At 51.0% G+C, this 267,486-nt stretch overlaps 16 protein-coding genes, 2 long non-coding RNA genes and 1 pseudogene across 45 annotated transcripts; 11 read left to right on the top strand and 8 right to left on the bottom strand.

The window, feature by feature from the left end:
• Positions 1-20,254: 20,254 nt before the first annotated feature.
• On the top strand, positions 20,255-20,961 carry LOC109560942 (zinc finger protein 709-like; annotated as a pseudogene).
• A 26,205-nt stretch (positions 20,962-47,166) lies between these two features.
• ACP5 (acid phosphatase 5, tartrate resistant) lies at positions 47,167-51,081 on the top strand. 2 transcript variants are annotated; one of them, XM_019964220.2, is made up of 6 exons: positions 47,167-47,380; positions 48,426-48,513; positions 48,742-49,020; positions 49,229-49,356; positions 49,475-49,820; positions 50,458-51,081. In XM_019964220.2, the coding sequence occupies exons 3-6, from the start codon at positions 48,742-48,744 to the stop codon at positions 50,734-50,736; spliced, it is 1,032 nt and encodes a 343-aa protein (XP_019819779.2). In that variant the 5' UTR covers positions 47,167-47,380; positions 48,426-48,513; the 3' UTR covers positions 50,737-51,081. The 2 variants fall into 2 exon arrangements, with proteins under 2 accessions (XP_019819779.2, XP_019819778.2); XM_019964219.2 differs by lacking the exon at positions 47,167-47,380 and adding an exon at positions 47,448-47,572.
• Positions 51,082-60,267: 9,186 nt separating this feature from the next.
• Positions 60,268-66,467, top strand: ELOF1 (elongation factor 1). 4 transcript variants are annotated; one of them, XM_070792893.1, is made up of 5 exons: positions 60,319-60,368; positions 61,163-61,248; positions 65,179-65,312; positions 65,493-65,563; positions 65,823-66,467. In XM_070792893.1, exons 3-5 carry the CDS (start codon positions 65,197-65,199, stop codon positions 65,885-65,887), a joined length of 252 nt encoding a protein of 83 aa, XP_070648994.1. In that variant the 5' UTR covers positions 60,319-60,368; positions 61,163-61,248; positions 65,179-65,196; the 3' UTR covers positions 65,888-66,467. The 4 variants fall into 4 exon arrangements, with proteins under 4 accessions (XP_070648992.1, XP_070648994.1, XP_070648993.1 ...); XM_070792892.1 differs by having other exon boundaries at positions 60,324-60,368; positions 61,104-61,248; XM_070792891.1 differs by lacking the exon at positions 61,163-61,248 and having other exon boundaries at positions 60,268-60,368.
• Positions 66,468-71,193: 4,726 nt separating this feature from the next.
• CNN1 (calponin 1) lies at positions 71,194-79,054 on the bottom strand. Its single transcript, XM_019964217.2, has 7 exons — positions 78,897-79,054; positions 76,775-76,896; positions 73,211-73,277; positions 72,933-73,070; positions 72,626-72,736; positions 72,038-72,184; positions 71,194-71,945 (listed from the first exon to the last, which is right to left on the bottom strand). The coding sequence occupies exons 1-7, from the start codon at positions 78,957-78,959 to the stop codon at positions 71,700-71,702; spliced, it is 894 nt and encodes a 297-aa protein (XP_019819776.1). The 5' UTR covers positions 78,960-79,054; the 3' UTR covers positions 71,194-71,699.
• A 12,131-nt stretch (positions 79,055-91,185) lies between these two features.
• Positions 91,186-100,279, bottom strand: LOC139184084 (uncharacterized). Of its 3 annotated transcripts, none has more exons than XR_011567536.1 (3): positions 100,163-100,279; positions 97,463-97,633; positions 91,186-96,826 (listed from the first exon to the last, which is right to left on the bottom strand). It is a non-coding gene; the product is annotated as an uncharacterized lncRNA (long non-coding RNA). The 3 variants fall into 3 exon arrangements; XR_011567534.1 differs by lacking the exon at positions 100,163-100,279 and adding an exon at positions 99,527-99,641; XR_011567535.1 differs by lacking the exon at positions 100,163-100,279 and adding an exon at positions 99,473-99,587.
• ECSIT (ECSIT signaling integrator) lies at positions 93,915-99,349 on the top strand. Its single transcript, XM_019964216.2, has 7 exons — positions 93,915-94,027; positions 96,431-96,848; positions 97,071-97,294; positions 97,806-97,863; positions 97,997-98,145; positions 98,306-98,411; positions 98,986-99,349. Exons 1-7 carry the CDS (start codon positions 93,932-93,934, stop codon positions 99,231-99,233), a joined length of 1,299 nt encoding a protein of 432 aa, XP_019819775.2. The 5' UTR covers positions 93,915-93,931; the 3' UTR covers positions 99,234-99,349.
• On the top strand, positions 99,757-115,002 carry ZNF653 (zinc finger protein 653). 3 transcript variants are annotated; one of them, XM_070792889.1, is made up of 10 exons: positions 99,757-100,055; positions 104,101-104,144; positions 105,992-106,207; positions 110,779-110,868; positions 111,160-111,771; positions 111,914-112,094; positions 112,178-112,289; positions 113,360-113,474; positions 114,199-114,298; positions 114,577-115,002. In XM_070792889.1, exons 1-10 carry the CDS (start codon positions 99,757-99,759, stop codon positions 114,752-114,754), a joined length of 1,947 nt encoding a protein of 648 aa, XP_070648990.1. In that variant the 3' UTR covers positions 114,755-115,002. The 3 variants fall into 3 exon arrangements, with proteins under 3 accessions (XP_070648990.1, XP_019819773.2, XP_070648991.1); XM_019964214.2 differs by lacking the exon at positions 110,779-110,868; XM_070792890.1 differs by lacking the exon at positions 104,101-104,144 and having other exon boundaries at positions 99,853-100,055.
• A 2,492-nt stretch (positions 115,003-117,494) lies between these two features.
• Positions 117,495-136,306, top strand: ELAVL3 (ELAV like RNA binding protein 3). Of its 3 annotated transcripts, none has more exons than XM_070792887.1 (7): positions 117,495-117,888; positions 125,052-125,268; positions 125,652-125,755; positions 129,262-129,415; positions 129,567-129,792; positions 130,617-130,655; positions 132,641-136,306. In XM_070792887.1, the coding sequence occupies exons 1-7, from the start codon at positions 117,880-117,882 to the stop codon at positions 132,990-132,992; spliced, it is 1,101 nt and encodes a 366-aa protein (XP_070648988.1). In that variant the 5' UTR covers positions 117,495-117,879; the 3' UTR covers positions 132,993-136,306. The 3 variants fall into 3 exon arrangements, with proteins under 3 accessions (XP_070648988.1, XP_070648989.1, XP_070648986.1); XM_070792888.1 differs by having other exon boundaries at positions 125,049-125,268; positions 132,662-136,306; XM_070792885.1 differs by having other exon boundaries at positions 125,049-125,268.
• Positions 136,307-136,639: 333 nt separating this feature from the next.
• Positions 136,640-149,905, bottom strand: PRKCSH (PRKCSH beta subunit of glucosidase II). Of its 2 annotated transcripts, none has more exons than XM_019964211.2 (18): positions 149,779-149,905; positions 149,230-149,379; positions 148,909-149,025; positions 148,351-148,446; positions 148,190-148,247; positions 147,160-147,277; positions 145,356-145,485; positions 141,051-141,135; positions 140,143-140,221; positions 139,364-139,450; positions 138,879-139,055; positions 138,711-138,807; positions 138,183-138,252; positions 137,822-137,911; positions 137,553-137,627; positions 137,360-137,459; positions 137,107-137,280; positions 136,640-136,973 (listed from the first exon to the last, which is right to left on the bottom strand). In XM_019964211.2, the coding sequence occupies exons 1-17, from the start codon at positions 149,885-149,887 to the stop codon at positions 137,134-137,136; spliced, it is 1,785 nt and encodes a 594-aa protein (XP_019819770.2). In that variant the 5' UTR covers positions 149,888-149,905; the 3' UTR covers positions 136,640-136,973; positions 137,107-137,133. The 2 variants fall into 2 exon arrangements, with proteins under 2 accessions (XP_019819770.2, XP_019819771.1); XM_019964212.2 differs by lacking the exon at positions 149,779-149,905 and adding an exon at positions 149,565-149,701.
• A 113-nt stretch (positions 149,906-150,018) lies between these two features.
• ODAD3 (outer dynein arm docking complex subunit 3) lies at positions 150,019-161,013 on the top strand. Its single transcript, XM_019964213.2, has 13 exons — positions 150,019-150,694; positions 152,267-152,388; positions 152,496-152,573; positions 154,594-154,764; positions 155,333-155,434; positions 155,535-155,660; positions 155,871-155,993; positions 156,749-156,901; positions 158,372-158,532; positions 158,619-158,844; positions 159,660-159,818; positions 160,441-160,525; positions 160,673-161,013. The coding sequence occupies exons 1-13, from the start codon at positions 150,454-150,456 to the stop codon at positions 160,789-160,791; spliced, it is 1,866 nt and encodes a 621-aa protein (XP_019819772.1). The 5' UTR covers positions 150,019-150,453; the 3' UTR covers positions 160,792-161,013.
• A 473-nt stretch (positions 161,014-161,486) lies between these two features.
• RGL3 (ral guanine nucleotide dissociation stimulator like 3) lies at positions 161,487-177,353 on the top strand. 5 transcript variants are annotated; one of them, XM_019964210.2, is made up of 19 exons: positions 161,487-161,586; positions 162,011-162,124; positions 162,719-162,942; positions 163,106-163,159; positions 163,280-163,494; positions 166,605-166,747; positions 166,875-167,090; positions 168,301-168,404; positions 168,513-168,597; positions 170,471-170,524; positions 170,632-170,718; positions 170,915-170,947; positions 171,043-171,164; positions 172,251-172,346; positions 172,446-172,514; positions 172,599-172,695; positions 173,564-173,716; positions 173,805-173,919; positions 175,442-177,351. In XM_019964210.2, the coding sequence occupies exons 1-19, from the start codon at positions 161,551-161,553 to the stop codon at positions 175,606-175,608; spliced, it is 2,184 nt and encodes a 727-aa protein (XP_019819769.2). In that variant the 5' UTR covers positions 161,487-161,550; the 3' UTR covers positions 175,609-177,351. The 5 variants fall into 5 exon arrangements, 4 of the variants coding, with proteins under 4 accessions (XP_019819769.2, XP_070648984.1, XP_070648983.1 ...); XR_011567533.1 differs by lacking the exon at positions 175,442-177,351 and having other exon boundaries at positions 172,251-172,342; positions 173,805-173,846; XM_070792883.1 differs by lacking the exon at positions 173,564-173,716 and having other exon boundaries at positions 175,442-177,353.
• Positions 177,354-180,711: 3,358 nt separating this feature from the next.
• On the top strand, positions 180,712-186,248 carry EPOR (erythropoietin receptor). Of its 2 annotated transcripts, none has more exons than XM_019964209.2 (8): positions 180,712-180,935; positions 181,793-181,928; positions 182,316-182,491; positions 182,569-182,684; positions 183,208-183,361; positions 183,449-183,536; positions 185,283-185,370; positions 185,464-186,248. In XM_019964209.2, the coding sequence occupies exons 1-8, from the start codon at positions 180,821-180,823 to the stop codon at positions 186,073-186,075; spliced, it is 1,485 nt and encodes a 494-aa protein (XP_019819768.1). In that variant the 5' UTR covers positions 180,712-180,820; the 3' UTR covers positions 186,076-186,248. The 2 variants fall into 2 exon arrangements, with proteins under 2 accessions (XP_019819768.1, XP_019819767.1); XM_019964208.2 differs by having other exon boundaries at positions 182,569-182,726.
• A 988-nt stretch (positions 186,249-187,236) lies between these two features.
• On the bottom strand, positions 187,237-188,895 carry SWSAP1 (SWIM-type zinc finger 7 associated protein 1). The gene is made up of 2 exons (XM_019964206.2): positions 188,621-188,895; positions 187,237-188,084 (listed from the first exon to the last, which is right to left on the bottom strand). The coding sequence occupies exons 1-2, from the start codon at positions 188,864-188,866 to the stop codon at positions 187,578-187,580; spliced, it is 753 nt and encodes a 250-aa protein (XP_019819765.1). The 5' UTR covers positions 188,867-188,895; the 3' UTR covers positions 187,237-187,577.
• Positions 188,896-193,687: 4,792 nt separating this feature from the next.
• On the bottom strand, positions 193,688-202,187 carry PLPPR2 (phospholipid phosphatase related 2). 6 transcript variants are annotated; one of them, XM_019964193.2, is made up of 10 exons: positions 201,655-202,187; positions 200,288-200,461; positions 199,356-199,435; positions 198,575-198,763; positions 198,313-198,448; positions 197,414-197,685; positions 196,331-196,507; positions 195,488-195,610; positions 195,116-195,167; positions 193,688-194,983 (listed from the first exon to the last, which is right to left on the bottom strand). In XM_019964193.2, exons 3-10 carry the CDS (start codon positions 199,419-199,421, stop codon positions 194,640-194,642), a joined length of 1,359 nt encoding a protein of 452 aa, XP_019819752.1. In that variant the 5' UTR covers positions 199,422-199,435; positions 200,288-200,461; positions 201,655-202,187; the 3' UTR covers positions 193,688-194,639. The 6 variants fall into 6 exon arrangements, with proteins under 6 accessions (XP_019819752.1, XP_019819756.1, XP_019819753.1 ...); XM_019964197.2 differs by having other exon boundaries at positions 199,356-199,476; positions 201,738-202,187; XM_019964194.2 differs by having other exon boundaries at positions 201,738-202,187.
• A 162-nt stretch (positions 202,188-202,349) lies between these two features.
• On the bottom strand, positions 202,350-209,985 carry CCDC159 (coiled-coil domain containing 159). Of its 6 annotated transcripts, none has more exons than XM_070792876.1 (14): positions 209,717-209,985; positions 207,712-207,956; positions 207,396-207,622; positions 206,628-206,774; positions 206,414-206,447; positions 205,998-206,086; positions 205,825-205,906; positions 205,436-205,631; positions 204,758-204,825; positions 204,597-204,673; positions 204,143-204,264; positions 203,835-203,917; positions 202,603-202,719; positions 202,350-202,430 (listed from the first exon to the last, which is right to left on the bottom strand). In XM_070792876.1, exons 1-14 carry the CDS (start codon positions 209,719-209,721, stop codon positions 202,426-202,428), a joined length of 1,497 nt encoding a protein of 498 aa, XP_070648977.1. In that variant the 5' UTR covers positions 209,722-209,985; the 3' UTR covers positions 202,350-202,425. The 6 variants fall into 6 exon arrangements, 5 of the variants coding, with proteins under 5 accessions (XP_070648977.1, XP_019819749.2, XP_070648979.1 ...); XM_019964190.2 differs by having other exon boundaries at positions 209,724-209,985; XM_070792878.1 differs by lacking the exon at positions 209,717-209,985 and adding an exon at positions 208,750-208,944.
• A 696-nt stretch (positions 209,986-210,681) lies between these two features.
• Positions 210,682-212,549, top strand: TMEM205 (transmembrane protein 205). The gene is made up of 3 exons (XM_019964204.2): positions 210,682-210,784; positions 210,886-211,049; positions 212,181-212,549. Exons 1-3 carry the CDS (start codon positions 210,685-210,687, stop codon positions 212,484-212,486), a joined length of 570 nt encoding a protein of 189 aa, XP_019819763.2. The 5' UTR covers positions 210,682-210,684; the 3' UTR covers positions 212,487-212,549.
• A 1,855-nt stretch (positions 212,550-214,404) lies between these two features.
• RAB3D (RAB3D, member RAS oncogene family) lies at positions 214,405-225,546 on the top strand. The gene is made up of 5 exons (XM_019964189.2): positions 214,405-214,598; positions 216,149-216,415; positions 217,137-217,255; positions 217,346-217,470; positions 222,689-225,546. The coding sequence occupies exons 2-5, from the start codon at positions 216,188-216,190 to the stop codon at positions 222,874-222,876; spliced, it is 660 nt and encodes a 219-aa protein (XP_019819748.1). The 5' UTR covers positions 214,405-214,598; positions 216,149-216,187; the 3' UTR covers positions 222,877-225,546.
• Positions 225,547-233,479: 7,933 nt separating this feature from the next.
• TSPAN16 (tetraspanin 16) lies at positions 233,480-252,587 on the bottom strand. 2 transcript variants are annotated; one of them, XM_019963592.2, is made up of 7 exons: positions 252,372-252,587; positions 249,427-249,624; positions 245,206-245,280; positions 243,383-243,490; positions 239,243-239,395; positions 238,388-238,471; positions 233,480-233,656 (listed from the first exon to the last, which is right to left on the bottom strand). In XM_019963592.2, exons 1-7 carry the CDS (start codon positions 252,438-252,440, stop codon positions 233,609-233,611), a joined length of 735 nt encoding a protein of 244 aa, XP_019819151.2. In that variant the 5' UTR covers positions 252,441-252,587; the 3' UTR covers positions 233,480-233,608. The 2 variants fall into 2 exon arrangements, with proteins under 2 accessions (XP_019819151.2, XP_070648302.1); XM_070792201.1 differs by lacking the exon at positions 249,427-249,624.
• Positions 252,588-257,766: 5,179 nt separating this feature from the next.
• Positions 257,767-266,966, bottom strand: LOC139184081 (uncharacterized). Its single transcript, XR_011567530.1, has 3 exons — positions 265,977-266,966; positions 261,378-261,424; positions 257,767-259,903 (listed from the first exon to the last, which is right to left on the bottom strand). It is a non-coding gene; the product is annotated as an uncharacterized lncRNA (long non-coding RNA).
• Between the last annotated feature and the right edge of the window lie 520 nt (positions 266,967-267,486).

The following is a 267,486-nucleotide window of genomic DNA, read 5'->3' as shown; positions in this document are numbered from 1 at the left end:
CTTCATTTATTTCCACCATTCTGTCTTCCACCTCACTTAATCTATCTTCTGCCTTAGTTATTCTACTGTTTGATCTCAGTTATTGCATTATTCATCATCGATTGACCCTTTTTAAATTCTTCTAGGTCCTTGTTTAACATTTCTTGCATCTTCTCAATCCTTGTCTCTAATCTATTTATCTGTAACTCCATTTAGTTTTCTGATTTTGGATCATCTTTACTATCATTATTCTGAATTCTTTTTCAGGTAGACTCCCTATCTCCTCCTCTTTTGTTTGGTTTGGTGGGCATTTATCATGTTCCTTTACCTGCTGAATATTTCTCTGCCTTTTCATCTTGTTTAGATTGCTCTGCTTGGGGTGGCCTTTCTGTGTGCTGGAAGTCTGTGGTTCCTCTTTATTGTGGAGGTTGCTCTCTGTGGGTGGGGTTGGACTAGTGGCTTGGCAAGGTTTCCTGGTTAGGGAAGTTTGCATCAGTGTTCCGCTGGGTGGAGCTGGATCTCTTCTCTCTGGAGTGCAATGAAGTGTCCAGTAGTGAGTTTTGAGGTGTCTGTGGGTTTGGTGTGACTTTGGGCAGCCTGTATTTTGATGCTCAGGGCTATGTTCCTGTGTTGCTGGAGAATTAGCTTGGTATGTCTTGCTCTGCAACTTGTTAGCTCTTGGGTGGGGTTTGGTTTCAGTGTAGGTGTGGAGGCTTTGGATGAGCTCTGGTTGATTAATGTTCCCTGGAGTCAGGAGTTTTCTGGTATTCTCAAGTTTTGGATTTAAGTCTCCTGCCTCTGGCTTTCAGTCTTATTCTTACAGTAGCCTCAAGGCTTCTCCATCCATACAGCACTGATGACAAAACATCTAGGTTAATGGTGAAAAGATTCTCCACAGTGAGGGCCACCCAGAGAGGTTCACAGAGTTACATGGAGAACAGAAGAGGGAGGAGGGTGATAGAGGTGACCAAGAGGAGAAAGGGGGAAATCAAACGGGGAGAGACCAGTGTGGCTAGCAATCAATTCCCTATGTGCTCTCCACAGTCTGGAACACCCAGAGAGGTTCACAGAGTTATATAGAGAAGAGAAGAGGGAGGAAGGAGATAGAGGTGACCAGGAGGAGAAGAGGGGCAGTCAAAAGGGGAGAGACCAATCTAGCCAATAAGAAGCTCCCTAAGTAACAGACTGGTTCCAAATAGGAAAAGGAGTTCGTCAAGGCTGTATGTTGTCACCCTGTTTATTTAACTTACATGCAGAGTACATCATGAGAAACTCTGGCCTGGAAGAAACACAAACTGGAATCAAGACTGCCAGGAGAAATATCAATAACCTCAGATATGCAGATGACACCACCCTTATGGCAGAAAGTGAAGAGGAACTCAAAAGCCTCTTGATGAAAGTGAAAGTGGAGAGTTAAAAAGTTGGCTTAAAGCCCAACATTCAGAAAACGAAGATCATGGCATCCGGTCCCACCACTTCATGGGAAATAGATGGGGAAACAGTGGAAACAGTGTCAGACTTTATTTTTCTGGGCTCCAAAATCACTGCAGATGGTGACTGCAGCCATGAAATTAAAAGACCCTTACTCCTTGGAAGGAAAGTTATGACCAACCTAGACAGCATGTTCAAAAGCAGAGACATTACTTTGCCAACAAAGGTTCATCTAGTCAAGGCTATAGTTTTTCCTGTGGTCATGTATGGATGTGAGAGTTGGACTGTGAAGAAGGCTGAGTGCTGAAGAATTGATGCTTTTGAACTGTGGTGTTGGAGAAGATTCTTGAGAGTCCCTTGGACTGCAAGGAGATCCAACCAGTCCATTCTGAAGGAGATCAGCCCTGGGATTTCTTTGGAAGGAATGATGCTAAAGCTGAAACTCCAGTATTTTGGCCACCTCATGCGAAGAGTTGACTCTGGAAAAGACTCTGATGCTGGGAGGGGTTGGGGGCAGGAGGAGAAGGGGACAACAGAGGATGAGATGGCTGGATGGCACCACTGACTCGATGGACGTGAGTCCGAGTGAACTCCGGGAGTTGGTGATGGACAGGGAGGCCTGGAGTGCTGCGATTCATGGGGTCGCAAAGAGTCAGACACGACTGAGCGACTGATCTGATCTGAAGTGTTCTCCACAGCCCGGCACACCCAGAGAGATTCACAAAGTTAAGTAGAGAAGAGAAGGGGGAGGGAGGAGATAGAGGTGACCTGGGGGAGAAAAGGGAGAGTCAAAAGGTGAAATAGCAATCAAGGCAGTAATCACACCCCTAAGTAAAAATGGGTACTGAAGGTTAGATTCTTAAAGGTACAAAATTGACAACAAATATCAAAAAGCAAAGATTAAAAATCTAGAGTAGAGGTTGCTAACGCTAAGTATGATCCCATTGCCATTTACTTTGTTGTTTTGGGTTCGAGTTTATACACCTTTTCTGTGTTTCCTGTCTAGAGAAGATCCTATAGCATTTGTTGAAGAGCTGGTTTGGTGGTGCTGAATTCTCTCAGCTTTTGCTTGTCTGTAAAGCTTTTGATTTCTCTTTCATATTTGAATGAGATCCTTGCTGGGGTATAATAATCTGGGTTGTAGGTTTTTCTCTTTCATCACTTTAAGTATGTCCTGCCATTCCCTTCTGGCCTGAAGAGTTTGTACTGAAAGATCAGCTGTTATCCTTATGGGGATCCCCTCGTGTGTTATTTGTTGCCTTTCCCTTGCTGCTTTTAATATTTGCTCTTTTGTGTTTGATCTTCGTTAATTTGATTAATATGTCTTCGAGTGTTTCACCTTGGGTTTATCCTGTTTTGGACTCTCTAGATTTCTTGGACTTGAGTGGCTATTTCCTTCCCCATTTTAGGGAAGTTTTCAACTATTATCTCCTCAAGTATTTTCTCATGGCCTTTCTTTTTGTCTTCTTCTTCTGGGACTCCTATGATTCAAATGTTGGGGCGTTTGACATTGTCCCAGAGGTCTCTGAGGTTGTCCTCATTTCTTTCCATTCTTTTTCTTTTTTGCTCTTTGCTTCATTTATTTCCACCATTCTGTCTTCCACCTCACTTAATCTATCTTCTGCCTTAGTTATTCTACTGTTTGATCTCAGTTATTGCATTATTCATCATCGATTGACCCTTTTTAAATTCTTCTAGGTCCTTGTTTAACATTTCTTGCATCTTCTCAATCCTTGTCTCTAATCTATTTATCTGTAACTCCATTTAGTTTTCTGATTTTGGATCATCTTTACTATCATTATTCTGAATTCTTTTTCAGGTAGACTCCCTATCTCCTCCTCTTTTGTTTGGTTTGGTGGGCATTTATCATGTTCCTTTACCTGCTGAATATTTCTCTGCCTTTTCATCTTGTTTAGATTGCTCTGCTTGGGGTGGCCTTTCTGTGTGCTGGAAGTCTGTGGTTCCTCTTTATTGTGGAGGTTGCTCTCTGTGGGTGGGGTTGGACTAGTGGCTTGGCAAGGTTTCCTGGTTAGGGAAGTTTGCATCAGTGTTCCGCTGGGTGGAGCTGGATCTCTTCTCTCTGGAGTGCAATGAAGTGTCCAGTAGTGAGTTTTGAGGTGTCTGTGGGTTTGGTGTGACTTTGGGCAGCCTGTATTTTGATGCTCAGGGCTATGTTCCTGTGTTGCTGGAGAATTAGCTTGGTATGTCTTGCTCTGCAACTTGTTAGCTCTTGGGTGGGGTTTGGTTTCAGTGTAGGTGTGGAGGCTTTGGATGAGCTCTGGTTGATTAATGTTCCCTGGAGTCAGGAGTTTTCTGGTATTCTCAAGTTTTGGATTTAAGTCTCCTGCCTCTGGCTTTCAGTCTTATTCTTACAGTAGCCTCAAGGCTTCTCCATCCATACAGCACTGATGACAAAACATCTAGGTTAATGGTGAAAAGATTCTCCACAGTGAGGGCCACCCAGAGAGGTTCACAGAGTTACATGGAGAACAGAAGAGGGAGGAGGGTGATAGAGGTGACCAAGAGGAGAAAGGGGGAAATCAAAAGGGGGGAGACCAGTGTGGCTAGCAATCAATTCCCTATGTGCTCTCCACAGTCTGGAACACCCAGAGAGGTTCACAGAGTTATATAGAGAAGAGAAGAGGGAGGAAGGAGATAGAGGTGACCAGGAGGAGAAGAGGGGCAGTCAAAAGGGGAGAGACCAATCTAGCCAATAAGAAGCTCCCTAAGTAACAGACTGGTTCCAAATAGGAAAAGGAGTTCGTCAAGGCTGTATGTTGTCACCCTGTTTATTTAACTTACATGCAGAGTACATCATGAGAAACTCTGGCCTGGAAGAAACACAAACTGGAATCAAGACTGCCAGGAGAAATATCAATAACCTCAGATATGCAGATGACACCACCCTTATGGCAGAAAGTGAAGAGGAACTCAAAAGCCTCTTGATGAAAGTGAAAGTGGAGAGTTAAAAAGTTGGCTTAAAGCCCAACATTCAGAAAACGAAGATCATGGCATCCGGTCCCACCACTTCATGGGAAATAGATGGGGAAACAGTGGAAACAGTGTCAGACTTTATTTTTCTGGGCTCCAAAATCACTGCAGATGGTGACTGCAGCCATGAAATTAAAAGACCCTTACTCCTTGGAAGGAAAGTTATGACCAACCTAGACAGCATGTTCAAAAGCAGAGACATTACTTTGCCAACAAAGGTTCATCTAGTCAAGGCTATAGTTTTTCCTGTGGTCATGTATGGATGTGAGAGTTGGACTGTGAAGAAGGCTGAGTGCTGAAGAATTGATGCTTTTGAACTGTGGTGTTGGAGAAGATTCTTGAGAGTCCCTTGGACTGCAAGGAGATCCAACCAGTCCATTCTGAAGGAGATCAGCCCTGGGATTTCTTTGGAAGGAATGATGCTAAAGCTGAAACTCCAGTATTTTGGCCACCTCATGCGTAGAGTTGACTCTGGAAAAGACTCTGATGCTGGGAGGGGTTGGGGGCAGGAGGAGAAGGGGACAACAGAGGATGAGATGGCTGGATGGCACCACTGACTCGATGGACGTGAGTCCGAGTGAACTCCGGGAGTTGGTGATGGACAGGGAGGCCTGGAGTGCTGCGATTCATGGGGTCGCAAAGAGTCAGACACGACTGAGCGACTGATCTGATCTGAAGTGTTCTCCACAGCCCGGCACACCCAGAGAGATTCACAAAGTTAAGTAGAGAAGAGAAGGGGGAGGGAGGAGATAGAGGTGACCTGGGGGAGAAAAGGGAGAGTCAAAAGGTGAAATAGCAATCAAGGCAGTAATCACACCCCTAAGTAAAAATGGGTACTGAAGGTTAGATTCTTAAAGGTACAAAATTGACAACAAATATCAAAAAGCAAAGATTAAAAATCTAGAGTAGAGGTTGCTAACGCTAAGTATGATCCCATTGCCATTTACTTTGTTGTTTTGGGTTCGAGTTTATACACCTTTTCTGTGTTTCCTGTCTAGAGAAGATCCTATAGCATTTGTTGAAGAGCTGGTTTGGTGGTGCTGAATTCTCTCAGCTTTTGCTTGTCTGTAAAGCTTTTGATTTCTCTTTCATATTTGAATGAGATCCTTGCTGGGGTATAATAATCTGGGTTGTAGGTTTTTCTCTTTCATCACTTTAAGTATGTCCTGCCATTCCCTTCTGGCCTGAAGAGTTTGTACTGAAAGATCAGCTGTTATCCTTATGGGGATCCCCTCGTGTGTTATTTGTTGCCTTTCCCTTGCTGCTTTTAATATTTGCTCTTTTGTGTTTGATCTTCGTTAATTTGATTAATATGTCTTCGAGTGTTTCACCTTGGGTTTATCCTGTTTTGGACTCTCTAGATTTCTTGGACTTGAGTGGCTATTTCCTTCCCCATTTTAGGGAAGTTTTCAACTATTATCTCCTCAAGTATTTTCTCATGGCCTTTCTTTTTGTCTTCTTCTTCTGGGACTCCTATGATTCAAATGTTGGGGCGTTTGACATTGTCCCAGAGGTCTCTGAGGTTGTCCTCATTTCTTTCCATTCTTTTTCTTTTTTGCTCTTTGCTTCATTTATTTCCACCATTCTGTCTTCCACCTCACTTAATCTATCTTCTGCCTTAGTTATTCTACTGTTTGATCTCAGTTATTGCATTATTCATCATCGATTGACCCTTTTTAAATTCTTCTAGGTCCTTGTTTAACATTTCTTGCATCTTCTCAATCCTTGTCTCTAATCTATTTATCTGTAACTCCATTTAGTTTTTTGATTTTGGATCATCTTTACTATCATTATTCTGAATTCTTTTTCAGGTAGACTCCCTATCTCCTCCTCTTTTGTTTGGTTTGGTGGGCATTTATCATGTTCCTTTACCTGCTGAATATTTCTCTGCCTTTTCATCTTGTTTAGATTGCTCTGCTTGGGGTGGCCTTTCTGTGTGCTGGAAGTCTGTGGTTCCTCTTTATTGTGGAGGTTGCTCTCTGTGGGTGGGGTTGGACTAGTGGCTTGGCAAGGTTTCCTGGTTAGGGAAGTTTGCATCAGTGTTCCGCTGGGTGGAGCTGGATCTCTTCTCTCTGGAGTGCAATGAAGTGTCCAGTAGTGAGTTTTGAGGTGTCTGTGGGTTTGGTGTGACTTTGGGCAGCCTGTATTTTGATGCTCAGGGCTATGTTCCTGTGTTGCTGGAGAATTAGCTTGGTATGTCTTGCTCTGCAACTTGTTAGCTCTTGGGTGGGGTTTGGTTTCAGTGTAGGTGTGGAGGCTTTGGATGAGCTCTGGTTGATTAATGTTCCCTGGAGTCAGGAGTTTTCTGGTATTCTCAAGTTTTGGATTTAAGTCTCCTGCCTCTGGCTTTCAGTCTTATTCTTACAGTAGCCTCAAGGCTTCTCCATCCATACAGCACTGATGACAAAACATCTAGGTTAATGGTGAAAAGATTCTCCACAGTGAGGGCCACCCAGAGAGGTTCACAGAGTTACATGGAGAACAGAAGAGGGAGGAGGGTGATAGAGGTGACCAAGAGGAGAAAGGGGGAAATCAAAAGGGGAGAGACCAGGGTGGCTAGCAATCAATTCCCTATGTGCTCTCCACAGTCTGGAACACCCAGAGAGGTTCACAGAGTTATATAGAGAAGAGAAGAGGGAGGAAGGAGATAGAGGTGACCAGGAGGAGAAGAGGGGCAGTCAAAAGGGGAGAGACCAAGCTAGCCAATAAGAAGCTCCCTAAGTAACAGACTGGTTCCAAATAGGAAAAGGAGTTCGTCAAGGCTGTATGTTGTCACCCTGTTTATTTAACTTACATGCAGAGTACATCATGAGAAACTCTGGCCTGGAAGAAACACAAACTGGAATCAAGACTGCCAGGAGAAATATCAATAACCTCAGATATGCAGATGACACCACCCTTATGGCAGAAAGTGAAGAGGAACTCAAAAGCCTCTTGATGAAAGTGAAAGTGGAGAGTTAAAAAGTTGGCTTAAAGCCCAACATTCAGAAAACGAAGATCATGGCATCCGGTCCCACCACTTCATGGGAAATAGATGGGGAAACAGTGGAAACAGTGTCAGACTTTATTTTTCTGGGCTCCAAAATCACTGCAGATGGTGACTGCAGCCATGAAATTAAAAGACCCTTACTCTTTGGAAGGAAAGTTATGACCAACCTAGATAGCATGTTCAAAAGCAGAGACATTACTTTGCCAACAAAGGTTCATCTAGTCAAGGCTATAGTTTTTCCTGTGGTCATGTATGGATGTGAGAGTTGGACTGTGAAGAAGGCTGAGTGCTGAAGAATTGATGCTTTTGAACTGTGGTGTTGGAGAAGATTCTTGAGAGTCCCTTGGACTGCAAGGAGATCCAACCAGTCCATTCTGAAGGAGATCAGCCCTGGGATTTCTTTGGAAGGAATGATGCTAAAGCTGAAACTCCAGTATTTTGGCCACCTCATGCGAAGAGTTGACTCTGGAAAAGACTCTGATGCTGGGAGGGGTTGGGGGCAGGAGGAGAAGGGGACAACAGAGGATGAGATGGCTGGATGGCACCACTGACTCGATGGACGTGAGTCCGAGTGAACTCCGGGAGTTGGTGATGGACAGGGAGGCCTGGAGTGCTGCGATTCATGGGGTCGCAAAGAGTCAGACACGACTGAGCGACTGATCTGATCTGAAGTGTTCTCCACAGCCCGGCACACCCAGAGAGATTCACAAAGTTAAGTAGAGAAGAGAAGGGGGAGGGAGGAGATAGAGGTGACCTGGGGGAGAAAAGGGAGAGTCAAAAGGTGAAATAGCAATCAAGGCAGTAATCACACCCCTAAGTAAAAATGGGTACTGAAGGTTAGATTCTTAAAGGTACAAAATTGACAACAAATATCAAAAAGCAAAGATTAAAAATCTAGAGTAGAGGTTGCTAACGCTAAGTCACTTCAGTCTTGTCTGACTCTGTGCGACCCCATAGATTGCAGCCCACCAGGTTCGGTCGTCCCTGGGATTCTCCAGGCAAGAATACTGAAGTGGGTTGCCATTTCCTTCTCCAATGCATGAAAGTGAAAAGTGAAAGTGAAGTCGCTCAGTCATGACCGACTCTTTTCGACCCCTTGGACTGTAGCCCACCAAGCTCCTCCGTCCGTGGGATTTTCCAGGCAAAAGTACTGGAGTGGGGTGCCATTGCCTTCTCCAGCCTTTCCTAGCACTAGCAATAAATCCCTGAATTTCCAGTCTTTCCTCACATTCCCAAATGCCATCTTCCCCTCTGCAGTTCATAGTATCATTTTAACGTATTTTTCTTCTTGGTACATTTCAAAATGATGTGGTATTTTAATTATTTATTATTTATCCACAGAGCCATGGATGGCTCTTTTCAAAGATTTGTTTTTATGGCTATTTACTTGAGAGGAAAAGAAAAAAAAAAAAACCACCTGGAATACGCTATGAAATATTTGAAATTGAAATCTTTGTGCCTCTCCTCTCAAAATCTGTCTTGCTCACAGACATGAGGACTTTTGGCTCAAGGATCCTTTTGAATAACTTTCCTAGATGATCTGCCTTTTCAGCACTGCCTCTGTTCCTGAGTTTCTCACTTTCAAAAGAGGTATTCACTTATTTGAGACTCAGTTTTTCAATAAATCTGAATTTTATTTACTCAATAGACCTGGGGAGACAGTGTAAAGCTTTTCCAAAGAGGCAAAAAAGGTGAATCTCAGAAAAAAGAATCTCATTATTACATTCTACATGTCAAGTTTTTGTTTAATATTTTTTAAACTCTGAGTGGATGTCGTTACAGTCTGAGGCCTTTTGGGTGATTTCAAATGGCATATCAGGACTTAGACTTGCAGTATCTAAAAGTGCTCCCCGTGATCATTTACAGTTCGGTTTCTTTTTTTGGAAATAAGTGACCTCTTCATTTTTTGATAGGAATAGATATTTTGGAGTTTGCCTGTTTAACAAATAAAATTGTGTCACAATTTTCTACCTTCCTTACCCATAAACACTGGGTTGAGTGCTTTTGCTGGATTTCTTGTGAAGTTTGGAGAAGGAAATGGCAACCCACTCCAGTATTCTTGCCTGGAGAATCCCAGGGACGGCAGAGCCTGGTGGGCTGTGGTCTATGGGGTCACACAGAGTCGGACATGACTGAAGCGACTTAGCATCATTTTGTCAATTCAATGGTAATTCAAAGTATTGTGGCTGTAGAGCAGAGCCTGAGGACAGTGACTCCAAACTAAAGCTCCCCGTTCTTTGAAGCAGAGCAGACAGTGGGGTTTTCTTTGGCATAGATGTCTTTACATGTTATGTTTGAGTTCTGCGTCTATGATGTAAGTGCACTCAGAGTGTATTTTGTGTATTGAAAAAGTCTGTGGTCAGGAGTTCTGTCTCCTGGACAAAGAGCCTATGAATTGGGGAGTTATTTTGAGTTTGATGTTAAACTGAATCTTCCTTGAGAGTCTCCTTATTTGTGAGGAGGTGAGGAGAGTTCACTCCAGTGATGGCTCAGGTGTCCCTATCCTCCTTCACCAGGGACTGATCCACCTTAGGGATTATATCTCATCCTGGGGCAGGGCTTCCCAGATGGCAGAGTGGTAAAGAATCCTCCTGCTGATGAAGGAGATACAAAGACACAGGTTCAATCCCTGGGTCAGGAAGATCCCTGGAGAAGGAAATGGCAACCCACTGTATTATTCTTGCCTGGGAAATCCCATGGACAGAGGAGCCTGGCAGGCTACAGTCCATGGAGTTGCAAAGGGTCAGACACAACTTTAGCAAGTAAGCAACAACAAGCAAATGTCCAGTGATATCTATTTTTATTTTTTATTAATTTGTATTGGAGTGTAGTTGCTTTACAATGTTCTTAGTTTTTGCTGTATAGCAAAGTGAGTCAGTTATGCATGTATGCATATATTCCCTCTTTTTCAGATTCTCTTCCCATTTAGGTCACCACAGAGCACTGAGTAGAGTTCCCTGTGCTGTACAGTAGGTTCTCATCAGTTATCTATTTTATACATCATATCAATAGTGTATATGTCAATCCCAGCCCATCCCATCCTGCCAGCCTGCTTGGTATCCATACGTTTTCTCTCTACATCTGTGTCTCTATTCTGCTTTGTAAATGACATTTGATATTTGTTTTATTTGCAATCTCCTAATGACATTTGATGTTGAGTGTCTATTCGTGTCCTTATTTAACATCTGTATATCTTTTTTGGTGATGTGTGTTCAAATCTTTGGCCCATTTTTTTAGCCATGTTTGGGACTTTATTTTTTCTCCCAAGGATTCTTGCTTTATTTTCAATTTTGCCATTTTTAACTGGATTGTTTATCATCTTACTGTTGTATTTTAAAAGTTCTTTGGACATTTTGGATACCAGTCCCTTGTCAGATATGCAGTAGGAAATGGCAACCCACTATAGTATTCTTGCATGGAAAATTCCATTCACGGAGGAGCCTGGGGGGCTACAGTCCATGGGGTTACAAAAGTCAGACATAACTGAGCAAAATAAAATATGTTCTGCAAAGATTTTTTTCGCAATCTGTGACTGTCTTTATATTCTCTTACCATTGTCTTTTATAGAACAAGGGATATTAATGAAATGAAGCTTATTTTTTTCTTTCTTGGATCTTGCTTTTGGTGTTATATCTTAAAATTCATCAATTAACACAAGATCCCCTGGATTTTTTTCCTGTAATCTTTTAGAATTTTTTTACTTTTGCATTTTACATTTAGAACTATGGTCTACTTTAAGTTTTCTGTAAGTTCTCTGTGTAGATTCACTTACTTGTTTTTGCATGTGAATATCTACTATTTATGGCACTATTTGTTGAAAAGTCTTTCTTTTCTCCATTGAATTGCCTTTTAGTCCTTTATCAAAGGTCTGCTGCTGCTGCTGCTAAGTTGCTTCAGTCATGTCTGACTCTGTGCAACCCCATAGACGACAGCCCACCAGGCTCCCCCGTCCCTGGGATTCTCCAGGCAAGAACACTGGAGTGGGTTGCCATTTCCTTCTCCAATGCGTGAAAGTGAAAAGTGAAAGTGAAGTCGCTCAGTCTTGTCCGACTTCTAGCAACCCCTTGGACTGCAGCCTACCAGGCTCCTCCATCCACGGGATTTTCCAGGCAAGAGTACTGGAGTGGGGTGCCATTGCCTTCTCCTATCAAAGGTCAGATAACTATATTTCTCTGGATCTATAAGAAAACAGTTGACTTCTGTATCCTCAGTCTTTCCATACTCTCTTATTAATTGCGGGAGTGATTTCTGGTGTTATGGATCCTTTCAGATATTTTACATAGAAAATCATGGCATACACAACAGAGTCAGTTTCATTTCTCCCTTCCTAATCTGTATGTATTTTATTTCCATGTCTTATTGCATGACCTGGGCCTTCCAGTATAGTGTGGAACAAGAGTGGTGAGAGGACACTTTACCTAGTGTCTTAGTATCTTAACAACAACAAAAAAAGCCTCTTGTTTCTCACCAGTAAGTGTGATGTTGCCTACAGGTTTCATGCAAATGTTCTATCTTAAGAGGCAGAACTCCCCTCTATTCCTAGTGCATTATCATAAGTGGATGTTAGGTTTTATCAAATGTTCTTGTCTTACATTCCTTTCATCCCTGATTTTAATAATATCTGTCTTCCCTCTCTTCTCATTTAGCCTGCCTAGACCTTTATCAATTTTACTGATTATTTCAAATCACCAGCTTTTGATTTTTTTGATAGTCTATATTCCTGCAATTTTTATGTCTTCCCTAGTTTCGGGGGGGGGGGGTCCATTTTATTTTAGTGTTATTGTGATATAACTGACATATAACATTTTTAAATATACAACATGATTTGATATTTGTATAGATTATGAAGTATTACAATAAGTCTAGTTAATTAACTAGACTAATATTATCACACATGGTTACAGTTTTTCTTATGATGAAAAATTTTAAATTTCCTCTTTTAGCAACTTTCCAATATGCAATAAAGTATTATTAACTATAGTCACACTGCTACATATTATATCCCCTGACTTATTTTATAACTGAAAGTTTATAACTTTTGATCTGCCTTCACCTATTTCACCCACCCCTTGACAACCCTCTCTTCACTTACCCCGTCCGGCAACTACCAATCTGTTCTCCATGTCTGTGAACTTGGGGTTTTCTTTTTTCTTTTGCATTCTTTGAAGGAAAGCCCTGTGAATCCTCTGTGTTATTATATAATCATGGACAGATTCACCAGCAGACCTCTGTGGACTTGAGTGAACTCCTGTGCAATATGGAGCTCTTAACATGTTCCTCAAGGTTAGCAAGGGCTTTGACTGAAAAGAGATCTTTCAGTACTTTATCATTTCATTCTGTGTGCTAAAAACTGGTGAGAAGCAGTCCTGAGGCTCATTGTATATAGAATCTGTGGAGGTCTAAGTTGTTAATGTCTTTTTAGCATGTAATATCATGGCAAGTTTTCTGAACCCTAAGTTCTAAATAACTTCTTAGCTCCACGAATGGGAGAGAGAAAGAATGGAGAAACAGTCTGCAATAAATGTTACACAAACTGCAAGTATGAGAATATTTTAATCTGGCCAGGTGCACCTGGCTAATTCAGGCCAATATGACTGAGAGAGTCATTTCCTAGGCAGGTTGATAAGAAGTCTAGGGGTCCCCAAGGAGAAGAGGGGTCTGGAATTCTCAAGGAGGAAGAAAGGACAAACTTTTTTTCCCTCTACATTCCTTAGGATTATATAACAATAATGTATCCTGCCTGGGGACAGTCTTTGGATTAAACCTTCTGGCTAATCCTGTTATCTTAAAATGTAAATTATGGGAGTAGGTCTGGTCTTTACAAGGATTATATAATAATAATGTATCCTGCCTGAGGACAGTCTCTGTATTAAACCTTCTGGCTAATCCTGTTACCTTAAAATGTAAATTATGGGAGTAGATCTGGTGAGGTCTTTACAACCTCCAGACATTCTTTTGATTCATTGGAGAGTATATAACTCCACTGCTAACACTAGCAAGCGGGGACTCTTTCTACCCTCTTCTGATTCTGTCAGAAGCTTTCTCTATCTTCTTTATACTTTAATAAAACTTTATTGCACAAAAGCTCTGAGCGATCAAGCCTTGTCTCTGGCCCTGGATTGAATTCTTCTCCTCCAGAGGCCAAGGATCCCGGCATCTTTGTGTGGTTCAATAACAACCTTTCATGGCTAAATGGTCCTCATTACAAGTTGTATTTCCACAGGCCTCCTGGACTCTCATGTTTGGTGATGGAAAGAGAAGGGAAAGCTCCCATTTCTTCACTGTGTTTTATTCATTAAAAACTACTGCAGATTTGACCTCATACATCATGGCTTTTTGCTTTGCATGTGCACTTAATCATGTCCAGCTCTTTGTGACCTCATGGATTGTAACCCATAAGTCACCTCCGTCCATGGGATTTCTCATGCAAGAATACTGGGGTGGAAAAATGGATTAAAGATCTAAATGTAAGACCAGAAAGTATAAAACTCCTAGAGAAAAACATAGGCAAAACACTCTCTGATGTAAATATAGCAGGATTGTCTATGACCCACTTCCCAGGGCAATGGAAATGAAAGCAAAAATAAACAAATGGGACCTAATTAAACTTGAAAGCTTTTGCACAGCAAAGGAAACTATAAGCAAGGTGAAAAGACAGCTGTCAGAGTGGGAGAAAATAATAGCAAGTGAAGCAACTGACAAAGAATCAATCTCAAAAATATACAAGCAACTCCTGCAGCTCAATTCCAGAAAAATAAGCGACCCAATCAAAAAATGGGCCAAAGAACTAAACAGACATTTCTCCAAAGAAGACATACAGAGGGCTAACAAACACATGAAAAGATGCTCAACATCACTCATTATCAGAGAAATGCAAATTAAAACCACAATGAGGTACCATTTCATGCTGGTCAGAATGGTTGCTATCAAAAAGTCTACAAACAATAAATGCTGGAGAGGGTGCAAAGAAAAGGGAACCCTCTTACACTGTTTGTGGGAATGTAAACCAGTATAGCCACTATGGAGAACAGTGTGAAAATTCCTTAAAAAACTGGAAATAGAACTGCCATATGACACAGCAATCCCACTGCTGGGCAAACACACTGAGGAAACCAGAATTGAAAGAGATACGTGTACCCTAATGTTCATTGTAGTATTGTTTACAATAGCCAGGACATGGAAGCAACCTAGATGTCCATCGGCAGAGGAATGGATAGGAAAGCTGTGGTACATATACACAATGGAATATTACTCAGCTATGAAAAAGAATGCATTTGAATCACTTCTAATGAGGTGGATGAAACTGGAGCCTTTTTTACAGAGTGAAGCAAGTCAGAAAGAAAAACAGCAATACAGCATATTAATGCATGTATATGGAATTTAGAAAGATGGTAATGATGACCCTATATGCAAGACAGCATAAGAGACACAGATGTAAAGAACAGACTTTTGGACTCTGTGGGAGAAGGAGAGGGTGGGATGATTTGAGAGAATAGCATTGAAACATGTATATTATCATATGTGAAATAGATCACCAGTCCAAGTTTGATGCATGAGACAAGGTGCTCAGGGCTGGTGCACTGGGATGACCCTGAGGGATGGGATGGGATGGGATGGGGAGGGAGGTGGGAGGGAAGTTCAGGGTGGGGAACACATGTACACCCATGGCTGATTCATGTGAATGTATGGCAAAAACCACCACAATATTATAAAGTAATTAGCCCCCAATTAAAATTTAAAAAATAAAAAGAATACTGGAGTGGGTTGCCATTTCCTCCTCCAAGGTATCTTCCCACCCCAAGCATTGAACCTATGTCTCTTGTGTCTCCTTCATTGGCAGTTGGATTCCTTACCACTGTGCCACCTGGGAAGCCCCCATATATCACGGAGGGCTGAGTTAAATGCTGTGTGATAACAAAGGAAATGAGTTTTTTTCCAAAAGAGATAGACATGTTTAAAATGATATTTGATCCATTTGTGTAGCATTTTTCTCATTTCTCCAAGGCACTCTAGACCTTGACATTAGAGAGCAGTAACATTTCAAGTGGTCACAGTAAAAATGCATAAATAGTTTGCATGTTCGTTATGCTGTTAAATTCATGATGAAGTAAGTATGGACAGAAAGTAAGTTCTGATGACCAAGACATAAAATAAGTGTTTGAAGGTGATAGAATCATATATAATCTTCCTATAAATTGGGCATAAATCCCAGAGTTCTGTCAGACTCACACATCTTACTGGAAACATATTTGTGATGTTTTAGGACAGTGATTTTTGAGGATGTGGCTGTGAACTTCACTCCAGAGGAGTGGGCTTTACTGAATTCTTTGCAGAAGAAACTTTACAGAGATGTGATGCAAATAATTCTGGGGAACCTGGTCTCAATAGGTAAGAATAACATTTCTTCACTTCTTCGAGAACAAGTATTCCTTGCCAATCACCATTGTTCCAAGATGTGGAATGTGGAAAAGGAATACAGTAGTCCCCCTTATCTGCATGGAATACATTCCAAGATGACCAGTGGATGCCTGAAACCACAAATAGTACTGAATCCTATACACACATCAGTACAGTTCAGTTCAGTCGCTCAGTCGTGTCCAACTCTTTGTGACCCCATGAAACACAGCACGCCAGGCCTCCCTGTCCATCACCAACCCCAGAGCCCAACCAAACCCATGTCCATCGAGTCGATGATGCCATCCAACCATCTCATCCTCTGTCGTCCCCTTCTCCTCCTGCCCTCAACCTTTCCCATACATACCCATGATACATTCAGAATTTGGTGCACGTAAGAGATTGATTAAAAGCAAAAAAGCAAAACGGCTGTCTGAGGAGGCCTTACAAATAGCTGTGAAAAGAAGAGAAGTGAAAAGCAAAGGAGAAAAGGAAAGATATAAGCATCTGAATGCAGAGTTCCAAAGAATAGCAAGAAGAGATAAGAAAGCCTTCCTCAGCGATCAATGCAAAGAAATAGAGGAAAACAACAGAATGGGAAAGACTAGAGATCTCTTCAAGAAAATTAGAGATACAAGGGAACATTTCATGCAAAGATGGGCTCGATAAAGGACAGAAATGGTATGGACCTAACAGAAGCAGAAGATATTAAGAAGAGGTGGCAGGAATACATAGAAGAACTGTACAAAAAACATCTTCACGACCCAGATAATCATGATGGTGTGATCACTCACCTAGAGCCAGACATCCTGGAATGTGAAGTCAAGTGGGCCTTAGAAAGCATCACTATGAATAGAGCTAGTGGAGGTGATGGGATTCCAGTTGAGCTATTCCAAATCCTGAAAGATGATGCTGTGAAAGTGCTGCACTCAATATGCCAGCAAATTTGGAAAACTCAGCAGTGGCCACAGGACTGGAAAAGGTCCGTTTTCATTCCAATCCCAAAGAAAGGCAATGCCAAAGAATGCTCAAACTACTGCACAATTGCACTCATCTCACCCGCTAGCAAAGTAACGCTCAAAATTCTCCAAGCCAGGCTTCAGCAATATGTGAACTGTGAACTTCCAGATGTTCAAGCTGGTTTTAGAAAAGGCAGAGGAACCAGAGATCAAATTGCCAACATCTGCTGGATCATCAAAAAAGCAAGAGAGTTCCAGAAAAACATATATTTCTGCTTTACTGACTATACCAAAGCCTTTGACTGTGTGGATCACAATAAACTGTGGAAAATTCTGAAAGAGATGGCAATACCAGACCACCTGACCTGCCTCTTGAGAAACCTATATGCAGGTCAGGAAGCAACAGTTAGAACTGGACATGGAACAACAGACTGGTTCCAAATAGGAAAAGGAGTACATCAAGGCTGTATATTGTTACCCTGCTTATTTAACTTATATACAGAGTACAGCATGAGAAACGCTGGACTGGAAGAAGCACAAGCTGGAATCAAGACTGCCGGGAGAAATATCAATAACCTCAGATATGCAGATGACACCACCCTTATGGCAGAAAGTGAAGAGGAACTCAAAAGCCTCTTGATGAAAGTGAAAGAGGAGAGTGGAAAAAGTTGGCTTAAAGCTCAACATTCAGAAAACGAAGATCATGGCATCTGGTCCCATCACTTCATGGGAAATAGATGGGGAAACAGTGGAAACAGTGTCAGACTTTATTTTTCTGGGCTCCAAAATCACTGCAGATTGTGATTGCAGCCATGAAATTAAAAAACACTTACTCCTTAGAAGAAAAGTTATGACCAACCTAGATAGCATATTGAAAAGCAGACATTACTTTGCCAACAAAAGTCTGTCTAGTCAAGGCTACGGTTTTTCCTGTGGTCATGTATGGATGTGAGAGTTGGAATGTGAAGAAAGCTGAGCACTGAAGAATTGATGCTTTTGAACTGTGGTGTTGGAGAAGAGTCTTGAGAGTCCCTTGGACTGCAAGGAGATCCAACCAGTCCATTCTGAAGGAGATCAGCCCTGGGATTTCTTTAGAAGGAATGATGCTGAAGCTGAAACTCCAGTATTTTGGCCACCTCATGTGAAGAGTTGACTCATTGGAAAAGACTCTGATGCTGAGAGGGGTTGGGGGCAGGAGGAGAAGGGGACAACAGAGGATGAGATGGCTGGATGGCATCACCGACTCGATGGATGTGAGTCTGAGTGAACTCCGGGAGTTGGTGATGGACAGGGAGGCCTGGCGTGCTGCGATTCATGGGGTCACAAAGAGTCAGACACGACTGAGCAACTGAACTGAACTGAACTGATTGAATAGATTGATATGGAGAATGAAATGGCAGTCCACCCCAGTATTATTGCCTGGAAAATCCCATGGACAGAGGAGCCTGGCAAGCTCTGTAGGGTCACAAAAGAGTTGAACATGACTTAGTAACTAACCAACAATAGCCAAGAGACTGATATCAATAACTAAGAATAGAACAAGTATAATACACATGCACTTAACACATGTAAGTGTCAAGTGTGCATAACTTTGCAGTTCAAGGTGAGAAAGCATAATAAGATCAATTTCTTTTTATTTCACAATTTAATAACAGAAGATTAATTTCTCCTATAGGTCTTAGCAACATCAGTATATAGCTTTTCTTAAGTTGGAATTTTCATCTTTTCATTTAAAAAGGACTTTACGGTTTCTGTTTGGCATACCTTAATTCTTGCATCACTATTCTTGCATTTTGGGGCCATCATTAAGAAAAGTGAAGGGACTTACCCTGGTGGTCCAGTGGCTAAGACTCCACACTCCCACTGCAGAGGGGCCAGGTTCAATCTCTGTTCCGAGAACTAGATCTCACATGCAGCAACCAAGACTCAGTGTAGCCAAATAAATAAATATTAAAAAAAAAAAAAGTAAGGCATCGTATCAGAGTCTTCTAAAGTTTGTTTAAAAAAAGAAATAAAGAAAAAGGATTACTTGAACACAAGCACAGGGATATCACCACAGTGATATGGCAACCAAGATGGCAACTAAGCGACAAATGGGCAGGTAGCAAATACAGCATGAACGCAGTGGACAAGGGGATGATTCATATCCTGGACATGACGGAGGCAGATGTTGCAAGATTTCATCATGCTACTCAGAAGGGTGCACAGTTTAAAACTACGAATTGTTTACTTCTGTGATTTTCCATTTAATATTTTCAGACTGCAGTTGACCATAGGTAACTGAAACCACAGAAAGCAAAACTGTGGATAAGGGAGGACTACCATACACTGGTACATAAACTAAGCATGTTACAGCTGATTGTGGACCTATGATCTAATATTGTTCTATAATTTATAATAATTTGCATTATTTTTCTGGGTCTGTATTTTAGAGGAAATTGGGACAATCATAACATTGAAGATTGGTACAAAACCCAAGGGAGGAAACTAAGGTGAGTTACACACACAGTAGACAATGTTCCACGTGAGAGTCCTGGTATGTCATAAACTTTTAAAAAATTTTTTATTTTTTATGTATTTGTTTCTGGCTGTCCTAGGTCTTTGTTGCTGCACAAGCTTTTTCTCTAGTTGTGAAGAGTAAGGGCTACTTTCTGGCTGCAGTGCATGGGTTTCTCACTGCAGGGGTTTCTCTTGTGGAGCACACCCCCTAGGGCATTCAAGCTTCAGTACTTGCAGTATGCAGGCTCAATAGTTGTGACACATGGGCTTCGTTGCTCTGCGGAGTATGGGATTTTCCCAGATCAGGGCTCCAACCCATGTCTCCTGCACTGGCAGGTGGGCTCTTTACCCGTGAGCCACCAGGGAAGCCCCTACCATAGCTTTTTAAAATAAGCAAATAAAACAAATTAATCACAGCTTCAAATTTATTTATCCTTAATTCTTTTTCCACTGAAAGTATTTATTTAAATGTGACATGGGTGTTCATCGTTTGTAACTTTATCCACTTTGGGAAACAATATTAAGAAACTCCATATATTAATATCACTGTTTTCATAATAGCTATATTATGAAAACACTGTTTTCATAATAGTCCGTTACAGAGCTTTCAAACAGTTTAGAAAGGGCAAAAAACGTTCACTTTTGCTATAAAATATAAAAATGTAGTTATAATACCCTACTAATATTTGTGAAATTATTAAAGAAATCAATAATTTCTCATTTTTTACAGAAGTCATGTGGTAGAAAAACTCTGAAAGCAAAGAAGGTAGTCAACATAGAGAAACTGTCAGCCAGATTCTAAATCTTAATCTGAACCAGAAAACTCCTTCTGGAGTAAAGCCATGTGAATGTCATGTGTGTGGAAAAGTCTTCTTGCATCATTCATTTCTTAATAGGCACGTCTGATCTCACACTGTACACAAACCATATGAGTATCATGAATATGAAGAGAAACCATATAAATGCAAGGAATGTGGGAAAACCTTCAGTTACCACAAATCTGTTCACAGACATGAAAGGAGTCACACTGGAGAAAAACTCTATGAATGTAAGGAATGCAGAAAAGCCTTCACATGGCTCACAATCTTTTGAAGACACTGGAGAAGGACCCTATAAATGTAAGGAATGTGGGAAAGACTTTAGTTGTTCCACTTCATTTTGAGCCCATGAAAGAACTCACACTGGAGAGAAGCTCTTCATATGTAAACAGTGTGGTAAATCCCTCAGGTGTCCTCTAGGCTTGCAAATCGATGAAAGAAACCACATTGGAGAAAAACCCTATGAGTGTAAGCAGTGTGGTAAAGCCCTCAGCTGTCCTAGTTCCTTTCAAAGACATGAAAGGATCCACACGGCAGAGAAACAATATGAATATAAACAAAAACTTTCAGTTCTCCTCTAGGTCTGCAAATCCATGAAAGAATTCACACAGGCGAGAAACCCTATGAATGTAAACAGTGTGGCAGAGCCTTCAGTTGTTACACATCCTTTCGAACACATGAAAAAACTCACACTGGAGAAAACCCTTATGAATGTACAGAATGCAGGAAAGCCTTCATTTATCACACTACCTTTAGAGGACACGTGAGAATGCACACTGGCGAGAAACCGTACAAATGTAGAGAATGTGGGAAAGCCTTCAGTCATCCCAATTCCTTTCGAAGGCATGAAAGATCTCATACATTGTAGAGGCCCAATGCCAAGCAGTGTCTGCTTACCTTTCTTGTGTAAATTCTTTTAGTTGTATACGTTGGATTGCCAGTTGATCAAACTGTTTCAGTTGGGTTTTTTTTTCTTTTTTCTTTTGCTTCCTCCCTCCCTTCCTCCTTGACTGTGTTTTCATCACTGGATATACCTCAGGGGAAGAGGTGTCCTCTCTACCCTGGTGTTTGTCATTGTTTTCCTCCAGAGAGCCTCACATCACTGCCATTAATGTTAGGGATCTCTCCCCATGATAGCTGGTTGCTTTATAGGATTTAAGGACCAACAGCTTAGTTCAGGTTTGAACTAATAATACCTTTGCTGACCACAGGGGTGCCGTGGTGTTTTCCTGTAAAACCTCAAGGGTAGGATCTTTGTTGCGGTACAGGTAGGGGCTACAGCACCAGAGGTACCCAAGAGTCTGGTGGTGGTGTTCCATCATTAAGTCATGTCCAACTCTGCAACCCCATGGACTGCAGCATGCCAGGCTCCTCTGTCCTCTGATTTCTCATGGAGTTTGCTCAAATTCATGTCCATTGAGTCACAGATGGCTACAGTCCATAGGGTCGCAAAGAGTCGAACATGACGGAAGCAACCTGGCATGCACACACTAGTGTTTCTGTGGTTAAGACTCTGAGCTTCCACTGCAAGGGGCACAGATTTGATCCCTGGTCAGGGAACTAAGAGCCCTCATGCCACATGCTGCAGCCAAAAATTTTTTCTAGTTTTTTAATAAAAAGGTTACTCCCACAGGAAATAAAATTGCAAACTGCTAAGGAAAATCAGTTACAGGGCCTTAATAATCAACAGAATCACAAATACTCAAATCAGCTGAGATAAGCAGCCCACGGTTCAGAAGGAAAAGCTACATTCTGAAGGCTTCCCGAGTGGCTCAGTGCTAAGGAATCAGCCTGCCAATGCAGGAGTTGTGGGTTCAATCACTGAGTTGGGAAGATTGACTGGAAGAGGAAATGATAACCCAATTCAGTTTTCTTACCTAGAAAGTCCCATGGACAGAGGAGCCTGGTGAAATACAGTCCATGGGGCCGCAAAGAGTCAGACATGACTGAGCAACTAAGTATGCACAAAGATGAAACACCGTCAAGCTTTGGTCTCCAGACTCCTGGTTGAAATTGAACTACTGGCCCAGATCAGTCCCTGGAGAAGCAAGGTAGGTCCATCAGAGCAGCCACAGGAGTAAACAACTCTGGGAGCTCTGCCCACCCTCCTCTCCCTGGGGAATAATGGGGAAAAGCTCACTCTCTGGGGCTTCCATTCTCACAATGAGGAAACCCTCACCCAGATTCACCTAAAAGTTCTGACCCAAAGGACTCTCAAATTCAATACCTTCTGCCAGAAGACAGAACACATGACCTTCACAGATTTTTTTTTCCCCCAACGGGCAGAAATTACTCGGAGTGCAGCTACATTGTGAATGTAAAACTGTAAACCACATCTTTTCTTTTTTATTGGCTGTGCCAGGTCTTAGTTCTGGTGTGTGGGATCTTCAGCTATGGCATGCAGAATCTAGTTCCCCAACCAGGGATTGAACCTGGGCTCTCTGCATTGGGAGTATGGAGTTTCAACCACTGGACCACCAAGGGAAATCCCTCCAACCTACATCTAGAAATAGGTACAAAGGAACCATAGTTAGAACCTTGAGAAGGGCCTTACCGGGCCACCCCAACACCGGTGCATCCCCAGATTTCCAAGGTTATAGCTTCTCTCAGTAGCAAGAGCTCTTTCTCAGGTGGGTGTGAGCAGGAACACACCTACAAGGGAGGTTATCAGGAAGAACCATCTGGCCTTTAAGTTCTCCCCTTTGCAGCCTCAAGGCAGGGGCTTAGCTTGAAGACACTGACCTCAGGCTCTGCTCCCATTCAGGTTGCTCTGGACCAGCATTGAGATTTTAAAAGTGACAAACCCATTGTTTGAAGAATCCAGTGCATGCATGCCAAGTCGCTTCACTCATGTCCGGCTCTTTTCGACCCTAGAGACTGTAGCCCACCAGACTCCACTGTCCATAAGGTTTTTCCAGGGAAGAATACTGGAGTGGGCTGCAGTACCCTCCACCAGGGAATCTTCCTGACCCAGGGATTGAACCCATGTCTCTTATGTCTCTTGCATTAGCAGGCAGTTTCTTTACCACTAGTGCCAACAGGGAAGCCCCAGTAGAATCACTCAAACCCAGTGTTTATATGTAAAAAAGGGAAGAAAATTGTAAGGCATTTTTTTTAGTTCAGCTAGAAAATTCACAACTATATAATATCTATTCCTTTCAGAAAATGAATATGGCAGTTGTTATTTGCACAGAAATAAACCACTTGAAAAACAATCACATTAGAACCCGTCTTAAGTGTTGCAAGTCTAAGCCTGATGGTCCATTTGAAACAACCCACAAGAAAATGACAGTGTAGTAGGGGTCATCCCAGAATAGCAAGCTCCCCACCCAACCCCACCCGCAACCCCGCTGCCACACATAGCCATGTCCTCCACCTGCCTCTCGTCTGTGGAAAAACCTTAGCCTCCCAGGCCTTCCCCAAGTTCTAAAGAGTAAATTTAATCAGAGGAGTGAGAAAATGCAGAAAGAAAGGTCAACAATTGAGCAAAACAAAATAATAATACTTCAGCCAGTAAAGTCAAGGACTTTCATTCCTCCTCAAGTGCGTGCTAAGTTGCTTCAATAGTGTCTGACTCTTTGCAACTTCATGGACTGCAGTCCACCAGGCTCCTCTGTCCATGGGATTCTCCAGGCAAGGATACTGGAGTGGATGGCCAGGTCTTCCAGGGGATTGTCCCAACTCAGGGATTGAAACCTTGTCTCAGGCATCTCCTGCATTGCTAGTCGGGTTCTTTACCACTAGCACCATCTGGGAAGCCCTGCTCCTCAAGGACTATAGATAATACTCTGAGCCATATCCTCTGAGCTGTTTTGCAGATACTGAAGCCCCCACCAAGTGGAAGAAGTTAACTGTATGCAGCCCACAAGCAAATAGACCTCAGACTGGTTGGAACCAGAAAGTTGATGACGTTTACTCCCAAAAACATCAGAAGAATGTCCATCAGCTGATCATGCACCCCACAAACCCCTCTCCCTCATCCTATCTTTAAAAATCTTTCCTGAAAGCCTTCAGGAGTTCAGGACTTTTAAGCACTAGCTTCCTGGACTCCTTACTTGATGCCCTGCAATAAATGCCACACTTTCCTTCACCACAGCCCAGTGTCAGTAGGTTGACTTTTCTCTGCAGGGGTGAGTGAACCCAAGTTTGGTTCCTAACAAGACCTCAGAATAGTTATGCACACTCCCAGGGAAATTTTTAGAAAGGAAGAATTCTTTGCAAATGGAATGTAATAACACTGAAGTCATTATTTCATTTTTCTGAAACATTCCTTTCTTGCTCGTTTGAAATATTTTATTCTTATTAATGATATTTTACAAATAGAAAAATGAGATTCAAGTGAATAAATTTTTCAAGGTGACAAACAGCGAGGGGCAGTGCTCACAGGTGAGTTTCCAAAGAACCTCCACCCAAATGTCTTTCCCAAGGATGTCTGTGACCAGGAAAGATCTCAGAGGGTTTTATACAACACAGTTACAGGTGGTTATTCTCTGCTTAGCTCTCATGTAAAATAGCCACAAACAAAAAAATGAATCTTTTTAAAGTGAGCCAAGCATTGACTGTGGGGAAATGACAATTAAAATATTGGGTCTGTTTGAAATGATCATGGAGAACGAATAGCTGATGACGCTGTGAATTAGAGAGGACAAGTTGGCTATGAGAAGGCGGGAGGGATCTGAAAGTTTAGGGATTTATTGCCAGCCCTAGGAAGCGTTGGAGAAGGCAATGGCACCCCACTCCAGTACTCTTACCTGAAAAATCCCATGGACGGAGGAGCCTGGTGCACTGCAGTCCATGGGGTGGCTAAGAGTCCGAAAGGACTGAGCAACTTCACTTTCACTTTTCACTTTCATACATTGGAGGAAGACATGGCAACCCACTCCAGTGTTCTTGCCTGGAGAATCCCAGGGACGGGGGAGCCTGATGGGCTGCAGTCTGTGGGGTCGCACAGAGTTGGACACGACTGAAGCGACTTAGCAGCAGCAGCAGCAGGAAGCATTAGGCAGGAGGGACAGGTCATGAACTTGAGGTTCTACTCCTAAATTTTTGAATAATTCAAAAGACGATGAATGCCACTGGGAAGGGAAAAGGGACTGGGGACCCCACAGACCACAGCTGCTCCCACTCGCCAACCCCTGAAACCGAGTCACAACTGTCCCTGGCTGATCCTTCCTGTGGTCACCGTACAATCTGGAGGAGACAAGGGACTGCTGGGTCAGGGCTGCCCAGAGAGGATCCAGAGCCAAAGTCGAGGAGCACAGTGAAGGGACAGGACCACCTTCCCCGACCCGGGTCCTTGCTTTCAGTCCCGCCCCCACTAGCGAGCCCAAGGGGACTGAGGTCCCAGAGGCACCCTCGGCCCACCTGGGTCCGCAGACTCCAGAGCTGACTGCAAAGGGCCCCGTGTCCCACCACGGCCGAAGCCCACTCAATCTCCCCTCTCCGCACACTTCCCGACTTCTGGGGTCCTCCCAGCCTCCCCACTTCCACTTCCGAATCCGGCGCAGGTCTAGGCGCAACAAAAGCTCCACCTGCGGCGGGGAAGCACAAGTGAGACGCGATCCCCAGCGCATCCACGCGGAGGAACAATGTCCACGCCAGGCAGACAGTGGCCCCACGCACCTGCCCTTGATGCGCTCCCTAGAGCACCCTTCGAAAGGACGCTCCCTCCCCACCACCATCACCCTGCCCCCGTGGGTAACAGCAGGTGGAGGTCACGTGACCAAACAGACCTGGCTTCTGCCCTGACCCTCCAAGGATCTTTGCGTTTAAGCCGAGCTAGCTCCAGACCTGAGGGGGACACAAATGTGTAAGCAGAGAACTCAAGGCTGTTTTTAGTGGAATGGACCCCTTGAGGAGCAGGCCCAGAGCACATGGATTGCCTGCCTCAGGACAGCCTGGAACAGGATGATCTCCTCCCACCAATCACAAACTATGAGAAGTCTTCATTAAATTCTTAGGTATCCGCTTTACTCTGGCAGGAGATTGACTTCACATTAGTTTCTAAGTGTGTTCTTAAAGCACTTTGAGATGTGAACAGCTATAATATTCCCACAACAAATTTCCTATTTTCTCTGATAAAAGAAAATAAAGGGTTATGTAAATGTGGGATATACCCAGAAACGACTAATATTCTTAAGAGAGTCGATTGATGTTGTTATTGTTCAGTCACTAAGTCTTGTCCCACTCTTTAGGACCCTATGGACTGCAGCACACCAGGCTCCTCTGTCCTCCACTATCTCCTGGAGTTTGCTCAAACTCAAGTCCATTGAGTCAGTGATGCCATCCTACCATCTCATCCTCTGTCTTCCCCTTTTCCTCCTGCCTTCAATCTTTCCCAGCATCAGGGTCTTTTCCAATGAGTCAGTTCTTCACATCATGTGACCAAAGTATTGGAGCTTCAACTTCAGCAGCAATCCTTCCAATGAATATTCACGGTTGACTGGCTTGATCTCCTTGCAGTCTGAGGGACTTAAAGAGTTTTCTCCAGCACCACAATTTGAAAGCATCAATTTTCAGGCACTCAGCCTTCTTTATGGCACAAAATTCTTAATGCACTTATCCATTTATTTGAAGGGCTTTGTTGAGATGCAATATACATACTACATACAACATAAGGCCACTTTTAAATGGACAATGCAGTGGTTTTCAGTATATTCACAGACATGCAGTCATCACTATGGTCCATCTTAGAACATTTATATCATTTCAAAAAGAAACCCCTGTACCCTCTAGCCATCAGTGTCTTCCCATCTTTCTCTTCCAGGCCCTAGGCAATCACTAATCTGCTTTCTGTCTCTCTAGGTTTCTATATTCACTGACTTCATATGAATGGAATTCTATAAAATGTGGACTTTGTGGTTAACTTCATTTACTTAGCATAATTTTTCAAGGGATATCCAGGTATTGATACTTCTTTCTTTTTATGGCAGAGAAATATGCCATGAAATTAAAAGATGTTTTCTCCTTGGAAGGAAAGCTATGATAAATCTAGACAGCATATTAAAAAGCAGAGACATCACTTTGCTGACAAAGGTAGGTATAGTCAAAGCTATGGTTTTTCCAGTAGCCATGTACAGATGTGAAAGTTGGACCATAAAGAAAGCTGAGCACCAAAGAACTGATGCCTTTGAACTGTGGTGCTGGAGGACTCTTGAGAGTTCCATGGATGGCAAGATCAAACCATTCAATACTAATACCTGAATATTCATTGGAAGGACTAATGCTGAACGTGAAGCTCCAATACTTTGGTCTCCTGACATGAAAAACTGACTCATTAGAAGAGACCCTGATGCTGAAAAAGATGGAAGGCAGGAGGAGAAGGGGACAACAGAGGATGAGACGGTTGGATGGCATCACTGACTCGATGAATGTGAGTTTGAGCAAACTCAGGGGGATAGTCAAGGACAGGAAAGCCTAGTGTGCTGCAGTCCATAGGTTTGCAAAGAGTTGTACACAACTTAGCGACTGAACAACAATAATAAAATATTCTGTTGTGTGGCTATAGCACATTTCTGTATCCATCTGTTAAAGGACATAGGATTATTACTACTTTTGACTATTATGGAAACTGTTGCTATAAGCATTTGTAAAAAAAAAAACCAGAAACCTCAATTGGAGTCAGGGGACCACAAGGCAGAGCTCTCATATCCTACAATGATAGCAGAGCCAAAGAGGAAGAAGGAGGCTTCTTTCCCTGCAAGGACTCAGCCAATGAAAAACCATAGATTTTTTTTACTATCACCCTCATAATGTCCTTTTCCCTCTGTAAACGCATCCTCCTTCCTTTGCTCTGGGGTGACTGGCTCACAACTCACCATGACTTCAGGTCCTGAAGTGTAATTCTCTGCCGATCCCAAGTAAACCCATGTTTGCTGGAGAAATATCTGACAGTTCATTTCAAGTCAATGCATTCATGCACAAATTTTTGTGTGGACGTGTGTTTTTATTTCACTTTGATACATGCCTGGGAGTGGAATCAATGGGTCATGTGGTAATTCTAGCTTTAATCTTTGAGGAACTGCCAGACTGTTCCAAAGTGACTGCATCATTTTCTATTTTCCACCAGCAGTGTATGAAGGTTTCAATCTCACCATATCCTCAAGTATACCTGCTATTCTCTCACTTTTGATTCTAGCCATTCTAGTGGATATGGAGTTGTTTCTCACTGTGGTTTTTTAATTGAGTTATAATTAGCATATCACATTATATTGAGTTGGCTAGTGCTACCTTAGGGAAAACTTGAATAAACTTTTTGGCCAACCCAGTATTAGTTTCAACTGTACAACATAATAATTCTATATTTGTATGTATTGCAATATGACTACCACAATAAGTCTAGTTAACCTCTCTCACCACACATATCTACCAAAAAAAATTTTTTTTTTCTTGCAATGAGCACTTTTAAGCTCTACTCTCTTGTGTTCATTTGCTCAGTTATGTTCAACTCTTTGGACCCTTAGGTCTGTAAGCCACCAGGGTCCTCTGTCCATGGAATTTTTCAGGCAAAAATACTGGAGTGGGGTGCATTTCCTCCTCCAGGGGATCTTCCTGGACCAGAGATTGAACCCAGATCTCCTGCATCTCCCACATTGGCGAGCAACTTCTTTACCACTGAGCCACCAAGGAAAGCCAGTAAATGTTGTTTAGTCACTAAGTCATGTCTGATTCTTTTGCAGCCCCATGGACTATAGCCTGCCAGGCTCCTCGGTCCACTTTCAAATATGCAATACAGTATTATTGATTATATTGCTATACTGCACATTACATTCCTGTGACTTATTTTATAAACGGGAATTTGCACTATTTGAATTCCTTCACCAATTTTGCCCACCACCCCCCCTCATTGTAGTTTTGACTTGTATTTCCTTCATGTGTAATCATGTCCAGAAATCCTAGTATATCTTCCTTGGAAAAATTTCTATTCCAGTGTTTTGCCACCTTTAAATTGGATTATTTGGCTTTTTATTATTGATTAGGAGTTCTTTATACTTTATCCAAGTCTCTGACCAGTATATAATTTTCAATTTTTTTTTGCCTTCTGTGGGCTGTTTTCACTCTTACTTTAAGAGTTTTTACTTTTGATTGTGATCACATACATATACTATAAAAATGTACATCTTAACTATTTTAAGTGTACAGATCAGCAGTGTGAAGTACATTGACTATGGAAAACCAATCTCCAGAGCTTGGTTTTCATCATGCAAAACTGAAACTCTGTACTCATTAAACAACTCCCCATTCATACCTTCCTCCAGCCCCTGAAACCACTGTTCTACTTTCTGTCTCTATAAATTCCACTGCTACGGGAACCTCACATAAGTGGGATCATGCAGTGGTTGTCCTGCTCGGATAGGCCTATTTTACTTCACATGATGTCCCCACGGTCTATCTGTGTTTTAACATGTGTCAGAACTTCCTTTCGCATTGAGTGTGCACTCACTTGCTCAGTTGTGTGGGGCCCCCAGTTATGTGGGCCCCGTGGACTGTGGCCCGCCAGGCTCCTCTGTCCATGGGATTTCCCAGGCAAGAATATTGGAGTGGGTTGCCATTTCCTCCTCCAGGGGATCTTCCCAACTCAGGGATTGAAGCTGCATCTCCTGCGTCTCCTGCATCGCAGACAGATTCTTTACCACTGACTGAGCCACCAGGGAAGCCCCCTTTCTCATTAAATCTGAATAATATTCTATTACATGTATGCTCCATCTTATTGATCCAGTCGTCCTTGATGGACTCTTGGGTTGCTTCCACATTATTGCTGTTGTGAATAATGGCCCTATGAACAAGTGTACAAGTATCTGTCCATATTTTAGATTCTTTTGAGTGTACACCCAGTAGAGGAATCGCTGAGGAACCGTCCTATTGTTTTCCATACCAGAAGAATAATTTTATATTCCCACCAATAGTGCACAGGGATTCTAATGGTGTGTTCCCTTTCTTGATGGTGCTCTTTGATGCACAACATTTATTAATTTGGTGAAATCCAAAATATCTTTTTTTCCCTCTATTTGCTTTCGGGGTCATATCTAAGAATACTTTGCCAAATCCAAGGTCATAAATTATTTCCTTCTGATTGAAAGGCGATAGGATCACTCTTTATCTGGCTTTTCTGGGTTTGACATCTAAAAGAGAGGTTCTAACGGAGTAAAGACGCTGAAACTAAGTGATGGGGCAAGTGACTGCTCAAGGGGCAGCAGAGCCAGATCCAGAGTCAGCTTCTAGCCCTCATTTAGGTTGAACTTAGGTTCAGCCAAGTGTTTAAGGTAGCGCTTTGCACAAATTTCAGATCAAATTGCTGGAATAGGCAGATCCTGTGCTCACCTCCTCTCAGGGACACACCAAAACTATAACCACATATAGAACCGCTGCCTCTGAGAATTGACCTGAAGACTAGCACGACAGATTTTCTACACCTAAGGCTGTAAAGAAAAGGTTACATTGAGAAAGGTAGGAGGCACAGAGTCCTGGTCTTGTGAGAACCAACCGCCCCCACACTCCTGTGTGGCAACCCACAAACAGGAGAGATGATGAGCAGGGGTCCAGGTCCCATATCAGGCTCCCCAGCCTGGGGAGCCTGCACTGGGAAGCTGAGCGCCCAAAACAGCTGACTCTGAAAACCAGCAGGGCTCACATCTGGGGGAGCCCAGAAGCCATAGGAAAGGGAAGAGACTCCACTCTTAAAGGACTCATGCAGAGACTCATTCACTCCAAAGTCCATCATAAAGGCAGCAGCTTGAAAAGCACCTGGGCCATACAAAAAGGAGAATCATCGGCTAATTTCAGGGTGTGCACCAGAGGGGCAGGGGTCCAGTGGAACTTTAGGGACAGAAGTGCTGGCAGTCATTTGTTTTTACTTTCTTTCCATGTAGCTGGCCTGGTGCTGGTGAGCACCATTTCTATCGGTCTCCATCAGCCTACCTAACACCACCTGCCCTGCCCCTGCTTTCTCTTAAGAACTCAAGAGGCCAGCCATACGCACCAGCACCCCCTCCCACAGCAGTTTCAGCCAGGGCCTGTAGACATTTGGACCAGGGACCAGCTCGACCTACTAAGGCCATCTGCAGCAGTCACAGACAGGTCTGCCTGGGGACCAACCTCACCCACCAGAATACCTGCAATAACTGCTGTCTACCCATCACAGGAGGGCACATGTAGGGGATACCCCCGGGACACCTGGCTTTGTTGACCAGGGGAGATGGCCCCACTGGATCCATAGGACACCTCCTACATAAGGCCACTCTTTCAAGGCTGGGTGACATAACTGAATCTTTCAAAGAATATCTTTCAAACATGAGGATCTCTCAGAGAAACAACTAAGCAAAGAGGAGATAAGAAACTTACCAGATAATGAATTAAGAGTAACACTTGTAAAGATGTTCATCAGACTCAGTAGAAAACTGGATGGATTTGATGAGAGAGTCACCAAAAGCCTAGGCAAGTTGCAAGCCTCCTTCAGCAAAGGGCTAGAAACTATAAAAAAGGAAGATTTAAAACTTTTGTATTCATTTACTAAAACCAAAAATACACTCGTGGAAACCAGCAGGAGGTCAGAGAAGGCAAGAAAACAGACTGGTGATGTGAGTGACGAGGGTAGTAAAAGTCACTCAATCAGAAGAGCAAAAAGGAAAGAGAACAAAACAGAAAAACAAGAAAAGGGCCCATGAGGGGGCCCAACTTCTCCGGCAGGGGAAGGAGCAGCCATGGCCAAGCAGACCAGCTTCCAGAGTCCTCTCCCCACTCCCAGCACGTGCCCACCCTGCTGCCAGGGTGCCCCCGAGGACGGTCAGCTCCTCATCGGGGGTGGAGAAGGAGGAGCCCAAGAGGACACCTGGGAGGCTGTCAACTAAACCTACTCCCGCCAAAGTGGAAACAAAGCCAAAGAAGGCAACAGGAAAGGATGAATTTTACATAGAAAAGTGCAAGCAAAAGGGGAAAGGGGAGCAAAGGGAAAACGGGGGAAATGGCCACCCAAGAGACTAAAGATTTACCTGCATCAAATGGAGAGGCTGAAAACAAGGCGAGCCCAGCCTCTGATGGAGCAGGAAAGAAAGAAGTTACGTGTGATTAAGATCACACACCCGAGCCTATCAGTGGTTCCTGTCTACCTTCTTGTACAATACAAAGGAATATTTGTATCAATTATTTTGTAAATGCAAAGTTTTTTAGCAGCTCTAGTAGTATTTTTAAGAAGATAGAAATCCTACCTCATCCATTTTTAAGGTGCAAACGCTTTCTTTTTAAATTTTAGCATAGCTGATTTACACTGTTGTGTTAGTTTCGGGGACACAGCAAAGTGAATTAGGTATACATATATCCACTCTTTTTTTTAGATTCTTTTCCTAAACCAGAGTATTGAGTGCAGTTCCCTGTGCTATACAATAGGTCTTTTAATCTATTTGATATATAGTATGTGCCTTTGTCAACCCTCCCTCCCCCCTTCCCCGTAAGCATAAGGTTGTCTCCCACATCTGTGACTCTATTTCTGTTTTGTAAGTTAATTTGTACCATTTTTTAAGATTCCACATATAAGTGATATCACATGATATTTGTCTTTCTTTGTCTGACATTACTCAGTTTGACAATCTCTAGGTCCATCCATGTTGCTGCTATAAATACTTTTTATTTAAGAGTTGAAATGATTTCCTGGTTGGTTGAGTTTTGGGGGGCGGTTTTGATACAAACAGAAAATACTAGTATATTGAATGTGGGAAATTTCAATTGTGTTTGGTGTCATCTTAATGCTCCATAGATGGGTTAGCTTTTATATCCTATGATACAAAGCATATTAAATGGCAGTTTTGAGTCAATAGTGCATTTAATGTCTTAAACTTTTTTTTTTTTTTTTTTTTGGCCGTGACACGCAGCATGAAGGATCTTCGTTCCCTGACCAAGGATTGAACCCATGCCCCCTGCATTGGGAGCATGGAGTCTTAGCCACTGGACTGCCAGGAAAGTCTCATTGAACACTTTAAATTTCTTCTCTCCCCCTGTTGTTTTTGGGTAGAATTGTTTCCCAAAGCAAACCACTCCTTGATCTTGGCTCTCTAGTCAGAATTTTGTGCACTCTGTAACACCTTGGGTCATGGTAGTGCAATTTTCCTAGTAACTTTGCTAATGTGCTGTGAACACATGAGAAACTTGAAAAACTTCAGTATTATTGTATGTGATACTAAGTTGTGAATTAGTGGGACTTATGATGTAACAACATATCCACATTTGACTCAATTACAAGCACTGAAATTGAAGCTGTGATCAAAAATCTCCCAAAAAACAAAAGCCCAGGACCAAATGGCTTCATAGGAGAATTCTATCAAAGAATTAGAGAAGATCTAATGGCTATCCTTCTAAAACTCTTTCAAAAAATTGCAAGGAACACTTCAAATTCATTCTATGAGGCCACCATCACCCTGATAGCAAAACCAAAGACAACACAAAAAAAGAAAACTGCAGGCCAATATCACTGATGAATATAGATGTAAAAATCCTCAACAAAATTTTAGCAAACAGAATTCAGCAACACATCAAAAAGCTCATATACCATGATCAAGTTGGGTTTATGCCAGGGACACAAGGATTCTTCAATGTACAGAAATGAATCAATGTGATATGCTATATTAACAAATTGAAAGATATAAACCATATGATAATCTCAATAGATTCAGGAAAAGCCTTTGACAAAATTTAGCACCCATTTATGATTAAAACTTTTCAAAAATGGGCATAGAAGGAACCTACCTCAACATAGTAAAGGCCATATATGATAAGCCTAGAGCAAACATTATTCTCAATATGAAAAACTGAAAGCATTCCCCCTAAGATCAGAAACAAGACAAGGGTGTCCACTTTCACCACTATTATTCAACATAGTTCTGGATGTCCTAGCTACCGCAATCAGAGAATAAAAAGAAATAAAAGGAATCCAGATTGGAAAAAAAGAAGTAAAGCTCTCAGTTTGCAGATGTCATGATACTGTACATAGGAAAACCCTAAAGATAGTATAGAAAATTACTAGAGCTAATCAGTGAATTTAGCAAAGTTGCAGGATACAAAATCAATACACACAAATCACTTCCATTTCTATATACTAACAATAAAAAATCAGAAAGAGAGATTAAGGAATCAATCCCATTCACCACTGCAACAAAAAGAATTAAATATCTAGGAATAAACTTGCCTAAGGAGATGAAAGAACTGTACACAGAAAATTATAAGACACTAACAAAATAAATCAAAGATGACATAAACAGATGGAGAGATATTCCATGTTCCTGGGTAAGAAGAATTAATATTGTGAAAATGACTATACTACCGAACACAATCTACAGATTCAATGCAATCCCTATCAAATTACCAATGGCATTTTTCACAGAACTAGAACAAAAAATTTCACAATTCATATGGAAACACAAAAGACCCCGAATAGCCAAAGCAGTCCTGAGAAATAGAATGGAGCTGAAGGAATTAACCTTCCTGAATTCAGATTATACTACAAAGCTACAGTCATCAAGACAATATGGTACTGGCACAAAAACAGAAATATAGACCAATGGGACAAGATAGAAAGCCCAGAAACAAACCCATGCACCTATGGGTACCTTATTTTTTACAAAGGAGGCAAGAATATACAATGGAGCAAAGACAAAGTTGTAAATAAATGGGGCTGGGAAAACTGGACAGCTACATGTAAAAGAATGAAATTAGGAACACTTCCTAACACCATACACAAAGATAAACTCAAAATGGATTAAAGACCTAAATGTAAGACCAGAAGCTATAAAACTCTTAGAGGCAAACATAGGCAGAACACTTGATGACATAAATCAAAGCAAGATCCTATATGACCCACCTCCTAGAGTAATGGAAATAGAAACAAAAGTAAACAAGTGGGACCTGATTAAGTTTAAAAGCTTTTGCACAGCAAAGGAAACTATAAGCAAGGTGAAAAGACAACCCTCAGAATGGGAGAAAGAAGGAAAGAAAGTAGTGCCCAACTCTTTGCAACACCATGGACAGTAGCCTGCACCAAGCTCCTCCGTCCATGGGATTTTCTAGGCAAGAGTACTGGAGTGGGTTGCCATTTTCTTCTCCAGGGAATCTTTCCAAACCAGGGATCGAACCCAGGTCTCCCTCATTGTAGACAGACGCTTTACCATCTGAGCCACCAGGGAAGTCATACAAATGAAACAACTGACAAAGGATTAAGTTCCAAAATATACAAGCAGATCATACAACTGAATGCCAGAAAAACAACCCAATCAGAGTGGGAAAAAGACCTAAACAGACACTTCCCCAAAGAAGACATACAGATGGCTAACAAACACATTAAAGGATGCTCAACATTGTTCATTACTAGAGAAATGCAAATCAAAACCACAATGAGATGTCACCTGACACTGGTCAGAATGGCCATCATCAAAAAGTCTACAAACAATAAATGCTGGAGAGGGTGTGGAGAAAAGGGAACGCTCCTGCACTGTTGGTGGGAATGTAAACTGATACAGCCACTATGGAAGACGGTATGGAGATTCCTTCAAAAACTAGGAATAAAACCACCATATGACCCAGCAATCCCACTCCTAGGCATATACCCTGAGGAAACCAAAATTGAAAAAGACATGTGTATTCCACTGTTCATTGCAGCACTATTTACAATAGCTAGAACATGGAAGCAACTTAGATGTCCATCAACAGATGAATGGATAAAGTTGTGGTACATATCCACAATGGAATATTACTCAGCCATAAAAAGGAACACATTTCAGTCACTTCTGATGAGGTGGATGAACCTAGAACCTATTATACAGAGTGAAGTGAGTCAGAAAGAGAAAGATAAATATCGTATTCTAACGCACACATATGGACTCTAGAAAGATTCTGAAGAATCTGAAGGTACTGAAGAATTTATTTACAGGGAGGCAATGGAGAAACAGACAGAGAGAACAGACTTATGGAGATGGGGAGAGGGGAGGAGAAGGTAAGATGTATGGAAAGAGTAACATGGAAACATATTACCATATGTAAAATAGATAGCCAACAGGAATTTGCTGTATGGCTCAGAGGTTCTGTATCAACCTAGAGGGGTGGGATGGGGAGGGAGATAGGAGGAAGGTTCAAAACGGAGGGGATATATGTATACCTATGGCTGATAAGAGTCAGACACGACTGAGCGACTTCTCTTTCACTTTTCACTTTCATGCACTGGAGAAGGAAATGGCAACTCACTCCAGTGTTCTTGCCTGGAGAATCCCAGGGATGGGGGAGCCTAACGGGCTGTTGTCTATGGGGTCCCACAGAGTCGGACACGACTGAAACGACTTAGCAGCAGCAGCATGGCTGATTCATGTTGAGGTTTGACAGAAAACAACAAAATTCTGTAAAGCAATTTTCCTTCAATAAAAAAATAAACTAAAAAAATTTCCCCCTGCGTTTTCTGAGTGTTATAGCTTTTTGTCTGTTTGTTTGTTCACTGCACTGGGTCTTCAATGCTGTGCCCAGGCTTTCTTTAGTTGCGCTGAGCAGGGGCTACTCTGTAGTTGCAGTTTGTTGCGGAACACAGGCTCCAGGCAGGCAGACTCAGAAGTTGAGGTTTGTGTACTCTAGAGGACAGGCTCAGGAGTGGAGTGCAAGCTTAGATGCTCCACAGCATGTGGGATCTTCCCAGACCAGGGGTCAAACCCATGACCTCTGCATGGCAGGTGGATTCTTAATGACTGGACCACCAGGGAGGTGTCTACTTGTGTACTGTTCGTGCTAATGATATGTTGGGGCAGTCAGACCTGGGTTTTCCATGGCTTCAAGCACCAGGCTGAAGGGCTTGGACTTGTTCTACAGAGCACTGGGAAGCAGGGGCAAACCAGAGAATCTTAGCAGACCTGGGTGGATGACTAGCAATTGAAGGCTGGGACAGGTTATATACTTAAAGCTATGGTTTTTCCAGTAGCCATATATGGATGTAAGAGTTGAACCATAAAGAAGGCTGAGTACCGAAGAATTGATGCCTTCAAACTGTAGTGCTGGAGGACTCTTGAGTGTCCCATGGACTGCAAGGAGATCATACCAGTCAATTCTAAAGGAAATCAATCCCGAATATTCATTGGAAGGACTGAAGCTGAAGCTTCAATGCTTTGGGCCACCTAATTCGAAGAACTGACTCACTGGAAAAGACCCTGATGTTGGGAAAGATTGAAGGCAGGAGGAGAAGGGTTCAGCAGAGGATGAGATGGTTGGATGACATCACTGACTCAATGGAAATGAGTTTGAGCAAACTCTGGGAGATGGTGAAGGACAGGGAAACCTGGTGGGCTACAGTCCATGGGGTCGCAAGGAGTCGGCTACGACTGAGCAACTCAACAACAGCAACACTCACTGCCCAAAGACCCGTCCTCTGAGAATCTCTCTGGTTTGCAATTTTCTGAGAAGCCAGCTGCTCATCAGACTGTCCTGCAAACATCTTAATCCCGGCGTAGCTCACTCATCCCTCCCTGGGGAGTTACTCGGGGGCAGACCTTGACTGGCTCCATCGCAGGACCGCTCCGCGCCTCTCACAAGGGGACCCTTTGCGCACCCAAAATGGAACGCAGTCTGCAGGACGTTGCTGCAGTTCAGGCTGTGGACACGCGGGGGCAGTAGTGTCAAGGTCAAAAGTCTGAGAAAGGCGCCTGGCGTTCTGGCGGCTGCAGGGGATCACGCGAGCTTCCGAGGTCAAGACTTCGGGCTTTTTAAAAATGGGTTTTGGGGAAACCACCACGATCCGGTTTTCTCCCACCTGCCATACCCACCAAGTAGCTGTGTCTCGCAGCCCAGCAGCTGGTGGAAGTTACGCAAAACCTATTAGTTTCACCTCTGCTCCGAATTCTCCTTGGCGCCCACCTCACTGGGGGAATCTCTCTTCCCTGCAGCCCGCAAACCCCACCACACCGCATCTTCGTTTCCTCCCACTTTTCCCCTTGTTCCATCTGCTCCAGCCACACTGGCTTTTGGGTTCCTCAAATCAAACTCACAACAGTGTTTGATTTGGGGCAGCTTTGATCCCTAGAAAAACCCATCTTTGTGGTCACTTTGTAAACATATAACTTAAATCATACCTTTAGAAACAAGAGTTTCCGTTAAGTGTTCGGTTCCAAGGATAGCTATCATGTTACTTATACACCTGTCAAAGCGGACTATCATTTTCAAAGAGGTCAGTGAATGCATCTTTGAGTCCATTCAGAAGTGCAGTGAATTGAAATCTCTTAAATATTGTAGATAACATTTATACAACGTAGTATATTTTAATTCTTTCATTTTAAATGCCTCCACCAACCAAATGCGTCTGAAATCCTTAGCAGCTGTTACAAATCTAAAATTAAACATATACAAGGGTTTAAAATGTCCTTTTAAACATTCTGATAATTCTTCTAAAGTCAGTCAGATTATCACTTTTTTAATGTTTATTTATTTATTGTTGGCTGTGCTGGGTCTTCGATGCTGCATGGGCTTTTCTCTAGGTGCTTCAAGCAGGGCTACTCTCTAGTTGTAATGTGCTGGCTTCTCATTGCGGTGGCTTCTCTTGTTTCGGAGCATGGGCTCTAGGGCATGAGGGCTTCAGTAGCTGCAGCACATGGACTCAGTGCTTGCGGCTCCCAGGCTCTAGAGCACAGGCTCAACAGTTTTGTGGCACACAGGCTTAGTTGCTCCGTGGCATGTGGGATCTTCCTGGATCGGGGATCCAACTTGTGTCTCCTGCATTGGCAAGTGGACTCTTTACTGAGCCACCAGGAAAGCCCTCATATCACTTTGTTATCACAATGCTTCTCTCCCTCTAGTCATTCACAAGTGCATACAGCCCCCACCTGCTGATTTCCTGTGGTGGTGGGTCAGGATTGGGCTTCCCTAGTGGCTCACACAGTAAAGAATCTGCCTGTAATGCAGGAGACCTGGGTTCGAAACCTGGATTGGGAAAATCAGTTGGAGAAGGACATAGCAACCCACTCCAGTATTCTTGCCCTAGAGAATTCCATGGACAGAAGAGCCCGGCAGGCAGTCCATGAGGTCACAAAGATTTAGCTCAAAACCTCCATTTCCTTGGGCTTCCTTGGTGGCTCAGACAGTAAAGAATCCTCCCACATTACAGGAGACCAGGGTTCCATCCCTGGGTTGGGAAGACCCCTGTAGAAGGGAATGGCAACCCACTTCCATATTCTTGCCTGGAGAATTCCATGGACAGACGTGGGCTACAGCCCATGGGGCCTCAAAGAACCTGAAGGGACTTAGCATCCACACAGTCCCTTTCCTTCCACCTGCCTTCCACACCAGGGTAAATTCGATGCTTAGGTTCCTCTGTTGGCCATCTTTGAAATTTTCCTGCAATATACTTACCTCTTTATTTCTTTTTCCACCAACTGTAATTGCTTTCGCTGTTCCAACTGGGTAATATCATAAGTGTTTTTCAAGGCACTTCTTACATGCCAGGCACTCCACAGTATCTCTATACAGATTCACCCATTCAGTACCCACAACAACCACAATCAAATCTCAGACAGGTACCCTTACTCTCCCCATTTTGAAGAGGAGAAACTGGGGCCCAGAAAGGTTAAGACACTCTCTCCAGGTCACAGAGCTTTGCAAGCAGCAGAACCTGAGCTGCCTCCATTTACTTTTATTTTTTGTTTTGAATCTCGTGGGAGATGAGTAAGTTATTTCCCCTGTGGTTGTAGCTGAGGTTTATCAGAACTCACCCAGTGTACACTTCAGACTTGTACATATCATTGTATGCAAATTTCACATCAAAGAGAAGAACTGTAAGCCAGTATCGAGCTTGAGTTAATGGTATAAGCACTGAAACCATGGCAGGGAAGTGTGCAGAAGTCTCCAACATATTAAAATAGGTAAAAAGTAAGATGGATGAGTGAGTGGATGGTGAGGTAGATATTAAAGTGTACTAAGTAGCTTCAGTTGTGTCTGACTCTTTGCGACCCCATGGACTATAGCCCACCAGTCTCCTCTGTCCGTGGAATTTTCCAGGCAAGAATACTAGAGTGAGTTGCCATTTCATTCTTCATGGCGGTGTTCCCGACCCAGGGATCAAAACCATGTCTCTTACATCTCCTGCATTGGCAGCCAGGTTCTTTACTGCCAGTGCCACCTGGGAAGCTCCCAGATATTACAGCAAATATATTCAAATGTTAATTGCAGTTCCTAGGAGCTGGTGTGTGGGCGTTTGCTGGACAATTCTTTCAACTTTGCTGTGTGTTTGAAATATTTCAGAATACGATGCTGGGACCTCTGTCCTGCGTTCCTCACAGGAAAACCTGTCTTCTCCCACCCAGACAAGCAAAAAGACACTCACACTCAATGTATCCACACTTGGGTTTGTCCAGTTCCCCCAGAATGGTTCCTCTCCCTAAGTTTCTTCCTTGGCATTGAGTTCCCAAAAGTTAGGGGTTGTCAGAGATTCCCCCATCTCACCACTGGGATCCAAGATCTCCCTTAGGGTGACCAACTGTACTTCTGGCTTACCCAAGACTGAGGGAGTTCCTGGGATGTAGGACTTCATGTGTTAAATCAGAAAAGCCTCAGGCAAATGGGCATGAGTTGGTCCCCTAACCTCTCATTCCTGCCTCTTAAACATGGTGAGTGAAAGTGAAAGAAAGTGAAGTCGCTCAGTCGTGTCCGACTCTTTGGGACCCCATGGGCTGTAGCCTACCAGGCTTCTCTGTCCATGGGATTTTCCAGGCAATAGTCCTGGAGTGGATTGCCATTTCCTTCTCCAGGGGATCTTCCCAACCCAGGGATTGAACCTGGGTCTCCCACATTGTAGACAGATGCTTTACCGTCTGAGCCACCAGGGAAGTCCCTTAAACATGGTAGGTTTATACAAATTGCCACTGCCCTTTGTGCTTAGTCGCTTCAGTTGTGTCCGACTTTGCAACTCTATGGACTAGAGCCCGCCAGGCTTCTCTGTCCATGGGATTCTCCAGGCAAGAATACTGGAGTGGGTTGCCATGCCCTCCACCAGGGTATTTTCCCGACCCAGGGATCAAACCTGGGTCTCATGTCTCCTGCTTTGGCAAGCAGGTTCTTTACCGCTAGGGCCACCTGGAAGCCGCTGCTGTAGTCAATAATACACACAATAGTGACGAGGATAATAACAAACAGTGGCAGCCGGCTTATCGCAAGAGCTGGCTATGGACAAGTTCCTCTTCTGCACGTTCCATGTGGCAGGACTTGCGATGCACACGACACTCAGTGTTGAACATCGCCTGTGTGAAAGATGAAAAAGCCAGGCACAGAGAGGTAAAGCCCCAGCCCACCATCACACTGCTGACTAACAACAGGGCAGCTGGAGTCTGAACTCAGGCAGACGGCTCAGCCACCTCCAAACAGCTATCCTGGAGAGCTGACTCGAACATACCATCTGCCTGAGGTTGGGGGTGAGGGTCCCCCTCACTGTAGACTCACCTTCCATCAACAATTGTCTGTGTTTTATCAGAATGGTTATTTAGGTAAATGCTGCTTTCCTGAATAAACAAAATCTTTATTAGCTTATCATTTTTAAAGATGAATTCAATAAAGAAATTAATAAGGTAGAAGTTAATAATTCCCCAAGGCACCCATCTCCAGAAGATTCCGCTCTTAAACTGGTTCCTGTGGGCACCAGAATTATTTCTTCTTGGTGAGCAGCAACCAAGCGCTTGCAGTTTTCTATCAAGATACAGTGTGACAGGGACTTCCCTGGTGGTCCAGTGGCTAAGAGTCCACACTCCCAATACAGGGGGCCTGGGTTCGAGCCCTGGTCAGGGAACTAGATCCTACATGCTGCAAGTAAGACCTGGCACAATAAAATAAATAAAGAAAAAAGTATATATAAAGGTGTGAAAGTGTTAGTCACTCAGTCATGTCCAACTCTTTGTGACCCCATGGACTGAAGCCACCAGGCTCCTCTGTACATGGAATTCTCCAGGCAAGAATACTGGAGTGGGTTGGCATTTCCTTCTCCAGGTGATCTTCCCAAGCCAGGGATGGAACACAGCTTTCCTGCACTGCAGGCAGACTATTTACCCACTGAGCCACCAGGGAAGCCCTTATTAAAGATATAGCGTGATAAATAATAGATAGGTAGGTAGATAGATGGGCTTCCCTGGTGGCTCAGTGGTGAAGAATCTGCCTGCCATGCAGGAGACATCTCTGCTCTGGTAAGATCCCCAGGAGAAGGAAATGGCAACCCAATCCAGTATTCCTGTCTGAGAATCCCACAGACAGAGGAACCTGGCAGGCTACAGTCCATGGGATCGCAAAAGAGTCAAACACAACAGAGTGACTGAGCATGCGCACATTCACAGATAAAACTCTCGACATCCCATGGACTGTAGCCCGCCAGGTTCCTCTGTCCATGGGATTTCCCAGGCAAGAATACTGGAGTGGGTTGCCATTTCCTTCTCCAGAAATAGATAGATAGCAGTAGTTAAATGGATACAGATAGATATAAACAGATACAGAGAAACAGATGATACAGATCTGTCTGTGACTTGCTTTTTCCTAGATTGATCTTATAAAAACACAGCTTGGACCCTATCCTCCAAACCTATCGCCTTCCAAATCAAGTCCACACTCCATGGCTCCACACCCTTGTCCCTGGGACCCTTTTAGCCCCTGATCTCCACCTCCTGAAACCTCCCACCTCAGGCTCTCCTCACCACACATATCAGTCTGGTGCACTCCTCCCTCCACTGACTCGTTCTTGTCAGAAGTAATGTTAACCCCATTCTCCCTTCTCCCCCAACAGGCGTAGATTTCTTGTCCACCCAGATCTGCTTTCGAGGGAATTCCTGGACTGAGGGTGGGAGGATACTTGACAGATTAGAGACTTGGGAGTAGGTGATGGGGGTGTATGTTGAGTCCAGATGTCCGGGAGGCTTGAGGAAGTGGTATGGCATTGAAGTCAGGCACTCAAGGACAAGGAGGTGGGCAGAGAGTGCGCCAGAGGAAGGCACAGCAGGTGCAAAGGCCCTGAGGTAGAAATTTGTTTTGCTGTTTGGTCACTAAGTCATGTCCAACTCTTTGCAACTCCACTGACTACAGCACGCCAGGCTTCCCTGGCCTTCACTGTCTCCCAGAATTTGCTCAGATTCATATCCATTGAGTCAGTGACACCATCCAACCATCTCATCCTCTGTCATCCCCTTCTCCTGCCTTCTATCTTTCCCAGCATCAGGGTCTTTCCAGAGAGTCAGCTCTTCACATCAGGTGGCCAAAGGATTGGAGTTTCAAGTTCAGCATCAGTCCTTCCAATGAATATTCAGGGTTGATTTCCTTTAGGATGGACTGGTTTGATCCAGGACTCTGGATCAAATCCACAGGACTCTCAAGAGTCTTCTCCAATACACTGTCTTTGGTGCGACTTGTGCCCTGTGGCCCAGACAGGAAGGAAATGCAAACAGTGACGTATTTCCAGGAGTCCTGCATTATGAAAAACAGCAACAACATTTGGGAATTCCCTCGTGGTCCAGTTGGTTAAGACTCCATGTGCTTCCAACGCTGGGAGTGTGAGTTTGATCCTTGGTCGGGGAACTAAGATCCCACATGCTGTGCACCTTGGCCAAAAAATAAATGTTTAGATGAAGCAAGCTGTAAAGGGGTGGTTGTGCTGTGCTGTGTCGCTCAGTCGTGTCCGACTCTTTGCCACCCCATGAACTGCAGCCCTCCAGGTTCCTCTGTCCATGGAGATTCTCCAGGCAAGAGTACTGGAGGGGGTTGCCACGCCCTCCTCCAGGGGATCTTCCCAATCCAGGGATCAAACCCAGGTCTTCCGCATTGCAGGGAGATTCTTTACCATCTGAGCCACCAGGGAAGCCCTGGTAGTTAGTGGGGTGGTTACTGGTAGGTGAAACCAGGAAGGTTTGGGCAGACTGCACATTCAGACTGGAGGTAAAAATATGTTGTGCAAGGGTGTCCCCTTCTTCCACTTTTCCACTGATAATTCCTGAGCAGTTGCCATGTGGGCCCCAGATTCTAGATGCCAGAGAAATAGCAGCAAACACGACCGACTGAGACAGTTCTTATCGCCCCAGACCTCATTCGTCTGGGGAGACAGACTGAAAACAAGATAAGCAGAGTGTGGTTCAACAGGCAGTGATAAGGGCTATGGATAAAACTACAGCAGGAGAAGAGGGATTCGGGATGGGGGTGGGAGGGGTGCTTTTCAGAAGAGTTAAAGGAACTTCAATACAGTAGAGAGGCAGCCACAGGGGTAGCTGGAGAAGGAAGGATCTTCTACGGAAATGGAACAGCAAGCGCCAAGGCCCTGAGGTCAGAGCGAGGGCTCCTGTTCCAGGAAGGGAGGGTGAGAAAGCCAGAAGAGTGGTCAGAGCTGCGGCAGAGCAGGCAGGGGAGGGCAGGGAGGAACTCAGCCATGGGATTGACGTTGCTGTTGGGAAGCAAGGCAGGAGTGGAGGGGGAAGGAGGCTCAGGGCCAAACCCTGATCCACCTCCACAGACAATCAGAACCAGGTCTGGGTTCCCTGGAGTGAACAGAGAGGAGTTTGCTTAGAACCCCAGAGGTGACCCGAAAGACCTAACTGAGGAGTCGCAAGTTTCATTACACACTCCACACAAAGCCTGACTTATTTTCACATGCGTGTGCTTTTGTGCTTTTTTTATTTAAAAGGTACAAAAAAATGTTTAGGTACATGTTAACTTTTAAGAAACCTTTAAGAAAAGGTTATTTTAAAACCTTTAAAAAAAAACAAAAAAATTAAAAGATACAGAAAATGTTAACATTTGACAAGGTCAAAAAATGGTATCAATAGAACTTCCCTGGTGGTCCAGGAAGGGCTCCGAGCTTCCACTGCAGGGGGCATGGGTTCGATCCCTGGTCCAGGAACTAAGATCCCCACATGTCACACAGCAAAGCCTCTCAAAAAAATGCTATCAATTGCATCCCATTCTTCAGAAGAAAAATGTAGGCAGACAAAATTAATAATAAAAAAATTACTGAATAGTGACTCTCTAGGCAGACTGGTGTAATCATCTCCCTTGTGCTTTTCAGTATTTTCCGACGTTTCTCCAAAGACCATGTAATACGATAGGATAACAAATATTATAGTTTTGTGTGATCTCAAAAAAATACAGAAAGAATAGAAGATAATCCTTCCAACAACCCAGACCTGCTACATGAAGAGGCAAATTTAACAATGGATTCTAATTGCTTCCGATCATTTTGTTTTCCTTTTTCGTGAAAGGAAACAGTAGAGATAAATGTGAAGCCCCTTTTCTGGACACCCCTCCTTATCCCTGAGCCCCAATTCCATTCCCTTCCCTGTCTCCCCAGAAAAACAACCACTTCCCTGAATCTGGAGTGAGGTCTTTGTTTTCTGTTTACACTCAGACTGCAAATATGTTAGGAGGAAGTCTGCATTTATTCTACTGGCAAAATAACTAAGCACTTTTCAAGCAAAAATCCAAACAGTACAGAAAGTATGGGTTTCCCAGGTGGCGCAGTGGTAAGGAATCCAGCTGCTAGTGCAGGAGATGCAGGAGACATGGGTTCGATCCCTGGGTTGGGAAGATCCCCTAGAATAAGAAATGGCAACCCATTCCAGTATTCTTGCCCAGGAAATCCCATGGACAGAGGAGCCTGGCAGGCTACAGTCCCCGGTGTCCCAAAGAGTTGAACATGCCTGAGTGACTGAGCACAGCACACACCACAGAAAGTATAAAATGGAAAGAGAATGTCCCACCCCATCCCCAAAGAATGGAAAGTAATTAACAGCTAGAATATAAATTTCACCAGCACTTGGGGCCCAGCAGAGCAGGTTTTTCCTGATCTGTCTTGTTCCCTGCTGTGTCTATGGGGGGGGGGGGGGTGGGTACACCTCCTGGGCATACAGCAGGTGTTCAATGCACGTTGAATCAATGTTTAAGTTTCTTGGATCATGTCTATTTTCAAAGTCAACTTTTTTATGTTGGCCTAACTTTAGATTTACAGGAAAATTGCACCAAAAAAATTTAAAAAACAGTGCAAAGAGTTGCAACATACGTCTCACTGTTGCCTCAATGACTAGCGTCCAGTACATGTCACACCTGTAACCACTCCAGGATTGTGAGTTGTGTTACTATTCACAAAACTCTGAATGTCACCAGATTTTCCATGAGTGCCCCTTTTCTGGTCCAAGATCCCCATGTTCAGTTTGTCCTCCCGTTTCTTGGGGCTCCTCCAGTCTGTGGTTCGTGTTAGTCACTCAGTAGTGCCCAACTCTTAGAGACCCCATGGACTGTAATCTGCCAGGCTCCTCCGTCCAAGGAATTCTCCAGGCAAAAGTACTGGAGTGGGTAGCCATTCTCTTCTCCAGGGGATCTTCCTGACCCAGGATCCAACCCAGGTTTTCTGCACTGCAGGCAGATTCGTTATGGTCTGAGCCAGCACCGGGGAAGCCCACAGTCCCTCAAAGCTTGCTTTTTCATGACTGGGCCGTTTTTAAACCTGCAGAGTTCTAGGCAGGTTTTCTGTACAGTGGGTTTCCCAGGTGGTGCTGTTGGTTAAGAATCCACTTGCCAATGCAGGTGAGGAAAGAGCCTTGGGTTCCATCTCTCCATCAAGAAGATCCTCTGGAGAAGGGAATGACTACCCACTCCAGTCTTCTTGCCTGAAAAATTCCCTGGACAGAGGAGCCTGCAGGCTGTAGTCCCTAAGGTTGCAAAGAGTGGGACTTAGTGACCGAACAACCACCACCAGCTTCAAAAGGAGGCGGGAAGGGTCGTGTCCTAGCTCCTGGAGAGTGTTTCAACATAAATTATTTGCACCTCTAAGGAAGGTTGAACTCTCTGCCCTCACGCACAATTTAAAGACCAGGAAACTGAGGTTGAAGACGACAGACTTCCTCCCTCAAGGGTGGCCGCAGTCCAGGACTGACGCCCCACCCAGCGCTGCGATAGGAGGGCCCTGGGCACCCCAAGTGTGTAGGTCCCAAGGGTGGAGATTCTGCCGGCGTGGGGTGGGGGGCAGGGAAGGAAACCGGGACCCCGAGTCACTCTCCCGAGCTGCAGTGCAGCTCGGCCAGGTTTGGGCTGTCCTCCGGGGTGCAGTGCGTCACCCCCAGTTACAGAAGCGCTACCTGCGCCCCGGAGGCGTGGTGACGCGGGGTGACCCAGCAGGATCCCCGGGTGCGGCCGGCAGGTCCAGGAGGTCCAGGCTCCAGCGCTTCCGGCCGCCGGGGATCACCTGGGCCGCCCCCGGCCGCCGCGTCCTTTAAGCCCGGGCAGCCCCGACGGCGAGCGCCCAGCATTCCCGCAGCTCGGCTCGCTCAGCCGCGCCTGGCCTTGACCCCGGGCCCCGCCGAATGCAGGTGAGACCGCCCAGCGGGTGTAGACCGGAGGCCTCCACCCGGGGGAGTGGTCTCCGCCTAACCTCGTGACCCACTTCCTGTTTATCTGGGCTATGGGGTCGGGAGTTGGGGGGGGCAAGCAGTCAGCCTGTGTCCTCAAGCCTGGGGATGGGAGCCCCCATCCACCGTCGCAAGGGCCTGTAGCGAGCCATCGTGAGTGCCTATGGGTCCATGGGGCCGGGGAGAAGGGAGGCAGGGAGGGGAGGGGCAGGTCAGACAGGCCTCAGGAGCAGCCGCCGAGGGCGTGAGGGTCAAAAGCCTGTGGTCACACGGCTGGTCACCAGCTCCCTCCTGCCTGGGTTCCTCCTGCAGGAAGCGGGGCATGAGGTGGAAGGGAAGATGCGGCCAGGACTTCCTGGAAACGGAGGCCCCTGCTGTTTAGGGGAGGGGGGTGACCCTCGGATTGGGGCTCACACCGGATGTGTCACACACACCTCACACACCGGACCCACAACTCAGCTGAGACACACAACACACACACACAGCTGGACTGGGGCGCAAGGCAGGGACACACCGGTCCTCGTCCCCCACACTCAGTTCCACTTGAGGACTCAGGCACGCCTCCCTGACATGCCACACAGGGCCCTGCTGGCGGCTCAGTGTCCACTGCCATGGGGACATAGGACAAGCACACAGCAGGCATGTGACCGAGGTAGGCACGCTTGGCTACACGCAGATATCAGTGCAGACACACCCAGACATGGGCAGACAAACACGTCCACTGAGGACGCAGACACAGGGTGGGTGACTGCTGGGAGGGGTGCACCGATAGAGCTCGGTGCACGCTCGAGGGCCCATGACACAGACGCGCTCCCCTGGGCAAACTCGGGGGCTGTGCGTGCAGCCCAGGCTGCCCTGGAGTGCCAGACCCCACCTCGATCCCGTGGCCAGCGCTGAGGAACTAACTCCCAGGCTCACATGACCCTAGGGGAGGGCTCCTGGAACCGAGGGGAGGTTTCCTGGAGAAACTGCCTCATCCTCTCTAATGATCCATTTCCGCCCCCAGGAAATAAAGGCTCGGTGCCCAGCCGCTCTGCCCTGGAGCTCACCTGCCTCTCTGAGCCCCTAGGCAACTGGCTTGTGCCTCCTCCAGGGTGAGTGCTGGGCCCCTGCAAACCCAGCCCTCCTCACCCTGCCAGCTGGATCCTGCTTGCCCGCCCACTGACCCTCCCAGCCAGCTCTTGCCCTGAAGCCCTGGGAACTCAGGCATCAAGCCAGCCCTGCGGGGGAGCCCGTCTCTTCCCCTCCCAGAACAGGGCCAGTGGGGGGGTCTCAGGGTGGCCTGCTGCCCAAGCCCCAGACGCCTGTCTCTCCCCTCCCAGATGGACATGTGGACGGTGCTGCTCATCCTGCAAGCCTCGCTGGTGCTCCCCCGGGCTGCTGCCGCTGCTGCCGCCACCACCCCCGCCCCCATGTTGCGCTTCGTCGCTGTGGGTGACTGGGGAGGGGTCCCCAACGCCCCATTCTACACAGCCCGGGAAATGGCCAATGCCAAAGAGATTGCCAGGACAGTGCAGATCCTGGGCGCAGACTTCGTTCTGTCCCTGGGAGACAATTTCTACTTCAGCGGTGTGCAGGATGTCAACGACAAGAGGTTTCAGGTGTGTGCCACTGGAGTGGTGGGGGTGGGGGGAGGCAATGCTTGGAGAAGCCTCTAGACCTTTTACTAGAGAGGGCAGAGCAACACTGATGGTTGTACACACTGAGCATGCACAGCTTCTCCCTTGTTCCTGGCCCCCGAGTTGGTGGGAGCAGCCAGAGGCTGCTTGAACCTGGGGTGGGTGCTGCCCTTCTCTCTGTCTGCTGCAGGAGACCTTCGAGGATGTGTTCTCTGCCTCGCCGCTGCGCTCCGTGCCCTGGTACGTGCTGGCTGGCAACCATGACCATCTGGGGAACGTCTCAGCCCAGATCGCCTACTCCAGGGTCTCCAAGCGCTGGTGAGCCTGCCCCCTCCTGCCTTTTCTTCCCACCCTGCACCAGCCGCCTCCCTCAGTGGGGCAAAGAGGCCGACTGGCCAGAGCTGAGCCCCGGGCGTCTCCACTGTACCATCCGCAGGAAGTTCCCCAGCCCTTACTACCGCCTGCGCTTCAAGATCCCCCGGTCCAACGTGTCCGTGGCCATCTTCATGCTGGACACTGTGACCCTGTGCGGCAACTCTGACGACTTTGCCAGCCAGCAGCCCGAGAGGCCCCGCAACTTGGCGATGGCCCGCACGCAGCTGGCCTGGCTCAAGAAGCAGCTGGCAGCAGCCAAGGAGGACTACGTGCTGGTGGCCGGCCACTACCCTGTGTGGTCTATCGCCGAGCATGGGCCCACCCACTGCCTGGTCAAGCAGCTGCTGCCACTGCTGACCGCGCACAAGGTCACCGCCTACCTGTGTGGCCACGACCACAACCTGCAGGTGAGGGTCCCGAGGGTGGCCTGGGATCCTGGTAGGGGAGGATGTCCCCAGCCTGGCCAGCGTGCCACATGGGGTGGCATTGGGGCTCCTCCTGTTTGTGTGTATGTGCTCAGTTGTATCCGACTCTTTGCAACTCCATGGACTATAGCCCGCGATGCTCGTCTGTCCATGGGATTCTCCGGGCAAGAATGCTGGAGTGGGTTGCCATGCCCTCCTCCAGGGGATCTTCCCAGCCCAGGGATCAAACCCCATCTCCTGTGTCTCCTGCGTTGGCAGGCAGCTTCTTTACCACTGAGCCACCTGGGAGTTCCCCTCCTGTTTGGAGGCCTCTCAATTATCACTATCCCTGAAACTCTATGCTTGCTAACCAGAAAACAGCCTGAAGTGCCCTAAAAGCCCTCCCAGGGGTCCCTGTTGCCAGTTGCTTACCCAGATCAATGTGCTCCCAGAGGTGAAGAAACTGGAGGCTTGGCGGGAGTGGCAAGGGGTAGGGGGCCAGGATTATGTTCCTTGCTCAAGGTGACTCTGCAGTGAAGGACAGACCTGACCCTGCACCCAAGACAGGTGGGCACCAAGTCCACAATCCACCTAACTGAGGGGCTGAGGGCTCCACTGACCCTGTGTCCTCTGTCCACAGTACCTTCAGGATGAGAATGGCTTGGGCTTCGTGTTGAGCGGGGCTGGGAACTTCATGGACCCCTCGAAGAAACACATGCGCAAGGTCCCCAACGGCTACCTGCGCTTCCACTACGGGGCCGAGAACTCACTGGGTGGCTTCGCCTACGTAGAGATCAGCCCCAAGGAGATGAGCGTCACTTACATTGAAGCCTCGGGCAAGTCCCTCTTCAAGACCAGGTTGCCGAGGCGAGCCAGGTCCGAGCATCAGCACCGCCGCGGGCTCCACGCTGGGGCCTGAGTGAGAAGGCGCCTCCCTGCTGGTGGGTGGGTGGGTCCCACTGGGACACACACACACCCCCTCCCTACTCCCCCTGCCCATGGGCAGGCTTTCTCAGGAGCCCGTGGTGTGATGGCAGAGCAGGAAAGAGAAGGGCAGATGAGGAACTTGTGACATAGATGCCGTGCCTGAAAGAAACATGGACACATGTACGGGCCAGAGTGCCAGGCCCCGTGACCGGGCTCGCCCAGCCTGAGTTCTGGGCATTGAGGGGCAAGGAGGGAGGGAGGCAGAGCTCTCCCCTGGATCAGGCATCCTTCTGTCACTGCTGAATAGACAATAAAAGAAAAACTTGCAAAGACTGAACATGTGTGTTGTGAGCATCTCTTTCCTTACCTCCCTGGTGAGATGCAATACTTGGGGTTGGAAAGGTTGGGGCTCCCACACCATCCTTGCTGTGCACCTTCATCTGTCAGTCTCATCTGTAACCAACTGGCCTCATCCATGAGTATGATTTTAAGGCCAAACAGGAACTTAAATTCCTGGTGGTCCAGTGGTTAAGAATCTGCCTTCCTAACTCAGATGAGGAGAAATACTATATGACATCCCTTATTGTGTAAAAAAAAAAAAAAAATACACATGAACTTACAAAACAGAAAGAGATTCACAGACTTAGAAAAAGAACTTATGGTTGCCGGGAGTGAAGGGATAGTTAGGGAGTTTGGTATGGACATGTGCCCACTACTATATTTAAAGTGGATAACCACAAAGACCTACTGTGGAACTCAGATCAATATTGTATGTCAGCCTGCAAGGGAGAGGAGTTTAAGGGAAAATGGATACATGTATATGTATGGCCGAGTTCCTTCATTGTTCATCTAAAACTATCACAACATTGTTAACCGGCTATACCCCGATTCAAAATAAAAAGTTAAAAAAAGAAGAATCTGCTTTCCAGTGCAGGGGACATGGGTTCGATCTCTGCTGGGGAAACAGACCACCCCGCCATGCTGTGGAGCAACTAAGTCTGCATGCACAACTACCCAGCAAGATCCTGAGTGCCTCAATAAGACTCTATGCAGCCAAATAAAGTAATTTTTTAAAAAAGACCAAATAGAATGGTACAATGAAGCAAGCTTCCTCCTCCAGTGTGCTTTCCTTGCATAATAAAAAAAAAAACTTCCCTTTGTCACAAAGAGCATCTCCACATACATGCAGCTCTGCATGCATTCTATCTAGCCACAAGTCAAATGTTCGTATCAGAACATTCCTTTTTGCTCATTTCAATATGGGATCAGTGCTATTCATACAGTTCTAAAATTTAAACTTTGTAGAAAGGAAAACTATCTCACCCACCTCATGTTTGTTCCTCCACCTTTCCAGAAAAGAAATAGTATTTTTATAAATGTCTTGGGCTTCCTTTGGGGATTTCTGTGTGCAAATAAAGGCAAACCTGAATGTTTTTTTCTCCCCTTTCCCATTTATCTGCACCTTGCTTTTTTAGTTTTTGTCTGTTTGATTTTTTTGGCTGTTCCTCAAGGCATGCGGGGTCTTTCTTGACAAAGAGCTATGCTTAGCTGTGTCCTCTGTCCATGGGGATTCTCCAGGCAAGAATACTGGAGTGGGTTGCTATGCCCTCCTCCAGGGGATCTTCCCAACTCAGGGATTGAACCAGTTCTCCCGCATTGCAGGTGGATTCTTTACCGTCTGAGCCATCAGGGAAGCCCATGAATGCTGGAGTGGGTAGCCTATCCCTTCTCCAGGGGAAGTTCCCGACCCAGGAATCGAACAATGCAGAGGTCATCTGCATTGCAGGTGGATTCTTTACCAGCTGATCTACCAGGGGATCAAACCCGGGCCTCTGCAGTGGGGCTATGCAGACTTCACCACTGGACCACCAGGGAAGTCCTTGAACCTTGCTCTTTTGGTTTTGACTTTGTTTTCTTTTTAAAATAAACTTCACTGAGTTCTTACGGACACATTTTAGAAGTGTGCAGTTCAGTAAGTTTAGACAAAGGCACACAGTCCTAAACCCAACGCCACAATCAAGAAACAAGCATTTCCTGCACCTGCAAAGGTTTTCTTTTGCAATTTGCTCTTTCTGTCCGTTGTACCTGGAGATCTGCCCACCGGCCCTCCAGGGAGCTTATTTCTGCTGCTACAGAGGCCCCACTGGGTGCCTGGCCCCATTGTCTGTCTACCAAGGAGTGCCCAGATGCCTTCAATAATTTTGCTGTCCTCAAATCATGCTGCCATAAATGAGCCTGCACATTTATTTCCTATGTATGCAGAAATGATTGTAGAATAAACAAGATACATTCCTAAGAGGAAGATTGCCCTGCTTTTTGACAGCCACGGATTTTCTGCCTTGTGTCACCAGCTCCTAGCTGGGGCCTACAGAAATTTTTTCCAGTCCTTCCCTCTCACCAACACAGCCACCTTGGACACCCCCGGACCCGTGCTTTTGTACATCTGTGCAAGTACGTATGGGAGAAAACTTCCAGAATTATTTCAGAGCCTGTTCCTGCTAAAGAACGCTGAGAACGAAATGCTCACCCTGAACCAAAAGCTGCAGAGCAATGCACTTAGTTCCCCTCTGGGCTTCTCAGTTGACTAAAATCGACCCACAAACAGCCTGACCCAGCCAGTCGCAGGAACTACTTTCTTGACTCACCGTCACCGCCCACTTCAGCTGCTATGGGCCAGGGACCCAATTGTTTGGGAAATGGCATCTTACATTTGCTACTTTGTAGCAGTCAGTATTGATGAATTTGTTACATGGTACCTGTGTTACTTGGAAGGACTGAAGCTGAAACTACAATACTTTGGCCACGTGATGCAAAGAGCCAACTCATTAGAAAGGACCCTGATGCTGGGAATGATTGAGGGTAAGAGGAGAAGAGAGCAACAGAGGATGAGATGGTTGGACAGCATCGCTGACTCAATGGACATGAGTTTGAGCAAACTCCAGGAGATGGTGAAGGACAGGGAAGCCTGGCGTGCTGCAGTCCATGGGGTTGCAAAGAGTCGGACACGACTTAGCGACTGAACAGCAACATGTGTTACTATGCTTACCAGGTTGTTCAGTGGTAAAGGATCCGCCTGCCAATGCAGGAGACACGGGCTGGATCCCTGGGTTGGGAAAATCCCCTAGAGAAGGAAATGGCAACCCACTCCAGTACTCTTGCCTGGAGAATCTCATGGACAGGCAGCCTGGCAGGCTACAGTCCATGGGGTCACAAAGAATTGAACCTGAACATGCACACACACACACACACACACGTTATTACTGCTGCTGCTGCTGCTAAGTCGCTTCAGTCTGTCCGACTCTGTGCGACCCCACAGACAGCAGCCCACCAGGCTCCCCCGTCCCTGGGATTCTCCAGGCAAGAACACTGGAGTGGGTTGCCATTTCCTTCTCCAATGCATGAAAGTGAAAAGTGAAAGTGAAGTCGTTCAGTTGTGTCCGACTTTTAGCTACCCCATGGACTGGAGCCTACCAGGCTCCTCTGTCCTTGGGATTTTCCAGGCAAGAGTACTGGAGTGGGGTGCCATTGCCTTTAAGCAAAGCTGGGGACTCCTTGGTGGTTCAGCAATTAAGACTTTGCCTTCCAAGGCAAGGGGTGGAATTCTGATTTCTGGTCAGGGAGCTAAGATACCTACCACAAGACTCATGGCCAGAAAAAAAAAAAGAAGCAAATTAAATACTTAAAAATTGTCCACATAAAAAAAATCCTTCAAAAAAATTAAGCAAAACTGTCTTACCAAAATGCCAACCCTGAGTTCCTTTCAGCTGGTATTACTACCAGCCAAGTTCTATGCCAAACAAACAAACAAACAAAAAACAAAAAACACCATCCCAGGACTTCCCTGGCTATTCTGTGGTTAAGACCCAGTGCAGGGGGCACAAGTTTGCTCTCTGGTTGGGGGAAATACTGCATGCCTCATGGTGCAGCTGGAACAAAAAGAACAAAAAACACACCATTGCTTCTAATCTTGACCAAGGAGGAAAGGGCCAGCAGTATCCTGGCTTCTCAGGGCACAGAAGCTTGACAGATTAAGTCAGGTGCCCAAAGTCCTGCTCAGGAAATGGCAGACCCTCCATCTTAACCAGGACAGTCAAGGCAAGCTCACAGCCACCCTACCTCTCCCCACTGACTCAGAGACTCCAGGCAGGCAGGAGTCTGAATCAGAAGTCGGCCTCGTGTCCCTGTTTGCAGGGCCCAGAGTGTGGAATTAGCCCAACATCCCAGTTCACAGGGCCCGGAGTGTGGAAAGGAGAAGTGACACATCCAAGCTGACACAGGTGGGAAGGAGAACTGGTCCCCCTCCTCCACCAGGGCCGAGCACTTCTACCGCACAGAGGCCCAAGTCCTGAGCCAACCCAAGGAGCACCCAAAGGGACAAGGCAGGGTGGACATACGCCCTCAGAGAGGGCTTCCATGCAGCTCAGGGCGGGGGACAACGTCCACCAGCACACGGCCATGGTTGGAAAGCTGCCTTGTCAATTACAGGAAATAAGATGGCAGAATTCCTTAAGATCACAGTCACAGAGTTTCATCTCTTCCCTCTCTTCCCAACCAACTGCATCTGATTCAACCATCACAGATATTGCCAACTCTGAACTCCATTCCTCACACCAGGTGCAGGGTCTGGCACCGGCGCCCTCACCGGGCCAGTTGGCTGTCAGCGGAGAGTCAGGTCATATGCACCCTCCTCAACAGTCTCTGAGGTCAAGACTCCTGAACAGTGAGGTGACACCTGCCTGACCAAACAGCAAAATGCACAGTCATCCACACAGCATGACCCTGGCTCCAGGAAAACATCCAGAGGGAATCTAGAAACAAACAGGAGAGAACGATGACGTGATGTAGGCTAAGGTGATGTCGCAACTTTGCAGGAAAGACGTTATGTTATCTGCCTTGTCAGTTTGCCCAGAGCAAAACAGCCTGACCCCTACTTCAGAGTGTGTGCAAAAATGAATTACAAGGGACTCACACGTTTTGGTGTAGAAATAAAATACAGTAACTCAACTATATTCCAAAATAAAAGTAAAATTAAATTAAAACTACAGAGTAGAGTAATTCAACTATAAAAAAAAAAAAAGAAGTAAAAAATACAGTAGAAAATGAACATCCACACAAAGATCTGAATAAAATAGCTCATAGTAGCTTTATACATAACTGTCCCAAACTGGAAACAATCCAAATGTCCATTTTCAAGTGAAAGGATAAACAAACTGTGTTCCATCCATATGATAAAATGATAAAAAGGAACAACTACTGACATACGAAACATTTGTTGATGTTGTTTTGTCACTAAGTCCTGTCTAACTCTTTTTTGACCCCATGGACTGTAGCCCCTCTAGGCTCCTCTGTCCATGGGATTCTCCAGCCAAGAATACTGGAGTGGGTTGCCATTTCCTACTCCAGGGGATCTTACCTGATCCAGGGATCAAACCTGCGGCTCCTGCATTGGCAGGCAAATTCTTTACCAGAGCCACTAGGAAAGTCAAACACAACATGGACACAGGGAATTCTTCGGCAGCCCAGCAGTTAGGACTTTCACTGCCTAGGACACAGGTTCAGTCCCAGGTCCGGGAACTAAGATCCTCCTAAGCTCCAAAGCCAAATCATCCCCCCACCAAACAAAACAAAAAAACCATAGACATGTCTCAGTCATACTAAGCTGAGTTAAAGAAGCCAAACTCAAGAGACTTCATATTGTATGATTCTGTTTATGTGACTTCCTCAAGAGCACAAAGTTATAGGAACTGAAAACAGATTAGCTGGTGTCAAGGGCGGGGGGGTGGGGTAGGAATTGACTACAAAGAGACATAAGGAAACTTCTTTGGGCGGGGGAGGGTGAAAACATTCTCTGCTGATTATGGAGATTGTTTCACAGGCCTATGTATTTGTCAAAACATGCAGTTTGTCTGTCAATTATATCTAAATAAAGATGTGAGAGGAGGGAAGGAGTAAAAGTAGAGAAAGGAAAAAAGAAAAGGAGAGAAGAAAGGAAAAGGGAAAGAAAACAAAAAAACAACCAGTGAACTTGGCAATCATGAGGGAATATAGAATTGTCCAAATATATACTATGGCAGTCATGCAATAGCTACCTGTAGATGTATTGACCACTACCAAGAGGAAATACCAAGTTGCAAGGTAACATTATGGTATAAGGTAATAGCTCAGATGGTAAAGAATCTGCTTGCAATGCAGGAGACCCAGGTTCGATCCCTGGGTCGGGAAGATCCTCTGGAGAAGGAAATGGCTACCCACTCCAGTATTCTTGCCTGGAGAATCCCACTGGACAGAGGAGCCTGGTGGGCTACAGTCCGTGGGGTCGCAGAGTCCGACATGACTAAACGATTAACACTACTACTACCACTATGAGTGTATCCAGGTTTCTACAAGCAAGATCAAACCAGTCAATTCTAAAGGAAATCAACGCTGAACATTCATGGGAAGGACTGATGCTGAAGCCGACGCTCCAATGACGCGAAGAGCCAACTCATTGGAAAAGACCCTGATGCTGGGAAAGATGGAGGGCAGAAGTGGACAACAGAGATGAGATGGTTGGATGGCATCACCAACTCAATGGACATGAGTTTGAGGAAACTCTGGGAGATGATGAAGGACAAGGAAGCCTGGCGTGCTGCAGTCCATGGGATCGCAAAGAATCAGTGGGACTGAGAGACTGAACAAGTTAAGACAAGACAAGCCTGAATAGAGTCCTCCAGAGAGGCACTTCCTGGGGTGAAGCTTGACAGTTCCCAGAGTAACAGTGCCCCCTAGAGGACTTCTGGAGATAGGTTTATTGGAAACAATCTCATTACAAGTTCTTTTCTTAAACACTCACAATGAAAACAGTTCTTATCAAGACTGCCAGGGACCAAACACTTGCCAAAGTCAACAGTCAACTGTCTTTCATCTTACTCAAACTCCCAGCCACATGTGACAACAGTTGATCACTCTTGTCTTGCAATACTTTTTTTCTGGAGACTTCTAGGAGAGGACAACCCATGTCTTTTTCCTCCAATCTCACTGGTCTGGCTGGTCTCTTACTGGCTCCTCCTACTCCTAATCTCTAAGGTTGGGGAGCCCTGGTCTCCTTTCTTTAAACTTATTATTTTATATTTATTTATTTGGCCGTGCTAGGTCTTAGTTGCAGCGTGTGGGACCTGGTTTCCCAACCAGGGATAAAACATGGGCCCCCTGCATTAAGAGCACAGTCTTAGCCACTGGACCACCCAGAAAGTCCCTGGTCTCCTTCCTTTTTTTTTTTTTTTTTTTAATAATTTTATTTATTTTTTACTGTGCTAGGTCTTGGTTGCTGCACAGGCTTTTTTCTAGTTTCGAGCAGAGAGCAGGGGCTGCTCTCTAGTTGCCGTGTGCAGGCTTTTCATTACAGTGGCTTCTGTTGTTGTAGAGCACAGGCTCTAAGACAGGTGGGCTTCAGTACTTACAGCACGTGGGCTTAGTAGTTGTGGCTTCTGGGCTCTAGAAAACAGGCTCAATAGTTGTGGTGCATGGGCTTTGTTGCTCTGTGGTATATGGGATGTTTCCAGATCAGGGATCAAATCCTGCACTGGCAGGCAGATTCTTTCCCACTGAGTCACCAGGGAAGCACCCCCTGGTCTCCTTCTAGCCTTCTTTTGCTGCACTTTGCCCTTTACCCCTGAAACCCCAAGTGACCTCCTCTGTCCCAAGGCTTTAAATCATCTCCATATGTAGATGACTCTCAGAATCACATCCAACTTCTTCTTCTGAGCCCCTAATATCCCTTCCAAAGGCTTTTCCATACCCTCTCTTGCTTCTCTCAAACCTGTCACAGCCAAACACAACCCTTGACCTCTCCTCCAAATCAGTTCTCTCAAGCCTTTCCTCTTCTGAGTAAGAGGCAGCACCCAGGGTTTCCAACCTTGATTCTCCTCTCTCCTTCACTCCCTCTTCTTTTTCTAATTATTTTGACTGTGCTGGGTTTTTGTTGTAGCTTGGGGGCTCTCTAGTTGCAGAGCACCAGCTTAGCTGCCCAGTAGTATGTGGGATCTTAGTTTCCTACTGCTGCTGCTGCTAAGTCACTTCAGTCGTGTCCAACTCTGTGCGACCCCATAGACGGCAGCCCACTAGGCTCCCCAGTCCCTGGGATTCTCCAGGCAAGAACACTGGAGTGGGTTGCCATTTCCTTCTCCAATGCATGAAAGTGAAAAGTTAAAGTGAAGTCGCTCAGTCGTGTCTGACTCTTGGCGACCCCGTGGACTGCAGCCTACCAGGCTCCTCCATCCATGGGATTTTCCAGGCAAGAGTACTGGAGTGGGGTGCCACTGCCTTCTCCGCTTGCTTAGTTCCCTAACCAGGGATTAAACCCTGGTACCCTGCAGTAGAAGGTGGATTCTTAACCACTGTGCCACCAAGGAAGTCTCCCCTCTTAGGTTCTACTTCTGTGTAACTTCTACTCAGCTTCTGGATTTCATCCTGAGCAGCAGCCTCCCGGGCAAGCCTTCTCTAACCTCCCAGACTAGTTGGGCAACCTTCTTCACCATCATATGCTCTGAAATCTACACACTCCCCTCTGCTGAGCTGAACAGTGTAGCAACTGATCCTTTATGTTTCTTTTTTATTTTTATTAGAGGATAATTGCTTCACAATGTTGTATTGGTGTCTGCTGTACAACATGAATCAGCCGTAAGTATGCATATGTCCCCTCCCTCTTGAGCCTTCCTCCCACTTCCCCTCATTCTACCCCTCTGGATGGTCAGAGTACGGGCTGTGTTACACAGCACCTTTCCACTAGCTGTCTTACACACAGCAGCACATATATGTCAATGCTACTCTTTCAATTCATTCCGCCTGATCCTTCCTCAGCTCTGTCCAGCCTCTTCACTGCTGCTGCTGCTGCTGCTAAGTAGCGGCAGCCTCTTCACTACATTGTGGGAATTGTGGAGCTTAGTTTTCCCCTCCCCTCACCCTTACTGCCTGTCCAATCTCATGTATTATAGCTTCCACACTCAAAATTGACCAAGACAGGACATCACCAGGGAGTTAGTTAGAAAGGCTGACTTCCAGGTCCCACTCCTGACCTAGTGAGCCAGAATCTAAGTTAGAATAAGATCCACAGGTTCTTGTTAAAGTTTGACAGGAGCTTCTTACAAGCTTCTCTCACACTCTGATTCAGCCATACAGTTCTGTGCATGTTCTTAGCACTGGGATATATGTATGTGGCTGACGTCTGGGAGGCCCATGTGAGTTGCCAAGGGCTGGGGCTTGAACTGGGAGAAAAGATAAGTGAAGATGCTGCAGCCAAGGGCGAAGCTGGCTTTCCAGGGCTACTATGGCCAGGTCCACCTCTCCGGAAACGCGGTAACTGCCAGTGCGGGAGCGTACCAAAGTTGTGCCCACAAGCGCCGGCTCTAACTACCAAGTATGGTCAGGCCCTTGTGCAGGCACACTGCGTTCCTGCTGCCGGGCCCGAAATGGGAGTACGCGTGCGCACAGAGAAGATGCTGGAGTAGGCGGGGCTTCCTCGCTGGGCAGTCCCAGCCTCGGGAGAACGAGAAGGCGGGGGAGGTAAGAGATTTCCGCTTCCGCCGAAAGCCGGAAGTCACTGTCTCCCGGGTGAACGAGGCGGTCGCAACAAGGGTGTGAGTGCAGGTAAAGGTTCACGCGGGCGGACGTTGGGGCCGGGTGGGGCTGGGCGCTCTGCGACCCCAGGGTGCTCACGGAGTCCTGAAGGAGGCGCCGAGGGCCCAGGGCTCGGGGAGCGGCCCATCGGGGAACTTGATTGCCTCAGGTCTCTGCAGGTCCCAGCCCGCTGCTCGGAGGCCTGGATGCTACCGGCGGCTGGCTGGAGGCGACACCGAAGCTTCGGTGAGCCTGGATGAACAGTCCTCCCACCGCCTCTTGAGTTCGGCCAGGGGCGATGGCTGAGCTCTCTTCCATCTTCTTGGCGCGCTTTGGACTTAGGTCGCCACCTAAGTACAGTCCCCGGTCCCCGGAACTTTACATGCAGTCCATACCCCTTTTCTGCAGTGTAGTTGGAGGGCACTATAGTGAAGTGAAGTCTCTCAGTCGTGTCCGACTCTGCGACCCCATGGACTGTAGCCTACCAAGCTCCTCTGTCTATGGGATTTTCCAGGCAATAGTCCTGGAGTGGATTGCCATTTCCTTCTCCAGGGGATCTTCCCAACCCAGGGATCGAACCCGGGTCTCCCGCATTGTAGACAGACGCTGTACCGGAGGGCACTATAATCACCGGGAAAAATGGGATTCTGGGGCCCATCTCTAGCTTCAGGAGACTTGTTTGTATCTACAACAGATAGTTATTTAGCACTTAATGCATACCAGGCACTAGGCGTACTGCTGATTCGTTGTTGTTTAATTGTTCAGTCCTGTCCGACCCCATGGACTGCAACACTCCAGGCTTCTTTATCCATGGGTTTTCCTAGCCAACGGTACTGGAGTCGGTTGCCATTTCCTTCTCCACCGGATCTTCTCGACCCAGGGATCAAACCCCAGTCTCCTGCATTGGCAGGTGAGCCACCAGGGCTGCTGATTCCAGCCATGGACAAATCAGGCTCCTACTCCAACCCGCAGAACTGACATTCTAGTTGGGGGACGTCTGGTGTGAAGTTCAGAAAGTTGCCTTTTTCTGAGCAGCCCGCAGGTGATTCCATGGCAGGTGGAACCCAGGGTCTGGCTCTGGGGAAATTTTTCCAACAAAACACTCTGGCCAAAGGTGGGAGCCTGGGCTGCCGAAGTGGCTACACTTTACTAAAGCCTGCAGGGTCTTGTGGTTGGCATGCTGCTTTCGTCTTCCGTTGCATCTCACATCCATCTCCCTGTTGCTCACTGGGCTTCAGCTGTATCAGTCTTCTGTTTCTCAAGAAAAGCTGGTGCTTCCTTGAAGCCTTTGCAATTGAAGCGTTTCCAGCCTCTGCCTGCACTGTCTTATGTGGATTTTCTTTCTCTCGTCGTTCAGTCCACGTTCAGTCCATTTTAAATGACCCTTCCCCAAGGGATCCTTCAGGTTCCACCCTTGAGTGAAGTAGCCCTGTCCCAGAAAAGTTCACATAGCCTTGTTTTTTGTTTTTAATTTTATTTATTTACTGGATGCCCTGGGTCTTTGTGGCTGCGCTCGGGCTTTTTCTAGTTGTGGTGAGCAGGAGCTACTCTCTAGTTGCACTGCAAAGGCTTCTCATTGCAGTGGCCTCTCTTGTGGCTCACAGGCTCAGGAGTTGTGGCATGCAGCCTTAGTGACCCCGCAGCATGTCAGATCTTCCCAGACCGGGGATGAAACCCGTATCCCCTGCATTAGCTACCGACTACCGAGGAAGTCCCACGTCGCTCTGTTTTATTAACCTCATAGCACTTGCCAGTGGCTTGCCAGGTGGTGCTAGTGGTAAAGAACCTGCCTGCTAATACAGGAAACGTAAGAGATTTGGGTTCAATCCCTGGTTGGGGAAAATCCCCTGGAGAAGAAAATGGCAACCCACTCCAGTATTCTTGCCTGGGAAATCCCATGGACAGAGAAGTCTGGCGGGCCACAGTCCATAGGGTCACAAAGAGTCAGAGACGACTGAAGTGACTTAACACACACACACACACACACACAGCACTTGTCAATATTTGAAATTTTTTCCCTTATTAGTTAGCTTAAGGGTCTGTCTTCTCCACCAGAATATCAGTTACACAAGAGCAGACACCTCACCTTCCCTGATTACAGCACTGCTGTGTCTTGCTCTAGGCCTGGCATTGGTTGGTTCATTCATTCATTCAGTAAATATTTGTTGAACACCAGCTCTGTGCCATGAACTGTTCTAGGCTCTGAGGATACAAAGAAAAGACAGAAATCCCTGCCCACAAGGAGTTCACACTCTGAGGGTGGTGGACAGGAACCAGTGAGGAAGCTATTGTGATCATCCAGGCCAGAGAAGACCTGGACTCTGGACTCAGATCACAGAACTGGCCCTGGGAGTGGTGAGAAGTGGTCAGATGCTGGGCGTCTTCCAAAGGGAGAACAGTAGGGAACTTCCCTGGTGGTCCAGTGGTTACGAACCTGAGCTTCCGCTGCCAGGGCGCGGGTTCCATCCCTGACTGGGGGAACTAAGATCCTGCATGCCTCAAGGTGTGGCCTAAAATAAACGTAGGGCAGTAGGATCAGGGTGAGATTAGGGGTGTGAGAGGGGGCAAAAGGAACTGAGGTCAAATCCAGGGTTTTTGGAAAGGTGGACTTGCTGTCTGATGAGCTGAGGAAGACAGCAGGAGAGCAGATTGAGGTGTTTGGAGCTGGGTTTTGGACAGGTCATGTTTAAACATTGGTTAGCATCAGGTGTGGCTGAGGCAGGTGGTCAGGAAGGCTACAGTTCAGAGGAGGCACTGGAAGCAGTGATGCGGGGTGGAGGTGAATGTATTTGGACAAGGGAGAGGCCCAGAGACTGAATGAGTGGATTCACTATCCTTAGCAAATTAGAGAGGTGGGGTGGGGTTGCAGCAGCAGAGACTGCCAGAACCTGCCATCAAGGAGTGAGTGGGGAGAGTCCCGGGTCCTGAGAGCCCTGTGAAAAGGGTAGGCGGAGAAACCGGTATGTCCAGTGTGCTGAGGAGTGGGGACTGCCCTGTGGGGTGGACAGCATGGCAGGGGCAGTGGAGAGAGAACCGGAGAGAAGGCAGACAGCTCTATTCGAAAAACTCTCTAAAAATGAACAGATTGTTTTTAATGATGGGCAAAGTCATCCCAAGTGTGTTTGTTAATGATCCAGTAGAGAGAGCAAGTGTGATGCTGGGGTCTAAGGCCCAAGGTAACGAACTGTGTTTGTGGGGAGCGAGGCCGTTCTTCCATAGCAAAAGAGGGAAGGTCAAGTGGGTGGTCCTGGCGACTTGTGGATTGTGGATGTTCACTGCCAGCTCCTTCTGTTTACTCAGTGAATTGGAAGCACCTTTAGTTGAGAACAAGAACATCAGATAGAGAGTGATCACACGTGTGAATGAAACACTGGTCTTTCTGCTAGTCATGGAAGGATGAGACCAGAAGCAGGGGTGGACGGGGGTGGGAGGGGCGCTTCGGGAGGTTAGCCCGGTGCCTGACATGGGAGATTGCACTCAGTGTAGCTGCTGCTGCTTTCCTGTCCACCTGCCTCTGAGGCATCTTCCCCTGGACATGCCGTTTGCCCCAGCACCTTGCTCTTCCTTTGTGTCAGACATCAGAGAACAGGGCCCCTTTTCCCCTGAGCCACCACCTCCGTCCCACACCACAACCTTGGGAGTCAGCCCGGACCCTTCCTTCTCACACTGCTCACCCGCTCCCCTGGACTGTTCCTTCTCGACATGCTCACCACTGGCTTGTCCCCTCTGTCTCACTAACCTGCTGCTGCTTTTCACCCTGAACAACCCTCTCCTGGTTCTGACTTCATCTTCACCCAGGCTTTCCACCCATCCCTTTCCTTAGTCCCTCTCTTTCTCTTCTTAAAAATATTTATTTATTTATTTGGCTGCACCGGGTCATAGATGCAGCATGCAGCATCTTCAGTCTCATTTCAGCATGCGGAATCCTTAGTTGCAGCATGCGGGATCTTTAGTTGTGGCATGCAAACTCTTAGTTGTGACATGTGGGATCTAATTCCCTGACCAGGGATCGAACCCAGGGCCCCTGCATTGGGAGTGTAGTCTTAGCCACTGGACCACCAGGAAAGTCCCTCCTTGGTCTCTTTAAAACACCAAGCAATTTCATCCCTACACTCCCCACAGCCTCCAGCATCCATCCAAATATTCAGAACACTCCCACGTGCTCCCTCCCCACCCCCTTTCTCCCCGCAGCCTGCCCCTCTACCCAACCCACATGGTCCCCAAACCCTGGCCAGGCCCTCACCCTTTTATATGGCATTTCCTTGCTCCAAATGCATGTCCCCGTTTCTCTGTCCAGCAGCCCCTCATCTGCAAAGAGCCTGCCGGAGGGGCCCCCCAGAAGGTTCTGTCACATCCTTTCAGTGTCATTCCTCCTGGGTGGCATTGGCCTGTCCCGTGACAGAAGGAGCAGCCTGAATAAAATCTCTGGCTCCTGAGCACTCCTGCCTGACCGGCCTTCACAGAGTCTCGTCCTCACCAGGAATGGTGGCCTCCTGTGTAGGTGCTGGCAGCAGACAGGCCAGGCTCTTACCATATGTCCTGTTCGCCCTCCCTGTGAGACCAGGCTCGGATGGAAACTTCATGCCACTTCATAGACAGGAGACTGAGGCACAGAGAATTTAAGGAACCCACTTGAGATCCTGCAGGAAGTGGAGGAGCTGGGGTTAGAATCCAGGCCTCCTGACCCCATAGTGCACTGAGGTGGTCTGCCTGCCCAGCCCCTGGGAGCCTCAGGCAAGACCTCCCTTCTCCAGAGGCAGCCAGCCTGCTTCCTAGGGCATCGGGCTGGGGGGCTGCATGGGGCCCACGAGTCACTGACTTCTGTCCCTTCTGCCCACAGGTTCACTCCCCTACAGACATGGGGCGCAGAAAGTCAAAACGGAAGCCACCCCCCAAGAAGAAGATGACAGGCACCCTGGAGACCCAGTTCACCTGCCCCTTCTGCAACCACGAGAAGTCCTGTGACGTGAAAATGTGAGTGGGGCCAGGGATCCTGCCTCACGGGGCCACTTCCTCCTTCCTCAGTTGGGGTGTCGCTCACCCCCACCACTACCCTATCCTCCAATCTGCCCCAAGCCCTCCTGCTTAGGGGGATCATCACCCACAGACAGAGGCCCCTTCCTTCACTAGTCCCTGCACCTCCTCCTGTTCCAGGGACCGAGCCCGAAACACCGGAGTCATCTCTTGTACCGTGTGCCTAGAGGAATTCCAGACGCCCATCACTTGTATCCTTGGGAATCCGGGCTTTTTCCAGGAGATGGGTTGGGGGTTCTGGGCGGCCCCAAGTGGGCTGCTCGAGGACACCCAGCCCTGCAGCGTGCCCTGGGGGCATGGCCACGGAGAGGAACCAGCGCCACGGGCTGACTTACGTGGTGTGAACGGGGTTCAGGGCAGTGGTCTGGCTAGCAGTGGCGTGAGCTACAGAAAAGTAAATGTGGGAAAGGGGTCCAGTGCTACCAGTTGCCCTTGACTGCAGCGGCTCAGATCTGTCAGAACCAGTGGACGTGTACAGCGATTGGATAGATGCCTGCGAGGCTGCCAATCAGTAGCGACGCAGACGGCTCACCCCCATGGCAGCCCCGCCCACTGGGTACCAATCGAGAGACATTCCAGGGTGTGGGTCCAGAGCCTTTGCAGCCCCGAATGTGAGTGTGTGCAGAGTGGGTGTGTGTGTGTGTGCACACGTGGCTGCAGGTGCGACTGCGGGGGAGTCCTCGTGGGAAGCCGGTAGAGTTGAAGGGTGGTGGGGCCCCGGGGGCCTGAAATGCTTGTTCAACAAGCCTTTGACTGGCTCCAGCCTCTAGCACCTGGGCCACCAGCTTCAGGGCCCTGTTTTCTCTAGAGGCCTGCGTCCTGACCCCCCTGTGCAAGGGCAGGCCCTCAGAGGCTGCCACCGGCCTCTCCAGCGCCTTCCTGTACCTCACCAGCACTTGGCCATTGAACAGGATTGACTGCTCCCCCTCCCCAGCTGCCTTCCCAGGCCTCTGGCCTGGGATTCAAGTCACAATCCCATGGGCCCCCTGGCAAGGCGGCCTGTTTTCATGTTCCCTCGCTTTTGTAGAGGAGGGAGGGGCTGGGCTGGGGACAGCTGTCTGTCACAAGCCCTTAAATAAAGCAGCAAACGAGGAACTCCCAGTTTTCTGATTTCCTGGGCTCTGGGTCAGACCCAGGGGCTCAACGCAGGAAAAGGGGAGACTGAGGCATTCAGAGTTTGCCCAGCAGGCCGTCTGAAGTGGGGTTCAGTCAGTCCTTCAAACCATCCCACGTTTTATCCACTCTACAAGCATTCAAGGTGAAACCCGGGCCGCTGGGCTCAGGGGACAGGGATAAACGCACAGGCATCTGGCCAGGCATTTACAGTCACGGTGGAAACCAGGGCCAACAGAGCCCGGGGTAGGGGTGGGGTGATCAGAGAGGGCTTCCTGGGGGATCCCCCTAAAGAAGGTCAGGCTCCAGGGCCCCCCTGTTCCTGAGGCTGCTCTCAGGTGTGCCTGCCTTCCCGCCGTGTTTCAACAGCCACCCTGGGAGGAAGATGCTCACAGGTGAGGAAGCAGGCCAGAGATAGGAGGTCGTGGGCCCAGGGTCCCACAGCCAGCAGGCTTCACAGCCCAGGGTCTCACTCATGAGTTCAGGGTCCAGGCAAAGGGAACAACTCCTGGCTTCCTGGGGGCTGAATGGGGCGAGGATCCCTGGAGGGAAATAAGGGACCAGACTGTTGTCCTAGGCTGGTGGGAGACTGGAGGTGGGGCCAGATGCACGTGTTCAGTGTAACAAATATTGGTCTTGGCACTTGCCTTGCAGTCCAGGGGTTGGGACTACAAGCTTCCAATGCGAAGAAATGTTGGTCTTTGTCCCTGGATCCTGGCACAAAGCTAAAACGCTTGGAATTTCCTGGGCAGCCAGAGTATCTTCATCATTCATAAAGAGCCCAATTTTGCTCACTGGTGAGATTGTGCTAATGAGGTGATTTAGAATGGGGCCCTAGACATCCTTGGGGCTTCCCAAGTGGCACGACGGTAAAGACTCCACCTGCCAGTGCAGGAGACCCAGGTTCAATCCCTGTCGGGAAGATTTTTTAAAGGAGGAAATGGCAACCTATTCCAGTATTCTTGACTGGAGAATTCCATGGACAGAGGAGCCTGGTGGGCTGCAGTCTATGGGATTGCAAAGAGCTGGACACAACTTAGTGGCTAGACAACAACGAATCAGCATTACCCATAGTGTATGAAGTAAAGTGAAAGTCTCTCAGTCATGTCTGACTCTTTGTGACCCTATGGATTATACAGTCCATAGAATTTTCTAGGCCAGAATACTGCAGTGGGTAACCTTTCCCTTCTCCAGGGGATCTTCCCAACCCAGGAATCGAACCGGGGCATCCTGCATTACAGGCAGATTCTTTACCAGCTGAGTCACAAGGGAAGCCCAAGAATACTGGAGTGGGTATCCTGTCCCTTCTCCAGCAGACCTTCCCGACCTAGGAATCGAACCGGGGTCTCCTGTATTGCAGGTGGATTCTTTAACAACTGAGCTATGAGGGGAGCCCCTCACAGTGTTTAGTATGCATTAAGTGCTCAATAACTAACACAGCTGAAGTGTCTGAGCACTCAACAGCCTCAGCATGGGACTGATTCCTGAGGAGGAATCAGCCAACCTACCAACCTTTGGGAAGGGGCCTAAAGGAGATCAACCTGAATATTCACTGGAAGGGCTGATGCTGAAGCTGAAGCTCCAATACTTTGGCCACCTGATGGGAAGCTGACTCACTGGAAAAGACCCTGATGCTGGGAAAGATTGAGGGCAGGAGGAGAAGGAGGGCAGCAGAGGATGAGATGGTTGGATAGAATCACTGACACAATGGACATGTTAGTTGCTCAGTCGTGTCCGACTGCGACCCCATGGACTGCAGCCCACCAGGCTCCTCTGTCCATGGGATTTTCTAGGCAAGAATACTGGAGTGGTTGCCATTTCCTTCTCCAGGGGATCTTCCCGACCCAGGGATCGAATCCATGTCTCCTCTGTCTCCTGCATTGCAGGCAGATTCTTTACCTGCCTGCAGGATATGAATCTGAGCAAGCTCCAGGAGATAGAGGAGGACAGGGAACCCTGGAGGGCTACAGTCCATGGGGTCGCAGAGTCAGACATGACTTATCGACTGAACAACAACAATGGGACCTACAGATGAAGTGCTTTGAGAACAAGATCTGATGAACTTCTGCCTGTGGTGAACACTTAGAGGTGCCGGAACACATGGAAAGGATTCGGGAGTTCCACACCCCTCCCCACGCCTTGCTGTCTGTGCCCCTCCCTTCTGGCTCCTCCTGAGTTTGATCCTTCCATAATAAAACCAAAGTAATAATAAAACCAGTGATCTAATAAAAAGTAAAATGTTTCTCCAGGTTTTGTGAACCAGTGTAGTAAATTAACAAAATCTGAGGAGCGGGTGGAGGGAACCCCACCCCCATCCCACCCCACCCCTGGATCTACAGCTAGTCGGTCAGAAGCACAGGGAACAACCTGGACTTGTGATTGGCTCCTGACTTGGGGGAGGGGCAGTCCTGAACGGAACCCTTATCCTGTGGGATCAGGTGCTGTCTTGAGGTAGTGTCAGAATTGAGTTAACTGATTTGTGGTGTTGGAAACAAAAACACACCTGAACAAGCAGACGGCAAGATCCCAGACAATCTGGTAGTCCTGGTGCTCTGGCAGCACGGGGCAGCTCAAAGCTCCTCCACGCAGCCCCATGAGCCTGGGCAGCAAGTGGAAGGATGATGGAAACTCTGTCCCAGGGCCACCCTGAGGACAGAGGCGCCCAGTGTGATTCCTGACACAGTGCCAGCAGATGGTGACCCACCAGGGCAGCAAGGAATATGAACAGCAGAGGAAGACGCTGAGCTGGCCAGAAGCCCTAGCCACCAGGCCCAGCCGTTGGGTCTGATGGGTGTCCCCCGAGGCCCACTCTGCCCTGACATGCCCCCAACCCGGTGCTCCCACCTTCCCTTCCAAGACTTCACTCAGGTGGGATCCCGTGGCCAAGGCAGGACCCAGTGGACATAGACAGAGTGATTGGACAGGCACCTGGGTTGGGGGCTGCTCTCTGCGGTCCAGGGAAAGGGGCCTTGCTCTTCTGTCAACTAGGGCCCGCCTACCCCAGTCTCACAGTCTAAGTGCTAATATGGTGCTGTTTTCCCGAGGAGGCAGGGCCCTGGGCCAGGCAAGGATCCTCCTCAGCATAGCTTCCCGCCGCTGGCCCTGGGGGAGCAGGACTCGGGGTAGCCAAGCCAAGAGCTCCTGGAATCTGCTTTACAAGGCTCCAAGGGTTGTGCAAGCGCAGGGGGCTCCTGATGTCCATCCCAGCAGGTCCCCCCCTTCCAGCCTTGCCCCGCCCCACCCCCCCAGCCCACCCTGGGGAGGTGGACTGCTCTGAGCCCCCAGCATGGCAGGCCACATCCTCTCCATGGAACCCTGGCAGTGGGTAACTTCTGGGCAGGAAAGCGGGAAGAGTGGGGTCCCCTCTGAGATGGGGAGAGTTGGGACCTCGTCCAGACTTCTGGGATCCCTGGCTGGCAGGCCAGGATTGGAGATGAGCCCTGAGCACAGGGCACAGTGTGAGCCAGGCACACAGGCCAGCTGCACCGTGTGGTCAGCTACTTAACTGCTCTGTGCCAGTTGGGAAAAGGCCATCGCCCTGGGCATCCGGAGTGCCCATCTTCCCCACTGCCCTGTCCTCTCCCACCTCCCACAGTTTGGTTGTTGTTTAGTCGCTCAGTCATGCCTGACTATGCAACCCCATGGACTGTACCCCTACACGCTCCTCGTCCATGGCATTTCCCAGGCAAGAATACTGATGTGGGTTGCCATTTCCTCCTCCAGGGGATCTTCCCAGACCAGGAATTGAACTCGAGCCTTCTGCATTGGCAGGTGGATTCTTTACCACTGAGCCACCACGGAAGCCCCATAGTCTACTCCAGGACTCAAGGATTCTCTCTGCCCACAGGGGCTTCCAGGACTGGGCTTGTAGTCCATTCTCATGATCAGTGCCAAATACCATCCCCTGTCTGGAGGCATCATTTCATTGAAGCTTCCTGTGACTCCCACAGGCTTCAATGTCATCATTTTCCTGATGGGAAAACAGACCTAGGGAGGGGAGGTGACTTGCCCAAGGTCACTTGGCTAGCCAGCTCCAAAACTGTGATTCACATGGTATCTCACCCATCCCAATGCTGACCTCGACACGACCCACAGGCTCCCAGGGTAGGTACACGGGTGCTGAGCGTGTGTGTGTGTGTGTGTGTATTGTGTATCTGTGTGAAGGTGTGTGTTTTTGTCTTGGGTAGGCGTGTGTACTGCACGTGTGAGTATCTGTGTGTGAAAAGGTGTGTGCACTAAGGCTGCAGGGAGTGTGTGTACACCATACACATGAAGTGTGCATTTGTGTGGATTTTGTCGGGGGGGCGGTGTGAGTCCTGGGTCCACCGAGTACTGTGATCTCAGTATGTATATCTTAGGTTGCCTACGTGTGAGTGTGTGTGCACCTGTGCAGATGTGTGTGCAGGAAATGGAGTGTACCCTGCGCGTGCGCAGCAGCCACACAGGCCCCAGGACAGAGCGTCCCTAAGTGCTCAGGTGATTGTGATGGTTGATGATGTTTAGTCGCTAAGTCGTGTCTGACTCTTTGCAACCCTATGGACTATAGCCCGCCAGGCTCCTCTGTCCATGGAATTCTCCAGGCAAGAATATTGGAGTGGGTAGCCATTCCCTTCTCCAGGGAATCTTCCCAACCCAGAGATCAAACCCGAGTCCACCTACATTGCAGGCAGATTCTTTACTGACCAAGCCACAAGGGAGGCCCCTCGGGTGATTTTACAGCCATTTATTGTGCTCCAGTGAAGTAGAAAAAGAAAGTGCTCGCGTCACAAACGCCGCTGTCACATCCCGTAAGCCAGCTGCAAACCAAACCGCGTGTGTCCGCTGGGGGTCTGGGCATGCAGTTTGCACCCGCTGCGGGAATGGGGTGGGGAGGGGTTGACCCTTGGCTCTGGGGGCTTCGCTTGGGAGGGCTTCTTGTCCTGGCAGGGGGGGAACCCAGCTATGGGGAGTGGGGGACAGCGGGGTAGCTTTGCTCAGTGCGTCCTTTGGGTGCTGTGGGGAACACCCAGCTCCATGTTGGACCCTGCAGCACACCAGGGAGGAGCCCCCTCTCCACAGCCCCCCCCCACCTTCTGCTCCCCCCAGACGCTAACCCTGTAGGCAAGTGCCAGGGGGCCAGAGGAGCCATGCAGGGGGAGGGGGTCGGCAGGCCGGGCTAGGCCCTGCCAAGAGCAGCAGCCAGCCTCCCTGGGGGAAGGCGGGAGGCCCGGGGCCCTAGGCAGAGTTGTAGTAGTTGTGCGGGTGGTGGTTGTGGGCCGGCTCGCCCAGCTCAGGGTACTCAGGCGTCAGGCAGTACTTAGGGTCGTAGACCTGGCGGGGCAGCCCGTACACTGTCATGCCCCGCTGCGAAGCTCCCTTGTTGCTGCCCATCTGCAGGCTGACGTTGAGTGTGTCACAGTGCTCCATGCCCAGCCCCGGCTCAAAGATCTGCCGCTTGGTCCCTGGTGCAGTCATGCCGGCCTGCGGAGGGCAGCACAATGGTCAGGCCATAGGGGACCACGAGAGCCCCACCAGCCCGCCACACACAGGGCCCCCCTTGCCCCGCAACACACCTGGCTGGCTCCCTTGTTGGTGCCCATCTGCAGGCTGATGGTGGCCTGGTCCAGGGGCTGATCCGTGCCCAGCTTGGGGTCATAGAGGTGGCGCCGGGTGCCGTAAGCCGTCATGCCCTGCTGGCTGGCAAACTTGTTGGTGCCCATCTAGGGAGCCAGGAGGAGAGCCACACAGGGGTTACAAGATCCCACCGAGGGCAACCAGACATAACTGATGTCAGCAGACACACGGCCCTCTAATGAGGCCCTGTTTCCACACCACTGGGGCAACAGAATGGAAACTGAGGCTCACAGAAGGTGTGTCACATGACTGCTAAATGGCCTGATTTCCAGGGTTCAGCTACTCATCACCTGAGCAAGTGCACTAACCTCCAGGCCTCAGTTTTCCCATCTGTATAAAGGGTATGACGGTAACAGTACCCACCCCCTAGGACTGTCAGAGGAGTGAGTTAGGGTACCGAAAATGCTAAGGGTTTCCTAAAGGCCACATATTCTGTACCCCCTGCCAACCCACAAAGCCTACAGGGACCAGGGTGCCCTCCTCAACCACAGCTCATCAGCAAGACCCAGGCGAGGAAAGGGCCATACCTGTAGCCCGATAATGTTCCGCCCTTCTCTTAGCTTCTCTGGCTCAAATCTCCGTTCCTGCTTCTCCGCGTATTTCACTCCCACATTCACCTTGTTCCCTTTCGTCTTGGCCTGGGTGAGGAGGGGAGGGCCAGGGACTGACAAAGGAGCCTCTGGGCCACACAGCTGCATTTAAAACCCTGAGAGGCACCCGCTTCCCCTCTCCCACTCAAGCAGGGACTGGGGTGGGAGTACCATGCAGGGGGTGGAGTACAAGAAGCTCCACCCACATCCCAACCCAGAGCGCCCACCCTTCACCCACACTCACCATGCTGGCCAGGGCCAGAAGGGTGGACTGCACTTGCGTGTGGTTGGTGTTCTCGAACAGGTCGTTGGCCTCAAAGATATCGTGGGGCTTCACCCCGTACTTGGTGATGGCCTTGATGAAGTTGCCGATGTTCTCCAGCTGGAGGGGAGCCGGCAGCGGTCAGGGGTCGGGGGCATGGGCGGGGCTGGGTGGAGGTGGGCGGGGCTACGGGTGGAAGTGGGAGGGGGCTACGGGCCAGAGAGTTAAGAGACTAAAGAGTTGAGAGAGTCTGGGCTCACCTGATGCCAGTTCTGAGTGGACTCATTTACTTTCTTCACGGAGCCTGGCTGGAGCTTATTGATGAACCTACAAGGCGTAGGGGAGGGGGCTGAGGCAGGGGACTCCCTGCTGCCCGTATCCAAGCCCGGCCCAGGGGGACCAGGGGTCAGGGTGACAATCAGGGGGCGCCAGACTTTTTGCAGTTTCTCACTGCAGTCAGACCTCAGGGACAGCCCCACCACAAACCACCCAAACACGCGGGCTGGGAGATGGGAAACCAGCCTCAGGAAGCTGGACCCGTTCGGATCAGAAAGCCTCCCTATGGGAGGTGGAGAGTAGTCGTCTGGGGTGCCCCCGCCTCACTGGTGACCATGTTTCAGTTTCTTTTTTTTTTCCTTTGGCCGCACTGCACCACTTGAAGGATCTTAGTTCCCTGACCAGGGATTGAACCTGGGCCCTCAGCAGTTCAAAGCCCTGAGTCCTAACCACTTGACCACCAGGAAATTCCCCAGGATCCTTTTCTTATTCAAACCACTACCTCTGGGAGAGCCCACAGCTCAGCACTGGGGCCTCTTCTCAGGCCACCATCACCCTGGTGATCTCATTCAGTCTCTTGACTTTTATTTATTTGGCTGCTCTGGGTCTTAGTTGTGGCATGTGGGAGGTTTTTTGTTTTGTTTTGTTTTTAGTTGCAATATGCAGACTCTTAAGTTGTGGCATGTGGGATCCAGTTCCCTGACCAAGGATGAAACCCAGGCCCCTGCATGAGGAGTGTGGAGTCTTAGCCACTGGACCACCAGGAAGTCTCCAGTCTCTTGACTTGAAATGCCATTCATATGCCAATGACTCCCCCAAATCTTCCTGCAGCCCACCTCCCACTCTCCATTCCATCTCCCCACAGAGTAATAGTATATTTGCTCAGTCATGCCTGACTCTTTGCAACCCCATAGACTGTAGCCTGCCAGGCTCCTCTGTCCATGGATTCTCCAGGCAAGAATACTGGAGTGGGTTGCCATGCCCTCCTCCAGGGGACCTTCCCAACCCAGGGATGGAACCCAGGTATCCCGAATCACAGAGGGATTCTTTACTGTCTGAGCAACCAGGGAAACCATCTCCCCACTACATGTGGGTCTCAAACAAATGCATTGCACCGAGACTCCTGATACCCACCTCCCCCTACAGAACTCCCTCCATCTTCCTCAGCTCACTAAAAGCCCTCTACTGCCCTTGACACTCCTTTCCCTTTTTCTCACCCCACATCCAATCCCTCAGCAATTCCTTTGGCTCGGCCTCCTGAAGACTTCCAGAAGCCCACCTCCACCCTACTCTGAGCCACCAGTGTCTCTCTCCTGGGCTCCTGCCATGACCTCTCTGTGTGCTCCCACTTTCCATCTCGTGCCCTCCAGATGCTCGTAACCCTACAGCTAAAATGCCCTTCTTAGAACAATTCCAGGGACTTCCCCTGTGGCGCTAGTGGTAAAGAATCTGCCTGCCAATGCAGGAAATGCAGGAGACTCAGGTTTGATCCCTGGGTCAGGAAGATCCCCCGGAGGAGGAAATGGAAATCCACTCCAGTGTTCTTGCCTGGAAAATTCCATGGACACAAGAGCCTAACAGGCTACAGTCCATGGAGTCCCAAAGAGTCGGACGCGACTGAGCACACACGCACTCTCACCCCACAGGGCCAGGGTTTGATCCCTGATTGGGGAGCTAAGATCCTGCAAGCTGTGCAGTGTGGTCCCCAAAATTTCCATTATGGTTTATTGTAGGATATTAAATAGTTTTCTGTGCTATACAGCAGGACTTTGTATAACTTTGCTGTACAGCAGATGTGAACACAACTGCAAATCAACTATGTGCTCAGAGGCTCAGCTGTGTCCGACTCTTTGCAACCCATGGACTATAGAGCACCAGGCTCCTCTGTCCATGGGATTCTCCGAGCAAGAACACTGGAGTATGGTGCCACTTCCTCCTCCAGGGGATCTTCCCAACCCAAGGATCAAAACCGCATCTCTTATGTCTCCTGCATTAGCAGGCAGATTCTTTACCACTAGTGTCAACTGAGAAGTCTATAAATCAACTATACTTCAATTACAAAAAAAAAAAAAAAAAATCCTAAAGTAATTATCTTCCAATTAAAAGAAAATATTGGAACCTTGAAAAAGAAAAAAAAAATCCAGTTACTACCCAGTTCAAAACACTCCAATGCCTTGAGAATAAAAGCCTAACTCCTTAGCATGAATGACACAGCGACCCTGCACTATCTGGCCCCCAGCTAACTCCCTCCACTTTCCCTGGTCACTCCAGCCTCTTCAGCATCCTTGAACCCATAAGGCATGTTCCCACCCCAGAGCCTTAGCACTGGCTGTCCCCTCTACCTGACCCACTCTTCCCTAAGATGCCCCAGCAACAACTTCCCTCACTTCATCCGAGATTCTGCTCCAATGCTACCTCTTCAGAATGAGCTTCCAAGCCATTCTGTACAAAACAGCAACACTTCATTCCTCCGCCCACCCCCCATCCTTCCCAGCTTGACTTTTCCCCATGGTACTTCCCACCACAGGCCTGTATGTGCTTATTTCATCAATTATTTGTTCAATCATCTACAGCAGGACTAAAGTTCTGTATGCGCCCCAAATCAAGTCTATTTTGTTCACTACCCCCAGTGCCTATACCTGGCTGGCACACAGCAGGCGCTCCATAACTGCGCCTTCTCCATAAACAGGTGGGTGGCTCTACACCCTTTAAGGCCTGGGACAGCAGACCATCCCCCCATTCCTTGGATATGGGTGAAAAGCATCCCCCAAGTCCCTCTCTTTCCAGCAGCTAGGGCTTGGTAACATGGTGACTTTGGGCAGCTTCTAGAAGATTCCCAAGTACAAGCTCTGGCCCACATGGTTACCCTGCCCTGGGTCAGACTCAGAGATGCAGACAAGACCCAGGCTGGACTCAGGGTTCCTACCCAGAAATAGGATTGTGGTGAAATCTAGAAGGTAGAATCTAGAGTCAGGGCTTGGGAATTGTGAGGGCTGGTCTTTCTCTTGGTTATTAGGTTTTGAGAGGAGGAGAAAATCCGGACCCACTGAAATTATTGTGGCACATCCCTCAGATGTGTGTGCTCAGTCCCTAAGTCGTGAACGGCTCTTTGAGACCCCATGGACTATAGCCCACAGGGCTCTTCTGTCCATGAAGTTTTCCAGGCAAGAAAGAATACTGGAGCGGGTAGCCATTTCCTTCTCCAGGGGGGATGTGGCTTGGTGTCTTTTAGCTGTGACCTCCCATTCTTGGGACTCCGGAGACAATAAATGCGGCTCCTCTGTATGCCTGGCAGTTCACACTCTAGGTTCTGAAGTCATTTCTGTTGGCACAGCGTGGGACTTTGGGTGACGTGCTTTACCTAACTGGGCCTCTGTTTACTTTACTGTTAAATGGGTACAAGGATTCTCTGCCACCTCAGAGTTCTGTTTGGAGGTGTCAGATATCAAGTGTCCAAGCTCTGACCTCATGGTCACTTTGAAGGGTTCAGGGAATTGAGATGAGGGGTTGGGGGGCGGCCCAAGTGGGCCACGGTTGCCCCCACTCACTCGCAAAGAATGATGCCGTCTTTAAGGCCGTCCATGAAGTTGTTGCCGATGCGGCGCCCCGTCACCCCCTCGATCCACTCTCGGAGCTCCTGCTCCCGCTGGTGGTCATACTTCTGGGCCAGCTGGGGGGTAGGGGGCAGAGAGAGAACAGTGAGGACACAGCGGAGAGTAGGGCTGGCTCCCTGGCCCAATCCAAGGCTCCCTAGTCCCGATCTCTTCCCTCATCCCTTCCCAACTAAGGCAATTCTGTCCCAGCGTCCAATGGAGGGGGGTGGCGGGGGGGTGAGGGGGGGGGGGCGCTGAGGACCAGAGTTGAGGTGGCACCTGCCCAGGGGGCCATTCCAGGCATTCTGAGGTTTGGCACCAGAGAACATGGTCTAAGGGGTGGGAAGAGAGATACTCAGAGCTGGGTGGGGGGCGGCGCCTGGCCTCTTGGTTCCCCCTCCGGACCAAACTTGGGGCTTAGCTTCCCCTGGCCCTGCCCCCTCCCTCTCCTGGATGCTTCAGGCAGGGGAGGAGGAGCCCAGAGGAGGTGCCCGGTATGCCGCCTTGCTGGGGGCTGGTCTGCCTTACATCCCTGTCTCAGTGTCTCTCCAGGTCCTCAGCGATGGGGCTCCCTCTCGGGCTGGGGCTAGGGTCTGTTTTTGTCTCACTCCGGGCCTCATGCATGTCTGTATTTCTCTCTCCCCATCACAGGATGTCCTCAGTCTCTCTCCCCGCTCTTTCCTTGGCTCTGTCATCCTGTCCCCATCTCTGCCTGTCTGGCTGGGGGTGGGGCTCATGGTTCGTCCATCTCTGCTTTCGTAGGTCTCTGTCTCTCCGACTCCAGGTTCCCTTCTTCCGATGGGGGGTGGCGGTGGGGGTGGAGGACTCGGCCCTTTCTCCGCCTCTTCACCCCTGACTCCGTCTTATCTCACTCAGGCTCGCCCTCCCCCATTCCGTCTCTCATGTCTCAGGCTTCCAGAATCTGTCTGCGTCTCTCCCTCCTCTCCTCTCCCACTTCGCACCCTCTCCGTATTTCCAGAACCCTCTACCCCAGCCCAGACTGGCTCCCGGCCCCTGGGGAACCCGGCTGCCCCTTTTCCTGGGGGAAGGGAAGCAGGAGGGGCGGCCCCCTCACCTGGCCCCGGCCCTGCCGCCCCCCTCCCCACCAGCCCGGCTTTATAAAGCAAACCGGCCCTTATATAGCGCGGCCCCGCGGGCCGGGCTCCCGAGGCCGCCTTATATGGCGCGGCGGCTCCGCACGGCTCTGGGGCCGGCGCTGGGGGAAGGGGGGGCGCGGCGCTGGGATCCGTCTCCCGCCCAAGCACTCGCCCCCCACCTGCCCCCTCCTCCAGCCCCGAGAATCCCCCCGACCCTAGTTTCCAATCCCAGCTCCTTCCTTCCTGCCTGTGGAACAGGCGATCCGAGCCTCAGTGTTCCCTTCTGTTAAATGGGACAGGGATTATTCCCCTAGCAGCGCTCATGGAGCGTTCCAGTGAGCTGGGGACTTCAAATTTGCAGCCCTGGAGACGCTGACCCCATTTTGATGTGGGGGTGGGAGCAAGTTCAAGGGCCCAATTCTTCACCTCCCTTATAAAGGACCTGAGAGACTTGTCTCCCCTCTCTGAACCTCAGTTTACCCATCATAGCATGAAAGCCATGTGTCTTCTCAGCTCCAAAATCAGGAGATTCCGCTGTGTCCCTAATGCCCACCCTCTGCCCTTCCCCAGCTGTCTCCCTTTCCTTCACAGTTTCCCACATTTTGGGGCCCTACCTCCCAGGAACCCCAGCTCTGGAGCACACCCTCAAAGTCAGGCCAGGAGTGTGCAAAATCAAGGAACAAAGAGGTTAACAGGGAACCCTGATCAGGCGGGGTTTTCCCAGTGGACCCACCGCCTCAGTTTACCTGTGACCGCCTGCGTGCCCACGCCACATTTATACCCCAGCAGTATAGCTGAGGGCTTTGGGATGCTCAGGCCAAGGAGGTAGGCAGCCCCCTCCCCATATTGGCCCTTTTTCTGTCTCAGGTTCCAAGTCACTTGGGACAGGCAAGAAGGGGGTCCAAGGAACCCCAAGAGCCCGGCCTCTGGCCTGGCAGGGCAAGTGGGCCAGGCTGGGGTGGGAGGCCCTCCAGCCCTACCTTGTTCTTGACCTCAGCCGACAGCCCGTAGGCGGGGCCTCGGTTGAAGTGAGCGGAGGACATGCTGGTTGATGGTGGGTGGGCAGCGGTGGCAGCGCGCTGAGGCCGGCGGCAGCAGCTGAAGCTCCGTCTGCACCCTCTTCCCTCCTCACACGTTTTTGAAGCTCTGGAGGCGGCCCGGGCCTCTTCCAAGACCGTCCCATTGGCCGTAGGGACCTGCCAAGGGGCGGGGCGCCCCCCACCTCGGCCACCCCCACTTCGTGATGTCAGGGCCTTGGTATTGGGAGCTGATTGTGTCATTGTTTCCACCTAGGGGGGCGGCCTGGGTTATTCTTTTTTTTTAGGGGGGGGTTTGCTTGGCCAGGGGCTTCCCTGGTGGCTCAGACGGCAAAGAATCTGCCTGTAATTCAGGAGACCTAGGTTCGATCCCTGGGTCTGGAAGATCCCCTGGAGGAGGAAATGGCAACCCACTCTGGTATTCTTGCCTGGAGAGTTCCATGGACAGAGGAGCCTACACCGGCTACAGTCCATGGGGTCACAAAGAGTTGCACATGACTGATCGACTTACACTTTTCCCTTTCAGTTGCTTGGCCAGAGACCAACCTTGCCCCACTCTCCCCTGTTTACTGGGCCTCCGGCTGGGTCTCTTAATTTCTATTTGTCTGTCTCTGAGGCCATCTCTCCAGGTCTCTGAGGTCATCGCTCTTCGTTTCTCACCAGTCTTGAGGCAGGACTACCACCTGTGGTGGTTTATGAGTGCCACCCTGGATTTCAGTCCAGACACCAGCGGTCTATAAACGTAGGCCAGTCGTCTCTAAGCCCCTGTTGCCACATCTGGAAAATGGACTAATGATAGTGCTCAGGAGAGTGTTGAGAGGATCAGAAGAAATAATGCCTGGGAATTCCCTGGCAGTCCAGTAAAAGACTCCACAATTCCATTGCAGGTGGCACAGGTTTGGTGCCTGGTCAGGGAGATTCTCATGCCACGGGGTTCGGCCCCCCTCCCCCCCCCAAAAAAAAAAAACCACAGGAAGAAGAAGAAGAAATAGTGCCTCTGACACGTCTAGGGCAGAGCCGGGTACAGAGAGACTCAGGAAATAACATTATTTCTGCTGAGAATCTGGCACCCCACTTCTGTCCTCTCCAGCCCCTCATGAGGATCTAGGGGAGCAGAGATCCTGGCTCCTACCCTACCCATCGACATGTGGGCTGTCTGAACCACGGAGTGGCTGTGTTAGTGGGTTCCAGGCCATGGGCACCCCCACATATCCCTGTTCCAGCCAGGCTGGCCTGGAATGAACACCTGTCAGCAGCCTTGCTGGCCAGGTCTCACCCCTGGACAACAGGGGTGGATGACATGCCCATATCATACCATGTAGGTTTAGGCCATGTTCCAACTGTGCTGCTGGAGAAGACTCTTGAGAATGCTATGGACTGCAAGGAGATCAAACCAGTCAATCCTAAAGGAAATCAATCCTGAGTATTCATTGGAACGACTGATACTGAAGCTGGAGCTCCAATACTTTGGCCACCTGATGCGAAGAGCTGAGTCATTGGAAAAGACACCAGTGCTGGGAAAGATTGAGAGCAGGAGAAGGAGGCGACAGAGGATGAGATGGTTGGATGGCATTATCGACTCAATGGACATGAATTTGAATAGGCTCTGGGAGTTGGTGATGGACAGGGCAGCCTGTCCTCACAGCAGCCGTATGATGTGATGTGGGGGTCTAAGGGATGCACAGAGAGGTGAAGCCGAGTGCCCTCAGTCACACAGCTCGAGGGTGGTGGAGCGAGGATTCGAGGATTCCTCCGCGCCGATTCGAAGACCCTGCCCAAGCTGAGCGGTCCTCGGCGGCCCACAGGTCGCTACTGCGCATGCGAAGACCTTGGCCGAGCTCGGGGCTGGCGCCCCCTGGCGGATGAGGAGGGTGGGGGCGGGGCCTGGCGGCATCCGGGCAGCTTTGACGCCACGCGCTGACTCACTCGGCCCCGCCCCCAGCCTGCGGCCGCTTGGCCATTTATAGAATCCGCGCTGGCTCTGAAGTCACTGCCCAGGCACGTCGGGGGCGGGGTGGGGGAGCACTTGGCAGCCCCCCAGACGGGGCAGCCCGGGGTCTCCCTAGGGGGCATTCCGTTTTGGGTCCATTTGTCCCTCCAGTTCTGGGTCGATGTCTTCATCTCTTGCTGTGTCATTTGGCCGTTCTGTATCCGTTTCTCTGCGTCGCTTAGCCTTTTTCTGTCACAGCCTTTGTCTCTGCGTCTCTATGAATTTGCCTGTCTCACTGTCTCTTTCTCTCTGTCTCCATGTCTCCTCTATCATCTCTCCGTCTTTGTGTCTCTGTTTCTGTTTCACGCCTCTCGGTCACCGTTTTTCCTCTGTGTCCCTGCCTCTGTCTGATGGATGGGGCTAGAGGCGGAGAGAGGGGACTGAACCCCATCCCGAGGCCCCAGTCCTAGAGGACTCCCTCATCACTGGCCGCTCGGCGTGCAGGCCCCCTACTCAGCTCCTAAGTGGCGCTTCCCAGGCCAGCAGCCCTTCTGTGCCTCAGTTTCCCAACTAAATGGGAAGGATGGATTATGTAAGTCATAGTTGCCAGAGAGTCCCAGAACAGTCATGAAAGAACAGTTCTGTCTTTCTGTAATCTTAGGAGAGCCTATAAACTTTGTCAGCTCTCTCTCTCTCTCTCTCACACACACACACACACACACACCTCTGTTCCTGTCTCCAGGAGACTCAGCCCTTTCTCCCTACACTTGCCTATCATGGCAGTCCTGGGTCTGCCAGCCCACCCCACACCTAACTTTCCCCTCCCCAAATGGCTTCTGTTTCTGGAGGGCTCACTCCATGCCAGGCACCCTTCCAGGCACAACCTCATTTGAGAGATTTAATCTCTTAAGTGAGATTTAAGATTAAAATTTCACTAAATGTCATTTCCACCCTCTTGGGGTGGAAAGTCTTAGACTCTTTTTATTTTTTTTGCCTCGCAGCATGTGGGATCTTAGTTCCCTAACCAGGAATCAAATCTGAACTCCTTGCATTGGAAACATAGAGTCTTAACCACCGGACCTCCAGGGAAGTCCCTTAGACTCTTTTTATAGATAAAGAAACCCAAGATTCAGAGAAACCAGGTCACTCTCCCAGGGTCACACTGCTCCTGCTGCTTCCAGATCCTTCCACGCATATTTCTTAGGTGCCCAAGCATGTTCTCACCTTTGTAGTCCCTTCCACCTGGACCCATTTCCACAAGATGCCTGTGTGCCCTCTCCCTCATTTCCTCTGCTCAGCTGTCCGCTCTTCAGAGAGGCCCTCCCTGACCACCTGCTCTAAAATAATAGCATCGCCCACCTCCAGACTGTGAGAAGATGGGCAAGGAGGGTGCTGTTCTATTAAGGGTTTGCACCCGGCAGTGGGTATGTTCACCTCCATAGAAGCTTCCATTTGAATAAGTGATTTTAAAAAGCCCCCACCACAGCCCCTGCCTAGCCTTCCCTGGGGGTACAGTGTAGAATGTGCCTGCCAATGCGGGGAACACGGGTTCGATCCCTGGTCAGGGAACTGAGATCCCACATGCCCAAGATGCAGCTAAGCCCAAGGGCCACAGCTACGGAAGCCCACACGCCCTAGAGCCCGTGCTCTGCAATAAGAGGCCACAGCAATAAGAAACCTGCATGCTGCAACTAGAGAGTAGCCCCTGCTCATCGCAACTAGAGAAAAGCCTGAGGAGCTACAAAGACCCAACGCAGCCAAAAAAATTTAAAAAGAAGCCCCCCCAACCCCTACTCTTTATCTCCATTTCTTACTTTCTTTTATTTGTCATCTCCTTCTTGCTTATTACCTCTCATCCTGCACAGAAACTCCACAAAGGCAGAGCTTTGCTTTTGTAGAGTTTTGTTCACTATTTTATCCCTAATACCCAGGACAGGGTTTGCACACAGCAAACAATGCTGAGTAAATGGAATTAAAATCAGTGAGCCAGGACTCGAACCCACATGAATTTGAAATGTTGGTGCTTAACCTCTCACAAAGGAAGGGCATAATTGCCTAGATCCTCTTGGACTGAGGACAGTTGAGATGGGGTCCGCTTTTCATTTTCATTCCAGCACTCCCCAAAATACCAGTTGGAGAGTGAAGAGAGGATCGGGGCACAGGCTGGGGTTGTCCCAGGCCTTTCTACAGTTGCCGACTCCGTCGTCCAGCCTTGAGCTTTGCAAAAAGATGCTTTGCAGGAAAAGCATCTGGTTGAACAAGAGAACTTTTTTTTTTTTTTTGGTATTTAGTTATTTACTTAGTTGTGGCATGCTTGATTTCCTTGAGGCACGTGTGATCTTTTAGTTGCTGCGTGCAGGATCTAGTTCCCTGATCAGAAATGGAACCTGGGCCCCCTGCATTAGGAGCATGGAGTATTAGCCACTGGACCACCAAGGAAGTCCCTATGGACTGTAGCCCACCAGGCTCCTCTGTCCATGGGATTCCCCAGGCAAGAATATTCAAGTGGGTGGCATTTCCTTCTCCAGGCAATCTTCCCCACCTAGAGACGGAAACTGACTCTTAAATCTCCTGCACCGGCAGGTGGGTTCTTTACCACTAGTGCCACCCGGGAAGCCAGGGAGTCCCTAAGAGACCTTTTTTAAAAAGTGAGCCAGATTGGCAAAAATCGTAACACTTGACAACAGACAGTGCTGGGAGACTTAGGGAACATCACTGATAGGAATGGCAGTTGGTCCATAGCCTTCAAAATGATAAGTGTCCTTACCTTTTCTGGTGACTGATTTTACATGTCAGGTCAATTGGGCCAGGGGGTGCCCAAATACTTGGTCAAATGTTATTCTGGTTGTGCCTATGAGGGTGTTTTTGGATGAGATTAATATTTGAATTTGCAGACTGAGTAAAACAGATTGCCCTCCTCAATATGGGTGGACTTCATCTGATCAGTTGGAAGCTCGAATAGAACAAACGTCTGATCTCCCAACCCCCTCCATCCAGTAAGAAGGAACTCTTCCTGCCCAACTGCCTTGAAGTGGGACATGGTTCTTTTCCTGCCTTTGGACTGAAACATCAGCTTCTCTTAGGTCTCAAGGCTGCCTGCCAGTTCTCAGATGGACCTTATACTGTTGGCTGTCCAGATCCTCAGACCTTTGTTCTTGGACTTGAACTACATCATCTATTCCCCTGGGTCTCCAGCTTGCCAACTGCAGATCTTTAGTCTATAGCCACATAATAAATCTGTCTCTCTTCCTCTCTCTCTCTCTCATATATGTACATTGGGTTGACCAAGATGTTCATTCGGATTTCTCGTATGAACTTTTTGGCCAACCCAATATATACACACACACATATATATATATATTTTTCTATTGGTTCTGCTTTTCTGGAAAGCCCTATCTAATATATTTTCTGAACCACCAAATCTCTTTTTTAGAATATTCTTAACGACGAATATGTGTAGGTGTGGAGTGATTTTTTGCAGGGAGCCTTTTAAAAACAAGTCACACTGTAGATCTGTCAACATGGAACAGGTGAGAGTCAAAGATGACGGCAGAATATGAGCACTTTGTTTCAGTAAAAGAAAGGCACTATGGTGCTGCGGTTAAGAGTGTGGGGCTCTGGATCCATATTCCATGGGTTTGGGACATGCCCTGGTGGTTACTGGCTGTGTGACCTAGGACAGGAGTCTTGACCTCTCTGTGCCTCAGTTTCCTCCTCTGGGAAATGGGTATATTAATAGTGCCTGCTTCAGTAGTCCTGTTTGTTTTTTAACTTTTTTGTTTGTTTTTTGTTTGTTTTGCCACACTGCAAGACATGTGGAACTTCTCCACCAGGGATCAAACCTGTGCCCCCTGCAGTGGAAGCGTGGAGTCCACTGGACCACCAGGGAAGCCCTGTTTTTAACTTTTTTTTTGGAGATAATTTTAGGCTTACAGAAAAGTTGCAAAAAATAGCACAGAGAGTTCCCAAATACCCTTCACCCTGCTGCCCCGGCTGTTAACATCTTACATAACCATAGTACATTTATCAAAACTAAGAAACTAACCTTGGCACAATACTATTAATAAACTACAGACTTGCTTTGGATTTCTCCAGTTTTTTTTAACTCATGTCCTTCTGTTTCAGAACCCAATCCAGGGTCCCTCATTGCATTTAGTTTTCATATCTTAGACTCCTTTGCCTGTGATAGTCCCTCAGTCTTTCCTGACCTTGACACTTTTGAAGAGTACTGGTCAGTAATTTTCTAGCCTGTCTTTCAGTTTGGTTTTTCTTGATTAGCCTGGAGATTTTGAATTACTGGAAAGGATACCAGAAAAGTGATGCTCCCTTCCATACCAAGGGCTAATGATGTCACTATGACTCATTGCTGGCGATGTTAATGTTGGTCCCTTGGTTAAAGTGATGCCTGCCAGAATGCTCCACTTCGAAGCTGCTATTTTCTTCCAGTTATTTTGAGAATTGCATGTTTAAGGGTCTACATAAGGGCTTCACACATATTATTGTGCTCTGTTTTTAAAAAATAACAAAATATATGTATAAATGCCTGTGTTTGAATCAACTACTTCTGGAAGGATAAATAAGGAGAGTTGCATCTGCCTCAGGAGGAAGAGAAACACAGAGGGCAGTTAAGGCTGTGACCACATTGGTGACCCCACCACCGCCCGCCGCCTCGAGCCTTCACCCACAGCTCAGCTGAGCAGAGCGAACTCCACCTATTCAGGGCTTGGCATGCCCAGCAGAGGGCAGTAGTACGCCCAGCGGCTGCCCACGTGGCTGTCAACGTGCTGGGGCGGGGGTGCGCCAGCCCTCCTGGACCGGCAGTTGATTGGCTGCAGCCCCTCTTAGGTTGGCCAATCACAGGAATCTGCGAGACAGATGTTCTGTGGCTGCGCAGAGTCGCTGAGGCATCCTAAGGATGGCTGCATCTTTCTGTCCCCCTGTCTGTGCCCTGCTTCATGGAGGCCAAGGCTTGCAAAAGTGGCTTTATGGGAGCGGAGAACTGTCCTCTCCGGGAGCCTCTGCTACTGCCAACCCCTCTTATTTTGTGCTAATCTATTTGAGTTGTTAACAGCCTAAAACCAGGGCTTTCTGGGAGCAGCCCAGGAGCCCCTCACACCACTCTGACCTCCTCATATTCCCCTGTTCATTCCAGCCAATCACAAAGGGCCTTTGCAGTTGCCCCTTGTACCCGGTGTGTGTGTGTGTACATGTGTGTGCATGCTCAATCATTTCTGACTCTTTGCAACCTCATAGACTGTAGCCCGCCAGACTCTTCTGTCCATGGGATTTCCCCAGCAAGAATACTGAAGTGGATTGCCATTTCCTCCTCCAGGAGATCTTCCCGACCCAGGGATAGAACCCGTATCTCATGTGTAGGCAGGCAGATTCTTTACCATTGAGCCATCTGGAAAGCCCCTTGATAAGGTGAGTCCCCTGTAATAAGAATAGCATAGGGAATCCTCTGGTGGTCCAAAGGTTAGGACTGGAGGTCCGAGCTTCCACTGCAGGGGGCATGGGTTTGATCCCTGGTAGGGGAACTAAGATCCACATGCCAGGATGGTGCAGCAAAAAAATTTTTTAAATACCCCCCAAAAAACCCTGCATACACTTATATCGCTGTTTGCATAGATAAATTCAATTAAATCTCAAACAAACAACCCTATAACGTTATTATACTTGGCCCATTTCAGGAGTGAGACAATCAAGGCACAGATGGAGTAAGCACTAGCCCAGACCCACGAAACTAGATTAACAGAGCCTGTCTCTACTTGAGCTTCCCAGGTGGCGCTAGTGGTAAAGAACCCGCCTGCCAATGCAGGTTGGACTAAGACACACGGGTTTGATACTTGGGTCGGGAAGATCCCTGGGAGAAGGAAGTGGTAACCCCCTCCGGTATTCTTGCCTGGGAAATCCCACGGACAGAAGAGCCTGGTGGGCTGCCATCCATAGGGTTCACAAAGAGTGGGACACAACTGAAGCGACTTAGCATGCACAAGCACATCTCCGTCACTAATGATAATGTTGAAAACTCAGTGTCTGGCTCAAACATTTGTTGAACAAGTGAAGGAATCCACATCACTTCCACCTTTAATATTTCATTCCCACATTTCAGGTGAGAAAACTGGGGCCGCCCAGGTGTATTCACAAATACACACCTCCGCCTCTTACCCCCCACCCCTCCTCCCACCCCCCACAAGTCCAGTCTCGCATTGCTCAGTCACGCCTTCCCCAAGCAAACTCCTAAGTCCCCCGTGCTGTTGGCCTAGTTAAAGATGGGGTCTGCCTCCTTACGAGGCGGGACCAAGGACTTTCCACCTTTCTATTGGCGTTTCTCCCTTTGGGGCGGGACCTCTCTAAACCGGCGGTCTTGATTTGCTGTCTCCCTGGCGGCTCGTGACCCGGAACATCTCTGGGCAACATGGCGGCGCCCAGCAGCAAGACAGAACGGGCAGGGATTCCGCGGCCAGCCGCGTGAATAGGTAGGTCGCGCGTGGGGAGGCAAGCGCGAACTTCTGGGAACCGGGGAGGCCCGTTCTGGGCTGTCAGTGCGGGAGGGAGGCTTCGGAGGACCCCGGTTTCCGGGCCAGGGCACCATGACCTTTCGGCGTACCGGGCCGGGATGTGCCGGCAAAAGCCGCACTCAGTTTACCTACGTCTCCACGTCCCTAATCTCCAGTTTTGCAGATGAGACAGCTGAGGCTCAGAGAGATTAGAGCTTTCTTTCACGGTCACGCTACAAGCCGGCCGCTAGGCTGGAATTCGACGCCTGGTCTGTCGCTGTCACCCAAAGGAGTCAAAATCCTGGCAGCCAGCCTCAGAGCTGTTGTAGGTACACCCTGCCTAGGGGTTCAGATTTTTAGAAGTTTGGTAGAAATTTAGCTCTTCCTGATTCAACTGATACTTGTTGGGTACCTACATTATACCAGGCACTGTCCCAGGTGCTGGAGACACAGCAATAAGGCAGACACACACACACACACACACACACACACACACACAGTCCCGGGTGCTAGAGACACAGCAATAAGGCACACACACACGTCCCGGGTGCTGGAGACACAACAATAAGGCAGACACACACAGACATACACACACACACACACACACAAGTCCCGGGTGCTGGAGACACAGCAATAAGGTAGACACACACACACACACAAGTCCCGGGTGCTGGAGACACAGCAATAAGGTAGACACACACACACACACACAAGTCCCGGGTGCTGGAGACACAGCAATAAGGTAGACACACACACACACACACAAGTCCCGGGTGCTGGAGACACAGCAATAAGGTAGACACACACACACACACACAAGTCCCGGGTGCTGGAGACACAGCAATAAGGCAGACACACACACACACTGGAGACACAGCAATAAGGCAGATACACACACACACACACACACACACACACACACACACACACAATCTACGAATCAGAAATAAGGGAAACATGTGATTTCAGATGCTAATAACTGCTTAAAATGCATTCATCAGGGTAATGGGACTTTAGATTGGGAGTGGGGTGGTGATCAAGAAAGGCTTCTTATTTGACTATAGACCTGAATGACCAGAGACTGATCTGGGGGAATAAATTCTGAACAGAGAGAAAAGCAAGTTCAAAGGCTCTGAGATGAGAATAAAGCCAACTTGTTTAAGAAACAAGTGTAGCTGGAGCTATCAGTAATAAGAGGTGAGTTTTGAGGGGCAGATTCTGATTTAATTTTGTGTGCTGTTTCAGTGATTTTAGGCAGAGAACACTAAATTTACTTTACATTTTAAGAAGCTCCCTCTGACCACTGCAGGGAGAAATGACTGGAGGCAGGTAAGGAAAGAAGTTGAGACCGGATAGGTGAAAAGAGATCATGGACTGGAGTGGTGGCCTGCAGATGCAGAGAAATGGATGCATTTAATATGGATTTGGAAGCAACAGGAGTAGCTGATGAATTGGACTGGGGGAGTGAGGGATACAGTGGACTCAGAATTCCCAGGTTTGTGATCTGAGTGACTAGCAGCGGTGATGTCATTGGCTAAGATGAGGAGAGACACATTTAAGCAGGGATATGATTTGGAGCAAAATAAGTTTGAGATGGCTGGGGAAAATACCAAAGTGGCAGTTAGGTCAGGAGACTTGGGTTCAGGACTGGTGATAAACATTTAGGAGCATCAGCACATTGATCATCATTTCTCAGACCTTAACACACAGAGGAGAAACCTGGAGTTTTGTTAAAATGCAGATTCTGATTCAGTGGGTCTGGATTAAGGCTGAGATTTAGCATTTCTAATAAGCTCCCAGATGATAATACAAATGCAGCTGGTGCCATAGATACTCTTTGAATAGCAAAGGTTTAGAATAAGGTCTTAATCTCAGGTGTGTGTTAGAGTCATTGGGGTGCTTTAAAATGCTAATACCTAGGCCCTACCTTTGTATATTTTGATTTAGTACATCTGGGGTATGGCCTGGGCATGGGAATTTTTTAAAGCTCCCAAGATAATTCTAATATGAACAAAGTTAAAAAACCATTAGAGCTGTCTACAGTAATACAGAGAGGAGAGGAACACCACTTTTGGTAGTTAAATGATGTCTTAAAATAGCAGACAGATAAATTCAGAACGTGGGATTCTTCACAGCCTTACTACACAGAATTCGGTCTCCAGACCAGCAGCAATCAGCATCACTTGGATGTTTGTTAGATGTACAGTTTCTGGCTCCACTGGACCTGCTGAATCAGGATCTGCATTTTAATAAGATCCTCAGTGATTCATCTGCACATTCAAGTTTGCAAACATTGCAGACTTTAGAGAAGGAAGCAGGGCTTGCTGACTGGCTAAAAAACAGGCCTTGGGTGCTAGGAAGAAAATCAAGAGTGTTAACATGGGAGGAGGGCTTCACACATGCGAGATACTTCTGAGAAATTGAGCAAAATGAGGCCAAAGAAATAATCACTGGCTTTGTTAAATGGAGAACACACAAGGGGTCTTTACAGGAGTGCTGTCAGTGGAGTGGCTGGGGCAGCAGCCAAGTAGGAAAGAGTGAGAAAGGAGTATAATATGCAGACACCTCTTGGGAGAAGCTGTGCTATAAATGGAACAGAGATGTGGAGCAGAGGCGGAAGGAGATGCTAGAGAAAGTTTAAATGGTGGTAAGAGTGAGCCAAATACTTCCCAGCTCATTTTATGAGGCCAGCATTACCCTGATACCAAAGCAAACAGATATGACATGAAATGAAAACTCCAGCCCAGGTTCTCTTATGAATATGGCTGCACAAGTCCTCAACAAAATACTTGCAACCCAATCTAGCAGCAAATAAAAAGAATTATACAGCATGACCAAGTGGAATTTATCAGAGAAATGCAATACGAGTTTAACAGTTGAAAATTAATGTAATACATGATATTAATAGACTAAAAGGACAAAATTCACACGAGTTCAATAGATGCAAAAAAAAATCATTTGACAGAATAAAATGAATGCCCTTTCTGATAAAAATACTCGGCATCTAGTAATAGAAAGGAATGTCCTCAACCCAATAGGTCATCTGTGGACAATCCTATGGCTGACATCATAGTTAATGACGAAAGACTGGATGCTTTCCCCCTAAGATCAGGAACAAGACAAGAATGTGCACTCTGGCCACTTCTATTCACCTTTGCACTGGAGGTTCAGCAAGGACACCTGGGCAAAAAAAAGAAATAGAATGCATCCAGTTTAAAAAAGAAGATGTAAAGCTATCTTTCTTTGCAGATAACATGATCTTGGATGTAAAAAGTCCTAGGGTATCCGATTAAAAATATATATATATTAGGACTAATGCAAGTTCAGCAAAGTTGCAAGGTACAGGATCAACGTATAAAAAATAAACTGCGTTTCTGTACACTAGCAATGAACAATGTGAAAATGAAATTTCACAATAGCTTTATAAAGAATAAGATACAAATAAACTTAACAAAAGAAGTAAAGGGCTTCTACACTGAAAACTGTATAATACTTTTGAGAGAAATTAAAGAAGATCTAAATAAATGGAGGGCTTCCCTGGTGGCTTAGTGGTAAAGAATCCGCCTGCTAATGCAAGAGATGCAGGTTCCATCCCTGGGTCAGGAAGAGCCCCTGTCAAAGGAAACCCACTCCGGTATTCTTGCCTGGGAAATCCCATGGTCAGAGGAGCCTGGCAGACTGCAGTCTATGGGGTCTCAGAAGAGTCAGTCATGACTTAGCGACCAAACCAACAACAACAAATAAATGGAAAGGTATCCCATGTTCATGGATCAGAAATCTTAATATTCAGTCAGTTCACTCGTTCAGTGTGTCCGACTCTTTATTTCCCAAATTGATCTACAGATTCAACACAATCCCTATTTTCCAGAAATTGACTGCTGATTCTTAAATTTTATATGTAATAGTGAACGATCCAGAATAGCCAAATAATATTGTAAAAGAAGAACAAAGTTGCAGGACTTAATACTTCCCAATTTCAAAACTTACAAAGCTACAATAATCACAACAATGTGTTACTGCTCAACATATAGATCAATAGGACAAGAATTGAGAGCCCAGAAGTAAACCCTTATGTTTATGGTCAGTTGATTTTCAACAAGAGTAACAGGAAGAAAAAAATAGTCTTTTCAACAAATAGTATTAGGACAAGTGGATATCCATATGAAGTGAACCCCTTCCTCATACCAGCCATTTAGAAAGATTAATTCAAAGTGGATCAAAGATTTAAATGTAAGAACTAAAACTCCTAGAAGAAAACATAGGAGTAAATCTTCATGACCTTGAACCAGGCAATGGTTTTTTTGGATACAACATCAAAAGCACAGCTATAAAAGAAAAACAGAAAACTGGACTTTGTTGGAATTAAAACTGTGTGTTGCCAGAGAAGGAAGGGGCAACCCACTTCAGTAGTCTTGCCTGGGAAATCCCATGAACCGTGGAGCCTGGTGGGCTGTAGTCTATGAAGTTGTAAAGAGTCAGACATGAATGAGCGTGCGCACACACGCACAATAGTAATAACAACTAACACTCAAAAAACATTTCCTAAGAGCCTTTCCTATTCTAAACCTCTTATTTAAACAACAACAACAAATTGTGCTGCAAGTAATAACATGAAAGTGAAAAGACAACTCAAAGAATGGGAAAAAGCAGTTGTGAACCGTAAAGGTCTAAGCGACTGAATTGAACTGATCCAGAACATAAACAACTCAATAAAACCACTCAATAGTAAAAAAACATAACCTAATATTCAAATGGAGAAAGAATCTAAATAGACATTTCTCTGAAAATGATACACAATGGACAGTAAGCCCATGAAAAGATGCTCAACTGTTACTAGTTTTTAGGGAAATGCAAATCAAAACCACAATGAGATGCCCGCTTCACACCCACTAGGATGATGTCTATAATCAAAAAGGCCGACAGCAACAAGTATTGGCAAGAAGGCAGAGAAACTGGAACCCTTATACATTGCTGGTTGGGATACACTGCTGGTGGGGATGTAAAGTGGTGCAGCTGCTTTGGAAGACATTTTGGCAGTCCCTCAAATGATTAAACATAGAGTTACCATATGTCCCAGCAACTTGATTCTAAGTATATACCCAAGAGAAGTGTAAATATGTGTTCACACGAAAACTACACAAGTGTTCATAGCAGCAACAGTCATAATAGTCAAAAAGTGGGAAGAAGCCCAAATGTTCATCGGTTGATGAATGGGTAAATAAAATGTGGTTAAATCCATATCGTGAACATTTTTTTTTTTTTGGCAGTTGAAAGGAAGTCTGTTAGATGTTACAACGTGGATAAACCTTGAAAACATGTTAAGTGAAAGAAGCCAGTCACAAAAGAGCACATATTATATATGGTTCCAATAATATGAAATTCTCCAGGCAGGAATACTGGAGTGGGTAGCCATTACCTTCTCCAAGGGGTCTTCCTGACCCAGAAATTAAACCCAGGCCTCCTGCATTGCAGGCAGATTCTTTACGTTTAGGTTATAAGGGAAGCTCCATGAAATTCCCAAAGGACACAGTAGATTAGGGGTTGCCTAGGGTTGACTGAATGACTGCAAATGGATATAGGGTTCTTTTTTTTGGGGGGTGGGTGGTGACAAGCATGTTCAAAAATTAGATTTAGTGATGGGTGCACAATTCTGTGAATATACAATCGATCCTCGAACAATGTAGTGGTTAGGGGTGCCAACCCTCTGCACAGGTGAAAATACAAATATAACTTTACAATTGGCCCTTCATAGCCATGGTTCCACATCCTTAGATTGAACCAACCACAGGTCATGCTATACTGTAGTATGTATATATTGAAAAAAAAACCAGGGACATCCCTGGTGATCCAATGGGTTAGACTCTGCTCCCAAAGCAGGGGGCCCAGATTCAGTCCCTGGTTGGGGAACTAGATCCTGCATGCCACAGCTAAGATTCAGCACAGCCTATATATATATTAAAGTCTTTATTGAATTTGTTATGGTATATTTCTGTTTTTATGTTTTTGGTTTTTTGGCCATGAGGCTCTGGAATCTTATGCATGTGGTATCTTAAGCTCCCCAACTAGGGATCAAACCTGCACCCTCTGAATTGGAAGGTGAAATCTTAACCACTGGACTGCCAGGGAAGTCCCACAAAAATAAATATGAAAAAGAAAGAAGTCAGCCTATAAGTGGACCCATGCAGTTCAACCCAGTGTTGTTCAAGGGTCAACCACTGAAACCACATTTAGTTTTATACTAAGGGTCAGCTCTGTGGCATGCAAATAAAGGTATTAAAACAGAATGATCTGGCAGGGAGGGGAACCAATGCAGAAGCAAATTCCTCCAGACAGTAAAGGATCTGGTTCAGAAGAACAGGGACCCCGATTGTAATCATCACTCCTCCTCCACTTTGTGGATGAAGAGACCAGTGGAGCCAGTGCATTAGCCATGCCGTCAGGGACATGGCCTCTGCCCAGGAGAGAGGTCTCATCGCCTTCAGCAGGTGGGCTGCCAGACTGATGCTGTCTCTTTTCTCTTGCCAGGTGGTTGTCCAACAGGCAAAGGCATGAGCTGGGCCCAAGCCATCCTGCTGGCCCGGGGCGCCTCTCGGGGCTGGGGGGGCATCTGCAGCACTGCCCTCACAGGAGCCCCCTTCTCTCAGGTAACTGCTAGTCTTGGGGGGCCAGGAGGAGGAAGAGGCAGGCAGGCCTGGGATCTGCTCCCAAGCCCTCACTATGCACCCAGTGAAGCCAGCTTTAAGAGCAGAGAGGGGAGGGGAGAAGGAGGAGGTGTTTGTGGAGGACTGGGTCTGGGCTGGTCTGTCTGCTCTGAGTGCTAGTTGAATGTCTCTTACTCATTGTACTTAGTCACTCAGCTGTACCCGACTCGTTGGGACCCCATGGACTGTAGCCCACCAGGCTCCACTGTCCATGGGACTCTCCAGGCAAGAATACTAGAGTGGGTTGCCATGGCCTCCTCCAGGGGATCTTCCCAACCCAGGGATCAAACCTGGGTCTCCCGCATTGCAAGCAGATTCTTTATCCTCTGAGCCACCAGGGAAGCCCAAGAATACTGGAGTGGGTAGCCTATGCCTTCTCCAAGGGATCTTCCTGACCCAGGGAACGAACCGGGGTCTCCTGCATTGCAGCTAAATTCTTTACCAACTGAGCTATCCAGGAACCCCTCTTACTCATTATTATTATTATTATTATTTTTGGCTGTACCACATGGCTTGCAGGATCTCAGTTCCCTGTCCAGAGACTGAACCCGGGCCCCGGTAGTGACAGTGCTGAATCCTAACCACCATCCCACCAGGGAGCTCCCATGTCTCTCACTCATTTTAAGAAGTGTTGGTGGACTTCCCTGCTGATCCAGTGGTGAAGAATCTGCCTTACAATGCAGGGGATGTGGGTTCCATCCTTGGACTGGGAAGATTCCACATGCCCCAGGGCAACTAAGCTGGCACACCACTCGAGAGTTAGTGGGCCACAATGAAAGAGCCTGCATGCTTCAACTAAGACCTGATGCAGCCAAATAAATCAATACATATTTTTTAAAAAGCGTTGGTGTCCCCATGGGTGAGGGTCTTGAATTTAAAATTAAGAAGGTCTGAGGTGGGTGGATTTGGGCGGTGACTCTGGTTAACTCCTGCATTTACTTGTAAAGATGTGAGCAGAAAATCAAATTTCCTTCCCTTACCCGAAGTGATCATGACCATAAATTACAACAAGGATGATGATGATGGTCACAGTATTAATAGCTCCCTTACTAAACACTTCTGGTGGCCCAGACCCTGAGTCACGCATTTCATTAGCATCATCTCATTTGTAGTGTCTCCCCTTCTTTGGGGCATTCTAGAATTTGATTTTCTGCTTATTTCTCCCTATGCTTATATCACCTGTAGTAGTGCCTACGCTTTCACTTTACCTGAATGCTTTTTTTTTTTAATCTCACCTAAGCAGGATATTGGGATGGTTATTGGGTGCAGTAGGACTGAGGGCTCCAGTCTCAGCTCTGCTGCTTTGCAACTTCGTAACACCAGGCATCTTATGTCATCTCCTTGGGCCTCAGTTTCCTCTTCTGTAAAATGGGTACACGAAGAGGCACTCCTTTGATAACAGTTGGAAAGATTAAATGAGCCTCAGAAATGCTCCACAATGCCTGGAATAGAAGACTATTCCGTAAGGGACTTCCCTGGAGGTCCAGTGATTAGGACTCACCTACCGCCAGGGCCCAGGTTCTATCCCTGGTTGGGCAATTAGTTCCCTCAAGCCATACAGCACAACCGAAAAAAAAGTAAAAGGACACTTGTTGACCGCAAGGGAGCTGAGACGAGAAGGCCGAGCCTCCTCTTGTTCCACATTGGCTGGGAATGTAGGTGGTGGGCAGCTCAACTACATGTGTCTGCAAATGGCCAGAAAACACCTTGAGTATTAGCTTTTGAATTACAAATTACAAATGAATTTTAGCAAGTAGGCAAATTCTCAAACATGGAATCTGCAAATAGTGAGGACCAAATATATATATCAGCCTTTTTTTTTTTTTTTAACACAAATGGGATGCTACTGTACACACCGTTTCACACTTTCCTTTTTTTCATTTAATGATATACTTTGGAGCTCACTCCTGGTCACAGGACACCTCCTCCATGTGTCTTACAGCGGTGGGTGCCCCTTGTCCAGGCTCATGGCCACTTGCTTAATTTTTTCCTTGCTGATGCACATTTGGTCCATTTCCACTGATGCAGCGGATGCGCAAATGTCATCTGAGGCAGATATGTTTAGAGCGGTCGGATTTAAATACTAGATGCAAGATTGCTGTGTCAGAGGGCGTCTTTTCTCACCGTGGTGAACACTGCCTGCACTGGGATGTTACCATAGCTGTCTGGCTATGGTAACTGATAACTTTGTGATGGCGCCTGGTTGTGGGTCTGTAACCAGGGCACCACAGTTCTTCAGAGGCCATGAGGATGCCCGCTGGCATCTTTCCCAGCAAAGAGCCAGCTGGGCAGTCCCCCAGGGGCACCAGGAGGCGCCAGGTTCCAGCGGTGGTTCTCCATCCGCAGGTACCGCCCCAGGCCCCACGGGGCCTCCGCTGCAGTGCAGCCGCCCACAACCCTGACTCATCGCTGGTCCCACACCCACCCGAGCCCCCCAGGCGGCCCGTCAAGGCCCTGGCAGTCCACGAGGAGCTGTTTAGGCCCGCGCTGGATGGGGCACGCAACAAGGCGAACTTCGTGCGGGCGGTGCAGAACTTTACCGAGTACAACGTGCACAAGCGCGGCCACGTGGACTTCATCTACCTGGCCCTGCGCAAGATGCGCGAGTACGGCGTCGAGCGGGACCTGTCTGTCTACAACCTGCTCCTTGACATCTTCCCCAAGGAGGTCTTCCGGCCTCGCAACATCTTCCACAGCATCTTCCTCCACTACCCACGGCAGCAGGAGTGCGGGATTGCAGTCCTGGAGCAGATGGAGAACCACGGTGAGGCCCGCAGGCTGGAGTGGGGCCAGGGGCTGCCTCCCTCTCCCATGTCTCAGCGCTCTACCCACTCTGTGGTTCCTCGGCTCTGACCTCTCCTCCCTGTCTCTCAGTCTGGAGTCCACCTCTGCCCACCCATCCCCCATCTCTCAGTCATCTCTCTCCCATCATCCCTTCCCTCCTCTTCTCCCTCACTGAGGCTCTGCCTGCATCTGCCTGGCACAGGGGTGATGCCCAACAAGGAGACGGAGTTCCTGCTCTTGCAGATATTCGGCCGCAAAAGCTACCCCATGCTCAAGCTGGTGCGCATGAAGCTGTGGTTCACCCGCTTCAAGAATATCAACCCTTTCCCCGTGCCCCGGGATCTGCCCCAGGACCCCGTGGACCTGGCCAGTTTGGCCCTGCGGCACATGGAGCCTGACCTCAGTGCCAGGGTCACCACCTACCAGGTAGTCACCCCTGGCCACACCCTCGGCCACCTCCTCAGGGCCAGGCCCCCTTCAGGAACTGGAGTGATTCCGGAAGACAGGCCCTGATTCCCTGGTGGAGCCTTCTCTAGATTCCAGGGCCCTTGGCCCAGCTGGACCTCTGCTCCTACCCCACCTCCCCATACTCACTGTTTTCTGGGCATGGCCTTCCTGTTCCTTGAGCAGTCTGTGGCAGCTCCCTTCTCAGTAACGCAGCCAAGGTCATGCAGACAGTGGCAGAGGCAGGATTTTCACACAGGTGGGCTGGCTCCAGGGTTCCCTCCCCATGAGCATCTCCAGGGTCAATGGCTTTGGCTTAATCTGATAGAAGCAAGAAGGTGGTGGTCTTGAGTGATGGGTGGGAGGCCCAGTATTTAGGCCTCAGAGGGGCCCTCAATTTCACTAGAATCCCCCTTCCCCACTTCTCTCTCCCCCGCCCTTCCCCCGTAGGGGCTGTGGGGGCCATAAGTGTCCACCCCTGCTTTCCTTACAGATGCCTTTGCTGAAAGACTCCCCCGACGCAATGGATCCTACAGAGACCCACATCGTAGGTAAGGTCCCACGAAGGGAGGGGATGCCACATTCTCACTGAGCCTGCTGGGAGGGCTCTCTGGGCCCTGGGGCACAGCCCCTGAGCCAGAACTACCCCCACCCCCACCCCATGTGTGTGTGTCTCCACACCAGGGATCCAGAGTCCTGAGCAGCAGAGTGCCCTGGCCCGCCATGACCCAGCCCGCCCAATCTTCGTTGAGGGCCCCTTCTCCCTGTGGCTTCGAGACAAATGTGTCTATTACCACATCCTCAGAGCTGACTTGCTGCCTCCCGAGGAGCGGGTGAGGGCCCAAAGTGGAAGTCAGGGCAGTGGGAAGAGTGAGTTGGCTCAGAGGGGTGGAAGGGGATGGGGGGACGGGAGGACAGGGACCAGGGAAGAGGCCGCAGGTGGCTTCAAGATCCGGGGCCTCTGACTTTGCCTGCACCGCCTCCCTGGGGTAGGAAGTGGAGGAGATTCCAGAGGAGTGGAACATTTACTACCCGATGCAGCTAGACCTGGCCTACGGGAGGAGCAGCTGGGATGACTACGAGTTTAACATTGATGAAGGTAAAAACCAGGACAGGTCAGATTCTAAACACTGCTTGGGATGGGGTACCGCCTCTGGAGTAGAGGGCTGAGAGCCAGGCCAAGACCTAGTCCAGTTACGACTCACCCTCACAGACCCAGCAGAGGCCCAGGTACACACACACACACACACACACACGCGCGCGCACGCGCGAAAGCACGAAACTCCCCACTCAGGGGCTCTAGACCTGTCAGCCCTCTGTCACTTCCTCCTTCAAACATCTGTGGAACATTCCTGTGCTGGCATCCCAGTAGGGCATGACCAGGACAGGTCCGGTCCATCCCCTCAGGTCAGTGGTGGAATAGACATGTTACATTCTTGGGGTCCCCAGGAGGAGGTACACAACTCAGTCTCTGGTGGGGGTCAGGAGGGTTTCCAGTGGAGCCCTGAAGAATCAGGAGGCGTCACCCAGGTGATGTGTGGAATGGGCAGGCTAGGTGGAGGGGATTGTGTGTGCAAAGGCTTGGACATACACAAAAGGCAAAGGGAGCTTAAAGAGTGTGGGCTGTGGGCGTGAGGGGGCCGAACAAACTGAGGGCCTATCTCTCCCAACAGTGGAGGAAGGGCCTGTCTTTGCCATATGTGTGGCGGGTGCCCATGACCAGGCCACGCTGGCCAAGTGGATCCAGGGCCTTCAGGAGACCAACCCAGCCCTGGCCCGGATCCCGGTGGTCTTCCGCCTGTCAGGGTCCTCCGGGGAGCTCCTGCCATCCTCCTCAGAGCTGGAGGAGCCACCCCCACCCCCACCTGAGGGCCAGGAAGAAGACGACAGTCAGCAGCGACAACAGCAGGGCCAAAGCTGACCCTGGGCGGTCATGAGAGCATAGTCCGCGGACTGGTGTGTAGGCATGACATCACCTATGCGTGTAGAGCAAATAAAAGTCTTCCTGCTTGGGGCTGCCTTGCCTCTTCTCTGGCAGTGTGGTGTCCCTGCCCCTTTAATGCTTGATGTCATGCCTTTTCAAGGGCTTTCCAGAACTGACAGCTCCCTGTCATCCCCGCAGTGAATTCAGGATAAAGGTATAGAGGAAGAATCCCCTACCCGCCGGGGGTCTATGGGTTCTCTTCGCTGTTTCCTCCCCGATCAGCCTCATACCTTCAACTACCCCTTCCGCCTCTTGTTTACTCAAAAGTTTAACAGAAGGGATTAAGAAGAGGGAGTTGGTGCAAGCGTTTGTTGCGCATGCGCAGCTTCTGCTCTCGGTCTCCTTTTGACGCCGTGGGGCAGTGAGAGTCCATCAGAAATTTCCCGCCGGCGCGGAACATGCGCGCCACTTCCGGCCGGGCTCCTAACAACGGGGGAGGCTGGTAACCAGGGAGGGGGGGATGGCGGAGCGGGCGCCGGAGCCCGAGGCGGAGGCGGAGGCTGAGGCAGGCGCAGGCGGGGAGGCGGCCGCCGAGGAGAGCGCTGCGGGCCGCAAGGCGCGGGGCCGGCCGCGGCTCACGGAGTCGGACCGGGCCCGGCGGCGGCTCGAGTCCCGGAAGAAGTACGACGTGAGGCGCGTGTACCTGGGCGAGGCGCACGGGCCCTGGGTGGACCTGCGGCGCCGCAGCGGCTGGAGCGATGCCAAGCTCGCCGCCTACCTCATCTCGCTGGAGCGCGGCCAGCGTAGCGGCCGCCACGGGTGAGGGGGCCCGGCGTGAGGGTGGGAGGGAGTGAGGGAGGAGACGCCCCCATCCCCCGCTGAGCCTGGCCCCGCCCCCACTTGCCCCCAGGCCCCGCCCATGGCACCTGTGAGCCCCGCCCGGCGCCCCGGCGGCCGGCCTGGGTCTCCGACTGCAGGTCCTGGGACGCGCCTGGCTCGCGGCCCCACCTCCCGTCGCTCCGACTGCCCAATCCTAGGATGTATCCAGCCTCTCGACCCGCCTCCTGGGCCCTTGGCCCCGCCCTCTAGGGCTATGGCTGCCCAATCCTGGTATGGGACCCACCTCCAAGCATTCTAACGGCCCAGTCTCTGGAGGGGCGGCCCCGCCTCCCCGAAGCCTCAAGGTTCTGAGGTCTCCACTGGCCCCAGGAACCTCAAAGGCCTCATCCCCTTAAACCTCCACAGTGTAGCCTGGGGCTGTGACTGAACATCCCAGGCCTCCCAGCCCTAACCGTCCTGAGATTCCAGTGACCCACCTGGCATTGCATGGGGTCCACTCCCAGAAACCAAGGCCGCACACTCCCAGAGGACCCCTTACAATCCCACAACCTCTTGGCTCTTGGGGAACACCTCTGCCTAGGGAGACTCGGGTGAAGAGGAAACCCCAAGTTAGCTCCTCAGGTGGAGGGCAGAGGTCTTTATGGAACCTTGGTCTTAAAAATGACCTGTAAGGAAGGAATTCTCTTTCTGCCTTATAGGTTGGTGTGATGATTAAATGAGTTAAATTACACCGAAATGCTTAGAACAGTGCCCGGCACATAGTGAGCTGTCTGAATATTAGCTGTTACGATGTTTGTTTCCTATCGCAAGCAATGCTGCAACAAAACCCTGGTCTGCCCTGGTTTTCACTTGCATACTTTCAACACATTTCTCTCAGAGGAGATTCTGGGGATCAGGAATCAACCAGAACCTGCTGAATTATACCCACTCCCTCCCCAGGGTAGCAGGCTGGCTTATATGCCCAACAAAGAGCAGGGCAAGAAATGCTAGGAGCTTATACAACTTCAGGCCAGTGTCACAACTATTGGAGTTTCTGATTCAGTTAGTCTGGGTAGAGTTGCAGATCCTATATTTTTTCTGAAGAGCTGAAGCTGTATAGCTGGAGCTGAGAACCACTGGCCAGAGGGAGCCCCTGGAGGTTCCTAAGCTGAAAGTGATGTTTCCAGAAGCTTGTCTGAGCTGCAGCTGTGTGGGCCTGCAGGACTGGGGCAGGGGCACTGAGACACCCCAGGCTGTGTGTGGTGTGGCAAAACCTGGCCTCAGGGCACAATACGTGAGTAATCCAGAAAATACACTCAGGGAAATTTCTTCCTTTAACCTGCATGGCAATTCTGTGTGGGAGGCACCGCAGTTATCCCCACTTCACAGATAAGAAAACTGAGGCCCAGAGGGGACAAAACCTGCTTGAGATTACATAGGCTGCTGCTGCTAAGTCGCTTCAGTCGTGTCCGACTCTGACCCCATAGACGGCAGCCCACCAGGCTCCCCCGTCCTTGGGATTTTCAAGGCAAGAATACTGGAGTGGGTTGCCATTTCCTTCTCTAATGCATGAAAGTGAAAAGTGAAAGTGAAGTCGCTCAGTCGTGTCCTACTCTTAGCGACCCCATGGACTGTAGCCCACCAGGCTCCTCCATCCATGGGATTTTACAGGCAGGAGTACTGGAGTGGGGTGCCATTGCCTTCTCTGGATTACATAGGCAGTCAGTAGCAAAGATGAGACTTGAACTACGGTCCGAGTGACACCAAGCCTGTCTACACCACGAAGTGAAGTTCCCAGCACCCCAGCCATGGTGAGGCTATGAATGGGTGGAAGTGGTTGTGGGTGTTTAGATTTGGGTTTGGGTGAGAATTGAGGCAATCAGTCTGGCCCCTTGGAGGGGAGGTGGGGCCATGGGAGGGCATAGAGGCTCCTGGGATGGGACATGGGCACGGATTCCTGGGCAGAGCCTGGACAGGAGGGATAGAGGAGCCCAGAGGAGCTGTCCTGGGACCAGACGTGGAGTATGGCAGCTGAGACTTGTCATCAGGCTGGACAAGGGTCAGAGAGGGTGGGCATTGGAGCTTAAGAGAGACCCTAGCCCAGCTTTCAGGATATTTATGGCAAGAGGGTGGTCCTAGCCACAGTAAGGAGACCAGTGTCTCAGGTCCTGGCTCTGTGACAATATTGAGAATCATAATGGTCATCATTGGGCTTCCCAGGTGGCTCAGTGGTAAAGAATCCACCTGCAATGCAGGAGACTTGGGTTCGATGCCCTGGAGGAGGAAATGGCAACCCACTCCAGTATTCTTGCCTGGGAAATCTCATGGACAGAGGAGGCTGGTGGGCTAGAGTCCATGGGGTTGCAAAAGAATTGGACACGACTGAGCGATTAAATAATGTGATCATTATCACCATTTGCTGAGTGAATAATTACCAGGCTCTTTACAATGTCTATAACGTCGTGCCAACCCCATGAAGAAGGTACTGTCATGAGCCCCACTACAGATCGATAAACTGAGGCACGGGGAGGCAGGGTTGCTCACCCACGGTCCCAGAGCCTGCTGCTATGGTTTAGATGAGGAAGAGCAGAGAAGCAGTCTGAATCAGGTGGGCAGACCCTGAAGCATGGTGGCAGGAAGGTGGAGGGAGGCCTGGGCCAGTCCAGGAAGAGATGGCTCTAAAGCATCTCGGAATCTGTGCTGGATTGCAGCTGGGAGACCCACGTGGGGTCAGGAATCTGCTTGGCAGATCTGGTGGCCATCCTGGTATAGTAGACCATGGGCCCCCCTTGCCTTTGGGCTCCCCCAGGCCATGGCCCACTGGGGCACACAGTGTGGGGACCCAGGCAGGGCGGGGGAAAGCTCTGGAGGCAGGTGGACACAATGGCATGGCCTTTGGGCAGGACCTTCGTCGAGCGGGCCGTTAGGGCCTGACCATCTTCCCAGGACTCTGGTCCAGCCTCAGGGGCAGAATGTGCAGGACCTTGGATGGGGCAGTCTGAGGTCGTCTATGATGGTGCTATTGGGTAGCAACTGACTACAGACTCAGTGGCTTTAAAAGTACACAGATTTATGATCTCACATTTCTGCAGGTCAGGTATCTGGCACATTGTAGCTGGATCCTCAGCTCAGGGTCTCAAGGCTGAAATCAAGGTATCAGCCTGATATGCCATTGTCGCCTAGAGGCTCACCCAGGGAGAGACCTGCCTCTAAACTTGCTCAGAGCTTTGGAAGAATCCATTTCCTCGGGGCTGTACGGCTGGGGTTCCTACAGTCTTGCTGGGCCATTTTCAGGTCCTGGCGCCTCACAGGCCCCCTTGCTCTCTGTCTCCAGTCTCTGGCTTCAGGCCCCCTTGCTCTCTGTCTCCAGTCTGTGGCTTCAGCAGTGCATTTATTATTGTTATTAGTTTTACTCCTTTACTTTCGGTCGTGCTGGGTCTTCGTTGCTTCGAGGGCTTCTCTCTAGTTGCGGAGAGCGGGGACTGCTCTCTAGTTGTGGTGTGCGGGCTTCTCACTGCAGTGGCCTCTCTTGTTGCAGAGCACAGACTCCAGAGTGCGCAGGCTTCAGTAGTTGCAGCACATGGGCTCAGTAGTTGCGGCTCCCGAGCTCTAGAGCACAGGCTCAGTAGTTGTGGCCACAGGCTTATTTGCTCCACGGCATGTGGGATCTTCCCAGACCAGGTTTCAAACCTGTGTCTCCTGCACTGGCAGGCAGAGTCCTCAACACTGAGCCAGCAGTACACTTTTAAAGTCTTCCCCGATTAGGTCAGACTCCCCAAATAAACTCACCCTTGATAAGTCTACTCCCCAGTCTGGGGACCCTGGGCAGGCGGCCTCACGCTGAGGGCCTCAGTTTCCCACTCTTTGAGGTGGGTGATGATGGTAGACCCCATGCCAGGGCAGCAGAGCCCAAGTGAAGCCGCCGTGGACAGCAGGCCAGGCCCAGGAAGCAGAAGCTCCCATGCTGCCCCACATGAGCAGGATTAGGGTCTCACCATCATCAGTCCCCGGGGTCACTCCCCACTGCCTCCTCTCTCTGTTACAGGAAGCCTTGGGAGCAAGTCCCCAAAAAGCCAAAGCGGAAGAAAAGTAAGTGGAGCTGTGGCCAGGGTGGGGGTGGTGATGGGAGTAAGTGGCTTTGTGGCTGGTTCCCACCCTCCCTCCCTCGCAGATGGTTTATGGAGGGCCTACGCATGCCAGGCACCATGTGAGATGGGGCAGAGTCAGCCCTGGCCTCCCAGAGCCCATAGTCTCACAGGAAAGATGGGGGGGTGGGGGGCAGACCAAGCAGGCCTGGGGTGGGGATGTAGGGGCACCAGGAGGCCCAGAGGAGAGGCCTGACCCAGCCTGGGGCTTGGGTGGGAGTGGGGCCAGGAAGGGTCGGAGGCAACCTGAACCAGTGCTGTGCCCAGCGAGAGTGCTCTCATTGCCCCCATCTGACCCAGAAAGGCTGAGTCACTGCCCCAGGCTGCACAGCCAGAAAGTGGCCAGGCCAGACTGCAAACCCAGGTCTGTGCATCTCCCAAGGGGTCCCATCCGCTCCTCTGCTCTCCTGCCCGGTGCGTGGGAGTCAGCTGGGGAGGAGCCAGGCAGAGCAGAGGGAACTGTTTGTGCCCCAGCCTACAGGGCGTGTGGTGTGCCAGGCTTGAGGGGAGCTGGGTGTGGGCTGTTGGAACAGAGGCTGGAGCTCCTCCCAACCCCCTGGCCAAGACCCCGAGCCGTGGGGCAGTGGGTCTTAGGCCACGTCCAGCAGGGTGAGGGCCTGTGGTCCAGGGACATCCGTCTGATGTCAGTGAGCCCCTCCCCTTCCCCTTCTCATGGTCAGATGCAGAAGCTGAGCTAAGACCGTGACTCTCAATCCCAGAGGAGATAAGGAGGCAAGTGCTGGGCAGGAGAGGTGGCTGCTGGTGGTACCCCATGATCATCACTGGGTTGGTGGCCCTAGCACCATCCCTAGCCCCAGGACCTTTCCTAGACCCCCTCCCTCTTCATCCCCCAGCCTGGAAAGTCAAGGGCACACCTTCCTCCCCATCAGCTGCAGGACTAGGATCATCACAGGAATCTTAGGTACCATTACCTGTCCTGGGCCCTATGGATGTCGTCACTCCCTGCCTCCGGCAGCCCTTAGGAAGTGGGGACCATTATCCTCTCCCGGCCCAGAAGGGGAAACTGAGGTTCAGAGAAGCTGAGCCACTTACAGGGAAGTGGCAGAGCTGGGATTTTAGCCCAGGCAGTCCAGCTCCAAGGGCGAGGGGCAGGGCAGGTGTCTGGAGGAGGAGGGCAGAACCCTTGAAAAGGCCCTAAGGCCAGACCGTACTTCTGTAGGTGAGGATCTGGGAGGAGGCCCTGAGCCTAGAGTGGCGTGATCAGGGAAGCAGTGGGAGGAGGTGATGGCGGGAGGTGATGGGGCAGGACATGCAGGGCTTGGGAAACCTCGGGGAGGTCTTTGGCTTTTACCCCCAGTGAGATGGGAGCCCCGGTAAATTCTGAGCAAAGAAGGGTGGTGACTTGGCCCAAGTGTTCAGAGGTGCCTTCTGTCGGCCGTGGTGGGTAGGGGCAGAGGTAAAAGCTGGGTGAGCAGGGTGCAGTGACTGAGCTGGGCAGGCAGGAGATGCCAAGCTGACGAGGACGATCCTAACTGTAACCAGCAGCTGACAGCTGCGCACCTGCCAAGTACCAGGCTTTGTCGTGTGTAGGACTCAACCCCAACAGTGGGGACAGTCCCTGGCTAGCCTTTGTTGTCTCCAGGGCAGGCCTCACATTTCTGAGCCTCAGTTTCCTCATCTGTGTACTGGGGACAGGCCCAGACAGGACTCAGGAGGGTGTCTTAACCTCTGGGGAGCCGTAAGGCTGAGGATGGTTCTGGGGGCCCCGCTGCTGGGCGGGGTTGGGGGGCAAGCACTGCCCCTCACGCTGCCCCGGGCCTGTGTGTGCAGGGCGGCGACGCAATGTGAACTGCCTGAAGAACGTGGTGATCTGGTATGAGGACCACAAGCACCGCTGCCCCTACGAGCCGCACCTGGCTGAGCTGGACCCCACCTTCGGCCTGTACACCACGGCTGTGTGGCAGTGTGAAGCCGGGCACCGCTACTTCCAAGACCTGCACTCCCCCCTGAAGCCGCTCAGTGACTCGGACCCCGAGAGTGACAAAGGTGGGTCTGCTGGGGGAGCAGGGAGGGCGCACCATGGCCTGCGGGGTCTGTGGCCCTGCCAGCATCAGGCCAGCATCACAGACCTCACAGCGAGTAACACGGCCCTGATGTTGGGTGATCTTGCCGTCCTTGAGTCCTTACAGAGCCCGAGAGCTGGTCCCCATTCTGCGAAGGGACCACCAGGGCGTGACGCAGTGTGCCCGAGGTCAGGGGTAGGCAGAGCTGGGATCCAGGAACCCAGCTCAGTGGCTGGAGGGCCTGGCAGGTGCTGGGCCTCTCCTGGCCTCTTTGTTCTCCTTTACTTCTCCGCCTCTTTCTCAGGAACCTCATCCTCTTGCCCTCCCTGCAGCCTGTTCTCCTTCTCCCTGTGCCCCATTCTCTGCTCTTGACCTTTCTCTGGTCAAGAAGACCAGAGACCCACTTCCCCCTCCTATCTTTCTGTATTTCGTCCTCACTCTTTCTGCCCCCAACATCATCTCATGCCTTTTCCTTCTACCCCCCACTGTCTCTCCTCCATCTCACTCCCCTTTTCATCCCTTTATCCCTCCCCAACCACTGGCCCTGCATGCTCATCTCTCACTGCCCCAGTCCTTCACCTGCCATTCCACGTCGCATGCATGCACGCACACACACACACACGTGAGCCAGCGGCCTGCTCAGGACTAGGAGGGCCCCGTTGGCTCTGGTGGGGGAGCAGAGGAGACGTTGTGGGTGGTGAGGGGCTGCCCACCTGCCTCAGGAGCTTGGCACCAGAAGAAACCTGGGGCCCACTGCCAGGCACCCTGCTGGAGCTGAGGGTGGGGTCAGCGACCAGGGCTGGCAGGCATCTCTGAGCAGGTGGCATCCCAGCTGGCCAAGGGGAAGCCGTGGGCGAGAGGTGTTCCGGGTGGGCACCCCGGCCAACGGCTGTCCCGTGGTGTGTCAGCCAGGCTCCCAGAGAGCAGCCAGCCCCGTGGCCATCTTGTCCTCCTGATGCCAGGCCCTGCCCTGAACCACCCTGGACCCTCCCCACTGCCCCGTCATTAGCAGTTGAGGAAACCAAGGCTCCTGGGAGTCATGTGACTGGCCCATCTGGCTCTGTGTCTGGCTAGGTTGGGGGTGGTACCCAGAAGGATCCCTTGATGGCCCAGCCCAACTGTGACACCAGTGGATTCTGGGTCTGGGCTGTCAGGAATGAATGCTGGGAGCAATTGGCCAGGTCTGTTGTGAGCGCTGGCCGGGGGGGAGGGGGAGGGAGTGGCTGTGTCCCTGTTCCAGCCCTGGCCCCTCAACAGCACCCTTACCAGCTCTCTGCCAAGGGCGGACCTCCCACCAGGACCACAGGATGCTGGTGGGTGCACGGCCAATTCTGTCATTAACATCATTATTAACTGGCAAGAAGTCTAGTGTCCACTTAACAGCTGGACATTGTCATTGGGAATCCAGGCACACGCCCTGGCCAGGCCCCAACTCTCTAGGAAGCTGCCCCCACTCCAGGGTGGAGCCACAGGGCTCAGTCCACCCTAAAGATTACAGAGTGTTAGAAGGAGGGGCAATTGGGACTTCCCTGGTGGTCCAGCACATAAGACTTCCTCGCTACCAATGCTGGAGACCTGGGTTCAATTGCTGGTGAGGGAACTCGTTCCTACATGCTGCAACTAAAGATCCTGAGTACTGCAACTAAGACCCAGTGCAGCCAAATAAATAAATATTTATTTAAAAAAAAAAGGAGGGGCAATCCCCCCCACCCTACCCCTGCTGCTGCCTAGGGATGAGTCAAGGATGCATGGGGGAATATTATTATTCTATAATAACTATGATGGGAAACACTGATGAGGTGCTTACCATAAGCCCTACTGTCCTATTTACTCATTTAAATACCCCCAAACACCCCCTGGGTGGGTGCCAAGTTAGCCCCAGGCCCAGAGAGGTTAGCAGGCACCCCCACTTTACACAGGTGGAGGAGTGGGCACTGGGATCCCCCTCCAGAGCCTGTATTCTCCACATGACCCTCTGGGACTGTAGATGTGATATGTAGTACCCAGACAGTATACCCCAGCTGTGTCTCGAATGAGTAGCTGAAGGGACAGTCATTCATTTGCCCAGTCCCCAGTTTCTTCCTGCGTGTGGACATTAGTACCAAATGCCTGGGTAAGATGCCTAGCCCCCTTGGACTTCATCACAGCCTTGGTCTTGGATTCCCTCATTCTTACAAACTTGAGCTCAACGTGGACCAATCAGCTGGTACCCTGTGCACAGGGACCCCCCATCTTTGTGGAGTTTATGGTCTAGAGAAGCAGACAGTAAACAAGATAAACAAGTAAAACCTAGAGTGAAGTGGAAGGTGGCAAGTATTGGGGGAAAAACAGGAGAGAAAAGGGCGCAATTTGAAACAAAGTGGTCCAAAGCATCCCTGAAGAAATACCACTTGAGGAAGGTTGTGATGGAGGTGAGGGAGGAGCCCACGCAGGCATCTGCAGAAAGAGGATTTGGCAGAGCGAGTGGCCAGTGCAAAGGTCCTGAGGCAGAAACCTGCCCAGCATCTCCAGGTATGGAAAGGAGGTCATTGGGGCTGGAGAGGAGATGATGGGGGCAGATTGCGGGCTTTGTGGTCATGGAAGAGTTTGGCTGGTATGCCAAGTCAGTTGGGAAGGGCATTAACTGAGGTAAGGCCAGAGGCTGACACAAATGCACCCCACCTCCTGTGACCTGACACAGCTCACTTCCACTCTTGTTCTACTGGGACTCATCTGTATTGCCACGCCTAACAGCAAAGGCTGCTGGGACATGTAGTCCACCAGGTGTCAGGAGGAAGAGACGGGGGAGGGGGGCACACGGGGCGGGGGGTTGTTCGGTGAGCAGCTGCCCTGTCTCTTCCACAGGAAGCAATGAGCAGATTCTTAGAAAGGGAGATGACCTAAGCAGGTGTTCACAGGCTCCCTCTGACCCCTGAGGACAAGACAGACTTGGTGGGGGACAAGGATGGGAGCAGGGGCACCCATTAGAAAGAAGTGCATGTTCTGGGCTGGTGGGACTCTCCCCAGGATTTGCGGGGCGGGGGTAGGAGAAGCTGCCTGCCCAGGGATGTATTTTGGAAGCAGGGCCAACAGGTTTTGCTGACAGATTGGAAGTGGGTGTGAAAGGGAGAAGTCAAGGAGAGCCCCAGGACTTTGGCCTGAGCAGTCGGACGGGCACAGCTGCCACCGGCTTAGATAGGGATGTCTTTGAGCCTTTCTCTGAGGGGAGATTCAAACCAGAGTCTGAGACGCCCATAAGACCCCCACACACACCAGAGAGAGCAGTGGAGGACGCAGTGAGGTGTGACAGTCTGTACCTCCACAGGAGGTTCGGGTGAGAACTGTCCACCGGAGGCACCAGGCCATGGGGAGAGATGGCACTATAATAAAAATAGATGCAGGCAGACCTAGGTGACGTTGCAGCTTTCATTCCAGACCACCTCGATAAAGCAAATATCGAAATAAAGGGAGACCCATGAGCTTTTTGGTTTCCCAGTGCATGTAAAAGTTATGTTTATACTAAATTGTGATCTGTTAAGTGTGCAATAGCATTGCAGGGGAAAAGGTACATTCCTTAATTTAAACATATTTTATTGCTGGGGAATTCCCTGGCAGTCTAGTGGTTAGGACTCTGATCCCACTGCAGAGGGCATGAGTTTGATCCTTGGTTGAGGAATTAAGATCCCACATGCTGCACACCTGGGGAACAGTCCAATGAAGTGACTCAGGGATGAGCCCCTAGAAGGCTTTAGGATGGGAGCCAGTCACCAGTGGCAGCTCTCAGCCCCAGCCCCAACCCCCAGAAGCAGATGGGGGCTGGAGAAAGTGAAATTCACTCAGTCGTGTCCGACTCTTTGTGACCCCATGGACTGTAGCCCACCAGGCTCCTCCATCCATGGGATTCTCCAGGCAAGAATACTGGAGTGGGTAGCCATTTCCTTATAAAAACTTTTGGGAATTCTCTGGCGGTGCAGTTCTTGCCTAGAGAATCCCAGGGACCGCGGGGCCTGGTGGGCTGCCATCTATGGGGTCGCACAGAGTCAGACATGACTGAAGCGACTTAGCAGCAGCAGCAGTAGTTGAGACTCTGTGCTTCTACTGCAGGGGGTGCAAGTTCCATCCCTGGTCAGGGAACTAAGATCCTGCACGCCCTGCAGCGCGGCCAATAAATAAATACATAAAGTTTTAAAAACTCTTAAACAGTGAGGTTCTGAGAGCGTCCAGGTTGGTGGACATGTTGAGGTGCTGGGAGACTGGTGTATCTGTAGAGAGCCTCTCAGCTCCATGACGGGCCCCACACATGCACACATAATTACCTTGCCCTGCGTTTTTCTTCCATCGGGCAAATGCTGAGATGTATCCTTTATAATAAAACTGTAATCAGAAGCAGATCACTTTCTTGAGTTCTGTGAGTTGTTCTAGCAAATTATTGAAACTGAGCAGAGGTCTGCCAGAGCCTCCACTTTATAGCTGGAAGTATGGGTGATCTGGGACTTGTGACTGGTATCTGAAGTGGGGGCAGTCTTGTGGGATTGAGTTCTTTAACGTACGGGGTCAGACACGGTCTCTGGACAGATGGTGACAGAACTGAATCCAATTGTTGGACTGGCTGGTGTCCAGGAGGAGGGCGGTGTTTAACGCGGCCAGCCCGACCAATATGCTGGGGTGAGTGGAGAGCTGAGGAGAAGCCCCAGCGAGAGCTTGCCAGGCCCATAAGAACAGAAAAGGCTGAGAAGGAGCCACCAGGGAGGAGCCAGGAAGCCTGAGTGTGGGTCTGGGGGCTGAGGCAGGGGAGTATTCCAAAGTGCAGGGCAACAGTGGAGGATATGGGACTGAGCTGACTACTCTTACAGGGGAGTCGCAGTGCCCAACCCCTGGGGCAGGTGGGCTTCCAACAAAAACCAGCTGCTGCCGTTGTACACTGTTGTAACCATCCCCTCTCCTCTGTCACCACAGTGGGCAATGGCCTGGTGGCCGGCAGCTCTGACTCGTCCAGTTCCGGCTCTGGCTCTGACTCCGAGGAGCCCCCCGAGGGCCAGCCAACCAAGGCGACAGTGGCCACGGCGGCAGTCACGCCCACCAGCCCGGCGGGCAGCAGTGGGCTCATCACACAGGAGGGCATGCACATCCCCTTCGACGTCCACCACGTGGAGAGCCTGGCTGAGCAGGGCAACCCGCTATGCCCCAACCCGGCCAGCAGCGGGCCAGAGGCCCTGGAGACAGTGGTGTGCGTGCCCGTGCCCGTACAAGTGGGCCCGGGCCCTGGCACCCTCTTTGAGAACGTGCCCCAGGAGGCACTGGGCGAGGTGGTGGCCAGCTGTCCCATGCCAGGCATGGTGCCCGGGTCGCAGGTGATCATCATCGCTGGCCCCGGCTATGATGCCCTCACGGCTGAGGGCATCCACCTCAACATGGCAGCTGGCAGCAGTGCCCCCGGAGGGGGCCTGGGCGATGAGGTGCCCTGTGCCATGATGGAGGGCGTGGCTGCCTACACACAGACAGAGCCGGAGGGTGGCCCGCCCAGTACCATGGACCCTGCTGCCATGACAGGCATTGAGACCAAGAAAGGTCTGGGGGAGCCATTCCAGTCCGGGGGCTGGAAGGGGGGGCACATTGGGACCTGGCGAGGGGAGGGCGAGGAGTGACCCCAGAATGAGCTTCTCAACAGCCTTAGTCCCCGTGGGCACTCACTCTGTGTCCATCCCCGTAGAGAAGGAGGACCTGTGCGTGCTCAAGAAGGAGGAGAAGGAGGAGCTGGTGGCCCCCGAGATGGCCGAGCTGGCTGCGACGGTGCCTGAGAGCGCCGAGCCTGACGCTGAGGCCGACGGGGAGGAGCTAGAGGGCAGCGACATGTCCGCCATCATCTACGAGATTCCCAAGGAGCCTGAGAAGTGGGTGCCAGGCGGGTGGAGGCAGGGACTAGGAGCGGCTCCTGGTGCGGGAGCACCGATGCCACAGGCCCCTTTCCCTCTAGGAGGCGGCGGAGCAAGAGGTCGCGGGTGATGGATGCCGATGGCCTGCTGGAGATGTTCCACTGCCCCTACGAGGGCTGCAGCCAGGTCTACGTGGCCCTCAGCAGCTTCCAGGTGAGCCCCCCACCCAGGTAGGCCCAGCAGGGCTGCCTGTGCAAGGCATCTGGGCACTATGGCTTGTGGGGCAAGGCCTCCAGGCACCACTGGCCTGTCTCGCACGCATACACCTGGCCCCAGCTGGTCTCAGCCTCACCACAGAGAGGCAGGCATCACCTCTGTGCCTTCCCCTCTTGTCCTCCAGCCCTGCCCATCCTGCTCCTTTGGCCAGCCACTGTCTCTGCACAGCCTGTATCCTGCCTGGCCCCAGGGGCTCCCCCCACACTCCCCTTCTTCCAGCACCTGAACTCTCCCCGCCTCTGCCCAGGCCACCCTGTCAGCTCAGGGTGCCTTCTCTCCAAGCTTAACTCTGTGTGCCCCTCTGCCAGGAAGCCCACCCTACTTCCCTCCTCACCCCTGTCACTCACTGCACTACCAGGACATGCCTGCAGTGTGCCCCCTGGGGTCTGGAGAGGGTGCCCTGAGAGCAGAGACAGGGTTCCATCACAACCCCACTCCTGGCACAGGACATGGCTCCAAGAGAACTTGGAATTTGCCAAGTCATGTTTTCATTAAGCACGTATTGAGCCCCATCTGTGTGCCAGGCCTGGTGCTGCACACTGGAGCGGTTGTGCCAGTGAGTTAAAGAAAGAACAAAGGAATGAATGACTTGGGGGCTGCCTGCTCCAGGCTCTGGGGGCAGCTCAACAGCACAGAAAGAGTCACTGTGAGGCTGACAGCCCTGGACTCCAGTCCTAGCCCTGTCACTGCCCACCTGTAAGACAAGACCAAACCACTAAGCCTCCAGAGCCTCAGTTTCCCTATCCACAAGCTGGGCTGGTGGCAGCCCCTTCCCGTGGTTCTGACATGGTTCTGATGAGGCTGACGGATGCCCCAGCCCAGAGTCTGACTGGAGCAGGTGCCCGGTTAAGCTGCTCTTTGATCCCAGTTGTGCCCCTGGGCCCCAGCTTGGGTCTGGGAGTCCCTCCTAAGGGCAGGGGCAAGCCCCCACCGGCCCCTATCTGTCCCCACCCTGTAGAGCTCCCAAGTGGGCCCATGGCACCCACTCCTGCCCCTCTCACCCCCAGAACCACGTCAACCTCGTGCATCGGAAAGGGAAGACCAAAGTGTGCCCTCATCCTGGCTGCGGCAAGAAGTTCTATTTATCCAACCACCTGCGGCGGCACATGATCATTCACTCAGGTCAGACCCAGGGCCGGGTTGGCAGCTTGAGCTACAGGCAGGGGGCCCTGGGCCTGGAAGCCAGGGCTGGGAGCAGGGTGCAACCTGGGCCTGGGGCTGCCTCTCTCAGAGCCTCCTCCATGTCCACCGCAAGGGCTGGTGTGAGATGGTGGAAGTAAAGCAGTTCACTGGGCACGTCCCCAGTGGTCAGTAAGCTGGAGCTGCATGGCCACAAGGACACCTGCTGTTATGAGTCATGTGTAGCTGGGCAGGGGCTGGCTGCCTCGTCCCTAGCTTGGCCTCTGGGCTCCCCACTTCTGCAAGCAATGCTCATGTGGGAGCTGTTTCAGGACTGAGCAGGAACACTGAACCACCCCAGGGTAGGGAAGTGGACTTGAGACAGGATTTCTGTTCCGTCTGCCACAAGCACCTCCCTGACCCAGGTCATAGCCTATAGGTTCGTGGGGAGCGCTGGTGCCTCCCCCCATGCCCAGCGAGAGGGCACGGCTTCAGACTTTTCGAGAAGCCGGAACTTTAGATTTTTATGTGAAATCGCCCCAATAGGTGAAATATTTGGGTCAAACTCAGGCCCACTCTGGCTTGGCAGTTTGCGTCCTGTGCCCCTCAGGGATCTGAGTTCAGATTCTTGCTCTGCCTAATCGCCTTCCTAGGCAGCCTCCGAGCCTCCTGCGAGGATGTAGCTGCGCTTCATTTTAGCTGCCTTAGTTATCATAGTCTTCTTCAGGTGTCCGTGAATTCACCTGCGAAACCTGCGGCAAGTCCTTTAAGAGGAAGAACCACCTGGAGGTACACCGGCGCACGCACACAGGCGAGACGCCTCTGCAGTGAGTGACGGGCTTCCGGCGAGGGGCTGGGAGGAAGGGCATCCGGGCCCGGACCCGCCCAGGGCAGTGCCTAGGCGGGTGACGCCCCCAGCGTTGCCTCTGGGGTTTCCAGAGTATCCCCCAGGTGGTACCGCCCCTTTCTGGGCCGGCCCCGCCCTAGTGGTTGGGCCCCATCCCCGAGGCGAGGTGACCCCTCCCCGGTGCTTCTCTTCGGCCCCGCCCACTCTGACCCCCGTCCCCCCCCCCCCCCCCCGTGCCTCCTGCGGGCTGTCCCCCAGGTGCGAGATCTGTGGCTACCAGTGCCGACAGCGGGCATCGCTCAACTGGCACATGAAGAAGCACACGGCCGAGGTGCAGTACAACTTCACGTGCGAGCGCTGCGGGAAGCGCTTCGAGAAGCTGGACAGCGTCAAGTTCCACACGCTCAAAAGCCACCCGGACCACAAGCCCGCCTGATCCGCCCCGACCACTGAACGCCCCTATTTATTCGTCCGATTGGACACCATGCCCGGGCCTGTCAGGGCCGGGACATCCGCGGGGGGCCGCCCGGACCGCGGGCCGGAAGGAGGCGCCCCTGCTCCGCTCTAGGGCTGGACCCCCGGGGCAGGTCCCCCACCCCCGCCCGATTTCTGGAGCTGGCCCCTAGGGTTGCACTGCTGGAACTGTGTCAAGAGAGAAGAGCGAGATTAAAGAGCAAGAAAGGAGATGTTCTTCCCTAGGCTTGATTATTGGGGGAAGGCGGGCGGACCCCTCTCTGTCTCCAGCCTGGTCCTTTCCTGAACAAGGCGGAAGCGGACAGCACACTTTCCTGTCAACCTCCGCTCTGCCTCGGCTACCTGGGCCTGGCAGGCCTGTCCACTCCCTCCTCTGACAAGGTCGGGGATGGAATGTTGGGGCCCTGGAAGCTATTGAACATCTCTCAGGACTCGGGATCTGACTTCCTCTCTTAATTCCATCAGAGAACACTTATTCCTCACTCGGAGTGCTCAGGGACCAGTTGGGGAGATGTTCAGTAAACCCCTAAGTTAAACATCAACATCTGTGACAAGCGCCGCGCAGAAAGTAGAATGATAGTTTCTGGGGCTGCTGTTTAGGTTGGTGGTCCGGGGGCATTGGGGGGCTCTCTAGGGTGGTGGCATTTAACCAGAATGATAAAGGTTCCATCCCTGAAGGAAGCCGGAGAAGGCAAATGCCTAGTGGAAGGAACAGCTAGTGCCAAAGCCCCGAGGTAGAACTGGGCTCGGCGTGTTCCTGGAACAGGAAACCGCGGGGGGTGGGGAGGGATTTGGCAGCGGCAGGGCGGCTGCCTTGGCCCCATTTCCCAGAGGAGGATGCTGAGGCGGCCGCCTCCTCAATGCGGGCCGTCAGGGAGAGGGATGGGAAGCGATTCCAGGCCACGAGGCCGCCAGGTGGCGCGCAAGCCGCGTGGGCCCTGGTGGCCGCAGCCACGTGACTCCGGGGACCGCAGCCGCGAGCCGGGGCACGTGCCCGGGGGAGCCCTGTGGCGCCACGCGCAGATTGGCCCCGCCGGTTCCTCACCAGTTCGTGGGGGCGGGGCCGCAGCTAGGCTTCATTTTATTCTTCGGACTGGGAGCTACCCCAGCCGGGGATGGATGAGTCGGCGAGGATGAGCGAGTCCGGCTGCTGGGGCCGCCCCCGCGAGCCTCCCCGCGAAGCTCAGCCCCCTTAGCTATCCCCGCACAACCGGGAGCCAGCAGTTTCCATGGGAACTGCAGCCGGGTCTGCGCGGCCAGAAGTAGCCTTCCCGGCACGAGCACAGTTTCCGATCCGACAGGAGCCAGGAGGAACATGCGGCGGGGAACAAGCCATCGGTCGGGGTGCCCGGGGTCGACAGCGAGGTCGCCCAGGCAAATCCAAATAGGGCCAGCTCGGGACCCGCATCGCCACCGCCCCGACTGCGCGGGCCATTACATTTGGTCTTCCCTTTCCATTCGCGTGGCCGCGCTCTCGGTTGCTCGCACTTCCATTGGCTCAATCTCGAAGGCATCTTCCCTCAATTCGCCCTCTTGGGGGCCATCCCTGATTGGTCAAATTAGGCTTTCCTCCTTGGGTTTGATGGCACTCTAGGACAGTCTGGAACCTAAAAGGGCGTGCAGGGACGAGGATGGAATTCAGGTTGCGACTTTCAAGTTAGGGGATCCGGGTTCCCCCGCCTGCAGCGCCCTGGACCGGGCCGTCGGACCGCTGTCTGTGGTGCTGAAGCCTCACTCGAAGGCGCCCCTAAGTGCTCTAGTGAGAACACCTCCTCGAGACTGGCTGCCGCCCCGACAAAAACGTGCACTTGCGTTCCAAAGGAGACTGCGCCACCCCGTATCGCCTGAGAGAAAGGCCAGGTCCGCCCCCTAGCAGAGAGGGAGCGGGACCCCACAAGCGATCAATCACGAGCCCCGGAAGCCAGAACATTTACACGGCAAAACCGTCTACCCGAAGTTTACGGGGTCTGAGAAGGGTCTGATGGTTTCCCGGGTCTGTAAGACACCAGCGGAGTTTGCCTAGAAGCCTGAGCCCCAAACTTCTTCACTCCCTTTGGAGCAGGGCCCCTGACTGTGGTATGCCCATTCCCCACCCACTCTGAATTCTAGAGAACCTTCCCTGCTCAAAATCCACAGGATCCCAATTCTTTCTGCAGGCAGAAAAGGTTTTCAGCTACCCCCACCTTCCTCCATGTGGTTCTCCCAAATATGGGAGGGACGCAGGAGACCCAGGCCTCTGTTCAGTGAAGTCCTGGTTCCTCGTCCCTCTACAGTCTTCTACGTGGACAGCACCTTCTGAAGGCAGTACAATCGAGCCATCATTACCTCCTCACCCTCTCTGCTTCTCCAGCTCCGGGTACTGGACAGAGAGGAACGCTTTCTGTCTTCCAGGCCGAAAGCCCGCCCAAGAAGGGGCGCCAACGCAGGAAGTAAGATCCGTGAGGGCAAAAGGGCCCGAATCTGGCAATTGGAGCCCCCAAGGTTGTGTGTGCTTTCTGTGTGTGCGAAGTCCTGGCCAGCGCGCGCTCGCTTCCACCTGCCGCGCCGTCGGGCGCCGCGAGGAGGCGGGGCTCCGTTGCTGCAGCCAATAAGCGACGCCGGCGCTAGCAGCTGCTGCTATAAAGGGCTGGGGGCGGCGGCGGCGCGGCCCAGAGCGCGGAGCGCGCAGCGCGGGCCGGAGGGAGGGAGGGAGGGCGGGCGAGGGGAGAGGACTGAACACCGGGGACCGGACCGGCCGGGCCGAGGGGCGGCGGCGAAAGGCAGAACGCCGAGATCTCTGTCGGGAAGCGCAACCTCCCCGGGCCCCGCGGGGCCGCACAGGGGGCGTTCTCAATCCCGCGCCCGCTCCCTCTTTCCATCCCCTGCTGCCCGCAGGCCACCCCGGGGCCCGGTTATCCGCGTTCGCGTACCCGGGCTCGGGCCCGTTCCCGGCCCTCGAGGGAACCGCTGCCCTCACCGAGACCTCTGCAGCGGCCGCACCAGAGGCCGCCCCGGCAGGACCCCGGCTTGAGCATCGAGCGCCCCCCAAAGAGTGCACGACCCTCGGAGCCGCCCTCAACACGGACCGCGCCCGCCGGGCACACAAGAATGGTCACTGTAGGTATTCCCCTGTCGCTGAGAGGGAATCTAGTCGGAGAGGGTTTAGGCACAGGCTCCGAGGAGATGGGGGTGGGGGGGTAGGACCAGGCCTAGCTAGGCCTGGATGGGGGGGGTAGGACCGAGCCTCGGGGCCTAAGTGTGGGCAGAGCCGCGCCCAGAGTGCTGGGGGCGCTTAGAGTTTGGCTTGAGAGGCCTTAGGGAATCGACCTGCGATTCGGGGGACAACCTACGGAGCCCTGGGGGCGGGATTGCCCCTCTTCAGCAGGCCTGATGGGGGAGGGGCCGCGGCGGCGGAGGATGCCTCCTCCATCCAGGCCCGGACTCAGCAGGCCTCCCGGGCAAACGCAGGGCCCCAATCACTGGTGCTGGGCCAGGACCAGGCGGCAAGGAGTCCCCGAGAGCCCCAGGGAAGGGGTGGCGTCGGATCGCGCGCCCTGGGCCTCGACCGCGCCCGGGAGCCGGGCATCTCGTCCTCGAGCCCGTCGACCTTGCGGCAAGCGGGGAGGGGAGAAGAGGGGGCGCGCCCGGAGGCCCCGCGGGCCCGCCGCCACCGCCGCCGCGTCCCTTTGTTTCTCGGTGCTTCTTCGCGGGCCGTAGCCTCGCGCGGGCGCTTCAGGCTGCTGGGAGGGGGAGGGGAGAGAGGGCCCGCGGGGGGGTTAGTGCTCCGCCGCTCCTGAGCCCCCGCCTCCGGAGGATGGGGAAAGGAGCTCAGGCAGACCCCCTAGGCCAGGTCAAGACGCCCCACCCTGCCAGAGCTCAGGGCCGCGGGGTGACCTTGAACGCGCCCGCCGGCCCGCCCGCCGGCGCCCGTCGCCCAGCGCCGGTGCTTTCAGCAGCCGCCGAGCTGGTCAGCTCCCGAGCGCCCAGCCACGCCCGGCCACGCCCTTTCTTACCACGCCCCTGCCCCGCCCATCTAGACCCCGCCCCCGGGGCCCCAGGGGCCCGGCCTCGCCCGAGCCCTCGGATTTCCACTCCACTCCGCAGCCCGGGCGTATCCCGGGGGCGGGGCTGGCCAATTTTAGCCCCACCCCGGCTCCACCCCCGCCCCCGCCGCGCGACTCTACTCCCCGCGCCGCCGAGCGTCCTTTGTCTGGTCCCAGCGCCCGGGCCTCCTTCTTTCGCTCTTTCTGTCTGTCAGGTCTCTGCGTGTGTGTCTCTGTACCCTGTATCTCTTTCCGGACCTCTTTTTCGAGTAGTAGAGAGCATAATGGGTGGGGGTATGTTCAGCACTCCCTCCATACCTGGGCCTCTCCCCTTCCAGACCTTGAGTCCCACCCACCTGGCTCTGAGAAAGGAGGCCTGAGAGAGGCCACCCTTTCCTGCTGTGTGATCTCAGGCCAGCTCCTTTCCCTCACTGTCTCATGCACCTCACCCAGGTCTAGGAACGTGAGTGAGGCCTCCTGAGGACCCTCAGCACCCCCAGAACAGCCCAGCATACATTGCTCTGATCTCTGCCCCCATTTGAAAAAGGGAAGCTGAAGCACAAAGGGGAGAACGTGTGGTCAGAGGTCACACAAGGGCCTTGGAGCCCTCGGAGTCCTGGAAAGTACTCTAATGGAAAGTACTCAGGCGGAGACCCACCACTGAGACAGGCTGGGAGGAAGTCAGAGGATGAGTTGAGACAGTGATGGCCCTGCATGAAGGGAGAAGGACCCAGAAGTGGGAGGCTCACTTAGCACCACGTGGTGGTCCAGCCTTACCATGCATAGCCACTCAATGCCCTATTGTCGTGGGTGCCCAAGCATCTGTCACTGTGACTAGGACCGGGGCACAGCTGGAGGCCAAGGGGTCTGACACAGCAAAATGATCTCAGGTGTGTTCACTGCAAAAATCCATATGTCAGATGTTTGTATGATAGTACAAAAGAGTTGAAGGAAGAGAGAGACGGAAGGGGAGACAGAGAAGGGTGCAGAGGGGAAAGAAGGACGGAGGGGAGAGACTCGGACAGAGAAGAGAAACAGGAAAAGTGTAGCAGAAAGAGGGAAAGACCCAGAGGAAGAGCCAGAGAGAGTGTGGGCGGGAGGGTGGGGGCAGTTTCCCACTTGCTCCGTCTTTAATCTGCCTTCCTCCCCTCTGACTTCACCTCTCCATCCTTGTCCTGGGACAGCCCTCAGCCCTCGAAGGTCTCTGTGATTCCTGTGTCATCCTGGGCCATGCATTTGCTGTGGGCTGAAGCCCGAGAGGGTGTGGCCTCCACCAATCCGATCCCCATTAGCAGCTCAGCCGGCTCAGCCTCGGAGGAAATGCGACACTGATCCCTTTAAGCTCTGGCACAGATGCGAGGGAGATGGGGTGGGGGAAGGTTGAGATTAGCAGGCTGGGCTTCAAGATCCCTAGTGGGAACCCCCCAATCTCCTCTTAACCCCATCCAAGTTGATGATAGCATTCAGGGAGGTGGAGAACCAGTAACCTTGTAGGCTCTAGGGTCATCAGATCAAGGAATCAAACCCAAAAACCATCCCTGCCACTTCCTTGTCATCCTGGGCAAGTCCCAGTTTCCTTTCACCTAAATTTCTCCATTTGAGAAATGGAGATAATCTCCAGCTTTCAGCATGATTGTGGAAAAACAGTGAAAATTATACATGTTCAGTGCATATAGTAGGGCTTCCAAAGCTAGAATCTGATGTGCCTTGCGTACTATGTCCTGCTTTTTGGGGCTTGCATAGACATCATTAACTGAACACAGAATAATAACTTGCTGAACCCAGACATAAATTCAGACTCCAGCTCTCCATACATGGGGGACCTCTGTGGCATATTTTTAGTGGTTGGACAAAGGCCCAGGGAGGCAGCATGAGTGTCAAAGGACACACAGTGAGGAGGGTGGAAGCAGCAGCTTGGTGGCAGCTAGTAAATAACTTGTTGAGTTGAATGAGTAGACTCGGCCAACAGAGTAGGTTTAAATGTAGTGATCCCCAGGGCTTGGGGTTGAGTGGGTGCTCGGCTTTGCTTTGTTATTGTTATTATTTTTATTATTGGCCATTTCACCAAGAGAGTGGGCTCTTGGGTCTAAACCCTGGATTTGAATTCTTGGTCCACTTTTTGTGTGCTACCCAACCTTGTTTCAACCCCTTCTCCTTCAATGAGACTCAGCTTTCTCATCTGTCATCTGTTAAATGATGAAAAGAGCTCCATAATATTCAATGTTGGGAGAACTGCCTGGGAATTTTCACATAGAGAATTTTGTCTGGCACATAGCAGGCCCTCAACTCATGGCTATGTTATTAGTAAAGTGTTGTTTTAAGACCAGGATGCTGATGTGTGGAGTGTACGTTATTGCTTTCTTTCAGGAGCCTGCTGCAGACATTGCTAATCAACCAAGTCTGTATTCCTGGTGAGACTGGATGTGGCTTCAGAATAATCCTCCAGGGAATTCCCCAGTGGTCCGGAGGTTAGGATTCCATGCTCTCTCTGCCGAGGGCCCAGGTTTAATCCCCCATCAGGGAACTAACATCCCATAAGCTTCATGATGCAGCCAAAAATGGAAAAAAATAAAGAATAATTCTCCAGGCAGATCTCCCAGATAGCCACTCCCAGCCAATTGGAGCTGCAGGGGAGTTGACCCTCTGAGCCATCCTTTAAATAAGAATAAATGACAAGGAAGCAGAAGCCCAAAGAAGAGCCAAGATTGTCTCTGAGGACATACAGCCATATGGTGGCAGAGCTGCCCCCAGTGTGCTGGCCAGTCATTAGAAACAGCTCTGAAGTCCAACATATCCAGGTTTGAAATCAAATTCTCCATTTATATCATGCAGTGTCTCTGAGTTCTTTCCCGGGTACCGGACACGGGAGGTGTCAGTGAAGCGGGATGATTATTAATAGCAGGACTGGTGGACAGGACAAGCCTGCTTCCACTTCCCATGACTGTGTATACGGCAGACATAGCCAACCGATCCCAGAATGCTTTCCAGCTGCACCCACAATCAGTTTTCTGGTCACTATACTGGTAATTTGTTGGAGTTTTCAAGAAAATGGAGCAGAGGCCCAGAAGTGTGAAGCAGCATACCTAAGGACACAGCTGGAAAATGTGAGAGCCAGCACTAGGCTTTGTTGGCAGTAGAAGTCAGAACTATAGACTTCTCATCATTAAAGCTCATGTGCAAATCCCTGTTTCACCATTTATGGACTGCATGATCTTGGTAATTTTTTAAACATCTTTGAACCTCACTCTCCTCATCTGTTGTCTTAGTCAGCTCAGGCTGACTAAAATACCATTAACTGGGTGGCTTAAACAACAGACATTTATTTCTCATAGTTCTGGAGGCTGAGAAGTCCAAGATCAAGGTGTGAGCTGATTTGGTTTCGTGGTGAGGGCCAGCTTCCTGGTTTGTAGATGGTTATATTATCACTGTCTTCATATGGTGGAGAGAGATCATCTGGCCCTTTTTATAAGGCTCCATCCTCATGACCTAATTACCTCCCAAATGCCCCGCCTCCAAATACCATCTCATCGGGGATAAGGGTTTCACATATGAATTTGGAGGGACACAAGCATTTAGTCCATATGCGTGCATACTAAGTCGTTTCATTCGTGTCCAGCTCTTTGCAACTCTATGGACCATAACCCGTCAGGCTCCTCTGTCTGTGGGATTTTCCAGGCAAGAATACTGAAGAGGGTCACCATGCCCTCCTTCAAGGGATCTTCCCAACCCAGGGATCAAACCGCCATCTCTTAGTCTCCTGTATTGGCAGGCAGGTTCTTTACCACTAGTGCCCTCTGGAAAGCCCATTTAGTCCAGAGTCTCTCTCTCTCTCTTTTATTTTTTTCTGTAGCATCTCTTAAACAGGCTTCCCAGGTGGCTCAGTGGTAAAGAACCTGCCTGCCGATGCAGGAGACGCAGGTTCAATCCCTGAGCCAGGAAAATCCCCTGGAAAAGGAAATAGAAACCCACTCCAGTTTTCTTTCCTGGAAAATCCCACGAATGGAGGAGCCTGGTAGGCTACAGTCCATGGGGTTCAAAAGAGTCAGATAAGACTTAGCACCTAAACAACATTTCTTAAGCTGAGGAAATAAAACCCTCTTCTTTTCAGAGTTGTGAATAAGGAAAAAAGAAAAATTGCCTGTAGAGGGCCTTGCTCTGTGCCTAGTACACAATATGCCCAAAATCTGGGGACAACTATGGTATGATATTTTGGGGCAGGGATGACTGAGATGATGTGAACCTGCTGGCTCTTTCTATCAGCGCAATAGACATTGCTAATCAATCACACAATGGTCTTTCCTCCTGAAACTGAATATGGCTTTAAATCCTTCTTAATTCATCCCTCTAGGAAGACTCTACCAATCTATTCGGGTTTCTAGGTGAGGGAAACCTATTCACTAGCTGTGCTATAGGAGAAAAACCTAAAGAAATGCTGGCTACTTTCCTTTCTCATGCCCATGACAGACAATACCAACCAACCGCAGCACTGTTTCCTTCTGAGCCCAGATGTGGCTTTCAAATTCTTCTTTCTCTACATGACTCTTAAGATAGCCAAGGCTAATTATTTGAATTTTCAGCAAAGTGAGTCAGAGGACCCCAAGAGAATAAGGAGTATATCCAAGCACACAAAACAAGGAGTTAGAGCTGGTACCTGACTGACTGACTGACTCTCATAGAGAATGGTAGAGAGTGGTCTTCAGGTGTAGACAGGTCTGCATTTGCATTCCAAATGCCACCACTGATATGCTGTGTGACTTTAATACGTTCTTTAACATCTCTGAGCCTCATATTCTTTGTCATAGCATAATTAACTTCTACTGAGCTGTTGCATGGATCAAAAAACATAGTGTCTGACTCCTTGTGACCCCATGGACTGTAGCCCGCCAGGTTCCTCTGTCCGTGGGAGTCTCCAGGAAGAATACTGGAGTGGGTAGTATTCTCCCCACAGTGCTGGGATTGGTTGGTATTGTCTGTCATGGGCATGAGAAGGGAAAGTAGCCAGCATTTCCTTAGGTCTTCTCCTATGGCACAGTTGGTGAATAGGGTGCCCTCACCTAGAAACCCAAATAGATTGGTAGAGTCTTCATTATATATGGATGGACTTTTTCCAGGTAAAAGATCCCCTTCTCTGGGGGATCGTCCCAACCCAGGAGTTGAACCAGGGTTTCCTGCATTGCAGGCAGATTCTTTACCATCTGAGCCACCAGGGAAGCCCGTTCTTGAACATAGATGTTAAAAATCCCAAACAAACAACCATCAAAAAATGTGGCAAATCAAATCAAACAATGTATATAAACAAAACTGCAACATGACCAAGTTTAGTTTAGCTTAGGAAAGTTGACTTAATATTAGAAAATCAATTAATGCAGTTCATGATAGTAATATAGTAAAGCAAAAAAAATTATTTCAATAGATGTAGAAAAAGATAGTCAATAAAATTCAATATCCATTCCTTTAAAAAATATCTTGTTAGGATATTAGGAATAAAATTAAACATTCTTAACTTGATAAAAGTCATCTACCAAAAAACCTATAGTAAAGATCATATTTAGCTGTGAAATATTTAAAGCATTTCCTTTAATGTTTCAAGAATAAAAAGCCACTAGCAAAGAATCGGACACGACTGAGCAACTGAAATGAACTGAACTGAACTGATCACAAGGTAGCCCCTGCAATAAGACAAGAAAAATAAATAATAGGTATAGATTGGCGATAAAGAAGAATATCATTATTTGCAGATGTTATTATGTTATACAGAAAAAATCCAAAATGGCTCAGTGGAAAAACAGGTGGGGAGGTGTAAACACCTAGTGGGAAAATTATGCATAAAGCAAAAGAAATATTAACATATTTGGATAGGACTTGCCTTTGGTGGGAAGAGCAAAGTACAAGGTCAGGAATGGGATTATGAGGGTTTCATAGTGAATTAAAAAGGTTGCAATTTTAATTCTGAATACAAAAGTATTCATTTCATTATTCTAAAAGTGTAGATTGGTTTTAGACAAATGGGCAAGCATATGTGCAAAAGGGCATATATGGCATTTATATACGGACTTTTTCCAGGTAAAATCACACACAAAATGCTTTGCCCAGTGCTCAAGGAGTGGGAGGGGCTGTAAGAATAATACCTTATCCCCTCTGAGTGTTCAAGCCTATGTCAGACATGACACATCTGTCACCACAAACCCTGGTGTGGGGACTGGGCCATGAGTGGGTGTGGCCTGTTGTCTCCAGCAGATACTCGGCGCCATGGAGTCTCAGGTGGCAGGGGGCCCGGCCGGCCCGGCCCTGCCCAACGGGCCACTCCTTGGTACAAACGGAGCCACTGATGACAGCAAGACAAACCTCATTGTCAACTACTTGCCCCAGAATATGACCCAGGATGAGTTCAAGAGCCTCTTCGGCAGCATTGGTGACATCGAGTCCTGCAAGTTGGTTCGGGACAAGATCACAGGTGTGGCTTCTGGCGGGTAGGGGTAGGGGATGGAGGTGGCAGCCTCAGAAGTACATGTGTGATGTGGAGCCAGAAGTGACCCCGGGTGGGAGGTGATGAGAGCAGGTGGGACCCTCGTGGGGCCTGAGGTATGATGGGGAGCCAGGTGTGAGCCCAGGTAGGAGCAGGTGGGACCTTGGTGGAATGTGAGGTGTGATGGGGAGACAGATGCAACCCTAGGTGGGATACTGGAGGGGTCTGAGGTGTCCTGGGGGTAGGGTGGTACACTGGGGGAATAAATAAGGGTGGAATCCTGGTTCTCATAACTGTGATGGGGGTGGTCAGCCTCTCAGGCCTGGGTCTGGGAGGACCCTGGCAGGTCATCGTCCTGGTCCTGCCTGCAGGGCAGAGCCTCGGCTACGGATTTGTGAACTACTCTGACCCCAACGATGCAGACAAAGCCATCAACACCCTCAACGGCCTCAAACTGCAGACGAAGACCATCAAGGTCAGCGCCCTGGTTCCTGTGACTCCCCATCTTGGCTGTGCCCATTTCCTCTTTATTACCACCCACCTGAACTGACCCTTCCACTGCCACCCAACCCCCCTGGCCATACCCTCCCCACATGTCCATTCCCCCTACGGCCACCCATCCTCCCCCATGGCTCATCCCCTAAGGGGTTCAAATCATTCCCCAAAGGCTTTCTGTCTGGGGCCCCAGAGCCAATGACTCTGGCTCTCTGAATCTCAGTTTCCTCACCTGTTGATGGGGAGATGATCAACCCCACATTCTCTGGCAACTCAAGGAGTCAGCCAGGCCCTGGAGGTACCCACCCCCTCAGCTGTAGGAGTGACCAGGGTCTGGTGTGCAGCCCCCTCCCTGCCTTTGTCATGGAAATGGGGGAGAGGGGGGCCCATCTGCCATCTGGAGCCTAACTAGGGTCTGGGAGGGTGGGATTAGGGGTGGGCCCTTCCCCCACCTTTGTGCAATGCCCCTCCCCCCCATGACCTCCCCTCTCAGCAGCTGCAGCTGGGACCCTGCGAGCCCAGGTTCCCTGGGAAGGTGGGGGGGAAATCACCATGGAAACCCCCTCTCCGGGTTTGCCTGGGGGTGTTTGGGCTCCACCCCACAAATCTGCTTCTGAATCCTGGGGGAGGGTAGGCTGGGGAGGATGCCCATCTGGCCCCCAGTTTGGCATAAAAACAGAGGTGCTGGAATCTCTTCCTCTCCCTGATGTGGAGGCTGACAAGGGTCTGATGGGTCCCTCTGTGGCCAAGTGGACCCAGAAGCCCCCAGGCTGTGAGGATGGACCCTAGTGATGAACTGTATGACCCTGAGGGCTACTGTATGCGGGTGATGTGGCATGCGTGTGTAGTGCGTGGCACCCTAGGCTGTAAGACATGGTGTCTGTGGGACCCCGTGGCTAGGTCAGTGGCTGTCATCCTGCGGGCCTGGCTCTTATAGACTCAGGTTGTGTTACTCTCTGTCTCTGAGGACATGGGGTTTTCTTGGTAGGTGCTTTGTGACACACTACAACTCCGGCTGTGACCTGGTGGGGCTGCGTGGGTGTGTCTTGCTGTGACAGGGTGTTTGTGTGTTATGGTGAAATTGTGTGGGTGTGTCTAGCTGTGCCCCATTCGGGGTGGGATGTGTGTGACACCGAGGGCTTGTGCAGTGGTGTGACAGGTAATTACCCTGGAGTTCCATGAATGTGGCAATGGCCTTGTGTCCCCCTCCTGGTGGTGTAGTCACCGGAGCTGTGCAGTGGGAATCCTAGTGTGGCCCCGTGTGTGTGTGTGCCTGGGTGGCTGTGGTGTTTGGCTGGTCCTAACTAGGTATTCCAGCAGGTTGTGCCCCAAATATTTCCAGCCATCCATTGTGTGCCAAGCCCTATCCTGGTCAAGGGGTGTAGGAGGAGCCCATACCCAGGTGAAGGATCTGGGTCAGCCCACGTCATGGAAGGATGGGAAAGGACCCTGAATGCCGACTCTGCCTTGGATGACCCCTGACCCCAAAACCCACCTAGGAGTTCAGCGTCCCTTCCCCCGTCCCCCAGCTCCAATCCATCAACAAGTCGTCATCCCTAAAAAAGGCACAGCCCCTAGGGTGGGGAAGAGTGGAAGCCATCAAATACATTGCCATGAGTTTTCATTGTTATTACTGAAATATAGCAGCTGTGATGTTTGTCTTTTAGTTTTCTGGAGGGCCCCGGGTGCGCACAATTGCATCAATTAGAATCTCCCTGCCCCCACTCCAGAAGCAATATACCCTTGGCCCAGTTTATTCATTTTGTTCATTTTTTTTTTGTTTTTGTTTTGTTTGGTTTATTTTTTTTCATTTTGTTCATTTTTTAATTAGTGACTTCTAGTGAAGTAATATGCCCTTGCAACTCACCTCCCTAAACGAAAGCTGGACCCTTGACAATGACCTCCTCTACCCAGAGGTTAATTTAGAAGAAACAGAAAGATAGACATCAGCAGAAGTAAGGGAGGAAGGAGCTTATCCTCCCACCCCCTGCCCCCGATAGCTCTAGCTCACCCTGTTAGCGTTTGGGGGTGGGCCCTCTAGACCATGTTTCCAGGACATTGATAAACACACAATGAGATGGGGTCACACAATAGTCGCTGCTCTGTAAATGGACTTTTCTTTCCCCCACTTTACAATACTCACCACTGTTTCGGGGAAATAAATATACACATCCACCATTTTTCAAACAGTTGCAGAGAGTTTCATTGTTGGGCTGGACCACAATTAATGAATCGAAGGGTCATAGGGAAATGTGTCTTATTTCATAACTGAGAGAAGGGCTTTGAGAGAGGAACGGGGCTAAGGGTGGAGGACCAAATGCGGATGGGAAAGGACCAGGAGGATATTCACAAGAGGCATGGAGGAGAAGAAAGGCGAGGAAGAGAGTTGGAAGCCCAGGGGACAGCAAGTGCAAAGGCCCTGAGGGTGGAGCAAACCTAGTGTTTGGGGAACATGGAGGGAGGCCTGTGTGCCTGGAATAGAGATGTTGAGGGGGACAGTGGGCTGAAATGAGCGCGGGGGGTGGTGATGGGTCAGGTCATGCAAGGCCCTGTGGGCCATGAGAAGCACTTGAACTCTGAGAAGGTGGGAGACACAGAGGAGTCTAAGCAGAGGGATGTGACCTGGTTCAGATGCTCACAGGTGCCCCCTGGCTGCTGTGGGAGGAACAGCCTGTGGGGGGGTGTGGAGTGGAGCAGGGAACCAGGGTGGAGCCTGCTACACTGGTCTGGATGAGCAATGGGAGGAAAATGGGGAGAAGTAGGTGGATTCTGGATAAGGAGGAAGGTGGAGCCGATAGGATGATGGTGTTTAGACGTGGGTGTGATAGACACGTCGAGGACAACCCAAGGCTGGGGACCTGAGCGCCTGGAACGACAGAACTGTCATTACTGAGTGGAGGCAAGTTGGGGTTGCTGAGTGTGACTCCTCCACCATGAAGCCTCCTCACAGGACACCTGGAGGCAGGTATCACGCAGATGTGCAGTTCAGGGGCCAGTCCCAGTGCTGGCTCAGACATTCTGGAGCTGTCAGGATTGAGCTGTGGGCTAAAGATCTGAGTGACCCTGAGGGTGCCCAGTGTAGTAGGGAAGAGACCGGCCAGCACCCCAGGTTCACTTTCCAAAGAAGTCAGACGTGTCGATGCTGCTGGAATGTCCAGCCTGAGAGCATGAGCTAGAGACGCAAAGGTCTCCAAAGTCCCCAGGGAGACACGTGCCCCCCCCCACCCCCCCGCAGAGGCGCAGGTATTTGTCATCGCTCTACGCAGGCCGAGCCACGTTCATTATCTTGGTCACAGCCACGTCCCCTCTGACCACTCCCCGGTTGACTCCTGCCCACTGCCCATGGTGACTGACCACTCACGGTATTTGTTGAGTAAATGGATGAGGGATGTCTGTCGCGCAGTGGCAGTTTGGGTGTTGCCTCACTTTCCCCATCTGTGATATGGGTCTTGCCCTCAGCCCTGTCTGCCTGACCCCCTCCCCCAGGTATCCTATGCCAGACCCAGCTCTGCCTCTATCCGAGATGCGAACCTGTACGTCAGCGGGCTCCCCAAGACCATGAGCCAGAAAGAGATGGAGCAGCTCTTCTCCCAGTACGGCCGCATCATCACTTCTCGCATCCTGGTGGACCAGGTCACAGGTGAGGCTGCCGGGGAGGGCTCACCTGGCAGGGGCACGCAGGACAGAGACACCCAGGTGGGACGAGAGTGGAGAAACAAACAGCAGGGAGGAGGGGGCGGGGTCACACAGGAGGGGGCGGGTCCCCATGAAGCCCTCGCGCCCCACTGCAGGTGTCTCTCGGGGTGTGGGGTTCATCCGCTTTGACAAGAGGATCGAAGCCGAGGAGGCCATCAAAGGACTGAACGGGCAGAAGCCGCTGGGTGCGGCCGAGCCCATCACGGTCAAGTTTGCCAACAACCCGAGTCAGAAGACGGGCCAGGCGCTGCTCACCCAGCTCTACCAGTCCTCCGCCCGGCGCTACGCAGGCCCCCTGCACCACCAGACACAGCGCTTTCGGTGAGCCCCTGCCGCTCCCTGCCCCTAGATACCCCAGACCCCCAGAACCGGGTGCCCGAGGCTTGCAGGTGCCCTCCTTGAACCCCGTTCCTGCACAGTGGAGAGACTCCGGGATGATGCCCACACTCTGGGGCTGCTGAGGGCAGAAAAGAGGAAATGTGGGGGCCTGTCCTGTGTTGAGGCCAGGCCCTTGTACACAGCAGGCACTCAATGTCCACAGGCCACTGTGAGTATTATTATTGGCGTCAAGAGTTCTAGAACTACCCGATCGGGTCAGCCCCGGCTGCCCCCTCCCTTGGGCACGTGGCTCCAGCTGCTGGTTCCACTGGTGCAAGCCACAGAGTGCTCCCTGGGGGGCAGGCACCCTTGCTTTTTCTGCTCAGTGATGCCATGAGATCAGAGCCCATCTTGTCCCTTGAGGGACAAAGGGTCCCCAGGGACCCTGACGCTCAGAGAGGCCGTGTCACTTGCCTGACCCAGGCACTTTGGAGAAGAGACTTGAAACTTCCCTTCTAGGGACCCAAGAGCTGGAGTTGGGGGCAGGTGGGGGGGTGGCATGGGAGAGCAAGACTGGGTGTCCAGTGTGGGAGGGCGAGGATGCCAGTGAAGAGTGGGTAGCAGGACCGGCATGAGGCGGTGCCCGAGTGAGTGACCGCGGTTCCGTGCCAGGCGGTGTCCAGCCGGGCGGGGAGCAGGCGGGAGGGGGCAGGGCCGGCAGCACTGCTGGCCTGCTGGCTGGGGGCGGGGAGGGCAGGCTGGCTGCAGTGTCACAGCCAGGGGGTGTGCCCAGAAGCCACCAGTGACCACCCCTTCTGCCTCCACAGGCTGGACAACTTGCTCAACATGGCCTATGGAGTCAAGAGGTAAGAGTGCCCCTGCCCTGCTGCCCCCAGCCCCTCCGTATTCCCTCCTGGGACCTTTGCCCTGATGGAGCCCTCCCCCACCTCACCCCCAGGACTGCCCATGTATGGGCATAGTGTGACCATCAAGAGATCTGGGGAATACTGAGTCTGCTAAGTGCCTAGAAAGGGCTACTGTGAAATTTGGACCCAGACGGCCTATCTGTGGCCTTCTCCATTCCACTGAAAGGCAGGCAGGGTTGCCTGGGTCACAGCTGTGCCCCCACTGGCCACTGTTGGTCATCTCTGCTGAGGGTCACAGGATGCCCCCTTTCCGCCTCTTAGCTGGCAAGGAACCTTGAGGCCCCTGCTATACTGTACACATCCTGATCCTCTGAAGGTCCCTGTGTCTATACCATCAAGAGCTACTGAGCACATGCTGAGTGCCAGGAGCATGGCTTGGGGTTGGGAACCCAGCGTGGCCCAGTCAGACTTGCCCCTGGTGGCCCTGGTGGAAATGGAATGACACTGAGCTTGATGCTTGGCACACAGTGTGGGCTCGCTCAGTAAAAGGCAGCAGCTCTTATGATTATTGTTAATATTATTACTTATCTCAGTCCTTTGGGGAAGGAGACAGATGAACAGTGATCTGGGAGGTAGGGTAGGAGACAGGTTGATGGACATCCAATGGAGACATCACTCGGGGCCAGAAGAGAATCAGGGTTCCTGGCAGCAGAGATGGCTTTGCAAAGTCCAGGAGGAGAGAGTGAGCCCAGCAATCATATAAACAGCTTAAGGCCCTTGGTGTCCTGGGTCCTGAGGTGTAGAGGAGCCTCAGGAAGGCAGGGAGCCAGCACGGAATGTGGTGAAGCCAGTTCTGCCCCTTCCTCTATTCTTTGACTCCACACACCTCTCCCGAGGGCCGACTGGTGCTGAGAGCTGTTCTGGGCCTGGGAGCCGGAACCGAACCTTGCAGGGAAGATGGAGCTGAGAATAAATATCCGATTTAAATAGGAAAAGGCCTGGGGGCTTCCCTGGTGGTCCAGTGGTTAAGACTCTGAGCTTCCACTGCAGAGGGAGCAGGTTCAATCCCTGGTCGGGGAACTAAGATCCTGCATGCCTCGAGGTGCGCCAAAAAACCCCCGAAAACATACACATGTACACGTGTGCCTGCCAAGTCACTTCAGTTGTGTCTGATTCTTAGCGACCCCATGGCCTGTAGTCAGCCAGGCTCCTCTGCCCGTGGGATTCTCCAGGCTAGAATACTGGAGTGGGTTGCCATGCCCTCCTCCAGGGGATCTTCCCGACTCAGGGATCGAACCCAGGTCTCTTATGTCCCCTGCATTGGCAGGTGGGTTCTTTACTACTAGCAGTACCTGGGAAGCCCACATATGTACATACATATGTACATAAGTAGGAAAAAGCTGAAGAGGGCCAGAGAGAGGAGGTGACCACGGAGCTGAGACCTGAATAACCAGAAGGGGACACTTAAAGGCCACACTCGCACCCTGGTTCCAGCACTGCCCTTCCGGGTGGGCCTCCTCCTGGCAGGATGGCCAGTGTGGCAAAAGAGGCGGCATTGCCAAGGGTGAGGTCAGGGTGGTGTCTGAGTGGCTGGTGAGGACAGGAATTGGGTGGGAAGAAATGCCAAGGGGAGAGTGGTTGCCAGGTGAGGGGAAGGGGTCAGGGATCAACAGGGCTGAGGATCAGGTGGGGTCCAAGGTCATGGGCTCAGGAGGTGGGTTGGGACTCAGGGAAGGATGGTGGGTGAGGACCTAACATTCAGAGAGGGTCAGAGGTCAGGACAGGGCTTCAGGTCAGGGTGGAGATGGGGGCTGGTATCTCAGAGTGGCTCAGAGTATGAGGTTTAAGGTGGATGGGGTCTCAGATGAAGGTCACAGGGCCAATGCAGGATCACACAGTCCCAAGGTCACTGCACAGTCAGAGGTCAAGAGGGGTCAGGGGGCATGCCGGGGGTCAGGGCAGAGCCCGCGTGACCCCCAAAGTAGTCCCCTGTCGCTCATCGCCAGGTTCTCACCCATCGCCATCGATGGCATGAGCGGCCTTGCGGGCGTGGGCCTTTCGGGGGGTGCAGCGGGCGCCGGCTGGTGCATCTTCGTGTACAACCTGTCTCCGGAAGCGGACGAGAGCGTTCTGTGGCAGCTGTTCGGGCCCTTCGGGGCGGTCACCAACGTCAAGGTCATCCGTGACTTCACCACCAACAAGTGCAAGGGCTTCGGCTTCGTCACCATGACCAACTACGACGAGGCGGCCATGGCCATCGCCAGCCTCAATGGCTACCGCCTGGGCGAGCGCGTGCTGCAGGTGTCCTTCAAGACCAGCAAACAGCACAAGGCCTGAGGCGCCGCCGCCCTCCCCACCCTCCCCGGGCAGCAGAGACAGAGAGAGAGAGAAAGAGAGAGAGAGAGAGAGAGACAGGGGGCCCGAGAGAGACAGCGCAGGCAGACCACGGACGGCACGAGGGCCCTGCGTCCCTGCAGAAGCCACAGGGTGAGCACTTGGTGGGAGGGTCTGCAGGGCATGGGGGGTGCCGGGGGGGGCCCCCTCCCCCATCCTAATGCCCCTACCCCCTAGGCTGGGCTGTTCACTCTCTCGTCTTGGTTTCGTTCATGGTGAAGGTTTTTGTTTCCTTTTTCGGCTAAAATGAAAGCAGAGATGTGCCCCTAGCCCACCCCTCAACCACCCTCCACGGATGGCTTGGGGTGGGGCGCATTGGGGGTGCCCTCCCAGGCCCCCTTGCCCAGGCCTCCCCAGTTACCTAGGTGAGCCTGAGACGGGGGGGATCAGGTTTAAAAATCCCCAAAAAAGTGAAACATGAGAGGGGTGTGGTCAGCCCTGGCCCAGAGCCCCTTGGTGTGGAATGTGAGGAGCAGGGGGAGGGGCTGGAAACAGAGACAAAATGAAAAAAAAAAAAGGGGGGGGTGGGAGGGGAAGAAAAACTCTATTTTTGTAAAAAGGGAAAAAAGACCTCGTGGAGAATTTTTACTGGGGATTCTTGAACTTGAAAAAAAAAAAAAACACAAAAAAAGACAAAAAAAAAATATTTTGGCAGGTTATGTTTACCAACTGGGGCAGGGACAGGGAGCAGGGCTTAGGAGCTGAGGGTCCATGGGGCCACACCGAGAAACACAGCCACGCAAAGATACACAGGGGCAGGCACATGTACACACCCCCCAGGGACACACAGCAGCACAGAGGGACCCAGAGACACGCCTCAGGAAAACTCCTTGGCCCAATAAACATGGAAGAGCAAAGTATGGGGCTACACACGCATGGCCATGGTGGACTCGGACGTGGGCAAATGTGGCCAAGGGAGGAAGTGACCGCAGGTGGGTGTGGCCAAGGGAGGAAGTGACCGCAGGTGGGTGTGGCCAAGGACAAATGTGCACACGTGAAGATGGGAACATTACCTCACGTGCACGTGGCCATGTGGAGACAGATTCATTTGGACATAAATCTAGACACCCAAGCATGGAGACACATAGTCACAACACCCAGAGACACACAGACATGCCCACAGCATCGTTCAGGCCCAGGTTAGCGGTCACAGCCCAGACCCCAGTCCAGTCCACAGCCCACTTCCTCCCTTAGCAAGGACGGCTGGCCCCACCCCACCCGCTACACTCCAGCCCCACCGGCCCCGCCCCAGGTTCTCTGCAGAGATCTCTCCTGGCTCCTCAGTGGTCCCTGCTGCCCACGGTCACAGGCGTGCACACACAGCGTCCATGCATCCAGACACAGGATACCTCGTTACCTTTTTGGCATCATGGTGGGCTGGAGGCAGCCCCCCCCCCACAACACTTGAGGCCAAAGGAACCCCCACCCCCGACCCTGGGGCTGAGCCTCCCTGGGCCAAAGGCCCTGGCCCTCAAGGCCAAGGGGGAGACTGGGCCCTGAGCCTCCCTGCTCCAGAGCCTCCCCCAGCAGCAAGCGCCCACCACTCTCCTGGACAGGCCCAGGGTGGATTGGCCCAGTGGCCCAGCCCCACCTTCTCTTCCCGTCCACTTGTCACCCCCTTTCAGTTTGTTGGGTTTTTCTGTCTTTCCAGATCAGTGAGGGCAGTGGACGCAGCCCCCATCCCGAGCCCCAGCCTCGGCTTCTGTCTGGGCTTTTCCATCCCCCTAGTTTTCATTCTTTGTTTAAAAAAAAAAAAATCCAACAGAAGCCAAAGGCCGGAGCCCTCGGGAGCCCTCGCAGGCCCTCACCCCCACAGTGGGCCCAGTCAGAACCAAGAACGGCAAACCCTAGTTTCAGCCCCTCCTCCGGTGTCCCTGCGTTTGGTGTCTGGCCTTGGCCCCATCTGACTGCCCAGCTCTCTCTCCCCGACCCCTCCCGGTGTTGTTATTAAACGTCTGTGGAGCTTCTGCTGCAAGGAACAAAAAGAAAAAAAAAAATCAAAAAAGCGACAAAAAAACACAAACAGAAGAGGAAAAAAGCGACAAAAAAAAAAAAAAAAAGGAAGAGGAAAAAAACCACACACACAGAAGAGATTTAAAAAAAAAGAAAAAAAAAAAAAAAAAGACATAAACTGGCACCAGTTAACTTTCTTGTACTTTTTTGCCGAATTGAGCTTCTTGTAGTTTTAACTTATTGCTATGTTAACTATTTATCCTTGTTGCCCTGTAAGGACATTTGTGTATATTTCTGTTCCTTCATCCAGTTTGCAAGTTTAAAGGAACCACGATGTTCTCTTTGTTTCTTTAAGTTTTGCCGAGACGTGGTTATGCCTAATTTATTTATAAAAGGGGAAGTGGAATCATTAAAGTAATAATAATTATTAATAACAGTAATGGTAGCCGAGCGGCGCCCCATGGGGGGGCCTGTGCTCTGCAGGGAGGTCCCTGCAGCCAGCGACGTCCGGGGTCTTTAATGGGATTATTTTTGCTCGTCTTGAGAATTTTTTCAGTCCTATTTAGCTGGTGAAACCCTAGCTTGTTCTTGATACACAAACCTATTTATTCTTGTGGTTTTTAAGTCCTCCCCAACCTCCCCACTCCCCTCCAGCAGGGCAGGCCCCCCAGCGGGTCCATCCCTCTCCCTCTGTTTTCTTGGGGCTTTCTCCCCTCTGCTGTCCGCCCGCAGCGACGCGTGTCCACACGTGGACAGCGTGGCGGAGGCATCTGTGAGCAATAAGGGCTGGGTTTGTTCCCCACCCTGGGGGAGGCCGGGCTCCAGAGAGGGGGCACCTCCCCACACCCCCCTCAACTGAGGCCCTGGGCCCCTGCCACCCCCAACTGGGAGGGGACTCCTTTTTCTAAAACACAGAACTCAGCCCAGCCAGCCAGGCCCCCTTCCTGGAGGCCAGCCCCTCACCCCAGGGGAGGTGGGGCCTGGGGTCTTCCGCATCCCTGCGTGGGGCAGGGGCAGGGCCCGCGGGGAAGGGGCTCAGCCCCTCCAGCCCTTCCTTCATCCTGTTATTTATTTGGATGGTTTCAAATCAAGACAGAGTCCATGTTGGAGGTGATAAAAGAACTGTTAAAAAAAAAAAAAAAAAGACAAAAAAAACACCCAAAACCCAACAAGAACACTTTGCGTTGAGTTTAGACACTATTTATTACCGGGATTACAGGCCTGGCCGCGGTAACAGACTTTTACATGGAATTGTTTAATTATTTGTACTTTTCATGCCAGAAAAATAAAAGTTCAGAATCTTATGGCCTCAGGTGTCTGTGCTTCCACACACCAGTTGGCCCTGCTGTGTGGCTGAGTGCACGCCACTGTCCCTCTCTGGGCCTAGCTCACATCTGGAGCCCCCTGGCTTCCCCACAGCACACATGTGATTGAGGGGGTGGGGTCTGAAACCAGCCCAGGAGGAAACCCAGAAGGAAGTGACCCAATAGCTGTCTGTTTACATGGTTCCAGGCTCTGCTGTCCACGGGGCATCTCAGGTGAGACCCTCAAACCGGAGCCAGATCTGCACAGCTGCTTACCATGTTCAGCCCTCTCCACCCCCGGCCCTTTCACACCCCAGCAAAGCCAGACACAGATGAGTTGGAGGGATCATGTTTATTGTTTGGGGGTCACAGGTCAAGTCACTTCCCCACCTAGAGGGAAGGCAGATACCCTGGGTGGGGGGCACAGCGGGCCAGGCCCCCAGGGTGTGGGGGCCCAAGCAGGACAGGCTCCTTTATTCCATCTGTGGAGGCAGCAGGGGCCTGGGAACATGGCTCTGCCCCACTGGCCAACCAAAAGCAGGGCATGGAGCCCTACCTGCTTCCTGCCCTGTGGGGTGGGTGAGGTGACCCATAGCGGCAGGCCTTGGTCCACAGACTCAGGGGCGGATGGGGAGCACCACTGGGGGCTGGTTCCACATCTTGATTTCTGGGACCAGAGAGAAACCAAATGAGACAGACGAAGGGAGATGGATGGGGAAGCAGTCGTGTGGCCAAGAGCCCCCCCGCCCCACCATGCCCCCGAACAGTAGGATGGGAGAGACCCCCATCTCCCCACTCACCTCTGCACTGGGCAGGGCAGGGCAGGGCTAGAGCTCATCATGGTCGCCCTCCACTGGGTATTCAGGCGGGGGCTCTGGGCAGGCAGCTGGCGTCATCAGCTCCATGAGGTACTCGCAGCGGCTGGGCTCTGTGGTGCTGGTCACCACCGTCTCCTTCCCGCACAGCAGGCGCACCTGGGGTGGGCAGGTGGGGCTCAGGTGGGCTCTGTGGGCCACATCCCCACTCCACTTCCCCCAGCCCGCGGGCACTCACGGTGGTGGAGCGATTGGGGCCCTGCCAGCAGCCTGTGCCCTGCTCATACTTCATGGCGCTGAACTTGTCGTGGTCGGGGCCAGCCCACGAGCCCCAGGTGCTATGGGAGAGTGGGCCGCTGAGAGGGGCCGGCCGGGGCAGCCAGGGGTGGGGATGAGGGGCCGAGAAGGGGGCCTAGCCCGAGCTCACTCACCCAAGGCTGGTAGGGGAGCCGCCGAGTTTGGGTTTCTGTGAGACAAGCTTGAAGGGGCAGAGTCTGTAGACGTACCTGTCGTGGGATGGGGCTGGTGGGTGGGGGAACAGGGGTCCCAGCCTCCACGACAACCCCCCACACCAGAGCCATGCAAGTACCTCAAATCCCAGTGGCTGTGCCTAAGCCCACCACCCTCCCTCCCCACCTCGTCCTTGCTCAGGCCCAGACCCACCAAGCCCACCCACCACACGTGCCCACAGGGGACGCACTCATTGGTGGTGAGCTCATAGCACTGGCTGTACAGGTAGGCGAACTCGCCGTTGGGGCCAAAATCAAATGAAATCTCCTGTTCCAGGTTCCTAAAGGTGAGGCCCGGAGGTTAAGGGGCAGTGGGGGGTGCCAGCCCGACTCAGGACAACGCAGGAAGGCCCACTCGAGTGGCGGAGGGTCTCTCGGGGCCTGGGCTCCAGTCCCCACCACCTGGGGACTCTCCCTGCAGGAGCCACCTCCAATTTGCAGAGGTTGCCTGAGTGACTTCCCCATCGCCACCATCTCTGGGGAGTTGGGCAGCAGGCGGCCATGGGGCAGTGGAGAAGTGGCCTTGCTGCGACCGCATGGGCACCCCCATACCTGATGGATTCTTCCATGTCCTTCAGGGACCGCTCAGCCTCTTCGAACTTGTTGCGGGCCTCCTGGGCAGCTGGTGGGGTTGGGAAGGAGGTCAGAGGTGTCCCCACACAGGGCAGGGGGTGGCGCAGACAGGCCTGATTCCCCCAGCCCCAGGGCTGGCTCTGGGTGAGGAGAGGGCCCAGGAAGACCCTCTGGGCCTTGCCAGCTGCCAGGCAGACCCCACCGCCCCGCCCCGGCTCTCAGCTCTTGAGGGAGCAGGGCCGGGGCTCCTGGGGCCCTGCTGGTTCCTCGCCTACCAAGGGCGACACAAACAACAGCTACCCACGAGGAGGGAGAAGGGCCCCTGGGACTGGTGTGGTGGTGCCAGCTTCCCCAGGCCCCAGAAGCCCCCTCTGGGTGGCCCAGAGCCCCCTGGGCTTGCCTGGGCCAGCCCCAGGTCCCCTCGAGGAGCAAGCGGGGCCTGTTTCTTGGGCCCCTGCACCTGCTGGCGACAGGGAGGGGCCCCTCCCTCCCAGGGTCAGCCCTCACCATTGATGAAGGCCTGCGTCTGCTCATCATACGGCGGCATCCTATCCTCCTCGGTGGGGCTGGCCGTCTGGGGGGCTGGGGCTGGGGGTGGGGCGTCCTGGGGGTGAGAGGACAGAGTCAGCGAGTGACCACTCCCACCCATCACTCCCTCCACCCCTAAACACCCACCTTGGGCTGCTCCCCCTGGGAATCCTCGTCCTCCTCATCCTCATCCTCCTCTGTCTCCTCGTCCTCCTCGTCTTCGTCCTCCTCCTCTGTGGGCGGTGAGGGCATGGGGGGCTGCTCCTCCTTGGGCTCCATCACATCGGGTGCAGGAGGCAATGGTGGGTACTCAGTGGGCAGCACCTGCCGGACGTGCGGAGAGGTCGTGCTGAGGACTCGGGGGTCCACCCCCACCCCCAGGGCCGGGGCCAGGCTCCCACCATCGCCCAAGGGCGGCCTTGTGTCTCCATCCCTTCCAAGGAGCCTAGAAAGAGGGAGGGAGGGACAGACAGCTGGGGGCGGGGTGGCTTCTGTAGAGGAGGTGGGGCCGCCCAGCTGGCCAGGGTGGCCCTGTGCCAGAGCTGGAGGCAGTGCCTTTGTGAGGCATCCAGGGGCAGGGCGGGGGCGGCAGAGGGGGCTCATATCACATCCCTTCCCCTCCCTCTACTGACCTCGGACCGGTACTTGTCCCTGATGGCGGCCCAGACACGGTCATAGAAGAAAGCAGCATCCATCTGCGCGTCTCCCCCAAGGAGGGTCTGTGTGTGTCAGGTTGGGGTGGGGTCAGGGGCAGGACCTCTACGTGCCCCCCAACTCCAACCCAGGCACTCTCGTAGTGGGTGCAGGGGCCCTCAGGCTGCGGTGCCAGGCACAGCACGCGCTGACTTGCCCAGGGCCAGACTGGAGCTGGGCTGGGTGAGGAGCGTCTGCCAGAAGGGGGCAGCACAGGGCTGTGGGAAAGAGGCGGGGGCCAGAGAGGTGCGGGGTGGGGACTGGAGAGACCAGGGAGAGGAGCTGAGAGACAGAGGCCAGGGCGAGGTGGGGAGTGAGGACCAGCAGGGCAGCGATGGGTGGGGAGCAGGGACAAGGCCATGAGGGCAGAGCTGTGAGGAGGGCGGGTGACCAGGTGTGTGCACTGGGTAGGGCCGGGGGAGCATGGGTACAGGGAACCTAACTCTCCCCACGAGACGCCCTGAGGCACCACATGACTCCACTAGGTCCCACAGGGGAGGGAGGAAGGCCCTGGGTAGCCCCTCCTAGTCACCAGGCAAGGCCTGGCCACACCAGCCAGGCTGGGCCCCCCCAGAACCCTGGCCCTGGGCCAGCAGGGGACTCTCCATGGGAGTAGCCCACAGAAGGCCTGCCTCTGGCCACCCCCGCCCTCCCAACCCTGAGGTCACCTTGGGGCAATCCCCTCCAGAAGTCCCAAGCAAAGGGGTGGGCCGAGTACCTGGGCTTCCCCTTCTGATAATGCCCCGTCCCCATCCGTGTCCAGCTCCGGGTGGGTCTGCAGCTCAGCCACTGAGACCCTGCGGGGTCAAAGGCAGAAGACGATAGAGCAGTGAGCCCATGGGCTTCTGGTCAATTGCCCCCCAACCTGGGCCAGGGCTCCTCCTGAGAACTTGCTTTAGGACCTCGGGGCAGAGAGAGAGGGCAGGCAGGAAAGTGGGAAAAAATGAGGTCTGGAGTTAGGGCCCGGTCTGGTCTCTATCCTGGGAAAGGCAGGTCCTAGCCACCCCGTCCCCTGCCTCCTACCCGCTGCTGAGGTTCCACAGCCCTGAGGAGCACAAGGGAGGGACAGGCACAGGGGTGGAGTGGTAGCCGTGTCCTCAAGGCCCAGCTGCCACTCCCTTCCACCCTTAGAGCCCAGCACAGGGAAACACTGTGGCCTGGCGTCCTCCACCACAGGAGACCCACATACCCATGGTGGCCCATCCTGCCCCTATCCCACCGCCCACCACCACTGCCCACCAGGAACGGGACCGCCCTGCCCATTCTCCCCCCAGGAACCCTCCAAAGTCCCAGGCCTCCCACCAGGGGGCCTGCCCAGCCTCCCTGTTCCCAAAAGCCCACCCTCCACTGAGCCGTGGGCCTGGGGTCGGCCAGCAAGTTCAGGGGCACTGGCCAGGATTTCGTCTTTCACTAAAGCGTCCCAGGCCACAGAATAGGCTTTCGAAAAGCACTGAGATCCTGAGTCCCCCTGTCCAGCTCGAGGGGGTGTTTTCCCTCATCTCTTCCCCAGCCCCTCCACGCCCCCAGGGGATCGGGCTCCAGGGCAAGGAGGTGGGCTCTGGTTGGTTTCCTAAAGGCGGGGAGAGGGAGGAGGGAGCCCGGGGCAGGTGGCGCTGGCACACTCACGCGCCATCCATGTCATCATCCAGCTCCTGGAAGGCGCTGGCTGCCAGCTCCCGCTCCCGCTGCTCCTTGGAGATGGCCTGCTGCTCTGTGGAAGGACCAGCTCCATCATCCTCCATCCCCAGCACCCCCTGGGCTCACTGTGTGCCCGGGCCTCTGGGTGCTGAGGCTGGGGCTCTGAGTCAGGCCACTGTGGGGGGCAGACTGGGGGCGGGAGCTAGGCAATGAGAAGGGCTGGCCTGTGTGGGGGTGGGGGGGCAGAGGAGCTGGGCAGTGCCAGATGGATGGAGGATCCAGCAGGGGCAGCTGGGGGCATCTGCAGAGAGTCTGAACAATCCGTGACAGAGTGAGGGGTAGGACCATAGGTGTGCCACATTCAGGAGGCCCCAGGAAAAGAGGTCAGGGGACAGAGGCTGGGGTGGGGGCGCAGCCAGGTGAGGCAGATGTCCTGGGGGCCCCACGGAGTGTCTCGCAAAGGGGGAGAAGCCACCAGCACGGAAGACGGGAACTGAGCTGTGGCCAGAGGACGCAGGGCGCTGCAGCCCCACACGTGCTCTGATGGTCTCTCCTCGGCCTGTCTCAGCCCAACCGGCTCAGGGTCACTCAGGAAAGCACCCCCAGTGCAGCCGCACTATGAGGCTCGGCCCTCTCCACCAGGATGAGCAGCCTGTGTCCCAGAGACCGCAACAATGTCCTCACAGATGAGAGCCCCAGGCTCAGGTGGATGAAAGGACCTGCCCATGGTCACCCAGCTGGTGAGGGGCACAGCCGGGGGCCCAAGCCAGGCCATGTGCCTCCAGAGCCCATGCTCATCCCCACCACCTTCTGGGAATCCCGGTGCAACCTCCGTGGCGTGCCAACCCTGAACCTGAGTCAGAAACTCCACACTAAGAAGCCAGGCACTAGTCTGCCCAGCCTTGTGTAAAAGGATGCTAGACATGGTGCAAAAGAAGGTGGAAACAGAAGCAAAGACCAGAGTTCGCTCACTTTCTAACACGTGGCCCAGAAAAAAAGAGTAAAGGAACCTGGCAGCAAAGGTGAAAGAGAAAACGCCTGCAACTTCAGTCACCAAGGGCCAGCCCCTCGGTACACAAGAGCCACTTACAAGCAGTGGAGACCAAAAACCTGATGGGAAAAATGGACCTGGATGAGACAACCCCACCAGGGTCACACGCTGGAATGGACAGCAGCTCTTAAAAAGGAAGCAGGGGTCCCGACACCGGGCTACAACATGGATGACCCTTGACAGTACGATGCTAGGGGAAAGCAGTCAGTCACAGAGGCCACTCACTGCCTGACTTCCTCATGTGAAACGTCCAGAGCAGGTCAGTCCATGGAAACAGGAAGCCAACGCGTGGGGCCGGGGGCTGGGGACGGGGCCAAGGGGAGATCTGGAGGGCCAGTTTAATGGGCCTGGGGGTCCGTCCTGGGGTGATAGGAATGTTCTGGAACTAGACAGCAGCGACGACGTCCTGCTGGACACTGTCGACAGTGTGGACGTACCTGACACCGTTGAGTCGGGCACTGAAAACTGGCTGAAATGGTGAATTTGTAACATGACTGGGATTTTACCGCAGTGAGAAAAAATGGAGGGCAAAGAGTAAAAGGAAACGAGGCACCCGGGGACAGAGCACAACACGCATACACCGTGCAGACCAGTGCTGCCCAGTGGAATCTTCTAGAGGGGGCGTGTGTCACCGCTGAGCACTGGGCCTGCAGCCCGCTCGACACACGTCTGCAGTGGGCATGGCTGGAGCAGAGGCCTGGGAGCAACAAAGAGCAGCAGTTTCGCAGGGCTGGTGGGGGTGTGGGCAGGCCATCAGGCCAACATGGCACATACACAGGGTACAGAGAGCGGGGGGAAGCCCTCGACCGCAGGGGGCGTTGTAACCAGCCAGTGGTGGCCCAAATGCTGTCCCACCCAAGGCATTGGGGGAGCCAGGAAGACTGCTGGCCTGATGGAGGGAGGCCATCAGCAGGCCAGAAGGGGCAGAATGGGCCCAGGGACTTCCCTGGGGTCCAGTGGTTAAGAATCAGGCTTCCAGCAAAGAATCTGTGCGGGAGAAACGGGTTCGATCTCTGGTCCGAGGGGACTCCACATGCTGTGGAGCAACTAAGCCTGCGCACTACAACTACTGAGCCTGTGTGCCACAACTATGAAGCCCGTGCGCCTAGAGCCTGTGCTCTGCAATGAGAAAGCCCCACACCCTAACAAAAAGTAGCCCCCGCTTGCCGCAACTAGAGAAAGGCTGCAAGCAGCAAGGAAGACCCGGCATGGCCAAAAGTAAATATAAACTAGTAATAAAAAGTCAGCCTTCTGATTCTAATACTTCTAATAAAAAACAATAATTTAATAGAACTTAATAAATAGAAACGTAATAATATAATCTAATCCTAATAAAGCATCAACACGGGGGACACATTTCTGGCGTAAGATAACACACGCCGTGGGGCAACTGAGTCTGCCTGCTGCAACTAGAGAAGCCCCACACCATGCAACAAAGACCCAACACACGCAAAGGAAACTGGGCCCTGAGCGAGGCAGGAGCAGGCTGGTGACTCAAGCCTGCAGATAAGGGACAGGGTCTGCAATAGGAATAATGTGGGCATCAGTCTAGCTGGGCAAGCCAGTGGCCTCTTTGGCCTCAGCTTCCTTGTTTGTGAAACAAGGTGATGACTGGGAAAGGGGAGCAGGGACAAAAACACGATGATCCTTGTGAAACAAGCACTGGGTGCCCTGGTCTACCCAGCGTCAGCGTGGGAGAGAATACTGGTGTCTGTATCAGGGGTCAGCAAACTTTACTGTAAAGAACCCAGCGCTAAATATTTTAGGTTTGACAGGTCATAAGGTCCCTGTTGGCAACCCCTGAACTCTGTGGCTTGATCACAGAAGCAGCTGATGTTATGTAAACAAAGAGGGGGAGTCTCTGCTCATTCACCAACATGGTCTCTGTGTGTGTGTGTGTGTGCACTGCTCAGTCATGTCTGACTCTTTGTGACCCATGGACTGTAGCCTGCCAGGCTTCCCTGTCCATGGGATTTCCCAGACAAGAATACTAGACCAGGTTGCCATGCTCTCCTCCAGGCGATCTTCCCAACCCAGGGATTGAACCTGCATCTCTTGTGTCTCCTGCATTGGCAGACAGATTCTTTACCGCTAGCACCACCTAGGAAGCCCATGGTCTCCTTGCTGCTCCTTAAAAACTAGACAAGATGCAGCCTTGCGACCTTTGAGCCTGTCCCTTCTACAGGTAAAGGGCTTCCTCCATCTTAGTCAATGATGTACTGTGGGCACCTGGGGTAGACCTGGCACATCACAGGCACGCAGCAGGTGCTTGTCAGATGAACGACTGAATTACCGATTATGAGAAATCAGGACGGAGAGAGGGAAGGGCGGAAGAACACAGCAGATGCTCAAAAAGATGGAGGAGATCACAGCACAGCCTCAGAAGGCTACCAGCCGCTGGTCACCATCCCTGTGACCGGCTGGGGCCACGGCTCCAGATATTTCTGGCAATGCTTGATCTTAGTCTTTCAACTAGTCTGGAGTGGGTTTCTGCCCCACCTCTCCCTCCTATCCGCCTTCCGCCATGTGTGTCCCTGCACACAGCAGACTCAGAACAAATGCCAAGGTTTCAGATTATCCACAACAGCGGCACAATCTGCCAACAGCAAGAAAATGCTGGACCAAGCATTAAAAAAAAAAAAAAATCACCTTAAAACCAACCCCAGGCAGTAGGAGTTGCCAGAGCAATGAGGAAGTGAAGAAGAGAAGAGAAGGTAGAAGCTGCTTTCATCCTAAAGGATTTTGCCAAGCCTGGCAAATGTGGATGTCCATTTTGATAACTTGTGAGGGAAGGGAAATGAAAATCAAGGTCCAAGGTGACCTGCCCCATAACTATGACCCCATGAGACTCCCCTCAGGGCTAAGCTGGGCCAGGAATCAGGCAGCCCTTGCTCGGACCTCGGCTCGCTCTGCCTGGGGGGCTGGAGGAAGCTCCAGCCTCAACTTCAGACTTGCAGTCCCTGAATCCAGTGTTCCCACAAAGAAGGCAGAAAGAAAAGCCCCTCTTCTCGAGAGAAGGACCTCTCATCAAAGCTGCAAGTTACTGCTATAAATGACTTTTAAACACAATGCCCAACACACAGTCGAAGATAATGAGGCAACTGGGGAACTAAAGGGCCGTGATTTAAAAAAAACCAGTGGAACGACAGACAAGAGACAATGGGCAAGAGACTCCTGGGCCCAGACTCTTCCCTGGCAGGAGCCAAGGGGGCATCTCAGCCACGCGGGATGCAGCGATGTACCTTCCCACAGCCTGCGGTGCTGGTCTTTGGCCGCCTCCTCTGGCTTCTCGGCTTCCTCCTTCAGGGTCCGCAGCACCTCCACCTGGTCCTCCAGTGACTTCTTTCCAGCCTGCAGCTCAATGAGCTTTTTCTGGGAAGGCAGAAGACAGGGGCCGGCTCTCAGCCTATTCTTCCCTCTTCCTCTCCTGCCTCTATTCCACATTATCTTTTCCTAATACACCCGCCTCCTGGATCTCCCCCAACCCCTGCTACTGTGGTTCTCTGCAGCCCACTGGAGAGAAATGCAAACACCTCAGTGCATGCCTGAGGCCCTGCACAACCAGGACCCTGCCCACCTCTCCAGCCTCATCCACCCCTTTGCTATCTTAACTGCCCTAACAACATTCAAAGCTCTCCACACACACTGCCCCTAGTTCTTCACATAGGCTTTCCTTCTGTCTGCAACACTCTGCCTGGCTAACTCTGAATAAACCTACAGATTTTGATTTAGATGGAGACCTCCTCCTCCAAGAGGTCTTCCTTGCTTCCTGTGCCCCAAGGCGGGTTCAGAGAGCAGAGGGACCAAGGGAGGGAACATACGTTTGATTCCTGGCCCAGGAAGACTCCACGTGCCTAGGAGAAGCTAAGCCCCTGCGCCACAACTACTGAGCCTGTGCTCTAGAGCCTGGGAACTGCAACTCCTGAAGCCGGCGTGCCTAGGGCCTGTGATCCGCAATAACAGAAGCCACTGAATGAGAAGCCTGCCTGCTGCAACCAGAGAAAGCCTGCGTGCAGCAATGAAGACCCGGCACAGCCAAAAATAAAATAAAATTCTTTTTAAAAACTGATTGCTTGTATTAAAAAAAAAAAAGAAAAAAAAAGAACGGGGATTTCCCTGGTGATTCAGTGGCCAAGACCCTGTACTCCAAATTCAAGGCGGCCAATTTGATCCTTGGTCAGGGAACTAGATTCCACATGCTGCAACTAAGACCCAGCACAACCAAATAAATAAAAAATATTCAAGGAAGGAAGGAAGCAAGGAACGTGTGTGCTGGGTGGGCTCCAGCCTAAGAATGTGGGCCCTAGGATGTAGGGTCCCTCCCAAGACTTTGCCTGACACCTCAACCTGATCTGCGGCCAGGGTCCTCCTGCTGGCCCATGAAGTCAAAGGTCACTTGGCACCAACTTCACTGTGTGGCTAAGCACGAGAAGGATCTCACTGGCCCTGAATACACTGCCCACTATGAATTCAGGAGGTACCTCACTAGCCAGGCCATGGGGGTGGGAGAGGAAGACCCGACCCTTCCCTGGTCTGAGAAACAGAGCTGGGGCCCTTGCTCAGAGGGTTAAGCGGGAGCCCTGAAGGAGAGTTGAGGACTCTGACCTACCAGTTAAGGGGGTGGCAGACAGGCAGGGAGAGACACACCCCTGGGGACTCACCCTCTTCGGCCCTCCCCCCATACATCCCCAGCACCCACCCTACTGAGCTAACCTGGCTGTGGTTGAAGGACCTTGTCTTGAGTCCTCCCCCAGAACTGGTAAGACATACAGTCACTGGCCTTAACTTACAGATGAGAGCACCCTAGAACCTGGAGGAGAGGCGTCCCTCCTCCAAGCCCACTTTGGTCTGCACCCAAGGCCTAGGTCCATGCCTGGCTGCCGCCCACCTGGTACCAGCCTAAGCAACAACTAAACGTCAAGTGGACACAAGGCACAGACAGACACCAACTGGCCCCAGGACACCACTGGTGGGGAGCAGACATAAACCCCAGCCAGCCTCACCAGCCTCCAGGTCGTCCTGGCTCAGCCCCACCAGGCCCCTCACCTGCTTCTCCTCCCGGGCCTTCTTCCAGTCCTCAATCAGGATCTTCTTCAGGCGGAAGCCCTCGCGGGTCACCTCTGCCATCTGCTGCAGTGTCTCTCTCTCCTTGCGGCCCTTCTCTCTGGGGGGAAGGGAGACACAAGCACCAATGGGAGGGCGTTTAGTGCCCACTAGGTCTGCCTCTTCCAAAGGGGTTCAAGCCCCTGCCATCACCCCATTGTGTGGGCAAAAACAGGAGCTCAAACACTCCTGCTCCCTCCTCCCCCAGGTCCTCCTGGCTTCAGAGTCCCTCACCCCCGTCCTAGGGAGGAGATGCAGTGGACAGGGCTCGCTCACCCTCAGGGCCGTGGGAGGGACTAGGGGTTGCTGGGATGTGGGGCTGGAAGGAGGTGCCCAAGAGGAGAAAGAGACGAGCGCACAAGTCACAGACTCCCTGACAGAAGGGCTGTCTGGCCTGTAGGCAAAATCTGCTCAGTCTACTCTCTACTTAAGAGACCTTCCATCAGAAGGGTTTACGGAAACGTCACGACGCTCAGCTTTTCTGAAAAACATATCCGGTCCTGCCACCTGCTCCCAACTCACAGGAGTGGAGGGAGGCTGTCCCTTTTAAACGCCACAATCCCCATCACTCCCTGACTGCCTTACACTCGGCCTGCATGCACTTGCTTCCATCACCTGCCTGTGGGCATTTCAGTTTTCAGGTCCTGCTGCAGCGGTGCAATTAAAAGCACAGAGTCCCAGGTTAGACCAAGCTGGATTCGAGTCCTGGTTCTGCTATCTCTTAGCTATGAGACCCTGAGGAAGTCATTTTCCTTTCTGAGCGTGAGCTCCCTCATCGGCTGAACAGGCGAACACATGACACTCGCTTCCAGGCCAGAAGGGAAACCGCTGATAGAGCATGCACAGAGCACCTGACACAGGCTGAGCCCTCAACACACAAAAGCAGAGAGGAGAGGGAGCCCGATTCACCCAGCAAGGCGAGGCAAGGGAAGGGGGAGAGGGGGGCAAGGGAACGGGGGTGTCAGCTACGTACTTGCAGGTGTTCTCACAGACGATCCCGCTGTTGTATTCGTCGGTCCCGTCACAGCAGTCTGAGGGCAGACGTGGGGGCGCTGTCAGGACTCCCCCCACCCCGCAATGCCGCCTTCCCTCCGCCCAGCACCCTGTCCCCCATCCTGGGGCCAGTTCATTCACCACACACTCCATCGTTGACCCATCTGGAGGAGATGTACAGGGCCTTGTAGCCTGTGTTGGTGCAGTGGAAGCTGCCGTTGGGACAGGCAGCTGTGCCTGTGAGGAAAGGAGGGAAGGAGGGTTTGTGGAGTGGGTTCAGGATCCGGCAGGTCACGCCCACCACATGCACACGGGAGCGTGAGAAATGTGAGAATAACTGATGCCAAGTAAGGGCAGGAAGGACCACTGCACTTTGGGGGCCTGAAACAAAAGGCTTCTGGGCTCCCTCCTGCCTCTCCACGCTGGGGGGTGGCGGGGGGCGGGGGGGGGGGGGCCCTCCCAACTGGGCCCTGCCAAGCCCTCCCCCTCCCCCTCTGGGCTCCCATAGCGCCTCCCCATCTCCTCACCAAACCACTGACCCACTTTATTCTGTGCCTGCTTGCCTCCACTCAACAGAGAGCCCTGTGAAGACAGGACTGGGTCTGTCTGGGACACCACACAGGACGTAGCACTCACCAGCTCAATAAACGTACAATGAATGAATGAACGGATGCATGGATGAATGGAGAAAACACTCACCTGGTTCATCTGAGCCATCTTTGCAGTCACAGTAGTCATCATTGACCTGATCAAAGGGGATACTGGCAGAGCCATCCAGGCAAGTGAAAGGCTTTGACTCGTCGTAGAAGTGATGGTCTGGGGAGGGGGACAAGGGGCCCAGTCCAGGGCAGGAAGAGAGCCCTTTCCACCCAAAGGTACCTCTTCCCACTCCCACCGGCTAAGCATTGCAACCTTCCCTGCCCAGAGTCCAGAACACTGAGACCGAAGGCTGTAAGCGCCTATCCCGGAAGCCTCCCACACCCCACCCCCAATTCTGGCCACCTCCAGTGGCTCACTCACTGGTGAGGGAGACGCCCCGGGGTCGCCTGACTTCCACGGCCCAACACATCGGCAGTAGCAGCAGCAGCAGTAACATCTCGCTGAAGCCTCGGAAGCCGGAAATGGGTTCTGCCAGAAGGAGGCTACTGGGAGATGCACTGCGACCCCACGCTGCAGCGAGAAAGAGGCAGCAGGTCAGTAGGAGAGGGCTCCTTCCAGCCGAAGGAAGGCGCCTCTCCCTCCGGTCAACTGGATTCCTTCATCGCTCCGTGCAAAGAGGTCTCACTTAACTTCCCACACTGGGGGCACGGGGGCCGGGGCGGAGGCGCGGGGTGGGGGGTTCTCCCCAGTCCTACCTAGTGGAAGGGAACCTCACTTGGCCCAAATCAATGGTGAGCGGAACTCAAAACCTCCGCTCCCTCTGGGTCGGAGGTGGTTCGCTATCCAGTTCCCGCCAATCGGCCAAAAGGGTTAACAGTACCCCCCTCTCCAAACGCACACCCTTCGGCTGCCCCTAAATAGGAAATTGCGGGGGTGGGGGGTCCTCCCGCCCACTAGTCCACCACGTACACGAGGCTGGGGCAAAGGTCAATATCCACCGCGCCCCCCTGACCCAGCAGCCAACGGTTTCTCCTGCAGAAAGGAAGCGGAAGTGTGTGAGAATCGTCATGTCCGGCATCACGCTCCGCGCTAGGGACGGCGGGTCTTGGCTGCCATGTTGGGAGTGGCATGTGGCAGGCTCGGAACCCAGTCGGCCATCTTGCATAGGACTGAAGCCTGAAAGGGAATAGTTCTGAAGGTTCGCGCTTAATGGCGGCGCAAGGTGCCTCCATCTTGGGAGTGGCGGGTTCTGCAGCCGGAACAGAAAGTTCCTGAAAAATGCCCGCGAAACCCCACACCGCCGCCCCCGGTAGAGTTGAGATGGAGAGGTGGGGAGGAAAAAGGATGAGCACGTGACTCAAAAGTACCCTCCCCCATCTTTCTGCGGACTGCTCTGCTCGGGTCCCCTGCAGGGACCGCCTCTCCGCTCAACGTCAGCCAATGAGAGTCGTAGACTGGAACGCGGGCTGTTTCCATGGGAGCGCTGGAGGGAGGCGGGAAGGGTTACCTAGCAACCGGAGATGCGGCTAGGTCCCGCCGAGCGGTCGACAAGTGCATTCCCAGAGCCCGAGGAACCTGAATTGACGGATCCTAGACAGAGGCAATTCCCCTGAGCCCCAGAGGCCCTCGACCTCAGCCCCAATCATGACGTCTCCCCTGTGCTGGGCGGCGGCCTCCAACGCCATGCCTTCTCAGGACCAAATTTCAACCCCCTCCAAAGTCAAGGCCACTCAAGTTCAGCTCAAGCCCTACCGCTCTCGAGGCAAGGGCTTGGTGCCTGTCTGGCACTCACTTCATTCCAAGGCAGGACCCTTGCATGCCAGCGAGGGGAAGTCCGCTGTGAACATGCAGGTGGCTGAGTTACAAAGGAAGATACAACTGTTAGGTAAGATGACTCCAGAGGGCCCAGAATGGTCGAGTCGACAGCCCTCTGACCTGGCAGGAGTTTTTTCACTAGCATTCGTCCAGGTGTCCAGTATCCGGAGGCAAAAATTCATGCTTGGTCATGGTTTTCCTCATCTTATACAACTTTTCCTGAGCTCAGAACCGAGTGAACTGTATTTCATACTTTTACGTGTGTGCGTGCCAAGTCACTTCGGTCGTGTCTGACTCTGTGTGACCCTATGGACTGCACCCTGCCAGGCTCCTCTGCCCATGGGATTCTCCAGGCAAGAATACTGAAATGGGTTGCCATGCCCTTCTCCAGGGGATCTTCCCAACACAGGGATCCAACCCACTTCTCTCACGTCTCCTGCATTGGCAGGGGGGTTATTTTACCACCAGTGCCACCTGGGAAGCCCCTACTTTTATGTAGTTTCAACTTTTCTATCATGCATGGGAGGATGAAGGATATAGATTCTAGAGGCAGATTTTCTGGGTTCAAATATACTGGCTCTACGTGTGCTATTAATAATTGTTTGATCTTCAGGGACCAAGAATAATGTAATTGCTCTCAGTTTGTCCAACCATTAGACGAGGATAGTAACAGTACCACCCCATAGGTAGTTGAAATGTGTAGCGTGCTTAGAACAGTGCCTGGCACAGAGTAATACTATGGAGTGTGAACCAGTGGTTCTCAATGGAATCGGGCTATTTTGCTCCCCAGAAGACACTTGGCAATGTCTGGAGACATTTTGGTTTGTCACATTGTTTGGCGGCGGGTGGGGGACGGGTTGTTACTGGCGTCTAGTGAGTAGAGGTCAGGGATGCTGCTCAACATCTGATGATGCACAGGACAGTTCAACACAGCAAATAATCATCTATCTCAAGTGTCAGTTGTCGCTTTGTGGTTAGGAGGTAGTGTTGCATAGTGGTTGAAAGTATGTGCTGGGGAGTCTGACTGCTTGTGAACTGGAACAGTCTAATACGCATGAGCCTTCTCATGTGTGAAATGGGTATAATATGGATATGGGTATGTACATACTGGCACATCCTATGTGATACCTAGAAAATGATTAGTCCATCCCTGGCTTTCCAGTGGTTAAGATGCTGTGCCTCCACTGCAGAGGGTGTGGGTTTGATTCCTGGTTGGAGAACTAAGATCTCACATGCAGTGCAGTACAGAAAAATAAAAGAAAATGATTAGTCCAGCATCTCTGCATGCGTGCTAAGTCACTCAGTCGTGTCCAACTCTTTGCAACCTCGTGGACTGTAGCCCACCAGCCTCCTCTATCCATGGGATTTTCCAGGCAAGAATACTGGAGCCGGTTTCCATTTCCTACTTTAGGGGATCTTCCTGGGCCAGGGATCGAACCTATGTCTCCTGAATCTCCTATACTGGCAGGTGGATTCTTTACCACTGAGCCATCTGGGAAGCTCCAGTCCTGCATCTAATACATAACAAATGCTCAGAGTAAAATATTGTTATACTGTTGATACCTACTACAAGGTCTTCCCTCTGGGAAGTGCCTCCTCCCGTGATGCTCTGCTTCTGCCTGCCCACCTCACATGACCCCAGAGGGTGACCGGAAGGCCTTTTATGAGAGCACCCAGTGGAACATCAAGAAGAATCAGGAGACCATTAACCAGCTCCGCGAGGAGACCAGGGTACTGCAGCTACAGTTGACAGCCCTGCTCCAGGTGAGGTGGACGAGGTTCCAGGGGTGGGGAGGCAGCGTCCCCAGGGGATGCTCTCAAGGAGAGGGTGGCCAGAATTTGTAGTGTGACCTGGGCTCTCCTCCTTGCAGGGAGATGAGAAAGTGGTCCAGGCAGTGATTCGAGAATGGAAGTCAGAGAAGCCGTACCTGAAGAACAGGACAGGCCAGGTTTGCCCCACTCCCATTCCTCTGACCACCTCCCTTCATTTCTAGCCTGGGTCCCCACCTGACTCCCTGACCCCCATCTCACCTTCTCCAATCCCTTCTCTACGCCAGCTGCCATTAATTTATTTCTCAGTCTTTCTCACACACTGACCACATGCCTGGCATGGCTTTAGGTATTGGTTGCTGTACGCTGAAAAACACAGACCATGTCCCCACTCCCCAGAGCCTCATCTTAGTGGAGAAAGCAGACACTGCCCCCCCCCCCAAGAAAGGAACAATAAACATAGAAAGAAAGTGATTTCCAATGGTGACAAGAGAAATAAATACAATAAAACAGAGTGGCTCCCTAGAGGTGGATGGGGGTTAGGGCTTTTCCTTTAGATTGTGAGCTGGGGATCTTTGCTTTCTCTAGGAAGGTGATATTTGAGCTGAGAAGGGGTCAGGCAAGTAGTGGTCTGGGGAAAAGCAGACAGATGGAACAGCAAGTGCAAAGTCCCTTGGGTAGGAACAAAGGTAGAGCGTTGGAGACACAAAGGAGGTCATTGTGGCAGAATGGGAGTGAGTGAGGGGGGCTCCATAGGAGGTCAGGTTAGGAGGGTCAGCAGGGGAAGAACCTTGCATCAGGCTTTGCTGCACGAGTGCAGATTTTATACTAAGAATCAGAGAAGTGAAGGGACTTCCCTGGTGGTCCAGTGGCTAAGACTGTACACTCCCAATGCAAGGGACCCGGGTTCAGTCCCTAGTCAGGCAACTAGATCCCACATACCACAGTTAAATATCCCATGTGCTACAACTATAGACCAGGTACAGGCAAATATATATATATATATATATATATATATATATATATATATATTTTTTTTTTTTTTTTTTTTTTAAAGAAAAGAAGTGGAAAATGGGCTCTGAGGAGGCAAGAGTTAGAAGCCATCCAGAGGAAGTTATCAAAGTGAAGGATGATGCTGGCTACACTAGGGCAAAAGAGGTAGAAATAGGAAAGAGATCTATCTGGCTCAGTCACATCCAACTCTTTGCGACCCCATGGACGGTAGCCCACCAGAATCCTTTGACCATGGAATTTTCCCAGCAAGAATACTAGAGTGGGTTTCCATTCCTCGTCCAGGGGATCTTCCTGACCCAGGGATTGAACCCATGCATGTACTGCACTGCAGACAGATTCTTTACCACTGAGCCACCAGGATCTCTCTGGAGGAAGCTTTAAGACAGAATAGAGAATTGCTAACAAACTGGGTATAAGTGGGAGAGAAAAAGAGAAGATGAGGATGACATGAAGGTTTGGGACTTGAGCACCTGGAAGGACGGAGTTGCCATGAGCTGAGATGGGGAAGATTCAAAAAGGGCAGTTTTGGGGAAAGATCAAGGATATACTCAATTTTGGACAAATGGTTTTGAGCTTCCTGTGGAGACATCTAGAAGGCAGTGTAGATATGGATATACGAGCCTCAGGGGGGAGGCTAAATTGGGATGTCTTCAGTGTAGAGGTGGGGCTTCCCAGGTGGGGCTAAGTGGTAAAGAACCCACCTGCCGATGCAGATAGACATAAGAGACGTGGGTTCAAACCCTGGGTCAGGAAGATCTCCTGGAGGAGGGCATGGCAACCCACTCCAGTATCCTTGCCTGGAGAATCCCCATGGACAGAAGACCTGGCAGGCTCCAGTCCATAGGGTCGCAAAGAGTCGGATAAGACTAAAGCGACTTAGCATGCACTCATGCAGTGTAGACGTGACTCAGAAAACCCGAGACTGGATAGGATCAAGTAGTATGTGTGGTCAGATGAAAGAAGAGCCTCTTCAAAGGCAAAGGAGATGGGTAAGGGGCAACCAGGGCGGTGGCTGCCCACCTGGAAACCAGCCCCTCCCCCCCCAAAAAAAGAAAATCTGCAGGAGAAGCGGGATCAGCCAGGTTTCAGATGCTCTACCAAGAGACGAGAGATGAGAACCAAGATGTGGGAGAAGGAAGGACTAGGTGGGGGTTCAGGCCCCTACTGTTGCTTCCCTCTCTCCAGCAAGCCCTGGAGCATCTGGACTACCGGCTGAACGAAAAGGTGAAGCAACTGAATGCTCTTCGGCACCAGCTGGGACTGCGGCAGAAGTGGCTGGAGGAGCTCCAGCTGCAGCACAGTTTGCGCGAGCTGGAGATAGCCGAGGCGCAAGACAGCAACACCGAGGTGGCCAAGGTAGGGCCTGTGGGTCTGCAGAGCCCTCGATCCTGCAGGAGGCACTGAGAGGGGAGGGATCCAGCCCAGGCTTGCTTCCCTCTTGTTGTTGTTCAGTTTGCTCAGGCGTGTCCAACTCTTTGAGACCCCGTGGACTGCAGCACACCAGGCTTCCTTGTCCTTCACCATCTCCCCGAGTTTGCTCGAACTCTTGTCCATTGAGTCAGTGATGCCATCCAAACTCATTCTCTGTCACCCCCTTCTCCTCCTGCCTTCAATCTTTCCCAGTATCAGGGTCTTTTCTGTGAGTCTGTTCTTCACATCAGATGACCAAAGTATTAGAGCTTCAGCTTCAGCACCAGTCCTTACAATGAGTATTCAGGGTTGGTTTCCTTTTCGGATTGACTGGTTTGATCTCCTTGCTGTCCAAGGGACTCCCAAGAGTTTTCTCCAGCACCACAGTTCAAAAGCATAAATTCTTCAGCAGTCAGCCTTCTTTATGGTCCAACTCTTACATCTGTACTGGAAAAACCATAGCTTTGACTATACGGACCTTTGTTGGCAAAATGATGTCTCTACTTCCCTCTAGACCATGCGGAACCTAGAGAACCGCCTGGAGAAGGCCCGGATGAAGGCAGAGGAGGCTGAACACATCACCAGTGTATACCTGCAGCTCAAGGCCTACCTACAAGTAGGGATCAGGTTGACTGGGGGTAGGTGGGGGGCAGCAAATGGGAGGGCCAGCCAAGTTAGGGACATCAGTCACAGGCTCACCCATCTTTCACGCCCAGGAGGAGAGCCTTCACTTGGGGAACCGGCTGGACTTTATGGAGGCTGAGGTGGTGAGGACGAAACACGAGCTGGAGGAGCTGCACCTAGTGAATCAGGAGGCGCTCAACGCCAGGGACATCGCCAAGGTGCCAGCCCACCGGCCCCTGGGAATCCTGCCCTTCCACTGCCATGGTCTCCTGACCTCAGCATCTGAACCCCAGCTGCCCCGAAACCCATCCCATCTCTGTCCCAGGACCCCACAACTTGCCCCAGTTGTCTTGAGTTGGGCCTGCAGCCCTGGCCCAGAGCCCCAGTAGATGCCAACAGGTCCTGTCGTTCCCCCGTCCACCCTCCAGAACCAACTGCAGTATCTGGAAGAGACCGTGTTCCGAGAGCGCAAGAAGCGCGAACGCTACCTAACCGAGTGCAAGAAGCGCGCGGAAGAGAAGAAACTGCAGAACGAACGCATGGAGCGCAAGGTGGGCGCACCAGGATTACGGGCCTGAGATCCCAGCCTGCTCCTGCTTGGACCCGGACCTGCGGGGTCCCCGCCGCTCCCCTACATTGGCCCAGGCCCTAGACCCTTCGGCAGTTCGAAGTTTCTCCTAACTCTGCCCCCAGCTCCCCATATGCCAGGGCTCTTCCCATATCCCTGACCCCGCCCTCCAGCCCTCCCCTTACTCTCCAGGGGTCCTCATCCTTCCCGGCCAAACTTGCCCATATCCGAAATTGACCCCGCCTCTAACCGGCCCCTTACCCGACAGGCCCCGCCCCTACGCTCTTGACCCGCCCGCTGACGCTGCCTCTGAGGCCTCCCTCTAACCAAGCACTCCTGACCCCTACCTGGATGCCCTGCATGCGTGCATGCTAAGTGGCTTCAGTCGTGTCCGACTCTTTGCGACCCTATGGACTGTAGCCTGCCAGTCTCCTCTGTCCATGGCATTCTCCAGTCAGGAATACTGGAGTGGGTTGCCATGCCCTCCTCCAAGGAGATCTTCCCGACCAGATCTGGACCAGATCCCGACCAGAGATGGAAACTGCCTCTCTTGTATCTCCTGCATGGGCAGGCTGGCTCTTTACCCCTAGTGCCCCCTGGGAAGCCCCGACTTGGCCCCAAGCTTGGGCCCCACCCCCTTCATGAACCCGGTCGGGAGGTATCTTCCCAATGCCCCTGGCCTCTGCCCTAAGCCCTCAGCTGCGGACTGACCAGGCCCTGACCCCCATCCATGAGCAGACCCAGCGTGAGCACGTGCTGCTGCAGTCTGACGACACGCTCCAGGACAGCATGTACTCCAAGGAGGAGGAGCTGAAGCGGCGCTGGAGCATGTACCAGATGGAGGTGCTCTTCGGCAAGGTCAAGGACGCCACAGGCGTGGCAGAAACACACGTGAGTGTGCCCTCAGCCCTCAAGCTCCCAGATGGCCTCAGCCGACCCTGGGAAGCCGACGCACCCAGCCTCCTTTTTCTGCCCAGTCAGTTCCTCAGTGTACAAAAAAAGACACCCCTCCCTCCTTCAGCTGCTGCCCCGTTTCTCTGCTACCTCTCACAGCAAAAGCGACACGAATTATCTACACTGGCCACCATCCTCTCTTCTGTTCCTTATTTAAAAAATTAATTTTGTTTATTTATATTTGGCTGTGCTGGGTCTTCAGTGTTGTGTGGGCTTTTCTCTAGATGCTGGGAGCGGGGCCTGCTGTCTAGTTACAATGCTCCATGGGCTTCTCATGGCAGTGGCTTCTCTTGTTGCAGACCAGAGGCTCAGTAGTTGCAACCCCTGGGCTCTAGAGCACAGGCTCAGTAGTTGTGGTGCACAGGCTTCGTTGCTCTGCGGCATGTGGGGTCTTCCCAGACCAGGGATGGAACCCATGTCTCCTGCACTGGCAGGCAGATTCTTTGCCACTGGACCACCAGGGAAGCCCCTCTCTCCTGTTCCTGCATACACTGGCACTGACTTCTTTGGCATGTCAGCACTAGGAGAATGGGCAATGTTGTCTTTCCTCTCCTGTATCTTCAGTCTCTATAGCAGGGTCTGGGGCCCAGTACCAGCCTCCATCCCAGAGAAGCTGGGCCCCTACCCTGGGGCCCGCACTTGGCAGCATCTTCCTCAGAATTTTCTAAGACTTTAGGTCCCCGGCTGTGAAAGTGTGAAAGTATTAGTCGCTCAGTCACATCAGACTCTTTGCGACCCCATGGACTATAGTCTGCCAGGCTCCTCTGTCTGTGCAATTCTCCAGGCAAGAATACTGGAGTGGTAACCATTCCCTTCTCCAGGGCATCTTCCCTATGCAGGGATTGAACATTGCAGGCAGATTTCTTTACCATCTAAGCCACCATGGACGTCTCTGGCTGGTCAACACTAATTCCCCTGGATCCCTGTCTGATCTCTCTGTTTGGGGAGCTCTCCAACCCACCACTCATCTCATGGGGGTGACCCCCAAGGAGTTCCAGGACTTGGATGTATTAGGTCATCTGGAGGGCTGTGGCCAGACATCTTTCCAGAAATTGGCCTTGGGGGTGGGTTGGTCCCACGACCAGTCACATTTTCTCATAGGAGGGGGCGTTGTTTGCACATTGATTTTGGAAAGCAGCTGTGCTCACTGCTGTCGCTGCCCCAACATCTGATTTTGGTTGATTGATTTTCCTTATATAGACAAAGAAGGGCCTGCAAAAATCATTCGTTCAGGGTTGCACACCCTTAAGGCAGCCCTGAGTCCAAGGCTCACAGAGTGCCAAGACAGCATTATGCAGAAGCCATCATCAGCTCAGGCTACTTGTCCCGCGCATCCCTGGGAAAAGAGGAACGGGACAAGCCCCTGGCTCTGACGGGTCTGTCTGGCCCACCCCCTCCCCCCCCCAGGCAGTGGTGCGGCGGTTCCTGGCCCAGGGTGACACCTTCACGCAGCTGGAGATGCTGAAGAGTGAGAATGAGCAGACGCTGCTGAGACTGAAGCAAGAGAAGCAGAGGCTGCAGCAGGAGCTGGAAGACCTCAAGTACTCAGGGGAGGCCCTGCTGGTGAGGTGAGGCCCCATGGTGCCCGGTGGGGGTAAGAGCGGGGCCAGTGTGGTCAACAGTGCCCCAGTGGTGGTCTCCCTGCTCCCTACAGCGAGCAGAAGCGGCAGGCTGAGTTGCAGGGGCGCCTCAAGATGGAGGAGCAGCGGCGTGCTGATGCGCAGAATCAACTGGACCGAACCATGAGGGCCTTGCAAATTACCAAGGAGGGCCTGGAACACCTGGCCGGCAAGCTGAACCACATCGTAGTGGCAGGTCCCACCTACGAGGAAGGCTCACCTGGAGCCTCCCTAGACACGAAAGGCAGTGCCACCCCACAGGTGGGGTTCCCACCCTGAAGTCCACTCCAGAGAACCCACCCCGGGCCCTGTTCAGGATATGAGAAGCCTGAACACATGGGAAACCCCAACCCACTCCCGAGTCTCCACCCCCGATCTCAGGAGGCACCCCCTTACTACTCAAGAGGCCCAGGACTTCAGAGATCCCTGTCCCATTTCAAATCCCACCCCCATGGGAAAGTCCCATCTAGCCCCCCAATACACACTCAAAATCTAAAAGATACCCTGCTCCAATCCCGAAGCAGCCATAGACAAGAGAGGCCCAACCTACCCACTGTGGAATCCTATTTCTTTTATTTTCACTTTCACCAAAAATTTTATTGAAGAAAGTATTCACCATTTTGTTCCACTACTTTCTGCCATTTTTCAGTTGTCATTGTTGTTTAGTCGCTCAGTCGCATCCAACTCTTTTGCGACCCCATGGACTTTAGCCTGCCAGACTCCTCTATCCATGGGATTTCCCAGGCAAGAATACTGGAATGGGTTGCCATTCCTTTCTCTAAGAATCTGATTTCTTAAGAAGGTCTTCCGGCAATGGCCTCTCTCCAGTTAATATCCCAGCCTGCCCTCTCACTAGAAGGCTCCCCCTCCCTTCCACCATCCCCCTGCCCATCCCTTGGCTTGGGTCTCTGGAGTTCAGAGGTGTTGCCTCACAAGCGTGGCCCTTGACGGCAGAGTCCCTACCCCACAGAGGGTAGCACCACTCCGGTGGATGGCCCCCAACTTCAAAGCCCTGCCCCCTGGGTGGGGCCTCCCAGGGGCCCCGCCCCTCCCGGCTCATCCAGCTCCGCCCCCAGCCGCAGGAGACCGGACGCTCTGTCGGAAAGATGGATCCCAAGGTGGATGACTATCTGCCCAACCTGCTGGGCCTGGTGGAGGAAAAGCTGTTGAAGCTGCATTCGCAACTTGAAAACCACAACGTGCCAGAGATGCTGCGCCACATCGTTGACCGCGAGGTGCCCATTCAGCCAGGGGCTGGGGCGGCAAAGGAGGGGTCGGGGCAACCCCCTGGAGGCCAGGGAGGAGGGTGATGGGCCGGGAATGGGACTTAGGGACAACAGGTGAGGTTTAAGGAGCCAGGGATGAGCCAGGAGAGTTACTAGAGGTAACTCTGATAACCTGGTAACTCGGCAGACCAGAGGTCAAGGCCGCAGGGTGAGGGGTGGGGGGTGGGAATCTGGGGTCTGCTCTCTAGAGGACAAAAGGTGGCACCTAGAGACCAGGGGCGGGCCTGGGGGGCAGGCTGGGTATCGGGGTGCACGCTGAGAATAAATGCTGCACCCAAGGAAAACTTTACTAGAGTGGGCAGAATTTCCCTGAGGATCCAGTGGTTAGCGCCCTCTTCGCTTCCAATGCAAGGGGCGCGGGTTCAATCTCTGGTTGGGGAATTGGATACCACGCTGCATGGCACGACCCCTCTCAAAAAAAAAAAAAAGGCAGAGGAGTGGGCAGAGGTGTTGAATAGAGTCGGGGAGTCGGGGTACATCTCAGAGGGGGATGGGGAGAAGGAGAGGGCATGGACCTCGCTACACCCGCTGCTAACTCACACACATCTGTCCCGCTCCCTCCTCCCCCTAGTTCTACGCCACCCTCGAGGGAAAACTGCCGTCGTACAACACCCGCATCGCCTTGCCAGTCGCCGGTCACAAGGACAAGTTCTTTGGTCAGTACGGGCAGGGAAAGGGGGCGAGGCTGGGAGCCCAAGCAGTGCATCGGGAGGTGGTCAGGAGCCGGACATATAGGGCCCAGGTGGGGATGGGGTGGTAAAGGCCGGGGAGAGAAATCTGATCCGGGAATGGGAATCTCTCAGACGAGGAGGAGAGTGAGGAAGATGACAGCGACGTGGTGACCCGTGCGGCGCTCAAGATGCGTTCCCAGAAATTAATCGAATCCCGCAGCAAGAGGCGCGGTCGCTCACGAAGGTCCTAGACGCGCGCTCGCGCCCGCCTGGCGTTTCCGGGCCCCTGCTTCGGGGGCCCACGGGGCCCCTTTAAGGGCTGAACGCGGCCCGGACAGGGGAGCGGAGCTGGCAGGCGATGCCCAGAGTGAAAAAGGGGGCTGGGCCGCCGGATGTTCCCACAGTAAATTTCCCCAGGCTGGTCCACGCCGGTCTCGGAATCGCGCAATAAAGGTCACCGACAAGCCCCTTGAGTATTCGCCTCTCCTTGATCCTGCACCGCCCCATGGACGGCTGTCTCTCAAATCCAGGGCCACAGCCTCAGCCGTCTCCGACCCGGGAGTGATGACTCCAAGGGTTCAGGACACAGATTGGTCTCCTCCGCCCCTCCAGAGAAACGAGATACCGCCAAACCTGGGGCAGACCAGCCCTCCCCATCTGAGCAAGGGTACTCCCCCCAGAGGACGCAGACCTGTCCCTGTGTTAGCTATGCACACTAACTCCCCCACACGTGGGAACACAAAAAAATACCCCTCCCCTGGTGGGGAGTGTCCTTTCTCCAGGGCTCAGATTCACACACGTTTATCGGGAGAACCCGGGCCGCTTCCCAGGAGCCTGGGTTGGGCGCTGGGGTCCGGCAGGGGCGTCGGAGAACTGTGGGTCCACTCCGCCCCGCCCCCGCACGGCCCATCCGCCCCGCCCCGCCCCGCCGGCCCAGTGCCCCGCCACTGCTCCCCAGCTGGCCCTTCCGCCTCACTCAGCAGTGCAGCAGAGCGGGCCGAGCGCGGACCATGGAGCGCACAGCAGCGGGCAAGGAGCTTGCCCTGGTAAGGGGACCTGGAGTCCCAGGACCCTACATCCCTGGCAACCCCAGGGTCCAGAAACTCCAGGCTCCCAACTGTCCCCTTGGACTCTCTCCACAAATTAGGCTCCTTGGAACAGCCTGGGGGGTTCCTACCTCGGGCCTCTGGGCCCCTGACCCAGTGAAATGGCTGGTTCCTTTTCGGGGGGAGTCTCTGAAAGCATCTATGGGAGAGATCATAGACAGACTCCGTGCGACTGGACACCAAAGTGCCACCCCATCCTTCCAAAGACCAGAGAGGAGGGTACCGGCGGCGCCGAGGGACTTCCCTGAGCCTGGGCAGGGAAGGGAGGATGAAACGAGGGCCCAGGCTTGAGTCCACTGGAGAGGTGGGCAGTGGTCCCGGGACCCTTCCCTTCGCCGCGTCCTGAGCCCGCCTCCGTGTCCAGGCGCCGCTGCAGGACTGGGGAGAGGAGACCGAGGACGGCGCGGTGTACAGTGTCTCCCTGCGGCGGCAGCGCAGTCAGCGTTCGAGTCCGGGGGCAGGGCCCCGGGTCACCCAGGTGAGGAAGGGGTAGGAGGCTGGGGCGGAGCGGAAGGCGACCAGGTGAGGGCGGGGCTGAATGGAGGGGCGGGGCTTAGAGCCGACCTGGTAAGGATGGAGGGGGGTTTAGGGGCGGCCAGGTGAGTGGGGTAGATGAGGAGGCGGGGCCAGGTGAGACCGCGGTGCCCAGCAGGACCTGGGGACTAAACTGGATGGCTGGGCTTAGGTGAGCCAGGTTTAGTGGGGCGGAGCTGGAGAGGGAGGAGGGGTCTTTAGAAGCGGCAGGGCCAGGGCAAGGTGGGGCGGAGAGCACGGGAACGCGCCAGTGAAGCGAGGCAGGAGAGCTGAGAGCAGCCTGGGGGTAGGGATGGGGGTGGGGCTTTGGGGATTGGGGGTGCCAGGTGAATAGAGCAGAGGGCGGGCGTAGCCTGGGCGATGAGGCTGTTCCGGGCGGGTTTCGGGTGCCGTTTGTGCACGGTACATAATAATGAACTAAGGGAGTACACAGGAATAGACAGGGTCAGGTGCAAAAGTGGTGGTCCCCAAAGACGCATTGGAGATGGGTGCCGGGGCCCAGTCCTCTGTGTCTCATTGCGGTCCCCCTGGCCCGCAGGCCCTCAGCCCCGCGCCCGACACCTTCCTTCATTACCGCACCAGCAAGGTGCGGGCGCTGAGGGCGGCGCGGCTGGAGCGGCTAGTGAGGGAGTTGGTGTCCGGAGATCCCGAGCAGGACCCAGGCTTCGTGCCCGCCTTTCTGGCCACCCACCGGGCCTTCGTGCCTACTGGCCGCGTGCTGGGCCTCCTCCTGCCACCACCGGCGCCGCCACTCCCGCCCGGGTCAGTACCAACGGGAGATTCTCCAGTGCCCACCCCAGACTGTCACCTGGATGCTCGATCTACTCTCTGTGGAGCCCTCCTCCTCCCCTCCAGAACCTTCCTCCTAAGTCCTCTCCAGCCCCTCCCTTCTTCACCTGATTTGGGTGTGGGGGTGTCTTTCCAGGGTGGAAATCAAGAAAACAGAAGGAAGAGATCTGACTTTCAACAAGAACTTGAGGTTTGCCTCCAATAGGGTGGGGGAGGGGGAGGGCAGAGGTCAAAGATCGGATCTGAAATGAAGGAGATCCGGGAGTCTGCAACTGTGGGATGGGCTCTGAGGTCCCACCCTCTTGGCCAGGGCTGTGGTGTCAGTGCTGGGCTTATGGCTGCGGGACCACCCTCAGGATTTCTGGGACCCCCCTGCCCACTCGGACCTAGGCAGTGTTTGCAACTTTCTGGGCTGGGCAGCTCCATCAGGGGCTGAGGCCCAGGAGGCTGAAAAGCTGCTGGGAGATTTCCTGAAGGAGGCGAAGACAGAGCAGGAGGAAGAGGAGCAGTGCCAGACACGGGCAGGTGAGCGGACTGGGGGCGTGATAGTGTCCTGAGCAGGCATTCTCCTTCCCCCAGGGATATTCTCCCCTCTGGAAGATCTACAGATCTTGGGCAGGGTCCTTAGCCCTGTCTGAGCCTCAGTTTCGCCACCTGTAAAATGGGGATAATAACCCAGTATTGTCATTTATCCCTCACCTCCCCCACTCAACACATGACAGCTATAAAGATATTCTTTCATGGGGTTGGGATATCTTGTGTTTTTGGCTACAAATCATCCTATTGCTACTTGCCTTAAGAGCCACAGAGACCTGGGTTCAAATCCCAGTTCTGCCATTTGCTGACTGTGCGACCTCGAATAAGTCACTTCACCTCTCTGAGCCTGTTTCCTTATCTTCAGAATGGGGGCAATGACAGTACTTACCACATTGGCTTCTTCATTCATTCGACAAATAAACTGTGGATAGGAGCTCCCTGTTCCCTGGGGAAGACAATTAGTAGACAAATAAATAAGTAATGAGGGCTTTGCAGGCAGATTCTTTACTGTCTGAGCCACCAGAGAAGCCCAATGAAGGCATGGCAAATAGTATTATTTTCATTACTGTTGGATGTCAGCAAACTATCTGGCCTTTAATAGAAAAGTTTGCCAAGAATTTCCAGGAGGTCCAGTGGTTAATACATTGCACTTCTGTGCAAAGAGGCAGGTTCAATCCCTGGTCAGGGAACTAAGATCCCACATGCTGAGCTTGCCAACCTCTGTTGTAGAGAGCTTTGGAAGGAAGGAAAAATATCCACATACTTCATTCAAACCTTTGTTCAATTGTCACCTGCTCAGATGTGCATTCTCAGATCTCTTCCCAACAAATAGAGCCTCCCACTCTGAGTCCTCTTACCTGACTTATTATTCTTCATAGAATCCATTGGTCGTGTCCCCAACTCTGTCCCCAGAGTCAGTTACAAGATGGATTTATTTATTGAATAATTGCATCCTGCCTATAAAATATCATCTTTCACCCATCTGTGTTTGATCTGATCCCTATCACAAAAGCTTCATAACCTTAATCCATTCTTTAATCTTTAGACTAATCTGGCCATATTTCTCTCTGCTTTACAAAGTAGCAGCCACTTCTCTCCCCTAGAGACAAAGTTTCAGCTATTTAAATATGTTTTATCCCTTCGGCTTCTCTTTTGGTTACTAAATATCTTTCTTCCTTTGCCTTCAAGATTTCTCCAGCTTATTCCAAGTCATCCAAGCTGCACAGACTAGTGAGGTAGCCACTAGCCCCATGTGGCTATTGAAATTGAAGTTAATTAACATTAAATAAAAATTAGAATCAGTTCTTTGGTCACACTAGCCACATTTCTAGTGCTCAGTAACCACATTGGGCAGCACAGATAGAAAATATTTTCACCACTGCAAAAAAATTCTATTGAAAAGGCTACCCTAAACTGTGAGTATTTGAGATCAGAGAAGAAAAATGAACATTTATTGAATGCCAGCTGTATGCCAGGCTCTGGGAACTTTAACATCTTTATTTGGGGGTTACTTTTTACCATGATTTCAAACACATACAGAAATAGAGAGAAGTAGTGTAAAGAACACTTACACACCCCTCACTCATTTTCAACAATTATCAATTTTAAAATGTTTATTTATTTGGCTGCACAGGGTCTTAGTTGTGGCACGCAGAATCTTCAATCTTCCTTGGGGCATGCAAGATATTTAGTTGTGTCAGATGAACTCTTAGTTGAGGCATGTAGGATCTTGTTCTCTGACCAGAGATTGAACACAGACCCCTGCATTGAGAGTGCAGAATCTTAGCCATTGGACCACCAGGGAAGTCCCTCCTATGCTCACTTTTAAAAACTAATATTTTGCAATACCACCTGTCCTAATATTAAATTAAAGACAGATAATCAAATGAACTTAAAAATAATAATATATTGCAATGGTAATAAGAAGGAGAAATAAGACAAAAGCAATTTACACAATGGTGTTGGTATGTCAGTGTCTGGGCATGCCTCATCAGAAGACATAATGAAGTTGTCCAGTGCCTTCACCTGCCGTAGCATCACAGTGAACATGGAAACCACAGACTAATGCAGGGGAGTGCACCAGTGACAAAGATGCTGTAGCAGATGTTAGTGACATCGATTTCCAAAACGGTGAACAGCACGTGCAATTTCCATATAAAACAAAGTCCAAGCTCTTACAGTCCTTGCATTCCTGGAGCCAAAATAATTAGTGTTCAAGAGCAAGACTGGGTTTCCCAGGCGGCTCGATAGTAAAGAATCCGTCTGCCAATTCAGGAGACACAGGTTCAACCCCTGCGTTGGGAAGATACCCTGGAGAAGGAAATGGCAACCCACTCCAATATTCTTGCCTGGGAAATCCCATGGGCAAAAGGAGCCTGGCAGGCTATGGTCCACGGGGTTACAGAAGAGTTGGACACGACTGAGAGACTAAATAGCAACAAGAACAAGATAGTTGGGTTCTAGGTGCAGATTATTGTAAATAGGTTTTTTAAGGACACAAATTTGGAGGGACATTTGGAGGCTGGGTGTTACGATTCTTCACTATGCATGTCTGGATTTCCAAAGTGTCCCCTAGGGGGCGCCACCATTGACCACCCCCCTCCCCCACCACCACCTTGAGAAAAGTAATTCATATTTATTGAGTACTTTATAGAAGTCTGGTATCCGTGATCTCATTTGATTTTTTTTTAATCCATACTTTTGATGCATTAATAATGAATTAATGTTTTCACACTTGGACACTGAAAAAATAAATCCAGATGAGGAAACTAAGGCACAGAGAGGTTAAAGGCTTGTTTTAATTCACACAGCTAGCCCAGTGGATCAATTTGGATTCGAACTTGGGACATTAAGACAATGTCTTAACCTTCCCTTAACCACAAGGTTGGGCTTTCCTGGTGGCGCAGTGGTAAAGACTCTGCCTGCCAATGCAGGAGATGTAAGAGACAAGGGTTCGATCCCTGGGTGGGGAACATCTCCTGAAGAAGGGAATGGCTGCCCACTCCAGTATTCTTTCCTGGAGAATCCCATGGACAGAGGAGCTTGGTGGCCTACCGTCAGACTGAGCATTTAAGCTCACCTAGTCAGTGCTCCCTCAGGACCCCCTGGGACTGCCCAGATCCTCTGCCCAGACTCTCCGGTGGGCTGCCTGGAAGACGAGGAGGGCCTCGTGTGGGAAGGCCCTGAGCTTCTGGACTTCAGTGTAGACGACGTGGCGGAGCAGCTGACCCTTATGGACGTGGTGAGTATCAGAGCCGGCCCGCTCGTGCAGGGGCTGGGATAGGGGACGGTAGCGGGTGGGGGAGGGAGGAGGAGTTAGGGGAGGTCCCTATGAACTCAGATTCCACCCTCCTCCACCCCCTGCTCAGGAGCTCTTCTCTCGCCTGCGGCCCTTCGAGTGCCTGGGCTCCGTGTGGTCGCAGCGAGACCGGCCGGGGGCCACAAGCATCGCCCCCACTGTGCGCGCCACCGTGACCCAGTTCAACACAGTGACCGGCTGCGTGCTGGGCTCAGTGCTCGGGGAACCGGGCCTGGCCGCCCCGCAGAGGGCGCAGCGGCTGGAGAAGTGGATCCGCATAGCTCAGGTGCATCTCTGGCGGGAGCGTGGGGGCAGGGCATGCGCGGGGCCTAGGCTCAGTGAGAGAGGCCGGGGGCGGGCGGAAGGCCAAGGACGGGTCTCTGGGTAAGCGGAGGGTTGAGGCTGGGAGGTACCTAAGGGAAAGTCCAGCACGTGGCCTTGAGCCGCGGAGGATTCAGTTCAGTTCAGTCGCTCAGTCGTGTCCGACTCTTTGCGACCCCATGGAATGCAGCACGCCAGGCTTTCCTGTCCATCACCAACTCCCTGAGCTTGCTCATCTCATCTTCTGTTGTCCCCTTCTCCTCCTGTCTTCAATCTTCTCAGCACCAGGGTCTTTTCTAATGAGTCAGTTCTTTGCATCAGGTGACCCAGATATTGTAGCTTCAGCATCAGTCTTTTCAATGAATTCAGGACTGATTTCCTTCAAGACTCACTGGTTTGACCTCCTTGAAGTCCAAGGGACTCTCAAGAGTGGCCGAGAATACTCCGTGCTGGTTAAGGAATAATAAGGATGGGATGATGGGCTTCTATTGTAGCTCAGTTTTATGGGCTTCATTGTAGCTCAATCTCCATGCAGTGCAGGAGACCCTGGTTCGGCTCCTGGGTGGGAAAGATACCCTGGAGAAGAAAATGGCAATCCACTCCAGTATTCTTGCCTGAAGAACCCCCATGGACAGAGGAGCCTGGCAGGCTACAGTCCATGGGGTCACAAAGAGGCAGACAGGAGTGAGCGACTAAACCACCACAAGGATGGGATGGGGGTACTGGGGGAGGAATAGGCTTGGTACCAAGCCAAGAAAAGGAGGTGGACGTCTTGAAAGAGCCTGGGTGGAGGTGGGGCAGGAGCCTCTGGGTAGAGGGGAAGAGTAGAACTGGGGCCCAGGAAAGGGGGTGGGGGCGTGGCAAGGCAAGGGGACTAGAGGTTGACACCTGGAGTGAGACTTAGGTTGAGGATGAGGAGTCTGGAACTAGAGAGATGCTATGGGTCTGTCTAGGGCCCAGGGAGAAGTAAGGAGTGGGGACACGGAAAGCCAAGGTCAGGCAAAGGGTACGGAGAGGTGGGGGGGGAGGAGGCTGAATCCGGGTAGCTTGTCAGATGTGGGGCGACATGTAAGGGTTTGACCTGGGGTCACAAGTCACGGGATCAAAGGTGGATCATACATGGGGATCAGGCCGGTTTGAGGTGTGACCAGCACCCCCTCCACCCCGCTCCCCAGCGCTGCCGGGAACTGCGGAACTTCTCCTCCCTGCGTGCCATCCTGTCCGCCCTGCAGTCTAACCCCATCTACAGGCTGAAGCGCAGCTGGGGCGCCGTGAGCCGGTGACCAGGGACTGGGGGTGGGGGCGCTGGGGTGAGACCTCTTGCCCACCGCATCCCTGCTCTGACTCTTCCCATGGCCACCCATGACTCCTCTCCTCTCCTCCTCAGGGAACCATTATCCACTTTCAGGAAACTTGCCCAAATTTTCTCCGATGAGAACAACCATCTGAGCAGCAGAGAGATTCTCTCCCAGGTACAGATGGGTGAGGGCCCCCACAGATCCCAGGCCCAGGAAAGGGCCATTGCTTTTCGTTGTCATAACACTCAGCGTCCTTTCCCATACCTCTCGAGAATGGCCTTCCTCCTGTTTGTAGGCAGCCCTGTGTTTTTGCTGCCTCTGCTGCCCTCATCAGAGCTCACACTTGACGGCTGCCTTATTTACTCATTCAACAAATACCAGAAGCTACAGTGAAAAGGTCACAGAAGGTCAGAGTCACAGCAAAGAGTGGGAAAAAAAAATTGTGCCAAGGACTTGACTTTGATAAGCAAAACAAAACAAACAAAAAAAGTGTGCCAATGAGTCTGACTTACTGCAGGCAAGATTGAGGTTCTGACTGCAATTAGGTGCTGGTTCTTGGGGGTGAATCCAGAATAGAGACTTCCCTGGTGGTCCAGTGGTTAAGACTCTGAGTTCCTGATGCAGGGGACATGGGTTCGATTCCTGGTCGGGGAACTAAGATCACACATACTGCAGCACAGTCAAAAAAATGCAGAATAGATGGCACTGGAAGTCTGTTCTTTTGCCAAGAACGTTCTTCCCACCCTCTGCAGGTGTCTCCCCCAGTGTTTCCACCTCTGAGAGGCCCTCCCTATATCCCCCACACCTCCACTCTACCCCCATTGCCCTTATCTCTGCCTGTCCTTAGATTACACATCTAACTTGGTTGTTGCTGTTTCGCCATGGCTGATGTCTGCTCTATGAGGCCAGAAATTTTGTCTGTTTTGTTCACTGCTGCCTCCCCAGCACTCCAAACAGTGCCTGGCCCAGAGTAGGTGATCAGTAAATAAATGAACACAGGTCTCAAATAAGGATGAGAGCTCAAGGAACTCTGCGTTAAGTGCCAGGCAGTTGCCAGGAGGCTCAGCCACGAAGACACAAACACACTTTCCTCCCCCTGGAGGGCTTCAGGCCCCAGATGGGTCACACACAATTTAGTAATTGCCCCAGCAATTATATCACTAATTACCAGGCAGAACAATGCTGTGAAGGCAAAGTTCAGGGCATTGCTTGGGAGGGGTCACAAGGACTCTCACCTGTGTTATAGGCCAGCCTTGGAGTCCTCGGCATCCACAAGCCCCATCTCTCATCATCCCCTGTAGGGCCTGCCCCCTGCTGCTTATATGCTCTCTCCTCCTCCCTGTTCACTTTCCCTTGGGTATGGCTGTGATGGAGATATCTTCCCTGAGGGAGGGGTCAAAAAGACCCCAGGACTGCTCAGTCCTTCTCCTCCCCCTCAGTTAGTTCAGTCACTCAGTCACGTCCAACTCTTTGTGACCCCATGGACTGCAACACGCCAGGCTTCCCTGTCCATCACCAACTCCCAGAGCTTGCTCAAACTCATGTCCATCGAATCAGTGATGCCATCCAACCATCTCATCCTCTGTCATCCCCTTCTCCTGCCTTCAATCTTCCCCAGCACCAGGGTCTTTTCTAATGAGTCAGTTCTTAGCATCAGGTGGCCAAAGTATTGGAGCTTCAGCTTCAGCATCAGTCCTTCCAATGAATATTCAGGACTGATTTCCTTTAGGATTGACTGGTTTGATCTCCCTGCAGTCCAAGGGACTCTCAAGAGTCTTCTCTAGCACCACAGTTAAAAAGCATCAGTTCTTTGGCGCTCAGCTTTCTTTATGGGCCAACTCTCACATCCATATATGACTACTGGAAAAACCACAGCTTTGACTAGATGGACCTTTGTTGGCAAAGTAATGTCTCTGCTTTTTAATATGCTGTCTAGGTTTGTCATAGCTTTTCTTCCAAGGAGCAAGCGTCTTTTCATTTCATGGCTGCAGTCACCATCTGCAGTGATTTTGGAGCCTAAGAAAATAAAGTCTCTCACTGTTTCCAGGAGGCAACTCAAGGGCCCCAAGAAGGGGATGCCCCCACAGGAAGCCCGTCTTCGGTGAGTGATGTGGTTTGAAATGAGAGACAAGTGGGATGCTGGGGCAGGGGGTGGAGCCTGATGGGGTCACTGATGCCTAAGGGTGACTGGAGCTCTGGGGGCCACAGAAACTGCCCCCAGGCCCCATCCCCTACCTTGGCACCTTTCTCACGGACCTGGTAATGCTGGATACCGCCCTGCCGGATATGCTGAAGGTCTGAGCCCTGACTCTTGACTCCTTACCCTCAGCACAGTGAGCTTCCTGACCTCTCACCCTTGACCTTGCCCATGCTCCCTGACCCCAGCTCCCTTAGTGCATGGGGTTCCTGATATCCCAGCCCCTGACCTTGATCTTCAACCCCTGACCTTGGAGTCTGAACTGTCTCCAGTTCAGACAAAGTTTGTCCCCAGGGGGATCTCATCAACTTTGAGAAGAGGAGAAAGGTAAGGGGGAGCTGTGGTGGGCAGGGGTGGAGGTGGGGAGGGGGTCCAGGGTTGGGGCAGAGCATGGGCGGAGGTCTCAGAGGCTGCCCCTTCAGGAGTGGGAGATCCTGGCCCGCATCCAGCAGCTGCAGAGACGCTGTCAGAGCTACTGCCTGAGCCCCCACCCGCCCATCCTGGCCGCCCTGCATGCCCAGCACAAGCTCAGCGAGGAGCAGAGGTAACAACTTGTGGCCTGCCCTGACAGCACCCCTCCAACCCTGCCACTGATCCTGGGTGACACCCCGGATCTGCACACCCCATGCACCTCCCCAGCTCCTCCTCAGATCCCCTCCTGAGCCTTCACCTCACCCCCCTGCCAGCCTGTCACCTGACATTGTCTCCAGCCCAGCCGAGGGCCCCAGTTGCCCTCTGACCCCAAACTTCGACCTCATCTGACTTTCTTTTCTTTCTTTTTTAAAAAGTCACTTTCTTTATTTTTGGCTGTGCTGGATGGTCATGGCTGCTCGGGCTTTTCTGTAGTTGCAGTGAGTGTGGTTACTCTTTCTGGCGCACCGAGTTCTCATTGTACTGGCTTCTTTTGCTGTGGAGCATGGGCTCTAGGCACACGGGCTTCAGTAGTTGTGGCTCCTGGACTAGAGCACAGGGTCAGTAGTTGTGATGCCTGGGCTTAGTTGTTCCACAGCCTGTGGGATCTTCCCAGACCAAGGATGGAACCAGTGTCTCCTGCATTGGCAGGCAGATTCTTTACCACTGAGCCATTAGGGAAGCCCTTGTCTGACTTTTGGACTTCAGTGTTTAATGTGTAGCCAGCTGTTCCGCTCAACCATCCTATCTTTTCTCTTCCCCACCTCTGGCCCCATCTGACCCGTGACCCACCTCTGACTCTCTGAGGCCAACCACTGACCCCCAGTTCTGAGCAACTGACTCCAACTTTGACATATATCTGACTTATGACCCCCAGGCAGTTGACCCCAATTCAACTGTATCAACTCATTTGATTGAATCCATGACCCTAATCATTGACCCCAGTGATTATCTGACCTTGAACTCTATCCTTGACCCAATTTGACTCCTCAGTCCCACTCTGTGAATCCCTGTGTGTCCTGCTAACCAAGCCATCTCATCTAATCACTGATAAGACCCTGAAACTGTAATATCCACATTTATTACCCTGATCTTGACATTGGGTGCCTAATTCCTGGCTGTACCCTCCCTCTACCCACACACACACCCAAAACCCAGCTCCTAACTGAATCTAATTCATTTCTCAACCCACCCATCCATCTACTTCTTGACCCTTCAGCTACCGCATCTCCCGGGTCATTGAGCCACCAGCCTCCTCCTGCCCCAGCTCCCCATGCATCCGACGGCAAATCAGCCTGACCAAGCGCCTCAGTGCGTGAGTTGCAGGGAGTATGTGGCGGGTGACGTGCACAGGGATGGGATCTGCTCCAGGGTCTGTGTTTGGTCTTTGCCTCATCCCGTTCCCTATTTTCAGGAAGCTGTCCCGGGAGAGAGTTTCATCCCCTGGTGGAAGTCCTGGGGATCCCTCATCCTCCACCTCAAGGTGAGCATCCCATCTGATGAAGGAACTGGAGAGGGGTCAGAGTTCAGGGCAGCCACCCCACTTCAGATTCTGTGTCTCCCCCAGTCTGTCCCCAGCATCCCCTCCATCCAGTCCTAGAACCAAGGACCCTCCTACAGGCAGTCCTCCAGCCTCTCCAGGGCCCCAGAGCCCCAGCACCAAGGTACCAAGACTATGTGTACATGTGGGACTGCGGGCACCCAGGGCTGTTTTGTGTGTGTGTGTGTGCGTGCGCACACAGGATTTCACAGCCAAGTATGTGCACAGGAGACCGTGAACACAGTTGACTCAGCATTCTGAGCATATGTCTGGAAAACTGCATGCATCTCTATGGACCCACTTAAGGGACTGTCCGTCACTTACACTCAGATCTGGACAAGAGCTTCCACTTACCCACAAGGCACTCTGGGTGGCAGTCACTACTTTTGTAAGGATATGTGTTTTCCCAGGAAAGGGCTTCCCTGGTGGCTCAGCAGTAAAGAATCCACTTGCGATGCAGGAAACACATGAGACATATGTTCAATTCCTGGGTCAGGAAGATCCCCTGGAGAAAGGCATGGCAACCCACTCCAGTCTTCTTGCCTGGAGAATCCCATGGACAGAGGAGCCTGGTGGGCTATGGTCCATAGGGTCGCAAAGAGTTGGACTCAATTTAGCACAAACACAGGAATTTGCATACCTGGAGGGGAAATGCTGGCGTGAATAGCCATAGTATCCATGGGCCCTGTGCAGGGCTTCTGGTGTTCATGGGCTTGTGCCCATCCAACAATTGTGAGCAAACGTGGGCACTCGCTGCTCTCAGATTACATGGGGTTTCTTGTGTGTGAACACGAGTCATGTGTGAATTCCTGTAACAGTATGAAGGTCTGTATGTGATGGGATGGCATAGATGCGGGCATCTATGGGTTGGGATGGCATAGATACCCTAATTGCGCATCCCCAGGCTCAGGGTATGCAGGAAGATGTGTTGAATACAATGAGGGAGGGGCCTCACTCTCTCCCCGCTCAGCCCCTACCCCCGCTGTCCACAGCTGCCCCTGAGCCCGGACCTGCCAGGCCCCTGGTCCCTGGCCCTACCCTTGAGTGGCCCTCGTATCTCCCTCCCTGGGCAGCAGGGCTCAGAGGCCCGCGTCATCCGGGTCAGCATCGACAATGACCATGGCAATCTGTATCGGAGCATCTTGGTGAGGAGCTGAGCCTGAGACCTGCTGGGGACAGCCCTGCCCTTGGGGCTTGGATGGTCATCCCTTACCTCCCAGCCTCTCTTTGCAGCTCACTAGTCAGGACAAGGCCCCCACCGTGGTCCAGCGAGCCTTGGAAAAACACAATGTGGCCGAGCCCTGGGTCCAGGACTATCAGCTCTTCCAAGTCCTTCCTGGGGACAGAGGTGAGTAAGGACAGCTTGGAGCCTGGGCTAAGGGGCAGTTGGCTGGGGAGGATGGCAGGCTGACCAGGGTGGTTCTGGAACCGAGTAGGGGTGAGATGCAGCAGGGTGGGGTTACGAGGCAGAAAAATATTGATGCCTCCCTTAGGAGGGATCATTAGGTTGTCCTAGCTCAGTGTGAGGGAAGGGGGCACCAAAAGGGTCTTCCTAGGATTTATAGGGAAATGAGATTATCTGGGAACCAGTGGGAGAAGGAGTATAGAAGGTCATCTGGGTTTCGCTTTGTAGAATTGTGAGGTTGTTTGGGCTCAACCTCATGGAGCACAAGACTGAAGGGGGGGTCTGGGCTTGAATCTGAGGCGAAATGAGTTTGTCCAAGTTTGGTATTGGGGACTCTGAAGTTACTTGAACTTGGCATGGGAGAGGGCCACGTGGTACTGAAATTCAGGGTAGGAAATGAGATTGTTCAATGTAAAGTGAGTAGGAAGTTGTCTGCTTTTAAAGGGAGAGAAGTAACAGGGAACTATATTGAATATCCTGTGACAAACCATAATTGAAAAGAAAATGTAAAAGCATATATGTGGGCTTCCCTGGTGGCTCAGATGGTAAAGAATCTGCCTCAGTGCAAGAGACCAGGGTTCAATCTGGGTTGGGAAGATCCCCTGGAGAAGGGAATGGCAACCCACTCCAGTATTCTTGCTTGGAGAATCCCATGGACAGAGGAGCCTGGCAGGCTACAGTCCACAGGGCTGCCACACAACTAAGCGACTAACAGTTTCACTTTTTTCACATACATATATATGTATGAATAGCTGAGTCACTTTGCTGTACAGGAGAAATTAACAACACATCGTAAATCAACTGCACTTCAATTAAACGTTTTAAGAAATGACAAATATGTATATAAAGGAGGGAGAGGCAAGACATTGACATGCTAGGGAATTCCCTGGCAGTCCAGTGATTAGGACTCCACGCTTTCACTGCTGGGGGCCTGGGTTTGATCCCTGGTTGGGGAACTAAGATCCTGCAAGCTGTGTGATGCAGCCAAAAGGAAAAAAAGAAAAAAAAGACTGACATGCTAAAGGGATACATGAGGGTGTTCACATGACAAGTGTGAGGGTTGTACAGGCTGGAAGTGGGAAGTCCGAAGTTGTCCAAGTTCATGTCCTAGAGCAGCATGAACTTGGCTGGGAGTTGGCTGCAGGGGGGAGGGTGGGGTGAGCAGGACGTTGATTGGGGTGGGAGGCCTGACTTTGCTCAAGCTTCTAGTGCAGGTTGTCTAGACTCCAGGGGAATAGGAGGAGGTTGCCCAGGTTCACAGTGGGGGAGACATGAGGTTGTGCAGGCTTGGAGTGGGAACTTGTCTAGATTTCCAATGAGAGGGGAATGAGGTTGGCTTAGCACTGGCTGAAGGGATCCAAGATTGTTCAGGTTGCGTGGTGAGTGGTAGAAGGTTCCCTAGGTCCTTTGTGGGGGAAGTGCCAGATTGTGTGAGCTTTTCACCATCTTCTCCATGCTTGGCCAGAGCTCCTGATTCCTGACAACGCCAACGTGTTCTATGCCATGAGCCCAGCCGCCCCTGGAGACTTCGTGCTGCGGCGGAAGGAGGGGGCCCAGCATACAACCTCAGTCTCCCTATCCACTCCTCCAGGATATGGGCCTCATGGGCAGCAAGGGGTCTGGCTTCTATAACCAGGAGGTGGGGAGGGGGCTCCTCTATGAAAAGCTCCAATTCCCCAGTAGAGGTCATTGTGCTCCATACCCTGTAACCCCCCCAATTTTATTGGACCTCACCCCTCTGACCCTCTTGGCACCAGATCCCTGTTCCAAAGACACCAGCCCATGAGGCTGGCTGGTGGAGAGCTTCATCTTACAGAAAGGGGTGGGGTGTCAGGGGTCAGATCCTCCCCCAGAGAAACTATTGGAGACACACCAAAAGTGGCAAAAATGGATGAAAATAGTGACCAAAGTTATAAAACAGGAGTCAGTCTTGTTTGTTCTGTGCCTGTGCCCCAAGTCTACTCTTCATTAGGATAAAAATTTAAATAAGAAAAGAAGGGTTTCCCTGGTGGCTCAGTAGTAAAGAACCCGCCTGCCAACACAGGAGACACGGGATCCATCCCTGGTCTGGGAAGATCCCACATGCTGTGGAGCAACTAAGCCCGTGTGCCACAACTATTGAGCCTGTGCTTTAGAGCCTGGGGACCACGACTCCTGGGCCCGTGTGCTGCAGCTCTGAAGTCTTCAAGCTCTAGAGCCTGTGTTCCACAACAAGAGAAGCCGCCATGACGAGAAACCTGCGCGCCGTAGCTAAAGAGTAGCCCCCCGCCTGCTGCTTAAAGGAAATCCTGTGCAGCAATGAAGACCCAGCACATCCAAAAATAAATAAAAATTAGAAAAGAAAAACTAAGAGCCCTAAGAAAGGGGTTGAGTGAGGCACGGCTGACACCAGCATGGGGTGGGAGTGGGGTTCTGTCACAAACAGAGGGTTCAGGACTCTGTCCCTCAACATTGTTGGGGTAATATAATTCTTTCCTGCTGGGTATATGGAAGAGGGAAGAAATGAAATTCCATCAGAACTTGAGGCAAATAACATCATCATGTGAAAAACAATCATAACAACATCAGCAACAACAATACCCAGTTATGAACTCCCACTCCGCTAGACATCAACTATGGGCTTTATATCTAACTGTATTAATAAGGGTTCTTGCTTTTTCAAGTGTTCAAAAACCCAATTCAAACAGGAATGGGCAAAAAAACAGAAATGAATGCCCCTGTAATTGAAAAGTTCCATGGGGCCAGCTTCAGGCACTGTTGGATCCAGGGACTCAAAAGATGTCACCAGGACTTTGTAACAGAGTCTCTTGCCTCTGATTTGCTCTGAGAATGAGACTGTCCATTGACTCCCTAAATCCAATCACCTTCTCCTATGGTTACAGAAACACTGATTTTTCAGCTGGTTCAGCTGGCTACCCAGAGTAACAACTGCATTTCCAGTCTCCCTTGCAGTGAAATGTGGTCATATGACTAAGTCTCAGCCAATGAGTTGTAAAGGGAAAGGATGTGGGTACATTCCAGGCTCTGCCCTTAAAGAGAAGGGGTGTGTCCTCTCCTGCCTTTTTTTGCCTTGGGTTGATTAGAATGAAGATACGGAGTGGATCAGCTTGGACTGGGTGGTTCATACCATCTGAACAACTGAGCAGCAAACTGGAAGGATCATGGCCCTCTGAGACCAGGGAGCAAACACACTGTGTTGCTGCTACTTGAACTGTTACAAAAGAAAATAAATATCTATCTCAAGACTTCCCTGGTGGTCCAGCAGCTAAGACTGAGCTCCCAATGTTGGGGGCCTGAGTTCCATCCCTGGTCAGGGAACTAGATCCTACATGCTGAACACCACAACTAAAGATCCTGTGAGCTGTGATTGAGACCTAGCACAGCCAAATAAATACATATTCTTCTTAAATGCCCAGCTTATTTAAGCCATCAGTATTATTTGGGTCTCTGTTACAGCAGCCAAAAAAAAATTTTTTTTAATGAATATTGCCCCACTCCAAGGCTGGATCACCCTCATGGGGGCGGTGCCATTCTTACATCCCACCAGTTCCACCTGCCATGCAAGGAAAATCCCTGGGACTTCCCTGGCAGTCCATTGGTTAAGAATCCCCCTTGCAATGATGCAGGGGACACGGGTTTGATCTCTGGTGAGGGAACTAAGATCCCATGTGTCTCAGAGCAACTAAGCCTGAATGCCACAACTAGAGAATCTGTGTACTGCAACAAAAGATCCCACATGCTGCAACTAAGACCTGATGTAGCCAAATTAATTCATTTAAAAAAGCAATTGGATGTAACAGTATTCTTCTTAAATTGTTATTGTTGTTCAGTCACTAAGTCATGTCAGACTGTTTGCAAACCCCATGGACTGCAGCGCAATCTTCCCTGTCCTTCTTAAATTAGCTTAAGCAGATAATTGCTATCCTTACTGAGCGCTTACTGTGTGCCAGGCATGTTCTCGTAACTTGATGTAATCTATTCATAATCCTCACATAAGCCTTATGAGGGGGCATTATTATCATGCCCATTTTATACATGAAAAACCGAGACTAGGGAGGGTTAAGTAGCTTATCTAAGGTTGCAGGGCAAGTGACATGTGGAATGCATCAGAACATATGCTCTTACCCAGGGAGCTAGCTTGCCTCTCATAAGAACAGTTTACAGTTTCTTCCTCTCTCTCTCTCTCTCTCTCTCTCTCTCTCTCTCTCTCTCTCACACACACACACACACACACACACACATAAACACACTCAATCTAAATGCCAATTTCCTGAGGAAGAGATTCTCATTGACTAGTTTTTTTTGGTTGTTGTTCCACGGCAAGGGATGTGGGATTTTAGTTCCCCTCAGTTCAGTTCAGTTCAGTTCAATGGCTCAGTCGTGTCTGACTCTTTGTGACCCCATGAATCGCAGCATGCCAGGCCTCCCTGTCCATCACCAACTCCCAGAGTTCACCCAAACTCATGTGCATCGAGTTGGTGATGCCATCCAGCCATCTAATCCTCTGTCGTCCCCTTCTCTTCCTGCCCCCAATCCCTCCCAGCATCAGGGTCTTTTCCAATGAGTCAACTCTTCACATGAGGTGGCCAAAGTATTGGAGCTTCAGCCTCAGCATCAGTCCTTCCAATGAACACCCAGGACTGATCTCCTTTAGGATGGACTGGTTGGATCTCCTTGCAGTCCAAGGGACTCTCAAGAGTCTTCTCCAACACCACAGTTCAAAGGCATCAATTCTTCGGCGCTCAGCTTTCTTTACAGTCCAACTCTCACATCCATACATGACCATTGGAAAAACCATAGCCTTGACTAGATGGATTTTGTTGGCAAAGTAATGTCTCTGCTTTTTAATATGCTATCTAGGTTGGTCATAACTTTCCTTCTAAGGGGTAAGTGTCTTTTAATTTCATGGCTGCAATCACCATCTGCAGTGATTTTGGAGCCCCCCAAAATAAAATCTGACACTGTTTCCACTGTTTCCCCATCTATTTGCCATGAAGTGATGGGACCAGATGCCATGATCTTAGTTTTCTGAATGTTGAGCTTTAGGCCAACTTTTTCACTCTCCTCTTTCACCAAGAGGCTTTTTAGTTCCTCTTCACTTTCTGCCATAAGGGTGGTGTCATCTGCATATCTGAGGTTATTGATACCTCTCCCGGCAATCTTGATTCCAGCTTGTGCTTCTTCCAGCCCAGAGTTTCTCATGATGTACTCTGCATATAAGTTAAATAACTAGAGACCAAATCCACGCCCCCTGCAGAAGCACAGAGTCCTAACCACTGGACAGCCAGGGAATCCCTCCACTTCTGTTTTTAAAAGTGCAGGAGGTTAAAAAAAAAAAGAAAGGTGCAGGAGTACTCAGGAATAGCTCTCTCCAGTGGCTAACACAAGGTCAGCTGTCTCCCTACACCTCTCAGCTTGGTTTTTCGCTCATCTTTTACTCCACAAATATTCCCTGACCTCCTATTATATGCCAGGCTCTGTTGTAGGTGCTGGGGATATAGAAATGAACAAAACAGACTAATGAAGGTGGTGAATCAATAATAAAACATCAAATACATATTACATATTTATACAAAAAGTACAGGAAATGCAAAATGCTGCTGCTGCTATTACTACCAAACCATTTAAGGACTGATGTGTGCGTGGGGTGAGGCGGGGGCGGTGAGAGGGGGGCGGTGAGAGGGTTGCTATTTTAAACAGGGTGATCCAGGAGGACTTCACTGAGGAAGTGACATTTAGTTAGAATCCTGAGTAAACTGAAAGTGAGCTGCATGTACATTTAGAGGAAGAACCTTGCAAGTGGAGGGAACAGACAGTGCAGAAGTCCACCTTAGCTTCACCATCAGCCAATTTTTTTCCTCCTAATGACAAAGATGTCTCTGGCTGCTCCATCTGCCTACCTCGTCATCCAATAGAAAGCGGCACCTCCTTTCCTAGCTACTCCAGGGAAAATCCCAGAATGGAAGCTCATTGGATCCCCTTGGGTCACATGCCACCCCTGAACCAATTACTGTGCTCCGGGGAATGGAGCTCTCTAATTGGCTAATCTGGGGCTGGCTGACGCAATAAGGTAGGTATCCCCTGCTTCCCAAGGCATGCATCTCTTTGGGGCGGAGGGTGTTTACCCCAGTTGAAGCTCAGCCCAAGAGAACAGCTTTTATGATGTGTTCTATACAGATTATTGAAAGAACTGCACGTTCCTTGTAAAATAAAATCCCAAGAGTATACAAAATGTAAGCAGAAAATGCCCCAAAATCACAAATAAAATCTCGCATTCTAGAATACATGTAATTTTTACAAACGCAGGCTCTTTCATACTTACTATCTGGCAGTACTTCCCAACATTGTGCAAACATTCAACGGCTATTAGGCTTATTATATTCCTACCCAGACTGGGAAGAGATGTTGATTAGTACGATACTATCAGTAGTTGCAGTTTACGTTTTTTGAATGCTTGCTATGTGCCAAGTCGGATTTTATAGATTAAAAGGCTGAAGCTCAGATAAAGTAAGTAACCCGTCCAGGGTCGCACAGCAAGAAAGTGTCTGAGGCAGAAAGCAGAGCAGTTCCTTCCCTCCACCCCCAAGGGGGTGCGGAGCCCAGGGCCCCTGCTCTCTGTAGCCTGGCCCCACAGGGCGGCTGCCTCCCTCTTATCTCAGCTCGGGCTGCCTGCTGGTCCCGCCCCCTCGGGGGAGCTGCCACTTGGAGGCGCCTGGCCGGGAAGGCCTGGTCAGCTGTGTCCGGCGGAGGCAGCTGCTGACCCAGCTGTGGCCTGTGCCAGGGGCGGAAGACGTGGGGCGGGGGGAGTAGGCAGGAGCCCTGGGCCCCCGGCTGGGGCTACATTATGTATCATCTCCCGGCACCCCTCCGGGCTGGAATTGGCTTCCTCTGCCTCTTGCTCGCTGGGGCAGCCTGGGCTCCCCCACCCAATCCAACGGACCCCAAGTTTGAAAACAAAGGTAAGGGTGGAGTTGAGTGTAGACCCCAGCACTGGATCTTGGAGGGCAATATGGGGGCCCGAACTTCCTGCCCGGACCCTTGGGGTCACCCAGGTTCTCATTCTGAGTCTGTGACCTGGAGCCCAAGGTGGTGTCTGAACCCCTAGACCGGGATCTCATATGGCACGCTGGGGTCTATATCCCCAGACTGGGTTCTGGGGGAGAAGCTAGAAAGGGGGCATAAGAGTCCTGCTCTATCTCTACAACGAACTTGGGGCGTGCTAAACGCTAAATGGGGCAGGGGTAGTGCTGTAGTCTAGAGTCCTATATTCTAGAGTCCCTGAGCTAAGGGGATCTAACCGACCCTTCAAGCGGGGAGGGAGGGTAAAACCCGAGTCCGAGTCAGAGGGGCCGAGCCGCAGGCGACTGTAAACACGGTTGGCATGCGGGCGCCAGATCCCTGGGTCCGCTGGGTTGAGGGATGGGAACGGGGGGCACGGTTGGCGCTATCGGGCCGCCGGGAGCCTGCCGGGGCTGATAGGGGACCCCGCCTCCTGCACACACACTCACCCGCACGCAAGTCCCTAGGTTGGGGCGGGGCCGGCAGCGGGAGGCGGAGGCCTTGAATGCTGCGCTCAACAAAGCCGGTCGCGGGTGGGCGGCGTGTGTGTTGGAGGGAGACAATAAGACACGCAACCTACGCTTGGAAGTTTGGGGGGCACTACTTCGGCGGACCCCTCGAAGGGCCCCGCTGGAAGAACAGGGGCGGGGCTTTTTTTCTTATCGGTCCGCACAGGCGGCAGGAGGGAGGGAAGGATGCTGTGGCTCGAGAAAGGGACTCGGGTCCCTTGACCCCCTCCCCTGACCCCCATCCTCAGCGGCCCTGCTGACAGCCCGCGAGCCTGATGAGTTTCTGTGCTTCACCGAGCGCTTGGAGGATTTGGTGTGTTTCTGGGAGGAAGCGGCCACCGCCGGAGTCGGCCCAGACAACTACAGCTTCTCTTATCAGCTCGAGTGAGTTGGAAGAGGCGGGGTCAGGTGGATCGCCCCACAGGTGCAGGGGGCGGGCGGGCCGGGCAGACCTCCCAGGAGCTCGCATCTTGGGATGTTTCCTGGTGCCAGGGACCGGCTGCATCTCTGCTGGTGGGCAGTTGTGGGAAGCCCAGGGAGTCAGGGCTGACATGCACCCTAGTGGTCGGGGCTGGAGCACTCCCGTGATCACTGCTGGAGGGTAACCGCAAACTTCAGGACAGGAACAATACCGATCCAAAGCAGGACTTAAGGCGTCGCGTACGTCGGGGCTGGGACGCCCCCTGGTGGTGGTGTCCAGAAACGCGCCCTCGGTCCCCGCGAAACCTCCAAACTTGATCCCCCTACCCTCGCTGGTTCCTGGTTGAACAGGGGTGAGCCGTGGAAGCCATGCCGCCTGCATCAGGCACCCACCGCCCGCGGCTTGGTGCGTTTCTGGTGCTCGCTGCCTACAGCCGACACGTCGAGCTTCGTGCCCCTAGAGCTGCACGTCACTGCGGCCTCGGGCGCTTCACGCTACCGCCGTACCATTCACGTCAACGAAGTGGGTAAGTGCGCTGGGAACAGGGGATTGGTCGGGAGGGAGTCCCAGTTTCCGCCCACCTAAGGAAACCCCTCTCCGCAGTGCTCCTAGACCCTCCCGCCAGGCTTGTAGCTCGGCGGGCCGACGAGGGCGGCCACGTGGTACTGCGCTGGCTCCCGCCGCCTGGGGCACCCATGGCGAGCCTTATCCGCTATGAGGTGAATATCTCGGCAGAGAACGCCGCAGGGAGCGCACAGAGGGTGAGGCCCGTCCCTATGACCTAGCCCCAGAGGGCTCCAGACTGGACAGGCCCTCTAAGTCTCACCCTGACTGTCACTAGGGCCCCGCCCCCTTGGCCTCGTCCCTTCCACGCCCTGCCCAAGACATCTCCACGTCCACTGACTTGTCCCTTTTCCCAATGATCCCCTTTTCCCAGCCCACCTGGACTCAACCTTTCTTAACTCTTGCCTGGAACCCTAGACCGCTCCAGTGTCCGCCCTGTCTGTTCGCAGGCCCAGCTGTTAAATAGCCGAAGTGCGCCCGTTTCTACCCAGGGCCCCATCCTGATTGGCCCCAAGCCTTCCTGGGCCCCGCCTCCTACTTTCGTTCCCGCCTTCCCATGCTTGGTTTCTGTTCTTCCTTTTTCTGATTGGCTGGATCCCTCAGAGTCCACCCCCACATGCCCTCCTTTGCCCACCCTGCCCCTATTGGCCACACCCCTCACCCGGGCCCCGCCTACAGGTGGAGATCCTCGACGGCCGCACCGAGTGCTTGCTGAGCAACCTGCGGGGCGGAACGCGGTACACCTTCATGGTACGCGCGCGTATGGCCGAGCCCAGCTTCGGTGGCTTCTGGAGCGCCTGGTCCGAGCCCGCGTCACTGCTGACGGCTAGTGGTGAGGCCCCAGGCAAGGGAGGTAGGAGGGGCTGGGCGGAGCATGGGGGCCAAGCTCACCGCCCTGACCTCTTCCCTGCTCCCCCAGACTTGGACCCCCTCATCCTGACGCTCTCCCTCGTCCTCGTGCTCATTCTGCTGCTGCTGGCCGTGCTGGCCCTGCTATCCCACCGCCGGTGAGCGCCCCACTCGGCATCTGGCTCAGACTCCCCTCCACTAACTTTCCCCTTTCCCTGTGAAAACCTAGGCTCAGAGACGGGCAGGCACTTGCCCAGGGTTACACAATGAAGAGTCGGTGGCAGGGTCAGGATGCAAGCCAGGTCACACTCAGATTCTTACTTAAAATTCTCTGCTCTGGGGCATACTTTTTGGGTTTTCCTCCTACCTCAGTGTCTGCTCCTTCTTGGATTCCCTTGTGAATGTGCGTGCGTGCTATGCTAAGTCATTTCAGTCGTGTCTGACTCTTTGTGACTCCATGGACTGTAGCCCGCCAGGCTCCTCTGTCCGTGGGATTCTCCATGCAAGAATACTGGAGTGGGTGGCCATGCCCTCCTCCTGGATTGTTCCAACCCACGGATGGAACCTGCATCTCCTGCCTTTTAGGCGGATTCTTTACCACTGAGCCACCGGGGAAACCCTTCTTTGTGAATACTTTTTTCCCAGTTTCATTAACTTCTGTAAAGCCAACCAAATGGGCTTCATGAAACGACTTAGCCCCAAATGCCTCCCACCTGTTGTCAAGGTCCTTAGGTGTTTTATGACATGACCAGCCATCCTGAGGTTTTCGTAATTCAGTTTTTGTGACCCGAGTACAAACTATGTATTTTCACACCCCCAAGCCTTGGGATACACTGTTCCTTCTGCCAGGAATGTCCTTCTTGCCATGCCTGCCAAGCAATCTCCTAGTTCTTTCAAAACCTTGTTTATTTACTTGATTGGGAAATACTGAGTGCCAGCTATGTGCTAGGCACTGGGAAGAAAGAGCAGAACAAACCAGATGTGTCTCTACTCTTGTGGATCTCATAGCTAAGTCACACAACAAATAAGGGAACCAACAGATATTTGATTATAAATTGTGATGAGAGATAGCAGAAATATCGGGCTTCCCAGGTGGCACTAGTGGTAAGGAATTCCCCTGCCAGTGCAGGAGACATAAGAGTCTCAGGTTTGATCCCTGGCTTGGGCTGATCCCCTGGAAGAGTGCATGGCAATCCACTCCAGTATTCTTGCCTGGAGAATCCCATGGACAGAGGAGCCTGGTGGGCTACAGGCTGTAAGGTCACAAAGAGTCAGACATGACTGAAGCGACTCAGCATGCATGCCCATGGGGACAGGACGGACAGAATAGATAGGTGAGAGGAGGTGACATCAGAGCAGAAACCTGAATCCTGGGAAACAGGCAGCCATGTGAAAAGCAGGGAGCGAAAAACAGCAAGTGCAAAGGTCCTGAGATGGGAATGAGCTTGGAACATTGAAGCAGCTGCAAGAAAAGCTGTTTCCCTAGAGCAGAGTGTGTAAGGTGGTGGGGGGCGGGGGGGAGGGAGATGAGGGAGGTAACAGGAATTAGATCATGTAGGGTCTTCTGTAGGAGTTTGGACTTTATCCTGAATGCACTGGAGAACCATGGAAAAGAGTGAGAAGGAAAGTAGCATAATGGACCTTCAGACAAGCCTGGGTGGGTTTTAGAGGGACCATAAGGCAGTGTATATTGAACTCCTGTGTATCCTTCAAAACCCTGTTCCCATTGCCCTTCTATAGGGCCTTGCAGATGCTTTGGCAGAACCCCTGTCCCATGCACTCCTCTGCCTTCAACATGACCACAAGGGACTAGGAGTAGCTTTGCCCCATGGATGGTGCCGAGGGGGTGTTGGTGAATGTTCAGTGACACATGCCCAGGTATCTGTTTGTTTTGGTTTCACCAGGACTCTGAAGCAGAAGATCTGGCCTGGCATCCCAAGCCCTGAGAGCGAGTTTGAAGGCCTCTTCACAACCCACAAGGGTAATTTCCAGGTAGGCGGCCTGGTTGTTCCTTCCAGGCCTGGGGCTTCCCTGCTCCTGTGGCCGAACTCCAAGTGTCTGAGCAAGGTGGTGCTGTTTCCCCAGCTGTGGCTGTACCAGACTGACGGGTGTCTGTGGTGGAGCCCCAGCACCCCCCTCCCAGAGGACCCACCTGCCCCCCTGGAAGTCCTCTCTGAGTGCTGCTGGGGGGTGACACAGGCAGTGGAACCTGGGGCAGATGACGGGGGGCCCCTCCTGGAGCCAGTGGGCAGCGAGCATGCCCAAGACAGCTACCTGGTACTGGACAAGTGGTTGCTGCCCCGGAGTCCGCCGAGCGAGGATCTCCTGCAGCCTGGTGGCGATATGGACATAGTGACCATGGATGAAGCCTCAGAAGCGTCCTCCTGCACATCCGCTTTGGCCCTGAAGCCTGGGCCGGAGGGGGCCTCTGCTACTAGCTTTGAGTACACCATTCTTGACCCCAGCTCCCAGCTCTTGCGCCCAAGGGCACTGCCCCCTGAGCTGCTCCCCACCCCACCCCACCTAAAGTACCTGTACCTCGTGGTGTCTGACTCTGGCATCTCAACTGACTACAGCTCAGGGGGTTCCCAGGAAGCCCAGGGGGGTTCATCCAATGGTCCCTACTCCAACCCTTATGAGAACAGCCTCATCCCAGCCCCCAAGCCTTCACCCCCAAGCTACGTGGCCTGCTCCTAGGACTCCAGCCCTCAGAGCCACAGAGACCCAGAATGACCCCACTGCTACTCAAGGCCCAAGGTTTATCCAGCAGGGTCAGTGAGGCCTGCTGACCTTGGCTTTCTGCTCAATTCATCCTGCTCAGAAAGTCACAGCCTTGCAGTATTTTTAAATGTACAGTTTTTTGTGTGTAGATAGATAAATATATATATATATATATACTTTATATATAAATATATACAAGTTTCCTGTCGTGACTTCTATAAATACCTGTAAGCCCCATCTTTTCCCTGGGCCCAGGCCATAGAAGCAGCAGCAAAAAGTCTGGAGTTAAATCTAAAATTCTCACCTGGCAATCTGAATAATAATAACAGAATGAATTGGTCAGTATAAGTTATGCTAGCTGCCCTAACAACAACCCATTCCCTTCTCTAGGGGGTCTTCTCAACCAAGGGATTGAATCCAGGCCTCCTACATTGCAGGCAGATTCTTTACCAGCTGAGTCACCAGGGAAGCACTTTCTCTCATACAATTCAAATAGATGGTTAGCTTATCCCTGGGATGAGTCAGAAACCCAGGCTGTAGCTTAACCATCTCCTAGGGGTACTCTGGGGTCTTCAGATGGACCCTCTGCATCCTTCCAGCCCACAAGAGAGAGACAGCAGAAGATTTTTGTGGGCCACTTTAGGGATGTAGCCTGGAGGTGGGCGCCACCTCTTCACAAATTCTGCTGGCTAGAAATGGGCATGTGACTTCCGTAAGAACCATGGACAGCTGGGAAATGTAGTTCAGCTGTGCACCCAAGCGAGGAGAGCTGTTTAATGAGCAGCTAGCTAGTCTCTGCCGCTAATAATACTAACATTAATTCCTAAGGCTTTATTCCGAATCTGGTTCTAAGAAAGCACTCTGATGACACCAAAGGTCAATCAAGTGGCTCATTGGAAGTTTTCGGCTTAACTGCTTTTTAAAAGTTTGACATAACCTAGGAAAGCATACCTTCTATTCCAGCAATTCCACTTTTAGATATGTACCCTAAAAACCCTCACACACATGGACCAGGATATGTGTACGATTGTTAATAGTAGTAAATAAGTCAATCTGATCATACCTAATTTAGGGTATAGTCACTCATGGAATTACATGCAGTATGGAAAAAGGAATGAATGAAAATGTGGCCGAATCTTAGTACCAGTGTTGAGAGCGAAGTTTCAGATTACATTTATCATGAAATTCTTCTTTATAAAATTCAAAACAGAAAAATTAAACAATATATTGGCTGGGCACAATATATACAGGATAATGGTATATTTACGAGAGAAAAAGCACTTTACAATCTTAAGATCTTTGAATTTGCATCTGTCTTGGGTAAACTCTGGGAGTTGGTAATGAACAAGGAGGCCTGGTGTACTGTGGTTCATGGGGTCGCAAAGAGTTGGACATGACTGAGTGACTGAACTGAACTGAACTGAGGTAGGTGTTCCAGACAGGGAAACAGGCATGGAGAAGTTGTCACACTCCAAAGCTCACGGTTGGCCTCCAGAGCTTGAACCTTTGTGCGAGCTGGTGTCAACCGCCTGGGTGGGCCGTCGGGTGACTGTCATCTCTCCATCTGGTTGAAAAATCACCCACCATTCTTCCCTGGGGCCCAGCCCACCTGGCTCCAGGGAGGCTCGGAGGCAGCACTGTCCTGGGCCTGCTGCATCCGGCTGCAGCCAGCACTGGGCAGGGAAATACCTCTGAAGGAGTGCCAGCTGCAGAGCATTTCCACTGTCTCCTCCTTCCTCCTGGGTCTGGAGGGCCACAATGAGCCCACAGCCCCGGCCAGGCCCAACCCGGTGGCTGAAGTGGACAGCTGTGTCCAGAAGCAGGGCAGCCAGGTAGGCGGCTTCCTGGGACCCAGGGTCTTCTACTAGGTACTCCTCCAGGCCATCAAGCAGCAAGAGTGAGGGGGCTGGTCCACGGGCCTCATGGGCAGAGCACAGAAACCGGAGGAGCTCACGGGTTGAGGGTGGGTACTGGAAGCGGATCTTCTAGAAAGGGAAAAAGGAAAGGGCCAGATTCAGCATAGGAAGCCGAGCTTCCAGTTAGAGCAGCCCTGCTTCCTTGCATACTCCCCTGGACGAGGCTCTCACCCACTAGACCTCTGGTTCCAGCGTGAAGCAGCTCAGAGGGATCGAATATTCTTCTGTTCACCAACCCCTCCCCCTCGTTTTTTTCTTATCCTGCACTCGTCACTGCCCGGTATTATTAAGAACAAGGTACGCCTTTCTGCCAAATCTCTAGGGCAATCTTTCCACGGAAAACCCGCCCATAGCGTCCAACTCCACCAAGGACTCCTGTTTAGCTCCGCCCCTGACTCCACCCATTGGGAAGCAAATTTGTGGATTCTGCCCCTTCATTGGGTGGTTTCTCATTCAATCTAAACAAGGCTTCGTATCCCCGACTCGTCCATATTCCTTCCCACAATGTTTGCTTCGTCTCCGCCATTGGTCTGTCTCCGCCTATCAGTCAATCCCCCATTCGCCCCTCTACGGGCTGGTCCGCCTCTGGGCCCACCCCTCCCTACTTGTAATCGCAGTGGTTCGAGCGCTGGTCCAGTCCTGCGGGGCAGACTTTGAAGAGGCCTCCGGGTCAGGAAGAGGACCGGACCTCGGCCTTCCCCTGCCGCCTCCAGGGCCGCCGCGAATAGCAGCGCTGTCTTCCCAGAGCCTGGACCGCCGAGCAGCAGCAAAGGCGGTTCGGCTTCAGCTGTGTTCTTCCCGGGGCCCGCCGCGATGCCCAAGTTTAGCACTCGCCTCAGCGTCTCCGCCATTTGCCGCGTACTTCTGTTCAATCAGCGGCCGGTGCCTGCCCTTAATCCCGCCCAGGGCGGGGTCTCATTGGTTACAGTGCATTTAGCTTCTCCATTAGTCCAAAAATCTGTTCCTCAAAGTTAGATCGACGTTTCCTAGCTCCGCCCCTGGTGAGGGGGCGAATAACCTAGTTTGAACAACAAATGGAGGCGTTTCAAGGCGATAAGGCCCTCTCGTAAGTGAGTCCGCTGGCGGAAGCACCACGAATACTATTATTGTGAGCTAAGCAGCTAATCAGACAATATAAGGGTTCAGAGTTGGACGGAACAGGCCCTAATCACGGACACATTACTTAAAATCTCTGAGCCTCAGCTTTGCCCACCTGTAAGATGGAGCACATGGTCTCTCAGGAATATTGCGATGTGTGTGTGCGCGCGCGTTTCTGCTGATGTTACCTAATGACAAGGAAGGGGAGAAGTGGATAAGCTATCCGCTTGTCTCTCTCTGCACTTGAATGCTTGCACAAATGTGTGTGTGTTTGGGGTTGCAAGTTTGAGGATATTCATGTGCAAAACATCCGTCAGACAGCAAAGGAGTGTCTTTGAGGGTCTGTGAGAAGAGTCTCAGCTGGCTTCCTCATTGGCCTGGGGGCTTCTTGAGTCCTGCTTAGGGTATAGTGAGAGGCAGGACCATAGAACAAAAAAAAAAAAGAGAGAGAGAGAGAGAGAGAAGAGGCAAAGATGCAGGGGCTGGGAGACTGAGGGAGAGCCACAGCAGGACCTTCTTTGTCAAGTTCACTTCAGTATCTCCAGCACCCAGACAGTGCTTGCTGCTGCTGCTGCTGCTAAGTCGCTTCAGTCGTGTCCGACTCTGTGCGACCCCATAGACGGCAGCCCACCAGGCTCCCCCGCCCCTGGGATTCTCCAGGCAAGAACACTGGAGTGGGTTGCCATTTCCTTCTCCAATGCATGAAAGTGAAAAGTGAAAAGGAAGTCGCTCGGTCGTGTCCGACTCTTAGCGACCCCATGGACTGCAGCCTACCAGGCTCCTCCATCCATGGGGTTTTCCAGGCAAGAGCACTGGAGTGGGGTGCCATTGCCTTCTCCGAGACAGTGCTTAGGGCACTGCAAGTCTCAACAAAGGCTTGTTAAAGGAATGAATAAAGAAAGGTAGGATAGATTGGAAACTGGAAGAGAAGGAAGAACAAGGTGAGTGGCCAAGTGAGCACTGGTTGGATATCTTCACACAGACTTCTCCCCAGAGCTGCCACTCACAGCCCTGTTGCCCTGGCAACTCTGTCTCCTGGTAACTTCAAAGTGGTGCTGTTGCCAGGAGACCCAGGGGCAGGGCTGAACTGAGATTTCCAGGGCTCTCTCTCTCCCTCTGGGGCCAGAAAAGAGCTTCACAACATCGCTCAATACACCCACTCACACAGACAGGCACCCCCACACTCCTACACCCACTCACACAGACAGGCACCCCCACACTCCTACACACACACAGAGGAAGGGCATCTCTGCATATATTTCATTTTCAGAATCCCCACCACCCACATGCTCACAATCATATCCTGACACAAAGCACCCCATACATACTCTTTCTCACATTCATGCCCCACACCCTTTCTCTTGCAAGTACACCAGAACACAGTCTGATACAACAATTCCTTTGCCGCCACACACACACACACACACGAGGCACACTGTTACATTGTCCTGTTAAATGCACCACCTCCTCCCTTGATTCACCTCGCTTTGCAACACTCTAAATAACAAGCACCTGTATCGCACAGTTCCACATAGTTATAAACACCAGAGCATGCTGAACACAGCCCCATTTCAAGTCCTTTGCACTTGCTGTTCCATTTCCTAGAGCATTCAGCTCCCACATATCTATCCCTCATTTTTTCCATTCTATTCAGGTTTCTACTCAAATTTTCTACTCACTTTTCCTGACTACCTGTGTAAAATCACACCCCTCCGCACTCTTTCACTGCTTCTTCACCTTTATTTTCTTTCCAAATACTTATCACTTCCAACCATATGTATTTATCTTATTGCCTCTCTCCCCACTAGAATGTCAGCTCAATTGAGGTAGAGTCCCTCTTTCTTTCACTGCTAGGTCTCCAGCTCCTAGAACAGCACCTGACATTGGATAGGTGCTCCTGAATGCATATACTGGCAGAGATGCAGACATTAGGTGTATCTCTCATGCATACACTACTTCTTTCCCTTGCTTCTTGGGACCCCATATTCATGTCCTGACAGAAGGACTTTACCTTACAGGGGCTCCCTGGAGGAGGCAGAACCAAAGGGTGAGGTGGACAGTTCAGGGTCAGTCTGTACTCCTCCCCCGTTTGTTGGCATCCTCAAGTGATAAGTTTATTCATTTAGCAAACACTTATTGAGCAAGTATGTTGTTCCTGACCCTGTTCTAGGAGGCACACAGACTCAGCAGTGAACAAACAACAACATCTCTGTCTCAGTGGAACTGACATCTTAGTGAGGGAGGTAATAATGGCCACCAAGCATAATGAAGAATTTAAATAGTCTATGAGCAGATGATAAGTCTGCATAAAAAAAGAGAGAGAGAGAGATTTGCACAGGGAAAGGAAGGGAAGGGACAATTGTTTGGTTTTTGCAATTTTAAACAGGATGGTAGGGGCAGGCCTCCCAGAGAAGGTAACACTTGAGGAAAGGCTCCTAGGAGGTGAGGGAGCGAATCATGCAGATATGAGGGGGAAGAGCATTCCAGGGGGGAGGCACCTGCAAGTGCAAAGGACTGGAGGCACTGGGAGAACCTCGGCCCTTACACAGAGTGCCATGGAGAGCCCAGAGAGCGTTTGAACACAGGAGGGTCATGGTCTGACTTACATTATAAAAAGGAGCTCAGTTTTGGTCAAGTTGAGGACAAGAGGCGGTGGGTCATGTGGAGAAGCCTTTTGAGTAAGCAGGAACATCTTTATCTGGATTTTCCACCTAAGATTATCCACCGTGCAGTGGGGGTGGGCAAGGCCAGGGCTGCAGTCTCCACCCTCCCTAGCGGGTCCAGACACTTCTTTGTGCCCGGCAGCCCCAACCTGACCTTTTCTTGGCCCAGGCTTAACATCAGAACCATGGACAGCGCCAACTGGTTTGTTCATAGAATACTGTCCGTTGTGCTGAAATTTTGCTTCTCTGCTGGGCCCCATGGAGGCAGCTGTGCTGTGGGGCTCAGGGGAAGGCAAGCCCTGGAAGTAGATACTCCATGCGGTGAAGTAGAGGGCTACATGATCCTATCCCTCCTTTGCCTTCAGCCCTCTCATGCGTCCATCTCATTTCTTGCAATGCAGAATCAACCACACCCCACTCCTCCAGGCACATTTCCTTTCCCTTCTATTTCCCCATCACTTGATCTGCTCCAGCCGTCGCTTGATCTGCTCCAGCCTCTCAGGTCTCCTCACTGTGCCCTGAACAAAGCCAGCACGTTGTCACTTCAGACCTTCATTCTTGCTGTTCCCTCTGCCTGGAACACTCCCCCACTCCACACTGCGGTTATTTGCAGGGCTCTCGTCCCTTCCTCCCTCCACACCACATCTCCAGTGCCAACTCCTCAGAAATAGCTTCCCTGGACACTCTCTTTAAATTGCAAACCATGTCCTCATTCCAAAGTTGTCCCATTGTCTTCTCTAGCTTGAGTTTTCTGTTTATTACTTATCAATATCTAACATATCAACGATACCAATTTCTGACCCAAATTCTTGATCCTGCAGTTTGAAATTTAGATTTTTTCAGATTTTCAAAAGGTACTATGGTGTAAATACGATGTACTGATTACTACCCCTAGGTGGACCTGGGGTAACATTCTAAATCACTGTATCTGCAACGAAACATAAGAATACTCACATAAAGTTAAGCAAATAAAAGCTATAATGACCTTAAGTCAGTTCAGGTCAGGTTTTGCCACAAATGAGTTATGAGGATAATTTTGGTTTCCAGACCTTCTTGAAATTGGGAATTGTAGTTTTGTGGCTAACTTATTGACCTCGTTTACTGTTTCTCTGGTGTTAGAATGTGAGCTCCATGAAGGCAGGATTTTGTGTCTATTCTGCTTAGTACTGCAGCCCCTTTGCCTAAGAAGACAGCACCTGCCACGCATGGGGGTGGGGTGGGGCGTGCTCCACAATGTTTTTTGACTGAATAAATGGATGGATCAATGAAGAAATGTGTAAGGAAAGAAGACTTCCCTTCCCTGGTTTTTGAATGGCTCCATGCCCTGAATGGCCTGAAGTCTCTTGAAGCCACAGCATGTTTGTGTGGGGGGGCTGTATGTGGCTCCCTGTCCTTCTACCTTCCCCAGTCTCTGCTGGGCCCTCAGGGGTTGGTTCTCAGCACAACCTCATAATCAAAACCCCTGGTCAGATCCATGTAGTCGGGGACTCAGCGTGGAGGTTCCTGCTGCCCTCAGCATCCCCTTCTATTAGGACCTCTACAGTCCCCTCACCGTATTCCCTGTACCCTCAGCACCCTGGCCATGGTCAAAAACAGGCCAGCCACCTGAGGAAGACAGTCACATGAGGCCCCTCACAGTATGTTTGTGTGCCTTACATGTGGCTTGCAGGGCTGTTTGCATTTGACAGATGAAGAATCAAGGGCACAGAGAGGTTAATTAACTTTCCTGAGGTGACACAACCAGGAAATGCTGAGCCTGGATTAAAGCCAAGTCATGGATCCTACAGCCCCATGCTGCCTCCCCGCTATCTCCCTGTGACTATACACTCACACCAAGCCTCACTGACACCCACACCCAACATCAAAGTCCTTCACCCCTGCCACCTGGAGGAGGAAGGCAGGCGGCCAAACTTCTGTTACAAACAGGTCTTTATTAAAGATGAGGAGGGGGTGTGAAAGGGGGGCAGTGTCTCTCCTGCCCACTGCCTTTGGCTGCCGGGGCTGGAGAGCCCTTTTTGCTCCACCCATGCCTCTATGATGGCACATCTGTATGAGGCTGAGGCATGGGGGCGGCGGGGGGGGCAGTGTGAAGAACAGGGGTGGTTCTAAGGAAAAAAAAAACTCCCTTCCCACAGCCCTAATAAATAACAGAAGGGTTTGAAGTGATCTGGGCACAGGCAAGGGGGAATGCAGCACCCTGAACCCCAAAACCTCTGAAATGGGGCAAGCCCTGCACAAGTTGGGAGTTAAGAGAGACTGGGTGAGAGATTGCACATGGGGGAGGGGCTGAGAGAGGAAGGGGTACCCAAAGGACCCTGCCATGGGGGAGCCTGCCCCCCACCCTCCAGCTGGACTCTGATTCTGAGGAGAGAGCATTCTCTCCTTTGCACATGCTTAGACATGGGCGGTCCCCCATTGACTGGAATCATACCCACCCACCTTGAGATTGAGAACCAAGGACTCCTATTTGTTGTTCAGAGGCTGAACACTGACTTAGAATTGCCCTCTTGCCTGAGGTGTCTAAGAAACGATGGGGATTCTCCTATTGGCTGGAGTAAACTCCTTTTGGCTAGAATTCTGAGAACTGGGAAGCTCCCATTGGCTGGGCAATGGCCAATGGGATCAGGCTTTGGCCCTTAAAAGGGCAATCCTAGGAGGCAAGGACCCACCTCCCAATTATGCCCACTTGGAGGTCCCAGAGGGCAAGAGACACGGGGTCCCCTCGATGTCCTTCCAGCCATCCTCTGATGTATGGGCCTGGCTGGCCTGGGGACAAGGGCTTTGGCACTCACACAGCACACGCACACACACGCGTGGCAGGGAAGAAATGGGGACTGGGCAGATTCTGGGTGGGTGTCAGGCCTCACAGCAGGTGGTCACGGCTGGCAAACAGGTAAGGGCTGAAATTGTCCCGGTGGAAGGGGGAGGGATAGAGTCCGCTAAGGGTGTATAGGTCCCGCAGCAGGGGTGTGGGCAGCAGCAGCTTCCGGCCACGGCCACCACCCCCGCCCGGCCCCCCAGGCCCAGGCGAAGAGGGTGAGGGGCCCTGGCTGGGGGCTGGTGCCGGCAGGGGCAGAGGGAGAGGCAGGGGCGTCGGCTCAGACCTCAATCGAGGGCGGGGCACACGGGGCGATGAACACATGGCTGGAGCCCTGGAGGACACGCAGTTGGGGATCAGGTGGCCACGGCGGGCGCAGTTCTGCGGCTCTAGGGATCAGGAATCAGAAGTCAAGGGATTAGAAAGCTTGGGAGAGGCCACAAGAGCACAGTGACACCTCTGTGGCAGTGACAGCCATCTGGAAGTCCCCCTATTTATCCTCCCGTCTCCTTGATACTCACTGGATGGGGTGAGCCGTGCCGGTGTCGAATGCGACCTGCAGCCCTCGGGTTCCTGAGACAAAGAGGCGGAGGGGAGGGGCTAGTGGCCCCCTGGGCACCCTGGCCACAGCCACAAGGGGCTCAAAGTGCATAGAGCCCAGTGGAACAGGTAACGAGTTTTCAGGATTAATCATGTCTCCTTGAGAGGGAGGGGGGACACACCCTTCCATTCTGTGGGACAGCCCCCCCCGGGACCCAGGTCCACAGAGACAAGTGATTCCTCTACCCCTCCATGGCCCTGAGACCCCTCACCGCCTGCCGACTTCCTCCCTCCTTGGTCCCCCCTCCACCCACCACCCTCTCCAGCCGGGAGCAGCCCCCGGCCCCCCTTACCTGGGCCACACTTAACTTTTCGAGGGGGCTGTCCATGGTGGGGGCTTGGCTCAGGTCCTCCCAAGGGGAGAGCCTTCGGCCAGAGGGTGGCCGGCTCTGGAAGTTGTGCACGACACAGGTGACCTATCAACAGAGGGAAAGGGGTTGTTGAGGCCTGAGGCCAATAAGGTAGATTACTATTGCCATTTGTCAGATAAGGAAACTGAGGCTTAGGTTTTCAAGAACAGCTAACACTTTTATGGTGCCTATAATGTGCTAAATACCGTTGTTTCCACTTTACTAAGAAATAGGTACCCTTATTACTTATTCCACATGGGGAGGCAAATGATGCTGAGTTGTGTAACAACAGGATGTAATCCTGTCCTTATTTAAACCTTTGGTATTTTGGACAACATGGGTTTTTCCATTAATCCTGATTTGGGAGAATATTTCATTAGAATATTATTTATCTTGGGACTTCCTTGGTGGCCCAGTAGTTAAGATTCTGTGTTTCCACTGCAGGGAACACAGGCTCAATCCCTGGTCAGGGAACCTGCATGCCATGTGCCTCCAAAAAAAATTATTTTTAATAAATAAAATAAATTTGTCATGATTAATATTATTTTATATTATTATTTATAATATTTCCCTGATCTTGAGTGTTCTGGTATCCCCCTTAGTTGGTGTACTCAAGTAAGTGCCTCACTTGCCTTACCCGGGTCCCAAACCTGTTATCCGATTTCACAGATGAGAATGTCCCAGCTAGGTAAGGCTAAGGGACTTGCCCAAGGTCACACAAAGTCCACACCCTTCATCATCATGCAGTCCTGCCTCGGGTCAGGGATGGAAGGCAAGGGGGCTCACCAGAAAGGTGGCAATCGCTGCCCCTGTCAGGAAGCCAGCCAGCACGTCCGACCAGTGGTTGCGGTACTCCGCCACGCGGACCACGCCCACCAGGAAAGCAGGGCACAGCAGGGCCAGGCAGAGTGAGGGTTTGACCAGGCGAGAGCCCTTCACGCGGAACACGAGTGTCACGTACATCTGCAGGGGCCGGACAGGTTAGAGGTCACACGGCAGCAACAGTTCCCAAACTCAAGTGGACATTACATTCAGGGAAGGGGGTGAGGTCTGAACCCTGAGAAGCCACGTTGGGGCTCCAAAGAACACAGCCAGGGGGACTGGAGTTCAGGGGATGGAGTCATGGACCCCCAGTGGGACTTTGCAGGAAAGAGGGTGTAGCCTGAGCACCAAAGAGCAGTAGATAGGGTCTGGGGCCCCAGGTCTCTGGGAGACCAATCACAGATGGTGAAAGATTCTTGCTGGCTGAGGGTGTAGCCACAAAGTCAGAGGGTGGAGTCAGGCCCAAGTGACAAGTGCTGTTAGGAGCTCCAAGAGGTGGAGTCCCCAAACACCTGGGGACCACTAACAGGGTTAGAAGCATAGTCCCCAACGCCAGAAAAAGCAGTCAGAGCAACAGTGGGTGCGACCAGGGAAAAGCAGGGGAGAAGAATCAGGAAGTTTCAACGAAATTGACTCAGGAGTATGGCCAGACCAATAAAAGGTGATGTCAAAGTGGGGGACAAGGGCTCCAGGGGACAGAGTTGAAAGCCCACTACCTAGTCACCCAGCCAATAACCAGGACCTGTGACACGGCAGGGAGTTGGCTAGGCTTCACTGGACAGAGTCTATAGAGCTGAGCCAATAGCCTCCTTCGGATGCGGGGTTAGTGGGTCTGGAGGCGTGGCTAAACACCAAGGGGACGGCTCTTGACTCAAGATGGGGGCGTGACCAGACTCCAAGGGGTGGAGCCAGAGCCTCCGCCCTAGGGGCGGAGTCACAGTGACGTAGGGCGTGGCCTCACTCTGGGAGGGATTGGAGGCCCCAGCCCACAGGGTCTTCTGACCACTGGCCGCCCCCCAACTGCCTTGCCTCCATTTCGGGGCTCACCGCTGTGTAGGTGACGGCATAGGCGCAAAGGGCAGCGTCCTTGCAGGGGAAGGCGCGGCGCGCAGCAGCCACCAGGCTGGGACTGCCGGCGCAGGCACCCTGGTCAGTGACGAAACGGTCGGGCCCTGGCCGGTCCGGTGAGGGTGGCGGGCAGCCCAGGGCCGTGTAGTTGGGGCGGCACACGGACAGGAAATGAGGCGTGGGATTACCGGTCACCACCTGCCCCGCGTTAGCGAAGATGGTCGTGGTGAAGAGGCCAAAAGAGTAGACCCCTGGGGTAGGATGAGAGAGGGGGTTCATGCCAGGGCCCAGCAGCTGTTCTCCTGTGAGCCCCCTTAAGGCCCATCTGGGTCCCTGTCTCCTTGTTCCTGTGACTGACATGAAGGCACACCTCAGACTCCCCCTAGCACCATATTCCCTAACAGTTGGGCCATGTTCCCTTGGGATGTCATTCTAAGCCTCCTCTACCTGCCCCTGTTCTTGCTATTACTGAGCTGCTCATTTTCATCCTGGAGGATCTTCAACCCTCTCCCCCAGGGACCACCATTTCGGGTGAGCTCTGCCCTTCTGCCCCAAGGCCACCAACTGCGGCTGAGACCATATTTAGAAGACTGCCAGGGATCTCACCCCACTGCTCTGAGGACATCCTGTGCTTTTTCTGCCTGAGATTCTTCTTGTGGTAATTTGGGGCCCTCCTCTTAGAGTTGCCATCATGGTTGGCTTAGGGCACACCCATATCTCTAGAGCCTCCACTAGGACTGCCCACAGCCCAAATTCCTCTTGCCCCATGAAGTCACCATCATGGACATTCTAGGGCCCTTTCCCCCATGGAATTCTTATTATGGCCGAGCCTGGCCCATCTCCCTTTTGCACGGCTGACCCCTGACCAAGTCACTCACCCAGGAAGCGGACCAGCCTCCGCAGCGGGGGGCTGAAGCGGCAGCAGGCCCCGGACACGATGGTGCTCTCCCCAATGATGGGGACGGCTGAGGGCGGTGCAGGGAAAAAGGCACGTGCCAGCTCCCCAAGCAGGATCTGTGGGCAAGACCAAGGTGTGGTCTTCTTGGCCTTCAAACCCAGTCCTCCACCCACCACCCATCGGCCCTCCTGCCTCCTGGAAGGCCCTTCCCATAGTCTGAGCCGGGTTACCACCAGTCTCACCGTGAGGGTGGGCCCAGCGGTGACCAGGGCGTAGATGAGGGCTGGGGGTGCTCTGCTGGTAGCCTCAGGCCCTGGGTAGGGCTTGGCATAGGTACTATCATAGCAGAAGAAGCCCTGGGTGTGCACAGGGAATGTGTCTGTGAACTCCAGGCGGTAGGCAAGCAGGACCACGATGCCCAGCAGTACCGACTGCCGTCCAGTCAGGGTGGGGAGAGAGATGGACAGAGAAGAGAGAGGAAAGAAAGGGTCAGGTCTGAGTCAGAGCCATGGAGACAAAGACACAGAGATGGAGAAAGAGACAAGGAGGAGAGATACAGAGAGAGATGAAGAGGAGTGGGTAGAGAGAACGGACTGGGAAGAGGGAGAGACAACAGGGCCAGGGCTCAAAAAGTGAGTGTGATGGAGGGACAGAGCAACAGAGAAAGAAAACTACTGGTAGAAATATTGGGTTGGCCAAGAAAGGTCATTTGGGTTTCTCCATAACGAATTTTTTGCACCAACCCAATAGGAGCAGCCACAACAGGTGTAACTCTTACTGTGGGCTGGGCATCATACTAAACCTTTTTCTAGAATTAATCCATTTTACTTTCATAACAGCCCTAAGAGAGAGGGAGGGATGCCAACTGTGCCCATTTGCAGATGAGAAACTGAGGCCTGGGAAGGCATGTGAGGTGCCCAGAGTTCCACAGTAAGGATGGGCAGAGGTGGGTTGGAATCCCAGGGAGTGCCACTTCAGAAGGTGCCTCCTCCCTCTGGGCCAGGGAGGAACTGTGCTCCTCACCTCCACGAAGACAAAGCAGGGGATGATGGAAAAACTCCTCTTCAGCTGAGGTCTCCCTCCCGCCATGGTGATGGCTGGGCCTGTGGAGATGCAGAGGGAATGGCACCGCCAGGGGCGGGGCCTAGAGGGAGCCTCAGGTCATCTGTTCTTGGAGTCTTCTGGCCACACCCTGGCCCCCATCCCTGGTCCTTCCAACTACACCTGGCCCCACCCCCTAAGCCTGGCTCTTCCAACTACAGCCAAGGAGCCCCGGCCCCGCCCCCCTGAGGCTTCTGGCCACGCCTTCACATACCCAGGTCTTTGCCCCTGTCCCAGCTTATTAGAGGCACGTGCCTCCACCGATACAACCTGCTCAGCTCAGCCTCTGCTGAAGTGCCCACCGATTCTATAGTGGTCCCCCACAGCCTGCACAGGAGATTCTGACTCCATACCTTGTAGGGTCCAGTCTCCCTTAGCATGTGGGAACCCTCCCCTTGGCCTTCAGCACAGAGTCATCCTGCTTAAAGGGAACCCCTCTTCTACAAATAAGGTTCCTCACCCCCACTAGTTTTTAGGAGACCCCCATACTCTTCCCCTACGTGCTTTACAGGAAGCCCTATGCTCCCTGTTACCCACCTCCACCAGGTCCCTCCCCCCATACCACTTCCCCCAGAGCCCACAGGGGCCTCCCTCTCCTGTCCCCATGGGCTGTGCCTGACTGGTTTGGGCTGATGGCCAGGCCCTCCCTCTCTCCCAGCTGCCTCTCCCTCTCTCCTTCCTTTCCCCTCCTCCCAGCCCGTCTGCCTCCCTGTATTATGAGAGAGGGCTATCTCCCCCTCAACCCGCTCCCCCTCCCCCCCCGCCCCGCCCCCAGTCTAACCTCAGTCAGTCCCCAGCACTGAGAGGCGTACACAGTCACACCTGCTTGACCCATTCTCCCAGCCAGACCTCACCTGTGAATGGCCCTATGGCTTCCCGCAGGCTGCTGCCACGCCCACAGACTCACAGCCGCTCCTGGCAGCCAGCAGGGCAGGGATGGTCACCCCCATTGCCCAGATGAGGAAACTGAGGCCCAGACAGGCAGGGGTAGGCACTCTGGGTCCAGTGCCCCATCCACGTCGCTTGCTCTGCAACGTTACACGTGGGGTGAGGGTCATACCAGAGATCCCAGATGCCCAAGGTGCCTACCCAGCCATGGCCCCCTCACTCTCACAGAGATACAGACACACATCGGCACCCCTCCCAGAGTACACAACTCAGCCAGAGCTTCCATCCCAACCACCTTCCCCAACACACACACACACACACACACACACACACACACACATATCCAATCGAACAGCATTCGTCCATCCCACCAACAAGGATGAAGGACCTGCTGGGTTCCAAGCAATGCACTGGGTGTCAGCCTTGTGATGAACAAGATGGGCTCGCTCATTCAGACAGGTGCCCAACACCCACTACACACAACTGCACCCTCACACAGCACGGTGTGAACACGGCCTGTCACAGACACCCACGCAGATCAAACAAATCCCCTGCCCCCAACACACACAGTCACTGGGACACAACAGGAGGTCCTTCACATACCTCATGGCCCTACATACAGCCCCACTCCACCCCCATCAGGGACAGAGACTCAAAGCTGCCAATACACTTAAGAGTCACATCAAAAAAAAACTCACCACACACACAGTGGGGGGGGGGGGTGTCACAGAACTGGTCACAGCGTCACGCCCCCAATTACAAGGCACAGAATGATACATATTAAGTCTGGGGTCCACCTTGACAGTCACAGAAGAGCCCTGCCATCCACAACCACATCCACATGGCCACACAAGGGCACATACATGGACTGTGGCATAGACTTGCACACAGACACATAAGAAAGGCACACGATCAGTCACAGAATAATGGGCCCCCACACACCATCAGAAAAAACACAACAGCCACACAATGACAGTCACATGCATACAACCACACAGACACCGAGACAGACACACAATCACTGAGAGAGCAGTCACAGGGCCACTCAAAGGCGGCCACAGCAACACGACCACAACACAGTCACCATCAGAGTGATACCCACGGCGACAATCACACAAAGACAGCCACGGGAGACACAGTCACACAGCCACCACACGCACACCCCTGATGCCACACACACACTGACACATAACGACAACCACCCAGTCACCAGCAGCCTCACCGGGGTACTGTCCCCATCCACCCCTCCCCTAGCTGGGTCCCCAAGCCTCAGCTCGCAGCCTCCCCTCCCCCTCCCCGCGCTGGACCCGCAGGGGACCCGACCCACACGAACCGAACCCTGGCCAGACAGACACAACGACGCTCGGAAGCCGGCAAGAAGAGGTACAGGCGGCGCCCCGAGGCCCTCCCCCTCACCGGGTCGACACTACCGCCGCCTGAGCCCTGGCTCCACCTAGACGGCCCCGGCGCAGCGGGACGGACAGACAAACCGACCGCCAGCCAGCAGGCGAACGCGGAGATGGAGACGCGGTCGGCCGGCCCGGCCGCGCCGCGCAGTCTCCGCGCCGGCGGGAGGGGCGGGGCCTCCGGGACATTATTTGCATAACCCGTGAGGCGGGGCCTCGCGATGTCTCATTAGCGTTTTCGGGGCGGGGCCCCGCTTGCTTTTGGGGGCGAACCATGAGGGAACGAAGACGAGGTTAAGAGGGAGGATCCTAAGAGGGTGGGATAACGAGACCCTCCCTCTCTGAGCCTCAGTTTCCCCATTTGGCAGTAGGGACAGCAGGCAGGATCGCCAGGGCAGCCCACAAAGGAAGACTGGTGGCTAGTGGGGAAAAGACTGTCTGGTCACTCAATAACTGGACATACTGACCTCTGACCTTGTCATATACTAAATCCAGTGTCACACCGCCCCCTGACTCTAGAACCACATATCCTGTTCAGCCCCTTGGTCTCCACATCTTGCCCAAGACTGGGTAGTAAATTGCAGGGGTCACTCGCAGGCCCAGGAAGAAGCAGGAGCAACAGTTCACAGGCGGAGGAAGGTCTCAGCTAGTTTATTTTCTTTCTGGAGGAGTCTTCAAGGGAGAGCAGTCCCGGCTGCTCAGGCTGCAGAGAGAGAGGGTGGGTCAGAACCTGGCTTGGTCCAGGGGACCCCAGGCGTGGTGGTCAGGGAGCAGATATCCAGGTTGGGAGTTTGGGGTGGTGCCCAGACTCTGGGACTCCAGGGCAGGCCAGAAGGGGAAGGGAAAGGTGGGTTGGGGGAGGGGGAGATCCGTACCAGGTGGGAAGGAGCTGCGGCTCTTGCTGAGCAGTAGCCGGGGAGGGCCCTGGTCCGTGTCTGAGTCCGAGTCCCAGCAGGGAAGAGGAGGGCTCAGGCATCTGTGTCCCTTATAGCCTGCAGGAGGGACATGTGCGAGTCTATCATGACACCTGAATGTGACCCTTGAGTGGTCTGTGAATATGAGCCCAGTACCCTTGATATTGGAGAAGGAAATGGCAACCCACTCTAGTGTTCTTGCCTGGAGAACCCCAGGAACAGGGGAGCCTGGTGGGCTGCCGTCTATGGGGTCGCACAGAGTCGGACACGACTGAAGCGACTTAGCAGCAGCAGCACCCTTGATATAATGTGATCCTTGATCATGTCCCTTGAATGTGACCCAACACGACCCCAAACTATGATCTCAATTGATGACCCTTGAATTTTACCCCATTCGTGTGTGTGTGTGCGCTAAGTTGCTTCAGTCATGCCCAACTCTGTGCAACCCTATGGACTGTAGCCTGCCAGGCTCCTCTGCCCTTGGAATTCCCCAAGCAAGAATACTGGAGTGGGTTGCCATGCCCTCCTCCAGCAGACCTTCCCGACCCAAGCACCCAACCCATGTCTCTTATGTCTCCTACACTGGAAGGCAGGTTCTTTACCACTAATGCCAGTTGGGGAGTCCCAGATTTTATCCCATTGACCTTTAAAAAAGATTAGTGACCCTGAGTGACCCTTGGATGAAACCTCCAGGGACTCTCTAATGTCACCCCAGAACATTATTTAATGTGACCACAGAATAAGACCCAACAGAGGACTTCCCTGGTGGTCCAGTGGTTAAGAATCTGCCTGCCAATGCAGGGAACACAGGTTCCATTCCTGGCTTGGGAAGATCCCACATGCCATGGGGCAACTAAGCCCATGCACCACATCTGCTGATCCTGTGCTCTGGAGTGCCCAAGCTACATCTACTGAGCCCACGAGACCTAGAGCCCATGGTCCGCAACAAGAGAAACCACCTCAATAAGAAGCCCATGCACAGCAACAAGAGAGTAGCCCCTGCTTGCCACAACTTGAGAAGGCCTGCACACAGCCATGAAGACCCAACATAACCAAAAATCAATAAATAAATAACTGCGGGGGGAAGACCCAACAGATGTGACCCCCAAATATGGCTTCTGACATGACCTCCATGTGTGAAGCTGGAGAATGATCTCCCCCCCAACCCTGGAGTGCTGCTCAGCCCCCCTCACCCCTGAGGTTTGCGGCCCTGGGGCGGCCCCCTGAGGATATGGTGAGGCCATCAAAGGAGTTCTGCAGCACATGCACAGCGGACCTGTGGGGAGATGGTGATCTGTAGGCCCTCCAGGGGACTCTGGACTGCTCAGGGCTGGGGCGGGGGGGCTGTGGTGGGGGAAGGGTGGAGATGAGTCCCAGGAGGAGAGGGAGACCTGGACTCAGGTGGGTTCCAGGTTCTGGTGGTCACTGGTTGATCTGATTGGGAGGAGAGGGCAGGGCAGATGAAGGTCAGGGGTCAGAGGTTACAGTGGGAGCTCATCACCATATGTCACCCAGCTCCTTTTGGAGGTTATCCCTCCAGGAACCACTGCATCCTGGTGGCAATTCCTCAGTCTCTAGCCAGTTGGCTGTCTCGTACCCTTGCTGCTTCATCTTGGTCAGGACCTGAGGTCAGAAAGGGATGGGGAAACAATAATAATAATGGTGAAAGGTGTGATATAGCATTTATTACATACCAGGATGCCTTTAAACAGCTTATCACTCAGTTAATGCAGCTACTCGGTCAGGCAGGGCTATGTTATTACATCCATTATACAGATGAAGAAACTGAGGCTCAAGGAGGGGAGGTGACTTGATCACAATCACATAGCAGTAAGTACCAAAACTGAGATTTGAACCCAGGCCTTCTGGCTGCAGTATGATAGTAGAGGCCAGCAGAGATCCCCATACCCCAACTCACACAAGGTTCCCCTCCCACCCCACCCTGCTCTGCTCACCTTGCGGCATTTCACCTGTGTCTTCTGCATCTTCTGGATGTTCACCAGGTTCTCCGTGATCTCCTGTTCCTGTGCCTCTGTAGGGGGAGGGGACTTAAGGGGGCTGAAGCTGTAGAAGGACCTCCACCCTGCCCTCCCGGCCATAGGCTTTGGGCACTCACGGAGCTTCTGATAAATGAAGGTCACCTCCTCTCGTACCAGCTCCAGCTCCTCCCATAGGAACTTCTTGCTGAGGAGACAGGGCACCTCTGGCCTCCCATATCCTGGCCTCCTGGCTTCCCATTTGTCCACCTGCCTCCCCCAAGCCACTGCCACCTTCCCTGTTTCCATCTGTTCAACTACCATCCCCCAGAGGCTTGTCCCCTCCCCCCACCTGCCTACCCAGCTTTCCCCTTCTACTACTATTCCCCCACCTCCTACCCCTCCCTACCCCCACCCTGTCCACCCCTTCTGACCTTCAGCCTCCTATTCCCTCAGGCCCCCATTTCCTGGCTTCCAGTTCTCCATCTTCTGGCGCCCTTGACCTTCCATACCCCAACTCTGCCCCTCTCCACCACCTCTCCCCTCCAGTTTCCCATCTCACCCCTGCCAGCTTTCTGGTCCCCTGAGCTCCCTTCCCATCCCTGTCTCCCCTTCCTCTGGCCTCCCAGTTTCCCACACAGCCCCACTGCCTCCTGCCTCCTCCACCCCCTCCTCTTGTCCCCCAAGCTTTCCATGGCGCCCCAGACTCCCTTACTTACTTCCCCCTCCCATTTCCCCCATCCCACTTGTGGCCCCTTCTCCCTGGCCTCCCTCCTCTCCTGAAGCAACCTCCATGCAACCCTCCTGGCAACACCCACCTGTCCCGGATCTCCTGGGCCAGCAACTGCAGGCAGCGGGTGGTGCGGGCCCGCTGCACCTCCTCGTTGTCATGCAGGCTCTTCTGCAGCCCCTGCAGGCCTTGAGCCAGGGCCTCATACAGCTCCTGCCGTCCCTCCACCACATCCCACTTGTGGCCTTCCTTGTCTCCCTGGTGGCTCGTGGGGCCCAGCACCTCTACAGAGATGGTGGGAACTTGCCTGAGCCCCACCCACAGCCCTGAGCCTAGCTTTGAACACAATTTCCCCTAACCCTCACCAGACCCTGGCCTGAAACCCAAACCCATCCAATTTTTCCCACCCTGGCCTGACCTGGCTGACCTTGACAGGGCCAGCCTCCAGCCTTACCTCAACCCTTGGCCAGTTCTCACCTTCCAGCTGTTGGATCTTGATTTGCTGCAGGCAGCTCTCCTTCTCCAACAGGGTCACTGAGTGGTTTAGGAACTCGAAAGCCTGGGCCGAGAGGTCAGGCCTAGGGGTGGGAGCAGGGGTGAAGTGGGAGGGGATGGAGACAATTGCTGGAGGTGGGGCTGAGGTGGCTCACCTTGGTCTGGGCCTGTAACTGACACCTGAGTGACTCCAGTTCACATCTCAGAAGCTTCTGGCAGTCGGGAATCATCGAGGTGGACTTAACTGTGAGCAGAGGTGAGGGTCAGCCAAGGCTGGGAAGGGTGCGGGGGGTGGGGGGGGCAAGGTCAGGGCAGAGGTCAGTAGAGGTTCAGGGTTGGGAGTGAGGCAGGGGACAAGGTAAGGAGCTGGGGTAGGCTGAGGCAGAGGTAGAAGAAGGAGTAGGGGTCAAGGTCAGAGACAAGGATGAAGGGCAAGGTCAGGGGCAAGGGTCAGCTGATGACAGGGATGAATGGGAAGCAATGGTGCAGGTCCACTGAGGAGGGGGCAGAAGGTGGAGGTAGGAACTGGTGGGTCTTCTACCCATAGTCTTGTTGGGTGGAAGGTTCTTACCTTTGGTTTTGGAACAGCTGGTCTCCAAGGGCTTCTAGAGAAGGGGGACATGAGGGCAGTAGAAATTTACCCCTGGGCTGCATCCTTGCTCACCCTAACCCAGGGTGTGGGGGTTAGACATGATTTGGGTCTGCTGAGTTCTGGGTGTCCTAGACCCCCGAGGGCAGGCAAAGCTGCCTCCAGGCATATGCATGCACCCCCAACCCCACCTCACCTCTGCCCCAGCCCGAACACACTCAGAAGCGCATCTGTGTGGCAGGCATGGGGGCTGCCCCTGAGAACACACAGCTTCAGAGCCCTCACTCCGGCTTGGACTCAGGTAATGGCCCTCTTCTTTAGGGGCAAACGGCATCAACAATGTCTGCAAGGAGCACCAGCAACTCCTGATGCACAACCACACACAGTCATCGAAACACAACCATAGACACACAACTTCAGACACAGAGATGCATGCTAAGTCATAAGACCCAGGGCACATGTCATGCCCATCTCAGACATACAACCACAGTCACAGACACACAGGCAGTCATACCCAGAGACAATCACAGACAGAACCTCATTAAGACACATAATGGGCTTCCCCAGTGCTCAGACGATCAAGAATCTGCCTGCAATGTAGGAGACCTGGGTTCAATCCCTGGGTCGGGAAGATCCCTTGGAGAATGCAATGCTAACCCATTCCAGTATTCTTGCCTGGAGAATCCCATGGACACAGGAGCCTGGTGGGCTACAGCCCATGGGGTAACAAAGAGTCAGACAGGACTGAGCAACTAACACTTCCACAAGACACACAATGAGGCATCCATTCCATTCATTCAAGACATTTTTAGTGCAGGCCTGGCTGAGCACTGGGCGCTGTTCTGGGTGCTGAAGACATAAGGCGTGAGGGTTCTCAAGAGCTCTCTGCTCCACAGCCCCCACCCGAAGCCCTGCAACAGTAGATTGAGGTGTGGCAGGAAGGGGTTTCCCAGGTGGGGTAGACCTTAGTGCTGCTGTTATGCCTCTTCGGAAGATCCTGGCCATTACACGGCTCCTGTGAGTCTGAGCAAAGGGTGGAGGGAGACCCATGTGACTGACACCCTGAGTCTCTCCCTGGCCTCCAGGCTTCAGTTGTCACTGTGTTTTCAGGTGCAGTCGGCTGTGAGGTCTCTGGCTCTGGGTCCTTCGACCAGTGAAATGTATATTCCAAGGTCTTTTCTGAGGAAGTGCCTGGCAAGAGGGATGGGTGGTGAAGGTTTCCTGAGAGCCAGCCCACATCACACCAGCTCCCCCAGCCCCAGGCTAGTCCCTCAACGAACCACTGCACTTGTCACACTTCTTTTGAGCAGGCGAGCACGAACCACAGCACTTGTCACACTTCTTGTGAGCAGGTGAACATGAACCACAGCACTTGTCACACTTCTTGTGAGCAGGTGAACATGAACCACAGCACTTGTCACACTTCTTGTGAGCAGGTGAACACACGTTGGAGGGTGAGGGAAGTGAGCGGTAGCAAGGCACGGAGTACTCAGGGTCCAGAGGTAGGCCAGCCAGAAGAGGGTTGCTGTGAGTGGGGGGGACAGAGGGCTGCACTGAGACCAGCTTCTGGGTCCTGACAACCCCAGGCCCTTCCTGACACCCCAGAGTGGCCGCAGCCCTCAACACAGGCTTCTTAGTTATGGTAGGAGCCAAAGCTGGGTGAAAAATGATCCTAGCCCCAGGGGTTGGACTGGACAGTGAGAAGAACCCAGAAGTTCCCACAGAGGGAACTGAGGTCTGAGATAAGCCTAAAAGAAAAAAAAAAAAGATCTTAACACTGGCCCTAAAGGAAGGACATCCTTGGCAGGAAACAGCATGTGCCAAAGCTTAGAGGTCTGTCTGTGCTCCCAGTGCAAGGAGTCCAGGTTCAATCTCTGGTTAGGGGGCCTGGATTTGATCCCTGGTCAGAAAACTAGATCCCACAAGCCCACAAAGATCCCAAATGATGCAACTAAGATCCAGTGCAGTTAAGTAAATATATATATATATATATATATATATATATATATATATATATATTTTTTTTTTTTTAAAGCTTGGAGGTCTGGAACCAGGTGCTCTGTGCTGATAAAGTCAGGGTGGCTGGAGGCAGAGGTCCAGGAGGAAGCAGCAGGAGGTTGGCAGGACAGCTCAAACAAGTCAGGGCAAGCCAAGCAGGGGAGTTGGGAACTGGCTCCCCAGTAAATGAGAGCCACAGAATGTGAGAAGGAGAGGCACAGCACATCCATTTAACAAATGTTAGCTGAACTGGGGCCCATGCCTGCACTAGGTAAGGCTGGGAACAGGAAAGGGCTCATTTCTGGGTCTCACATACATACCCCCTTGCCCTTCCAGTGTAGTGAGGGCTGTCACAGCCGGAGAAACCTGGGACAGGTCTGCCTGGAAAAACTTCCAGGTGAAGGGCATCTTGCCATGGATCACACTCAGCCAGAAAGGCTACAATATAGTGCTTTCTCTTCTTTTGTCCTTTCTGGGCCCTCTGGTATCCTTCCCCTAGCCCAGTCCTCCTGGAAGACTCCTATATACCCTTCAAAACCTTACTCAGTATCGCCTCTGTAAAATCTTCCTTAATCCCTTTTTAAGTTCATATTTTCTGAACATTTGGCTGAGTGCTGGGCACCACCATAAGCCCTCACTGGGTCTTCACACACCATCCTAAGCCCTCACTGGATCTTCACACCCACCATAATAACTTGCAAGGGTTATTATTCTTCCTGAAATGTTCTAAGCTACCCCTTCAAAAGTTACTGCCTCAGGGAGGTCCTCACTGCCAGAGGCAGTACAGCATGATGATTAAGCAAGGAGACTCTCCAGTTGGATGGCCGGTGTTCAAATCCTAGTTTTGTCCCCTTCCCAGGTGTGTGATGTTGGGATAATTATGAAACCTCTTCAAGCCTCAGTGTCCCCAACTATAAAAATGGGATATCATACTACCTACTTTACTGAGTTGTTGTGATTAAGTAAATTAATCCATACGAGTGCCTGATACACAATAACGGGAACTCAGTCTTTGAAAATTACACTGAGGACTTAGTACTTTGGAATCATAGGAGCCCTGGGAGACTTGGGAGGGGAAAAAGCAGGGTGCATTTCTGAGTGACAATTGCAGGCAGGACACCAGGTCGATCCCCGCCCCAACTCGCCTCCAACATCACCTGCTTCTACCTCAGTCACTCCAGATAGAATTCTCGGAGGAAGGGGGCGGGGTCATTTGCCTGGGCCCCGCCCCCGGGGCCTTGAATCCTGCGCCCTCCAAGCTTCAGACCCCTTTCCACCCCCACCTACCACATACCACCTGCTCATGCTCTCCCATCAGGGACCGCGAAGCCAGTCCCCAGCTGTGACGCTGAAATTTGATCCCGTGGGGACACCATCCCATTAAAACGCGCGGAGTCCAAAGGTAGAGTCACAGAGAGGGGTGTGGCTGGCAGTTTAGCTCCGCCCCCGCCGATGCAGCCGAAGGCTTCATTGGCGCCTTTCCGCTTCCGCAGATCCTAGGATCCGCGGTATAATTGGATGAGAGTCCGGAGAGTGGGCGGGATTTCAGGTTTAGTTTCCGTTTATCGATTGGTCAATATTTAAGAGGGCGGTACAGGAGATACAGATCTCCGGTCCGATTGGCTTCTGGCTTAGCTGGGGGGCGGGACGAATTCTTGGTCCCACGAGGGGAGGTAGCTGAGGAGGTCCGCGGGCCACCCCAGAGCGCGGGAGTGAGGTACCGAGCCCACCAAGCCTGACATCCTAGGTCCAGCCCGGGACTCCTGGTGCTGCGGGTCGAGATCCGGGTCCAGTGGTGGGGTCGGTTTCCTCCGGATGAGATTTGGGGTTTCCAGGATTAGAACGCGTCTCTGGGAGGTGCTTCGGGAATGTTCTTAGCGACATCCTGTCATGAAAGGAGTGGTCTTTGATGTTAGAAGTGGGTCCCTGGGGTGATATTTGGGAATCACTGGGGTGATCTCTGAAGATCTAGGGCTGCAAGCTTGAGCTGCTGGAGCTGAAATTTGGGGGTCTCAGAGGTGGCATGGATGTTGGGGTTCAGAGACCCTAAGATCTTGGGGGCTGACATTTGGACAGATAGGGTCGGGGTTGTCACAACTGTTTTGGGTCTTCCCCATCCCATTCCTGGGCTGCTAGCCCGGTATCTCTGCTGGATAGACCATGACCCTGGCCTTGTGCAGGCTCACAGGGTCTGAAGGCCACAGGGCAAATATAAAGCTCTGACTTACCTGGTGCCTCCTTCTCAGGCCTGAAAGATGGAGGAAGGTGGGAATCCAGGAAGCTTGACTAAAGTGGTCCATCTCCTGGTCTTGTCAGGGGCCTGGGGCATGCAAATGTGGGTGACCTTCATCTCAGGTAGGGATCGTCGGCCTGGACATCATGGATGCCCGCGGTGGGGACAGGGATGAGAGAGGGTCCTTGGACGAGTCCTAACACTGGTCCCCTGCACCCCACAGGCTTTGTGCTTTTCCGAGGCCTTCCCCGACATACCTTCGGTCTGGTGCAGAGCAAACTCTTCCCTTTCTACTTTCACATCTCCATGGGCTGTGCCTTCGTCAACCTCTGCATCTTGGCTTCACAGTGTTCCTGGGCTCAGCTCACATTCTGGGAGGCCAGCCAGGTATGCGGGCTTTGGCTCCACTACCCTCTGGACATTCACTCCCAGGACTGCACTGAGCACCTATGACACCTTTGTGACAATTAAAACAAGACCCCCCAAACCACCCCAGCTTCCTGGTATACACAGAGTTGGGCTTTGGATACCCTTGAGCAGTGCACAGCCTGCACAACCATCCCCAGCAGCCCTGTCTATTCCCCCTGTGTCTGTCTGCTGGCTGTTGCTCCCTCTCCTCCCCCTGACTGGGCCTGCAGCCAAGCTGTGGTGACTCAGCTGGGCTGAGGCACTGACCCCAGCTCACTGTTTAAAAACTAGCCTGACTGGGGATTTACAGTCCCCCACCTCCATCCCCGGAGAAGGAAATGGCATCCCACTCCAATATTCTTGCCTGGGAAATCCCATGGACAGAGGAGCCTGGTGGGCTACAGTCCATGGGGTCACAAAAGAGTCGGTCACGACTTAGCGACTAAACAACGGCAACAACCCCCATCCACACATTTTACCCAGCCACAAGGCAAGGAGCCACCTCTGCATCTCATGTTTCTCTATCCTGCCCTCCCCTGACCCCATTCTGTCCCTCAGATGTGGGCAGGTAAGGCCTGAAAGGGGTTTTGATAACCTCACAGACACATGAGGGATTATGGGTAACTGGAAACTTCGGGGACTTTTAATCCTTTCCCTGTGGGCCCAATGTCAGCTTCTAGGGACTAGGCTGGGGCCACAAAGGAGATAGGCCCCGTCTTAGGCTCTTTGGGGGAAATGAAGGGACAGTTACTGTGGTGCTCTGTCCCAACTCAGGGAAGAGAGGCTCTGCCCATCCTCAGTTCTGGGGAAGAATTGGGTAGGAGACAGGCTGTGTTCTGGAAAGTTCCAGTCAGTGTATTAGAAGAGGAGCAGCTCAGGAATTCGGGGGAGAGAGAAGAGACAGTGGTGGAGCCTTTCCTTAGGAACTGCGGGTCTCAGGATATGAGAGCTGGAGCTCTGTTTGGGTTTGGGGATGGAGCAGGGAGACCTGGCTTTGACCCGATCCTGTCTCCCATTCCCCTCTGGCCTTTGAGGATGCACAAGGACATGCCCTGGGGCCCCTTCTGCCTCCCAGGAGTGGCTCACCTTGTCCTCACGTTGCCCCACCAGCTCTTCTTGCTGCTCCTGAGCCTCACACTGGCCACCGTCAATGCCCGCTGGCTGGAGTCCCGCACCACGGCCGCCATGTGGGCCCTGCAGACTGTGGAGAAGGAGCGGGGCCTGGGCGGGGAGGTGCCGGGCAGTCACCAGGGCTCGGACCCCTGCCACCAGCTGCGGGGTCAGGACCCCAAGTACAGCGCCCTCCGCCAGCAGTTCTTCCGCTACCATGGCCTGTCCTCCCTTTGCAATCTGGGCTGCCTCCTGAGCAATGGGCTTCATTTGGCAGGCCTTGCCCTGGCCCTCCACAACCTCTAGCTCCCACTGACTCTCTGTCTCTGCTGGGGCCCTGGATGTCAATAAACGCTTCTTTGGACATGACTGCCTTCATCTTTCTCCAACTGGGAAGCAAAGAAGGGGAGGGGCAGGCAAGGGTTGTTGTTGCTGTTGTTTAGTCACTCAGTCGTGTCCTACTCTTTTGCAACCCCATAGACTGTAGCCCACCAGGCTCCTCTGTCCATGGGATCTCCCAGGCAAAGAATGCTGGAGTGGGTTGTCATTTCCTTCTCCAGGAGATCTTCTCAACCCAGGGATCGAACCTCCGTCTCCTGCCTTGGTAGGTGGACTCTACCACTGAGCCACCAGGGAAGCCCTTGTAGGCAAGGGGAGAGCTGAGGGATTCCGTTTTCCCATTCACATGGCATACTAATTCAGAGTGTAGTATGTTGCAGCCCCTAAGCTCGTCCTACAATGCTGCCATTTGTTGAGCACCTACTGTGTGCCAGGCATGGCGCTAACTATTACACATAGCATGTATTATGGTAACAGTATCTGGTTCTGATCCATAGAGGACAATTGTATTTTTTCACCTCATTGACATTGGGAATGGCCACGTGACTTGCTTTGGCCAATGAAATGTGAGCAAAGTCACTTTTGAGAAGAAGTATACAAGCCAGTGCCTGATTCACCACATCTTCCCCTGTTTGTAATAATGAGTGTGAGTGAGAAGCAAACCTTGGACGTAAGGGACTTGTGAACACGGTAAGGGAAGGAAAGAGTGGGGCAAAGGGAGAAGGTAGCACTGACCTATATACACTACCATGCATAAAATAGATAGCTGGTGAAAAGTTGCTGTATAACACAGGGAGCTCATCTTGGCACTCTGTGATAACCTAGAGGGGTGGACTGGGGGAGGGGAGGGAGGCTCAAGAGGGAGTTGATGTATATAACTATGGCGGATTTGGGGTGTTGTATGGCAGAAAACAAGACAACATCATAAAGCAATTTTTCTCCAATTTAAAAAAATGAAGCAAACCTTGGATGTTGGGTGCCATGGTGACTGTGGGGCTGCTTGTTACTGAGCATATACCAGCACTTCCTGACTGACACACATCTCAGTTCATCCACAGTAGCCCTTGGAGGTGGCTAACATTGCTCCCAAGAAGCAATGGGGGCTCAGTGAAGTTCAGCAAGTGGCTTCAGGTGCAGTTGTTTGAATTAGGAATCCACCAAAGCCTGAACTTTAAAAATTTTTGGTTTTAAAAATTTTTTGGCCACATGACATGTGGGACCTTAGTTCCCTGAGCAGGGGATCAAACCCATGCCCCCTGAAGTGGAAGCATGGAGTCTTAACTACGTGGCCGCCAGAGAAATCCTAAGCCTGAATATTATAAATGCAGATTCTCTACTGTTGGCCTGAAGAAAAAAACCACAGTTGGGCCTGGATATCAAATTTTGTGGCCTCAGGCCAGGGCCTGCCCCTCTCTGATTTCCAATTTCTTTATCTGTAAAAGGAGGGGGTTAACTCTTCAGGTATTTGGAAAAGGTGTCTAGCCCAGTTTAGGGTCAGGCGCTGCACTTTACAAACAACAAACTCATATCAGAACCTTTACCCAACCCTGTGAAGTGGGCACCCTTGTTAACGACGGACCACATGATGGATAGGGAAAATGAGGCCCGGGGAGGTTAACATGTCCAAAGCGACAAGGACTGGAAGTGGTGGAGCTGAGATTGGAACCTGGCTCCAGAGTCCGTGCTCTTAGCTGCTGTGCACATGTAGGAACTCCACGTCTGGTTGGTTAAAATGAAATGTTTATTGGCACGGAACAGACAGCTAGCTGCGCGCTTGGAGATACTTCCAGCCCCTCCCCCGTCCCACTCCGCCTCCGCCCAGCCCCACAAGCCCCGCCCCGGTTCCTCCCCGCCCTTCCCCAGGAGCGGCCCCTCTTCCCGCTTAGGGGCGGGGCCGGAGCGGGATCCGGGTGGCTGCTGGCAGCGGCGGCGGCGTCTGCGGCTGCGGGGTCTGGGTCGCAACCAGGGCCAGGTCGCAGAGAGTTCGGAGGCAGAACCCTCGCAGCCAGCGTCCCCCACTACGCGAAGTGACTCCCTCGGAGGGAGAGCACTCCAGCCCGCGCCTCCGCGTCCCAGCAGGTCTCCGGGGGGGACTGGGGCTTAGCCGGGGAGGGCCGGGGTCCTGGGGAACAAAGGCAGGCGGCGGGGGACGCCACTTCCCTCGCCCCTACCCAGCTGGGCTCATCGGGAGCGTTAATGGGGCGCGGGCGGGGCAGAAAGCCCAGCTGGAGACAAGAGATGTGACCATATGGTGATGGAGGAAGCTCGGAGCTCCCCAGCACTGGCTGGGGCGCCCCACATCAGGTGACGAGGGGGACAGGACCGAGCCCTCCGGGGTCCCTTAACTCGTGCCTGGCCTGATGGAGAGTCGCCAGATGGTCAAGATAAGAGGTGGGACCGGCTGACAGGTGGGCTGAGGGTGGGGCGGAGTTGGGGCCCCATCCCAGCTGCCCTGCCTAGCATGGGGAAAGGCTTCCTGCCTCTTCCCTTCCCCTCCTCAAACTCGTTCTCCCGGAACACGGGGTGGGGCAGAGGGCTGGGCAGGAAAGGAGGGCCGGCTGGGTCCTCCTTTTTAACCTGGATAAAAGCCTCAGGGGGTAGTTGAGAAATGGCTTTGCCAGGGGTGCCTCTGCTGGTTGCCCCACATTCACCCAGGCCTTCTGGGGCCTCCCTGTGAGGCTCAGGGAGCAGCCACAACAGCTAGGAAAATAGGCCTCTGCAGTGACTGAGGGCGTGCATGGTCCCAGATGAAGCAGCCTTATCTGTGGGGACAGATTGACAGGAAAGGCCCATCCAGGTGGTCAGGGTGGTGGCTGGGGTGGGTGGTTTCCTTGGATTGGAAGACCATCTTTCTGGCCTCTGTGGGCTGACGCTGGGCTGGGGTGAGTCAGCTTTCCTGGGAGGCAGATGGGCCCAGCCCCTTTGACAAACAGAAGGTGGCAGGCCCCATTTGGGGGTAGAACTGGGCATTGAACCCTGGGGTGTATCCACTTAAAGCCCCCTCCCCATGGGCTTCAGGGAAGGACTTAAAGTTGGCCTGCGTAGGGGCAGGCGGGTGGCTAACACCTGCCAAAGTCAACACCCAGGCCCTGGGTGGTGGTGGTGGGGGGGCGGCGGCTTTATCCAGCTGACAGCCCCAGCTACCCCCAGCTCACACTTGGGCCACGCCAGCTTCTCGCCCCGGGGCAAAGTCCACACCTGCACCTTCCGAAGGTTCTGGTTCCTCAGCAGCCCGATGAGGCACCCCCAACCTGGACCCTTGCATTTGGCAAACATCCCCATTTTCTAGGCGAGGATGCTGAGGCCCCACAAGGGCAAGTGACGCATCCAAGATCACTTGACGTCCAAGTGGCAGAGCCAGGATTTGAGCCCAGGTCCGGTGCATGGGCTTCCCAGGTGGCTCTGTGGTAAAGAAACTGCCTGCTGATGCAAGAGACCCGGGGTTGGGAAGATTGCTTGGAGGAAGAAATAGCAACCCACTCTGGTATTCTTGCCTGGAAAATCCCATGGACAAAGGAGTCTGGCAGGCTACTGTCCATGGAGTCGCAGAGTTGGACATGACTTAGTAACTAAAACAACAACAACCAGTGTAGACACTGGGACCATTCCCGGTGTCATTTTCCCTGCAGGCCTCCAGCTCTCCCCATTCCAGGAGGCTCCCTGGCAAGATGGCATCAGCTGGAGACCCCCCAACAGGCCAGCGGGATGCAGCGGACCAGAACTTCGACTACATGTTCAAGCTGCTGCTCATTGGCAACAGCAGCGTGGGCAAGACGTCCTTCCTGTTCCGATACGCCGACGACTCCTTCACGCCCGCCTTTGTCAGCACCGTGGGCATTGACTTCAAGGTCAAGACAGTCTACCGCCATGACAAGAGGATCAAGCTGCAGATCTGGGTGGGCCAGGCGGCAGTCTATGGGTCTGCCGGCCCAGGCAGGGGCTGGGGTTCCTCTGGGGAAGCTCAGGAGAGGGTGTAGGGCTGTGGGGAGGGGTCCCAGGTCAGCAACAGTGATCCAGAGCCGGGGAGAGGGCTTGGGGTAGATGTGAAGAGCAGTAGGGGTATTATCCATGAAGTGAATTCATCAGGATGAGGGGGATTTACCCTGCTCTCTAGGGTCTGAGGGGGAGACAGTACTAACCCAAGCTGGATTAGAAGATCTGGTGACGAATGGGGAAGAGGTTTGGGTACCCTGTTGGGACAGGCCCGGAGGCTTCCACTGAGCTTCTTCAGAGTCATGCTCGAGCTCCCAAAGCACCTGCTGGTAATGATTGTCATGGTAATGAGCATCAGACTGTCTGCACCAAGGTGGTACCCTCTGGTCAAGGTGGTTCTTGTTTGTGGTCATGAAGTTGGTTCTTGGAGATGAGGTCATAGGGGGCTTAATAAGTCTTTGAGAGGCCACCGACCCCTCAGACTGGAAACCCCTCAAGGACAGGGTGCATGTCCCCTCCATCAGACTAGAGCAGGCCCATATTTCTCCCCATTAAATCGGGGGCTGTGAGGGCAGGTCCATGTCCTGGTCATCAGACTGGGGCTGTGAGGCTGGGGTGCCCACCTGGAGAGGTAGGGTGGGGAACAGGGTGGCTTCTAGATGCCTGACCCCACTGTGTGCCCAGGACACGGCGGGCCAGGAGCGCTACCGTACCATCACCACAGCCTACTACCGCGGAGCCATGGGCTTCCTGCTCATGTATGACGTTGCCAACCAGGAGTCCTTTGCTGCCGTGCAGGACTGGTGAGTGCTTGCTGACCACTTACCCCCTGACCTTCACCCTCTCTCCCTGACCCTAATCTCTGGCCTAACACAGCCCTCCCAACTCCACAGGGCCACGCAGATCAAGACCTACTCCTGGGACAACGCTCAGGTCATCCTCGTGGGGAACAAGTGTGACCTGGAGGATGAGCGTGTTGTGCCCACCGAGGAAGGCCGGAGGCTCGCCGACGACCTTGGTCAGTGCCCAACCTGGGCTACAGGCCCTGGACCTCCCAGAACCAAACCTCCATCCCTATGCTTGAGTCCCAGGTCCAACCAGTCACCAATACTTTGCCCTTTGAAGATCTGCCCAGAAAAATACCTGCATGTATACCACCTGCTACATTTAATTCCAGAGGATTTACCCACAGATAACCTTTACTGCCCAACTGCCCTGGGAACCCAAACTCAGCAAAACCATTTCTGGGAATTTATCCTACAAACAACACCCATGTGGGAAGTGACGGGTGTATCAAATTACAGCACAGTTATTAGGAGGGAAAGCTTGGCAGCCTCCCAAGTCTCTCACAGTGGGGGAAGCAGCTACACATAAAGTATAGTCACGTGAGGGAATACTATGCAGCTGTGTAAAAGGATCAGGCCATCCTTTATGTTCTGCAGTCTGTGGATATATGGGTAAGTGGAAAAAGCAAACTACAGAATAGTGGGTATGGCTGCTGCTTTTAGTCCAGGGATCAGCAAACATTTTCTTTTTTTGGCTGCACAGTGAAGCTTGTGGGATCTTAGTTCCCCAACCAGGGACTGCACCCATGCTCCCTGCAGTGGAAGCGAGGGGCCCTAACCACTGGACTGCCAGGGAAGTCCCTTGCCAACATTTTCTTAAAGGGCCAAATAGGAAATATTTTCAGTCCTAGGGTCTAACTGCTCAGCTGTGCCTGAAAGCAGCCTTGGATAATACATCAGTGAATGAGTGTGACTGTCTGCCAATAAAACTTTAATTACACAAATAGGCAACAGCACCTGAGACTAACACATAATATGATAAATCAGCTATGTTCACGCATGCTCAGTCGATCAGTCATGTCTGACTCTGTGACCCCACATACTATAGCCCTCCAGGCTCCTCTGTCCATGGAATTTTGCAGGCAAGAATACTGGAGTGGGTTGCCATTTCTTTCTACACGGGATCTTCCCAGGGATCGAACTTGTGTCTCCTGCCTTAGCAGGCAGATTCTTTACCACTGAGCCACCAAGAAGGCCCAATATACTTAAATTTAGTTCTTGAATAAATACTTATAAAGAAAATAGGCAACAAGCCAGATTGGCCTGCAGCTCAGTTTGCCAACCCCTGCATTAGCGTTTAAAAAGGGTATATATTGATGTATATTGATGTTTGCTTAAAGGAACTCTGGAAAGATACAGAAGGATCTAGTAATCCTGGTGACCTGGGATGCTACCAGGGTTGGAGGGGAACTTTTCAGCCTACCTTTGTGAATCAGGTGAATGGATTCTCGATTCAAAGTTTAAGCTAAAAGAAAATCTTGTCCTGGAGTATTCTAGGCCCTCCCCAGGACTTTCTGTCCAAGAGGGAATGTAAGCACTATGCAGGGAGGGCGGGTTAAGGACGGAGACTCTGGAGCTAGAATCCCCTCCTGCAACCCACTAACTATGTGACCTTTGGCATCTCACCTACCCTCTCTGTGCTTCCATTGCTCCATCTAGGAAACAGGTGAAAACCTCATCTACCTCATAGGACTGTTAGATTAAATAAGCAAATCCTGGCCCTGATTGAACATTAACTGCAGTTATTTCTTGATGGCTTTGTGATCTCGCACCGGTGACTTTAGCTCTCTGGGCCAGCACTTCCTCGTGTGTGAAAGGCAGATAATATAATAACAGCCCCACCTGGTTAGGTTGTCAGGAGGGTTAAATGAGTTATGACGCATGAAGCAGTGCCAACAGAATCCTGCGTATGTGTGGTTTGCATCTAAGCGTTAGCTAGCATGATTGTGAAGTGTTGCTGATGTTTGTGCCTAAAACCTAAGAGATTTACTGTCTGACCCTTTGCAGAGAAACTTCACAGACCCCTGGACCGTAACCATCCCCTCTTTCTTTTCCTTTTTTTTTCTTGCCATCATCTGTTGGAGAAACTGGGTCTTTGTTCTGTGGAAGGTCCCCCGTTTGGGGTTTGACTCTGCTCCTTTGTCAAGTGTGCTTTAGGAACCTGAGCCTGGGTCCCATTTACAGATGTGCTGGGGGTCAGCTGTTGGGGCCCTGCCGTAGGCTGGAATACTTGAGAATGCTGCCCACACCTTTGTTGTTGTCGTTGGCTGCAACACGCGGGATGGGGGATCTTAGTTCCCTGACCAGGGATTGAACCCTTGCCCCCTGCCGTGGCTGCGCAGAGTCTTAACCACTGGACCACCGGGGAAGTCCCCTGCTCACACCTTCTTGTGGAAAACATCTAGTTCCTGGGGGTCAGGGGGCGATTCCCGCTCTTCCATTAAGTTTAAAATATCAGACAACAAGTTAGGAGATGGATTTGGACCCCAATTTTGTAAGAAAAAAATCCACACACGTGTGCACACATATTCCTACCCACTACAAACCAAACCCCAACAATTATGTATTTTTTTTTTTAAGTGGAAAGCTAGATGTCAAAACAGCAATAGTAGTTGTTTCTGGGTGATGAGATTACACACAACATTTTTAGCTGACTTGATACTTTTCAGTAGTTTCTCTAGTGAATATTCATAATTAGAAGAAATAAGGTATTTAAAAAAAAACAAACTGGGACTTCACTGGTGGTCCAGTAGTTAAGGCTCCGCACTTCAACTGCAGGAGATGTGGGTTCAGTTTCCTGGTTGGGGAACTAAGATCCTGTTGTGTGGGGCAGCCAAAAATTAAGTCTTAAAAAAAGAAGAAAAACTCAAGATTGTTTGAGGCAGAGCTAGACATGATTAATGAAATGCCAAATTTGCCTGGGAAGACGGTGGGGTGACATTGATGATCACCAGGCTCAGGATAGAGGTCGTTTCCTGCCTCTGTCATCCACCCATTCATCCATCTATTCATCCATCCACTCATCCATCCATCTATACATCTATCTATACATTCATCCATTCATTCATCTATATATCCATTTCTCCGTCCATCCATCTACTATCCATCCATCTATACACTTATCTATACATCCTCCCATCTACCCATCCATCCATCCACCTGTACATCTATCCATCTAAAATCACATCATTCATCCATATATCCCTCTACCCACCCATCCATCCATCCATCTGATCAGTCATTCAGTCAGTAGTTTCTGAGCGCTTGCTCTGTGCCAGGCCCTGGGCTGCAGTTGTGGACAAGGCAGATAGACAGCCTGCCCTCTTGGTGCGGGTATTCTAATAGTGGAGACATAGATGGATAATTATATATTTACTAATTATAATGATATTTATCTAGTGCTACATGATAATGACAAGGGTTAGAATGCTGCTACTGCTAAGTCACTTCAGTCGTGTCCGACTCTGTGCGACCCCATAGACGGCAGCCCACCAGGCTCCCCCACCCCTGGGATTCTCCAGGCAAGAACACTGGAGTGGGTTGCCATTTCCTTCTCCAATGCATGAAAGTGAAAAGTGAAAGTGAAGACGCTCAGTCGTGTCCGACTCTTCGCAACCCCATGGACTGCAGCCTCCCAGGCTCCTCCATCCATGGGATTTTCCAGGCAAGAGTACTGGAGTGGGGTGCCATTGCCTTCTCCAAGGGTTAGAATAGAGGCCTGTTCACCCTGTGCTGTGTGTAGTAGCCTGGACATTTGTCTGAATTTCTGGCCTACCTTGGGAACGGCAGATGGGGATACACTGGGGACCATAGCTCCCAGCAGGTGGAGCCTGAACCGGGGCACAGGGTGCAGGAAGGACAGTCATGTGCACCCTATTTTCAGGTTGCTGGGCCACTTCTTGTAGCCCAGGAACTCTGGGCAGGGCCCCAAAGCATTTGTACCACCTCTCACCTTTTGCTAAGTGGATAAGCTTTTTTTTTTTTTTTTGCTTTGTTGGGTCTTGTTGCAGCGCTGGGTTTTCTCTTGTTGCAGAGCATGGGCACAGTAGTTCCAGCACTCAGGCTTAGTTGCCCTGAGGCACGTGGGATCTTAGTTCCCCAACCAGGGATTGAACCTATATCCCCTGCATTGGAAAGCAGATTCTTAACCACTAGACCACCAGGGAAGTTCCTAAACATTTTTTTTTTTAAGAGAAAAAGTTATGATGATCCCTGTGATGCTAAAAGTCTATTCAAATCTGCTTCACCCTCCCCTTCCCCAAAAGGAATCAGCCAGCCTGCCCTCCCTCCTGAGGCCCAAGGTGGTACACGAGAAATGTTTAATCTGTTATTATTTCAACCAGGCAGCCTGAGTGTGTTAACCTGTGTGAATTTACATGAGTGACTTTCCTGCTGTGTGCCTCAGTTTTCCCATCTATAAAATGGGCTATAATAGCATAGGGCATTCCCTAGCAGTCAGGTGGTTAGGGCTCCACCCTTCCACTGTAGGGGGCATGGATCCAATCCCTGATTGGGGAACTAGGATCCCACAAGCTGCATGGTCCAGCTCCCCCCACAAAAACTATCTACCTCAGACTGAGTGACTGCGCATGCCCAGAGCATCCTTAAATGAGTTAATTTACATAAAGTTCTTAGAAAAGTACCTGTCACATAGTAAGCATTGTGTAAGCACTGCCTATTATTATTATTACTGTTTTTAGTGCACTCTGTAGGCCAGGAACTGCGTACATTGTATGCTCTCTAAAACTCTGCGAAACCTGCCATTATCTGGCTGACAGAGGTTACAGATTGGGTAGCCCTGGGCTGAAGCCAGTCCTGTTTTATTTGACCTGGAGCATATGTTCCAGAACATGTGAAATACTTGGCTGCGCTTAAAAGGTCCACATAAATATTGGGCTTTGTGGGCACCCTGGCTGTGCCTTCCTGTGCAGCAGAAATTGGATAGAGGATGAGTACCGCTTAACTGGGGTAAGACTCTTGCCACCGCTGCCTTGTGACAGATACGCAAGGTAGTCCGGGCAAGCGCTGCTGTCACACATTTTTATCAACATCAGCAGCATCATTGTTCCCATTTTACAGAAGAGCAAACTGAGGCTCCGAAAGACTAAGAGTCTCAGCTGAACGAAGGTCAGAACTGGGCTTGGAACCCAGGTTCGTGTGATGCCATAGCCCAGGCGCTGACCCCCCAGGGTTTCACAGATCATCCTATCTTTTTTTTTTTTTTAATGCCATTTATTATGTTTAAACACCCTCCCCACCCCCTGCCACAACATGTAGGATATTAGTTTCCCGACCAGGGATCAAACCCGTGCCTCCTGCAGTGGAAGCACGGAGTCTTAGCCACTGGACCGCCAGGGAATTCCCACATCTTCCCATCTTCTATTCCTCCAGGTTTTGAGTTCTTCGAGGCCAGCGCCAAGGAGAACATCAACGTGAAGCAGGTCTTCGAGCGCCTGGTGGACGTCATCTGCGAGAAGATGAATGAGTCCCTGGAACCCAGCTCTAGTCCTGGCAGCAATGGGAAAGGCCCGGCCTTGGGGGACACTCCAGCGCCACAGCCCAGCAGCTGTCCCTGCTAGAAGACTCCCCCACCCCACCCCCTCCTGCCTCGGCAGAGACTGTAACTGAGGCATGAGCCATAAGGGCTGTTTCCAAGCTCAGGGCGCCCCCAACTTCCCATTGGCCGCCCCCACTCCCGCATGGCGCGTTCTCTGGCCAAGGCCACCAGCCTGCCCAAGCAGCCCCTGTCGCAGGCTCCAGACCCTGCACTGCGGGCAGGGTCTGGGGAAGGGGCATGCAACGAGCTTGCTGCTTCCTGGCATTGTCACGGTGATAGTGAGCACGCACACGGCGCGTCCCACTCCGCCTGGTGAAGGGGCAACCGCCATGCCTTCTGGGTTAGAACCACTTATCCGCATCCGTTTCTGAGTTGGGCATTGATTTTAGTTCGTGTGCTGGCCAGAGATGGTTCTTTTCCCTCGTGCAGTTGGGGTGGGAGTGGGGAGTTGGTGGGAGGGATCTCAGAATTCATCCGTGGAGATGTGGAAGGCAGGTCCTTTCTCAGGATCGCCCAGTCTGCCTGTGAACCTTCTGCCTGTGAACCAGGGTGGTGGTTTTGCATCTCCCAGACCCCTCCCTTCTGACCTGCAGATCTTCTGCCTGTGAAAGCAGTATTAAAGCGGCTTTTCCCAGATCGCCCCCTACCCCCACCCGCGGCTTTAGGGACCCCAGAAGTGCCTTCTCAGCTTCCCCAGAATTTGCTCGACCCTGCCACTGTTACAGCTGACCCACTGCATTCTCAATCCAGAATAGAATTCTGGAAATTATGGGCTGCTCTGGGCCAGGCAGAGAATCATGCATTCCTGCTGAGGACTTTTTACCAGGAGTTAATTCAGAGTTAGAAGCTTAGGCTCTCCTGCCCTGCCCTGCCTTCCACGGGCCCTGTTTGGCTGGTAATGTTTTAAGCAAGGTCTTTCCACATCCCATATCCTGCTCAAAAAGGAAATTGAGCAATATTCCTGTAGCATAGCCTGCACTGGCTGGCGGCTCTCCATGTGAGGACATCGGCTCCTCCCACTTGAAAAACCTTGAAGACACAGGGCTGGCTTCCCGAAGCCATGTTATCTCTGGGGTCCTGCTAATGGAGGAGCCACAGGAAAGAACGCTTTGGGGTTTGGCTGGAGGGGCAGCAGGGAAGGTAGGGCTGGGTAACCTCTGTTGCTACTTGGATTTCCTAGATGCCGCTTGGGAGTGGCAGGCTGAAGACAGATGGGTGGAGAACAGTCCCCCTGGTTGATGGAGGCACTAGCAGGGAGCCCACCAGGTTGGGCGTCCCTAGCTACCAGGGGCTCCTGCTGGGAGGTGATCTTCATTTTGACACCTTCCTGGCCCCATCCTCCGCTCAGTGGCCCTTCCTGCCCACCTGAGTCCAACTTTGGTGACGCAGTACCTCTTTCTACTCTGGAACACTGATACCCCAGAACTTTCCACTGTGAGGACAGCCAAAGTGTGTGATTTGTCCAGTCTCCCAGCCCCTGCTGCCAAAGTGACTTTCTGTAGCCTTGAGGATCTCTGCTACTTCCTACAAGGAATGGGCAAGGTCTGGGTCCAGTTTAACGTAGTTCTTACCTTTACAGAAGCTGGAGATTGAATTTGTTTCTAGAGGGCCCTGTTCACCCCAAACCAGGGACTGCCCTTAGAGCGTCAAAAGTGGGGGTATTTTTGTACACCAACAAACTTGACTGCAATGAAAAGGACAAGTTCTTGGAAATACACCACATGAAACATCGGAAGGTTTGGGTCAGGGGAGTCTAAAATGTCAGTTGCTTTAACATAAAAGAAATTAAAGCAGCTAGAAAAAGGCTTCTTAAGACACACCATGGCCTGTCAAGATTGCCTTTGCCTGTCCATTTTCCTTAAACTGCTGCCAGAAAAAAAACGTTTGGCCAGAGTGTCACTATCAAGGGGACCAGCTGACTTGTGTGATAGCCTGTGTGATAAAAGACAGCTTTGGCTGCATCTTGTACCTGACCTGGCCTAAGATTTCTGTTTACACAAGACTTTTCAGCAGTTCAACTTTAAGTTGCAGTTGAGACAGCTGCCACTCTTGAGGGTTCTCTCAAGCCTGGGAATGATGTAGGAGAATTTTTCTTGTTTGATCTAAAAATGGTGTTCAGTTTTTATCTTATGATGTTTTGGGGGGAGGTTTAACTCCTGACAGTGTCTGGAAAACTGCACCTGATGTTCTCAAAGATCACCAGGAGGGAATGGAGGTTTGTTGAGTTTACAAACAAAGATTAAGCCAAAGGCTGTGGGAAGACAGCTTCCTGGTGCCAGGGAGGCTGGGATCTGGGGAGGTGCCTTGAGGCTGTATCCTGCATCCCTGCTGTGCCTTCTTATTTGCTTTCAAGTTGTCTTTCCAATGTCAGCAGGAAATTGCCATGATCGCCTTTTGGGGTTTGGGGTTATGTTTGTTTTACTTTTCTTTGGCTTCTCTGGGGATCATTTTCTTGTGTGTTTCTCTCCCAGCTCCACTGAAAACAAAACAAGGGGTGAAATTTGATCTCAGTCTTGAAGTGCTAATTCCAATAAGTGACTTCTCCTCCATGATCCCAGAACACACCAGGAGAGAGCTCTAGACCTTTATATTCTGGGTGTGGTTCTCCTTGTGTAAGCCGTTCTTAGATGTTCAGTCATAAAGATGTGCACTTTTCTCGAGAAAATAAAAAATTAAAGTTGTTATGCCCAGATGCTGTGGTTCTTTTCTTTCCATTAGTGAAATGGAGTTTCCAGGAAGAGGACAGTTGAATCACAGCCAAGTGGAGAGTTGGTTGAGGGCCGTGTGTGATGCTGCAGAACCTGAATCAGGACAGGGAAGCTCTGGTCTGGGGCTGCCTCTAGTTGGGCTGATCTCTGGTGACCTCCATGGTGGCTCAGATGGTAAAGAATTTTCCTGCAATGCAGGAGATCTGGGTTTGATCCCTGGGTCCGGAAGATCCCCTGGAGAAGGGCATGGCAACCCACTCCAGTATCCTTGCCTGGAAAATCCCATAGACGGAGGAGGCTACAGTCCACGGCAGGCTACAGCCCCTGGGGTCCCAGAGTCAGACATGACTGAATCGACTTAGCATGCATGCAAAGTGATAGATAAAAAGTGATTTCTTAGAAAGGGACGCTTGTAAGGTTCACAAGTGGGCAGCGCAATGCTTGCCTGCCCCGGGTACTCAGTGAGTTACATTTTTATAGTCAGAGGAAGAGAGTGGAAGGGGAGAAAATCTTATCTGTCTTCCCCCAGGTAGGGCAGGGAGGTTTACTTGTCCCTCCCTACGTGGTCAGGCCAGGACTGTCACAGCACTTCTGGAAAATATTTTCAGGTCTCAGTACAGTGAAGTTCCTTCTTTTTGAAAAGTCACCTTCCCGTAAATGATAGTTTTTTGTGTCCACAGAGCCTGACTGTAGAGTCATTAACTTGATGACACCACTGGGCAGATTGTAGGCCTTATTTTCTACTGTTGTTTTATTGTTTTGGGGGGCATGGTGCAAAGAGCACATCTTAGGGGCCAAATAACACGTTTTGGGGGTTCCTAACTCAGTGAGCTCTCTGGGCAGGATGTGGGTCTCATGCCACCATTATTTTATTGCTTTGGGGCATGCCCCATGCTCGTGTTGCATGGTTTTGTTGTTAGCTTGCTTTTATCATTAAGCAAGCCAGTCTGACTTTGATGCTAAGTGACCTGTTTTGCTATATAATAAGTCAGGCAGGCCCACCTTGTTTCAGAATTTTCCCATTACTTTCTCGAGTGATCATTAATCTTATTAACGGGGTTTCCAAGCTAACTATTTGATCATCCTCTTTTGTCCCTATCAGACACACAGGCGAGATCAGAGTCACGCCCTCGTGGTAGTTTGAGTCACTTTTTACGGTACATTTCTTCCTGGTTTACTTTCGTCAGTCATCTTGCTTTGCCTGGTTCTGAGCCCGTATTTTTTGTGTCTTAAGCTCCTCCAGGGCTTCCCTGATAGCTCAGTTGGTAAAGAATCCGCCTGCAATGCAGAGACCCTGGTTCGATTCCTAAACATTTCCACCAAATAAAACATTCTCTACTTTCGGCTTGTGATTAATTTTTTAGTCAACACTATTATGGACTTTCTGTACACAGGAGAGAACTTCTTCACCCCGGGGCCCATCTAGCTTCATCACCTTGGTATAGAGGGTAAGGAGGACGATGTGTTAGGTCTTAGTTGCAGCATGCAGGATCTTTAGTTGCAGTATGAAAACTCTTAATTGCAGGATATGGGATCTAGTTCCCTGACCAGGGGTTGAATCTGAGCCCCCGCATTGGGAGAACACAGTCTTAGCCACTGGACCACAGGGAAGTCCCTCCCCCAGAATTCCTGATGTCCCTTTCCCTGTGTCCTTCTCCCTACAGCCCCTAGAATCTAAAATACTATACAGTTTACTCGCTTAAATTGTGTCTCCTTCACTATAATATCTGCACCTCAGAGGCAGGAATTTTTAAATTTTTTACTTCCACATCCAACTCTTTCCTGTCTGACACAATAAAAAGGAAATATTAGGTCTTTGTTCCTGGTTCTTGGCACAGAGCTCCTAAAAACCCTTGGAATTTCTGGAGTGATAAGCATCTTTTGTGTACTAATAAGAAGACAGCCTAGGCTGGGGCCCATAAGTAGCTTCAGTATAGGGCTGATCACCAGAAAGACCAAACCATGGTTAGAGATTTGGAACCATCAGCCTATGATGGTTTGGAACCATCACTGTATGGCAAGTAGAAGGGGAAAAAGTGGAAGCAGTGACAGAGTTTCTCTGCTCGGGTTCCAAAATCACAAACTGTGACTGTAGCCATGAAATTAAAAGACGCTTGCTTCTTGGCAGGAAAACTATGACAAAACTAGACAGCATATTAAAAAGCAGAAACATCACTTTGCTGACAAAGGTCCATATAGTCAAAGCTATGGTTTTTCCAGTAGTTATGTATGGATGTGAGAGTTGGACCATAAAGGCTGAGCACCAGAGAACTGATACTTTTAAATTGTAGCGCTAGAGAAGACTCTTAGAGTCCCTTGGACTGCAAGGAGATCAAACCAACCAATCCTGAAGGAAATCAATCCTGAATATTCATTGGAAGGACTGAAACTGAAGCCACCTGATTCGAAGAGCTGACTTATGGGAAAAGACCCTTGATGCTGAGGAAAATTGAGGGCAAGGGGAGAAGGAGGCAGCAGAGGATGAGATGGTTAGATAACATCACGAACTCAATGGACATGAATTTGAGCAAACTCTGGAAGATAGTGAAGGACAGGGAAGCCTGGCATGCTGCAGTCCGTGAAGAGTTGGACACGACTTAGTGACTGAACAACAACCATCAGCTTCAGGTCCTGGGAGGGAGCTCCAGAGAGAAAAGGGGCTGGAGACTGAGTTAATCACCCGCTGTCACTCGCATCTGAGTTATAGGCTTGGTATATTAATAGTAACTAAAGAGTTTCGTGGGACTTTCCTGGTCATCAGTGGTTGAGAATCCACCTTCCAATGCTGGGGACATGGGTTTGATCCCCGGTAGGGGAACTAAGATCCCACATGCCACCTGGCTTGCATGAGGCAATAAAAAGTCCTGGTATGGAAAACCTCCACGTTTGTGAGTAGAAACAGTAAAAACTGTAAAAAAAAAAAAAGAAAAAAAGGTTTTTTACTTTCCATTTATTGACATACAGCTCTGTATAAATTTAAGGTATATAACATAATGATTTGACTTACATACATCATGAAATGATTGCCAAGTAAGTTTAGTGAATATCCATCAAAAAAGGCAAAGTGTTAGTCGCTCAGTCATGTCTGACTCTTTGAGACTCATGGACTGTAGCCTCTGTCTATAGTGGATTGCCTCTGTCTACAATGGAGTGGATTGCCATTCCCTTCTCCAGGGGATCTTCCCAATCCAGGGATCAAACCCAGGTCTCCCACATTGCAGGCAGATTCTTTACTGTCTGAGCCGTCAGGGAAGTTATCTCATATAAATACAAAGGTAAAGAACTAGGAAAAAATGTTTTTTCCTCGTGATGCAAACTCAGGATTTACTTTTACTGATTTTCATATATAACATACAGCAAAGTTAATTATATTTTAAAGTAATTTTTTAAATTGATTTACTTTTGGCTGTGCTGGGTCTTTGTTGCTGCACTGATTTTTCTCTAGTTGCAGCAAGGGCGGTGGGGGGGAACTCTCGGTTGCGTGCACTGGCTTCTCACACTGATACCGCTCCTTGTGGCACTCAGGCTCCTCGGCATGTGGGCTTCAGTAGTTGTGGTTCAGAGTCAGTGCAGACCCCACAGTTTAAGGGCTCAGTCTCACAAGACCGCCCCCACCTCAGATACCTGTCACCAGTATTAGGTCCCCAAGGTACCCACTTCACTTTGACTTGGCTACAATCTTCCTTCCCCACAGAACATAGGAAATCCTTTTTAAAATATAGAGTGGTTGTGGTTCAGTAGTTGTGGGCTTCAGTCCAATAGATTGGTTCCTGGGCTCTAGAGCACAGGCTCAATAGTTGTGACTCACGGGCTTAGTTGCTTCGTGGCATGTGGGATCTTCCCGGATCAGGGATCAAATCCGTGTCTCCTGCATTGTCAGGTGAATTCTTGACCACTGAGCCACCAGGGAAGCCCAAATTATATGTATTGTGTTGTACATTGCAACCCTAGTTCTTTTTATCTTATAATTGGGAGTTTGTAGTTTTTTGACTGCCTCTGTCCAATTTCCCCTCCCCCCATGCCCTGCTTTTGATAAGCACAAATTTTATCTGTTTTTCTATGATTTTGTTTTTGGGGGGCATATGGCACAACTTACAGGATCTTAGTTCCCAAAGTTAAGTGAGTGGAAGTCACTCAGTCGTGTCTGACTCTTTGCAACCCCATGGACTATACAGTCCGTGGAATTCTCCAAGCCAGAATACTGGAGTGGGTAGCCTTTTGCTTCTCCAGGGGATCTTTCCAACCCAGGGATTGAACCCAGGTCTCAAGCTTTGCAGGTGGATTCTTTACCAGTTGAGCCACAAGGAAACTTAGTTCCCAAACCAGGGATTAAACTCGGGCAGTGAAAACACTAAGTCCTAACCACTGGACTGCGAGAGAATTCCATTTGTTTTTGAAGTATAATTGACCCACAACACCATGTTACTTCCTGTTACAGAACATAGTGGTTTGATATTTCTGTACATTGCAAAATGATTACCAGATATGTCTAGCTACCGTCTGTCACCATATAGAGATATTACACAGTTATTGCCTATATTCCGCACACTGTACATTTCAAGCCCCTGACTCATTTATTTTGCAACTGGAAATTTATACCTCTCAACCTCCCTTACCTATTCTTCCCCCTCTCCCACATTCTCCCCTCTGGCAACCATCTGTTTGTTCTCTGTATCTTTAACTCTTTTACTGTTCTACTTTAAGAACAGTTCATTTCTGACACACAGCAGACACTCCGCAGATATTTTTTAAGTGCATCCGCAGCAGAGCCCAAGTGTCAGCCAGGACTTGCGTCCTGTCTCAGGATTCTTTACGCCATCTCTTGCCCCCAAGAGGTAGTTTCCTGTGAACAAGGTGTTCTCCCCCACAACCATGGTCACTGGGTATTCAAAGTCCCAAAACCAAGTCTCATTAGCCAGCTTGGGTCCCACGTCCATGCCTGAACCAATGACTGCAGTCAGACCAATGGAAGGTGCTGATTGGCCCCTGGGATCATGTGGTGCCTCTGGTTTACAGACAGAAATCCGAGAAGTGGGTAGGTTTGGGGTGGGGGGGTGAGGGGCAACTAGGAATGGTCCTGCCAGATGTGGGAGATGATTGCCACATAGCAATTTTGACCAGTGCCCACTTTACCCTCCTTAAGATCCCTCCAAAAGAAAGATGGAAGAATTGGATAAACCATTTTGCAATCCTCAGTGAAAAAACTGATTCAGGTCACTATGACCTTTGGATGAAACTCGGTTTATTCTCAGCTATGATCATGACCACCCCTTGCAGTCAGCTGGGTAAATGAAACAGTCTCCATGCCCAGGCCACAACCCAGACAGATTAAATCAGGAGATAGTGAGATGTGGTGCAGGCTCTGATATTTCATTAAAGCTCCCAGGCAGTTCTTCATTTTTTTTTTTCTTTCCTTACTTTTTTGGTGACACCAGGAAGCATGCAGGATCTTACTTCCCTGACCAGGGATCGAACCTATGCCCCCTGCAGTGAAAGCATGGATTCTTAACCACTGGCCAGCCAGGGAAGTCCCCTCCCCAGGGGTTCTAAAGTAAAGCCAGGGCTGAGAACAAGTGATGAACAGGAAATATGGGGCAAGAGGAACAAGATAAGGGGACCACAGAGAAGCAAGCCCCAAATCCAGAAGGTGTGGTATTCCCCAATATTCCACACTTTTCCTGCCTCAAGGGGGTGGGGAGAGGAGGGAGAATGCAGAGCAGTGGTTCTCAAAAGTACATCACCCATACCAGCAGCGTGGCCTGGGAACCTGTTAGAAAAGCAGATTCCTGGGCCTCCTGCCAGATCTCCTGAGTCAGAAGCTCTAAGGTGGGGTTCAGACACTTGTGCTTTAACAGAATACCTAGTACTTCCCAGGTGGCTCACTGGATAAGAATTCACCTGCCATTGCAGGGGACATGGGTTTGATTCCTGGTCCAGGAAGATCCCATATGCCTCGGAGCAACTAAGCTCGTGCACCACTACTGAAACCCACTTGCCCACAGACTGTGCTCCATAAGATAAGCCATCGCAATGAGAAGCCCACACACGCCTGCTCGCTGCAATTAGAGAAAGCCCTCGCAAAGCAATGAAGACCCAGCTCAGGCAAAACATGCACACGCATGCACACACATGCACACGCATGCACACACACATGCACACGCACACGCACAAAAGACCCAGAGTATTCAAATGCATTTTCCAATTCTATAACTACTGGATTAGGATAAAAGGAATTTAGGATACATGAAAAACATGCTGTGTGGACCTGGTTGGACCTAATTCAAAGAAACTGAGCGTAAAAAGACATTTCTGAGCCAATCAAAAAATTGAGTGATGACCTGAGTTTTGAGTGATGTCAAGGAAGGACTGTTAGTTGTCTTGAGTGTTGTCTTAGTCTGTTTGGGTTCTGTCAAAGAATAGACTGAGTGGTTTATAAACAGACATTTCTTTCTTACAGTTCTGAAGGCTGGGAAGTTCACCAGCAGACTGAGGGTCTGGTGTGGACCAGTTTCTTGATTCATAGGTGGCTGTTTTTTCTCTGGAGGGAGCTCTCTAGAGTCTCTTTTACAAGGGCACTAATCCTATTCCCTGGTGGCTCAGTGGTAAAGAATCCGCCTGCCAAAGCAGGAGATGCAGGTTCCATCCCTCGGTCAGGAATGTCCCCTGGAGAAGGTAATGGCAACCCACTCCAGTATTCTTGCCTGGGAAACCCCATGGACAAAGGAGCCTGGTGGGCTACAATCCATGGGGTCACAAAAGATTTGGACACGACTTAGCAACTAAACGATAATAATCCCACTTCTGAGGTCTCCATCCTCATGACCGAATGACCTTCCAAAGACCACATCTTCTAATACCATCACATTGGGGATTAGGTTTCTTCCTATGAATTTTGAGGGTATACTGGAATTAGAGATGTGTACTGGAATACGAAAAGGGGAAATGACATTGGGATTTGTTTTAAAATACTTTATCAGGGACTTCCCTGGTGGTCCAGTGGTTAAGAATTCACCTGCCAATGAAGGGGACACGGGTTCAATCCCTGATCTGGGAAGATTCCACATGCTGAGGGGCAACGAAGCCTGTGGGCCACAACTACTGAGCCCACGCACTGCAATGATTGAAGCCCATGGGCTCCAGATCCCACGCTCTGCAACAAGGGAAGCCACCCCAATGAGAAGCCCACGGACCACAGAGGAAAGCAGCCTCTACTCACCTCAACTAGAGAAAGCCCACTTGCGGCAGCAAAGACCCAGAACAGCCATAAATTAAGTAATTTAAAATTTTAAATACATGTAAAAATAAATAAATAAGCTACAAACTTAAAAAGTAAAACAGAATACTTTGTAAGGGACTTCCCTGGTGGTCCAGTGGCTAAGACGCTGTTCTCTCAATGCAGGAGGGTCAGGTTTGATCTCTGGTCAGGGAACTAGATCTCACATGCCTCAGCTAAAGATCCTGAATGCTACAGCAAAGATTGGAGATCACATGTGCCACAACCAAGATCCCGCACAGCCAAATAAACAAATAAATATTTAAAAAAAAAAAAACCTCATCAAGGGGAAAAAAAGTTTAATGAAACACTATTGAACTCTTGGTGATGGTTGAAACTGGCTAAGGGTCTAGAGGATTCTTTTTCATGAGAATTTTAGATTTTTCTCACAAAGTAATTTTTTTTTAACCTTCTTTTTTGGCCACATCATGTGATTTGCAAGACCTTAGTTCCCTGAACCCATGCCCCCTGAAGTGGAAGTGCAGGGTCCTAACCACTAGACCACCAGGGAGGTTCCTCACAAAGTAATTCATAAAACAGGACCGTTTCAATGGCAGGAAGCCACGTCATCCCATTCAGGTACTTAGAATTACAACCGCTGTCAGCTGAGATGAAAAATAAAATGAAGGAGAAAGGAGTCAAGATGAGGAGGATTTCCCAAATCTTTTATTATCAATCTCCTTTCCAGACGCAGGGAGTGCCACAGAGAAACTGAGACCACATCTCCTTCCAGCAGCCAGTGGGGCTCTGGGGTCCTGTTCTCCCCAGGTCTTTCAGCCCAGCTTGATGAACAGCAGCAAGGTGGCAAGAATTCCTGGCAGCTGAAATGGGTGAAGAAAGAAACACTGAACCAACATGAGGCATCTCTGGAACCCACATCAAATTTAATACACGGAGATACATCGTGATTTAGAAAGGTCAGGGCAGGGTGTGACAGACAGCAGAGGGACTCTCAGGGCCACGGTGGAGGGAATTTGGACTGTTACCACAATAAATCTCACCAGAAGGTAGAAGGAGGAGGCGTTTTGTGATGCCCGTCAGTCATTCTCCCTTTGTTCCCCCCAGATCTCATCTCCACCCTCTTTTGTTCACCCCCTGGGTCCTGAAAACGACATTTCCCAGAATCCCCTGCTCCCGAGGGTTGCAAAGAGTCGGACAAGACTGAGTGACTCACACACACACACACACACACACACACACACACACCTGCTCCCTAAATTCCTGTTAAGTTTGGCCAATAGGAAGTACCAATAGGAGATGGCTGGACAGAAAGAAAGGTTGGAGTATTCTTTCCCCCACTCCCTCCTCTCTTCTGCCCACCCTGAGCTCTGCAAGATCACAGTTGTGGGTAGATGGCTCCTTTTCCTTGACTCTTGCTCTCCCTACCCCTTCAGGCATAGGAAAAGTAAAACCTTCCTATGTGGCTAGTCCTCATTCTCCTTAACCCTGCTGACACTTCCACAAGGGGCCCCTGAAAACTTTTATTTTTTAAGTTTTTTTTTTTTAATGTGGACCACTTTTTTTTAAGTCTTTGCTGAATTTGTCACAATACTGCTTCCGTTTTATGTTTTGGTTTTTTGGCCACAAGGCATGTGGGATCTTAGCTCCCTGACCCTAAAAATGTCGTAAAAGGACCCTGTAGGACTTCCCTGGTGGTCCAGTGGTTAAGAATACGCCCGCCAACGCAGGGGACATGGGTTCATTCCCTCGTCTGGGAAGATCCCACAGGCCACAGAGCATCTAAGCCTGTGCACCAAAACTACTGAGTCCTTGCTCTAGAGCCTGAGAGCTGCAACCACTGAAGCCTGTGTGCCTAGAGCCCATGCTCCGCAACAAGAGAAGCCCCTGGAACTAGAAGCCCGTGCGCTACAAGGAAGAGTAGCCCCTGCTCACTGTAACTAGAGAAGGCCTATGCACAGCAACAAAGACCCAGCACAACCAAAAATAAACAAATAAATGAATAAAAGTAAGGGAAAAGTCATATATATATTTATATATTTTAAATGACTGTGGGGGCTGAATTCTGTTTCTTGCTAGGATCTTGACTGTTTTGACTTCCCTGGGGAGGATAGTGTGATATAGTGTGCAAACAAATATTCAATATAAATGTGTACAATGAAAAAAAAATCCATTTAAAAATATGAATCAGACAGATGAGACTCATCCATATCTTCAGATCAGATCAGATCAGTCGCTCAGTCACGTCCAACTCTTTGCGACCCCATGAATCGCAGCACGCTAGGCCTCCCTGTCCATCACCAACTCCCAGAGTTCACTGAGACTCACGTCCATCGGGTCAGTGATGCCATCCAGCCGTCTCATCCTCTGTCGTCCCCTTCTCCTCTTGCCCCCAATCCCTCCCAGCAGCAGAGTCTTTTCCAATGAGTCAACTCTTCACATGAGGTGGCCAAAGTACTGGAGTTTCAGCTTTAGCATCATTCCTTCCAAAGAAATCCCAGGGCTGATCTCCTTCAGAATGGACTGGTTGGATCTTCTTGCAGTCCAAGGGACTCTCAAGAGTCTTCTCCAACACCACAGTTCAAAAGCATCAATTCTTTGGCGCTTAGCCTTCTTCACAGTCCAACTCTCACATCCATACATGACCACAGGAAAAACCATAGCCTTGACTAGACGGACCTTTGTTGGCAAAGTAATGTCTCTGCTTTTGAATATGCTATCTAAGTTGGTCATAACTTTCCTTCCAAGGAGTAAGCGTCTTTTAATTTCATGGCTGCAGTCACCATCTGCAGTGATTTTGGAGCCCAGAAAAATAAAGTCTGACACTGTTTCCACTGTTTCCCCATCTATTTCCCATGAAGTGATGGGACCGGATGCCATGATCTTCGTTTTCTGAATGTTGAGCTTTAAGCCAACTTTTTCACTCTCCACTTTCACTTTCATCGAGAGGCTTTTTAGTTCCTCTTCACTTTCTGCCATAAGGGTGGTGTCATCTGCACATCTGAGGTTATTGATATTTCTCCTGGCAATCTTGATTCCAGCTTGTGTTTCTTCCAGTCCGGCGTTTCTCATGATGTACTCTGCATATAAGTTAAATAAACAGGGTGACAATATGCAGCCTTGACATACTCCTTTTCCTATTTGGAACCAGTCTGTTGTTCCATGTCCAGTTCTAACTGTTGCTTCCTGACCTGCATACAAATTTCTCAAGAGGCAGGTCAGGTGGTCTGGTATTCCCATCTCTTTCAGAATTTTCCACAGTTTATTGTGATCCACACAGTCAAAGGCTTTGGCATAGTCAATAAAGCAGAAATAGATGTTTTTCTGGAACTCTCTTGCTTTTTCCATGATCCAGCAGATGTTGGCAATTTGATCTCTGGTTCCTCTGCCTTTTCTAAAACCAGCTTGAACATCAGGAAGTTCACGGTTCACATATTGCTGAAGCCTGGCTTGGAGAATTTTGAGCATTACTTTACTAGTGTGTGAGATGAGTGCAATTGTGCGGTAGTTTGAGCATTCTTTGGCATTGCCTTTCTTTGGGATTGGAATGAAAACTGACCTTTTCCAGTCCTGTGGCCACTGCTGAGTTTTCCAAATTTGCTGACATATTGAGTGCAGCACTTTCACAGCATCATCTTTCAGGATTTGGAATAGCTCAACTGGAATTCCATCACCTCCACTAGCTTTGTTCGTAGTGATGCTTTCTAAGGCCCACTTGACTTCACATTCCAGGATGTCTGGCTCTAGGTGAGTGATCACACCATCGTGATTATCTGGGTCATGAAGATCTTTTTTTGTACAGTTCTTCTGTGTATTCTTGCCATCTCTTCTTAATATCTTCTGCTTCTGTTAGGTCCATACCATTTCTGTCCTTTATTGAGCCCATCTTTGCATGAAATGTTCCTTTGGTATCTCTGATTTTCTTGAAGAGATCCCTAGTCTTTCCCATTGTTTTCCTCTATTTCTTTGCATCGATTGCTGAAAAAGGCTTTCTTATCTCTTGTTGCTATTCTTTGGAACTCTGCATTCAGATGCTTATATCTTTCCTTTTCTCCTTTGCTTTTCACTTCTCTTCTTTTCGCAGCTATTTGAAAGGCCTCCCCAGACAGCCATTTTGCTTTTTTGCATTTCTTTTCCATGGAGATGGTCTTGATCCCTGTCTCCTGTACAATGTCACGAACCTCATTCCATAGTTCATCAGGCACTCTATTTATCAGATCTAGTCCCTTAAATCTATTTCTCACTTCCACTGTATAATCATAAGGAATTTGATTTAGGTCATACCTGAATGGTCTAGTGGTTTTCCCTACTTTCTTCAATTTAAGTCTGAATTTGGCAATAAGGAGTTCATGATCTGAGCCACAGTCAGCTCCTGGTCTTGTTTTTGCTGACTTTATAGAGCTCCTCCATCTTTGGCTGCAAAGAATATAATCCATATCTTGGCTGGTGGTAATCTGCAGAAAAACAGTTTCATGTGAAGCTTCCCAGGTGGCTCAGTGGGTAAAGAATCTGCCTGCCAATACAGGAGACACAAGAGATACAGGTTCGATCTCTGGGTCAGGAAGATCTCCTGGAGAAGGAAATGGCAACCCACTTCAGTATTCTTGCTGGGAGAATCCCATGGACAGAGGAGCCTGGTGGGCTACAGTCCATTGAGTCGCAAAGAGTCAGACATGACTGAAGGGACTGAGCAGAGGCATGAAAAATCAACATGGGGAAAATGTGAGAAAAACTTCCAGGGCTCAAGGGGATGGACATTTTTTGTAATTAACAGCTTTATTGAGATGTAATTCATTTATCATACAATTCACCTTTCTGAAGTGTATAGTTAAGTGGTTTGATTCCTTTACATTTAACGTAATTGCCAAGAAAGTAGGATTTATGTCAGCCACTTTGCTATGTTTTCTATTTGCCTTTTTTGTTGCTCTTCTTTTATTCATTCATCACAGCCTTCTGTTCTGTTGGATGTTTTCTTTTTAAAATATTTATTTGTTTAGCTGTGTTGGGTCTTAGTTGCAGAATGCAGGCTCTTCACTGCAACATTCAGGCTTCTGTAATTGTGGGGACTGGGCTTAGCTGCCCCAAGGTATGTGAGATCCTAGTTCCCCAACCAGGAATCAAACTCACCTCCCCTGCAATGGAAGGCAGATTCTTAACCACTGGACCACCAGAGAAGTCCCCGTCTGCTGGATATTTTCTAGTGCACCATTTTAATTCCCTTCTTGTTTTTATTATATTTTAAAATTATTTTCTTAGTTGTTGCCCTGGGGAGTACGATGGACATCTTAACTATTCATAATCTAGTTTGGATTAATACTAAATTAATCAGTACCATACAAAAACTCCTATATAGTTGTGTTTTCTCCAACATGCTTTGTGTTACTCTTGTCATGTAAATTACATGTAAATTAAATCTTCATATAAGTACAGTTTTATGACTGTTGCTTTATGCAGCTGTCTTATAAATGAGGTAGGAGACTAGGTTTAACAACCATTTCTGTCTTTTGTCACTGCTGTGTCTCCGTGTCCCAAACAGTGCTTGGCACACGGTAAATTAAAAGACCTCGGTGTGTCCCAGAGGAGCTGGAACTTACCTGCATCACTGCTGTCCCCAGAGAGCCCCCACTCAGGTTGGCGCTCTGAGTCTTGGTTATTTTCAGGAGCTTAGGGAAACAGCCCTGGGGAAACAAGCATCAAAGTAGGAGGGACCTGGTTAGAGACTAGTGGATTCCAAAGTGAAGTGAAAGTCACTGGGTCGCATCTGACTCTTTGCAACCTCATGGACTGTACAGTCCCTGGAATTCTCCAGGCCAGAATACTGGAGTGGGTAGCCTTTCCCTTCTCCAGGGGATCTTCCCAACCCAGGGATAGAACCCAGGTCTCCTGCATTGCAGGCGGATTCTTTACCAGCTGAGCTACCAGGGAAGCCCTGGTGGATTCCAAGGCCCCATCAACCCCTATAGGTCAGATTTTTTTCACAAAGTAATTTTTTTTTTAACTTTTTTTTTTTTTTTTTTGCCTCAACCACTGCAGAGTCTTGACCACTATACTGCCAGGAAAGTTCACCCAACACAATTTTTGTAGAAGTCAGTAGGAGGAATTCCCTGGCAGTCAGGTCAGATAGTTAAGACTCTGCATTCACTGCTGAGGGTTCAATCCCTGGTCAGGGAAGTAAGATCCAGCTAGCCCCTCAGTGTAGCCAAAAAAAAAGTCTCTGGCCCTCAGGGTCTACCTAGGTGATGCCTGTGTTGTGTGGGTGCTCAGTTGATCAGTTGTGTCCGACTTGCAATCCCATGGAGCACAGCCCATCAGGCTCCTCTATCCATGGGATTTTCCAGGTGAGAATACTGGAGTGGGTTGCCATGTCCTCCTCCAGGGGATCTTCCTGACTCAGGGATTGAACCCGGGTCTCCTGCATTGCAGGCAGTTTCCTCAAAATCTCCAGTTACCTCCTGGTGGATGACGTCTGCAGACACGTTGTGTCCATCGCAGTCCATGGTCCCTGGGGATTTACAGCAGCACCGGGGGTAGGTGTGACCTGTCACCCTTTCAAAGGAGGAGCCAGAAAAATCTGTGTAGTTCTTTACTCCGCAGCACTTGAGCTGCAGAGAGGAGAATAAACACTTGAAGACTCCTTTTCAAATATCGAAATAATCCAAACAATAGAAATCACAGTCACCATGGCTACTGTTTAGAGTAGGCAGTCGCATTATTCCAGGGCCTGTGTTAAACACTGCCCTTTCTCACTCCATCATGGCTCAGAACCCTCCACGACTGTCACCTTACTTGAGGTAAAAGCTAAACTCTTCACCATGGCCCATGGGGCCCTGCATGATCCTCCCCATCACCTTCTCATCTCCCTGCTAGGTCACTTGAACTCACCCAGCTGCATATTGGTCTTCTCTCTGTTTCTTTTTTAAAAAATTATTTATTTATTTATGGCTGTGTTGGGTCTTCGTGGCTGCACGTGGGCTTTTCTCTACTTGCGACAAGTGGGGGTTACTCTTCGTTGCGGTGCACGGGCTTCTCATCACAGTGGTTTCTTCTGCTGCACAGCAAAGGCTCTCGGCTCGAAGGCTTCAGTAGTTGCAGCTCACAGGCTCTAGAGCGAGGTCTCAGCAGTTGTGGTGCATGGGCTTAGTCGCCCCTTGGCATGTGGAATCTTCCCAAATTAGAGATCGTACCCGTGTCCCCTGCATTGGCAGGCAAATTCCTATCCACTGTGCCACCAGGGAAGTCCCTCTTTTCTGTCTTTTTCTTTTTTTAATATTGACTGTTTATTTTTATTGTTTGGTTTTTGCTAAGCAAAGGGGATGAGACAAGATGAGGGTGGTGGTGGTTTATCTGTTTCAGTCGTGTCTAACTCTTGTGACCCCATCAACTACCACCCACCAGCCTCCTCTGTCCATGGGATTTCCCAGGCAAGAATACTGGAGGGGGTTGGCATTTCCTTTTCCATTTCTCTCTGTTTCTTAAGCACACTTAGTAAGCGTCAGCCTCAGAGTCTTTAGATGGCTACGTGTGGAGTGCTGTTCCCTCAACTACCTGCATGACTTACTCCCTCACTTCATTCAGGTCTCCAGCCCTGTATCCAGACAGGTCTTCAATCTTAGCAGTTCTTCTCTCACTCACATGACATGCTCATCCTAACCTGGCAGGTGAACTCCACTTACCAAAATCTCTCAGGGACTCAGGCTGGTGAAGCAGTCACCATCCAGATGGTTCCACTATTGGAGCAGAAGGATAAGAAAGGTCTAGAGAGCCCTGCACTGACAATTACATAATTTGGCCAGGAAGTGACTCATATTACTTCTCATTGGCTAGGACTCATCAACGATCCCTAACTAACTATAAAGGACTAGGGCAGGCCATCCACTGTGTGTTAAAAATAGCTGGCAACTAGTATCTAAGAGGAAACAAAATCCTCTCTCTTTCCCTGCCTGGGTTTCTTCCTAACACTTAGCACTCCTGACACCAGTCTTGACTTAGTGGTTTCTTGTCTGTCTCCCTACCCAAGTGTCAGTAACACAGAGCAAAGGATTTTTGTTTTGCACCCTACTTTGTCCCTAGACCCTTGAACACTGCCCAGCACACAATAAGTGTTCAACAAAGATTCATGGAAGGACAGCCACCTAAATGTCCATAGACAGAGGAATGGATAAAGAAGATGTGCTACATATATACGATGGAATACTACTTAGCCATAAAAAGAATGAAATAATGCCATTTGCAGAAATACGGATGGACCTAGAGATTATCATACTAAGCAAAGCAAGTCAGAGAAAGGCAAGTATTATATGACATTGCTTATATGTGGAATCTAAAGAAAAAATAATACAAATGAACTTACAAAACAGATAGATATAGAAAACAAACTTATGGTTATCAGAGGAGGGATAAATTAGGAGTTTTGGGATTAGCAGATACACACTGCTATATATAAAATAGACAAACACAAGGACCTACTGTATAGCACAGAGAACTGTATTCAGTGTTTTGTAATAAACTATAATGGAAGAGAATATGAAAAAACTATGTCTGTATAACTGAGTCACTTTGCTATATACCAGAAACAAACACAAAATTGTGAATTAACTATACTTAAATTTAAAAGGATTAGTGGAAGGACTGTATGAATGAATGAGAGGTACTTTCCACCATCTCAAACTTGAGAAGCCAAAACAGGGATGCAGGCAAGTCCCCTACCCATCATGTGACGCCTCCAGAGCCTGAACTTGACCCCATACCAGTTCCTGGGCCCCAAACTCAGACAGAAAACATTCCTACAAACAGGCGATGGCTTTTCCCTTTCATATGCGTCCTGGCCTCACAGACCCTTCTCAACTATCTGCCTCAAAAGCTTAGATGACACGTGGAGGCCGGTCCTGCTCTTTAAACACCAAGACTAAAGAAATAAATCCTGGGGACTTCCCCGGTGGTCCAGTGATTAAGAATCTGCTTCCAAGGCAGGGGACGCAGGTTCGATCCCTGGCTGGGGAACTCTGATCCCACATGCCATGGGGCAACTAAGCCGCAGCGCCTCAACTATTGATCCTGTGCACCACAACTGGAGAGAAGTTTGCTCATCACAATGAAAGATCCCAAATACCGCAGTGAAGACCCCATGTGGCCAAATAAATAAATATATATTAAAAAAGGAAATAAATCCTAACACCTCACACCCTGCTGACGGGAATATAAAATGGGCAGTTGCTGTGGAAATCAGTATGAACGTTCCTCAAAAAAATTAAAAGTAGAATTATCAGATGATCCGGCAATTCCATTTCTGGACATACACCTAAAAGAATGGAAAACAGAGACTCGGAGAGATATTTGTACACCTGTAAACCCAAGTGTCCATTGACAGTGTGTGTGTACTGCTAAGTTGCTTCAGTCGTGTCCAACTCTCTGCAGCCCCATGGACTGTAGCCCGCCAGGCTTCTCTGTCCATAGGATTCTCCAGGCAAGAACACTTGAGTGGGTTGCTGTGCCCCCTCCAGAGGATCTTCTTGACCTGGGGATCAAACTCTCGTCTCTTATGTCTCCTGCATTGGCAGGAGTTACCACTAGTGCCACCTGGGAAGCCCCTGTCCATGGACAGAAAAATGGATAAATAAAATACAGTCCACCCATACAAAGGAATATTATTCAGACTTAAAAAGGAAGGAAATTCTGACACCTGCTATACCATGGATGAACCTGGAGAATGCTTAGTGAAATAAGGCAGACACAAAAAGACAAGTACTGCATGATTCCACTTAGACAACGTCCCTGTGTCTGAGCATCCTCAGTTGCTCAGTCATGTCTGACTCTTTGCAACACTATGGACTGTAGCCTGCCAAGCTCATCTGTCCATGGGATTCTCCAGGCAAGAATACTGGAGTGGGTGGCCATTTCCTCCTCCAGGGGATCTTCCTGACCCAGAGATAGAACCTGTATCTCCTGCATTGCAGGCAGATTCTTTACCAAGCCCATATGAGGTCCCTAGACTCTTGAGAGTCCCTTGGACTGCAAGGAGATCCAACCAGTCCATCCTAAAGGAAATCAGTCCTGGGTTTTCCTTGGAAGGAATGATGCTAAAGCTGAAACTCCAGTCAGTACTTTGGCCACCTGATGTGAAGAACTGACTCATTTGAAAAGACACTGATGCTGGGAAAGATTGAAGGCGGGAGGAGAAGGAGACGACAGAGGTTGAGATGGTTGGATGGTATCACCGACTCAATGGACATGAGTTTGAGTGAACTCCAGGAGTTGATGATGGTCAGGGAGGCCTGGCGTGCTGCAGTCCGTGGGGTCACAAAGAGTCGGACATGACTGAGCAACTGAACTGAACTGAACTGAACTGAAAGGAGTCATATTCCTAGAGCATTGTAGAATGGAGAGCAGTGGCTGCCCGGGGCTGAGGGAGGGAGAAGGAGCCTTTGCAGTTAAAGGGGACAGTTTCAGTTGTGGAGAGGCAGGCTGGCGATGGTTGCACAACCATGTGAATGTGCTTAATGCCGCCAAACTGAGCACTTAAAAACGGTTAAGACGGTAAATTTATGTTATGTGTCTATCACAAAAATTTTTTTTTAAAATGTGAATCTCACCTTCTCCATGACCAAATTCCATTGCATGGAATAGTCATCTGGCTCCTTGTAACCTCTGTAATTCTTCCTCAGGGTCATGAAGTTGTGCTCCAGGGCCACTTCTTGAACCTCAGCGATGAAACGGGGAGCGGTGAGCACAGAAAACAGCAAGGAGCCCATTTGGGGAGGTTTCTTGGGGACTCAGGGTCGGGGCGGGGAAGGGGACTTCCCGTCTGCTTCCTTCCTGGCCCCTCCACCAGCCAAGGGTCTGCGCTGGGGGAGGAAGAACTCGGGCTACCGTCGGGCCTGCCCCCCACCCCCCAGAGGGACACAAGCAAGAGCGTGGGTGTGGAGCCCAGCTCATCTGGCTGCGTTCATCCTCGCAAACCGTTTTGAATCATCTGCTCTTTTGAATCGCCCACTCGCCCGCTACGCCCCCGACTGGGTTGCAATAGGATTAGGGACTTGAAAATCTTGAGCAACTGCATCTCTCTCTGCACAAAAGGCGCGACTTTAATTCTCTGTGTGCGTGTGCGTGTGTGTGTGTGCGTGTGTGTGTTTGAATAGAGGTTTAAATTTAAAACCTTTTTTTTCCCCCCCGAAGAGGTAAAATAATCGCATGGTTCAAAATTCACAAAGCACAGACGGTAAATCATGAAAAGTCTCCCTCCCACTTTTTTCTCCCAGCCGACAAGTTTCTCCCACTCCATCACGGGGTTACAGTTTCCTGTGTCCCCAAAGAGATATACTATGCGTGTCAAAGCAAAGACTACTCTCCTTATTATTCTCCTTGCTTCATACTACTCTCTCTCACTGTTTGGCATCCGGCTACTCTCAGTATTCGGCGTCCGGCTGTTTCCAACAAGAACATTAGCGGCTCTTGGTAGTCTGCTCAAATCCCGGGGGCTTCGCTTATTTCTGTGTCCGGGAGCCTGACTTCCCGCTGCCAACGACTGAGGGGCTGTACGTGGCCTCAGTACGCATGCGCCCTGGGAGCAGCCCTTAATGACTGATGAGAGGTGGTGAATCAATACTGCAGCTCCCTCGCCCCTTGGGTGGGGAAAATAGTTGCGTGCTCTTTGCGTCCCAACCAGGACTGATCCCAGTTGTACCGTGTAAGCTTTCAGGGGCTACATTCCCTTCCCTGCCTCACTGCTCATGCCCCCTACTGGTGCTTCTTGGGATCATCACTCAAACCAGGAGCCTTCAAATCCTTGTCTCAGGGTGGGCCTCGCCGGAGGTAAACAAGACTACGTTCTGGAGAATGTACCGTCTCCTGTACATAGAGCCTCCTCCTTCCTTCTTTCCAGCTGCATCAGGCTCCCTTGTCTGGATTATTATAAATTATAATCCCCCTCCCCCCAAACTGATGCTCCACTAGGACAGAAGCGACCTTTTGCACATCCTGGTATATGTATGTCATGCTGCCCACAAACAAGCATATCCTTGGATAATTCCTAGACACCAGATGGTTGGGTCAAATCCGTGCTTTGCCATTTTGATGGATATTGCTAAACAGCCCTCTATTTTGAATTCATTTCAAAACCGCAGCAGTTTTCACGGCGTTTCCCATTACCATCCCCCGCAAGCCTCACCGCAAATGCAGGAGAGAGGTCAGATTAGCCCAGCAGGTTTTTTGAGGACAGCCTTGGCGGAGAGGGCTGAGGTTTTTGGCTTTTTCACCCCATCTCTAGAGACTCAGTCTCCCACCTTCACCAGATCTTGGAGGGCGTGGGTGCCTGGCGGGGACGGGGTGGGGGTGGGGCCCGCGGAGGGGAGGGGACGGGGCTCTATTGATTCCATCTATTTTTAATGTGGAGTGGGAGAAGCCGTCCTGTACTTACAACCGGGAAGAAGGCAAGGACCACCGTGGCAGCCGTGATTTGCACAATGAGAATGATGACCATGACCAAGAAACACTGGAAGACACAGAGCGGGGCGCGGGGTGGAGGCTGGGAGCCTGCTGGAAGTCCTTCCACCCCCACCCCGAGGCCTCCTTGTAGCCTCTTCAGTTTGAAAAACTGGGGTTGGGTGGTGGTGGGGTGGGAGGTGGGGTGGGTGGTGGGGGTAGCAGGGTGGGAGGGTTTAGAGGGGGATTTTATTTCTTCCTTGTGTCATTTTCCTGGATGTTGTCCAGGATGCTGGCAGTGGGGTATTCTTAAGAGCTAATAGCTAGAACCCCATTTCATGTCCAGCACTTTCTGGGAGTCCCAGAGCCCTAAGAGGGGACTTCTGACTGTGTGTGCAGACAGCAGGTCCTGAGTACATGCTAAGTCACTTCAGTTGTGTCCAACTCTTTGCAACCCCATGGACTATACCCCACCAGGCTCCTCTGTGCATGGGATTCTCCAGGCAAGAATACTGCAGTGGGTTGCCATGCCCTCCTCCAGGGGATCGAACCTGAGTCTCCTGCATTTCCTGCATTGGCAGTGTGGTTCCTTAGCACTAGCACCCATCTAGGAAGTCCAGAGAGCAGGGAGGGATAGAAAAGCAGGAGGGACAGTGGGGACAGAGAACAGAGGCAGGAGGGCATTCCCCAGCGGTCCAGTGGTTAGAACTCCATGCTTTCACTGCCAAGGGCCCAGGTTCAATCCCTGGTCAGGGCACTAAAATCCCACAACCTATGCTTTGTGGCCAAAAAAGGAAAAGTTGCTGGGAGAAGCAGCAGGGACAATAAATCTGATATGTAAATTGGGGGTGAGGGGTGATAAGACTGAAGGGGAGATGCCAGATGACAGGTGGATGAGTGCCAGGGAGAAAATATCAACACATGCTGCCTCATGTTTCCGCTGAAATTCACATGCCTGGTGGGAAACAGTGGAAAATACTGTGAGGGGAAGGGGTGTCCAAGAACGGTCAGCTCCTGGTCTCCCTTCATCTATTTCTACCTATGCCTATTATTATTATCAGTCCCTTGGACAGCAGGAGATCAAACCAGTCAATCCTAAGGAAATCAACCCTGAATACTCATTGGAAGGACTGATGCTGAAGCTGAAGCTCCAGCACTTTGGCCACCTGATTTCGAAGAGCCGACTCATTGGAAAAGATTCTGACGCTGGGAAAAATTGAGGGCAAGAGGGGAAGGGGGCGAGAGAGGATGAAATGGTTGGATGGCATCACCAACTCAATGGACATGAGTTTGAGCAAACTCTGGGAGATGGTGAAGGACAGGGAAGCTTGGTGTGCTGTAGTCCATGGGGTCGTAGAGTCAGATACAACTGAAAAACAGCAATACTATTTCCCAACCTCTGGGTAAGTGAGGCATCCAGAAGACAGCCAGGCATCGAAAAGTCCTACTGGTGACTTCTTCAGAATCTGTCCTGAATCTACCCACTTCTAATGCCCACAAGGGCCCCACTGGGTCTGCTGCTGCTGCTGCTAAGTCGCTTCAGTCGTGTCCGACTCTGTGTGACCCCATAGACGGCAGCCCACCAGGCTCCCCTGTCCCCGGGACTCTCAAGGCAAGAACACTGGAGTGGGTTGCCATTTCCTTCTCCAATGCATAAGAGCGAAAAGTGAAAGTGAAGTCGCTCAGTTGTGTCCGACTCTTAGCGACCCCATGGACTGTAGCCTACCAGGCTCCTCTGTCCATGGGATTTTCCAGGCAAGAGTACTGGAGTGGGGTGCCATAAGCCCCGACTATCTCCCATCAGGACACACACAGTCCTTCCACTCTGGTCCTCCCCTCATGGTGTTCCCTCCATAGCCACCAGAGGGCGCATCTGTCAGGGCACAACTCTGCTCAGATCCCGCTGTGGCTCCTAATGCCATCAAAAGGACTTTACTTTTGTGGATGAGGTCTCAAGAGGATTTGGATGGACCGGAGGCTGAGGGTAAAGTCGACTGAACTTGCCAGTGGGTTGGACTGTGGTGTGAGAGAGAAGACTCTTTGATTCCTCCAAGTTAAACTATGGATAAAATAGTGCCCACAGGGACTTCCCTGGAGATCCAGTGATTAAAACTCCCTGATTCCACGGCAGGGGGAGCAAGTTCCATCACCATATGCTGGGCTTTAAGGCTAAAAAAGCAAAAAGTGCCCCCCGTGCTATTGATCCTGTATGCATCCTAGACAGCATATTAAAAAGCAGAGACATCACTTTGCAGACAAAGATCTGTATAGTCAAAGCTATGGTTTTTCCAGTAGTCATGTATGGATGTGAGAGTTGGACCATAAAGAAAACTGAGCCCTGAAGAATTGATGTTTTTGAACTGTGATACTGGAGAAGACTCTTGAGAGTCCTTTGGACTGCAAGATCAAACCAGTCTATCCTGAAGGAAATCAACCGTGGATATTCATTGGAAGGACTGATGCTGAAGCTGAAACTCCAATACTTTAGCCACCTGATGCGAAGAACCAACTCACTGGAAAAGACCCTGATGCTTGGAAAGACTGACGGCAGGAGGAGAAGTGGGTGACAGAGGATTAAATGGTTGGATGGCACTACCAACTCGATGGACATGAGTTTGAGCAAACTCCAGGAGATAGTGAAGGACAGGGAAGTCTGGGGTGCTGCAGTCCACAGGGTTGCCAAAGGTTGGACACGAACACGACTGAGCGACTGAACAACAGCAACATCCTATAGAAGAGAAAATGACATATTGCAGGCAAAGGACTGGTTCAATAAATACTTGTTGAATGAAGTGATCAAGAAAACTAGAGATGATAGATATTCAGGGAGGTAGAGAGTGAGGATGGATTCTTTAAGAGTGGGGGATGTTGACTTTCTGGGAGATAGCTAGAGCAAGGATTGCCTTGAAACCTCTAAATCAAAACCACTGGAATTTTGCAGCAACACAGTAGGGGAAGATGCCAGAGGCAGGGACTTTCCTGGTGGCCAGTGGTGAAGAATCTGCCTTCGATGCAAAGGATGCCAGTTTGATCCCTTGTCTGGGCACTAAGATCCTACACAGTGCAGAGCAGCGAAAATGCTGTGCTCCAACTAGAAAAGCCCTTGGGCCACAAGGAAAGATCCTACCTACCCCAACCAAGACCAGACACAGCCAAAAAAAAAAAAAGAGAGAGAGAGTGCTTGTTTAAAAACAAAACAAAAAAGATGTGGAGACAGATTCAACTTAAAATGGGATGATCAATTCAGACAAGATTGTAAGAGAAGTGGGAATGGGGACTCTGGGAGCTGGATGCTGGGGAGACATTTGGCCGAGGCTACGTGTGAGAAAGAGCAAGACATGTAAAATCTGTGACATGATCTGCTGATCATGCTCAAAATATTCATACTCCATGCATCTGACCATGTACTTGTGCTGCATGGCAATTACTATAGTGTTGTATTCATGGGGGACATATACATGGGCCAACAGAACAGAGCAGTGTGCACAGAACAGACCTGAGCGTAATGGAAACTAGCAAAGACAGAGGAGGACTGGATGGGCCAGGCGGTAAGTGCAATAGTATGTCACACAACTAGGGAAAAAAAAAGAAATCAGATCCCTACCTCACACCACACACACACAATCAAACTCCCAAAGACTAAAGAGCTAAGAGTGAGAAAGTAAGCCTTAAAATCACGGGAAGAAAACCTAGGAGGGTATAATTTATGCACTTGGGTAGGGGAGGGGTTCTAAGTGAGACCCATCATAAAGAAAAAGATGGGACTCCCGTGGTGGTGCAGTGGATAGGAACCTGCTTGCCAGTGCATGGGACACGGGTTCAATCCCTGGTCCAGGAAGATTCCACATGCCTCAGAGCAACTAAGCCCTGCACCACAACTACTGAGCCCACACGCATCAACTTCTGAAGACTAGAGCCTGTCCTCTAGTCCTAGAGCCTGTCCTCCATCCACAAGACAAGCCTGAACCCTGCAACAAAGAGTAGCCCCCTGCTTGCCACTAGAGAGACTGCACGCAGCAATGAAGACCGAACACAGCCATAAATAAATAACTTTTTAAAGTTATTAAAAAAAGAAAAAGATGTTTGCATCTGGTGTTCTTTAAAAGACACCATACACACTATAAAATAGGAAACATCAAAGGAGTTTAGAACACCTGCAAGGAAGGATTCAGACATGACGGAGGAGTTGTGGGGTCTGTGTGCAGATGCAACTTACAAACAAGAGGGTGCCTCTGCTTTCCTTGGCTGCTCCATGCCACCTGGCAAAGCCAAGCAGCACCGTGACGCTGCCCATCACCAGGCACAGGTAGCCAACATGAAACAGGTACGCAGAGGACCGCCCAAGGACCTTGGTCAGGACAGCCCCTCTGAAATTCACATAGATGCTCAGACCAATGAGGATCATGCCAGAGAGCTTTAGAACAGAAAACAGGGGAAAGCAATCTGTTAGTTGTATACAAATCAAACTCCTGGAGGAGGCAACAAAGGCCCATAAAATCAGCAGAAACATTTCAAAACTCATAATGCCCAGAGTTGGTGAGGATGTAGAGAAACTTTCCATACGCTGCTGCCAAGCAACAGCCTTTTTTTGAGGGAAAGGGCAGGACGATATTTTGTAATTGGTATTTAAAACCGTCAAGGTTTTGTGGTAAAACTTTTTACCCAGAAATTCCATTTCTGGACATTCAACCTAGGAAAAATAGTTACATATGGTGAGCCTCAGAACCAGGGAAAAATCTTGGAAATAATTGAAGCAACCAATAATACAGATTGGGTAGGTGAATCATGGTACCGCCTTGCAATGGGATCCTAGACTGTTATTTTAAATGATGCTTGTAAGACAGAGGGTGGCACATTTTTTTTTGAAAAGTCCCCAATATTGTGAGCTTTGCAGGCTATACATTCTCAGTTGAAATGACTCAGCCAGTGTATCGGATTGCAGCCATACATGTGTGTGCGTGCGTGCTCAGTCACTTCAATTGTGTCTGACTTTTTGCGACCCCATGGACTGTAGCTGCCAGGCTCCTCTGTCCGTGGGATTCTCCAGGCAAGAATACTGAACTGGATTGCCATGCCCACCTCCAGGGGATCTTCCCAACCCAGGGATCGAACCCACGTTTCATGCGGCTCCTGCGTTGCAGGAGGGTTCTTTACTGCTGAGCCACCTGGCAAGCCCAGCCATACACAATTCATAAACAAATTTATTTTATTTACAAATAAATTTTATCTATTTACAACATTGTACTTCACCGACTTCTGTTGTAGGAGAATGTTTATTGATACACAAAGATGTTTTTAAGGCCTATGTTTAAAAAAAAAGATTGTCAGCAGTCATAGTCCTTGGTATTTATCTAACAGAGTTGAAAACTTATGTTCACATAAAAACCTGCACATGGATGTTTCTAGCAGCTTTATCCGTAGCTGCCAAAACTTGGAAGCCACCAAGATGGCCTTCAGCATATGAATGGATAAATAAACTATGGTACATCCAGACAATGGACTATTGGCACTAAAAAAAGCATGAGCTGTCAAGCCAGGAAAAGACATAGAGGAAACTTACAGGCATATTGCTGAATGGAAGAAGCCAATCTGAAAAGGCTACATGCTTTATGATTCCAAGTATATGACATTCTGGAAAAGGCAAAACTATGAAGACAGAAGAAAGATCAGTAGTTGCCAGGGGCTGGGGGGAGGCGGGGTGACTGGTGAAGCACAGAGGATTTTTAGGGCAATGAGACTATTCATACGATGCTAACATGGTAGATACACTTGTGAAAAGCCATAGAATGTACACCAGGAAGTCCCTGGCAGTTCAGTAGTTAGGACTCCATGCTTGCACTGCAGGGGGCATAGGTTCGATCCCTGGTTGGGGACCTAAGATCCTGCAAGCCAGAAGGCATAGCCAAAAGAGAAAACAATGTACAGTGTACAAGGTTATAGTGATATCAATGTCTTGCCTGCATGCTCAGTCGTGTCCGACTCTTTGCAACCTGGTAGACTCTAACGTGCCAGGCTCCTCTGTCCATGGAAATTTTCAGACAAGAATACTGGAGTGGGTTGCCATTTCCTCCTCCAGGCGATCCCGACCCAGGGATAGAACTCATGCATCTCCTGAATTGGTAGGCAGATTCTTTACCACTGTGCCACCTGGGAAGCCCCTGATATCAATGTAGGTTCATTATAACAAATGGACCACTCTGATTTGGAATGTTGACAGGAAAGGAGGCTGTGCGTGTGTGGGGGGCAGGGCTTACGTGGGAAGTCTTGGTACCTTCTGTTCGATTTTGCTGTGAACCTAAAAGTTCTCTAAAAAGAAGTCTATTTAAAAGGAGGAAAAATTTACAATTTTTCAAAAGAGAAAAAAAAAATGAAGATGCTAAAGCAGTCACATACCACGTTTGTGTTGCTGTTTTTAAAGGTACATAGAAAGGTCTGGAAGGCTATAATAATGATATTTATTGAGCCATGTTCCCATGACAGGCATCAGCCTTTTAAATGCGTTATCTTGTTTAATTCCCATCAAAATGATGCCATGCAGGTGAAGAGAATAGGAGTAATATTTAATTTCCTTCTCTTTTCTGGCAACCTTTCCTCATACAGTCTTACTACTGAAAGCAGTGGCTGCTTCAGCAGTGCACATTTCAGGTTACTTTTTTTTGTTTGTTTGTTTGCCCCGGGTCTTAGTTGTGGCATGTGAGATCTAGTTCCCAGGCCAGGGATCAAACCTGTGCCCCCCTGTATTGGGAGCACAGAATCTTAACCACTGGACCATCAAGGAAGTCCCATGGGTTACTTTGTAGTAAGAAAAAAAAAATGGTTTGAAAAATGTAAAGGACCAAGAGCAGAACCATTCTCTCCTGCCTTTCCAAACAACTTTCATTTTCTGCAGGGTTTGCCTAAGAGCTGAGTTCTTCCACCATTGACCCCCAGGCACCCCGGAGTACACAATTCTGCTTGATTTAGCAGCTCTGGGTTGGTGGAAGCAACGCCTGTTCCCAGTGCATCCTGCTCCTCATCCGTCTGCCCTACATCCCTCCTGAGTCCCTGGGGACCACAGATCCGGATGCCAGCGAATTTGGATCAACTTATTTCTGTCTTTGAAGGAGCCAGCCATGGAGGAAGGGCTGCAAAGCCCCAGGGTCCGGGTTGTGACATACTTACAACAGTAACACCATTGAAGAAAGAAAACAGTTTCTTCAAGGAATAATATGGAATGTGCCTTTCAGCCATGTCAGCCAAACTGGGGTGCCCTGACCAGTTAAGTCAGCATCTTCCTAAACCTCTGGGCTCCTGTTTCCCAAGATGGTAGAGGTCTGGGGAGTAGGGTAGGGTTACCAAAGCTGACTAGCTCTGCCCCTCTCTCTCCTGGCTGCTTGATCTTCAGCTGGGGAGGGGCCGCAACGGCTGCCCCTCTTCAGTCACAGCCTTTATCACATCACAATCAGATGCTGGAGCGAGGCTCCCAGAGCCAGGGGAGCGAGTGCCCCAAACTGTGCCCTGCTGGTTCTTCATCAGGAATGGAGAAGTCACTCTGTTACGGCCCGCCCCCAGATGCTACCCAGGACCTACAGGGATAATCCTCAACATTATAGTGGTCAACATTATTGACCACTCATGTGGTTGATGCCCCTGCTGACTGGGGGCTCCAAGTGGATATGTGTGTGGGCTATCCAACTCATGGCTGTGTTCCCACAGCCTGATACACAGTGGTGCTCAAGAAACCACTGTGGAATGAATGAATGGAGAGGTTCTATGAAGCAGGAATCTAGCTACAAGCCATCGGGTTCCTCAGCCCCTGGCTTACACATTAGCTCACTGGGCTCAGACTTCTTACATGGCTCAGAGAGGCCAAGGTAACTGCCCAAGACCACACAGGAAGCAGGGCTCAGGCTGGGCTTTTAAGCTCCAAGAGTGACACAGAGGTAGGAACCTCCGTCCCCTTCCCACCTGAGAGCCTGTACTTTCTGCATCTGAGGCCTCCTTGGCCAGAGCTGATGAAGATATCATCCTTAAGCCAATAGTCATTGATCAGTGCGTCTATGATGAAAGAAGCAGAGAGGGCATTTCAGGGCGAAAAATGTGCATGCAGGCACTGAAGGCCCCCAGGCCCAACTCCTGCAGCCACTAGCCCTCACTGTCTCCTGGACCGAAGTCCGTTTGGGTCCAGTCCTGGAGGCTCCTCTGTCCAGCCCCTGGGCTGGAGTGTGTCTGTGACCAGGTCCTGGAGGGCTCAGGGGTTTCAAGATCTTCTGTGATCCCCAGGGCACAACTCAAAGAAGGGAAAAAAAACAAAAAACAAAAACAAACTTTCCATTTGAATTCATTTAATCAATGTTGTTTGTCAAACTGCCTGATTCTAAAAATATGTAGAACTAAGCCAGATGTTCGTAGATGCGTGGCTGTCTCCTCCCCGGACCACGGGTCACGTTCACAACTAGGAGTGTGTTCTTCCATATCTTTCTCTAAAAGGTCATTTTGGAAAAAAAGAGCCCCGGAGCTAGATGCTGAGGTCCCGAAAACGGGGGGCGCAAATGTTAGAAGAACACCAGAGCAAAGCAGGACAGGAGAGGGGTGGAGTTAATGAGGGCGGGGAAATGAAGGGTGGATAAGGACGGGGAGGGTGGGAGGCAGAGTGGTGTGGCCTCAGGGGCGCGGTGGAGCGCCTGCTATCCATGGGACCCTAGAATTGGGAAGCTAGATCAGATGCCGGAGGCTGCAGAAAGCTCTCCGAGGAGCCTCGCCCCCGCGGCAGCCCCGCCCCGCGGCAGCCCCGCCCCGGCTTCCCTACCTGGCAGAGGCCCAGATCCCGGCCTCTCGCGCCTCCTGGTGGCCATAATCGGAAGCACCTGTGCCCTGGCCCTGGCGCCTCCCAGCCAGACACATCCCAACGCGTTTCCATCTGCACCACCCGTCCCAACCCCCGAGCGTCCGCTCAGCCCTCAAGTGTGAGGGAATGGAGGGACAAGAACCACTCCCAGGTCCCTCCAACACACACCCATTGAATTAATGCGGAGAGCCAGAATAGCGCAGGCATCCGGCGAATTGCAAATTCAAGACACGGACCAAAAAACCAAAAAGCATGCAGAAAACTAGTGCAATTTATCAGGCACAGTTCAAAGGTTCTAGAAAACAGTGAAAAATTCCCCTTGAAGAATAGAACCCAGGGATAGAACAGAGCGATTAGGAGGACACTGAAATACCATGGTAGAAGAACAAGAGTCACTCTAGTATATCCTTAATTACAGGGCTTGGGGTGTGTTGAGGGGCTTCCCTGGTGGCTCAGACAGTAAAGAATTCGCCTGCAACACAGGAAACCTGGGTTCGATCCCTGAGTGGGGAAGATCCCCCAGAGAAGGGAATGGCTACCCACTCCAGTATTCTTGCTTGGAGAATTCCATGGACAGAGGAGCATGGAGAGCCACAGTCCATGGGATCCCAAAGAGTTGGACACGACTGATCAACTAACACACATACATACACAGGGTGTGCTGAGAGTCGTAATGTATTTCTCCACATGCTTGGTCTCCTTCCTTATATTTTAGAAGTTTTGGAAAAGCACGATTTTCAAGAAAACAGTGTCAGATTAAAAATAAATTTTTTAAATGTTTATAAAAAAGGAGACAATGTCTTACACACACAGCATTTATATCAGTAGCCCATGTTGGTCTATGAACTGTGCTTAAATTGATGTATTTGTCATCAATAGCAATAACAGAATTCTCAGGACTTTTTAAAGCATATGGATTGTGGGGAGCAGATATTCCCCCATAGGAATTTCTACAACAGATTTATTCAGATGCATATAGACCGGTAGTTAACAAAACCTTGCTTTTTTAATTTTTCTTTTCTTTTAGTTTTTATTGGAGTATAGTTGCTTTGCAATCTTGTCTTTCCACTGTACAGCAAAGCAAATCAGCCATACATATACATATACATATATTTGGCTCAGCGGTAAAGAATCCACCTGTTAATGTAGGAGACATGGGTTCAGTACCTGGTTCAGGAAGATCCCCTGGAGGAGGAAATGCCAACCCACTCCAGTATTCTTGCCTGGAAAAATCCCCTGGACAGAGAAGCCTAGCAGGCCACAGTCCATGGGGTTGCAAAGAGTCGGACATGACTGTGACTAAAGAACAACAGCAATACATATACCTGCTCTGTTTTGGACTTCCTTCCCATTTAGCTCATTATAGGGCACTGGGTAGAATTCCCTGTGCTGCACAGTAGATTCTCCTTAGTTATTTTATACACAGTATCAATAGTGAACGTCTGTCCATCCCAATCTCCCAATTCATCCTATTCCCCTTACCCCCTTGGCATCCACACGTTTGTTCTCTACGTGAGTGATCAAATCTTTTCTGGAAAGGGCCAGAGAATAAATGTTTCTCCCTTGTCACTCCGCTGTTGAAGCCTACACAGTGTATAAATGAGCAATATGTAAATACATGTAAACGAATGGGTGTGACCACATGCCAAAATGTTATGTACAAAAACAGGTGGTAGGCTGTAGTTTTGCCAACACTTGCTCTAAAGCCTAGTTTGAGTTAGTGAATGATTAGAAATAACCTAAATACCTTCACAAGGGGGCTGCTTAAGTATGGCATGGTCCAACGATAGGAAAGTGTTAGGGACTGATTTGTGTCCTCTCCTCCACAAAAATTCATATTGATTCACAATCCAGGGAGAGAGACCTCACTAGAAACCAACGCTGGCATGTCGATCTTGGATTCCAGCCTCTAAAACTGTGAGAAAATAAATGTCTATTGTTTAAGCCACCCAGACTATGCTATTTTGCTATGACAGCCTGAGATAAGACAGAAGTTATATTCTGCAGCTGAGGAAATGAAGAAGTAACAAAAGGAATTTGGTTTTGAAATGAGAGCTTCAAATCATAGTCTCTCTCTATTTTTTTCTTTTCCTTTTAGTTTATTTTTGGCTGCTCTATGTCTTCATCGCTTCATGTAGGCTTTCTCCAGTTGTGGCGAGTGGGGACTACTCTCCAGTTGGGTGCACAGGCTTCTCTTTGCAGTGGCTTCTCTCGTTGTGGAGCATGGGCTTTAGGGCTCTTGGGCTTCAGCAGCTGTGTCGAACAGGCTTAGTTGTTGCTCCACGGCACGTGGGATCTTCCCGGACCAGGGATCTAACCCGTGTTCCTTGCATTGGCAGGCGGATTCTTAATCACTGGATAACCAGGGACGTACCATGGTCTCTTAAGTGAAGAAATAAAGTACAGAGCCACGTGTCTGTATGGAATACATATTTAAACAAATAGTGATCCATCCATACCGTGTAATATTATTCAGTCTTAAAAAGGTATATGAGGCTCTGATACATGCTACGATGGGGATAAACCCTCTAAAATAGCACGCCGAATGAAAGAAGCCAGACCCAGAATGCCACGTATTGTCTGATTCTATTTATAGAAAATGTCCAGAATAGGCAAATCCATAGAGACAAAGCATATTTGTCATTGCCGAGGGCTCATGGGAGGCAGGGAATGGGATTGACTGCTTTCTGGGGGCATGATTCCTTTTGGGTGGTAAAAATGTTTTGGAACTAGATAGGGGTGGGGTGGCCCAATATTATGAATGTACTGAATGCCACAGAATTGTACACTTTAGCGTGGTTAATTGGATGTTATGTGAATTCCACCTTTAGTTCACTTCAGTTGCTCAGTCGTGTCCGACTGCGACCCCACGGACTGCAGCACGCCAGGCCTCCCTGTCCATCACCAATTCCAGGAGCTTACTCAAACTTATGTCCATCGTGTCGGTGATGCCATCCAACCATCTTATCCTCTGTGGTCCCCTTCTCCTCCTGTCTTCAATCTTTCTCACCATCAGGGTCTTTTCCAATGAGTCAGCTGTTCACATCAGTTGGCCAAAGTATTGGAGTCCATGGGTTGCAAAGAGTCGGATGTGACTTAGCACAGCAGAAACTAACACAACACTGTAAATCAACTATATGCCAATAAAATTATATTTTAAAAAGACAGTTTTAATTTTTCTGCTATACAACAAAGTAAATCAGTTACGCATATACCACTCTTTTTTAGATTCTTTTCTCATCTAGGTCATTACAGCATATAGAGTAGCATTCCCTGTATTATACAGTAGGTCTTTATTAGCTATCTATTTTTTAGTATTTATTTATTTTTATTTATTTATTTGGCCGTGTCAGGCCTCAGCTGCAGCATCTTTGCTGCAGCGCACGGTATCAGTAATTGTGGTGCCCACAGGCTTAAGTGACCCTCGGCCTGTGGGATCTTAGATCCCCAATCAGAGTTGCTAAGTCACATCTGACTCTTTGCGAGCCATGGACAGTAGCCACCAGGCTCCTCTGTCCACGGGATTTCCCAGACGAGAATACGAGTGGGTAGCTATCCCATTCTCCAGGGGATCTTCCCAATCCAGGGATCGAACCTGTGTCTCCTGATTTGCAGGCAGATTCTTTACCTTCTGAGCCACCATGGAAGTCCATCTATTTTATATATAGCAGTGTGTATATATCAATCCAAGTCTCCCAGTTTATCCCTCCCCCTCTTCCACCCCTGTAACCAAAATTTGCTTTCTACATCTGCAACTCTATTTGTTTTGTTAATAAGGTCATTTGTACTTTTGTTTTTAGATTCCACGTATAAATGATATATGACATCTGTCTTTCTCTGTCTGACTTATTTCACTCATTAGGGCGCTCTCTAGATCCATCCATGTTGCTGCAAATGGCATCATTTTGTTCTTTTTTATGGCGGAGCAGTATTCCATTGTATATATGCACCACGGTTTCTTTCTGCATCCATCTGCCGATGGACACAGGTTGTTTCCACATCTTGGTTACTGTGAATAGCGTTGTCATGAACACTGGGATGCACGTATCTTTTCAAATTATGAGTACTTCTGAATACATGCCTAGGAGTGGGATTAACGCAGAAACACTTGGATTTTCCCCAGATGGTGCGTGTGTGTGTGTGTGTGTTGCGTTCAGTCATGTCTGACTCTTTGTGACCCCCTGGACTGCAGCCCACCAAGCTCCTCTGTCCATGGGAATCCCCAGACAAGACTACTGGAGCAGGTTGCCATTTCTTCCTTCAGGGGGTCTTCCCGACCCAGGGATCGAACCCGTGTTTCCTTGGTCTCCTGCATTAGCAAGCAGATTCTTTATCACTGCATTACCCGAGAAGCCCCCAAACTTCAGTAGTCAGATGGAATTTACTGGGAATCCTCGAGGAAGGCCATATGGTCAGAGGTTTAGGCCCTAATTCTTGGTTTGTTCAGATCATAGTGTCCCCGCTCACTAGCCAAATGACTTAAGCCTTGGCCTCAGTTTCCTTACCTGCCACACGCTGATAAGGACAACATCTGCTTCCCAGGGTCATTGTAAAGCTTTCCATGCAATGGGCAAGCCCTCAGGCACTACTACCCAGAACTGTCATCTTTTTTAAAAATTGTGAATATCCTTTAAAGGCTCATTCTAATCATAAATTTAACTCTAGTCTTAGACAGTTATAGATCTTCAAAAAAGTCAAACTCATACAATGGGCAAGACATGAATGGATAAAGTAGATGTGGTACATATATTCATTGGAATACCACTCAGCCATCAAAAAGAAGGAAATTATGCCATTTGCAGCAACATGGATGCAACCTGAGATTATCATACTAAGTGGAGTAAGTCAGACATAGAAAGACAAATATCACATGATGTCACTTATACATGGAATCTAAAAAAATGATACAAAGGAACTTATTTACAAAACAGAAATAGGACTGTCCTGGTAGTCCAGTGGTTGGGAATCTGCCTGCCAATGCAGGGGACGTGGGTTCGATCCCTGGCCTGGGAGGATTCCACATGCCCTAGGGCATCTACTGAAACCACGACCACTGAAGCCCAAGCACTCTGGAGCCCGTGATCTGCAACAAGAGAAGCCACTGCAATGAGAAGCCCACACACCACAACTAGAGAGAAGGCCCCTCTCATGGCAACTAGAAGAAAACCCTCATGCAGCAACAAAGACCCACTGCAGCCAAAAATAAATAAATATTTAAAAATTATATTAAAAAAATCAATGACTAGCTTCCTTATTAAAAAAGAGTTGGGGTGAGGGGAGATTTGGACACAGAGAGAGGAGAAGGCCATGTAAAGATGGAGGCAGAGCTTGGGCTGATGTAGCCACAAGCCAAGGCCTGCCAGGAGCCAACAAATGCTGAAGGACGAAAGGACTCTTTCTCAGAGTTCTGGGAAGCAGTGTGGGGGCGTCCCCAGTGGCTCAGCAGGTAAAGGATCCACCTGCAGTGCAGGAGATAAGGGAGACACGAGTTCGATCCCTGGGTTGGGAAGATCCCCTGGAGAAGGAAACGGCAGCCACTCCAGTATTCTTGCCTGGAGAGTCCCATGGATGGAGGAGCCCGGCGGGCTACCGTCCATGGGGTTGCACGTTGCCCTGGAAGTACCTTGTTTTCAGACGTCTGGCCTCCAGAGTAGAGCGAGAATATCTTTCTATTGCTTCAAACCACCCAGCTTACGGTAATTTATGGCAGCCGTAGGAAACTAACACAGGCCGGAAACAGTGGGTGGCCGGCAGCAGATATTTCAGCTGCTGGTGGGAATGAGAAACGCAAGGTTTGGGAAAAGAGTCCAGGTCCAGGGAGGGGTCCTCTTCTTTCTCGGAACAGATCTTGCTGGTGGCCTCAGCTCTAAAAATAAAAGGAAAAAAATTAAAACTTTTTTCAATCGAACATCTGGATTTGGGGTTTCTCTTGGGAAATCCAGAGATGCGACTATGCTGGAACTGCACTCGCCGCTATACACAGACACACGTGGCTGAAATGAATGTCTGTGGTATCCTTAATGAGTGGGGTGTGGGGTCAACTTCTAGTTTGCAGGCGTGCCCCCACCTCCCTCCAGCTAGGCAGGGCCAGGTAGGCACCTGAGTTGAGACCCCACAGCCAAGACAGCCAACTGACTGATATTCAGAGGGGGTCCCTGCAGGAAGGACCCAACTGCAGCCGCTGGTAGAAAGGGAGGGTCAGAAATGTTACAGTCTGTCCTTAGTATGCTCATTCGCTCAGTAGTGTCCAACTGTTTGCAACATCATGGACTGTAGCCTGCCAGGCTCCTCTGTCCATGAAATTCTCCAGGCAAGAACACTGGAGTGAATGGGCGTTTCCTCCTGCAGGGGATCTTCCCAACATAAGGATGAAATCGCCCCTCTTACATCTCTTGCGTTGGCAGGGAGGTTCTTTACAGCTAGGGTCACTTAGGCTTCTCCTAAGTGTCTTGATGGCACCCCACTCCAGTACTCTTGCCTGGAAAATTCCATGGACGGAGGAGCCTGGTACGCTTCAGTCCATGGGGTCACTAAGAGTCAGACATGACTGAGTGACTTCACTTTCACTTTTCACTTTCATGCATTGGAGAAGGAAATGGCAACCCACTCCAGTGTTCTTGCCTGGAGAATCCCAGGGATGGGGGAGCCTGGTGGGCTGCCGTCCATGGGGTCACACAGAGTCAGACAGGACTGAAGTGACTTAGCAGCAGCAGCAAGTGTCTTGAATTGCCCTTCCTTGAGAGGTGATGGAGGTAGGACCCACCCACTATTAAGATCATTCAAAACTTGACCATTTTCCCCTTCACTCCACGTCCATCCCCTGTCATCTCGTACCTGGGCCAGTACTGTCACCTCCTCCCTGGACTCTTGGCTCCGCCCCTCATGCCACAGTGAGTTCTCGCTACCAGAGGGCGCCTGTGAGCAACTGAGTCATTTAGGTCCATCCTGTTCTGAACACCCAGTGGCTCCCACCTTACTAAGAGCAAAGCTGTCAGCTACAGATTGTCACTTGCCCTCTACCTCTGCAAGGATTAAGTCAGCAGCTCCTTTCAACACCTCCTGAAAGGATTTTGGGTGGAGAGCAGAAATGAGGCACTGTGTGCTCGGGGAAAAACTGGCGAGAGATAGTTCAGATAGTCAGATATTTATTAGGAGCTGATTTTGTGAGTCCAATTCTTGTATCTCCTCATATTTATAAAAAGCACTAAAATGCTTCATGGGGACGACTGTTCCTTGACTTCCCTAGCAGAAAGCGTCACGAGACCAGCAGAAACTTCTGGAAAAAAATATGTGCCTGATGGCATGTAGTCCCCCATCACCAAAATCACATATATACTGACCTTCTGATGATAGCACTGGCCCAGGTGCGAGATAACAGGGGATGGACCTGGAAAGTAGGGGAAAATGATTGAGTTTTGAATGATCTTAATGGTGGGTGGACCCTGCCTCCATCACTTCTCAAGGAAGGGCAATTCAAGACACTTAGGAGAAGCCTAGGCAGTGCTAGTGGTAAAGAACCCACCTGCCAATGCAGGAGATGTAGGAGACCTCGCCTGCGATGCAGGAGACCCTGGTTCGATTCCTGGGTTGGGAAGATCCGCTGGAGAAGGGATAAGCTACCCACTCCAGTATTCTAGGGCTTCCCTTGTGGCTCAGCTGGTAAAGAATCCGCCTGCAATGTGGAAGACTTGGATTTGATCCCTGGGTTGGGAAGATCCCCTGGAGAAGGAAAAAGCTACCCACTCCAGTATTCTGCCCTGGAGAATTCCATGGACTGTATAGTCCATGGGGTCACAAAGAGTCGGACATGATTGAGCAACTTTCATTTTCACTTTCCCCCATAACCTCTTTGGAGCAGATATCTCAGAGGTATCTCATGGGCTGCAGTCCTCATTTTGCCAAATAAAAGTTAACTCATAACTCTAATGTGAAATTTTTTAAGTCAACGAAACCAAAGTCTTCTTCATGCCTTACAAGGCCCTGCTGTGTCCTCAGGGACCAGAAAAGTGCCTAGCACACAGTAGGTATTCAATAAATGCTTATTGAATGAGCAAATTAATGCAATGCCCAGCCTTCCACATCTTCCAATTATTGCAAACCTTCCATCTCACGATAAGAAATCATTGCTCAGAGGACTCCCCTGGCGGTCCAGTAGTTAAGAATCCACTTGCCAATGCAGGGGACACCAGTTTGATCCCCAGTCTGGGAAGATTCCACATGCCAGGGGGCAGCTAAGCCCGTGCACCACAACTACCAAGCCCACATCCCACGACTACTGAAGCTGGCATGCCTAGAGCCAGTGCTCCAAAACAAGAGAAGCCACCACAATGGGAAGCCTGAGCACTGCAACTAGAGAAATCCCAGGCACAGCAGAGAAGATCCAGTTCAGCCAAAAATAAATAAATAAATTATTGTCCATCGGACTTCCTTGTCTGTATCAGGCCTTCCCCCAGACACTCCTCTCAGGGGTGGGTGGGGCTACCCTTTTTTCTCACGGCAGAAGAAATGAGCCACAAAACTTAAAGAATCCCCCAACTCTTCTCGACTCCATGGACTGTAGCCCTCCAGGCTCCTTTGTCCATGGGATTTCCCAGGCAAGAATACTGGAGTGGGTTCCCATTCCCTTCTCCAGGGGATCTTCCCAACCCAGGCATCGAACTCAAGTCTCTTACACTGCAGGCAAATTCTTTACCGTCTGAGCCACCAAGAAGGCCGCCGGAGACCAGCCCAACTAGAGGTATCAAAAGAATCCCCAGGAGAACACAATTCACAATAAGTCCCTGGCTGTCCAGTGGTGGACGCTTTCAACGCAGGGCATGTGAGTTCGATTCCTGATCAAAAAATTAAGATCCTGCAAGGCATGACCAAAAAAAAAAAAAGTCATTGGGTACCAGGGATTCAGGGAGAGTGGGGAGTGGGAGGTAGAGGGAGAAACAAGTGAGGGTTTGAGGGTAATGAAATTGTTCTTTATGGTGCTGTACTTGCAGATGCAGGACACTGTGGATTTGTCAAAACCCACGGAATGTCCAATACCAAGAGTGAACCTGAATGTGAACTGTGGACTTCAGCTGATAATAGTGTTATCAGTATTAGTTCATCAGTTGCAATAAAGTTACCACACTAATGTAAGACGTTAATAATAAAGCCAATGGAGCAGGGAGAGAGGAGATATATGAGAACTGTACTTTCCATTTAACTTTTCTGCAAGCCTAAAACTTTGCAAATTTAAAATTAATTAAGTAAAAATGTCCAGTATTTGGTAATCACTTTAACTGGAGTGTAACCCGTAAAAATATTGAATCACTATATTGTACACCTGAAACTAATATAATACTGTAAGTCAACTATACTTCAATAGAGAAAGAAATGAAAGTGAAACTCACTCAGTTGTGTCTGGCTCTTTGCAACCTAGGGATTCTCCAGGCCACAATATTGAAGTGGGTAGCCTTTCCCTTCTCCAGGAGATCTTTCCAACCCAGGGATCAAACCCAGGTCTCCCTCATTGCAGGTGGATTCTTTACCAGCTGAGCCACAAGGGAAGCCCAAGAACACTGGAGTGACTATCCTATCCCTTCTCCAGCGGATCTTCCCCACCTAGAGTCAAGCCAGGGTCTCCTGCATTGCAGGTGGATTCTTTACTAAATGAGCTCTCGCAAAACAAAATAAAATCATTGAGAAACTTAAAAAAAAATCTGATAATGGCATCTGTTTTTGGAGCAAAAAAAAAAAACCCAGATGCTTTGCACTTTGTAAAATAAATGAAAATAAATTTATTTTAAAAACTTTTTGAAATCAGGATCTAAAACACAAATACAGAAAACTCCATAAAGCACATAGGCTGGATACAGTGAATCATGGCAAAGCAGACAACGCTGGATGCATGTTTTGAGGTGTTATATAAGTAATACAGTATTGAAGGTGTGATTTACATAACTTGCTAGGAAGGCAGTGTGGTGTGGTCCTTAAGAACATGGAGGAATTCCCTGGTGAAGCACTGGACAAGAATTTGTCTGATAATGCAGGGGACAGTGGTTCGATCCGCAGTCCAGGAAGATCACACATGCTGCAAAGCGACTAAGCCTGTGTTCTGCAACTGCTGATGCCTGTACTCCTAGAGTCTGTGCTCCACAACAAGAGAAACCATCTCCATAAGAAGCCCTCGAGCCACAAAAAAAGTGTAGCCCCTGCTCGCTGCACCTAGAGAAAGTCCATGTAAAGCTTAAGAAGACCCAGCACAGCCAAACATAAATAAATAAGTAAAATTAAAAATTAAAAAAAAAGAGCTTAGCACAGAGCCTGGTGCACTGTGAACGCTAAGTTTATGTTTTTAAGACATGGAAACCTTTCTCTGCTGTTGACTCTTGTGGGATCCAGACTTGTGAGATTAACTGGCCTAATATAGGGATCTTCTTGGTGGTCCAGAAAACTGCATGCTCCCAGTTCAGGGAACCCAGGTTCCATTCCTGGTCAGGGAACTAGATCCCACATGCTGCAACTAAAGATCTCACATGCCACAACTGAGGCCCGGAACAGCCAAATAAGTAAAATAAAAATAAATATTTTTTAAAAGTGGGTTAATATATCCCCATTTTACAGATGGGAAAAATGAGGCCCAAAGATTAAAACACTCCCACTGATTCAGAAAGTGGTAGGGGCCAGAATCTGACTCCAGGGCCTCAGTCTTAACCACCACATAGATGCCTTGTTGACCACCTGTGACATCACTTTGCTGACAAATGTCCACATAGTCACAGCTATGGTTTTTTCAGTAGTCATGTAGCAATGTGAGTATTGGACCATAAAGAAGACTGAACGTCAAAGAATTGATGCTTTCGAATTGTGGTGCTGGAGAAGACTCTTGACAGTTCCTTGGACAGCAGGAGATCAAACCAGTCAATCCTAAAAGAAATCAACCCTGAATATTCACTGGAAGATCTGATGCTAAAGCTGAAGCTCCAATACTTTGGCCACCTGATGTGAAGATCTGACTCATTAGAAAAGACTCTGATGCTGGGAAAGAATGAAGGCAGGAGGAGAAGGGGATGACAGAGGATGAGCTGGTTGGATGGCATCACCGACTCAATGGACATGAGTCTGAGCAAACTCTGGGAGACAGTGAAGGACAGGGAAGTCTGGTGTGCTGCAGTCCCTGGGATCACAAAGAGTCAGACATGACTTAGCAGCTGAACAACATCCGTCCTTTCCCTCACGAATATAGTTTTTCTTAGCTTTTGTCTTGTTTTTGGCTGTGCTCGAGAGGTATGTGGGATCTTAGTTCACAGACCAGGGATCAAACCCACGTCCCCTGCAATAGGAGCCTGGAATCTTAGTGACTGAACCACCAGGGAAGTCCCAGTCTTTCTTATCATAAAGTATGAAATCCACCATAGCCTTGGAGGCTCAGTGATGGAGAAAACCCAAGTAGAAAAATCCCTACGTATTGCCAGAGGACACGTTGTTCAGTTGCTAAGTTGTGTCTGACTCTTTGCAACGCCAAGGACTGTAGCATGCCAGGTTCCTCGCCCAGAGTTTGCTCGAATTCACGTCCATTGACTGGGTGATGTTCTCTAAGCATCTCATCCTCTGTCCCCCTTTCTCTTTCTGCAGGTTCCATAGCAGGTTCCAAAGCTGTGCGTTCAGAATAATCTCATCTTTTGAAAAATTAGCACAGTTACCTGTTCTGTATGGAAAAATGACCAGAAGGAAATTCAAAAAAATGTCAGCCTTGTTGGACTTTGGGGCAACTTTTTTTTTTCTTTTCTTATGTAGTTTTTCTCTGAAAAAATGTTCGCAACTTGTCTAGAGTGAGCATGGATTCCTTTGGCACGCAGAAGAAATTGTGAAGAAAATGGAGGGATGTTATGACTGTCAAAGGTGACGGGGTGGTGGGGGAGGGGACTTGAGGACAGGCTTCTGCATTCCCGGGAGGGTTTTCTCACCATCTCAGCAGATGCTCCTTGCTGAGCCTGGCAGGGATGTTGGAAATCACGACCTCATCTTGGACCACGCGAGTGAGAGCTGATCTGTGGAAACAAAAAACAGCTCTGACCCGAAACTGAGCTAGGACTTCAGGGGTCATGGAAAACAGTCCCGCCCAGCACAGGAATTTCCTTTGTTGGCTGCATTCGGACCTTTTTTCTGTGGTTCTCTCTTAAAAGATTTGAGCGAGTTGGTGTAGACACTTCTTGGAGATCTTATTCCATGCCAGGTGCTTGGCAAATGGTCTGGATGCTTTCCTCCCATCCCTGGAGGTGGGTGCTGTTACGACACTCATTTCACAGAGAGGAAACCAGAGGCACAGTGGGGTAAGCTCCGTGTCTCAGCCCCCGCAGATGAGATGTGAAGGTCTGTCTCTTGAGCCCAAAGTCAAGGCTTCTTACTGATGGGTGGCATCTGCTCACTCACTAATTCATTCAATTTTTTATTCAAAGAGCATCCATTGAGCGCCGCTTGTATGCCCACCGTTGTGCCAAACAAGACAGACGCAGTCCCTGTCATCACAAACTCAAATATTTTGGGGACCCAGATATGTAAACAGACAAATACAACGTTGGGAATGTTGGACCTGGATTCTTTTTTTCTTCCTTTTTTTTTTTTCCTTCCATGCTGCTCCAAAAGGGCAGCCCAAGGTCATTCGTCCCTCTACGGATATAAATCTGAAAGACGCAGGAGGGAGGAGATGCCTGAAGCTCAGCTCGGAAGGCTGAGGTCAGGGCAGTCCAGCCCTCAACTAGTAACCATTTCCTCCGTTACCTTGAGACCTTACTCTGTGGCTTGAATCCTCAGAGCAGGTTCCTGGCGTGGGTTCTCCCCTCCCACTTTGGGAAGCTTTTCCGAATGGGTTTTTAGCGCAAGCGCAGTGGCTTCCGTTGATGTCTGGCCCTGCCCTCCTCCCGTCTGCATCGCGCAAGGTGGCATGGTGATCCCAGTGCCCGAGATTCTCATCTTTACCCACTGGCACCTCTAAGCCCGGGGTGGCTTTGTCTTAACTGGACCTCATATTAACTCAACGACCTCTTTAAAGATCTTATCTCAATAAACAAATACACATTACTATATATATAATGCGGAGAAGGCCCTGGCACTCCACTCCAGTACTCTTGCCTGGAAAATCCCATGGATGGAGAAGCCTGGTGGGCTGCAGTTCATGGGGTCGCTAAGAGTCGGACACGACTGAGCGACTTCACTTACACTTTTCACTTTTCATGCTTTGGAGAAGGAAATGGCAACCCACTCCAGTGTTCTTGTCTAGAGAATCCCAGGGATGGGGGAGGCTGGTGGGCTGCCGTCTATGGGGTCCCACAGAGTCGGACACGACTGAAGCGACTTAGCAGCAGCAGCAGCATATATATAATGGGGCTTCTCAGGTGGTGCCAGTGGTAAAGAATCCATCTGCCAATGCAGGAGACTCAAGAGACCTGGGTTCAATCCCTCGGTTGGGAAGATCCC

Source organism: Bos indicus, chromosome 7 (genome assembly GCF_029378745.1).
Source record: "Bos indicus isolate NIAB-ARS_2022 breed Sahiwal x Tharparkar chromosome 7, NIAB-ARS_B.indTharparkar_mat_pri_1.0, whole genome shotgun sequence".
NCBI lineage: Eukaryota > Metazoa > Chordata > Mammalia > Artiodactyla > Bovidae > Bos > Bos indicus.
Note: the sequence above shows the minus strand (reverse complement) of the source record. Positions and strands in the feature narration are given on the sequence as shown.

Coding starts and splice junctions, on each gene's coding strand:
- ELAVL3 (XM_070792885.1), top strand. Junction 125,269..125,651: donor GGTTCGGGACAAGATCACAG/GTGTGGCTTCTG, acceptor TCCTGCCTGCAG/GGCAGAGCCTCGGCTACGGA. Junction 130,656..132,640: donor ATGGCCTATGGAGTCAAGAG/GTAAGAGTGCCC, acceptor CCCCCAAAGTAG/TCCCCTGTCGCTCATCGCCA.
- ODAD3 (XM_019964213.2), top strand. CDS start 150,454: ATGACGTCTCCCCTGTGCTGGGCGGCGGCCTCCAACGCCATGCCTTCT. Junction 152,574..154,593: donor TGAAGAACAGGACAGGCCAG/GTTTGCCCCACT, acceptor CCCTCTCTCCAG/CAAGCCCTGGAGCATCTGGA. Junction 156,902..158,371: donor CAGGCGTGGCAGAAACACAC/GTGAGTGTGCCC, acceptor TCCCCCCCCCAG/GCAGTGGTGCGGCGGTTCCT.
- CCDC159 (XM_019964190.2), bottom strand. Junction 206,087..206,413: donor CAGCTGTTCCAAAACCAAAG/GTAAGAACCTTC, acceptor CTCTGCTCACAG/TTAAGTCCACCTCGATGATT. Junction 205,907..205,997: donor AGTTACAGGCCCAGACCAAG/GTGAGCCACCTC, acceptor CTCTCGGCCCAG/GCTTTCGAGTTCCTAAACCA.
- EPOR (XM_019964208.2), top strand. CDS start 180,821: ATGTATCATCTCCCGGCACCCCTCCGGGCTGGAATTGGCTTCCTCTGC. Junction 181,929..182,315: donor AGCTTCTCTTATCAGCTCGA/GTGAGTTGGAAG, acceptor CTGGTTGAACAG/GGGTGAGCCGTGGAAGCCAT. Junction 183,537..185,282: donor GCCCTGCTATCCCACCGCCG/GTGAGCGCCCCA, acceptor TGGTTTCACCAG/GACTCTGAAGCAGAAGATCT.
- ECSIT (XM_019964216.2), top strand. CDS start 93,932: ATGAGCTGGGCCCAAGCCATCCTGCTGGCCCGGGGCGCCTCTCGGGGC. Junction 94,028..96,430: donor CAGGAGCCCCCTTCTCTCAG/GTAACTGCTAGT, acceptor CTCCATCCGCAG/GTACCGCCCCAGGCCCCACG. Junction 98,146..98,305: donor TGCTGCCTCCCGAGGAGCGG/GTGAGGGCCCAA, acceptor TCCCTGGGGTAG/GAAGTGGAGGAGATTCCAGA.
- ACP5 (XM_019964220.2), top strand. CDS start 48,742: ATGGACATGTGGACGGTGCTGCTCATCCTGCAAGCCTCGCTGGTGCTC. Junction 49,021..49,228: donor TCAACGACAAGAGGTTTCAG/GTGTGTGCCACT, acceptor TGTCTGCTGCAG/GAGACCTTCGAGGATGTGTT. Junction 49,821..50,457: donor GCCACGACCACAACCTGCAG/GTGAGGGTCCCG, acceptor CTCTGTCCACAG/TACCTTCAGGATGAGAATGG.
- RAB3D (XM_019964189.2), top strand. CDS start 216,188: ATGGCATCAGCTGGAGACCCCCCAACAGGCCAGCGGGATGCAGCGGAC. Junction 216,416..217,136: donor GGATCAAGCTGCAGATCTGG/GTGGGCCAGGCG, acceptor CTGTGTGCCCAG/GACACGGCGGGCCAGGAGCG. Junction 217,471..222,688: donor GAGGCTCGCCGACGACCTTG/GTCAGTGCCCAA, acceptor CTATTCCTCCAG/GTTTTGAGTTCTTCGAGGCC.
- TMEM205 (XM_019964204.2), top strand. CDS start 210,685: ATGGAGGAAGGTGGGAATCCAGGAAGCTTGACTAAAGTGGTCCATCTC. Junction 210,785..210,885: donor GTGGGTGACCTTCATCTCAG/GTAGGGATCGTC, acceptor TGCACCCCACAG/GCTTTGTGCTTTTCCGAGGC. Junction 211,050..212,180: donor CATTCTGGGAGGCCAGCCAG/GTATGCGGGCTT, acceptor TTGCCCCACCAG/CTCTTCTTGCTGCTCCTGAG.
- PRKCSH (XM_019964211.2), bottom strand. CDS start 149,887: ATGCCGGACATGACGATTCTCACACACTTCCGCTTCCTTTCTGCAGGA. Junction 148,447..148,908: donor AGATGGCTCAGATGAACCAG/GTGAGTGTTTTC, acceptor CTTTCCTCACAG/GCACAGCTGCCTGTCCCAAC. Junction 137,628..137,821: donor TATGAGCTCACCACCAATGA/GTGCGTCCCCTG, acceptor ATCCCACGACAG/GTACGTCTACAGACTCTGCC.
- TSPAN16 (XM_019963592.2), bottom strand. CDS start 252,440: ATGGCTGAAAGGCACATTCCATATTATTCCTTGAAGAAACTGTTTTCT. Junction 245,281..249,426: donor GCAGAGGCACCCTCTTGTTT/GTAAGTTGCATC, acceptor TGTGTCTTCCAG/TGTTTCTTGGTCATGGTCAT. Junction 238,472..239,242: donor CAGACGTCATCCACCAGGAG/GTAACTGGAGAT, acceptor TTGTTTCCCCAG/GGCTGTTTCCCTAAGCTCCT.
- RGL3 (XM_019964210.2), top strand. CDS start 161,551: ATGGAGCGCACAGCAGCGGGCAAGGAGCTTGCCCTG. Junction 163,495..166,604: donor GCAGTGCCAGACACGGGCAG/GTGAGCGGACTG, acceptor GTGCTCCCTCAG/GACCCCCTGGGACTGCCCAG. Junction 171,165..172,250: donor AAGCTCAGCGAGGAGCAGAG/GTAACAACTTGT, acceptor TTGACCCTTCAG/CTACCGCATCTCCCGGGTCA.
- ELOF1 (XM_070792891.1), top strand. CDS start 65,197: ATGGGGCGCAGAAAGTCAAAACGGAAGCCACCCCCCAAGAAGAAGATG. Junction 65,313..65,492: donor AAGTCCTGTGACGTGAAAAT/GTGAGTGGGGCC, acceptor CTCCTGTTCCAG/GGACCGAGCCCGAAACACCG. Junction 65,564..65,822: donor ATTCCAGACGCCCATCACTT/GTATCCTTGGGA, acceptor GCAGCGGCTCAG/ATCTGTCAGAACCAGTGGAC.
- SWSAP1 (XM_019964206.2), bottom strand. CDS start 188,866: ATGGCGGAGACGCTGAGGCGAGTGCTAAACTTGGGCATCGCGGCGGGC. Junction 188,085..188,620: donor TCGAACCACTGCGATTACAA/GTAGGGAGGGGT, acceptor TTCCCTTTCTAG/AAGATCCGCTTCCAGTACCC.
- CNN1 (XM_019964217.2), bottom strand. CDS start 78,959: ATGTCCTCCGCTCACTTCAACCGAGGCCCCGCCTACGGGCTGTCGGCT. Junction 76,897..78,896: donor CGGCTGAGGTCAAGAACAAG/GTAGGGCTGGAG, acceptor CCTACCCCCCAG/CTGGCCCAGAAGTATGACCA. Junction 73,278..76,774: donor GACGGCATCATTCTTTGCGA/GTGAGTGGGGGC, acceptor TACGCCTTGTAG/GTTCATCAATAAGCTCCAGC.
- PLPPR2 (XM_019964193.2), bottom strand. CDS start 199,421: ATGGCGGGAGGGAGACCTCAGCTGAAGAGGAGTTTTTCCATCATCCCC. Junction 195,168..195,487: donor AAAAGTTAAGTGTGGCCCAG/GTAAGGGGGGCC, acceptor TCTTTGTCTCAG/GAACCCGAGGGCTGCAGGTC. Junction 194,984..195,115: donor GGCACGGCTCACCCCATCCA/GTGAGTATCAAG, acceptor CCTGATCCCTAG/AGCCGCAGAACTGCGCCCGC.
- ZNF653 (XM_070792889.1), top strand. CDS start 99,757: ATGGCGGAGCGGGCGCCGGAGCCCGAGGCGGAGGCGGAGGCTGAGGCA. Junction 104,145..105,991: donor AAAGCCAAAGCGGAAGAAAA/GTAAGTGGAGCT, acceptor CTGTGTGTGCAG/GGCGGCGACGCAATGTGAAC. Junction 110,869..111,159: donor AGCCCGACCAATATGCTGGG/GTGAGTGGAGAG, acceptor CTGTCACCACAG/TGGGCAATGGCCTGGTGGCC.